The following is a 288,358-nucleotide window of genomic DNA, read 5'->3' as shown; positions in this document are numbered from 1 at the left end:
AAGAGTTTTGTTTCAAGCTGAGAACAAATCAAATCCAAACGATGAATATTCCACCAGAATATTCTTAGTTGATTGCATTCTGACAGGATAAAACTTGATCCAGTGATAGGAAACTGTAGGATTTCCATATGTGTTCCTTGATTTCCCCCCTCCCCCCGCCAAAAAGAAAGTTCTACAAGAGTAAATGAAGTAGCTGCCCAAGTGGATTTCTGTCAGCTTGTCAACGTGGAGAAAAATCAGGCAAACAGCTTATTTTGAAGACATATTTGATGTTTTTTAACGAAACCAAAACATCAGATTGAAGCATACTGAACCACAATGGCCGTTCCCACTCCTTTTCAGCAGAGAACATCAGTCCTCACGGAAATAAACTTCTTGCAGATTCATCCAATACACAAAGGATGCAAGAGGGCTAAACATTTTCGCCTATGTTCTAATCTATCCCTTACCGCTTATTGAAGCAATTAGCATGCGTAGCTAATTTAAGAGCAACAGACATCATCAGGGTAGTTCTTGACTTACAACCACAATTAGGACCAGAATTTCTGTTGCTAAGCAGTGCAGTTGTTCAGTGAGTCACACTTGATTTTATGTCCCTTTTTTGCCACAGTTAAGCAAATCCCCGCAGTTAAGCGAACTATATTCAGTCCTTAAGCAAATCCAGCTTCCCCCATTGATTTTGCTTGTTGGAAGCTGGCTGGGGAGATTGCAAATGGTGATTGTGTGATCCAGGATTCTGCAATCATCCTAATGAGGCCAGTTGTCAAGTGTCTGAATTTTAATTATATGACCTTTGGAATCCTATGGTGGTCATAAGTGAAAGAATGGGTTGTTAGTCTTTTTGTTTTTCAGAGCTGTTGTAACTTTGAACAATCACCGAATGAATGTTTGTAAGTCAAGGACAGCCAGTATATCCAAAAAGAACAAGAGAAGTACAAACTATTTTTTTTCTTTTCTTTTTTTTCTTTTCTTAACAAGAGACCTTGCTAATGAGAACACAATTGGAAAATGCACCAATGGCAAAATTGATAGTATACCTCCATAATAGGAGTTTAACCAAATTTAAGCAGGATTGACTCTCTTACATGCAGCACATTACACACCAAGGCAAACTTAGATATTTGGAACAAGGCTTCTAGAAGAAAAGTTCTGAGACCAATTAAAAATAACAGCTGAAAACAGTTAAATGGTAACTAGCAACAATCCTTAATGTTCAGTATAAAAATATAAATATATAAATTGTGGTTAGTGGTTTGGGGACGCAAATGGAAGGGAAAGAGAAAAATATGTCGTTTAAAAGTTTTCCCACTATACTTTTTATTCACACTTAGTAGTGTTCATTTTCTTCTTTTAGCTTTATATTTAATTATCTTAATTAAAAACTTAAAAAAATCCTAAAGACATGTGAGAATCATGGCATTGTGTACACTACCGCCACAAACCCCAGTACGAACAAACTGTCCAACAGAGCAACAAACCTAAGAGGAATCATGCAGAAGAAGCAACGGATGGAAACTAATCAAAGAGAGAAGCAACCTAGAACTAAGGAGAAACTTCCTGACAGTTAGAACAATTAACCAGTGGAACAACCTGCCTCCAGAAGCGGTGAATGCTCCAACACTGGAAGTTTTTAAGAAGAGACTGGACAGCCATTTGTCTGAAATGGTATAGGGCAGTGATGGCGAACCTTTTAGAGACCAAGTGCCCAAACTGCAACCCAAAACCCACTCATGTATCGTCGGGTGCCGGGTGGGTGTGGCCCATTGGGTGGGTGTGGCCCATTGGCTGGGCATGGCTGCAATGGTAACGGCAGACTGGGTGGGACTAAAAAGTTTGATCAATCAATTCCAACTTGGCGAGATCTTTTTTTTCCCCCGCGAGAAGTTGAAATTGATTGATTGATGAACCTTTTTTTTTTGCACACAGCAGTGGAGGCCTAAAGCGAAAAGGTTTTATAAAACCCAGCTGAAGGCCTAGGACTGGGGCGATGGCGCACGTGCCCACAGAGAGGGCTCTGTGTGCCACTTGTGGGACGTGTGCCATAGGTTCGCCACCATGGATATGGGGTTTCCTGCCTGAGCAAGGGGTTGGACTACTAGATGACCTCCAAGCTCCCTTCCAACTTCTTCTTCTTCTTCTTCTTCTTATTATTATTATTATTATTATTATTATTATTATTATTATTATTATTATTATTATTATTATTATTATTATTGAATGATTCCTCAAGAGAATAAAATGTCATGGCCTCCACCCGAACCCAGTTTGAAGGAGGAAGAGTTGGACCCGGGGCCATCTGACAGGGATGGCATGTCTCCCCTGGAATGTTTGGAAAGGCCAGGGGCTGAGGACGATGGATCTGTCTGCCCTCACAGACACAGGGGAGGATTGGCTGCAGATAGGCAGTGGTGCTGATAGGCAGCAGATCCCCTCTGATGAGGAACATCTGCCTCCCCCACTTGATCCAAAGGCATGGAGAGCAGAGCATAGGCAAGCCCAGAGAAGGGCTGCAAGACTACTCAGGAGAAGTAGTTGCCCCACCCCTCCTCATAAGGAACACCTGGAGTCGAATGAGTTAAGGAGAAACCGTGGGGAGTTAGTCTTTGCCAGGAACAATTGTTTGTTTTGGCTTACACTCCCCCAGCTTTGACTTATGCCCCTTGCCTTGCCTTTGCCTTTGCCTTTGCCCTGCCTTGCCAACTGCTCTTTGCCCTTTGCTTTCCCTTTAGGACTGCCTTCTGCTGTATACCTTGTCTTTGCCTTGGGGACTGCCATTTGTCTTGTGCCTGAACTTTACCTTGTGAACTACAGTTTGCCCTGTGGACTTGCTTAGCCGGGTGGACTGAACTTGGAACTCTGGACCTTGCCCTGAGAACATGCTTCTTTGTAATAGAGGGGCTGTTTGGGGAACTGAGGGACGCGGTGGCTCAGTGGGTTAGGATGCTGAGCTTGTCGATCAGAGGATCGGCAGTTTGGCGGGTCAAATCCCAAGTGCCGCGTAACAGAGTGAGCGCCTGTTACTCGTCCCAGCTTCTGCCAACCTAGCAGTTCGAAAGCACATAAAAATGCAAGTAGAAAAATAGGGACCACTACGGTGGGAAGGTAACAGCGTTCCGTGCACCTTTGGCGTCTAGTCATGCCAGCCACATGACCACGGAGACGTCCTCGGACAAGCGCTGGCTCTTCGGCTTCGAAACGGAGATGAGCACCGGCCCCTAGAGTTGGAAACGACTAGCACGCATGTGTGGGGGAACCTTTACCTTTACCTTCGGGGAACTGAGGGTGGCTGCCTCCAGGGTAGCATGGGGTGGAGTCTTACAGATCGTTGGAGGGCTGTTAAGAGCAATAAAGCTCTTCCACCTGTTTCCCAAGGTAATGACCTTGTACATCAAAACCTGGTCATATTGCTTAACTGCTCATATTCTCTGCTCAACATTTACTCCTCATTCCATCTAGTAACAAGCAATATAATTAGGATCTGATGCTAGATTGAATAAGCTGGGGGGAAAACACTTTTCTAAAAGCAACTCAACCATACACTAGAAAAGAACAACCCGATGTTAAGATCCAGAAGAGTCAAACAGGTCAGTTTGGATCCAAGGCTGGAAGAAAAATGTGTTTCCTTTCTCACCTAGGGCCCTGGGAAACAGCAGGTTGTAGGTAGATCTTCTGTTTTCTTAAGATTTATTCTTGATTTCGTGTATTTACAAAGTTAATCCCTTTCTTTCATATGTAACTATTTCATGCATTGTTTAATGTCAGCATACCAAGAAATATTTTATAACCTTTTTCCACATTTTTTTAAAGAGAAAAACTAGTTTGGGAAACCACAGAAATATTTTCTTTTTATTTTATTTTTTTTTCTCTCTCTCTCTCTAGGCCTTTTCCTCTTCAGGCACACAGATTTTATGAAAGCAGAATGTAAGCATGAATCTAACACTGGCATTACCTTTTTCTACCACAAGGTTAAGAAAAGTCAGCCTCAGGGAAAGTCTCGCTTGATGTCAGATATTGCACATAGAAGCCACTAGGTGGCTGGCTCTACAAATGTTGGAATATTGTACTGGCAGCTTTCAAGCTACAGAATGAAACTGAGGATGCCCTATAGAATTGTGCCAGCAGTTGCCTTCAGAGGCTTTAATCCTGCAGAAAATCTTCCTTATGAGCATCATCAATAAAGATCTTCATTTATCGTGATATTTAAAATACATGAGCAGTTTGCTCCTCATCTATCATTTCCTCAGTAACATCTTTTGGACACAGCCTGTTCATAGAGTCAAACATCATTATTAACGATATTGATATTGTAGCTACTAATTTCTGGCTGTATTCTTCAAAGGTCTTCTTTAATATTTTCAAAGTTGTTATGTTTTATGTAAGTCCCAATACTAACTGACCTTAAAAGCAGGCTTTGTCTCTATCCTGCTACTTGACTCTTTAGTTCCCTCTAGTGTCCAGCTTCTAGAATTATAAAGTCACTTATCTTAAGATTTAGAGTAGCCAAGCTGTTGTTGTTGTTGTTGTTAGTTGCGAAGTCGTGTCCGACCCATCGCGACCCTATGGACAATGTTCCTCCAGGCCTTCCTGTCCTCGACCATCTTCTGGAGTCCATCTAGGCTCATGCCTACTGCTTCAGTGACTCCATCCAGCCACCTCATTCTCTGTCGTCCCCTTCTTCTCTTGCCCTCAATCTTTCCCAGCATTAGGCTCCTCTCCAGTGAGTCCTTCCTTCTCATTAGGTGGCCAAAGTATTTGAGTTTTAGCTTCAGGATCTGGCCTTCTAAAGAGCAGTCAGGGTTGATCTCCTCTAGGACTGACCGGTTTGATCGCCTTGCAGTCCAAGGAACTCGCAGGAGTCTTCTCCAGCACCATAGTTCAAAGGCTTCAATTCTTTGGCGCTCAGCCTTTCTTATGGTCCAGCTTTCACTGCCATACATTGCAACTGGGAAGACCATAGCCTTGACTATACGCACTTTTGTTGACAGGGTGATGTCTCTGCTTTTTAGTGTGCTGTCTAGATTTGCCATGGCTTTCCTCCCAAGGAGCAAGCGTCTTTTAATTTCTTGGCTACAGTCCCCATCTGCAGTGATCTTGGAGCCCAGGAAAATAAAATCTGTCACTACCTCCATTTCTTCCCCATCTATTTGCCAGGAATTGAGAGGGCCAGATGCAATGATCTTGGTTTTCTTAATGTTTAGTTTCAACCCAAGTTTTGCACTCTCCTTCTTCACCCGCAACAAGAGGCTCTTTAGTTCTTCTTCACTTTCTGCCATTAGAGTGGTATCATCTGCATATCTTAGGTTGTTGATGTTTCTTCCGGCAATCTTAATTCCAACTTTTGATTCATCTAGCCCTGCCTTTCTCATGATGTGCTCTGCATATAAGTTAAATAGGCAGGGCGACAGTATACAGCCTTGCCGGACTCCTTTCCCAATTTTGAACCAATCAGTGGTTCCGTGTCCAGTTCTCACTGTTGCTTCTTGGCCCGCATATAGATTTCTCAAGAGACAAATAAGATGGTCTGGTATGCCCATCTCTTTAAGGACTTGCCAGAGTTTGTTATGATCCACACAATCAAAGGCTTTAGCATAGTCAATGAAGCAGAAGTAGATGTTTTTCTGGAACTCCCTAGCTTTCTCCATGATCCAGCGTATGTTAGCAATTTGATCTCTAGTTCCTCTGCCTCTTCGAAATCCTGTCTGTACTTCTGGTAGTTCTCGATCCACATACTGCTGGAGTCTAGCTTGTAGAATTTTAAGCATAACTTTACTAGCATGAGAAATGAGTGCAATGGTGCGATAGTTTGAACATTCTTTGGCACTGCCTTTCTTTGGAATTGGAATGTAAACTGATCTTTTCCAATCCTGTGGCCACTGTTGAGTTTTCCAAATTTGCTGGCAAATTGAGTGTAGCACTTTTACTGCATCGTCTTTTAAGATTTTGAATAGCTCAGCTGGAATACTGTCACCTCCACTAGCTTTGTTGTTGCTCAGCTTTTCTAAGGCCCACTTCACTTCACATTCTAGGATGTCTGGCTCGAGGTCAGTGACCACCTCATTGTGATTATCAGGGACGTTAAGCTCATTCTTGTATAGTTCTTCTGTGTAATTTTGCCACCTCTTCTTAATCTCTTCTGCCTCTGTTAGGTCCCTGCCATTTTGGTCCTTTATCATGCCCATTTTTGCATGAAACGTTCCTTTCATCTCTCCAATTTTCTTGAAAAGATCTCTGGTCCTCCCTATTCTATTATTTTCTTCTATTTCTTTGCATTGTTCATTTAAGAAGGCATTCTTATCTCTTCTAGCTATTCTTTGGAATTCTGCATTTAATTGGGCATATCTTTCTTTTTCTCCCTTGCCTTTCGCTTCCCTCCTTTCCTCAGCTATTTGCAAAGCTTCCTCAGACAGCCATTTTGCTTTCTTGCATTTCTTTTTCTTTGGGATGGTTTTGGTTGCTACCTGTTGTACAATGTTGTGAACCTCTGTCCATAGTTCTTCAGGCACTCTGTCTATCAGATCTAATTCCTTAAATCTATTTGTCACCTCTACTGTATATTGAACAGGGATATGATTTAATTCATACCTGACTGGCCTAGCGCTTTTCCCTACTTTCTTTAATTTAAGCCTAAACTTTGCAACAAGAAGCTCATGGTCTGAGCCACAGTCAGCTCCTGGTCTTGTTTTTACTGACTGTATAGAGCTTCTCCATCTTTGGCTGCAGAGCATATAGTCAATCTGATTTCTGTGTTGACCGTCTGGTGATGTCCATGTGTAAAGCCGTCTCTTGGATTGTTGGAAAAGAGTGTTTTCTATGACCATCGTATTCTCTTGACAAAATTCTATCAGCCTGTGCCCTGATTCATTTTGTACTCCAAGGCCAAACTTGCCTGTTATTCCAGTTATCTTTTGGCTTCCTACTTTAGCATTCCAATCCCCCATGATGATAAGGACATCATTTTTGGGTGTTAGTTCTATAAGGTGCTGTAGGGCTTCATAGAACCGGTCAATTTCATCTTCTTCAGCACCGGTGGTTGGGGCATAGACTTGGACTACTGTGATATTGAATGGTTTGCCTTGGATTCGAACTGAGATCATTCTGTCATTTTGAGGATTGTATCCCAGTATTGCTTTTCCTATTTTTTTATTGACTATGAAGGCTACTCCATTTCTTCTGAGGGATTCTTGCCCGCAGTAGTAAACCTGATGGTCATCTGAATTAAATTCACCCATTCCTGTCCATTTTAGTTCGCTGATACCTAAGATGTCAATGTTTAGTCTTGTCATCTCTTGTTTGACCACATCCAGCTTTCCTTGATTCATGGATCTTACATTCCAGGTTCCTATGGAGAAAAAATCTTTACAGCATCGGACTTTCCTTTCACCACCAGACATATCCACAGCTGAGCGTCCTTTCGGCTTTGGCCCAGTCACTTCATTCTTTCTGGCGCTACTAGTACTAGCCCTCTGCTCTTCCCCAGTAGCATATTGGACGCCTTCCGACCTGAGGGGCTCATCTTCCAGCGTCATATCGTTTTGCCTTTTGGTACTGTCCATAGGGTTTTCATGGCAAAGATACTGGAGTGGGTTACTATTTCCTTCTCCAGTGGATCACGTTTTGTCAGAACTCTCTGCTATGACCTTTCCGTCTTGGGTGGCCCTGCACGGCATAGCTCATAGCTTCATTGAATTACGCAAGCCCCTTCGCCACAACAAGGCAGTAATCCATGAAGGGGAGAGTAGCCAAGCTAGCCAAAATAAATCTGGCTCCTAGGAGAAACTCTTTATTCTTTATAATTAATTTCAAAATCTTACGACAAAAGGCAATATTCAAAATTTATCTGGATTCTTATTCCATTTATAACTTTCTCAGATCAAAATCTGATTTAGCTTTTTGCTGTTTATTCAAATTGCTTTAAACTCTTAAACTTATTATTAATGTTGCTTTTGTTCAGAGTTGGAGGTAAACTCATCTGGCGACTTTTCTAACTTGTCATTCCAAGGTTCTCTAAAAAGATGGTTTAAGATGGTTAATAAGCAATTTTTTTTAAGTGATTAAAGTGAAGGTCATGAACATAGTGTCGTTTAAAAGGTCCTACTGCATTTACACGCAACTTGGCTAATCCCTTCATCTTCAAATCTGTAAAAAACTGTTCTGCAGTTTTCTTGTGAGGAACAGTGTCTGGAGCACATGTGGGCAATCTCCCGCTTTCTCCTTCTCCTTCTAAGCTTTTACCCAGTGCAGAACTCTGGATGGCAGTTGGATAGCAACAAAAAGATGCAGAGATCTCTATGCTGCCATTTAGTGATCACCAGGATTTTGACTACTGAGATCTAATAGACCTAACTGCTATCTAATTTTTGTTAGATCAATCTGTAGAAATTAGATCACAGATGTTGAATTTCAAATGATCTGTAGATATTATATTTCAAAGTTTATAGGATAGGAAATATCTCTTTTGCAAGTCCCTTGAAATCAAAGAACAGAGTGTACCTCTTACAACAGAGATTTCTCGCCTTAAAATAATATTTTATCAAACGTAATTAATTAAAGGGTCTTTTCCTTCTACCAACCTTTATTTGCTTTTGATAACAGAGTGGCCAGTATTTCCAAATTCATATCTAATTGCTTGCTGCTAAAGATTGAGCACATTTTCACCATCCTGCAGTACATATCCCAAACTAAACTCCATCCAGTCAGTCATCACCACCAAGTGGTAACTAATATTCAAGTAGAGCTTCCGCTTGAATCGAAAGTCAAGATATAATTTATCTTGGGTGTTTCCATAGCACCCCATATTGCTGCCCCAATTAAGAGTGAGACAGAGCATGCGTGTGTATGTATGTGATATGCAAAACTCAAAGTTCCATGATGTTTTCTCCAAATAATGAAATTCCCGTAAAAATAATAAAATTACTTGTCACAAATTATCTTGCTGTGGTCTTTGAAGCAAAATTCTATATTATTGTTACATCTCTAATTTTGCTTGGAAATAATAATTGCATTTTTTTCATTACATCTCCAGAATGCAAGAAACATGGTCTCCAACATCACCACCTTTGCTGCCCTCTCACAATGACACTTAGCTTCTAATGGAATCTTGTGTGTTTGTACTTTCAGCAATAACATGATACCTGCCAGCTGTAGCACGTTATTGCTCATGCTCACTGCTAGAAAATCCTGCTCAAAAACCTTGACTGTCTGCCAGAAGGCAGTATTGCTTCCATGTGGTGCTTAAAATACACTAGAAATGTGATGGTTACAGAAAGAGATTGTTCTTGCCTGCAACACAGCCTTTCTTTTAGTGCCACAGATGTTGAGTATAAAGCAAATGGTCATCCTAAGTTCCCCGATTATTTGCCTTTAGCAACTATTTCTGCATAAATGTTTAGTTATTATCTTTCCTGTATTCCCAGGCTTTATGCCATATTCTTAGGAATAGGGGGAGTATAAATAATTGTATAATCATATAGCAAGAGGAAAGTTTGCTTCAAAGCTGCAAGCTGATATGAACCTAGTCATGTTAAAAATAAAATTCACCATCATATACCAGAAGGAATATTTACACTACCATTAGATGTAGCTACCTGTGACTCCTAGGCAATTTAATAACTTACTTTAACACAGAACATTTCAGAACATATATTGCAACCTACCAAAAATTCATAAACCTTTCGTTTGTAGAAATCTAAATATGAATAAAGAGGAAAAAAAGGATTTGTCTTACGAATTTGGTCCAGGGGCTAAAATCCTGGCCAGGTGTAGTTCCTGAAACTGTGAGACTTGAGACCAAATCATATCCCTCAAATTGTAACCATAAATGGGGGGGCGGAGCCAACTGTCAGAGCAGGCGGCTGTGTGAACGGAGCTCTCTCCACGCACAACCTCTCACCCAGTGTTCGCGGGGGCTTTTCGGAGCTTCAGGAGGTCCTGTAGGGACATCCGAAGTTGCAGGCAGCCCGGAGAACCTTCATGAGCGGCGGTTCGTGTTGAAGATCCGGAGAAAGTCTGATGCGAGCGAACCGGGGAGAAGGAGGCCAGTAATGGCCGACATGAAGATCTGACAGAGGGACGGAGCTAGCACGTAAGCAGCGGGACAACGGTAGAGCGGAGCTGACGGAGAGTGTATCCGAATATTAAATAGGAAGCGCTTGTGAAAGAGGTACTGGTTCGAAGTGGGTGCCTCATGGAGAGGGAATAAGCGGCGATAGAAGTCTTGAGGGAGGCGTTTGGCAAAAACAGCAAGGGAAAGAAAGCCGAAGACTATATGACTGCATTTTAGCTGGAGATAAACTACAACAGGTCAAAGTCTGAGCTTTGGAGCCTTAGAGACTGAACTCTGGATTGTCGGGCGTGGAAAGCGATCAGCTTGGTCTAGTCTGGTCTATTCTGGTAAATTTTGAATTCGTGAACTTTTGAAACTTTTGAAACTCTACTCCACTTGTCACGGGCGGCCATTTGATTTAGCAATTTAGTAACTGGAGGTTTGTTTAGTGGGACACCTACTGGTCTTTGACAGCAGAGGAAGACGGAAAAGGTGCCAATTTCTGCGCCGGAAACGGGGGAAAAAAAAAAGAAGAAGAACGTGACTTTGAATATATTCATACTATAGAATTCTATTATATAAATTGCTTAGTTGGTAATAAGTATCTGGTGGTAACTGTTTTATATATTTTTTGTCATAGAGTTAAAAGGTTTATATAACACTCAGGGTATTACACATTGATAAAACACTGCTATAATTGGGGAAACATGACAAGCATTTCGGGAGCAACTAAGCCTAGCGCTGGTAAAAAGGCGGCAGCACAGGGACAGGGGATGGCCTCAAGTCCCTCCAATCAGAAATCTATAGAGGATATGCTGCAAAGGGAAAGATCTAACTCGAATTCCTTTAAAGATTTACATGCCCTTTTGCAAAATCTACACGAGGCAATGGCCAAAAATCACGAGGAGATGAAGAGAGAAATAGGCCAAATAAGAAACGACACTGGTGAATTAAAGGGGAAGATCCAAGCGATAGATGATAAATTTGAAGGGATTCAACAACAATTAGTCAAAAATGAACAAAGACTTCAAGATATGGAAGCTAGAATGGAAAAAGAGGAAAAGAGAGTAGATGATTTAAATGAAACACTCCTTCAGGCTAATAAGGAGTTAGAAACAACAGTTATTTTTCTGGAAGCAGAAAAGGCTACTCATTATCTACGCTTCCAAAACGTTCAAGAAAAAAGAGGGGAAGATCTGTTGGTCATGATGGCAGAACTGATGGCAAAGACACTCGGTGTAGGGAAGGAGGAAATGCTGGCGGAAATTGATGAAACATACAGGGTCCAAACTAATTATGCGAGAAGGCACAACCTCCCAAAAGAAGTACATGTAAGGTTAGTTAAAAAATCAATTCGGGATGAGCTTCTGCATAGATCTAGAGAGGAACCATTAGAATTTCGGGGCCAACCAATCACCATCCTTAAACAGATACCTAAAAGGATGAGGGATCTGAGACGCGGCTACCAATTTTTAACATCTAAATTAATAAGAGAAAATGTAAACTTTAGATGGCTAACTCCAGAGGGTATTCTAGTTACGTGGCAGGATAGAAGGCATAGACTGGACACGATAGAGAAGGCAGAAGATTTCTATAAACGTCACTTCCATAGCCAAGAGGAAGCAGATTTAGAAGATCAAGATGGAAGGGAGGTAAGAGAAAGAGATACAATACGTGTGGCAATGGATGGGAAGATCTTAGCTACAGAGGATAGAAGGAACAAATCCGGCGAGTTAACAGAGAAACATGGAACTAGAGACAAGGAAGAGAGAGAGCCCCGAATCACGAGATCCACAAAAACCAGAAATAAGTAAGATGAAGGGAGGTGAGTGTAGTATTATGTCTGTGAATATTAATGGATTGAATTCGCCAGTGAAAAGGCGGAAATTTTTTAATAGGCTTATTCACCAACAATTGGATATCGTGGCAATACAAGAAGTCCATATAAAGGAACAACAAAAATATTTGTTAGTACAACCAAGAATAGGGAACCTATTCGTTTCCTTAGACCGACACAAGAAAAAGAGAGGAGTGGCACTATATGTAAACCCAAAATTGACTGCAAAACAAATTTATAACGATAAAGAGGGTAGAATACTGATAGTTGAGGTTATAATAAATCACAGGAAGGTCATGATGGTAGAGATATATGCCCCAAACCATAACCAAGAACAATTTTTCAAAACACTTCACAATAAGATATGTAGCATTGATTATGAGGAGATTTGTTTAATAGGAGATTTTAATGCTATCCTAGATACAAATTTGGATTATATGGGAAAGACGCTTAGGAAAAAGAAGAGAAGAACTCTTCCGAGATCTTTTCTCAACTTGGCGGAGGAACTAAATATCCAAGATGTCTGGAGGGAAAGAAATCGTAAGGCTAGACAATATACATATTACTCCAACCGACATAGCTCATGGTCTAGAATAGACATGGTATGGATGACGAAAGAAATTAGTTCAGAAATAGACGAGGTACATATAGCGACAGGTACTTGGGCAGATCACAATCCTATTAAACTTATCTGGAAAGGCTCCAAAAAAATACCCAGATGGACGCTCCAAAGAGCAATTTTAAAAGAAGACGAATTCAAATCTAAGATGGAGAGAGAACTAAGTTTTTTCTTTAAGGAAAATAAAGCTATAGACACCTCAGTACAAAACAATTGGGATACAGCTAAGGCAATGATGAGAGGGGTAGCGAGGGCATATATGGTATATAAAAATAAGGGGAAAAGACAACAATGGGAAAGATTAGAAGAGGAATATAAGAGCTTAGAAGTTATACTCCAACAAGATCCACAAAAAGAGAATATCAAGCAATCTATGGATCTGATTAAACACAAACTTAACATTCTAGACAAAGAGAAATTAGCCCAACAATTGAGAAACACGAAACAAAATTTTTTTGAAAATGCAAATAAACCGGGCCGGTGGCTAGCATATAAATTGGGAAAACAAAAGGGGAAAAACTGGATTCACGAATTACGAGATGAGGAAGGGAGAATATTCCACCAGGAGGAAAAAAAAAAAATTATAGCCCAGGAATTTTATGAACATTTATACAAAGAAGATAGTCAGGCAAGTGTGGAGAAAATGGAGGAATATTTTCAAAGAGCCAAACTACCCAAGGTCACAGAAGATACCAGAAATATGTTAAATGAGGAAATTCGACTATCTGAGGTGATAAAAGCTATTAATGCACAAAAGAATAATAAAGCATCGGGACCCGACGGTCTTCCATCAGAAATTTATAAAGAATTACAAAATATCCTAGCTCAACCCCTAGTGGAGGTATTTAACGCAGTATTAGAAGGCGCAAGGACGCCTAAATCTTGGCTAGAGGCAAACATAACCCTTATCCCGAAAGATAACACGGACCATACATTAATCCAAAATTACAGACCCATATCACTTCTTAACTCGGACTACAAGATATTTACATCAATTATAGCGGAACGATTGAAACGATTTCTGAATGATTTCATACACGCAGATCAGAATGGTTTTCTCACTAAGAGACACACTAAGCACAACATTAGAATAATATTAGATACATTGGAGTACTATGAATTACATAGCGAACAACAGATGGCATTACTTTTCTTAGACGCCCAAAAGGCATTTGACAACGTTAAATGGTCTTTTTTGTGCCAACAGCTTAGCTTTATGAATATGGGTGAAAAATTTATAAATATAATTAGGGCAATTTATGACAATCAGGAAGCAAAAATAATTATTAATGGGGAAGCATCTAGCAAGTTTCAAATTCAAAAGGGAACACGGCAAGGCTGCCCCCTATCACCATTGCTCTTTATATTGACTCTTGAAGTATTAACGAGAACTATAAGAAATGACCCAAAGATAAAAGGATTAACCATTAAAAAGGAAACCTTTAAATTGCAAGCTTTCGCGGACGATCTGGTTTTTATTATGGAGGATCCATGTCAGACGGGACCAAAGCTATTGGAAGAATTATCTAAATATGGTGAGGTTGCCGGACTGCGAATAAATAGAAATAAGACCAAGATGATTGTTAAAAATATGACCAATAAACAAAAAGGTAGTCTGGCCGGAATCATGGATATAGAAATAGTCAAGAAAATAAAATATCTAGGGATTAACATTACGGCTAGATGCACTTCACTCAAAAAGGATAATTATGATAATGTAGTGAACCAAATAAAAGGTGATCTGGAAAGATGGGGAAACCTAAAACTCTCATTATTGGGAAGAATCGCTGTCATTAAGATGAATATTCTGCCTAAAATCCTGTTTCTGTTTCAGAATATCCCAATTCAACTCGACTCTAAATTTTTTCGAAATTTGGATAAATTATCACTAAGTTTTATTTGGCAGGGGAAAAAACCAAGAATTAAATTGAAATATTTACAGGACACGAAGGAAAATGGGGGTTTTGGATTGCCAGACTGGGAATTATATTACCATGCCGCGGCCCTGAGCTGGATTAGAGAATGGGTAATCTTGAGAAATAGAAGACTATTAACTTTAGAGGGTCACGATTTGCAATATGGCTGGCATGCTTTCCTATGGACGGAGAAACAAGGTCTTTTCTCGCATTTTCAAAGACATCGGATCAGGCAAGCGCTACTTAATACTTGGAAAAAAATTAGATCTCACAATTACACCAAAATTCCGGTCTGGCTATCCACCCTTGAAGCGATAGTTTACCCAAATCTGTTTGATTTGGGTAACATAATCTCATACAAGGATATTCTGAATGAGGAGGGGGAATTGAAACTTAGGAATGAACTAGAATTACAAGGTATAAAACTCGATTGGTGGGCCTACTTACAAATCCAATCGAGATTTAGGAAGGATAAAAATGAATGGGGGATATATACCTCTGAAACAGCATTGGACAAAATATTATTGGGACCGGACTCTAAACAAATAAGGAATTTTTATAAATTACTTTTGGGATATAAGCTGTTTGAAGAGCAAGTGAAAGACCCCATGTTGACCTGGGCTAACAATTTAGGACATAACATCGACCTAGATACTTGGCAAACAATTTGGGATAGAAATAAAAGGATAACACTGGCCTCATCGTATAAAGAAAATTTATTTAAAATGTTTTACCGATGGCATCTTCCCCCAGCTTGCTTAGCAAAAATGTACACAACAGCATCTCCCAAATGTTGGAAGTGTTCTGAAGAGATAGGAACATACTTCCACACGTGGTGGTCTTGCAGTAAAACACAAAAATTTTGGAGAATGATTTGGATTTGGCTGAAAGAAATATTGAATCAAGATCTGGAGTTTAGTCCAGAACTTTTCTTGTTGGGAATCACGAAAGAGAAATATCCTAAAGATGTGCTATACTTAACGATCCATATTATCACAGCCGCTAGATTATCATTTGCGCAAAAATGGAAAAAGAATGAGATCCCAGGACAAAAAGAGGTTATTAGGAAAATTTGGGATTGCGCTGAAATGGACAAATTAACTTTGGAATTAAAGAATAAAGATCAATCAGACTATTATAGAATTTGGAACAAATTGTATCTTTGGATGGATAAAAAGAAAGGTCTCTATTAGGTTTTACAGACTAGCTCACTGTTTTAAATATTGTGGTATTTTATCGATTTGTAATCTAAGTGTATTTAAGTGTATTTTTGATGTACATATATACATGTATATATATATATTTAAACATTGTAGACAAAAAGGTTTGTCAGCTCGCTGGTACTGTGTCCAATGTTTTTAAATAATAAAATTAATAAAAATTTAAAAAAAAAAATTGTAACCATAAACCATAGAATGGTTTTCTCCTAATACCAGGCTTCTCCACCACGGGAAACCAAAATGACCATCAGTAAACCAGAATTATTTGAAAATCGAAACCAGTTTAAATTGTAGCAATGAATTAGACAGCACTACTCATGCTGGCGCAAGGCAAAAAACTGTACTTCTGATGCACAGCAGGAAAAGCCATTTAGAAGTCCCCATGGCTGAAGGCAATAGAACGGGGGTCCCCAACCTTTCTGGCTCCATGGACTGGCAGCAGCAATGTGTTGGTGTTGGTGGCAGGGGGAAGCAGATGATTTTGTGTGTGCAACCTAGCTCCCGTGCACGTGCAAATGAAACTTCCCACACCATCCGCCGCTTGTGTGGCCTGGTTCCCAACAGGCCGCGGGCCAGTACTAGTCTGCAGCCCGGGGTTGGGGACCCCTGCAGTAGAGGATGACATTGTCCACTTCAGCCTTCAAGCAATCACCACTAGCCACAATTGCTCTAGGGCAATTAACTTCCCCTTTCTGGACCGAGGAGTTTAAGAACCTATACAATATAATTTTTCTTTCTTTCATTGCTTTGCTGGAAAAAAAAACATTTGGGAAGAACAGTTTATTTCACAAAGCCCCTCTTGCCAGTTTGCAGTTAGATACAGATAGTGAGTGATGGGGGTGGTGGGGGGGATGGTTGGTTCATAAAGCAATCAAAGCCCTAATCCAGAGGTCCCCAACCTTTTGGGCACCAGGAACCAGTTCCGTGGAGAGAGGTTTTCCCATGGACCAGAGGGTGCATGGTTTTGTGTGCTGCCTGCATCTCGCGGATGGGGCTTTGCTTGTTTGGGTGGACCAGTTGCTGGCATGCCGCGGCCCGGTACTGGTCCATGGACCGGGGGTTGGGGACCCCTGCCCTAATCCAAAGTCACACAAGAGACTTCAGAAGTAAATCACCTACAATGATTAATACCATCTGATTCAAAATTGAACTGAAATTAATCTACAGTACAGTTTGGAATCAGAAGATTGGAAAGAAAGTGTCATCAATGATGACACTCTTACCTGATGAGGCTAAACACAGAGAATGATTGTTTTATTTATGTCTGTCAGGAAGATTAAGCAATAATCACACCCTTCAGTTAGGTCTCAATCAGCAAATTGAAGTTATGAATAACTATAATCATAATTATAAAAATTAGCATAAGAATAAAAAAATACAAATATTATGAAATGCTAGGAAGAGCCTTATGCCTTATTAAGAGAGAACAGTAGGATGTCAAGGTAATACTTGTGCTCCGTGATTAGTTTCCATGTGTACATGCAAAGTCTTTCAATTCATTGCCTATAATGGAAAAAGAAATGACGTGTTAGCATTTTAAAGCAATTTCCATTTTCAAATATCTGTTTAACTGATGGTCATGTTAGGTTCCTGTGGTTGAAAAATACCATATGGATATGATTCAGTCTCAACCTCACAGCTTCAGGAACTATACTGACCAATCTTTTTAGACTTTAGAGCACGGGTGTCCAACCTTGGCAACTTTAAGAGCTGTGGACTTCAATCCCCAGAATTCCCCAGCCAGCATGGCTGGCTAGGGCATTCTTGGACTTGAAGTCCAAAGGTTGGACACCTCTGCTTTAAACCAAATCCTAGAGCCAGATTCTTTTGTTGCCTTTCTACGTATTTAAATTCCTACAAGCAAGAGGTTTATGAACTTTCTGGCAGGTTACAACCTATACTGTGAAGTGCTACATGTTAAAATATTTTATTAACTTGCCTAGGAGTTTCAGGGAGTGATGTCTAGTCTAGTGATGGTATAAATACTGGTTTTGGCATATGACAGGGAATTCTCTTTCTAGCATGACTGGGTTCATATCTACTTGCAGCTTTAAAGCAAACTTTTCTGGGGTAAAGCTTTTTCTATTTCTTTATTTTAGATGAATATTCTGCCTTTCCCTCCTAAAATACAAATGAAAGCAGTGAATTAAAAGAAGGAATACAGAACCACATTAAGCAGAAATGTGAATATTTAATATAAGCCATTTTATGGTGCAGCAGTAGAAGTAAAAATGAGCACACTTGATGCATAGGAGGAATAAAACTGATCATACATATGTCTGATATCCACACTAAAAAAGAGGAAAAATGACTGTGACCCCATTTTAATATATATTTACATGCAGTTAAACGCATATTAAGAGCAGAAGCTCAGAAGACTTTTACCTTATATTATTTTAAGATGTCCAAATGGAAGAAGATAACCCATCTGATTAAGCAAAGAGTCAGAATCTCGATGTGTAGTTTATCCTTTCTTGGTGTAGTGGCCCAATTAGGGCAGGGTATATGTGTATCAAAAAGCTTCATGTTCATGGCTACTATCTTGATATTTTTTTTATTAAAAAGTTTTACAATACATTTTATCTTTAACAAACCAAAAAAAGAAAAAAGACCCCTCCCAACCCCCTCCCCTCCCACCCTCTTCCCCCTCCCCAACCCTCCCCAACCCCTCCCTCCCTTTCCCCTCCCCCCCACTTCCCAGAGCAAAATACAGGGTATAAAAATACAAACAATCATAATCTAACTTACGCAAACAATCCTAAACTATTTAAACTACCGAACTTTAACTCATATAAGTAAACTCCAAACATATATATATATATATATATATATATATATATATATATATATATATATATATATATATATATATATATATATATATATATATATATATATATATATATATATATATATATATATATATATATATATATATATATATATATATATATATATATATATCAATAATTATACAAATACAAAATAATATTTTCCAATCTAATACCAAAACACAGGGTATAAAAATACAAACAATCATGATCTAACTTACGCAAACAATCCTAAACTATCAACTAAGCTTCAACATACTAAAACCAGGTTTATACCACCTTCCCTTCTCCTAATGTATTATACAACTTAAAATACCATACATTACCTTCCAAGCTTAAAATTTTTCATCCAAATAACAAATCATAACCTACAGAATATCAATAAACACTACTACAAATCTTCCCAATTAACTTTTCATAATCATCTTAAAACTAAAGCAACACAAAATATTACATAATTATTTTATAAGGGTAAAAAATATATCCCCAAATATTTAGTCCTTCTAGCAATTCCAATTCCCATAATCCTTATTACATTATTGTCTCTTACAGTTATGTGACTAAATCTTCAGGCTTGATTCATTCGTCCAGAAGCAGCACGCCTCTTCCAATTTCTGGCCTTCTCCAGTGATAATGAAATTTGACCCACTCCTGTACCTTTCACATCTGTCTGCGTTAACCCTTCAGCAACTTGCGGGTTGATTTTTGTGGGGTGGTTCTGATGAATGGTCATGCCCACCATCCCTTCTTTGAGCTTCCCACAGATGCCCCTGGCCCCAATCCCTTATGGATCCCACACTGGATCCTGACACACAGAACAAGACCAGCAGCAAAACCAAAGATTAAAACTTGCTATCTTGCATATAACAAGGAAAACGTTTACAAAACAGGACGCTACAGGTAGTCGTTGACTTACAACCGCAATCGGGCCCAGAATAGGTAGTCAGTTGGGAAGGTTGCAAATGGTGATCACAAGACACCAAGACACTGCAACTATTGTAAGTACACGCTGGGTGCCAAGCGCTTGAATTCTGAGCATGTGACCCTGGGGATGCTGCCATGGTTGTAAACCATCTACACAGTTTATGTAAGATGTTATGTTTTGTGTTTATTGTTGCGTGGTAGGTTCTGGAGAGCAGGAAGGATGCCGAGACGATGAGTACAGCATAGCAGCTCTTTATTAGGTGAAGGGACTGTACTGGGGGAATAGGGGTTACCTGTGCCCTATTTGTACCTGTCCAGGTACACTTCCAGCCAATAGATTTAAACCTGGCTTTCCCGCCGAGAGTCCAGGTACACTTCCAGCCAATAGATTTAAACCTGGCTTTCCCGCCGAAACACTGCTCCCGGCCGCAGCAGTTTCGGCCCAGTGCCACCTGGTGGTATCGGTAGAGCCATTGTTTGCAGTGTTATTAAACCCCATACATAACATTTATGGTTGTTCAAAATGCAGCGGCCTGCTTGGTTTTGTGCAGACCTTGTTGTGCACATGTGTCACCCTCTCCTGCGGAAGCAGCATTGGTTGACAATTTGCTTCCAGTGCAATTCAAGATGCTGGTTGTCACCTTTATAGCCTTTCATGGCTTGGGACCAGGTTAACTGAGCGACCGTCTCTTGCTGGACACATCCACCTGACCCACTAGAGCAGGGAGACGAGGAATGTTACGGGTCCCATCTCCTAAGGAAGAACATCTGGCGGGACTCAGAAGAAGAGCCTTCTAAGTAATGGCTCCCTCTCTCTGGAGCATTGTTCCTCCAGAAATTAGACTACCCCCCCCCCACTCTGACACCAACCAGAAGATGTGGTTTTGCCAGCAGGCCTGGGGAACTCAGAGTGGGATGAAGCCCATTAAATGGTTAATTTGAGTGTGTATTGTTCCCGAAAGTGTGGGGAGTTATTCCTTTATTATTATTCTTTACTTTTTATTAGTTTTTCCTATATTGTGCTTTTATTATCTGTAAGCTACCTAGAGTTCCTGTGAGCGACTACACAAATTATCTAAAAAAAATATCTAAATAAATAAACACAAGGCCAGCACTTTTTTTCCCCAGTGGGTGTTGTAACTTTGAAGGGTTGCTAAATGAAATGATGTAAGTCAAGGACCACTTGTCCATAACTAGGAAAAGGCCAGCCAAGGTATTGCCGGTGAGAGGAAGCATTTTTCGCTAGACATTGTGCTGCTTCTTGGATGGGTAGATAACATTACCCATAATCCACTACTGGGGAAGGGTCCTCTGAAGATGGCACCGAGGACCATGCCTGACTTCTCCCTCTTTCTTCCTTATTGGTTTAACCAGGGCTTTTTTTTTCTCATAGAACGCTCAGAACAGAGTTCCGGCACCTTTTTTGGATGGAACCTTGTAGGGTAGGCAAGGTGGGTTGTATGACATGTGTGAGTTCCGGCACCTTTTTCTTTTACAAAAAAAGCACTGGGTTTAACTCTCTGTTAATGTTAAGAATCTCATTTTTCCTCCCTTATGAATCCTTCTGTGTGAACAGTCTAAATCCTGAACTGTGACCTTGTGACACGATTGCAAAATTAAATTGGGCTGAATATTTTGTTATTGGAAGTCTGATGATGTAGCTCTGGCTGGAACTTTCTGTTAAAGCTTTTAAATTAAAAACAAACAAAGCCTTCTCCCCAGGGGCCTTTCAGGAGCAGTAACTACAGAGCGATTTGCTTTTCTGCTGCTGTTTAACGACACTTCTGAACCACAAATTCTCATAGCAAGCCACAATTTTCTATTCGAGATTATTCCTATGTGGTGCACACGACAACAGCACTGGGGCAGCACATCTTGTTTCTTTGGTATTTTTACACGGCATGCTAGAAACTTTATCAATACATTTTGGCAGTAAAGGCAAAGCTGGCTTAAATTGTTCATAGCCAGCAAAAATGCGTTTTGAAAAACCCAGATGTAGGGAAAGCATAAAAAACCAGAAAATAGCAGCCAAGCATGCTTTTTAGCCTGAAAGTCAAGCAAATGACAATTTAAGGCTGTTTATCTTTGGATACCTGATATACCTGATATACTTCACAACCACATGTTCTGCTTATCTGACAAACTTACACTTGAGAATGAATATGAACTATTTCCAAAAGGCCTCTCTTCAGGAAAGAATAAGACATTTTCATTCGTGTTCGTGTGCGAGCGCTGAAAAGAAAAGGAGCAATGGCAATATATGGATTTCCTACATTTTAAATGTGAATTGATTAACAAACTGTTATTTTTATTTTTTTATTTTCAAGCGTGTATGTTATTTCTGTGTGTTTTCTTATTGAACCAATTATACATTTAGATACTCATTATTTTAACCATTCCCCACCCCACCCCCCGATTGTCAGTCAAAACCCCCCATCATTTTACTCCTGTATGGTGTAGATCAGGGGTGTCGAACTGCCGGCCCGTGGGCCGGTTGCATCATATGGAGGCCACGCCCACCCCAGCTCTGGCAATGCCGAAAAAGTCGCGGCTTGTCACAACACGTCACGTGACGCAGCGAGTTTGACACCTGTGGTGTAGATCATAAATGTTGCAGTATGGAAGTTGTAAGAACACACCTAAAGGTTAAGAGAGTCACTTTCAGAGTTGGAAGGGTGATACCTAAACGTGACAAATAAATAAATTAAAAGGTAACCATAATGGACTCTTGCAAACAGTGTTTTATATAGTTACAAAACTATGGTGTTCAATGCTACCATTTTTAATAATTAATAAATATTTTTTCATCTATATATATAGCTTGAAATAGCTATCCTAGTCTCCCATTTAACTCTTTGTCAGCAAAAAAGAAATTTATACACACACACAGACACACACACACACACACATAATACAAAGAGGCATGGGCTTAAAACACTTAGATATATGAAACTGTCAGTCTGAGGTGGAGGTTAGGAAGTAAATCTTGGATCTCCTTAAAGATTAAATATTTGTGTGCTACAAACTATGCAAGCTATAAAAATTAGCCTTTAAACAGACAGGAGTTTTTAGGATACTGTCAGAGAGATATTTTTTTTCCTCCTTCATTTTGCTTCTTTGTCCATCCTTGCTCACCTCTGAGGTTTGTCCCCTTTGAAAAGAGAGAATATGACTGTTTTTTCCCAATGCAGGTCTTTGAAGCCAACACAAATAAATGTTAAAGAGGTCTTCTTCATGCTGGAATGAGAGATCTTCTGCCTAAGCTGGCACTCCATTGGCTCACAAGAAAACCCAATGAAGTTAATGGACTTCTTACGTTCAGCCAATACAATTTCTCCTGTTCACATTTTTTAAAGCAGCGGTCCCCAAACTTTGCGGCTTGGCGGCGCATGCATGCACGCGATTGCCCGCCAGCCTGCCGCTAGCGCAAGTTGAGCTTTGCAAGTGCCAGCGCAACTTGAGCTGCGGCTCCGGCCAGCCACTTGTGTGGCCAAATTCCAAATAGGCCACGGCCTGGTAGCGGGCCACGACCCAGAGGCTGGGGACTCCTGTTTTAAAACATAAGTAGAAAAAACATTTTGCAGCTTAAAGGATCCTATAAAGAGAAGCAGGCTCCTTAGGATAAATGCTTAAATTCAAGCTGCCTCCAGGAGCAATGATTTGTCTTTCATTGGACTCCAGCTTGAAGTAACTATCTTGAGTGGCTGCCTGGTGAGTTTAGTTGTGAACTTGTTGTGTGTTGCCTGCTTTTAATTCCCAAGGTTCACTCAAAACTATTACTCTTAGGACTTGAAGGGTTATTAAAATCAAGTTGTTAAAAGCCACTCTGAAACTAAAAACAAGGGAGGACCGCTATTTTAGAAGTGAACAATGTTGCCACAAAGGAAAGGTCATGTGGAGGTCAGCTTTACAAGTTTTTAAGGCTGGCATTTGGGAGGACTAAAGTCACAGAATGCATTTAATAGTATCAGCTTTACAAAGTTTCTCAGCTCTATGGCGAGTCTGAAAGCTCCATTCATACTTTAAAAAGTTTTTCTCCCTTTCCTTGTGCTGGGAGGGGGGAAGGTAGAAAGTATTTTGTTTCACTAAAGTTGTCATCATTTCCGTGAGTGTCGTCATGCTACTTTTAATAATTGTTTTGGCAGGGGAAATTTTTGAATGGGTGCATTTTATTTCCATTTCATATCCACAAACATATTTTCACATGAAGGCACCCTGCAGTGCACAGTCTGATGCTTTTACTCCCTAAAGATGTCAAGATACGTTTTTAATTGCTGACAGCAGTTTTTCCAGCTTAGATACTTAATCTGAAGAACGATAAATAGGAGAGAGTGTAGCACTGGAAATGAGAAGACAAAATCTTCAATGCTGTATTTAGTAAAGGGGTCAAGAGGAGGTGTATTAGGCAGCAATTTTAGAAATAAATGTAGGGTCAAGAGTTCTCCCAATTTTCATCTGTAAATGTCAAAATGCGTGACAGTCTGTTGAACCTTCTATGATATATTAATATAAAAGAAGAATCCCATTTCTTTCTGGAGAGTTGTATATTTAGCTACATACAGAATTGTACAACATTTATAAATAACTATTTCCATCCATCCATCCATCTCTATATCATCTGTCCATCTATCCATTATTTCATTGTTATAAAAAAAATAGAAGAATAAAAATCATGGTAAAATAATTTTGTCCTAAAGCACTATGTTGTTGTTAGTTGCGAAGTCGTGTCCGACCCATCGCGACCCCATGGACAACGTTCCTCCAGGCCTTCCTGTCCTCTGCTATCTTCTGGAGTCCATTTAAGCTCATGCCTCCTGCTTCAGTGACTCCATCCAGCCACCTCATTCTTTGTCATCCCCTTCTTCTCTTGCCCTCAACCTTTCTAAAGCACTATACAAAGTGACATTCTGTGAGTGGCATACGTAATTTCTAAATTTGATAAATAAATTCATAAAGTAAAATATATCAAAACTATATCATTGTTGCATCTTTCAATCTCCAGGGAAAATTGTTGAGAAAAAGGATGGAGTGGCAATCTGCCATCCTTTATTAATATAATAATAATAATAATAATAATAATAATAATAATAATAATAATAATAATAATAATAATAATAATAATAATAAGAATAAGAAGAAGAAGAAGAAGAAGAAGAAGAAGAAGAAGAAGAAGAAGAAGAAGAAGAAGAAGAAGAAGAAGAAGAAGAAGAAGAAGAAGAAGAAGAAGAAGTTGGAAGGGACCTTGGAGGTCATCTAGTCCAACCCCCTGCTCAGGCAGGAAACCCTATACCATTTCAGACAAATGGCTGGCCAGTCTCTTCTTAAAAACTTCCAGTGTTGGAGCATTCACCACTTCTGGAGGCAGGTTGTTCCACTGGTTAGTTGTTCTAACTGTCAGGAAGTTTCTCCTTAGTTCTAGGTTGCTTCTCTCCTTGACTAGTTTCCATCTGTTGCTTCTTGTCCTGCTTTCAGGTGCTTTGGAGAATAGCTTGACTCCCTCTTCTTTGGGGCAGCCCCTGAGATATTGGAACACTGCTATCATGTCACCCCTCACCCTTCTCTTCATTAAACTACACATAGCCAATTCCAGCAACCGTTCCCTATATGTTTTAGCCTCCAGTCCCCCAATCATCTTTGTTGCTCTTCTCTGTACCCTTTCTAGAGTCTCGACATCTTTTTTACATTTTGGTGACCAAAACTGGATGCAGTATTCCAGGTGTGGCCTTACCAAGGCATTGTAAAGTGGTATTAGTACTTCACGTGATCTTGATTCTATCCCTCTGTTAATGCAGCCTAGCACTGTGTTGGCTTTTTTGGCAGCTGCAGCACACTGCTGGCTCATATTTAAGTGATTGTCTACTAGGACTCCGAGATCTCTCTCACAGTTACTACTATTGAGCAAGGTACCACCTATACTATACCTGTGCATTTGATTTTTCCTGCCTAAATGTAGCACCTTACTTTTTCACAATTGAATTTCATTTTGTTAGATAGTGCCCAGTGTTCGAGTCTGTCCAGATCCTCCTGTATCTTAAGCCTATCTTCTGGAGTGTTGGCTATTCCTGCCAGCTTGGTGTCGTCTGCAAATTTGATGAGTTCCCCATCTATCCCCTCATCCAAATCGTTGATGAAGATGTTGAAGAGCACTGGGCCCAGAACAGAGCCCTGGGGCACCCCACTACACACTTCCTTCCATGTAGATGCAGTTCCATTGAGGACCACACGCTGAGTATGGCCTGTCAGCCAGCTACGAATCCACCTGGTGGTGATGCTACCTAACCCACATTTTTCTATCTTATCAAGTAGTAGGTTGTGATCTACTTTATCAAATACCTTACTGAAGTCCAAGTAAATTATATCTACAGCATTCCTCTGGTCCACTAGCTTTGTCACTTGGTCAAAGAATGCAATAAGATTTGTCTGGCATGATCTGTTTTTGACAAACCCATGTTGGCTTGTAGTGATAACTTTGTTCGCATCAAGGTGTTCACTGATTTGTTGTTTGATTATCTTTTCCAGAATTTTCCCAGGTATTGAGGTCAGGCTGATAGGTCTGTAGTTTCCTGGATCTATTTTTTTTCCCTTTTTTGAATATGGGAACTACATCAGCTCTCTTCCAGTCCTCTGGTAGTTCCCCACAGTACTATCAATGGCTGCTCTTGTTCTTTTCAGGAACTTTCCTGGAAAACTCAAGATATGGCAATAAAGTTCATTCAGCAGGTAGAAGCATAATTTGAAGATAGGTTCAGCTGAAAGGGGTAGATTTTTCTAATTGACTAATGGAATATTATATAACTCCTTTGAAAAAGCTGCACGGAATTCAAATGGCTAAATATCTTAGCCTTGTTACAAATCAGTGATTCATATCCCAAAAAAATAACAGAATCACATAATTTAGGTCTGGAAGGGGCCTAGTCCAATTGTCAGCCCTCTGCAAGAATTCGTTATTAAAGCTTATTGTTTGGGCAAGCATTCAACCAATCAGAAATATTTTCCTCTCTGATCTGAATTTGTTAAAAAGGAAAGAAGCTGGGGGGGGTGTGGAATAAGAGACAGATTCTTAATTTTCTATTGGTGTCTCAGGCAACACCATTGTTGTGTTTTTTTAAGCAAATCACTGAATAAAATATTTAAAAGGAAGTGCCAAAGACACGTCCAGGTTACATGCACCATGTGTTGGATTTTGCTTTGCTGTTGGTACCACCCGCTCTGTTTCTTGCTGATTAACGCCCTGCCATTTTTTTTCCTTTTGACTAAGCCCCTGACAAAACCCCTTTAGGTTGTCAGAGCATCTGCTGCGACTCTCCTCTAGGGAGGGATTGGAATTAAATTATGATAAACTAACTAATCAGAATACATTATGGAATTTGAGCAAAACACATCTTGCTGCATCATCACTAAGCTTTAAGATCATAATATTATGGCACAATAATTATGTAAACTAGTTTTTATTTTGGAGGGAAAGGACATGAAGATTACAAAGCAGGCGTTCCAGACTACCCATATGGAGCTGCCAAGAAAGGCTGGGCCAGATGGATTCTTCTGTTCATTGCCCCTGGATTGATCTGGCTGCTTTTCTTTTCCTGTACATGCAGGAAGACAGAGGAAACACAGGGGAAAAAATTAAAGCTGCCTGGAAAAAAAAACAGAGAGAGAGAGAGAGAGAGAGAGAGAGAGAGAGAGAGAGAGAGAGAGAGAGAGAGTGTCAAGTACAATAAAATAGATAAATCCATTCAGTACAACAGTGTTTCTTAACCTCAGCAACTTTACGATGTGTGGACTACAAGTCCCAGAATTCCCCAGCCAGTCCTTCTTCACCAAACCAGTTTGTGTGGCTAGAAATTGAAGTCCAAACATTGTAAAGTTGCTGAGGTAGGGAAACACTGCATAGAAAACACGAAGATGTTGTTTTTCTGATTCTTTTGTCAGAAGAAGTTCAGGCTGCACAATTGACACATTTCCTTGCCACAGATCAGAAAAATGGATGTGGAAGGGAAGGGACCACCTATCCTTCATATGCTGGCTTTTTTTTTAGGATTTATGGCTATGTTCTCCTTAATCTGTTCCTGTATTTCAAGAAATCTTTCCTCAACTTTGTCCAAAAAAAGGCTTTTCCCCCCTCTGGCTACTCTCTTTTTAATTTTTAAAATCTTATTTTTAATAGTGGAATACAAACAACGTCCTCTCTCAGCCCTCTTTAATTCTTCCTTATGTTACGTGTTTATTTATTGAGGATTTATTTATTTATAGAGTTATACTGCTGATTTCAGAAATTCAAGGTGGTTGTCTCCAAGGATAATAAAACAGCAATAGGACCACCCTTCCCCACCATTAAAACAGCACCCATTGCTCCTAAAACTTGATCCCACAAAAAAAGGATGTTTATGTCATCAGAAACTCTGACATGATTAGCCCCTTGCTTCTCATTTTTATCCTTAGAACAGACAATGGAACCAATCTCCATAAGTATCAAGTTTGAGCAATACAAGTTTGAACCTCAAGTGACTAAAAAGCTGAACCTGTTTCATGGAGATCATATGCAACTCAGCAAAACTTCTGCCATCAAATGTTGGTCAATAATTTAGAGTTAAACCCCTGACTTGATAAAAAGAAATGAAGGATCAGTGTATGAGAAAGCCTGATGGGAAAATATTGTTTGTGTCCTGGACCCATACACTTTTTGCTTTGACCTCTCACGTTTTCCCTTTATCCTGCTTCATTCCACACACATTATGATGTCTTCAACCCAATACTAACCACGCTGGTTCTGTTACTGAATTGTGTGGTTAAAAATAAGAGGAATATGAATGAGGAACAAGCCAAAACTGTTATGTATGCAGGCACCTCCATAGCAACAGCCACCAGGGGGCGTTGGCCTGAACGGTTTTGGCGGGAAACCTAGGGCCAACCCCACTGGCTGTCCGCTTACCTGGCTAGGTATTTAAGGAGGCCAGGTAACCCTCATCCCCCAGTTCGCTACCCCCCATCCAATAAAGAGCTGAACTCACCCACCGGCTGGCGTCTCTTCCTTGCGTCGGACCCACTATACAACAGTGGCAACGAAGGTGGGATTGCTGCCAAGGAGCTGAAGTCACCGGGGAGCGCTCCGCGAGCTGAAGGGAAAGGCATTTTCCTTCCTTCTCCCCCACGACCGCCAGCCGACCGGACCAGCCGACCGGACCACGCCGGTCACCGCATCCGCAACCGAGACCGCACACCGCACCGCGACCGAGACCACACCAGCACCGCGATGGCAAGGGCCGGACAACCCTGCGAATTCGACACCCGCCGCCCTGAGACATGGGCCCGTTACCTGGCTCACGCCGAACTGTACATGCGGTTCAATCAGATCTCGGAGGACGGCGCAAAGGCGGACGCCCTGCTCTGCATTGGGGGACCAGCGCTCCTGGACATCGCCGCGAACCTGTTCACCCAGGAGGCCATCAACACCGTCACGTACCGGGACCTCGTGGCCCGACTCAACGCCCATTTCAAGCCCCGGCGCTCCAAAGTGGCCGCGCGGTCCCAATTCAAGAAGAGGGACCAGCGCCCCGACGAGACCGGTGCCGAGTTCCTCGCCGCCCTCTGAGAAGCCGCCGTCGCCTGCAGGTTCTCGAACTTGGAAGAGCGGCTACGGGACCGGCTGATTTGCGGTCTACGCGACAGGCGGCTGCAAGAGCGCCTGTTTGAGAGAGAGGAGGTTTCGCTCCAGGAAGCCGAGGACGCCATCCTAGCCCACGAAGCGGCCTGCAGGGCCGTACAAGCATGCCAGGAAACCCGGACCGGCAGCCAGGCGGCCAGCATCCACCGGCAATTTGCCACGGAGGAGGACGACCAGAGCATCGACCTCCTCCAGCGGAAGACGTCGACCCCCGACCAGCGAGCCAGACGCCCAGACAAGCCCAGGCCTCCCAGCAACGCCGCCAACCCTCAGAAGTGCGCAGGTTGTGGTGGGAACCACGTGCGCAGCCTCTGTAAGTTCCGGTCCGCCACGTGTCGGGCCTGCAAGAAAACAGGCCACATACCCGCGGTCTGTCGTAGCCGCCGCCCCCGAGAGGAGATCCACGAGCTGCAACCGGAGGAATCACCGTTCAAAGGTACTGGGGCCCCGACCAAAACGCAAATTGGCTATGTTGAGAGCCGGCTGGCCATTAACCACACGGGTAGCCGCCGGCTACTCAAACCCAAAATTAGACTAACAATCCGCTTGCAAGGCAATCCTTGCACCATGGAGCTTGACTCCGGATCAGCGGTCTCGATCATTTCAGACGAGACCCTTAACTACATAAATAGCCGGAGCAAGCAGCGGATCAAATTACGGCCTACAAATTTGAAGGAGTTTGCAGACGTCTTCGACGGGTCTCTGAGCAGGTACACAGGGCCCCCCATATCGTTCAAGCTTAACTCGAACATTCCCCCCATTAGGGTCCGGCCGCGGCGAGTCCCCTTCACACTCAAACAAAAAATAGAGCGCAAATTAGATAAGCTGGTGGCCCAGGGAATCTTAGAGCCCGTAGATGGGGGGGAGTGGGAAACCCCTATCGTCACCCCCCTTAAAACCAATGGGGAAATAAGGATCTGCGCCGACTACAAGTGCTTGGTGAACCGCGCCCTGAACCCGCACGCTTACCCGGTCCCCACGGTCAGCCACGTTCTCGCTTCCCTCCAAGGTGGCGCCATATTTGCAAGGCTCGATCTTGCGCAGGCATACCAGCAACTCACGGTTACTAGGGCAACAGCTGACATTCAAACCATAGTAACACACGGGGGCGTTCCGGGTGAATAGGCTGCAGTTTGGAGTTAGCGTTGCTCCTGGCATTTTCCAGGAAGTTATGGAAAAGACACTCAAGGGCATTCCGGGAGTCTGCCCCTATTTTGATGACATCCTGATCGCAGGAGCGTCAGCAGAGGAACTAGCAGGTAGGCTCAGGGAGGTACTGTCCAGGCTATGCACAGCTGAACTCAAACTCAAGAGGGAGAAATGCAGCATAGGTGTTCCCTCCACAGAGTTCTTGGGGTTCAGAGTAGATGCCAGGGGAATCCACCCCACAGAATCCAAGGTGAGGGCCATCAAACTAGCACCCACACCCAAGAACAAGACAGAGCTACAGGCGTTCCTGGGCCTGTTGAATATCTACCATGCATTCCTCCCACACAAGGCAGCCATTGCAGAGCCACTCCACAGGCTGCTAGACAAGCAGGCAGCATGGGTCTGGACCGCCGCCCACGACCATAGCTTCAGGGCCTTGAAAGCACTACTGTCGGATAAGTCCACAGTAACCCATTTCATCGAGTCCAAGCCCATTTGCATCGCATGTGATGCATCCCCTACGGTGTGGGCGCAGTACTCAGTCACCTTGAGCCCAATGGGGCGCAAATTCCCACAGCCTATTATTCCAGGACGCTGTCTGGAGCAGAAAGAAACTACACCCAAATCGACAGAGAAGCCCTGGCAATCGTAGCAGGAATCAAAAAATTCCACGATTATCTATATGGCAAGGAGTTCACTGTCTTCACGGACCACAAACCACTCCTGGGCCTGTTCACAACGGATAGGCAGACTCCACAAATCCTGTCCCCCAGAATGCTCCGGTGGTCCATCTTCCTTGCAGCCTACAATTGCAAGCTGGTGCATAAGCCAGGGAAGGAGATGGGCCACGCAGACGGTCTAAGTAGGCTACCCATAGACACCCCTGATCCAGACCCGGCCCCAGCCACACAGATCCTAGCACTGCAGGAGCTACCAGAGTGCCCAGTTCATGCCAAGGACATTGCCAGCCACACAGCCACAGACAACATCATGAGCAGGGTACACTCCTGGGTTTGCACAGGGTGGCAGGACAAGTCCCCGGGGCCTGAGTTCCAGGCCTATTTCACCAGGCGCAACGAGATCTCCACGCACAGGGGCTGCCTCCTCTGGGGGAGCAGGGTCATCATTCCCACCGCAGTACGGGGCAGGGTATTGGACTCCTTACACGAGGGACACCCGGGGGTGGTTAGGATGAAGGCTCTGGCCAGAAGCTACCTCTGGTGGCCGGGGCTGGACAAGGGCATTGAGGAATGGGTCAAGGCCTGTTACACATGCCAGAGATCCAGGCCGGAAATGCCACACGCACCCGTGCACAGGTGGGAGGCCACACACACACCCTGGTCCCGCATCCACATTGACTATGCAGGGCCATTCCAGGGCCAACTATTCTTAGTAGTGGTGGACAGCCACTCCAAGTGGTTAGAGGTAGTCCCAGTGCCCAACATGACCTCGGGGAGGACAATCCAGGTGCTCAGAGCTCTCTTTGCCACACACGGCCTCCCCGACGTAATTGTGTCTGACAATGGGCCTCAGTTTACCGCTAATGATTTCCAGGCGTTCTTGAAGGCAAACTGGATTAGGCATGCCACCTCCGCGCCCTTCCATCCATCGACCAACGGGCAAGCTGAACGGATGGTAAGGACGACCAAAGACGCACTCCGGCGCATCATTAGCGGGGACTGGCACCACAGACTGTCGAAATTCCTACTCACCCAGCACACTACACCATGCGTTGCTACTGGGAAGAGCCCAGCAGAACTGCGATGGGGACGGCGTCTCATGACCAAGCTGGACCGGTTACACCCAGACCGGGTAGCAGCCGAGACGGTTAGGCAACCACCACCACCATCAGCATCATCATCATCTTCATTGCCATCATCACCAGCACACAGAGTTCTCAACGTGGGGGACCTGGTCTGGGCAAGGAACTACGGGGCAGGGCATCCATGGGTTCCAGGGACAGTGACTGAGATAACTGGACCCCTCTCCTACATCGTGTGGGTGGAGGGGGACAGACAGATAAGGTGACACATCGACCAGCTCAGAGGAAGGGTCCCTGAGCGCACCACATACGCCCAACTGGAGAGCCACACCCCAGGAGAGGCCAGCCCAACCGGAAACAACACAGAGCAGGAACCAGAGGAGGAGGGCCTCCTGAACCCAGCTCTATTCAACTCAGCACAGAGGCCCCAGGAACCAGCTGTCTAAGCCCAGGGCCAGGCCACACCCAGACGGTCCACCCGGCCCCACAGGACACCTGCCTACCTGTCGGACTATGTGTGCAAATGACCCCTACACAGTTGCATTGTTTTTTTATTGACACACAGTGTATATAGTTATAGTTAGTTGCAAGTTGTTTCATTGTTATGTGGTTCTTCTCTAAGGGGGGAGGGGTGTTATGTATGCAGGCACCTGCATAGCAACAGCCACCAGGGGGCGTTGGCCTGAACGGTTTTGGCGGGAAACCTAGGGCCAACCACATTGGCTGTCCGCTTACCTGGCTAAGTATTTAAGGAGGCCAGGTAACCCTCATCCCCCAGTTCGCTACCCCCCATCCAATAAAGAGCTGAACTCACACACCGGCTGGCGTCTCTTCCTTGCGTCGGACCCACTACACAACAAAAACCATCTAATATTAAGTTTTCAAGAGATTGAGAAAACATTTTTCTTTGATACCACTATGAAAAGACCCTTAAAAGCTGCTTTTTTCCAGAATACAGACTTTTCATTTTTCCTTCATTCACAGTTAAATGGTTAAGCCAGGGCCTCAGATCTGGCATTATCTTTTCTGGTATGTAATACACAACTGCAACTAAACTTTGGATGAATGCCCAGATTTAGGTGACTAAAGCCTCTGCTAAAAGCTGTGGAAGTTGTATGCTACCACCTAGGTTTTCTCTAGGCAACTGCAGATTGATTAACTAGTGACAGTTTTAGACTTTGATCACAAGGATTTGAAGACAAACATTGCAGTAGACTTCCCTCCATCTTTTCACCCACAATTGGAAAATGTTTATATAGTGATTCCCTTGTGCTTGCTAATGGTAGTGAAACATTCCCTCTTTTATTGTGTGAGAGAAGAGTTGCTGGAGAATTTGGATGGAAAAATGCTCATGTGTTATCTATTATTTTTCTTGCTGGGTTTTTAAAGGAACATAATTTTCATTCCTGATCTCTGTTTTGCTACAGTTCAGTTTGCTTTGTGTGTCTGCAGAAAGGAGCAGAAAGTTCTTAATGGGGTTGATGCATAAGCATTCAAAATACAATAGTGGGAAAGGGACAACTTTTTGGATCCCCCGGTGTGGGTTTATAGGTTATACAGTAATTCTGTGTCTATATGTAGAGCAACAGATTGTTATAAAGGCATGCCATTTTAGTTTCCCTTCTCAAGGTTTTTGTTCAGACGAACAAATTCATGCATCATTTATAACAATGAACAAGCTGAAGATAAAATCTAGCTCTCCTGCTGGATCTCTGAATATTATGAAAGTTGGAGAAGATTTCAGACTGATCTGTGCTGCACTAACTCCTAAAATGAATTCCCGGACTGTGTTTTAGTGTATGACTTTTGTTTCAGATTTTTGTAGACTTGGTTTGTAATTACAGAGGGAGAGAGAAATAGATTTGGAAAGCCTAGCACAAGCAGTGATAAATGAGCTCCTTGTTATGTGTCTACAATTTGCAAAAGATGATTTAAACTCTTGCAAACTATTTCTTGAGCAAGGATGAACATTGGCATTACCTTATCCATGTGGAAGGCCTTGTCAGCATTATGACATATTATTTCTTCAATGTAAATTTTAATGCGGTTGCCTGATGATTTTTTCATTTTAAAAAGAGCATCAAATCCTGGTGTTACAAAACAAAAATATTTTCCACACGGTTATAGGAAACACTGTGGAAGGTTATGCAATAAGTTACAACTAGTCATGCAGGATCAGCATAGAATGTTTAAGGCCTTTAGAGCCTTAATTTCTTGGTTTATATATGTATATTGTGCTAATGGGCTATTTTTAAATAATTAAGCTTTGATTTATTGCAGTATATATATATATATGAATCATTTATAACAATACTGAATACTCATAATTTGGTAATTGTGTAAAGGAACACTGTAATATGAAAATCCAAAACATGTTAATAGGATACTTATGTTTTGATATATTTTGATATGATTCAACACATCATGTAAAATAAAAAAGGTGACTGTTTATCAGATCTGAATTACATAAAAATATGGACAACTACTCGATGATAAAAAAAAGATATAGTAAAGTCTAACTCTTGGCTTTGATCTAGTGGTTGTTTATGTCCATTATTATTAAAGTTGCCTAATGAACATATCCTTAGAAAAAAACATTATGTATTTAGTGAACTATAAAGTGATAGGGGAATACATTTTATACATCACCTTAAATATAATCAGTTAAATAGTATAAATTAAATTAGCACTGATGGTACTAAGAAGCAGAAAGGGATAACTATTCCTTTCGTCGAATTTATATGCTCTCCAGTCAAGAACAAAAATGAATTTGTAGGCTTTATCTTCTGATTATTAGCTCTGTTTCAAGGAGAGATCAAAACTTGTATACTAGCAGTAAAAGTAAAAAAAACCCAACAGATCAGCCCCTTTATGTTCACCTGTGCCAAGGTTATACTCATTCAGTAACCTATCACAATATAAACAGTGTACTGTAATGTTGCAATGGAGTATCATGGTATTATTCTCCAAGTATAGATGCAAAAACTGGGTTTTTTGAAAATTGGAGCTTGGTGGGTTCAGTCTTATCTTTAATGACATAGCATACAGTAGCTGATGGGTTTTCATATGGTCCTTGTCTGGATCAGGCCATTGGTTCTTTCCTTTCTATTTACAAAAGCTGGTTAATTGGCAGTATAGGTAATATACTTGCCTCCAAGTCAGGGGTCTTCAAACTCGGCCCTTTTATGACTTATGGACTTCAATGGCATGCCTGGCTGAGGAATTTTGGGAGTTGAGTCATAAAAGGGCCGGGTTTGAAGACCCCTGCTCCAAGTCAACAGGCTGATTTAGAAAATATAAGACCAACATTCTGTTATATTCACTTTGCCATTCAGCTGATAGGAATTGCTAATAGAAGATCAGAGAACCAATCCTTCTCCTCACCCCATCCAGGCCCAGCATCTACATTGGCTTAGTGGTGAGGTTGGCCCTGCGTTTTATTCACTACAGGGCATTCACCCTTTTGCCGAGAAGCAAGTAGATCTCAACATGTACTAATTCCCAAGCAATCTTAAAGCTCACAGATTGTCTACTACTCTTTCCTATTTGTTTCCTGGTAAAACAGTGGTGGTTTGTGGACTCTGGTTGCTTCCACTATTTGGACCTCTTTCTACAGAAGTTTTGGAAAAAAAATTGAAGCAGCATAAACACTATGGTGCATTGACAAGCAGGCTTTGCATGGAAGATTGAGTGGATATTGTCCCCAGTCTTTGCCACAACATTCCTTCTGAGATTAGATTAGCCCCAACCGGCTGGTCTTTCATAAAGCCCTGAAACCTTGGCTTTGTGTTTGGGTTTGTTGGACCCTGCCTGTTGACTTTGTTGGTGGTCAATTTACAATGCTCAGAAGACTTTGTGTTTTTATTTTAATATTATGTGTCCTATCTGTTTTATTGCTAAGTTATCTAGAGTTACATATGCAAGATATATAAATGGAACAAACAAACAAAGAAAGAAGGAATTACCCCACTAATCTGTGGTTTGGTTCTTATTACGATGCACCATTACTGAATAATGATTGCTCAGAACCCACAGTGCTAGCATACATACTAGAAGAGTTCCTACGTCACCTATACTTTACATTTCTATTAATTTGCAACTGGCTCTGCTGTTTAAAGGTCAGCAGACTGTGACAGTATTATGCTACTGTTACATCAGCATCAGAAATTATTGGTTTAGGGGAGGACGGACTAGCATGGAGGCTATAGGTATTTTCCAGATTCAGAACAGCTTGCTAAAGCATGAAATGACAACACTGAATTAAAAAAAAAAAAGAATGAGGAAACTTTACAGTTCTTTAAAATGCAGAATGTTGTTTTTAGAAACATTTTATTAGCATAATAATACTGGCCAGTCAATATATATGCGTCTACTTGGATGTAGCCTTTTATGCTAATTTTTTTTAGCACATATTCAATTTCTTTCTGGGGAAAAAGGTTATTTTCCTGTCTTTTCATATAAATAGGTTTGCTGATTTTCTTCTTAATTTTAAATCAACAAGTAAGGAGTAAAGGGCATTATTAAATATGCAGGGAGTTATTAACTACATTCAAATAATTTACTAAAATTATATCATATTTAGTTTTTTGCACTGGGTCCACTTATTATTATTTTTTTTGGAAATTTTTCACTCCAAACTGTGATATCAAAGGCCAACTATACCCTCAGCTTGGGGGGGAAAATAGCAATGTATGGCTTGGGGAAGCCATAACCTTATGACTGTTGCAGCTGTTCTTGCTGGAATACATTAAAGCAAGGCTGCTTATCAAGCAATAAAAAAGGAATAAATGTCTTCTCCAGCCCCTCCACACTCCCCCTTAACTAGGCCCAGTAATATTGTTTCATAATCTGTGACAGATTATTCATAATCTGGAAGCATTCAGTGGTGCCCTTGAGCAAACCATTTTGAATTTGAAAGCAAGTCTGAGCTATCCCTGGAAAAAAGGGTTCTTTTTAGCTATTCACTAAATTCTGCAAATGCGTCCTACAATCCACAAACACTGAAATCCTGCAATTTAAATACATTGTGAAATTGGTGCAAGTTTAAACAGAATGTTTGCTTACCATCCGCCATATTCATACTTTCCACTGTGTGTGTGTGTGTGTGTGTATGTCAAATGCTTGTTAACTATTTTTAGATTACCTTGCTAGGCCCCAAACATGGGACAAATCTTTATTTCCTGTGTCAGCCTAACCCGAAGGCCATCGACAGGCAGTAGTCACACCGGTGACAGCTCATATTTGTGTAAATTTTTTTAAATTGCTAACAAAGAATTAAGGGAGACTGATATGCATTTCAAACTTATTAGTTTTCATCAGTCAGCCATACCCTTCTGAGATTCAAACCTGGGCTGATTGCACATTAGGCAGTTGTTTTCACCTCTCTCTATATATATATATGCGAAAAATGTTTAATTTTATGCTTAGCTCATTGAATCCAGGACAGAGAACGGTTGGGCCTTGCAGATAGGAAAAAGCTGGATTAAAAATGTTTTTATAAAGTGAAAAAAACCCATTTGTTTTCCATCAAAGCCAGATGCATTACTATCTGGAAAGATGTGCTCTCCGTTTCTTGAACAAATTGCTAAAGGGACCACTACATTAATATCTTTCAGCTTTAGATCGTCTAAAATTTGGCCGCTCCAACCATTCTGGATCTTATTATAGGCCGAGTGTAATAACGTCAACATATTAACATTCTTTAAAAGTGGCTTGGAAGCTATTTGGTTATTTAGATTTTAATTTTGATTGTTTAATAACTTTCAGTTGTCCCCCATGTTAGTTAAATTATGAAATGGTAACTCCCCCTCCCCCCCTCCAATTCCTAAACAAGTTCTAAAAGTGCCAGCCAGCATTTTTCCCGCAAGGCAGGGGAACTGAGCAAATTTTTATTATAAGACCTCCGCTACGCTCTTTGCACGGCTGAGTGCCCAGGCTCTTTTTAGGATGGGGTGCAGACTATCTTGCTTTGCAAAGAGACTGTAGAGCAGGGGTCTTCAAACTTGGCCCTTTTATGACTTGTGGACTTCAACTCCCAGAATTCCTGAGCCAGGCACGCTGGCTGAAGAATTCTGGGAGTTGAAGTCCACAAGTCATAAAAGGGCCAAGTTTGAAGACACCTGCTGTAGAGAGAAGGCCGAGAGCAGAAGCGAATCTCTTGCTGATTTTCCTCGGAACTTGCTTCCAGATAGAAACTGGTGAAAAGAAGCCTAGAGCGCAACTCTCACTCGCTTTCTTCGGGACACAACCGCTTGGGCCCGTGGCTTTTTGTCTTAGCCAAGTTTCCTTCCCTGCAGTTGTCTGCACTTGCCTTTCCCTGACAGCAGGGGGCGCAGGTCCCTCAGTCTAAAAGCTAACCACAGAAAAGGCTGCAAGAGATCCCTTTTAGCCTTGACCGAGGGGGTAGGCAACCTTGGCTCTTTTATGACTCGTGGACTTCAACTCCCAGAATTCCTGAGCCAGCCATGCTGAGGGGGAAAAGGGAGAGGTTTCCAAGCTGAGCCATGCTGGCTCAGGAATTCTGGGAGTTGAAGTCCACGAGTCATAAAAGAGCTAAGGTTGCCTACCCCTGGCCTTGCCCTTCGCGAGTCCCCGAGATCCGCCCCCTCCCTACTCTGCCTACCCACCATCTGCCCCTTGCTGCGATGCCCGCCTTCTTTCCTCCCCCCCCGCCCCCAAACGTCTCCTTAGCTGCTGATCCTGCTGGGAAAAGCAGCCAAGGGGGTGCGGGGGGTGGGGGGTGGGAAGAAATGCCAGAAGAAAAGGATCGGTACCCGCGCGAAGACCTAAGAATTTAGCTGCTGAGGAAACGAGGACTACTGGGAAGGGCGGGGGGGGGAAATCGGACGATCTTTTCCGACGTCTTAGCCCAGAGGTAGGCAAACCTTGGCTCTTTTATGACTCGTGGACTTCAACACCCAGAATTCCTGAACCAGCCATGCTGACTCAGGAATTCTGGGAGTTGAAGTCCACAAGTCATAAAAGAGCCAAGGTCGCCTACTCCTGTCTTAGCCTGTTGCCGGAGCTTGTGGTGCTGGATCAAGGTTTGCAGCGAGTGGCCATCCTGGGAAGTCCGATCGCTCGTGAAGTAGAGCAGATGGGGGGGGGGGCTTTTTTGGAGTGGGGGGGGGACTGCTAGCGCAGCCCTTTCTCAAACCCAAAGCCAATGTTGGACCGAACCCTTTTTTTGTTTGGCCCCGCTCCCGATTCAGTGAGGAGCTTTGTGACTGTTTGTGTAGTGCGCAAACTTCGAGGTCCTCCTTCGCCAAGCCAGGTTGGGTGGCGGTGGAAGCCCTGGATAGGGAAAGATGCCCGCCGCAGGTGTCGGTTTTTTTGTTGTTTCTTTTTAAAAAAAAAAATTCAATTCAGAAACTGGACAGAGAGGGAACGTCTAATATCTGCGTGAAACTCTCTGCCCTTACGATTTGGGAGAGGAACTCCTGGCCGAGAAAAGAGGATTTTTCTGAATTGATAAAGCCTACGGAAGCCTTCCCGCTTGGCTCCCTTAGCTTGTAAACATTTGAAGAACAGCTGAAGGTATTAACCAGCAGCTGTAGGTGGTGTGTGTGTGTGTGGGGGGGGGGGGGTTAGGGTCTGGTTTAAAGGGTGAAACAGCAGCCACAAAATAGAAGGTTGCAATTGGTAGTTAAACAAACTCAAAGAGTGGTTAGTGCCAATGCTGGCTGAATAGCTTCCTGCAGAGTGGTGTGGGCGAAATTTGGGATGAACTGATGAACTCAGTGCCAGATGTTGGTCATGGCCTTGTGAGGAAATGTGCAGAGGACTGCTCTTTATTGACCAGGAAACCGTGCTTCTTCTATTTATCCCTCGGCTCTTCTGTGGCCCTTTCCCATGTGCAGTTTCACCATGCCTTGGTGATCAGTGAATTCCTCCCAGCTATTCTCCCCTAATTATAATACACTGCCATTATCTAGTTCTAGGCACGCTAGCTGAGGAATTCTAGGAGTTAAAGTCCACAAGTCATAAAAGGGCCAAGTTTGAAGACCCCTGGTTTAGGCAATCCTTACTCTGCATTCCAAGTTCCAAGTACAGGTAGTCCTCAATTTATGCCTGCAATTGAGCCAGGCAATTATGGTCACAAGTCATATGACTGGACCCAATTTTATGACCTTTTTCATGGTGGTCATTAACCAGATGTAGCAGTTGTGAAGCAAAGCCCATAGTTGTTAAGCGAATTGCTAGAAGTAAATGCCAGTTCCCAGCAAAACCCTTCAAAAAATCACAGTTGCATGACCATGTGGTGGTGCAACGGCTATAAATGCAGAGCAGCTGCTGAGCATCCAAATGTGTTCACATGACGGATGAGGGTGATGTCAGAACTTCAAAACCACACCTCAAGTAGCTTTTTGGGAGTCACCAAGTGACCAGTCATAAGTTAAGGGACTACCTGTATTTTTTCCCTGTTTAAAAAACAGGGTTACCCTACAAGGATGCAACTTCATAGTCTCCTTTAATGATAGTCTGCCTTGATATCCTGCTTTTGAGCCGTTGCCCTGAAATGGGTGTGTTTCCTGCCAGGAGTTCGATCCTGACTGGCTCAAGGTTGACTCAGCCCTCAATCCTTCCAAAGTCGGTAAAATGAGGACCCAGATTGTTGGGGGCAATATGCTGACTCTGGAAACCACTTAGAGAGGGCTGTAAAGCACTGTGAAGCGGTATATAAGCCTAAATGTGATTGCTGTTGCCTATCCTTTCCCTCCTTCCCTTGATCTTGGATTTAAATTAAATGCTTAGAATATTTAGTTATATGTAAGCCCTGTCAACACAGCTGGTTGCGCCTGGCTGACCTTGGCCGATCTCAAAAAGCTAAGCAGAGTGAAATCAAGTAGTAGTTGAGCAGGAGATCTTCATGAACTTCTAGGGCTGCAGAGAAGATTAATAATAATAATAATAATAATTTAATTTCTATACCGCCCTTCTCCCGAAGGACTCAGGGCGGTGTACAGGGCAATAAATACAATAAAAATACAATGTACAAAAGTTAAGAAAGAATTAAATAATGTAGCCCAATTACAATAAAAATTAATAAAATTAATATTAAAATACCCCACACCCATCAGACCAGGCCGGCTTGTTCAAATAAGTAAGTTTTTAGGTCACAGCAGAAGGAGCGAAGGTCAGGAGCCATCCGGAGCTCAACCGGTAAACGGTTCCAAAGGTCTGGCATGCCCACAGAGAACGCCCTCCCCCTGGGGGTCACCAGTCGACACTCTTTGACCGACAGCACCCTGAGGAGGCCCTCTCTGTGGGAGCGCACTGGACGAAGGGAAGTTGATGCCAGCAGCAGGTGCTCCCGTAGGTAATCCGGACCCATGCCATTTAGGGCTTTATAGGTCATTACCAGCACCTTGAATCTCAACCATGAAGTCACAAGAAGCCACCCTTGACTCAAAGGAAAATTTATATATAGCATAATAAGTCCTGTTGTTTTTCCATACTTGCATCTCCTTCTGTTTCCTCTGTCATCCACTCATCCACCACACAGAAGCATATTCCACTGAAACCTACAGTATCTCAGTAAAAGGATGGTTTTATAGAGTAAAGAAACGTGGCACAGAGGAACCCAGGAAAGAGAACAGAATACTTTCAATGGAGGTTCTCCTTGACTTACAACCGTTCATTTGGTGACCGTTCAAAGTTACAATGGCATTGAAAACGTGGCTTACTATTCCTCACTCTTTAACAACCGTTGTAGCATCCCCATGGTTGTATGATCAAAATTTGAGTGCTTGGCTACCAGCATGTATTTACAATGCTTGCAGCATCCCAAAGTCATGTGATTGGGATCTGGCTTCCAACAAGCAAAGTCAGTGAGACAAGTCAAATCCACTAAGCGAATCCATGATTCACTTAACAACTGCAGTGATTTGTTGAACCGTGACAAAAAATGTGGGCAAAATCGGGTGTGATTTGCTTAGCAACAGAAATTCTGGTCCCAATTGTAGCTGTAAGTCAAAGATTACCTGTACTCAAAGCCTCCTTATTGATTTCACTGACTTTTGGCCCCACTATGACAGATGTTGCATATCTTAAAACTGGTGTGATATAATTATACAGCTGAAAGGGACCGTACAACTCCCTGTCCATCTGGTATTACAGTACTTCCATTCAGCGCAAGACCTGTTAGATCTTTGGCAAATAACTATCCAGACTCTGAGAAGTCTTAATGGAGTAGAACTCACATATCATGTGGCAACTGGCTGACAGCTAATACAGTCAGAATGTTCCTTCTGCTGTTTAGTCTGAACCTCCATCTTAGTAGTTTCATCCCATTGGTTTTGGTCTTGCCCCTGGGCAATAGAATGTAAATGGCACTCTGTCAAAGCCTCTGGTGAAATCCAGATATACTATGTCTATAGCATTCTCCCGATCTATTCTAAGTAACTCTGTCAAAGTGCAGGTTCGCATCCCACCAGGCTCAAGGTTGACTCAGCCTTCCATCCTTCCGAGGTAGGTAAAATGAGGACCCAGATTGTTGGGGGCAATTAAGCTGACTTTGTAATAATGCCGCTTGGGGTGTGTGTGAAAGCCCTAATAAGCAGGCATATACATAGAATGAAGGCTACTGCTAAGCTTGTAAGCCGCCCTGAGTCTTCAGAGAAGGGCGGGATATAAATGGAATTAAAATAAAAAATAAAAAATAAAAGAAAGAGAGAGCATTAGTTTGGCACAATTTGTCTGCAGCTAGTCCATGATGACTCCTGTTAATAACAACATGCTTATCCAAGTGTTTATAAACATGCTGCTTGGTCATCTTTTCAAAGACTTCTCCCAGCACAATAGACCATAGTCAGTGGTGGGATTCAGCTGGTTTGCACCACTTCGGCAGAACTGGTATCTACGGTAATTTTTTGTTGCCCAAGCCCAGAATTCACTTCCAGAAGTGGCATCCACACAGAGAACTGGTTGTTCACATATTTGAATCCCACCACTGACTATAGTATAGACCAGGGGTAGGCAACCTTGGCTCTTTTATGACTCGTGGACTTCAACTCCCAGAATTCCTGAGCCAGCCATGGAAGTTGAAGTTCTAGAGCAGGCAGGTCAAACTTGCGATGTCACATGACGTCGCACGACGTATCGGAGCTTTTTCTCCATTGCTGGCAATGGGGTGGGCGCAGTTTCGTCGTGACGCGTCTGGCCTGTGGGCCAGCAGTTTGACACCCCTGTTCTAGAGTCATAAAAGGTTGCCTACCCCTGGTATAGACTAACAGATCTGACTTTTCTTCCCCTTTTTGAAGATAGGGATAAGGTTAGCTCACCAACAGTCTTCCATCTGTTTTCCAAGAGACAAACTTTATCAAGAAGATGTCTGTATTTATTAATCCCTTCAATAACTAGGATGTAATCCATCAGGCACCAGAGACTGAATTCATTTAAATTAGCTAAATTCCCTCTTATCCTCTCTTATCCTCCCTAAACTCCAGACCCGCTTTCTGTCATTAGCCCAACCAACGGGATCCAGAGCTTCATTTCCCTTTTGAGAAACCACAGGTGCACAATAGAAGTTAAGAATTATTGTTTTCTAATTATTACCAATTGCAGGTGGTCCTCAACTTACAGCCACAACTGAGCCCAGCACTTCTGCTGCTAAGTGAGACATTTGTTAAGTGAACTTTGCCCCATTGTACAACCTATCTTGCCACGGTTGTTAAGTGAATCACAGCAGTTGTTAAATGAGTAGCACAGTTGTTAAATGAATCTGGCTTCCCCATTGATTTTGCTTGTCATAAGGGATCACATGACCCCTGGACACTGCAACGATCATAAATATAAGTCAGTTGCCAAGAATCTGAATTTTGATCACATGACCCTGGGGATGCTGCAATGGTCGTAAAGTGTGAAAAATGGCCGTAACTCACTTTTTCCAGTGCCGTTGTATCTTTGAACAGTGACTAAATGAACTGTTGTACAGTCACTAAATGAACTGTTGTAAGTCAAGGACTACCTGTACTGTTTCACCACAGTTTCATTGGTATAATAGTCGCTTTGGCTTTCCTTTTATTCTGGACATACCTCCAAAACATATTTTCCCCTTATTTTTATATCTCTTACAAGCCTTAGCTCTTTTTGAATGTTAGCTTTTAGAGAAAAGCTTTGTATTCTTTCTTTGGTTATATTCTCTTCCTTTTATTTCCTAAGCATACCATTTTTTTTTCTTCGTGTTTTTGATTGTGTGCCATCAGGTTGTTTTCAACTCCTAGCAACCACAGAGATGCATTCCCCCCTCCCCCCGTGATCTGTTCCTAATCTGTTTTTACAAGTCTGTCAATGGTGGGTACACTCATTGCCACTGTAACTGAATCCGTCCATCCAGCCATCATTCTGATGGCCTTTCTCTTCTTCTCTTTCCTTCCACCTTTCCCAGCATTAGTGTTCTGTACCAGCCTGCTACCGGCCCTGCAGAAAAGGCAGGGACAACCCCTTTACAAACGGCAAGAGGCTGGAATAAAGCCTGCCAAATTTATTAACATAAAACAGAGCAAAACAAGACACCAACCATGAAACAGGAGCTATGAAACAAGAACTAGTCAAGCGGTTGCCTTCAGCAAACCAGCCCTCCCACGCATTCCCCTTTTATACAGTTCAGGGCGTGGCTTCTCTCTGCCTCCTTCTGAGGTGCCCCATTGCCTTCCTCTGTTTACTCCTGATTGACTGCCTCCTGCGTCAGGCGTCCTTGAACAGGGCCAGCTGTGGGTCATCTTCATCCACGCTGTCAGGCTCACACAGCTGGGTCTCCGTCGTGACCAGGTGAGAGGGGCCTGGCTGAGGGCTCTCATCAGCAAGCTCTTCAACACCCCCCTCCTCCTCTGAGTCGTCCGACCCAACTGCCTGATTGACCCTGAATCACAACAATTAGAATAATTATTTTTTTTATTTTTATTCCATTTATATCCCGCCCTTCTCCGAAGACTCAGGGCGAATATATTGTCCATCGTTTTGTATTTTCTATTCATCTGATTCATCTGATTCATCTGATGGCAAAAACAGAGTGGTCGTTTACTATTGCCTTCTCCAGCATAGTATACTATTGCCTTCTCCAGCATAGTATACTATTGCCTTCTCCAGCATAGTATGATTAGATAACTTTGCCATTGTAACTGCAGTAACTGTCCGCCTCTGACATTTTCTTATATCGCTGTTGCCCTATAAAGGTGCCTGCTTGCTTAATCTGAGCAATTGGGATGAGCTTGGGTGACCCTGATGAGAATGTATACTTTTGGCACACACTTCTGTCATTCTTTGTTCATCCCCCACCCACCCATCCCAGGAACACTCCCACCACCAGTACAGTAGGACCTGAAGATGAGTGAATGAACCTTTATTGTCAAAGTACAACCATGTATACATTGAGGTCTTCAGAATGTTAGAGGATCCTTAATATATCTACCCTGGCTTCAATATTTCTTCATTTTCCCTTCTTGCGAGAATTGCGATTTTGCTTTCAATATCCAATTTTGTAGGGTTTCCCAACCTTCCTCCATACTTTTCTCCTTTGGGATTTGAAGCTATTAGTTTCAATCTGCCTTTCCTAAGATTCCTCATCAAAATTAGATCTTCTGAAGTCGGAGGTACAGGTCCAACTGTTCTCAACTCCTCCACCTCTGGATATCATGACCTCTTTACAAACTCCTACGATGGCATTATTTTTGTGTTTCTTTCAACAGGATTTCCATGCTCTGCTTCTTCTATTTTTGTGCAAGAATATTTTTTTCACTACATACAATACGTCATACTGAGGATTCCCAGGATCTGGAAACTATAGGTTTCCAGAGCTGTGGACCAAACGTGAGTGATATCTCTCACTTCTGATACCTATCATGTTTCTCAATTAGATTAGGAAATCTAGTTCTCCTTGTTTAGTGTTGGCTTGAATATTACATTCATACAAACATAGCAACAACCTATGCCAAATTTAGGCTGTTTCACGCATGGGACAGCCTGAAGCTCATTCCGCAACACTTTTTATTTTTACTCTTGTACTTCTGGGAAAAAGCTGAGTTTTGTCTAGCTCTAGTTTTCAAATCTCTTTATAATCTATGGTGAGTTTGTGTCCATTGTATGGTCACTTTTCAAGTTGGTGTATGGGTTCACATATGGCTCCTTGGCTGCAACAACCCATCACTAGATGAGTTATATTTAACTAGATGAGTTATATTTCACTCAGTCCTTTTGCAAACTCTATGGTGGCCCAGCCCTTTCAGTACCCATTCAGTAGCCTTGGGTCCTCCAAAGATTAACTGAGTGTAGACTCCTTTCCTGTGTGACAGTAGCAGCCATCTGTGAGGTAGAAATTCGGTAGCCAATACATGCTACTGAATGCGGATGTAGAGCTGCCAAATCAGGCCTGTAAAAATCAGGAATACCATTAGATGGCAGTCCAGAGTTAGAATGTTAGGGTTTTTTGCAGGGTGATATGGAATTTGTAGTCTTTACTTAAGGACTTGGAGAGGAAGAAATGCTGGACTCCTAATACACTTGTTGGGTATTGTGGACTACATGTGTGAATAAAGTTAAGCTGATTCATGTTTCCCCACCTCTGTTTTCATGCCTTCTTGTGTTTCTCAGATATTTAAGAGACTAAACTAGTATCCTAGGGCAGGGCTTTTCAACTTTTTCACCCATTGTACTGCTTTTAGGATATGGCAACATCCGAGTACCACCAGTCACCTAGCAAGGTGTCAAAAACTTGATGACCAAATTTTTTTTTTAAAAAGGAAAAAAGTGATGAAGTACAGGTAGTCCTCGACTTACAACAGTTCGCTTAGTGACTGTTCGAAGTTACAATGGTACTGAAAAAAGTGCCCCACAAGCCACAGCTGAGCAAGACACCTACCTGCCCACCCAGCGGCGCTCTTCCTCCTGTCCGAGGTTTTCATTGTTGTGAGCATTTCTGTTGAGGATTGGCAGCGGAGGTGGGGTGGGGGGGTGTTTGGTTTTTATTCTCCCCCCCCTCTGCTGGGTGGTTGCAGCAGTTTTTGGTCACTTCACATGACCCTGGGACACTGTGACTGTCATAAATATGAATCAGTTGCCAAGCATCTGAATGTAAATCACAAGACCCTGAAGATGCTGCAACATTCCAGCTGATCGGCGCTTCTTCTGGGCTCAGCAGAAGTGCCAGGATCAGTGCCGAGCTCCAGCTGGAGCCTGGTGCTGATCCTGGTGCTTCCACTGAGCCCTGACAGCCCTGAAGAAGTGCTGATCCTGGCGCTTCCGCTGAGCCCTGACAGCCCTGCAGCTCCAGCCGTTTCTCGCTCAGGCTTGTGCGGTGCTGCCACCGGTTCAGCTCATTCCCCTCCCCCGCTACCACTTTTCTAGGATGGTCGTGTACCACCTGCCAGGTGCCAATGTACCACAGGTGGTACCCGTACCACTGGTTGAAAAGCCCTGGTCTAGGGAAAGAGCAGGAACAAATGTCTCTTCTTTTTCACCAGCCATTTCCTCTTAGCTGTAACAGAGTGGGGGGGTAATCATTTGATTGGTCCAGTGGCTCAAACTTGCCCACTCTTTCATACCATCCACCCAAAAGAAGCCAAAGAGCATAAAAAGGAACAGGAAGATGCTGCAAACTGCTTGGCATTTTTTGGAATAGCTAAGCCCAGATAGTGCTTTCCAGTGGGAGTCATTAGGTCAGACATGTCAAACACAAGGCCCAGGGGCCGGATGCGGCCCGTGAAGTGGTTTCATGTGGCCCACGAAGCCATCCTGGAAACAGTGAGGGAACGGCCCCCACTGCCTTGGCCCTGGCCCAGAGACCCTCTTCCTGCCAGAGACCCTCAGATCTGTCCCACTCCTGCCCAGGCCCCCATAGGCACCCTTGATGCGAACGATGTAGAGCTGGCCACGCCCACCCAGTAGGCCATACGCACTCCAGCCACGCCCACCCACTAGGCCACGCCCACCCAGGCCATACCCACCCAGCCCCCTGAGGGCAACTGCAATGCTGATGCGGCCCTCAATGAAATTGAGTTTGACACCCCTGCATTAGGTTATCTGATCTGGGCATCACTCCCATCAAAAGAAGAAGCTGGTTGAAGGTGTGAAGGTTGTAGCTGCGCCCCCCCCCCCCCGCCCCTTTCCCTGCATCTATTTCTTTGGAAGCAGTGTCTTCCAAAGAAGAGGAAGCTGTAATTCTCGTTTGCTCTCTTCTTGCTTTGGCTGGGAAGGGGGCTGGGGGTGGTGGAAAGTCCTCAATTTTCCCATTAAACTGCCAGTGGATCACCCTGCACTGGACCAGGCAATCATCAGGTTAAGATCGCCTTCCTTGGCAGCTCTGTGGAGGCCAGAGGATTCAGACTGTTCTGCTTCCTTACGAACAGTTGAGCCATCCAGAGCCGAAGGGGATGGCGCTCTGCAGTCTGGTGAGAGTAGAAGCAGGAAGGAAAGTACCAAAGAAACCAATTCTTCCTGGACAGGGTGGATGGAGCCTTGGAGGAGATGAACCCTCCCTTGCCCTTTCCAAGGCTGATGGGATGGCATCACCTTCCTCAGTTACCCCTCTGTTGCGACTGTGGCTGCTTCCGTGCCCATTTCAAGGGCAGCAGGCAGGCTTGGAAGCCCCCGAGGTGCGGATGGGAAGCTCTGCAGGGGTGTTTTTTTCCCCTTGGAGGAAAAAAGGAAAGAGAAGGCCAGGCGTGCAGGTGGCATCGCTTCTCCCTTAGGAAAGGAGTGCAGCGCAAAATGCGATTCTGTGCGGGGGGGGGGAAATGGCACGCGTGAAGAGGCCGCTCATATTAGGAAGAAACATAGTTTACGCTGGGTGACTGTCCGAGTAACCTCCACGCATCCAGATTCAAAAGAACCCTTAGCCACTCTTGAGGAGAGAGAAGTTTGTAAATGGCGAATGCTTCGAGAGATCCTGGCTTGTGGCAAAGCCCAAGCGAAAGTGTCTCCAGGAAAAGAAGGGGGTGGTCCCATCAAAGGGGGCGAGTTCACCCACCCACCCACCCACCCACCCCCGGGTGCAGCTTGAGAGCCGCCGTAGGCTTTAGTGCTTCTCCGGTTCCCCCGCCTGGCCTGGATTCGCCAGCTGCGGTTGGCACGTTTGCCGGCCGGCTCTGGTTCCTCCATAACCCGAATAGCTCCGACGCGGGGGCTTTGCTGCTGATTCCCCTGCCTCTTCTTTTCTGACGCCCACCTCCCGGCCGAGAGCCCCTCCGTTTTGCCGGTTATCTTTCTGGCCCGACCGGAGCTTGGGCGCTTTCCCCGCAGGGCGAAGTTGGCGAACCTGGGCCGAAGAAAACGCCGCCGCCGCCGCCTAGGTCAAGCGGCTGGAGCTGCGCCTCTGGCATTTGGCCACGCTTCGGATCGACCCAACCAGACCCCTCTTTTGCACGCAGGTTCAGCTGGAACCCTGGCCTGAACTTCGGGGTTGTCCTGGAAGGGACTTGATGAGTTGTTACCCCGCAAACTTCCGTCGCGCTGCCCGAGGATCCTAAAAGTTTCGCCCCCTCGGAGCGCGTGCAGAGCGCATCTTCAGCTTCCCCCGCGAAACTGCTCCGTCCCTGCGCGCAACAATCGAGGGCTCCGTTTATTGTTAAGCACAGGAGCGAACGGGTTCGACGAAACCGAGGCGTTGCGAAGCCCAGCCGAGAGAGTTGCTCCCAGGATTTCTCCCCGTGGCTCGGGGCTTTAAGTTGTAGCTCTAGCCCACGGCCCAGGGTCATCCGCTGCCAAAGACCCGGGGCCTGAAACACACAGACTTAGAAGAAACCCACCAAGATTCGCAGTCTCTCGCTGCCTTCTAAGCCGGGGGAGGGGGCGGGGGGGGCAGTGAAAAAAAGTGCTTTTCTCCCCAGGGGTAACTGTAAAGTCGTAGGTCAGGTTGCTTGAGCTGATCCACCTCCCACACACACACCCACCCACCCTCACACCCAACCCCCCAACAAACAAACATCTCGGGTAAGAAAAGAAGCAAGTCCCGTCCCTTTTCGGAACTTGGGTCGCGGGCCGGAAGTCCCAGGCAGTGATTGGAATGAGTTTCAGGGCAGCGGTCTGGGGTGGCCGATCACCTGGCAGTGAAAGTCCCGCTGGAGTTTCAACAACCGCGAAAGTCTCTAATCCAAACTGGAGCGAGCTCCTAGTGACTCCAAATCTCCGCCGTCTTCCTGGACCGGTCAAACTGCGCATCCCTGAAGGAATCGTAGGCTCCTTCAGTCAATTAGACGGGTCTATAGCAGGGGGGGGGGGACCAGCTACCCTAGCCACGGGGCCAGTCACCTTGACCCCCACCCTCTTCGGTCTTTCTGGGGGAAATAAAAGGAGAGGCCGCTATGTCTGCCGGAGGGCGCCGAGGTGCCCCCCCCCTCCCCGGCGATGTTCGGCGACTGCCCGTCACCCAAAAGGCCGTTTGCCTTTTTGGGCTGCAGCGAAGGCTCCGCAGATGTCCGGGCTACTTGGGAGTCGGCCGTCAGTCTGAGTCCAGGAAACGAAGCAAAAGCAAAAGTACCGATCACCAAGTTCAATTGATGCGTGCTAAACTCAATCTCTAAGCAAATTCTGGGTTCGCGCGGAATGAATTTATTCACTGAGGTAGCACCAGTGGGAGAATTAAGGGGGGAATTCGGTATTTTACTGTCGTAAATAAGGTAAAAATCAGCAAGATATTCCCCCACCACCGCCACTCCAGAATCGTGGCTCTTTAAGCTTTCCAAACTTCTCCGTTCAGGGATAAATTAAACCGAAGGGGAAAATGGCTAGAATTTAATTTTAGAACAATAAAGGGTAAAGATTAATACATTGCAGGCGTATTTTGTACAGACGTCGGGTGGTTTGGAGTAATCCAAACAAAACCTTCACTGGGAAATACTTCGGATTAGTTACATCTATAACCAGTTTCTAGTATTCAAACGCAACAGCATTTACCCGCATTCCCTCTTTTGAAGACGTTGTGTGTTTTTTTGAACAGGAAAAGTTGTTCGGTTGAGATCTGAATTATTTGAGCTTGAAAGGTGTGAAGATCTGCAGGCTTTCTCTGAAGCATACTAGCCATGCAGCAGGGTTTAAGCAGCTTTCTGGATGAAAGCATTTTCTGGATCCCCACAATAAACTGAATAATAAAATAACCAAAGTAGTTAAAAATAACATTCTAGCCCTCCCACCCACCTAAAAGATAATCATCTATTATGTTTGATCATACCGTCAGAATAGATCTACTAGGACTTTGACCTAGTTAACTATATAGTGTGAGCAGAGTTTATGCAAATGCCTTTCCGACACAGGAATCTGACTTAATTGGGGACGGGATGCGGCTGAAGAAATAATCTGCGCCGGGAACTTCGCCCCTAAATATCAAGTGCCCATAACTAATCTTTGTGTTTTGGGTACAGCCGGTACATAATTTCTCTCTCTTTGTCCATCAGTCTGCCGTACATTGTTTTATATTATAATGAAGGCAGAAAACACCAACAGATTTTATAGTACAGAACTGCGCGGGTCGGCTGGCTTCCAGAGGTCCGGCTGGGTCCTGCAGGAAAGAAAAAAGGGCGGGGGATCAGCTTATTGGAAGGAGTTAATATTCACGGGTGGGGGGGGAGGAGGAGGAGGAGGAGGACTCCGCCAGGAGACGGAAATAGCTTCGCGTTTTAACTTCCAACCGGCAAAAAAAATAAAATCTATCGAAGCGCCTTCTTCCGTCAAAAAAAAAAAAAAAGCAACGGCATTGAGAGCCCCAGACTTTTCTTTGCCAATGCCCCGCTCCCATCGGGTTTGGTTCGGCGGAGCGGTGGCCCGAGTGGCCGAACCTGTCAGGGCTGTCAGGAAGTAGGGAATACTTTGTCCCGACCGAGAAGTAGCGCCGCTTTCCTCCCGCGCCAGCCCGAGCGAAGGCGAGTCGCAGAACGCGCCTTTCCCTGGATTCGCCTCGGAAGTTGTTGGGAGGCAGGGAAGGAGGAGGCGGGCGGGCGGGCGAGTAGAGCTGCTTCCTGCGCACCTCCGAGAGCCCCGGAGCAGCTGTTAGGGCGTTGAGGTGGGACCTGTCCCGCCTAAGCACAGGTGACACCAACCGCGAGGAAAGGAGGGAGGAACAGCAGGCCAAATCCCAGTTATGTATTCCACGTCAAACTAGAATCTGAGGTCTCTCTCTCTCTCTCTCTCTCTCTCTCTCTCTCTCTCTCTCTCTCTCTCTCTCTCTCTCTCCACACACACACACACACACACACACACAGAGAACTTTTAAGTGCCAATTCTAAGCCTCCCTATCTAAGCGCCAGCCCCCCCCTCTCTCTCTCTCTCACACACACACACACACGTTTTAAGTGCCAGTTTTAAGCCTCCCTTTCTACTAAGGAAAAGGCGCGGAAATACACATACACGCGTGTGTGTCTGTGTGTCTGTTAAGTTTATTGAATTTATATACCGCCCTTTTCCCGTAGGACTCTGTTTCCGCACCTTTTGCTTGGTAGAAAGGGAGACTTAATACTGGCACTTAAAACTTTCTAGCTAGGTTCCCAGGCTCTTCGGAGATTGGAGAAGCTGCCTGTTTCATCTCTGGGTAGGCCGGGGATGTTCTTCCGCGGAATCTGTAGCTGAGGTTTCAGACGACGCTCCGCTCCGGACATTCTACTGAAAGGAGGTCGTGGAAACCAACAGAGCTCAACAGGGTCCAGAGCTTTAATAGGGAGACACCCACCCCACCCCCACCGCCAAATCCGTTTTCCTGGACAAATTTTCTTCCAGGCCACTGTGGGGGGGGGCAGGTGAGATGTCTATGCAGACAAAGCCCAAATGCAGGAGAGAAGGAAAACGGCCGCTTACAGAAGCTGCAAGAGCCGGGAAGTCAGCGGGCCGGAGCTCCCATCTAAAGCCAAGTGAAGAATCCGATGCCGGCTGAAGCGCCCTTCCCATTTCTCTCATTCAGGCGGAAATTTGGGACCTGAGGGAGGCGTGGGAGGGGGGGGGGTGTTGGGGTGGATTCAAACCGGCCCGGGCAGTCTCTCAGTTAAGTCAGTCCAAAGCAGAAGCCATCCCCCCAGCCCCGTTTCCTTGGCAGCGGGCAGAAGTTTTGAATGGCTCCATCCTCCTCCTCCTCCTCCTCCTCCTCCTCCTCCTTCTTCTTCTTCTTCTTCTTCTTCTTCTTCTTCTTCTTCTTCTTCTTCTTCTTCTTCTTCTTCTTCTTCTTCTTCTCCTTCTCCTTCTCCTTCTCCTCCTCCTCCTCCTCCTCCTCCTTCCGAGGGGGGGCATCTTCAAACCACCCACCGCTCGCTCTCGCGGAAAAAGTCTAGAAACTTTGCTTCCTGCTCCCGCGCCTGCTCCGTTGCTTTCCTCGGCGCTCCTGGCTCAGGCTCAGCCCCCCCCCCCCACCCCGCTACGCTGGGAGCTGACCCCGCCGCCCAAGTGGCCCGTCTGGGCCGGCGGCTCCCTCGCGCTTCGCTCCCGAAAACAGTGGGAGGCGTCCTGGGTGGCTTGCGCGCCGCCTCCAGACTCACCCTTTCCCGGGTGGGCTTGGCGACCTCTCCCTGAATCTCTGGAGAGGCGGCGGGCGGCCTCTTCCCCCCCCCCCACGCCCTGGCGAGCGGAACCAGGAGCGGGCGCTAGCGTTGCTCTTTCTGAACTTGGGCGAGCGAAAGGGGGCCGGGAGTCAGGCTGAGCAGTGCCCCTCTCTCTCGCCTGCTACGGTAGATGGGTCTGTGCCAAGGGTAGGCAACCTTGGCTCTTTTATGACTCGTGGACTTCAACTCCCAGAATTCCTGAGCCAGCATATGCTGGCTCAGGAATTCTGGGAGTTGAAGTCCACGAGTCATAAAAGAGCCAAGGTTGCCTACCCGTGCCAAATGCTCTCCCTGGGGCTCTGAAAGCGTTGGGGGGGGGGGCGGAGGGACCCCAGCTGCTGACAGTGGCTGACTCAACATCCGGGGGTTTTCGTTTTGAGGGTGAGAGGAACCCCGCTCCTCCCGGGCTGCTTGGGAAACCGAGGTCTAGTTCTTTCAAGCTGCTTCCCTCTTGGCCCCAGATTTCTGGGGGTCTCCTTAAAAAAGGAGAGCTTCAGAGAAGCATTCCTCCTCTTCCATTGCTCCCTGGCTCTGACTGACGTCAGATCCAGCGCAGGGGCCCTTAATTTCAGTGAGCCTTCGATGGAGGTGGAGACTAGAGCCTGGGTACAATTTACCTGAGAGTAAGGGCCACCAGTTGCCACGGGAGAAAGCTTACATAAGCGTATGGTCATGTTAGGAAAGAAAGAAATCTTAGTTGATTTGTTGAGCTTGGAAACGAACTGGCCAGGATGAGATTCGTGGGCTTTGCAATTGCTGGGCAAAGAAGTTGGGTTTCCCCCAAAGCTGAGTCTGTCCCCCTTATTAGCAGATGAAATAGCACTGGACAGTGGAAGGATCAAGGGCAGCGTTGGGTTGGATCTGTCTTTTGGAAAGTATTTTCTAGCCCAGGCAGTAGATAGAAGTTGAAAGCTGTGGCCTTGGCAAAGTGAAAGAAGAATCAGACTGGGGTTTAGAATCTAGATATGGGAGAAGAGCAAAAGGGGCTACTTGTTCCCCTCTTATTTCAATTGATCCTGTTGCTGTGTCTCCGAAATCCTACTTGGAAGTAGACGTTCCCGATGGGGAAGTTTCTTAAAGTCAGTGCTTTTTTTGTAAAAGAAAAAGGTGCCGGAACTCACACATGTCATACAACCAGCCTTGCCTACACTACAAGGTTCCATCCAAAAAAGGTGCCGGAACTCCATTCTGGGTGTTCTATGACAAAAAAAGCCCTGCTTAAAGTAGAAAGTATCTTATTCTCTGCAGGTTTGTGAGTCTCCCCAATCTGCTAAATCCCTTCTTATTGAACCTGACACCTTACAAAACCTCCCCCATCAAAAACAAACAAACAAAAAACACCCTCTCTTCATGGAACCGGCCCCTGGTGCCCAGAAGGTTGGGGACCTCTGATCTAACCCATGCCTTGTTGCAAGTTCCTTTGGGGTGGGATTGGGTTCCCTGCTTGAGTCACACATTCATGGGATGGGAGATTTCTGCTTTTCCACTGTTTAGCCTCATCAATGGGTTAGAATTGGTTTGGCCAGACAATAGGAAAGAATGGTGTTGAAGAGGGCACGCTGCAGCCAAATCAAGATGGCCTGCCCATCACCTATCAATAATACAATAGCATCACTTAGAGAATTCATCTCCCATCCAATGATTTAACTTCTCCTTAGCTGCTATGCCTTCTCCTTCCCCTTCTTTCCGTCTCTTTTCCCTGTACAGGCCTCTGTTCTGATGAAACATATCTGGCAACTGAAAGCCAAGTTCTGGGAGATTACGTAATCAAATAACAAAACTAAAGTAAAAATACCAGAAACAAAAACCTAGCAGTCTCAGCTCTTGTTTGTATTTCATTAGTATATCGGGGTGAGAATTTGGAGGCTTTACCTATTTTGGGAAAATATTTTTAAGAAACTGAATGGTTACATTTTAGAGTTTCATAAAACTAAATGTATACATTTACATTTTGCAGGAAGACTTCACACAAACAAGAAAGAAGGCAAGTCTTATTTTAACTATCCTTGCTCCCTGTATAGCATTATTTGGAAAGTACAATGAGCAGAAGACACAAATACATGACAGACTTCAAAATAACTGCAGGAAACCAATTCCTTTTCTCCTTCCTTGTAATGGAAGCTAATCTAGTCTATATTGGAACCTAGTCTAGATTAAGTAAAATTAGGCTCCTTATACGAAGCTGATTTTTTCTTAGGGAGGCATATCTACCAACAGGCCATGCCAGTTTAAAGACATTGGAACAACAGAATTTGTTGGTTTGTGACAAAGTTATGCTTTTACCACCTCAGCAAAAGTGAGCAGGGTAGTGTTTTATTGGCATAATTCTGGAAATCTGCAAGTAATTGCCATGGATTTCTAACTATGCAATAGACCTATGCATCTATTCTTTTCCTAATATACTGCAAGACTGAAATTATCCAACACATTTGTGATTAATAGGAGTATTTTTTTCCATGGAATATTGTGGACATTTTTCAGTTCTGGTATTCTTTCACTCAGAGTTCCTTAAATTCCTTAAATTCCAAGTTCCTTAAATTCCAACTCCAGTTGATGTATATTGGAGCCTATCCCAGTTGTGCAGAAATTACACCCTGCTTCATGAGGAAAAAGAGAAAGTAATGGGGTTCAGAGTAGGCAGTTATTAAGGAAACACCAAGATCTGAAGTATGCATATGGAAACACTATTCAATAATTTGTCATATTTGCTGTTAATGTCCTTTATGTTGAGACCTCTTGTCCCACCTATATCTGTTCTGATACACTGGCATATTTCAAAAATTGAATGCAACTCTTGTCAGGCTGTAAAAGAAAAAAATTTTTAGAAAATATTTAACATTGGCCTACAGTATTGTACCTAATGTCCAAGCCTAGAAAATCATGAAGGCCTTTTCATCTGTGAAAACTCTAATAACCTTCCCTGGAGGGCAGATCAGGAGGACATTATCTTCTTCACCCAAAAGCTGGACATATTTGGTTTTCTAAGAGCAAGAGAGAAATACTGATTTGGAAGCTGTGTTATGCTTCCACAATTTGGTGGGATACTGCACAACTAAAATTAGTCTAGAATCTAGATCAAGAAGCTGATTCTTATTCCTTTACTATAGCATATGTAGGTCTACAAGTTGTTTTTTCTTGGCATTCACTTTTCACTGAATGGGTGGCCTACCTGGAGTTAATGATCTCCACCATTAATGAAAATCTTGTTGCAGGAAGTAATACTTCATTAAGTTTAATACAGTACCTTGATTATTTGGTTGACTGTAAATATGTAATTTTGAACTGGGCTATTTGTTAAGAAAATGAATATAAATTGGTATTTGCATTACACAGGTTTCAATGCAGTATTTATTTATATTTCCATTGATTTTTTTTGCTTCGTTCTACATTTTAATAGTTTCTACTCTAATAGCAATTATTTGAATATACTGTATATGCATGTCATGGTAATAATAATTATGTAATAATATCAGAAGTTGCTGAATGTTCTTTAAAAAAAAAACAAAATGCAAACAAAACCGCACAGATCATACTTTAATACAGATGCATAAAGGATGTAGGATGAGATTTGTGTGTGTGTGTGTGAGTGTATGTGTGTGTAGATAGATATAGATATTAAAAAAACTTGTATTCAAGGCAGTTTATGGAAAATGAGGATTGCTAACAGATTAGCCCAGTTGTAGGAAATTAAAACAACTTATTTTGATCTGTTTATTCTTCTCGTAAATGTGGTCTATAGGTCAGAGGTCCCCAACCTTTTGGGCACAAGGGACCAGTTCGGTGGAGAGAGGTTTTTCCATGGCTTGAAGGGTGCGTGGTTTTGTGCGCTGCCTGCATCTCGTGGACCGGGCTTTGCTTGTTTATGCAGCATGGTTGGTGGCATGCCTTGGCCCAGTACTGGTTCACAGACTGGGGGTTGGGGACCCCTGCTTTAGGTGACATATCTTATGCCAGATGAAGGACTCTTTCAATCCACAAAATAATTAAACCACATAATGTAAAGTTGTAAATAACTTTAAGAAGAACATGCATAGTGAGTACAGCATAGTGAGAACTCACTAGAAATATTTTATCCTTAAGAAATAGGAAATGTGACTGCAAACATATATATTTACCCAAGAGTAATGGCCACTTAACTCAGTGGGACTTTCTATGTAAACATGCAAAGGATTGAACTATAATTACATTTGATTCAAGAGAGATTCATTCTGAGGTTGTTATATACAAATTACCTACTGACATCCAGGAATATTATCTCAAACTGTCTATTGTGATATAAATATCATTTACTTGGAAATCTGACTGAAGTTATAACATCTGCTATAAAAAAACAATAAAAATGGTCAACTACGATTTTAAATTCAAGATATACTGCTAAGCTTGTAAGCCGCCCTGAGTCTTCGGAGAAGGGCGGGATATAAATGGAATTAAAATAAAATAAATAAATAAATATCAGGATTTGTAATATTGAACAGTAAATAATCACTATTATCATAATGATGTCATCCATTTAACTTGGTAAATATTGCTACATAGAGGCAATATTTTTAGGCATTATTCTGCATCACAGAGAAAACATTATAATTCCTGTAAATAACCTCTGTATTTATTTCATCATACAGTACTTCTTTGAATATTTGCATTAGTGCATCAAATAAAAGGTATGCTAGGAAATCCTTTTAATCCTCCTATTTATCAAAGACTGTAGCATGGCAAGAAAAAAAGGGGGGAAAAGGAAAATTACAACTATTAGAAAGTTTAATTAAATAATAATTTATGATGCTGTTTTCAAATCTTTGTTAACATTCCCCCATATCAGAGACAAAACTTAGTTCTTGACACTTGTATGAAGAATATTTTTGTAGACTCCATATTAAAATATTTTTATGCAAATGTTATATTTTATTGCAATTTATTCAAAATTAAATATAAGAGTTACAATGGAGTAAATCTATTATAGTTACCAGGATGAGATAGCAAACCACATATTTACATAACTTGGAATAAAAATAATTTCATCACTTTAAGATGAAACCAAAATCCAGAATGTAATGATCATTTAATTATATTCATAACTTCTATGTCACTCTATATTAAGAGTTCTAATGATTGAGTTGCAGTTTGTTTTCAAAACAGTACCAGTAATAAAAAATAATACATTAATATCACAGTTAAAATTGAATAATTGAAAATAACAAGGATTGTTCAATTACTCTGAATTGGTAAGAAATAAAAGTAATTTTAGTTATTTAGTTCAATACATGTTTGCAATGGCGATAACAATATCATTGTGGATACCATGTCTTAACAAATTAAATTTCTTTTATATAGTTTATGTACTTTTCTTACAGTAAATGCCAATTATCGCCCTTTGTACTTCCTCTCAATGGTTGCTAGGAGGTGGCAGTTCTATGACTGAGAATGGAATCCACCAATTTTTGTAGATCATTGCTTTGTAAAGTACAGTATAGAGGTGATAGTTAAATACATTTAAGTGAATTGCAATTTCAATGGAATTCATACATTAGTGAAATGCATAAAGATTACAAAATAAGCAACAAACTCAATTTAGGCCCATAAAAGTAATAAACCTTTCGAACACATAAGGTTTCATATAATTAATACAACTACTCATTAATTAAGAAAATGATGTGTTATGGTACACACTGAAGTTCATTTTTAAAGAAGCAAAATGAATACCAATAAAATGTGCTGACCATATTATTTATTCTAAAACTTTGTTTCACTCTGCATTCACTCACTACAGAATGTTTAGGCTTCTGGAACAAGGATGCTATGACATTATTTACCAAGGATGCCAGTTAAAATACATCATTAGATTGAGATTATATTTCTTTTAAAAAAGCTTTGTAAAACGATACACATCATAATTAAATCAGGTTTATCAGCTTATGTAGTTATTATGGGCTTGTGAATAGAAAAGTGACTTTGTTTAAAAGGATGCGATGGTTTCCTTTTAGTTCATACAAATTAGCATTTTATTCCTCATGTTGCTCATCTCAACTCTCACTATGTATTACATTCAGTACTGTTTTTCTTTTATTTTAGAAGGTTCTTGCTTCCTATTGCTGATGAGGTTTCAGACTTTCAAATTAACGAACTCTGGAATCATTTGTTATCAGCTCTGCATACATTTTAAGATTATCATCTATCTATCTATCTATCTATCTATCTATCTATCTATCTATCTATCTTGTTAACTCCTACCAGTAGTAACCAAAAGCAACTATAGATTCTCCTGACATGGAAAGAAGCCTGATAACCAGATACTTTACCTGACTGTATTTCCATGAAAAAATGCATAAGCACAATCAGTGTTACTAAACTAAATGAACATTATTCAGTTCCTCTTTTCCTTAACGTACATATTCTAAAATTATGAAATAGAAGTAACAAAATTAAACCCAAGCTTTGTTCCTAGATTTTAAGCAGCTTTTCATTTCTTGGATTTTAATAAGTTGTTTGTCTGAATATGAATACAGTTTTAGAAGTTTAATTTTAATAAAAATAAAAATTACTGTAATATTTCATCCTGCACATATGGCATATTGACACATATCTTTGTGTTACATTTTAACAAAATATTTCAATGTATTCACCTGTTTCGAGCTAAAAAGCCGATTTTTCTGAAGTCAACCCAACTGAATTATTATATATAGTTTAGATGCTACACACTGTAATTTGGAAATTTGAGTGTTCTGAAAAAGCTATTTAAAGCTATGCATATTAATACAATATGCATTAGTATTGCCGTTCCAAATTTAAAGTCAAAACGTGCAACAAGAATGGAAATAACGGAATAATTTTTAAAATCTGTCTTGTATACTGGTGATGACTGTAAACATTAAATTGATATTTGTATCTTTGTAATTTTTTTTTCTCCTCTTATCTCTCTCTTTATGTCAAGATGGTTTTCTTCCCAAATATATATATTTAACTCCATTAATAAGGTTGGACACTAAGATAAATTTTACACCTATTAAATGGTATTTGACTACTAGAAGGGAAGGGAGGAAGTATACAATACAATTGCTTGTTCAAACTGGATCCTTTCAGAAGCTTCCCTCTGTTTCCAAATTTAACTACACAAATGAAGTAGTCTTTTTCAAAAGGTCTAGTCAGCAGCTCATTGAAACCAGTGCATTTATACAAGGAAACTGATTCTGTATTCCTTGCACATCTGACATTTTCATTAACTGGAAGAGCTGATAACTCAGACTCTCATGAATGCTACTTCCATGAATATTAACTTTGTGATTTATGTATGTACAGTTTCTAGATATGCTGTACATTTTACATTTATCCAAATATTAGTTTGAGTGCTTTCTAAAAACAAAATTCTTGTAGTTACGCTTATAATGATTCTGCCATTAACCAAAGAACATTTTCTATGATCAAATCGTTGCTGCATTTCTAAAAAATGTTTATCTAAAGAGTGACTAACAGTAAAATCACTGGGACTTTTGAAGTCATGTATAGAACGCCTGTAAATTAGATTTCCGTTAATCCCATTAAAAACATTTCCCTTCCCAAAGCAATATTTGGATTCTCTTTTTTTTCCCCTTTAACCGCCGAAATCTCAGCCTCTCTCTCTCTCTCATACTCACGCACACACACGCACACACACACACTTTTGTACAAGAAACTCCACAAACTACTTTGACATGCGCTGATTTCAGGGTCTTTGACCTGTCTGGAATTACACACTTTGTAGCGGGTGCCCTCTCCTTCTACTCCCGCTCATTGGCTACTTGAAAATGAATATGCAAATAGGCTCCCCCCCCCCAGCCTCCTTTTCTTTTCTTTTGGTGTTTCAAGCAGCCGCCAGGCGGAAACGAAGAGCCGCGCTTCCCACGGGTGCGGAGGGGAGGGGAAGGGGGGGGAAGGGCAAAGCAAAGTGGTTGGTGGTTTAAGGGAAGCCACTGCTGAGGTTCTGGCCAATGGCGTCGAGGTGGAAAAAGGCCAAGAACGCATCTCAGCCTTAACACCGCCAGCTCTTTCTGCAGAGCCAGACGCGCGGTGTGTGTGTGTGTGTGGAGGGGCAGTGGGGAGAGGAGGGGGGAGAGAGAGAGACCAGAGAACGCGCGCACCCCAGCCAGCCAGCCGGGGGGAGGGGGTGGGAAAAGGGTTCAGCCTCTCTTGGACCGCGTCCAAGACAGCAACCACAACCCACTCTTCAGTATTGCAACTCAAAGAGGAAGGAAGATTGAAAACGAGAGAGAGAGAGAGAGAGCAAGAGGCGGGGTGGGGGGGACGCTCTGCGGACTGACTTTTTACCTTCGCCGATTTCTCTCAACTCCTTCTCTAGCCAAGACTTCTGATTGCCTAAAAATAATCCGAACCAGTAACTCTTTCGGGTGCTGCACACAGACCTATGTGTAAGAGCGAAGGTTACCCTTGGAAATCCATACAAAGCTAAAAAAAAAAACAAACAAAAAACCCCACACCGGCTCGAGAAAGGCATACATTTTGTTCACTGAAAAATTTGAAGCCAACGGTCCCGTGTTGTGTTACAGAATTCGGGAGACCGCAGGTTTAAATACAATACAGTTCAATGGTATGTGGCATTGGGGAAAAAAAAAGATGTATTTTTAACTTGTTTGTTGGCTGTCTTCTGTCCCTGGTAGATCGCCTTGGGTTTACAAAGTGAAGGCTGTTTACAACACCCACCCACCCCCACCCCCACTCCCCAGTCGTTTTCTGATTTTGCAGGATTTAAGAAATTGATTTATGTTCGTCTCTCTTTTGGCAGTTTTGTCTACGGGTCACACACTCATGCCAGGAAACAGTTAATTGAAGCTTGTGTTCAAAAGTGCTGAACTTGGTCTCTTTCCTGCTTCCAACTTTCTCTCCTCCCGTTTGCTGGCAAGTGCCCGTTAAGCATTGAAAAAGATTAATATAATATGTTGGTTGATTAATTTGCAGCTATGTAGTTAGGGTTGCTTTCCCTTCTTAACAGCTGTCACCCTAGCCTAGTTCCTTCTGCTAAGCTGTATGGGAGGGGAGTGTTGCTGTAGTAACACAGCTATTACTCTTTACATGCTAGTTAACTTATACGAGTAGTTTACTGTCCTACACTACGGACGTTTCTTTTGTACTTCAGAATTGCTAAGCATTCTCTCCTTGGGTATGCTTTTTGTGGCTTGCTTATGTTTTCCTCTGTCAAGTGGCTGTGTAGGTCTTACTGTCTTGCATGTTTTCAGACCTATTCCCTGAGTAGGTGTCTGCTCTCACCACTTGTCCTCGCTTTGCCTGTGTCTGGGCCATATTTTAATGCACAATATCTCATCTATTGTGGTTGAATGTGGAGTGTGTGGAGGACTTGGCTGCTCTCCGGTTGAAGGGGGCGGGGAAGCCCGTTCGACTTTGACACAAGATGCCGATGTGGCGTGATCTGAATTATTATTAGGGCTGTGAACATGGCTATCTTTCTTGCTGCTGCTGGAAAGGCTGCCACTGAACTTGAGAAGGGACAAACAAAAATCTCCAAGTCCCTTTCGCTCCCTGTACAGTAGCTGGCAGAGAAAAGGCGCCAAAATACACAAGATTAACTTCCCTTTACATAATGCCGAGGCTCTACTCATGTAATCCTAATGAATAGTCACAGGAATAAAATTAAAGCGTTGAAATACATTTTGTACCTATTTAAATATATATTAATAAGTCAAGAAAAAGTTTAAAACTTTCTACCGTAAGTAATTTAGTCTGATTCTTTATAAATATTTGATTAATATAGTCATGTTTTCCAAAAAGCTTTCTACTGTTCTGGGAAAATGGAGAGCTGAGCAAATTGGACATTTATGTAGGCAGGGTGAAAAAATTTAACTTGAGTAACATAAAACGTTGTGGTTTTCAGTTTTATACTGAGGCTTGATGTTTGCATTTTTTGGTCGCTGAATGGAGAGAGCTTGGTTAATAGAGACACCAACAAACCATATGTGGACAGAGGTCAAGCCCACATACGCTGTGAAAAAGATATGCATGCACACCACAGACATTTAAATAGTTGAATACTCAAAAATATGCATGCATTATGAGCATAAACATCCTAATTCCTTAACTAGAAGCAATATATTATATGTATACATTTTTTCAAAAATATAGAATTAAGCAAAAGGAATATAATGTAGCTAAAAATAATAAAGTGAAATATAGATGAATGTTAGATATACATTTATAAAAGAATCATATTCTGTAAACTCAGATATAACTCCAATTCAACAGTAATTGCGTATTTGTAGTCTAAAATAACCAGTGTAAAAATTTCAATTATTTTTCAAAAGTGTAGGAAGAAAAAAATATTTTTATATAATAGGATTTTCTGAGACTATAAATGAATATGGGACATAACATGGGTTTCAGAGTAATATTTTAACTAAAGTTATCAATATCTTGCAAAATGGAGAGCACTTTTTCCTCAGATGTTGTCAGTGATTTAAATGCAGGCCTTTCAGCTTTCACTATCCTTTAAAAATGTTACTGCTAAAATATTTTCTAATGCGTTTGTGAACATTGTGAAATGTTCAGTGTTGTACATAAAGCCAGAAGGAATAAGAGGGTTTATGAGACGTAGAAAATGAAACGCTGAGTCCTTGTCTATGGAGAATGGGAGTGGGAGAAGGGGGCGGAGGATGGGAGTCAGACCCTTCTAGATTTTGATGAAACATACATTCAGTAAAGCCAGCTAACTTTCTATGTTTGCAGTAAATTCGCTGCTGCTTGCTTGGTGAGTTTCAAACTATACATATGCATGAAATCTAGGGGGGAAAAGTGAGTATACCATTCCTCTAATTGTTCTGCATATGTATATAGGTATAAAACAATTGAAAACATAATTTCTTTACTTAATTTTGTCCCCACAATGTGTGTGTGTGTGTATGTATACACACACACACACACACACACACACACACACACACACATTCTCTGTGCCTGCGATACTGGAAATGAGGTTGAAATGTGAGTCTTAATAATCCTTCAAACTCTGATATAAAAGCTTAGAATCAAATTGTCATACACTAATGGATTATTCAATTATTTGTTTAGTATTCTTTGCCCTTTCCTTGTTTTATAGTTTTAAAATATGTGCCTAAATTCCTAATGCTAAGAATATGCTTTGGTAAACCATAAATATCCAATTGAAAAGCTAGCAACGCACGGTTTTGTTCCATTTTAGTGTTTTGGTCTTCTTTTGGGATTGCAGAATACATCTTTTAAAATTAAATGTTTATAGGTTGCAGGTTGTAAGAGAATCAATTGAATATCCACGTAATGTTCTAATAGAGTAGAGACAATTTTAGAATGCAGACTTAAAAAAAAATAGTTGCAGAAATTATTAGTGGTTTTTCTTTACTGTCTACCAGTCAAAACTTAATAAGCGAATTTTCTTTCATTTAAAAATATTTTGCTCCTTGCCAGGTTTGGAATAATTGTTAATTATTGCACCGGTATATTTATAGTTGAGTTGGAATCGTTGTGATAGCATGGGAAGTATATACAAAAACATATTCAAAATTATATTTTCATTAAAAAGTGTTCTAAAACTAAAAGTGGATTAATCTACAAGAGAATTTGGAGATACAATTTTGTATCTTCCAGTGTAAAATCTTTTAAAATGAACAGTATATTGTGTTAATTTTTATGCATCCTTTTCATATCAAAGCACTGCTTAAGCTAAATCTTGTTTTTTCTCTTGAAAAATTTCTTATTATTGCAAGAGGCAACCGAAAATATCTTCCAGGTAAAAGTTTTAGTTTGGCATGTGCACATTATCTGTTTATGCTTCTGTACACGCTTAAGTAATTACTGTACTTTATGTCCTCAGGAGAAAGTTTCTAAAGCTAGTGGATGCTGTTAGCATGTGGTTATTATGCTTGGATTATTAAAAGATGGGCATTTATTTAGATGAATCACAAAACAATTTCCACTCCCTTCTGAAAGATGCCTTTATGGAATGAGCTTGGTTAGTCTTGGCTTTCAATCTTGTTCCTGGAAAAGTCTGCAGTTACAGTGCTGTTTGTGAAGCTCGTGGTGCTGGTTTATTGGTATGTCAGTGAGTGAAAGGGCAGGCTGGGCTGGGCTGGGCTTGTATGTCTGTGGGGCACCTAAGGATACGGAGAAGCACAATTATACTGTAGTTTTACAAGAGTTTTTCCATCCCCTTGCCACACTGTAGTCAGACACAGATCTGTCATGTTTCCCTACCACCACCACTTAGTGGAAAGGAATAGGGCTTGCCTATGTTTTCCCAGCTTCCTGTCATTATGAACATGTAAACTGTACAGACATGTAAAGTCAGCTGGTTAAGCTCTTTTTGGAATTGTGATAAAACTAGCTATAATTCACCCGCTATCTACTTCGTTCAGGAGTTAGCAGTAGTTAACACTTTGTGTTTCAGATCATATTCATTATTTAAAGCAGGCATGTCAAACTCGCGACGTCATGTGACGTTGCACAACTTATCAGGACTTTTTCCCCATTGCCGGCAATGGGGTGGGCGCGGTTTTGGAATGACGCATCTGGCCCGCGGGCCCGGCAGTTTGACATGCCTGATTTAAAGTGTTTGTTTACCTCTCCAAGCAAGGCAAGAGTACTATGTAGAGCCAGTTACCCATGAAAGGAGCTCCATTGCCTTTGAATAGTATTAATACAGGTAGTTCTCAACTTACAACCATTCGTTTAGTGATTGTTTGAAGTTACAATGGCACTGAAAAAATGTTTTACAATTGGTCCTCACACTTAAAACCACTGCAACATCCCCACAGCCATCCAATCAAAATTTGGGTGTTTGGCAACTGACATGTATTTACAACAGCTGCAGCATTGCTAAGCAAGATGGTTGTTATGTAATGGGTTATGTAATTGCCATTTGCAATTTTTCTGACAAGCAAAGTCAATTGGGGAGCCAGCTATGCTTAACAATTGCAACGATTCACTTGACAAGGGTGGCAAAAAGGTCATAAAATTGGGCCTGACTCGCGTAACAACCATCTTGCTTAGCAATGGAACGTCTGGTCCCAATTGTGGTTATAAGTTGAGGACTATCTGTATTGTATTATAGCTTATTCAATTTATTTTATTGAACAAATTATTTCTTGAGTTCTATGTATTTGGCTTTATTGTGCCTCACAAGAGAAGTCAAAATTAGAAGCCAAGTTAAAAAAACAATATTCAAAGAGTAACAAGAAACTTTAAGGAAAACAAAGAGTAGAGAATTAATCATGAAGGAAAAAGCAGTATTAAAAATACAGTATAATATACAGTATAGTATACAGTATACAGTTTTAAATATAGAATTTATAAATATGGAATAAGGGCAATGCCTGGAACTAAAAACACATTATGATAGATCAGGGGTCAGCAACCTGAAACAGTGAAAGAGCCACTCGGAACCGGTTCCCTCACAAAAGGAAAAACTGGGAGCCGCAAAAAATGTGTGCGCATGCACGTACATGCGCAGAACAGGGTTTGACTGAACACTGGAGCCAAGGCGAGATATGCACCTACCCTGCATATTTGAATTGATTGAACTTTTTTAGTCCCACTTTTTTGTTCTTTGGACTGCACATGGCAGAGGACTGGGAGCCGCAGGAGACGGCTGAAAGAGCCGCATGCGGCTCCGGAGCCGCGGGTTGCAGACCTGTGTGATAGATGCTTCTTTGGTAAAATCTTATTGAGTGCCAATACTGAGAAGCATTTTCACTTCTAGCCTATCCCATTTTAAAAGACTTAACCTTCCAAGTTGTAAAACTCTGTACCCTCTCCTAATAGTCCCCAAAACGTGGATCAAAGGCATTTAAGCTCATATTAGTTGAATTCACATATTGCCATAAGTGAGAATGTGGCTTACTTTGGTTTTGGATTAGTGTTTTCTTAAGTCAAGCACTGTAGTTTGTAAATCATCATTCATGACTTAGTATGTTGTATTAACCTAGCTAAATGTTCATTAAGTTAATCGAACTACAGCTTATAGGGATTTGTGAAGCCAGCCATTAGAACAATGGCTTAGTTTGCATGGCACTCATCACAGTTGCGTGGCGGACCCCCAGTTGAGGGGGTCCTCTCATGTCCCTCACAGGAGCTGGAGCAAAAGATGAGAGCTCCCACATGGGTCTCAAACATGGGCTTGCTAACCTCCAACCCAGCAATCTAACTACGCAAGCCATCGTGCTCCTTAGTGGCTTATTTTATAATGTGGTTTGTTTGGTTTTGGCTTGTTTCCTATGATGAGAGTTTTCATTATTTTTTCTGTTTCAAATAGTCAGAAACTCCACTTTCATTTTTGAATAACACAGATCTGAAGGAACAAAAAAAGAAAGGTTTAAAGATCTGAAGATTGCCCAGCCCTGTCTTGGAAGACAGAATGGTACATTCAGAACGGTTCGCTCTGTAAGTTAACCTCCTTTTCTCAGATGAGAAAAATGATCTGACCATTATCAAAGCTGAAATGTGCCTCACTATTGGACTGGAATAGCTATCCCATCACCCTTGACTCAGCACAAAAGAATGCCAGGAGAACATCTGCTTGTTCCCGTTATTAATCCCTATCCCGACTTTACTGCATCTGTTCTGAGTCACTACTGAACAATTTGTTAGAACTTTGGAGAGATGCTGGTATCAAAAATAAGGACAGGGACAGATGACAAGCACTTAGGAAACAAAGTACTACTCTAGTTAAGCCCAAAATAGCTCACCTGACCTTTTTCTAAGATAATGCATGGTGGAATAATATGAGTTGAAGAAAGAAGATATTACGTTAAACTAATGCACTTATTTGGTAATTTTAAAAAGTTACAGAACCAGCTACCTTACAGAGTGAACCTAGGTGGCTTAATACCAATGAAAGCAGGAATAAAACAATTATGACCTAAGGCTGTTTCATTCATGTTTGGAGGCAGAGTAAGGATAGGGCCAAGGGGAGACCAGGTTTGTAAGGGCCTGGAGGTCCTATGTTAAGCTGCAAATGAGGACAGAACATGACTGCTGGTCAGTTTATTTCTGAAGTGATAATAGAAAAAAAGGTCATATTTTGTCACAGAGAGTAAAATGAGTTGAACTAACTGCATCTAAAGCATAGACATCCAACCATTTGGCTTGCCTGGACCACACTGAGCAAAGAGGAATTGTCTTCGGACGTATATAAAATATAAGGTAAAGGTAAAGGTTCCCCCGCACATGCGTGCTAGTCGTTTCCGACTCTAGGGGCCAGTGCTCATCTCCGTTTCAAAGCCGAAGAGCCAGCGCTTGTCCGAGGACATCTCCGTGGTCATGTGGCCGGCATGACTGGACGCCAAAGGCGCACGGAACGCTGTTACCTTCCCACCATAGTGGTCCCTATTTTTCTACTTGCATTTTTACGTGCTTTCAAACTGCTAGGTTGGCAGAAGCTGGGACGAGTAACAGGCGCTCACTCTGTTACGCGGCACTCGGGATTCGACCCGCCAAACTGCCGACCTTCTGATCGACAGGCTCAGCGTCCTAACCCACTGAGCCACCGCGTCCCTTAAATAAAATATATAATGCAGTTAATCCATATAAATAACAAACTTCCTTTTTTGTATTTATTATTTTGTAGGGCTGCATTACTAGCTGTCTAGGGCCGCATGTGGCTGTGGGCTGCAGGTTGAATATGCCTGATCTAAAGGATAAAATGAATGTAGACCCAATTGTGACAAAACTGATCATTTTTAGTTCATATGTATGGCAGTGTGTTATGTAAAACTAGTCAATGCAATTAATTTACTATTCAGTGTATTGTACAAGTCCAGAAAACTTGGTTAATTCAATAAAATATCACTTAGTAAACATGGGTAGATGACTACTGTTATATTTATTATTACTAACAATATTAAATGTGAATGCCTGAAAAGATAATCTATTGGAAGACGTGCATAAAAATCTGGGTCATTAGTGTGAATACTGGGGAAGGTGGCTTGAATCTGTGGCAAGCCTTGAAAGGTCTTGCTGTTCTTTGATTTTAGGAAAGTCTCAAATGAGAAATATGTAGACTTTTAATATCAAGACTCGAACTAACATTTGCATAATACTTCAACACTCAGATTTTTTCAAGCTCATCACACCCACTGTTGTAAACTTTTATGATAACTTCACAGCGTTATCCCTGAAGTAAAGATGGGAAATGAAGATCTACTGCTTGAAAGGTATCAGCGAAACTTCATGCAGTAACAGAAATTATATTTTGGGCAACAATCACACTTAGGGATTACAAATATATTTAACTTGAAATAAATCTGAAATTAGTTGACTATATTTCCAAAGAAAAATAAGAAGGGTTGAAATGCCATGAATGCATGGGAAAAGTGCATTTTACCTATTCTCATGTTTTCATTTAAAATGTATCTATTGCAATTATTGTGATTCAGCAGATTAAATGCAGGTTATTAAATCTGCAGTTTTGTCTTTTTAAAAAACCCACTGCATAACTTTATATATATAGTATTAGTAGCCCTTGTAATCTCAGGCTTCACTGAGTTTATAAGCAGTGGCTTGCTAACCATGGTTTATTCAGTAACCCATAATTTGTAGGTTTCAACGACAGTCATAATTTATAGTAATAAACCAGTATGGTTTGCATTACATGGTTGAACACTCCTAGTATGCTGAGCCCAAACCAACCTAACCAAACTATGGCTTAAAATGGATTATGTAAACTTAGCCACAATGCAATTCATTTGATCTTGCCTTATTGTGTTGTATGAATCCAGCTACTCATGGTAATGGCTTAGTGTGCTGTCCAAACCAAGCAAAATGTGGTTTTCTTTTCCTAAAAAAAACTCCACTGCTAAATAAACAATGCCTTATTGCGAGATGCCTTGTGCAAGTGTCAAAACAATTGAATTAAATAATTTTGAACAAAGAAATTGAGTGAAAATACAATGAGTATACAAAGGCCATAAGGAAACTAGGCTCATGGCATTTTTAATGTGATTTTGAAAGTTGTGTGTGGTAAATTCTGAAATGTACTATGGTATTGTAGAGTTTTGTTCCCAATACCATTTTTAATGAAAGAATTTATCCTTCCCCCCCCCTCAGCTTTAGAATTGCACCTACATCAAGGTGGGCTGCTTTTGAAGGCTTGATAGGTTGAGCTTCGTTACTTGCTTTGACATTTACCTGCTTTGTCTGAGCCCCCTTCGCTTCCTTTCCCGGCCTTCAGTTTGTAAATTTATGGGAATTGCAGCTGGTCGCTTTGGCAAGTCACCCTCATTAAGAGCCCCCTTTGAGAACAAGGCTGCGTTTGAATATTTCCCTAATGAGGACAGGACGGGGTTAAAAAGTGACCATTTCATGGTTGACTTGAACCTGCCTCCCGTCGATGTTTCGTGGTGAAACGCCTGACCCGGAGAAAAATGTACTTTTGCCAACGCGAAAGTCAGCTGGCCCTTTGCAAATAGTTCACACGTTGGGGAGGGCAAGGGGGCCGAAGGAGGACGCGCCAGGGACCAGTTTACCTGAGGCAGGCAAGTGCTGGTTGCGGAGGGAGCTCGGCTTGGGCACTCGCCTTCCCTCACGCTTGGGGCGGTTTCTCATGGCCGGGCGGGGCGGGGGCGAGACGGAAGCGTTACACAACGCCGTTGGGCTGGTGGCCTCGAAGCCGTCCGTCTACAAGGGCTTCGGGAGGGGGTTGGGAAAGCTCGGGTTTGTTTTGCCTGGGCGTTCCTCGGCTCAAAGTCCGCAGGTGTCAAGGCGGTGAAGGAAAACTTGGGATTGTTTTTTTCCCTAAGCCCACAAGGCCTTAGGGAGAACGTAACGTAGGTGCAGTTGAAAATGAAAGGCCAGCGGGCACCCTGCTCAGGCTTTACTCCTGGACTTGGCGTTCCGTCCCGTTTGGCCTTTCTTGTGGCCACTTCAGCTCTTCGAAGCGCGGGAGGCTTTAACGCCTGACAAGTCTTGACGAAACAAAAGTTAAAAGCAAGAGGTCGGAGCAATTTCGGCCCTTGGGCGTCCAAAACGAGAACTTTTCCTAGTCTCGAATTCCACTTTTAGTTAACATTCATCAACGGTAGCGCACCCCCGCGCCAAGCACACACAACGGGCGCAAAAGTAGAATGTTCCTCAAACTTGACTTTTGCCGCCTTAGGGCGAGTGTGAGAACGTCGTGAGTGAGCGAGCGAGCGAGCGCGTGTGTTTTTAATATGCCGCATTCTTGGAAAAACAAAAAAACCCGCGGGCGCGAACTTCTTCTTGGCACGAGCTGGTGGGTGAGATTGAAAGCAGACGAGCCTATTGCTCCAGCAGCGGGGTTTTTTTTGTGTGTTTTTTTTTTTGGTTTGGCTTTTGCTTCCCTCAGGGGGGGGGGACCCGCCACCCATTTCCTTCTCGCACCCTTGACGGAATAAGGGCTGCCCGAAACGGACCCCCACAAATCAGATACGGGCCGGACTGAAACGTCTCGGGCGGGGATGGGAAGCCACGTGGAAAGGGGTTCCCCGCGAGCATGGCGCCTTTCCGCCGCGGGGTCTCGCGAAGAGCAGGCTGGCTTTCCCTTTTCAGCGCGGAGCGAGGAGGAAACCGGAGCGAGTTTTTTTTCAGTTCGGTGACCTCGCTCCGCGTGTAGGCGACGGGGTCGCGGGTTTCCAGACGCTGCCTGTGCTGCGAACGTAACGCGGAGGAAGAGCCGCCAAGGCACATTTCCTCCCCCACCCCCCACCCCCGTTGTCTATTCGGTAGCGAAGAGGCAAAAGTTTCCCGCTTTGTAGCCCCCTCCCCGCGATCGGCCAGAGTCAGGGTCTGCAGAGAAGACCGGGCTGGGGTTTCTTTGTGCCCCCCCCCGCCCTCCTCCTCCTCCTCCTCCTCCTCCTGTGAAGGAATTTTCCACCGGGCGGTGTTGCTGCGTTCTTCTCGCTCTTCCAGAACTTGGAACTACCAAAGCGCTTCCCGGTTTCCCCCAAACGGGCCCGCTTTTCAGTCCCCTCTGGAAGGGGAAGAAGGAAAGCGAGAGCGTGTGTGTGTGTGTGTGTATGCAAAAAGCAGGCGCGTTTGGAAAATGTGGTGGCCGAGCTCTTAGTATTGTACAGCGGTGATTAAAGAGGAAAGGCGAGGGAGAGGGGAAAGGAGGAGGGGGCTCGGAAGAGGGAAGGAATGCATTTGCAGCAGCAGCAGCAGCAACGGGGGGGGGAGAGGGAGGGATGTACGCGTCGATTGTGTAATTAAATAATAAACCGCAATCCTGAAGTGTTTGGGGGGGGGGGAGGAAGAGAGAAAGCTACGACGAAGGAAGGGCCAGAGAAAGGCGCGCTCGGTAAAATACCCTCCCCCTCTGCTGAACTTCCAGGTCTTGCAGAAACCAGTACACCGAAGAAAGGGGAAAGAGTGTAAGGGAGGAGGAGGAGGAGGAGGGGAGGAAACCAGAGATTGATCGTTTTGAATTTTCAAGAGATCATTTTTATTACAGTGGGCGTTTGAAAAGCAGGCTCTGAACATTATCCACAGAGAAAGGGGGTGGAGAGAGAGAGAGAGAGAGGGGCACAGGCTGCCGCTGCGAAAGAAGCCCAGCGTTTGCGCACTGTTTTTGCAGCCTTGGGGGGACGCGCGCGCAACACACACGCACACACACACACACACACACTCCCGGGTTGGCGCTCTACTGCACAGGGCTGTTGCAAAGTTTCGCCTGCCAGGATACGCCAGGATTTTCCTGCTCCGCCGCTGCAACCTTGAACTTTGGCAACGCGGTTGATAGTACCGGGGTGTATCGCGCTAGCTGCTTTCCCAAAGCACTTGGAAATCCGGGAGAAAGGAAAAAAAAAGCAACGCGAAGAAGGAAAAATATATATATATCCCGAACAACCACCCCCCCCTTAACTCCCTGCATTCCATTCGACCCCCACCCCCATTCCGCCGCCTCCTGTCCCAATTCACCAGCAGCCACTGCAAACGGCAGCAAAGAGCGAACCGCCGCCGAGAACAAGAGGGTTAAAATTGTAGATTGGATTTCACCCCGGGAAATCTAGCGCTCGGAGTGAACTTGAATCTTTGGCTATTTAAGGAGGACTAGGGCTGGCTGCGAAGTGGTGGCGATTCGAAGCAGAGCTTGCTCCTGATCCATCTTTTTCCTTTTGGAAGCGTTGGAGGATTGTAAAATGAATAGATGAAGCCGTCGCGCTTTTGATACTTTTTCCTCTCAGCAGAAGTGCTACCTTAGAGCGAAGTCATGATGTATTCTCCCATCTGTCTCACTCAGGTATAGCCGCCTTTTTTTCTTTTCCTTTATTTCTTTTTAAGGTGGGGGGGGGAAGTAAACTTGCATCGAGTTGCACCGAGTACTTATAGTTAGAACTGTTCAAAGGAATATTCATTCCGTCCTTGATTTTTATGCGGGGGGGGGGAAACTAAAAATGAATGTACCTGTGATATAAGCCTATTTCAAAGGAGTGTGTATGTGGGGTGGGGGAACAGGGACGAAATAATATAAATATTTCGGAATGCCAATGATAAACGAGTATTAAATTACTCTTGCAGGAAAAAAAGTGATTAGAACTAGCAGCCACGTCGTGTGGATTTACACGAATTTGGAACAAAATAACGATGCGTTTTGCAGACTATACTAAAGGGGAAGTGTTCCTTTATTTTTAATTAAGCAATGACTGGTAATATAATACCATCCCATGCTGAATTAATCATATATACTTAAGGCTGGTTTGAGAAAAGGTGACTTAGCTGAAGGTTTTCTTTCTTGATTATCCTATACATTTTTTCTTGATAAATTCCGGCACTTCAAACTTTTTGAAGTCAACACCCAAGGTCATAAGGAAAACTGAACCTTTCCTGCTGTATTAGGCCTGCAGACACTTGTGTCCTTTTAAAACTGAGTAATTTTTGTACACTGCACATACATGGTTTTACTTTGAAGAACGTGCAGACAAACCATACCTTATTTTAACAGGTAACAGTTTCCATTCCCATAAGATAGAATTGCAACACATGGTGTGATTGGAGTAAAGATTGGTGGCATAGAAGTTTCAAAAGGGGAAAAATGGAGCACAGAGTCCGATCCAATATAAATTATAGCACAAAAAATGCTTTGAGATGTTCAGTGTCTAAAGAATGTGAAGTTTGTACATTTTTTCATCCATTAAATATTCCAGGTAGCATGTAAAATAATCAGGTCTGATTGAAATCTTAGGGTATAATTTGGACACGTTAATATATACTGATATAGCTAATATTTGTGCAGAGTAGGTCTAAGTTATGTAATATTTTGTTTGGTATTATGATCAAAATAATAAAACTTCTTTGACAATTGGAAACCATTGTAATTCTATTGGACTGCAGCATTCACAAATTATGAATGAAGATTTAAACAATGATAAGGATTATTCAGTGATTGGATACAGTCCTGTAGCTTTTTGGCTGACACGTTTTTATTGTTTATATTTTGTTTGGCATCAAAGTGTGATTAACTTTGGAATCTTTTTAGCAAGTAAATGGGGACTTTACAGATGCAAAACAGGTGTAAAAAGTGTTCTGAGGTATTTGAGAAAAAAGTCAGCACTTACACATGTGCGCGCACATACACATTTTATGTGTCTTGATAAATTGGCAGAGGCATGAACATTGTAAAATTCAACATACTGTTTTCTCTTTGTGTATAATATTTAATATTTAAGGGGGCTTCTATCAGCCACATAAAAATATTTGTTAGTTTCATAGGATTCCCTTGAAAAGCCATGGTTAATGGTCTAGGATTATATATTTGAATTTCTGTGGTGATAGTAGGTGTTGGTGAAAATGTAGCTTAGGTTTTTAATGTAATATGCTTTAATTGTAACATAAAGTATAATCCATTCTTGTTTCTGGCCTAATGCCTCAGTTCACAGAAGTGTTTTAGAATAAGGTGGTTATGCCCGAACGTATTACAGGAAAGTATTAAAATTTCCTTGGCTTATTAAGTAAGTTTTATCACTTGCTTATTTACCAAAAGCATAGTATTAAATGTCATCTTTTCCAAAACAAAATAAATTATTTAGGCGTGGTTTGCATGCAATCTACAAGTCTGAAACAGTTTTACGGCAAACCTAGTATCGACAATTTAAGATAAGTATTTCAACAAAATGCCCAGTAGTTTTGAAATGAAATGTATGCTGTTTTTCCCAAATGATTTCTAAGCTGGTTTTGCATTTAATTTGTGAATTTATAATTCACAGACTTGAAGAATGAATAGATGTAAGAACAGTTGGGACAAAATCCAGACCCCCCTCAAGTTTTGAATACATACCCTTTGTCCCATGTTTGTACAGCAGGTTTATGGGGAATATAATATTCTACTATTTTATAATATATTTGTTGTTAGAAATCTTAGAAACGAGAGGAAAAGAAATATTTGATTGGCTAAAAACTGTATAGAATATACATTTGATAAATCTTTTTTTTAAAAAAGAACCTATATAAAAATAGTAGTTGGATGTTTGTTGGAAGCGGTTACTTTATTGTGTGGTTCTGGTTACCTTGGAGTCAAATTCAGTTGCATTGAAATCTGTAAGATATAAGAATAAATGAGTTGTCAATAGACATTTTATATCTTGGAAACCTAACCTGGTTAAATAAAACAGGATTTTCTGAACACATTCCTCCTTTTGTGTGATTAATATGAAGTTAGTTTTTAGATCCATGAATAGTTCCCTATGTTTGTTAGTACTCACAGCTGAGGAGTCTTTTTTTTTTAGAAGTAGTCCAGCAGTAAACACAGATTTAGGTATTTTATATCTAAGCTAGAGTTGCTAAACTGAACATTACACATAAGTATGTGTACCTTTGGCTATACATTTGCAGTGTTAACTTTATTTTGTGGAATAATTTTCTGAATTCATATAACACACTAATAGGATGGTAAGATAGAAATGGGAAATCATTTTTTTCTTCGGAAAAAATGTTTTTTTACAGGAGAAGAGAAATAACATGAAGATATTAAATTGACCTTGATTGTAGATTCATCAGTATTGTGGTTTAAAATAACTAAGAAGTTTGATTTAACTGTTACAAAGCTTGCTCTTTGTTTTTATTGCAGTCTATGCAATTGCCATATACAACTTTTTTCTTACCGTACATTGTGCATCTTTCAAAATATCAGATTTCATAGTGAGTGCATTTTTGAAGAGAATCTATGTAATGTAAGTTTTACTTGAGCAACGGTTCTTAGTTGAACACTGTTTTGGATTGTTAACAATAATTGAGATATTAGTGACTAATTTTACTTAAATATTAAGTTTATTCCACTATCTGTTATTTAATGCAGGAGTTTTAAAAACAGGAATGTATTTTTTTTATCAGATAACTTGGAGTTTTATACTTCCATTTTTATAGCAGTAAATATATTCTGGAAACTTTAAATGTAAAATTGGAATTTGTAACCAGTGTGCGTAAATTTTAAAAACATTAAGTAGCAATAGTAATCACAGAGACCATGCATTTATCCTGTTGCATTGAGGTGGGTCTGTACTTGCCTAAATGTGATTAAAATAAAGTAAAATTAAAATCCAAAACTTCATAGTTTTTTGTTAAAATGCCCAATACCATGATCTGAATTGTCAATATCGCAGGATCTTTAATTGCAATTTATGGGGGTATATATATTGTGAAATAATTTTTATACAATACTGGACATAGTTTCTAACCATTCCATTCCTAGGCTTTTTAATATTTTCTTATATAAGTTAGAAGTAATGAAGGAAGTTTGTCTTATTAAAATACATGTTTTACTAAGAATTCTATAGAACTCAGTTTCTGAGAAAAAGAAACTCTAGTAATAAAAAAATCGCACCAGAGTGCACTGAGATAGGGAAGTCTTATCGAGGGCTGTGGTTGCTCTAAGCTGTGCTCTCTTCCCACACAAAGAGCAGATTGTGGTTTAACTCTTTAATGTAGTTTGTGCCCTTAAAGTAACAGAAAACTTAAAAGTCTCTGTATAGAATGGCTTATCACTTTAATAATTGCTTGATACCTTGCTTTAATTGTATTATAATTATTTTTATGCCTTGTATTTCTCTACTAGTTTGATTACTATCTGCCCTGAAAAGGAAAGAGGTAGATATAAAACCAAAATTGAAATAACATTGCAGGTCTTAACAGTGCTTCTTGAGAAGTCTTACTGTAATGTGTTATTATAAAATCTTGCTGCTATTACCTATAAAAAGGCAGGATTAAGTTTAAAGAAGATTTCAGTAATTCAGTGTGAATGTTTGCGTGAACTTTTGTTGAGTATTGTATGAACTGTTTGATAAAACTCTACAGGAATTTTGAATTGAATAAATACATTTTATGTTGTCAATCTCAAATATGTATTTTAATAGGATTCTTAAAATTAATGACTTTTTTCCAATTAAGTATTTTAGTATTAATACATATACTACATTTTGTTTGAAAAGTACAATTTAATTATATCGGGACTAATTTTAGTGTCAATATTTTACAGTATTACAATTTAAATTCAGTTTGAATTAAATATGTCTAAAAAAATAATAGGTCAAACAAATGAATGAGTAACATTGCCCTTCTGTCACAATTTTCTTTCAAATCTTATGATATATGTATAGAGATAGTTTTCCTTTGAAGTAAATTATATACTGTATGTAACAAAGACGGAAATTGAGGCAAAACACCTTAGTAGTTCTTATTGATCAAAATAAAGTAATTGCTAAAGTTTAGGTTAGTCAATTGAAAAAATAATAAAATATAGAAAATCTATATGACTAGTTAGGTGAAACAAAAGGAAAAGTTTTCATGTCCAATACTTTTGTGTGTATTTCACAAAATAAGTTTACGCAATAATGCAGTATTAATGTCACTGCTACAGAGCGTTAGATCACAAGGAAGGCAAATTTTGTTTCAAATTATCCTTTTTTCTTTCTGTACCTAAAAGTTGTGGGTTTTTTTTGAGTGGGGTCAAATAATTATTACATACTTGAGAACCACCATCCTTGAGTTAATAGCTAATTAATTCAGTGAGATTTTGTACTCCAAGTGGAATGGAACAAATCAATTCCATGTAATTTTCAGTATTTTTTTTAAAAGATTGGTAAAGTTAAGCAGGGAAACATGGCCAGCTGGTGAACGTTATAAGTACTCTAATTTTATTAGAATGGTATCTTTCCTTTGGCATTTCTTGGCTTATTTCTTGATTTCTGTGGTTATTCCTGCTAGAATAATAATGTGATAATTGGAATGTTGGGTGATTGATAAAGGATTGGGTTATATTTCATTGTTCATGGTGTTTGTGTGTGTCGTCAGTCTCTTGCTGATGACTACATAGTACAACATTGAACATGTATACCATAATGTTTCTGAATACGGAAGGTGAATGATTTGCAATATTAACTTCTACATTTATAATATTTTTACTCATTCGTCTTAAAATTTGTTGTGGCAATCTTTGTCGTGTTTGGTGAACTATTAAATCACAGTCAAAATATTCAAAATCCCAGAGCCATTTTGTTTTATTTTAAACTAATATAATTGTATGTCAGTTTGGAACCAAGCCCAAGTATTTGGTGTATTATATAAAATGTTATTGTGCTTCCATAAGTGAAATATAGACATGCATTTTTATAATATGTATGTATCTTTTCTAGGAATTGTAAGCGCTGCTAAAAATGGTTAGGAATGCCCATGGCATAAGTTTGCATTTCACTCATTTTTTCCAAAAATTAATTGTTCGTGATTGTATAAGTAAAACTGGTCTCTCAAGTTTTGTTTTTTCTTTTTATTTCTTCCAACAGGATGAATTTCACCCATTCATTGAGGCACTTCTTCCACATGTTCGTGCAATTGCCTATACGTGGTTCAACCTTCAGGCTCGAAAACGCAAGTACTTTAAAAAACACGAAAAGCGAATGTCAAAAGATGAAGAAAGAGCAGTCAAGGATGAGTTACTTAGTGAAAAGCCAGAAATTAAACAGAAGTGGGCATCCAGGCTTCTCGCCAAATTGCGCAAAGATATCCGCCAAGAATATCGAGAGGATTTTGTGCTTACTGTTACTGGGAAGAAGCACCCATGCTGTGTATTATCCAATCCTGACCAGAAGGGCAAAATTAGGAGAATCGACTGCCTTAGGCAAGCAGACAAAGTCTGGCGCCTGGATCTAGTCATGGTGATCCTTTTTAAAGGTATCCCCCTGGAAAGTACCGATGGAGAACGGCTCATGAAATCCCCCCATTGCACAAATCCAGCACTTTGCGTTCAGCCACATCACATAACAGTATCAGTCAAGGAGCTTGATTTGTTTCTGGCATACTATGTGCAGGATCAAGGTAGGCCTTTTGAAATATTTTATTTATTTATTTAGATATTTATACACAACATGCACATGAATATGCTAAACCACCTTTTTGGGTTTTTAAAAAATTGTAAACATTTCATATATCTTTATAGATGTTGATAGGTGCTTGCTAATGTATACATTAGATTCAGGAGTATCCAAAACACATATTAACATTTGTTATAACAGTTGAAAATACTAGGAATGATTTTGGTGCACATTATAGAACAGACTCATATTCATAGTACATGCAGTCATAACAATTGTATTCAACTTTTTAAATTCATAGCCACTTCTTTGCCTTTGGTCCATCTTCATTATGAAAATAAAACTATTAAATATAAAAGAATGGAAAAAGAAATGGCATGTTATTTTATATATTTATATATATTGTTATGCAGTAAATATAAATATGTGATACAGTTGCCTTATCAGTGTTCATAGTAAATAATAACTTATGCACGCATTATAAAACATTGCTTCAATATGTTTATTTTAAATTATAATGTAGTGAAAAACTTCTGTAGTTAACGTTATGGTTGTATATTTGCTTAGATGATTTGCGTTCATTGATATTTGATCTAATGTAGAAATTGTTATGTGTTTATGTACATTTTTTACATTAAATCCCGTAACCATTATGGTAGATTGTTTCTAGTACCACATAATAAATATGTCTAAGTTATAACCATGGAGTATTTGCAGATGGCAGCTTTTTACATAAATTGGCCTGGTCCTGGAAACTGCCAAAAGAAAGATGGATGGGGAATGTTAATACAAATATAAAGCGTAAAATCATTTTTTATGTTTCTGGTGATGCTACCAAAAGACACTGCTTTTTCTTGGTATTCTTAGTGTTGATTTTGTATAATTCAGTCCAATATTATCATTGGTGACTTCTAACTTTATATACTGTATAGTAGCTTTACTGTGAAAAACAAACATTTATCATAAAAAAAGACAGTTCTCTTTTTCAACAATGACAGCAGTTATAAAATGTAGACTGGATTCCAGTTTAGAGCAAGTGAATACTATTTACGTTCCTTTGGTTTCAGTGTGAGTCTAGCATGACTAACTTTCTAAGCTTTGCTGTGATATGCATTTGAAAATTCTTGTAATCTAAATCTGCAATCCTTGAATGGATTGAAGGAGACCTTCATTTAGGATTATATGAATTTAAACACCCTGCAAATTAATCTTGAAAGAAAAATAATTAATAATGAAAATTTTAGTCTGATTATATAAACTATATATTTCCTTTATCTCAAAGGATATTTAAAAATGTAACATTTAGTAACTGAAGCAAGTGTTAAATATTGTTAACATAGTTATGTCAAACTATATGTGAAATTATACATAGTGACTTTATGATGGAATATTTCACTTGGTTGCATATTATCTCCATTAAAAAGTCACCTACATCTGAAAATAAAACGGATACAGCATTTTTATATCTGTGCATATGTATTTCTTCAGATGCTGTGTTTGCTTGCATTGAGAGAAGGATTCGTGTAAAACACTGGTGATATCAGATGATACCATGGATTGTGTATGAATTGTCAAAATAACTTCTGTTAATGTTTTCTATTATGATTGGACTTTTCCAATATTTTTTCAATTAGCGACAATTGTGGATGAAAAGTTGGTATCTCTATATTAGGTCACCACCAGAAGGACACTATCACAAGTGATATATATATTCAACTAATAATCTGCTAAATGCTTCTTTGGAGTTAGGGCTTTTGTAGTAGAAATATACTTTCAGCCTTTTTTGTTTTGTATAGAAAAAGATTCAAGGTTTAAATTATTCTCATGGTAGCTTCCTCTAAAATCCTTTGGCAGGTAGGGAATGAATGAATGCTGGTTACATTTCCAAACTGTATACACATGAGGGTATATCAGACTAAAAATATTTTAAAGAGAATTGGTTTTCTACCGAAGTATATGAACATCTACTTGGTAATGTTTTATCAGCGGGTGGAATGATAAAAATTCATGGTCAGAGAGTTGAAAAAGGATAAAATTCTTGAATGAATGAAAGAATAAACTAGAGCTATATTGAAACATTGGCAAAAACATGAAGAATAGTTTGAGAGCCAAAAATGGTTGCCAGTGGCACCAAGGTTGGCATTGGACCTTCTTTGTTTAGACTAGAATGCCTGTGATTTGTTGGTTGGTATCCGCATTGCAGAGCAGAGTAATGCTACAATATATTGAGAATTTCTTGATATAGAAATATAAGTCATTTTTATGATTTGCTGGAGATTCAGTTTTTCCAAATCTGCATTGAAGAAAGATAGACCAGTCTACCAAGTTATGATATTCACAGTGTATAAATCTTTTTCTTAAAAAAACTGCCGTCTCTCTTTTGCCATCTTTTTTTTTCAGAATTCCTACCTTAAAGTTTCAAAACACAAGAGAATTAAATTCTTATTTGACTGATGTTGATTCCTTTTGCTAGCTGGGGGCAGAAAATAGTCTTAAAATAATTTGTGGTCTACAGGTGTTCAGATGAAGCAAGAAGCCCATTTTAATAATATTTATTTAAATGTTAACATATTCTAGTTACATTCATTTCAGAACTAAGAATTAGGATTACAGTATCTTAACTAAAAAAGGATATATTTATTAGTTTCTTTCATTTGGAACAGGCTGTGTTTTAATCTATAAAATCAGTTGGTAATATTTGATTCAATCAGTACAGCTCTTATGCTGTATTCCGTTTCTACAAGAACCGCCATTTTGTTTGTCAAGTGCCAGCAGAGTGGGGGAGGAAAAGCAGACAATGTGCTTGATGCCAATAATGGTTGCCAGTGGCACCGAGGTTGGCATCAAACCCTCTTTGTCTAGTTTCTGAATGCCTTTGATTCGTTGGTTGGCATCTGCATTGCAGTGGGCACATTGGAAAGTTTTTTGACAATCACTGAATGAAAGCTGTTGTATTTATTTGCTGCAGTAGAACTTCAGATAAAAGAAATCTGTCCTCTAATAGATAACTTTTTTGTTCTATAGCAGCACATTTTAAAAGTTCCTCTTTTTTATTGAAATGAACTATTTTTTGGTGTGTATTTCTTTTCTAAATAATTTAATCTTCGTGTTTGCTGTTCTTCTGGAGTTATAAAGAAATACATGCTTTTATTTTAGGCTGCCTAAAGCATCTTGAGATATATTATGTGTCCTTAAAATAATTATGGTAACACATAACACACAATGTTTCTGAGTCTTATTTATATGTCATGGAATTGTACCATGTTTCTTATTTCAATAAAGTTACATAACTAATTCTGCTTTAGCACATTGATTAAAAATATTAGGAGTCTAATACTGCTTCCATTTATCAATCAAATGGAGATATATTTTGTTTTCAGCAAAAAGATATAGTTTATCCCAGTTTGCTTAGTTTGCATGCACTTGGATTTCCAGATTGTAAAACATCACTCATTTTTGTAAGTAGCTGCATGAGTTGGCATCCAAGGCCAGTGCAAAGGCTAAGGCATTGCTGCTGTTTCCTAGATAGTATTTATATTGTTTTCATGCTAACCTCCATTATTCTCTTAATTAATAGGCTAGCAGTTTTACTTAAAAAGCCACGTGAAGGAAATCTGGCCTACATGGGCGCTGAAATGTGTCATGTCTGTAGAAAAAAAGGGGGGGAACAGATCAGGTGACTGCTAATTTGATCTTAGAATAAGAGAAAAGAGAAAAGTTGATTATAAGAATAAAATAAAAATGTATATATATCTCATTGAAACACCCACATTTTTTTCCTTGGCATTATATTCAATTCACAGATCATCTGTGTTTGCAACTTACCTGAAGCTTATACCTAGAAGGTGAATTATCTTGGAGGAGTGGTAATAGTTTATATTATGCGTATCATCTTGGGAGAATCTTTTTAAGCATACACAATTTGCAGCTGTATTGTATTCATTGGGGACATTGATATTAGGTCTTGGATATTCTTCCCTCCCTCCTGGTATGTATGAATGCAGTAATAGATACTTTGATAAAGGTAACTTTTTTTAAAAGAAGCTTTAAAAAGAGAAAAGTTGTTAAGTATTTTTAAGTTATTTCAAAATATTTTATGTGTTATACATTTTGACTACATGTCGCTTGATATTAATAAATGTAAATCAAATGAAAAATTTATCCATTAAAATAATGTTGAAAACAATTATCTGGATATGTCAATTTACCAGTCATAAAGGCTAAGTTAAGATACAGGTTTATTGCTTTTAAAAGGGAAGTATTACAGTGTACCAGAACTTAAAACATAATCTGCTACTGCTTACTGAAACAGTTGCAATATTAACTATTTAAACTAACTTTTTAGTTTTAGAAAAAGTAAACTAAATTAACATTTTAGAAGTACTAGAATGAAGATTTTGAGAGGATATAATTTTCACATAGTGAAATGTCAGTTTAAAATTAGATATTTGAAATAAATCATGTAGTAATGTAAAAACAACAGTGATTTTATATATGTGTGTGTGTGTAGTGTGTGTTTGTATGTATGTATCTATATATCTATATATATATGTGTGTGTGTGTAAAAAAAACCCCAGTGCTTTTTCTGTCATAGAACACCTTTTTTCAACGGATTTTCCAAGTTTTAAAAGTAACTTTAGAAAATTTGATGTTTGGTCCACGTGGACTTGAATCGCCCTGTTGGGCAGGTCGGTGACAAAAACATTAAAACGGTGCATGCGGGCTGCTTGTGTGTTGAGTCCGATGCATGTGTATTTCGCTCTGGTTGTGATGGCACTGCTTGGCTTGTGGCACTGCTCAGCTTGTGATTGGTCATGTGGTTGCGCGGTGAGTGCTTACTGCGGGCGGTGACCATTATGTTTCGTTACACAACTGACGTGTGTGGGTGTATGTACAGTGATTGACTACATGCGAAAGGTAAATAATTTCTTTATTTTAAGAAATCGGTGAATTGAAAATCTTTTTGTTTTAATTTTTAGTGTAAAAGTGACCCCAAATTTAAAAATGAAAACAATTACTAATTACTTCTCAACCACCAGTCCTGCTAAAAACTGAATATATAATTTTTTAAATAAAAGATTAACAAGATGTGAGTTCTGGCGCCTTTTTTTCTTACAAAAAAAGCACTGTATATCTATATCTATATCTAAACACTGTGTGTGTGTGTGTGTGTGTGTAATCACTATATCACATTTATATACAATATATAAAATAAGATATGAAGTGCATTTCTTTTTCTAAGGACTTCAGAGGGTATGCATAATAGTCGTTTGTTCATGCAATATTTTATTTAAAAATTAGTGTAATTATGTCAGTGATGGCAACTTTCTGTAGAAGTCAGTAGTACTATATTATCCAGAAATATGAGCATAGCCATTATGGTTTATAAACCACATTATAACCTATTGTGTGAATTCAGCCATTTTGTTTATTGTACAAATAATGCAGTGCTTCCCAAACTTTTAATTGCATTACCCATGCAGGATACAATCTGGATCGTTACCAGATCAGAGCTTTCAAGTCTTCAAGCTTTTGGACTCGTGCTGGAGCCTATTCTTAGGGAACTTCTCTCTACCACACATTCTGGAAGAGAGAAGTTCCCTGAGAATGGGCATAAGTCCAAAAGTTCAGAAGACTAAACCTCTGGTCCCGTGCCTGATCCAGATTGGATCCTGCAACATTATCCTGGGACACGTATATTTGCTTTCATTCATTCATTACCCATAACTGCTTGTCAGTGTTAAATATTCTAAAGTCAAGTTTAAATGTCCCTAGTGTGATTGGGTAATGGGTTTGTGTATTGTTACTCACAGGAAAAGTACTTTTACCCAACTTTGGGTAATTTACCCAAGGTTGGGAAATACTGGTTTAATGTGATGTGTACACCCAGCCATTTAAGATGTTTGCACAAAAATGGCTGCTGCCAAACTTGAATGTATCTGGTGACTCATTGTTTCTCTTACATGTAAAAATGTTATGTTTGTAATGATGTCACTCTTCAGTATTCTATTAAAATATTCATTACAGTATTGCATATTCCACCATGGTTCACTTTTTATTAGGATTTGGCATAAAATTTGGTGTTGAGCAAATGAGTGTTTTTGTGTGGTCTTGGAATTTTCTTAGCATTTTCCAAAAATCACAAGAACAGAGACATTGGTGCAATAATTTATATATTTTTATATACATACAAACATACATACTTATACTATTTTAATATTTTTTAAAATAGTAGTGTTTAAATTATATAATATGTTAGGTATAAAGCATATCCATAATATTAAAGGTATTAATATGTTAAGGGTAATATTGTTTGAAAGTGAGCTGAATATTTAACATACTATTTCTTGAAAATCTAACAGCATTTCTAATATCTTGCATACCAAAGTAAGCATGATTTTTGCCTAGTCATTTTAATGATTGCCATAACTAATTCATGTTATGGACTGGATTTTTTTTAAAATCCAATCTTTGGAAAAGAAGCACTTAATTTTACTTAGACATGTAGGAGCTGAATTAATCAATTGGATCAGAGAAGAGTAAATGGATAAGCAACATAGTTTCTCAGCTACCAGTATTACAATTTCTTGTTTTATTTAGCGCTATTTCTGAGGGTCTCTGGATTGTTTGGAATTATAAGATGGGGGGGGACCCAGCAGCAAGGCAGATTAGTTGAAAGAATGTTGCAGAACTAGCTTCAGTGAGAAGCTTTCTGATCCTATAAACAGACCTCAAGAAACAACTCTTATTACCTCTTAGTTTGCATTTGGGTAGGAAGACAAGCGTTTAATGTTTTGAGTCAGTTAATTTAGTAAAAAAATGTGTTTTCTAATATTCTGAGGTAAAATTAGAAATGGGTAATAAAATCTTTAAAGGAAAATTCCTTAGAATAATTTCTGCTATGTAGTGTTGAACAAATTCCACTACGTAGAAATAAAAGCTAATACATAATTGCTACTTAGGTTAAAGATTTTATTGGTAATTTCTTAAGTTAAAAGTTCAATTTCTGACAATATCTTCTGGAAAGGATGTGTCTTTATAATATATCTTTATGACATGATTGTACTGTAATATACCTTACGATTGTACAGAATTTTGAAAGAACAGCTCTTCTTGAGATAATATAGTCAATTTATTTTTGTGAGAAGAATCCAGATGGATGTTTGTATTTATAAGCAGAACTATTTTCTCTTTTGATCTGTGTCCCTCAATCTGCTGTAACAAGTAGTGGGCCACTCTAGTGTTAGTTTAAGAGGACTCTGGAAGAAGGGAGAAAACTGTTTACAAGCAGAAGCCTATTCATGCAACTTTAAATGTCAATAATAGACGGAGAACATTCTTAAATTAGCCTAATTTTATAAAACCTGAATACATTAAGCTTCATTTAGATGGTTGATATAATCATGCTTGGTAAATTTCACAGGTTTTTGCAAAGGATGACATAAAATCCAATTACTGAATGTATTTAGTGTGTATTCAAGGTAATTTGGTCTTGTGGATATAAGCTAAATGCATATTTGTAATTAAAGAATGGTTTTAAAGATGCAAATAACAGTAGTTGCTGGAACTAATAATTAAGGGATTAGAAAAGAAATGTAGCAGTTATTATTTTTGCTCTGATCCTGAGGAAAATCCATCTTCTAAAACTGCTACTTACTTTTATGAGATAGTTCACATATTAGCGTCATGAAGATTTCTTTTCACTTGAAGTAGTAGATTCAGAGTATGGTTTTTCTCCCTGAAATAGGGGAGAAAGGGATTAAATTATTTTTTGTCATCTCTGTTCTGATTAATTACCACATACTCACTTCTGGCTATGCATTTTAAGCTTGCATATCAGATACAGCTTGACCCCGAGTTTTGAATTTTCAGTGATTAAATAATGCTTGTGACCTATATGGCCCTTCAGATGTTGCTGGACCATAGCATATTGGCCATGTTGTTTGGGAATCCTGAGAGTGGGTTTATTGTAGAATCTGGAGGTCCATGTGTTGCCATTTCCCACATAATGTGGTAGTCTGCAGAATAATTCATGAAATAGGATAGATCATAGCTATTTTACAAGGAAAAGATTGCTTATTCTATTAAATAATTAATCATTGTCACATTTTCTTATATAATAATATGAAAAATTAAAAATATTGGCTGTGTCTTCCAGGGATGAAGATGCACACATTGCATGCTGGTAAACAGGAAGGCAGGAAATCATTGCCAATTTTCATTTGCTTGCATATGTATAATTCATATTTGTAAAAATGTGTATTTAAGACATACAATATAAATTAGTTTCAAATCATTGTGACTAAAGTTCTTGATATTTTAAGGATGTTCCATCTCTTCCTTAGACCTTCTAAAGACATTTGTTAAGGATTCATAGGGCTCACATTCTACTGGTTTTTACCTCATAAAGTGCTAAATAAAATGGGCCGAATGACTTGGGTTGTTTTACATCAGGGTGTCAAACTGCCGGCCCACGGGCTGGACGCGTCACAAGGAAACCGCGCCCACCCCATTGCCGGCAATGGGGAAAAAGCTCCGATACATCATGCGATGTCACAAGTTTGACATGTCTGCTTTACATGATGTCATGAATTCTTGTGCTTCGCAGTTCTTAATATTTAGTGGCTATTATTTTAGGGATATCTATTTTATATTTCTTACTCAATCTAAGGAGTAACTTGTGGAAGCTTTCCACCATTTAAAATAGTTATCTGCTATTTCTAATAGGGGTCTAAATTCAACCCATGATGCTTTGAGAAAGAATAATGTAGATAGATTCATTTTGAATATGATGAAGATTGAGCATGAAGAGATTTCTGCTCTAAAAGTAGAAATTATACAATCATATGCATCTCTGTATGTGTGAAGATCAGTTTCCAGAAACTGTACTGTTTGGGAATTCTGGGAGTTGAAGTTTATATGTTTAGAGGTCACCAAAGTTGAAGAAGACTGCTATAAGCACTTAGGAGAAAGTTGCTAAGGCACTAACAATAGTGTTACATTAAAGTGTATCTCACATAATGAGATTTACATCAGAATAAATTTCTAGAATTGTGCTGAAAATTTAGCATTTTTCAAAAAATAATATTTTTTGTTTCATATATGGATATATTTTTGTTAACGTGTTCTGAGATGAAAAGATGTGAAAACTACTCTTGGTAAAGGCAGCTTGCATTTTATTCTGCTGATGTCTGAGGTTTCTAGATGGATTACCTTAAATTTGTTATGCCACGTTAAAAGCCTTGTTTTATGAGGCCAGCCTCAGCTCCTGGCCTCAGTGTCAGGAACCCTGCTATGTGATGCAACATGTCTTGTTAGGTTTAATTGACCAAAGCTGATTTGTTAAAACAATTCATTTGAACAAGTAACTTATGCCCAGGCCAAGTTGCTACCTGAATCTTTTGACCTTGACTTGTTGGGGTCATGAAAAGGCTATGAACTCCTTGACCTTTTTGTTATATAGAAGTGTCACTGTTTCTTCTGGTTCTTTTATGGAAATAGCTGACAAGCAGGCTTCAGTTTTGACTTTACACCCCAGTGGGCTTCTAGGCAGCCTCTGGAATTACTATGTCTTTTATTTAATGTGGTCTGGCTGCAGTCTTGGTTTGCTTTTGTCTGCTGACAATGATGGGGACAAATTGGCAGCCCTTGTTTATGTAGAAAGGATAAGGAAAGGATTTCTTGTTTCTAGAAGGCTAATTTTAGCTCTGTGCTTCCCTAAGGCTGTCCCACATTAAAAATGTACATTTTAAAAAAGAAGCACACAGTCATTTTGAATTCTTTTTTCTGAACTTTTATGACAACCACACTAAAACTTTTAGCAGTTCTGGATAAATCTCTTGGTATAGACTTCAAAACCTATTTTTAACTGTGCTTGGCTTCTTTATATTTAGTATTTATATTATTCCTGTGTTAGGTAGTTAGTACTGGAGTAATATATTTGTACACAACTTCTAAACAATATACAGATACTACTATGGATATTCAGGTATTTTGTGTTTTCAGTATTGTAATTATACAAGTTCAAACAAAATTAGTGGGCTGCTTATGAATAATAGGTCAATTTGAATAAATAAGTTGGATAGCCTCATAATTTCAATATTCTAATGCTGGACTACATATCAATTTCTATTATTGATATGTTGAAGTTCTCAAATAAAGATTCCATAGGTGATATAGCCTCTTCCTCATTTTAAAAGCCCTTGCTAGCCTACCTGCCACACAAATTCTTAAGGCTTTTTCTTGTGATAGAGGCATGGTATTTAGATCAGTTTTTTAATCATATTGACAAGTTCCAGAGAGTTCAATGAAAGCATTCCGCATAAAATAGAGGATCCATGTGGTAGATGTAGACTTAAGAAAAGTATATGTTACATGTCTTATGCAAAGCATGTTAGTGTCAGTGAAAAAGGAAGCATCTCTTCTTGAAGGATTAAAACAGCTGCATCTTTTAGAAGATTGGTAGCTAGTTTAAAGACTATCCTCAGTTGTCTATGTGCGAACATGTTTGCACTTCTGCTGGGATCTTCAGCAGAGAAGCTGCGCCAAAACTGTTTTGAAGCAGTTTTGCAAGCTTTGTAAAAGATGCAGTTGATTTTATGTGTTAGAAAGACATACCCAATGTGCTAATATGCTTTGCAACCCCCCACCCTTTTGAATACTTTACAGAGTTTCACTGCAAGGTCCAGGTGTGGAGTCAGTCCATTTGCATAGATTAGAAACAGTAAATTAGAACAGGCCAATTTTAGTCCATCTCATCCCCTAGTAAGCTAGGTGTACTTAAGAAAATGGAACTTTATGTGAGTGTCGTTTCTCACATGGGCAAAGAAAAACAATATGACAACAGATTTGCCTGTGACTAAAACAAGAGACAGATGGCAAATAGGCCTTCTGCTTCAAAGGGGTGTGTGTGTAACTGTTGCATAAGATGGACAAGAGAAAATGACACAGTAAGGTTTGATTTTTGCTTCTGTAAATAAGGCCTGCTTTTGAAATACAGCAGTTACAAAAATATTTCATGATAGTTTCTTACAATTTTTAAAAAAATCTTAGGATTTAAAAATAATAATTCTTGTTCAGCTTATTTGGAGAGAAACCTGTCAGTCTGCTTCATGGATTAAAGCCATAACCATTCATAGCTTGTTTGCATTAAGAAGTGAGGAAAGTGCATCTTTGGAAGTGGTTAGGGGAACCTTTATAGGGCAGATGTTAAAATCTCGTAAGGCATAAATTCCTAACCTTTGGAACAGATAATGATGTTGATGGAAGGATCCATTGATGGATTTATGATCAATTTGTTTTTAATCGCTAACGACAGCATAAGATGACTGATCTCTGACAATCTATCCATAACATGTTCTTTCAAATCTCCCAAAGCTTCACTCATCACCACTGCAACTGAGTAATCTGCATTGATGCTGGTCATCCTCTTCTCTTTTCTTCCATTTTTCCAGAGAACTGGGTCTTGGCATAAGGTGTCCAGAGTAGGATAATTTGAGTTTGGTCATTTCTGCTTCGAGTGAGAACTCTGGTTGATGTGTTCAGTGATCCATTGGTTTGTTTCTTTGGCTATCCATAGTATTTTCAGAAGTCTTCAAGTTCAAAGGGGTCATGTCCTTCTTTAAAGTCCAACTTTTACTTTGATTGTCACAGGGAATACTATGGCTTGCATCATGGCATTTGAATATCTTTTATAGCTTCCTTTAATATGTATTCAGCATATAGTTGAATAAATAAAGGGACAAAATAGATCCGTGTGTATATTTTAATATACAGATAGTCCTTGAGTAACGATGGCATTTGGGAGCTGAGTTTTCATCACTAAGCAATGCAATCATAAAGCATCGCTTATCAATGGGAATACTGGTACTTAATGTAGCTCTTACTGACTGAATCCCACTGCTTGTTACCTAAGGACCAATTCCAATTCAAGCCATTCTCAGCATGGTCCCTCCCAGTCCCAAGACTTGGCTCTTTCAAGAAAGGGATTACCTCCCTTCAATTCTCCCCAACTGCCTATCCTCGCCCTTTTGGCTGCCATACACCTTGCCTTGCAGGGTGGCAAACATTCATAAAATTACATGACTCTGGGGTTGCTTGGTATCCTGCAGCTCAGGGGCTTCTTGGCACACCCCAACTCTGCAAGGAGCCCCTCAGGTTCATATGAAGCTGCAGCCACCAACCCTGCAGGACGAGGCCTTAGCCTACTCCAGCAAGATAGTCCAGCAGCAGCTGCCCTTACCACCCTACAAGACCCCTGTTTCTCTGTCTGTGCTCTCCTTTTCCGGCTGACTTTTACCATGCTCTTGCTCCTCCTACTGACAGGGCATGCCCAGCCTGGCCCTTGGTGAGGCAGCTGCTGGTCCACAGAGGTCTTCTGAGGAAACTGCCACGTGCAACCTTGAAAAGAAGCCGTTATGCAGCCTGCAGCTAGCCTTGCAAAGGGTTGTGCTTAGTCAGTAGTAGGAACAAGGAGATGGCAGAGTGAGGTAGGCCAAAAGGGCAGAAATGGAGGGAAATAGATTGCTGGGGGAAGTTGAGACACCCCAGTGATTATTTGGGTGGGCTGACAAGTGCCCAGATTTTAAATACAAGACCATGAGGGTGTTGCAGTTTCTATAACTTTGGGACAAGACATAAGTACTATTTATCGCTGCCATAACTTTGAATGGTCTCTAAATGAATGTTCGTAACTGTAATTAACTACTTCTTATATTCAGTCACACTTGTTGCTGTCACTTGTTGGATATACAACAGCAAAAATTACTTTACTGTTAACCTCAGTCAGAATGTCTAAGACTTTTTCTTTTTTTAAAGTTTGAAGAGAAAAAATACCAAATATTTACTTGTGCAGGTATTAAATTTAATTAAAACTTTCATTAGCCAGGACACTTAAATGTAAAGAATAAGACTGGCCCAGCTCACAACATTGCAGCATAAAAGACACAGAATAACTACGAAAGCAGATGAGAAAGATAAGAGCAAGGGGAAATAAGCACAGGCACTCATTGTTAAAGTTATATGGTAGCTTTTATGACTCACTAGAGTGGAAAAAAGTTCAGAGGGAGAAGTGATGTAATTTGTCTTCCAGGAAATCTAACATGGCCCTGCTTCTGTGTCAGACTCCTGCAGCTTTTCTAATCCTGCATGGAATCTAGCCCTTGTTTGCATTAATTGTTAGTGAAAAACCTATGTGGACAGTTGGTGGTTGCTTCAGGGGTTATATGTACTAAACCCGTGCAATTATACTTTCTACAAAGATAACTGTATATGTTATAGAATTATGTCTGAATATTCTTCTCCACATACAGTTTTTTGTATCCCACCTTTATTTTCTACAAATAACTCAAGGTGGCAAACATATCCAACACCCCTTCCTCTTCCCATTTCCCCACAACAACAACCCTGTGAGCTGAGTTGAGCTGAGAGAGTGTGACTGACCCAATATTACCTAGCTGGCTTTCATGGCTAAGGTAGGACTAGAACTCGGCCTCCTACTTTCTAGCCTGCTGCCTTAAACACTAGTCCAAACTGGAATGCTAGTTATTATGTAATGTTATGGTATAGAACAATAGTGGGTAGTTTTATGCCATATGTTTCTGTCAGTATGAAAGATGGAATAAGTGAGAAACTTTCAGAGCAGCTCAAAAAGGCAGAAAGGTTTGTTTAGGCAGATCTAAATTTATGCAACACATGGAGAAGAATACTTGAATGATATCTTTGAAGATGCCACAAGTTATAATTCTTCATATGAAAGATAGTTCCATATAAATTGGATCATGTAGTAGTGTTTTGGAAAAGTACTAAGATGTGTGGCAAAAATGCCTTGTTGGGACTGGCCAAGTTTTCGACAGCCCAGACTTTTAAAAGTTGTGGTGAAGAAAAACTGTAGTGTTTGGAATCCATCACACAGAAGTTCTACCTCAATTCTTCTGGAACTGAAATTTACCTGAAGAGCTAGATTTTGAATTGGGAGGGATGTGCAGGGATGTATAAATGGAGTTTTTAGTTCAGAAAGCGAAAAGTAACAGTTTGTCAGTGAGAATTCATTCTATTTTATGTTTTCTTAAAACACAGCAATATAGTGTATGTGGTCCAGTGCAGCCAGTAGTGTTCAGAGCTCTACAATGAAGAAGCTAACCAGCTTTTAGACGAGAGGATTGCTCGGCACAGGAGAAACAGCACCATAAGACCTTTTTAAAAAAGGACATTTTTTTGAGAACAATAATGTTCACGCTTTGGACATAGATGATAGATGGTTTGAGAGAAGTGTGAAGGAATCCATTTATGCCAAAGTGAAAAATCATTCCTGCAATAGAGGTGGAGGCCTCAGACACAACCTGTTCCTCCCCCCCCCCCATTTTTATGCTGCACTCTTTCAGTCCCCATGAAAATTAAGACCACAAGTTCACCAGGGAGGCAACACTTAATGACCCCTAAGTATTTTAGGAGTTGGTATAAGCAGTGAAATGTTTCAGACCAAAAAAAAATAAGTCCAGTTGCCATGAGTCAACTTCTAAACAGTAAAAATTGTTAATCTGCATTTGCTTCCACATGTCTGCATTTCTGGATTAACAAGAATAAATAACACTACAGGTTCTGATACAGATGAAGTAGCAAATTGAAAAGCTGAGGTAAAATGTTGCTGAAGGTAGACTTTATGGCTGAGAGGTATGCAACCCTATTGTTGGCACTATTCTTGAAAGAGGTCCAGCTGCTTCTCTATGTGTAATTTGGTGCCTGAAGGAAAGCTAGATTAGTCCATTTGCCCTTTCCCTTGACATTTTGTAAATTACTGGTCTTTGGTGGTATCAGAAATTTGCTCCCTGAGGTATTCTGCCTTATCCTATATTTTTAAAGTATTACTTTATACAAAGCAGTACAGAAATGAAATACAACCCAGGCATATCTGACACAAATCAACCATCCAGCTCACAAACATACAAAAAGCTAAAATGCAGTAAGTTTGATTTAATGAATACCATGAGTCAATTTTTAATGAATTTAAACTTTGAGCTCTATTGTCCTCTTTTTTTTCTGCCACTAAAGAGCCAGTTTGATGGCAGTGTGGCTCTCGATTTTATAGTAAATGTAGTAAATGAATAAATACTACAGAATATCTAGGAAGAATACGGATGAGCTGTACAATTCTCTTGTTTCATGGTTTTCCTTGTTCTACATTATTAGATTTCTGCATATTTTAATTGCAGGGCTGTTCCAGCTTTATTTTTGAATGATTACCTTGAGCTAGAGATATCCAAAATGCTGATTGCCTAGATCTGATCAGATGGCTTTGATCTTGTATTTATTAGACAGTAACTACCAAATCACAAAGAAACTTTCTAATTTGAAAGAAAAAATGTTGTAATATTAGATTATGTCACAGACTTTGGGTATGCTTAAACTTGCATCATGGCTTATTGCTAGAATTCCAAAAAATTATTCCCAAGTAAAAAAAATAACACTGAAATTTAGTTTTCTTTTAAATTGTAAATACTGTACTTTGTTGACTTCTATGTATTTTCTTCCTGATTTTTCAAGGGAAAATTACTAAAATACTATGAAATTAAACGCAGAATATCTGATTTGTAACCGTATCTCTGTATAGTTAATTGTGTTATTTATGTTCCTTTCCTTCCTATCAAGTATCAGCATTAGAACCTTTTTAAGAAACTGAGAGGCCTTAGGGGCAGAATGTTAATTTCAAATAGCAAACCATAATTCAGATGAAGCTGCCTCTACTAAAATGTTTTGAGGTAGCTAACTGACTAATGTACAAAGGCTAAGAAAATGCTAATATGTTTTTTTTAATTACTACAGTGAGCTTATTCTTTTTGTTGTGTGTAATGATAAAAACATTTCATTTGTTCACTTTGTTTTGATCAGAGTTGATACTAAAATGTGTGCTGCTGTTTTTCTACTGGCTAATGAATAACAAGACATGTTCTAAAATAGAATTATAAAAATGATTTGTTTGTCTTAGTACAGTTTAGTACAGTTTCAGACTTCTGAAGTTTGTATACTATTTTTCCACACAATGCTTTCCTATTTATCCACAAAATTTTGTCAGAAATGTGTTTTTATCCTACAGTCCAATTAGTTATATTTGTCTGTTTATGTTTCTGGGATTAAGTTATATATTCCAGAAAGTGGTAAGTATAGAAAACAGTTATTAGTATTGTTGTCATTGAAACCAATCCTGCATTCATTTGATCTCCTTAAATCACTAAGAGTTACCGTAATTGTGTTCTGGCTTCTAGTTTAAATTGTAAGGAATAAATTGAAACTAAGAAATAATTCTTCCAGAAGGCTTATATGTATGTATAACAGTAATCAATTCCTAAAGAAATGCATATTCTATTACTTGTAGCGTATTCATATAATTATTTTAATATAATGAATTTTCTTGTTTTTTATAATAATGCCATAATGGGTATTTTTTCATGATTTGTAATTATTCAATAACAATTACTGCTCCATTTATAAATACCATAATAAAGGGAAAAGTGGCTTATAGAAATACAAGGAATATTAGTCTCTCAATGATTAAATAGCCTCATTATATAATATCAACCCTTTTTAAAAAAATATTTGGAATAATTTTTAATTCTAAGAAGCATTATATCAGAATCTAATCTGTTTCTCATGTATTTATCTAATATGAAAGGGACACACTTGAAAATAAGATCAAAATTCTGTGGATAAACATTTGAACTGTAACATAGAACAATGAAATAATGTGAAAATGTAGATGAGAATAGGCAGATAATACTTAGGTTATAATGAATTATGAAGACTGTAAGAATGTCTGATTAATATGCATAAATATTATTTGCATTGTTTATAGAAGTATATTCTAAATATATCTTAATGCTTTGGGATATGTATTATAGTAGAGTACATTGATAACTGTATTTTTGAAGTAGTAAAGAGGCAAAAGGCATACAGGTATCCTCGACTTACAACCATAATTGAGCCCCAAATTTTTGTTGCTAAGTGAAACATTTGTTAAGTGAATTTTACCCATTTTACGACCTTTCTTGCCACAGTTGTTAAGTGAATCAGTGCAGTTAAGTTAGTAACATGGTTGTTAAATGAATCTGGCATCCCCATTGACTGCTTGTCAAAAGGTCACAAAAGGTGATCACGTGACCCTGGGACACTGCAACTGTCATAAATATGAGTTGCCAACATCTGAATTTTGATCATGTGACTATTGGGATGCTGCAACGGTCATAAGTGTGAAAAATGGTCATAAATCATCTTTTTTTAGTGCCATTGTAACTTCGAACGGTCAGCAAATGAACTATTCTAAGTCAAGGACTACCTGTAGTGTTCTGTTCTAAGTCATCAGATTGGCAATGGAGATGTCATTTAAGAAGGATGCTAAACAAAAGAAGAGTTTTCATATGTGAATAGAGATATCAAGAAGACCTATGTACCTATATTATGGTCTAAATAGTATTATACAGAAAAATAATAAGAAATAGTAAGTAAAATATGAAAGGCATGAGAGGAGGGAAAAAAACATAAGTTAATCTAGTTTATACCAATAGGTTCACTATGATTCTTCATATCTTCTACAGGGAGTGCAGAATTATTAGGCAAGTTGTATTTTTGAGGATTAATTTTATTATTGAACAACAACCATGTTCTCAATGAACCCAAAAAACTCATTAATATCAAAGCTGAATATTTTTGGAAGTAGTTTTTAGTTTGTTTTTAGTTATAGCTATTTTAGGGGGATATCTGTGTGTGCAGGTGACTATTACTGTGCATAATTATTAGGCAACTTAACAAAAAACAAATATATACCCATTTCAATTATTTATTTTTACCAGTGAAACCAATATAACATCTCAACATTCACAAATTACATTTCTGACATTCAAAAACATAACAAAAACAAATCAGTGACCAATATAGCCACCTTTCTTTGCAAGGACACTCAAAAGCCTGCCATCCATGGATTCTGTCAGTGTTTTGATCTGTTCACCATCAACATTGCGTGCAGCAGCAACCACAGCCTCCCAGACACTGTTCAGAGAGGTGTACTGTTTTCCCTCCTTGTAAATCTCACATTTGATGATGGACCACAGGTTCTCAATGGGGTTCAGATCAGGTGAACAAGGAGGCCATGTCATTAGATTTCCTTCTTTTATACCCTTTCTTGCCAGCCACGCTGTGGAGTACTTGGACGCGTGTGATGGAGCATTGTCCTGCATGAAAATCATGTTTTTCTTGAAGGATGCAGACTTCTTCCTGTACCACTGCTTGAAGAAGGTGTCTTCCAGAAACTGGCAGTAGGACTGGGAGTTGAGCTTGACTCCATCCTCAACCCGAAAAGGCCCCACAAGCTCATCTTTGATGATACCAGCCCAAACCAGTACTCCACCTCCACCTTGCTGGCGTCTGAGTCGGACTGGAGCTCTCTGCCCTTTACCAATCCAGCCACGGGCCCATCCATCTGGCCCATCAAGACTCACTCTCATTTCATCAGTCCATAAAACCTTAGAAAAATCAGTCTTGAGATATTTCTTGGCCCAGTCTTGACGTTTCAGCTTGTGTGTCTTGTTCAGTGGTGGTCGTCTTTCAGCCTTTCTTACCTTGGCCATGTCTCTGAGTATTGCACACCTTGTGCTTTTGGGCACTCCAGTGATGTTGCAGCTCTGAAATATGGCCAAACTGGTGGCAAGTGGCATCTTGGCAGCTGCACGCTTGACTTTTCTCAGTTCATGGGCAGTTATTTTGCGCCTTGGTTTCTCCACACGCTTCTTGCGACCCTGTTGACTATTTTGAATGAAACGCTTGATTGTTCGATGATCACGCTTCAGAAGCTTTGCAATTTTAAGAGTGCTGCATCCCTCTGCAAGATATCTCACTATTTTTGACTTTTCTGAGCCTGTCAAGTCCTTCTTTTGACCCATTTTGCCAAAGGAAAGGAAGTTGCCTAATAATTATGCACACCTGATACAGGGTGTTGATGTCATTAGACCACACCCCTTCTCATTACAGAGATGCACATCACCTAATATGCTTAATTGGTAGTAGGCTTTCGAGCCTATACAGCTTGGAGTAAGACAACATGCATAAAGAGGATGATGTGGTCAAAATACTCATTTGCCTAATAATTCTGCACTCCCTGTATTTTTGGAAACTCTCCTTATTTTCACTGTATCCATATATTACTTCATACCTGCACTGTTTCTTTTTAAAAACTTCTCAATGCTCTGTTTTTAAGATCACATTAACTACATCCAGATATAATTTCCTTGGTCATCCTTTTTTTTAATCCATTGACACTGAAAAACTGGTGTAACTGATGTAATTTACTTTATGTACATTTACAACTGTAATAATTAGTGTAATTATTAATTTAATTATTGATGTAGTTACATTACTTCTATCAATTGATCTAGTTTGCATAATTATACAAACAATTCAAATTATGTCAGAACATGAATTCAGATTTAATAGGCCCTTGGATTTAACAGATGCTGTTTTCGTACTAATTGAAAGAAGTGAAATGTGAGTCAGGCAATTCCAAATAATTCTGGTTCCTAATAGTTCAAGCTCTTTTACCTAGTATGCAAATATGTTCTAAAAATTAGTTTTCTTATCTCTTTCTGTCAGGTTTCCTGTGTCCCAGAACCCTAATAACCTGATATAAGTTCCCAGGTATATGGAAGCCTCTACATGTTGTGTATGAGAATGTCTTCTCTCTGTATATCTGTACTGTATATGCAGATAGGAAGGAAAGGATTGCATCAGGGTAGAGTTACTTGCCATGACCCCACTTACGTGTTTAGAATTTGACACGTACCCACTTATATGATTATGACGGATTGTTTTTGGTGGATGGGACTCGTGAGTGGATGCGTACACTTAAGAATATGTCTGTGCAGAGTTTTGGGAAAGGAGAATTTAGAGCCAAAAGAACTTTCCCCTTAAATAACAGAGGTTTAGCATTGTCATCCAAACAAATACACTAACTATGGGAATAACAGAAAGCTATATGGGATGCTAAGGGACGCAGTGGCTCAGTGGGTTAGGATGCTGAGCTTGTCAATCGGAAGGTCGGCAGTTTGGCGGGTCGAATCCCGAGTGCCGCATAACAGAGTGAGCGCCTGTTACTCGTCCCAGCTTCTGCCAACCTAGTAGTTTGAAAGCACATAAAAATACAAGTAGAAAAATAGGGACCACTACGGTGGGAAAGTAACAGCGTTCCGTGCGCCTTTGGCGTCTAGTCATGCCGGCCACATGACCACGGAGACGTCCTCGGACAAGCGTGGCTCTTTGGCTTTGAAACGGAGATGAGCACCGGCCCCTAGAGTCAGAAACGACTAGCACGCATGTGCGGGGCAACCTTTACCTTATATGGGATGCTGGTTGGTTTTGGGGGAGAGTCTGATCTATCCTATTATTGTTCTTTTTTAATGTAGTGTTGGATTAATGCCTGAATTTACTAATACTTGAGTGCATAGCTGTGGGCTTCATACAAATTTACAAGAATCCTGAATTCTTGTTTAGACGTTGACTGATGGCAAGTTAAGGATCTTACAGAATTTGGAGAAGTGGATTTTATTTTGACAGTTTAGTTTGAATACCATAGTTTAGCAAAACATACTCCTTTCCTGATCTTTCTAAAGTAAGAAATCTTGTACTGGGTTGCAAATGAGAAATATCCTGGAGTCTGCAGAGCTGGCTAATGTCAAGCCAAGCTTGTAGAGATTCCAAAAATCTTTTATAAATGATATTGCAACTTTACACAAGCCAGATCCTTTTTGTCTTCAATAGGCTAAGTTGCAATCTGAGATACTGTGCTTTTAGCTCTTATGTTTTCAGACTTTGAATAGGTCTTGCAACCATCTAAAATCCTCTCATTTCAAATCGGGGAAGACTTCAGAAAATTTGCCTGCTTTGATTTGCTTATTGAATCAAATGCACTTTCTGAACACCTCTGTTTAAATGTTTCTCCCACCAGTAGAATCATAATCTTTACAGAAATTTTAAAGAATGGTTAGTGGAGAGAAGCCACTTATTTTACATTGGCCCTTCATTTCCCATAACATTTATTTCATTAAAAAAATATTTGCCACCAATTCATTTCATGTTTTTGGGAAGCTTGCAATGAATGTTCTGTTGCTTTTTATAGTTATATTATTCAGATTTGCAAAGAATTGTGTTGGATGGCAATTTGCCACAAAACATTAGGGAGTTAGCTGAAAAGGAAAACAAGGTGGTAGTTCACAAGAACTCTACTCTATTATTTCAAGTGGTTGATGTGAATTCTCCATCTGGTGACATATCTACGAGCAGTTTCTCTAGCTTGTGGTTCAAAATAGATCCCTTTCTAGCCAACTGATTTACATATCACAACAGGCTTTCTTTTATGCCAGGGGACCTGTCCTGGGAATGGATATTGACTCATCAAGTCCTAGAAAGCATATTCATGAATACTCTACTCTTTAATGAAAATTCTGCTACCTGTCCTAGAAATGGACAATTAACCAAAGTATGGAATTTCTTTTATACATGTAGTGAAATATACATGTAGTGAAATTTCTTTGAGGTCGAATCCTTTTCTTTGACTTCAGTTGCATAGAATGAAATTGGGGAGGGTGGCTACACAAAACAGAAGATAGACTTTTGTTTCAAATCCAGAACAAATATCATCCCCTCCTCCTTTGTAAGGCATTGTTGCCAGTGTTTCAGCACAGAACATCCTATCCCACCCCTTGATTTTCTTAAAGCTGTCTCTCCCCTACTCAGTTGCCACCAGCATTGCTGTTTTTGGGGATTGTAAATCTGTTCCTTGTTGGGAGGGTTTTAGTGCTCTGAAGTTCAGGAGCTTGCCCACTTCCAAACTGTTTAAAACCACCTGCTTTATCCTCTGTCTGTCTTCAGGCATTGTCACCATCAGAATTTTATTGTTGTGCCTTTGAGTCAGTTTTTTAGTCTTGGTAACTGCTTGGAGTAATTGTAGTCCAGGGGTAGGCAACCTCGGCTCTTTTATGACTCGTGGACTTCAACTCCCAGAATTCCTGAGTCACCATAGCATAGCTGACTCAGGAATTCTGGGAGTTGAAGTCCACGAGTCATAAAAGAGCCGAGGTTTCCTACCCCTGTCCTAGTCCCTGCAATTTTCTTGGCAACTTTTTCCAGAAGTACTTTGCTATTGCTCCTTCTGAGAGAGGGAGAGAAAGCTGAGAGAGCCCAAGGTCATCCATCTGGCTTTATGCCTAATGCAGGACTAGAACTCACAGTCTTCTGGTGTCCAGCCTGATGCCTTAATTGCTGTACCAAATTAGCTCTCACTACAACATGCTTTAAGGGACGCGGTGGCTCAGTGGGTTAGGACACTGAGCTTGTCGATCAGAAGGTCGGCAGTTTGGCGGGTCGAATCCCGAGTGCCGCGTAACAGAGTGAGCGCGTGTTACTCGTCCCAGCTTCTGCCCACCTAGCAGTTCGAAAGCACGTAAAAATGCAAGTAGAAAAATAGGGACCACTATGGTGGGAAGGTAACAGCGTTCCGTGCGCCTTTGGCGTCTAGTCATGCCGGCCACATGACCACGGAGACGTCCTCGGACAAACGCTGGCTCTTCGGCTATGAAACGGAGATGAGCACCGGCCCCTAGAGTCGGAAACGACTAGCACGCATGTGCGGGGGAACCTTTACCTTTACCTTTTTACAACATGCTTTGCAACAAATCCAATCCATGTGTTTCCTTTTTCTTGCTTTCACCATCCTGGCACATTAGTTCTGCAGAAATCCATAACAATTGTCCACCCTCGGTATTGAATAAAAAATAGCCAGTGATGGTTGCTGATCTCATAATTAAACTAATTTCTAGTATTTAATTTAAATATAAAAGAACATGCAGTTTAATTTGATGGCTCTAATGAGAGTTTCCATTTAAAAATAGATTTCCCCCCCTATATATGTAGTATTTTATTACCTAGAAGTGATAGACAGACACAATTATGTTGTGACCGTGCCATTCTTCTATGTTCTGTTACAGGGAATAGCAGCATGTTTCTTTTCCCTAATCTGTTGTAATGCTGCCTTGTTTTTTGAACCATTTGACACTTTTAGGTCATGTGCCTGGGACCACTTAGCACAGCCAAAAAGAATGCTACGAGGCAATTGTTTCGGATCATGCAAATGAGACTACTGAATACTGAAAGTTATGGGCAATATTTTGGAAAATACCGATTTACTGACAGATTTATTGAGTCAACTGTATACATGAGGTCCCTTGATTTCATTGTAATGCACTGAAAGCAGATGTTGAAGTGTCCCAAACTGAATTTAATAGTTAATCTACATGCCACATGGAAGCTGCAAACAAACCATTTAGAATTTTGTTGTTAATCCTGTTAGAGATTCTGAAAGTACACCCTGCAGAATAAATTCATTTTCTACTTTCTCTTGGTTTTTATGAGAATAGAGATAAGATGCTTGTGATAAATTGTAATTTAATTTGTAAGTCTTTTGGACAGAGACAATTTAGTCCTTTCTCATTTTCTATTTCACTGCAGGCAGGCCTCTAGGCTAATTCACACATCAGTTAAAGGCTAAGCAGTCCTTCCTTTTTTAGATAAAAATACCCTGAAAAGGCACAGGTCAGGGAAGCTTGTATTTGTAGTTTCTGTTTTGAGACTAGGATGGATTCAATCTTTCATTGGGTGGACTTTTTATCTTTTGTCATTAGTGGGACAATTATTAGGAAAAATATATTTAGTTTAGTTTAGATTTTACTGCTACTACCTTTATCTCATGTACTTTTTATTCATTAAAACTAAGAGTAACTAAGAGTAACTTCAATGCTGGGAGATTCGTGTTTTATTTTTAGTCAAGATAGCTACATACCTGTCAGAATGCAGGGAGTTCTCGTTTAATGACTGATTGAGATTACATTGGACCCCCCCCAAAGTTACAACTTTTCCTCAGTGTTACGACTGACACACTCACACAAATACACACTGCAGTCAGGTCACATAGTAACCCACTGAACAACTACAATGACTTATGACCAAAATTCCTGGCTCAATTGTGATCATTAAGTGAGGACTACCTGTATCTGTAGAAATAATTAGTAAAAAGACAAGCTGGAGTTTCAAGATAATCCCTAGTACATCAGGCTGTAAATCTAGTTTTCATTTCTTGAAGAAGCATATGTGTAAATGTGTCATAAACTATCATTTATGGTACTTGAAATAGACCAGGGGGTGCAGTTTCTGTGAAAGTACTTCTACTGTGCAGAGAAGTCTTGGTTGAGATGTGTTGAATATTAGCAGTTGGTTTTATCTCTGAGCTTGGTGATTTGGCTGCAAACATTTCGTCTCAATTCAGGGGATCATCTTTAGTGTGCTTTGAATTGTGCTTGTCTTTCTGAGCATTGGCCTTTAAATACCTTTTTGTGTGATATAAATTGATGTGGGTGTTGTTTGTCCGGATGTTTCTGAGTCATGGTCTGGTTTTGGACTGTTTGATTGGCTGGCTGTTGTTGTTGAGATGTGGTCCGGTTTCTTGTGGAGAGGCGTTGTGATTTTTGTTGCTCTGTGGTCGGGTGCCTGTTTGTTCATTTAAAATGCTGCCTTCGGAATTGCGGTTGAAGTAGTTCTTTCATTCTCAGTGGTTGGTAGATTGGGTCGATGTCAATGTGTCTGTTTATTGACTTATTGGTGGATAACTAGGCTTTGAGAAATTCTCTTTCTCTTCTTGATTTCACTTGGGTTATAACTGTGGTCCCGGTTAGATCAAATGTGTGTCCTTCTGAGTCTTCGTGGACAGACATGAGGCATAGTAGCTCGTGTCTTTTGATAGCCAGGAAGTGTTCGTGCGGTCTGGTAGATAGCTTTCTTTCAGTTTGGCCCACATAGTTCTTTTCACAGTTGCTGCACTGGATTTGGTATATGACACCTGATCTTTGGTTTGTTTCTGTCTGCTCCTTAGGTTTTGACAGGGTCTGACTGGGAGTTGAGGCTGGTTTGTGGGCTATAGAAAGGTCATGTTGGCATAGTAGTCTTGCTGTCATCTCTGAAATATTCTGTAAATAGGGAATTGTGATTCATCTGGTTGCCATTGTTCCTGTTGTATTGCTTTGGGTGTCTGTATTGTTTGTGTGTAGCAATCTCTGGATGAAGTTTCGTTGGTATCCATTTCTCTTGAAATCTTTGTATAAGTGTTTTTTGTTCTGCTGATCTGGCTTCTGTGGTGTTGCAGTGGGATTCCACTCTCCAAAACAGTATTCTGAAGCAGCTTTGTTTGTGGCATTTGGGGTGGTTGGTGTGGAAATTGACGATTTGATCTATAAGTGTTACCTTCCTGTACACGGATGTTAGAAGTTGGCCATTGGTGGTTCTGGTTACAAGGACGTCCAGGAATGGAAGTTCGTTGTTATTCTCAGTTTCTATTGTAAATCAGATGTCTGCAAAAACATTGATTCTTTGGTAGGTTTGGTCAACCTGGTTGTGCTTGATTATCACAAAGATATCCACGTAACAAACCCATAGCTTTGGGTTTTTTGTGGAAGTACAACTTCTTTCATTTGCTGCATGATGCCTTCTGTGACCAGGCCAGATACTGTATAGGAGATCCCCTTCAGTTGTTCATAGATCTCTCCATCAAATTTGAAATAGGTGGTTAAGCATAGCTGGAGGAGTTCTCATGTGTTTTCTGTTGTGAGTGGTCCTCTTGGTGGTTGTGGGTTGTGCAATAGTTCTTTGATGAGATCAATTGCTAGTTTCAGATCTACTGATGTGAATGATGTGGTAACATCAAATGATATCATTGTTTCGTCTTCAATATGTAGGTGTTTGAGCTTGTCCAGAAATTGTGTGGCGTTGTTTATGGAATATTGGGAATTGCCAATTAGGTGCTTTAGGTGTTTCCACATTTCTTTCGTAAGGTTGTAAGTGGGTGTGCCAGGGAGTGAAACAATTGGTCTAAGTGGGGTGTTTTTCTTGTGCACTTTCAGTGCTATGTTTGAATCGGTTGCTTTTGTTCTCCGATATTTGTGCTATGTTTGAATTGGTTGTTTTCATTCTCCAATATTGCTCTTCGGTGATTAGATTAAATTCCTGCAACTTTTTTAGGGTTTTGTTGATCTTGTTGGTTTCGTCGTTGGGTCTGTGTTGACATGCCTATAGGTGGATGTATTTTGTAGGAGTTGCTTGGCCTTTTGTATGTAGTCAGCCTTGTCTAATATGATTGTCATTTGGCCTTTGTCAGCTGGTAGGATGATAATATTATTGTCTGTTTTGAGGGACTTCATTGCTTGTAGTTCCTGTTTTGTAGCCCACAAACCAGCGTCAACTCTCAGATGGACCCTGTCAAAACCTAAGGAGCAGATAGAAACAAACCAAAGATCAGGCGTTGTATACTGAATCCAGTGCAGCAACTGTGAAAAGGACTAGGTAGGCCAAACAGGAAGAAAGCTATTTACCAGACTGCACGAACACTTCCTGGTTATCAAAAGACATGACCCACTATCCCTCATGTCCATCCATGAAGACTCAGAAGGACACAAGTTTGATCTAACCAAGACCACAGTTGTAACCCAAGCAAAATTGACAACCCTGGCCAATAGTTTGTATTTTTAGGGTAGATCATGACTAAAGCAGGACTAGAACTGATGGGATCCTGCATTCTAGGTTGGTGCTTTAACTACTAGAGAATTCCTCGAAACCTGGTTCTCCACCAATAAGTCAATAAACAGACACATTGTTATTGACCCAATCTACCAACCACTGAGAATGAAAGAACTACTTCAACCGCAATTCCGAAGGCAGCATTTTAAATGAACAAAAAGGCATCCTACCACACAGCAACAAAAATCACAACCTCCCACAACAAACTGGACCACCTTTCAACAATAACAGCAAGCCAGCCAAGCAACCTGAAACCAGACCATGAGGAAATGGTCGAACGAACAAACACCATTTGCATCACACAGATGATACTTAAACACCAAAGACTATGGCCCAGCAACAACAGCCAGCCAATCAAACAGCCCAAAACCAGACCATGACTCAGAAACATCTGTACAAAAAAGACCCATACCAGTTTACATCACACAAAAAGGTATTTAAAGGCCAGTGCTCTGACAGACGAACACAATTCAAAGCGTACTGAAGATGATCCCTCGAATCGAGACGAAATGTTTGCAGCCAAATCGCCAAGCTCAGAGTTCAAACCAACAGCCCGGAGAAGTCTTTTATTATGTTTGTCTCTCTTTATTTTCTGCAGGCCTAGTGAGGCAATGGAGCTTTTTTTCTGTAATGAATCCACACGTTTCTGTTTCTTTCCTGCTCTATGCCATTCTAGGACTTGCCAAATGCCTCAGAGATTTGGAAAACATAAAACACAGCAATCAAGTACAAAATAAACACTTTTAGTGAATGCTTCAGTTTTGATTATAGAAACAAAACAGGGGTGACAGATTAAACCCTTTTTCTAAAGAAAAGTCCAGAAAAACAATACTGAGACCTGAATAATATATTCCTGCCTGAAAATGCAGAATTAAAGATATCTGGGATTTTCCATAATTGTCACTATATTGTCAATTTGGGGTCAGTCAAGAGATGTCAAAATTGTTTCCTTGCAATTCCTGCTATGATAATTGTGAAAGTGAAACCTGTGTGGACTTAGGATAACTTTAAACTTCCCAATCTGTAGACACTATCCTGTTGATTCAAAGTTACTATGACCAACATGACTATTTCCCTAGGCAGCAATAGTGTGATATATCTTGGTGAAAGCCTTATTTAAAAGTTGTTCTTAAGAACATTGAAAATTTGTACTATAATGAAATTAATACGAAATATATATTGATGCTATAGGAATTGATATTTCTAAATTTTCACCAGTCTTAGCAATCTTCAACAAAATACTGTCTTACCTCTAATTATAAATTGAGCACATATTTCTTTCATAAATATATTAATATAGTAATAACATTGGAAATGTAATATTCTTTCTCTTAGCAGTTGTCACAACAGAGAGGGCTGCCTTTTTCACCCTATTCATTGCATTCTTTTTGAACTACATGGGAAAGTATTTTCATAGCTGGGCTAGTTCTGGAGAATTGTAAGTAGTTTACTGTGATAATTTGTGGTCCATTTTGAGAGTTTAAGTTACTTACATTTGTTTGTAATTAGCTGGGGGAGTGCTATTTGGTCAAGCTTATGGGATCAGTTTTACTTATTGTGACCTAAAGAAACAGGCAAAATTCTGGTAGATGTTAGGCCAGACATGTCAAACTCACGACGTCACATGATGTCGTGCAATGTATCGGAGCTTTTTCTCCATTGCTGGCAATGGGGTGGGAGCGGTTTTGGGATGATGCGTCCGGCCCGTGGGCCGGTGGTTTGACACCCCTGTATTAGGCCAATAGTTTGTATTTTAGGGTAGATCATGACTAAAGCGGGACTAGAACTGATGGGATCCTGCATTCTAGGTTGGTGCTTTAACTACTAGATCAAACTGACTCTCAGTTTAGCTGAGGGACAGCATATGTTGAACTCCAAAAATACAAAAGCCATCATTTTCAGTCTCCTGTTTTTTTTCTTTTTTACACATTTGTTGTTGAGAATAAGTGAATTATTTGATAACCTAAAGTAGATCCTTATCTACACTGATGACCCATGTAGTCTGTCCTCTGGAATTCTCTTAAAATCCAGTGCACTTTGCTTACTAATACATTTTGGGTATGAGGTTCTCTCTTTTGGACAGACCTATTATAGAGGAACTTGTTTCTTGCTAAACATAAATTAGAGAATTATTGAATAGAGATTTCTGTTTTTCTGTGTTATAATATAGTACAACTTTTCTAATCAGATGATTCGTAACATCAAAATGCTTATAAAATCCTTGGTTGCTTCAAAATGCTGAAATTGAAGTTTTACATTCTTTGCTGCATAGCCTGCCAAAAAACTACTGTTCTGAATATTGTTGATAAATAAGGAACTGATTGGTGGAAAATCAAACAGTACTTCTGACATGAATTACTTTTTAGACAATACTTGCTAGTCAAAATTTATAATAAGCAGTTTGGTATAAAATGGAACTTACTAGAAAATAAATGAATATAAATGTCACTTAAATTGGTGCTGACTTGTGAAAAGTGGGGAAAGTAAATTTTTATATTAATTTTATTGAAGATTACAATTAAAAGTAAAACTAACAGAAACTTTAAAGAATAAAAATAAAAAATATAGAAAAGAAAGGAAAATGAAAGAAAAATATTATAGAGAAAAAGAATAAATAAATAAAGAAATGACTTCCCCCTTTATTACAAGAAGTCTACAGGTAGTCTGACTTGCAGCCATAATTAAAACCTGAATTTTGGTCATAAGCCCTTGCAGTCATAAGTCAAGGCACCCAGATGACGGACTTGATTTTTTTTTACTGTTTTGTAGTTGTAAATTGAAATCTCTTAGTTGTTAACAAGTTTTAGTAACTGTTGGAAAGTACAGCAAATGATTTCTTCTTCCTATATCCCAACTCTCACTTATCTGTAAACAAATCCTTAAAGCCTTGTTCAATCTCAATCAGCAACAGTCCCATCAGCGATAACACAACTATTTTAACTTGATCAGATAAACCAACTTTATATTCCTTCTTTTCACTTTTAACAAATAACACTTTTAACAAAAGCATTTTCGCATGGAAGGTATTCTTATAATTCATTCCAGAATCTTATTTCAAATCCAATATGGATTTGTAACTTTCCAAAATCAAAGTGAATTTTGATCATGTATAGTTTGTTTAAAGTTTAATTTTTGTGGTTTTCCTAAGCATATTGCTTATAACTGTTGTCACTGGGTTTTCATTCTTGTTATGTTGTATTTTTAAGTTATAATATAAAACACAGTTTTTAGAAGTGGGTATGCTTACTAATAGTAGTTTATCTTGTCTACTTTGCAATCTGTTAAAAATCAACAGTTAATAATAATAAGTATATCCATGTTTTTAACATAGTAATAAGCTAAGAAAAAGAAATTGTTATGTTCAGTGGATGCTGCACATTGAATCTGAATTATAGGGAAGAATTATTATAACACATTCTTTTGGTTTTAGAATAATGGTTAACTTAAATTTGTATTTGAAGATTTTACTACTGCCTGTTGTGTTTATGTGACCACATAAAGAGCAGTTAAAACCTATTATTTCTGACTGCTTTTCTTCTTTTTGTTTATACATGTATATAGTTATATGTATCCTCTCATCTTTTTTAACAGTCTGTAAGTCAGCAAAGATACAAAATTCAAGTAAAAAGCTTATAAGTGATACAATCATATAATTTAGAAACCAACATCTCTGCATATATGCATAATTAAGGAAGAGTCTGTAATATATGTGTTTTTATTTTATTACTAAGGGCAACATGCAACTTGGCACTGGGAAAGTTTATACTGAGAAGAGCATCAGATTTTTTATGATGGTAAATTGGTTTACAGATAAAAATATTATTCTGAGAAGGGTATAATTAAAAATATATGAGTAACTGTTCTGTAGTTTAAAGCTTATAAACAGTAAAAGAAACAAATATTTCATTAAGTTTTGTATATGTTTTTGGAATTGTATTGGCATGAGCAGGAAATAAAAATTTGTTAATAGATCAATAATTTTAAAATACTGAATAGTTGATGAACTGGGCTCTCATTTTCTATAAAGTCTGAAGAATAATAATGCATACTAATGAGTAAAAGAAAAAGATCTAATATACTAAATAGATTAATTTATAATGCATAGGTCATTTACATTATGTAAGAATACAATAAGTGTTTTTCTGTGATTCCAATTTTTTTTCCCTTTGCTACATGATATATTGAAAATCTGTTTCCCATTGGGAATCTTTCTGAATAGCATTCAGTGGAACACCTGGGATAATAGATATTAATTGAGAACCAAATTTGACATACCGTAGGTTGTTTGGATCATAGACCTTGGACTTAATTTAATAATAATAATGAAAATGTGTTTTGTTTCCTTTCTAGTTTTACAACTTAAAAAATCCTTTAGTTACGGCTGAAGACAGAATTAAATTAAGATCTGCTTTTGTAACTGTATTTTAAATATTTGTATTGTTGATGGAGATAATTGTCCATAGATGCATGTGTTTAATAAATTAGTATGTGTAATACATTTACAGTTTTTTCATCATTATTTACTGTATATAGCAGTTAATCTAGCATATTTTTGTACTTTATATGGCAAACTTATGGTTCCCAATGGGAATGAAGGTGATAAAAATTATTCTTGCAACTATGTTAATGAAGGCGTGAATTGGAATACAACGAATACAGCAAGCTATGCAGATATTCATACTCTTTGGCGTGTTGTATTATCCACTCATAAGAAACCTTACAGATTGGAATTTATTTAGAAGGTTGTTTCAGTTTGAGAGGTCTCATAAGCAAAAAGGAAAATTGCTTGTCTTCACTTGTTTAGTGGTGATTATGACTATTTCCAACCAAGAATGAATGATGCTCACAAACCTTCTATGATTTGAAGTACTTGGCTTACCACGAAGTACATAGGACTCTGGCTTTATGTGTTAAAAAAATATCATTGAATCATGACTAGGTTTTGATTTGCTAATAGGTTAATTCTATTCCTGGTTCTGGTCATGCAATGCTTGAGTAACAGATGGCTTGTTACTGGCACTTCTTAATAATTGGAGCCTTTGAAGGTGTAAAAATGCATTCCTATTAAGATAAGATTATGGCATAGCGTGATGTACAAATGGCCTACACCAGAGGTCTCCAACCTTTCTGGGCTTGCGGCCCGCAGGGAAGGAGAGCAGCTTCCAAATTGGTGCACACATGCATGCACGCAAACAGGGCCATGCACACTGGCACAGCATAACCAGTCCTGTTTGCACATGCAGCATGCACTGGTGCCATGTGCTTGTATGAATGGCCGTGTAACCCCCACGGTGGCTAGCAGCCCCATTCATGCATGCGCAAATGGGCTGTGCACACCCACCTGGGGCTAGTGGCCGGTTCGCACCCACATGCATGCACAATTGGGGCTGCAGGCACTAGCGCAAGTTGGGAATGTGCACTCACATGTGTGCGCACTGGCCAGCATTTCTGCAGCCCGCTGGCCAAGAGCCTGCTGCCCAGGACCAGGCTGTGGCCCATAGGTTGGAGACCCCTGGCCTACACTCTCCTGCTTTTATTTGAACATAACCCTCTCCCCTTCTCTCTTATTTTCTTATGTCCATATGCAGATATTCCGACCTAGCTTATTCAACGTACCTGTACATTAAAATAAAAGCTCATAGGTAGCATAGAATTAGGTAGCAGGAAACTAACCAATGGGTACTTAGAGACAAAGGTAATTGAGAGTTACAGAGGAAATATTTTAGGGTTATATTCAGGAGACATAACTACAAAAGAAAATAATAGGTGTGTCCTAAAAAGTTTAATTTGATATACTTTGTAGTTACTTCTGTTACTTTTATCAGAAGACAGCTTGATAGAGTAATAACTCATACCTCTAGTGCAGGGGTGTCAAACTCCCGACCCATGGGCCAGATGTGTCATCCAGAAGCCATGCCCACCCTATTGCCAGGAATGGCAAAACTGTCCCAATACGTTGCACGACGTCATGTGACGTCGCAAGTTTGACATGTCTGCTCTAGTAATTCTTTGGCAAGTCCTACAAGTCTAGTCATTTTTAATTGCAGGACTAAAATTTTATATCCTCATTGGATATAATTGTAGAGCAGTGGTCAGGACTGTAAGAATTTTTCACATCCTAACATAGAAGAATACTTAAGTCTAACCAGGATAAGGAAACTATCCCTAGTAATCATGGTTTTATGTTCCTAGCAGTTCTACAAATATTCTCGTTTGACAGCTTGTATAATTTTGAGCCAAGGGATTTTGGGAATCAAAATGGCATGGCATGAAACACATAATACAAGAACTTCATAATAAGACGGCCATACACCACATTTAATGATAATGATAATGATAACTTTATTGTCACTTTGAATGTACACCAATCGGCATACATCAAAATGAAATTTCGTTGCATACAGCTCTCAAAGGGTCACCACCTCCGATATATACTCCTTGTTTGTGGCCCGCTCAAATTTCACATTGTCCATTTTAGTCTCTAGGGAGTGAACGATGGCAAACAGGATGGAAATGGGGCTCCATGTGGATTAGCCCTCAAGTTAGCTTGTATTATGACAACCTCGTCTTCTTTCCTTTTTCTGATCCTGACTCTTCCACCTTTTCCTTAAAGAGGCCTTGCTTCTTTTCACCCCTGGAGCACACTGCCGCCGCCACCAACTCCTCCAAAAGCCCCTCTCTCTTCCTCTGGACCTGCCGACAGCCTCATCCAGTTCCTTCGCTCCATAAGCTCCAGGTCCTCTCCTCCTCTGCCTCCTCTGGAAACAGCCCTGATTTGCAATACAATCCATCACTAGGCCAGCAGTCAGATCTTGCTGCTGGTAGAACAAATTCAAACAGCGCCAACGACTTTTAACGGTCTCACCAACAGTTCCAAAACAACTAGAAACTCGCCATGCCAGCAAAGATTGTCGGTCTTATGTCGTATGTTACCTTAGTTCCACCATGTTGCTCAAACACATTAAAATCTTCCTGATCATGTGGCCTATAGCCCTTACTATCCCTCCCAAAACTATTCGCCTTCAAAAGCCAATGCAGCCGCAGCCATTCCAGGCGCCGCCATCTTAGAACATATTTGTTTGTTTATGAAAATACTTTATAAATTTGAAGGAAGAAATGCTTTTTTTGCTGTCCTTACTCACATGCACACATGACAATGATTTAGTGGTTTTATTAATATTCCCCAACAATTCTCTTCATCAGAAACCCAGAACTGTCCCAACTGAGTCCAGCCAAAACCAAACCAACACTAATCCACGGAATAATTGCTCAATGAGTCCATGAGGCTCTTCCAAATAAGATATGTCCACCAGGCAAATTAAATCCACAATACAAAAAGTTCATGAGGCAAGAAGAGTCCAGAGTCCATGAGGCATGATCCAAAGTCAAGGCATGGTGTCAGTCCAAAACAAGGCAGGAAAACACACAATTAGGAAACAAACATATTGTTCTCAGTCATTTCCATCTGTCTGTCGTACTAAATAGCCAACCTCTGGTGTAGCCTATTGAGGGATAAGGCTGCTGCTCTACAAGTAGTCAGGCTGACCTTAGCTGCTCCTGCCTTTTCTCCACCCTATGTTGAGAAAGCAGTTCCTCTTCCTATCACTAACCAGCTGCAGCTGCATGCTTTCCTCATCCAAAGCCTCAGGGCTGTCCCGCTATGGCTGTGCTTCAGTCAAATCACTCCAGCTGGCTGCTGGTCAGGTTGCTCTCCATTGATTTCTCCCCCTCACATGGACTTGCAGGCCCCCCTCCCACCTCGGAGCCATTTGCGACCTCCCCCTCCTGATGTGCCTGGGACTGGCTCAATCTTCTTCTGACTACATCCGGGGAGTTGTCTGAAGAAGTGTCATCACAGCTTTTCTGCTAGTAAAACTAATGATGACCACTTTGTGTAATATATTCCACTGAATATCATCTATAGCAGAACAATAGGTCTGTTTCAAGCTGCAGTTACTGAGAATAAAGCAGAATCTAAAAGGGTTTTGTAATCCATGACTTCTTTCATAAGAATACAAGATACATAACTTACAGTATTACAATTCTATTTCTAGTCAAATTTTTCCTTGCATCAAGACTAGGCATTTTTTGAATTTTCTGTTAATAGACTAGCTGACTGCACCACTGCTGGACAATTTATTTTTATCTTTGACTCTTCATATTGAGTTGCATAGTTTCATGTTTAATTTGAAATGGGCAATACTTTAAAGCCATGAGTATAGGTAGTCCTCGATTAGACTGTTTTTTTAGTTGATTGCTCAAAGTTACAATAGCACTGAAAAAAATAACTTATGATCATTTTTCACACCACTGTTGTAGCATTCCCATGGTCATGTGATAAAAATTCAGATGCTTGGCAACTGACTCATATTTATGATGGTCATACGATTACTTTTTTTTGACCTGACAAGCAAAGTCAACTGGAAAGCCAGATTCACTTAACAACTGTGTTACTAAGTTAGCAACTGCAGTGCTAACTGGCAAGAAAGTTGGTAAAAATGGGACAAAACGTACTTAACGACTGTCTTGCTGAGCAATAGAAATTTTGGGCTCAATTATGGTTTAAGTTGAGGAATATCTGTAATATTGCAGTTTAATAAGGACTAGCAGAATAATAATTTGTCTAGGAATATGACTTTGAAAACTTATACCATTTAGTACCTTTGGCATTAGAAAATATGATAAATGGAGAAAAAAATGGAGAATGAGCCAGGTTTGAACTCTATATACTTTATAAATTCCCTCCTTTATAAATTCCTCCCCTTATAAACTCCCCACCCCAATAATAGGTATTCCACAACAGAAACTATATTGCCAACTTAGGGAGATCATTGTCTTATGAGAAATGAATTGTAATTTCAGAGCTGCAAAACTGGAACATTTAAAAAAAATTATTCACTTTGCTAATGATCATTCTGTGCTGTGTTCGAATTGAAATGCACAGATTTATACCTTGTTAGCAGTGTCAAAGCAAATAGACTATTTTTCTGCAACTTAACATATGGAGTTCAATTAATAATATAGACCATTGTTAATTGTTTTTCAGCTTTAAAAAGTTTATGAGATCCAGTGCATTTTTCAAGGTGTGAAAAGCTATTGCTGCTGTTGTTACGGAAATTTTAACTTATAAACAGAAGAAAACACTGCAAATAAATTAAGGTTCTCTTGTTCTGGCCATTTTAGTTTATATCTTTTTGTTTTAGATTGAATTGAAAAATTCAGTTATTTGCCATGTGGTCTAACAAAATACCTGAATCTAAAATTAGAACCCCACAAAACAACTGTAAGCTGAAATGAAGCTTGACATTTAGTATAGACAGTTTGACTATGCTAGCAGCCATTGCTATTCATGGTTTATAATTACAGCATTTCAATAAAATATTGAAGATTGCCTAATTTATAACAATATTAAAATATAAAATTATGATTTAAACTGGAGCATAATTTGGGTTGTATTTTGGAAGACACGAAAATCCATTGGTTTCTAATTAACAAAAGAATTTCAAAAATGATAGTCCTTCAAAATTGCTTTATTTCACCAAATAAATCTCACCTAATCTCACCTAATAATAAATAATGAATTATTTCACCTTTTAAATTTCATAGAATTTTTTTAAAAAATGCAGAGACCATTGCAATTACTTGCCAATGTTGTCAAAAGAGTTGGAGAAACAAACAAGACATATCATAACAAATAGAGGCCAAATGTTTCCAGGAGATAATCTAGAATTAAACATCGGGAATTCTGAATTATCAAGAGCTGAATCTATCCTCTATAACTGCCTGCTGAGAAATAAAGTTTTTAAACTAGTGCCTCCATCAATTAAACTGTTCGTTGAAGCTCCTCATAAGTAGCACCCTATTTCTCAGAAACTGTTTACTCCTTTTATTTGGCAGATTTATACTTCTCAGTCCTTGAGGAGCTCATGTTATACTCTCATGTCCCAACTTTTGTCATAGAAGCAACTCTGGTCAGGGTTAGAAAGAGAGATAGTTGCTCTTTAGAGGGCCATATTAAGAAGACGGTAAATGGAAGCTGGTGTTCCTTTGCAAAACAATGCTTCTAAGGCCCATAACCTTTTCAGTATCCTTGTTAGAAGTGAAATAATAAAGATCCAAGATTATGACTTTACAGGTCTCCTAGATCAGATAACAATCTCTTCAGTAAAAAGTAAATTATTCCTTTTTTTTAGGCCGGGTAGAAGATCACATGTTTCTAGAAGGAGGCATTAATCATCTTTTTTAATCATACAAGAGGCTCACAAAGCAAGTAAACAAATGATACTCCTCATGCCTGTCCTCGGTCATAAGATCTGAAAGCCCCACAAAGTCTAAAATAGCCGCTTTTCTATGATCATAGTACTATAATGTCTTTCCCTGGGAAGAATGATGGAAAAGGTTCATAGTGTGCCATATTTCTCCCTTCTCTTTCCTTCCAGCAACTCGATGGAAGAGACACTATAGCTTGGAAAAGCAACACCGGTCGGTTCTGTGCAGATCCAATAGAGAGCAATAGTGTGATTACTGTCTCCACAGCTGTGGATAGTACTTCAAATAGGCCTACAGAAAAGGATCACTTTGTGGTCAGTTTGATTGATTTTTAGAATTATTCTCCTTATATTGAAGCTGGTGGCTCCTTGTATGACAATCCTTGGAAAACATGTGGCTACTGTAAAGAATTGTAGTCAGGTGTACTTTGTTCATGCCCCCACATGATTCAAAGCACTGGAAATGAATCCAAAGCACTGCACCTGTTTTTTCTGTACTAGGAGAAATACTATTGTATATTATTTACTGTATTTTTCATATTTTCCCAAAATGAGGTTGTGATAGGATATGTTCATATAAACCATTGACTGGCCAGTACTAGCATTTTCCGCCTGCAAATTGTTCCCATTTCCCAAAGTGTGACCATTTGTTGATGCTTTGGAACAGGAATAGAGTTTGCAGGGTACTCAGTTGCTAATGGCCAGATTCTTCACATACAATACTTCATATGTGTTAGCAGATAGTAAAGTTTAGTTAACTCATAGTTATGTGGGTTCAGCTTTTGAAATAACTTGCTTTGTTGGAGGGCACTGTAGAAAGAAACAAAAAAGAATAGTGGGATCTTTCTTTCCTGCCCATACCTTATTGTAATTTCTGGAATCTTCCAGTGATCAGGTAGCTCTAGATTAATGAAGGCAGAGATTTTGTGGTGCTTTGACCTATGATTATCACATTTCATCTGCTACTTCCTTTATAAAGCTGGTCTTAAGACTGTTTTGAGTGCGTAGTAGTTGCAACAGGTCCTCAAGCTTACAAGCTGCCAGTGGCTTGTGGTTATGCATCACCATTACCTTCATTGACCTTCATTGCCTGCTTCCTTCAAGTATTAACAAAAGGGAAAGTAGCAGAAGATCACAAATGTTGATCATGTAAAGTCCTTTAACAACCCATAGTGATTTGCTTAGCAACAGCAACCAGAAGTGCTGGAAATTCTGCCACTAAGCAGCTGGTCACATGATGTTGAACTTTATGATCATGTTGCTTAGTGATGGAAGTTCTGGTCCAAATTAATGTTGTTAAGTGAGGACTGCCTATATAGTGGTCAGGTTCTTTCTAGCCCATACTCTTAACTGTATTTGGATACACTGACCAGAGCATTGTGGCTAATATCGTTTCTGTGATCCTCTGTAACACCCTGAAATTGGGATAATGAACAAATCTACATGATACAATAAGTGGAATGCCCTTTTTTCATCTCTCTTGTCAGGATCTCTCTGATAAAATCCTCAACTCTTAGACGAGTATGTAATTCAGACTGAAAAATGGGAGATAGTAAACTCTCTCAGATTCCCATATTTGTGATGCAGAGAGGTAGGTAATTGCTGTTTGAGAATTGTTGCTGCTGAACCAAAAACAGCTCCTCACCTTGAAACTAGAGTTGGTTCATTATCTGTACTAGCTGCCTCTCAAAATGATTCTGGAATTGGAGCAAGGCATTAGCAACTTGATCCACAGACAGCTGGGTTGAGAAAGGTTTTGTACCCATCTCTTCAACTCCTGTAGATTTCTTACCAGGTGTTGCAATAAGCCTAGATCACAGGTCTGCAACCCGCGGCTCCAGAGCTGCATGTGGCTCTTTCAGCCATCTCTTGTGGCTCCCAGTCCTCTGCCATGTGCAGTCCCAAAAAAAAGTGGGACTAAAAAAACCAATCAATTCAAATATGCAGGGTAGGTGCATATCTCGCCTTGGCTCCACTCTTCAGTCAAACCCTGTTCTGCACATGTGCGCATGTACCCGCATGCGCACACATTTTTTGCGGCTCCCAGTTTTTCCTTTTGTGAGGGAACCGGTTCCGAGTGGCTCTTTAACTGTTTCAGGTTGCTGACCCCTGGCCTAGATACTCCAAACTCCATATTCAGGAATTTGCAGTAGAAATTTGACAAACATGACAGTAGCAGACACCAGTTCTGTTCTGGCCTGAGAATTTTTGGATCTCACCTTTCCAGCTTCAGCTTTTATTTTAGGGAGAAGTGCTTTTGGACTATGTGGTTGATCTGCTGTTTATTAAAGCAACCTTCCCCCCCAAAATGTCTATGCAAATCTAAAAAGTGTTATTACAAACTAAGTGTCTTAATTTTAATGAGTTGCTTTTCTAAAGCAGCTACAACTTTCTTTCAAACTTGCGCAGAAACCTGAAAAAGGGCAGATTACTTTAATGAACTTAGTTAATAACTGGATTAACTTGCATCACAGTTGAGGGAATGCTTGCCAAATTTGCTGGATTATACAAAGGGGTGGGTGGAGATGTGGCTAATACTTCAGAGTAGAGGGAAAACGTTCAAAAGGACTTATAGCAGGCTACAACAGTAGATAGAAAGAAAGAATGACATTTAATAGGAAGAAATATTAAAGTCATGCATCTACAGTAGGTAAGAAAAACAAAAGAGGAAAAATATGGCTCAAAAGCAGCCCGTAAGAAAAGGAGTTGGGTGAGGATCACAAGCTCACTGTGTTCCAACAGTGTAATATAGATGCAAAGAAGCCCAAAAAACATCTTGAAGAGCATCAAGAAGAACATAGATGCTACTAAATCCTGGTTTGGGAGTTTTGAGAAATATGGTTATTGAAATCAGCCTTCCCCTGTTGATAAATAGATCAATTTCACAGGAAATAATTAGAGATTTTATATATTAAAACTAATCGAAAACTGTGAACTTTTCTTTTCACTTTTGAGTAGTCATATGCAAAATGTTGGGAGGGAATAAATATAATACTGTTAAAATCACTTACATTATCAGATAAGATAAACTTGGTTAGATCACAAGATAAGAGTGTATCTGCCAGTAATATATGGTACTTTATAGCAGAAAGATTCAAGAAGTATTAAGCATACTGTAGAGAAATCAGGTCATAAATATGAATTAAAGGTAAAGGTGCGTGCTAGTCGTTTCCAACTCTAGGGGCCTGTGCTCATCTCCGTTTCAAAGCCGAAGAGCCAGCGCTTGTCCGAGGACATCTCCGTGGTCATGTGGCCGGCATGACTAGACGCCAAAGGCGCATGGAACGCTGTTACCTTCCCACTGTAGTGGTCCCTATTTTTCTACTTGCATTTTTACGTGCTTTCGAACTGCTAGGTTGGCAGAAGCTGGGACGAGTAACAGGCGCTTACTCTGTTACGCAGCACTCGGGATTTGACCCGCCAAACTGCCGACCTGATTGACAAGCTCAGCGTCCTAACCCACTGAGCCACTGCGTCCCTTCTAAATATGAATTAGATATACATAAATGACATTCTACTGTAGAGGTCTATGTAAACCTGTTTATGTGTATTCTTGGAAAATGAATTTGTTGGAAGCATGGGCTTCATATTTGCTTTTCTGGTTTTTTCAGCTTCTGTAGAATTGCAACCCTTAGTCAGGAACTCAGGAGAAACACGATCCCCTTTTTCTTAGCTCTGGTAGATTACTTCTCACTTTCTTGATGGACAACTGACCATGGTTTTTCCCAAAGCATAATATCATTTCTAACTTTTTATTATGTGCTGTTCAATCATGAAGATTAAAATCAGCAATACTTTAGAAAACCCATGAGAAAGATGCCACCTTTATGGGATAAATATATAGATACGGAGTGAGTTATTAATCTGGAGTGAAATGATCCAAGTATAAATTATTTGGGTGCAATGGAGCTGGGAATTCAACTAGGATCAGAGTATCTTCTACTTTCTCCCACTTGTGAGAACCCTCTTTTTAGCTAGATTAAGTTTATTTTGTTTACCACTTCACTTCAATGTTTTATTGATGGCCAGGAAATTTATGGTATCTGTCTGGTTATACTATGCAACACAGTTGAAGATGTATATTTATTTTATTGATATACCAATATATTTGGTTTTTAGGTTAAAGTTTTGGAAATTTTTATAATGTGCAGTATGCTTTTATATATGAAACATAGTTAGTAGTTAGTATTCAGTTACTGTTTTTTACTATTCCGCATGCACCAATTTAGCATAAATTCCAAGGATGATCAGGCATAAAAACCTGATGAGGCAACATATATGGGATCTCCCCTTATCAAAGAAAAATGAACAAGCTGTACTTGTTAAGGTTGTAATTGAAAAATGTCAGTGACTCTTCTACATCAGAAATATAAAACAGCCTTTTCCTTAATCATCTAACATTTGCCTAAAATGTTATTTAGCTTCATTTAAGATGTTCAGTCTGGTTAATCATCTGCTGATGAACAGATGTCATTTAGAATTTATTTAAAAAAACGAGCCCATTATTTGGCTATTGACTATTTCATGACTGGGTTTAGCTCCTGTTTGTTAATACAGTGAATATTGTATTCAGTTTTGATTTTGCTTGCTTTGGGTACACAGTTGGATTCTTTTTCAACAGAACCATGTACACACATTTGGTGTTCAAAGCCCTTTATTTGTAGATAACATCTGGAATTTATAGTCTTATCTGCTAAATGTCATCAAAGGTGGAAAAAGACTGTTTCCCCTGTGGTTAATTGTGGTGAAGTGCCACATTATATTTTACTACAGTTAACAGCTTCAGGGCGCCAAGAGCATATAGCTCTCCCTCCCTCTCTCTCTTGGGAAGAAAACTTTTTTTCCTTTCAACTTTAGCTCCAGGAAACTTGAACATTTGTGTTTTTAAGGCTGCATACTACTGGGAAGGAAGTAGGAGTGGAGATGTGTACTGAGATTAAGTGGATATGAGAATAAGTTTGCTGTGTGTGATCTACATTCTGCAGATTTTATGAAACGTTCTCTGGCACATTCTTTGATTTTTTTTTAAAGGATACAGACAATAAAAGCCGAGTGATTCATCTTGAGAGAGAAATTACTGTGCAGTCAGTGCATTAAACTATGTCTTCGGTATTCTCCCTTATGGGTGTTCCAAAAAGGGTTAGTCCTTGTTGAGTCGACTCAAGTCTTAAAACCTCATGGCTACATCCATGTAGTTAGTTTGGCAACAGCTTCAAAGCACTGTTACATTTCCTTTTTGGATTTTGTTCCATCTTCCAAGAATATTTTGATATTTCCCTAGTGGTCATCCATTCAAGAACTAAATAGGCCCAATATTCTTTAGCTTCCAAGCCAAAACCAGATAATTTTGGAGACTTTCCATGCTTTCTTCTAGAATCTTGGTTTGGTGAAACCATTCTCTATTGGAAATGTCTGGCATAACAAAAAGGACAGAAATGTATAGGATAAATATAAATTAAAGTAAATAATGGTTTTAAGATTTCAGATGGAAGTGGCAACAGCGCTGTCTATGCCTTTTTGCTTTCTATAATCTCCCTAGAACACTAGAAGCATAGGGAAATTTTCTCTGTTTAAGGGAATTTTGGTGAAATATCTTTGAGGCTGGAAGTAGAATCACTGTACAATGGCTGTAAAATATTTTAAATGTATTGGGGGAGGGCTTTATAATAAATCACACTTAAAAAGAATTCCATATCTTATGGGAACTAGGCATTACAATGTTTTAAAATATATTTTGAGCAACGTCAATTGTCCATTCATGATTATTCTTTCCCAACCGTACTTCTACTTCAAGTATTAAATCTTTCTTGTTGGTTAAGATCAAGATAAATACAGTCAAGCCCTTTGTGCTTTTCTGTACCCTCTGAAAGACAAAGTAGTTCAGCAAGTTGGGACAGTAATACCCTAGAAGGGCCATGCTTAACAACATCTCCTGACAGATGTTGATGTAATAAAAATCTCCCATCACTGTTTATGCTTCTTTGACAGATCCGCAACTAGCTTTGGAAAGCATTACCTGCATTTTGGTTGGACAGGCAGTTCAGTAGTAGATGACAACAGTATTGTAGGAGATGAGGCAGAGCCTGGGGGCGGAGTCAAGGGAGGAATCAACCTGGAGTTCTTACATTCCCACAAGTAATCCAAGTCCAGCCCCCCCCCTCCTTGAATTTCATTAACTCGTTTCAATTTAGTGCTAACTGTTACTTGATTAGATTCTTGTGTATAGGCATGAACATCAATCAGCTTAACTGGAACTTAATGTGTAGCCCTGAATCTTTGCACCTGACAGCATTGCTTTTATTAATGTTTCAGCTTTTAAAATCTCAAATAATCTATCCAGAATTGCCAAATTAATTCTCTTTACATCTGATCAGATGTGGTTATTTTTTAACATACACATACAAATAAGGTAACGGTAAAAGTTCCCCTGCGCATGTGTGCTAGTCGTTTCCCACTCTAGGGGCCGGTACTCATCTCCGTTTCAAAGCCGAAGAGCCAGCGCTTGTCCGAGGACGTCTCCGTGGTCATGTGGCCAGCATGACTAGATGCCAAAGGCGCGCGGAACGCTGTTACCTTCCCACTGGAGTGGTCCCTATTTTTCTACTTGCATTTTTACGTGCTTTCGAACTGCTAGGTTGGCAGAAGCTGGGACGAGTAACAGGCGCTCACTCTGTTATGCGGCACTCGGGATTCGACCTGCCAAACTGTTGATCTTCTGATTGACAAGCTCAGCATCCTAACCCACTGAGCCACCGCATCCTTTACACATACAAATGCTCTGCCCTTTTTAAATTAAATTGTTATATCTAGTCATGAGATTCCAGGTATTCCTATTAAATCATGTTTATGTTCCTGTGTTCAGAATTGAAACTCATCTTATTTATTTCCCATGATCTGAACATCAGAGTATAGACAGAAATGATGGTACATCTTAATGAGTTAATATTCATTCTATACAGGTAATAAAGTAATTACTCTCTTTTTTCTCTTACAGTTCATGAATCTTTAAGATGCTTTTTTTTACTTCTGAAATTTCTCCAGTTCTCGCAGGATGCAGATTAAATCCCTTCTGCTCATATTAATCAGGTCTTGAACCAAGTACATTCTTACCAGTCCTTAAGAAGTATAATCCATTTTAATCTAGGAATCTGCCATCAGCAAATATAGATGATGATTCCAGAAATAACAAATCCTGCCCCTTGTGCTGCATATGGAAGCTCTTCTCTTTCTCAAGTTGCACACCAACCACCTGCTTCTCAAGGCTTCTTTCATTTCCTGTTCCTCCTAGTTTCCTTTACTTTGCTAGGGTTAGAAAACCTAAAAGATGTTTCTCTCATATGTAGAAAGAAAAATCTTCATCAGGGAATAAACAAAATGGAGACTGCTTTAGAAAGAAGATTGTTTATTGAAGAGGAGAGCCAGACAGAAAGATGGCTCTGGGAAAGCTCACCACATGTAGTAGGGAGTGGTGGATTGTTATACCTTCTTGAGCTTTTGTTTGGAGTTCTTCCTGTGGCATGAACTTTGGCCTGAGTCTGAGTGTGCCTTTCTGGTATTCTGATGGTGGTAGGCTAATCCTATTATGTCCCAAAGGTCATATCCTGCTTCCCTGTGGCTGTGGCTAATGACTGTTGGATTTTTTGGTGTGAGGGGTAGTTGATTCTAAGGATCTTTGTCTTTCTAATCCCAACTTCCTGGTTCCGATCTGCATTTCTGCAGACTTGGTTTCTGTTTGATTCTATCTAGATCATGCTAGTAGGCATTCTGTATAGCAACAGTTGATGCTAATGTGGAGGTATTGTATATCCTGGGTACCTTCAAGCATGGTTGCATTTGTTGCTCTGTTTGAGACATTAAAGCAATCTGCAATAGAATGAATTCCTATATGGTTTTTTCTTTGAATAATGTAGCTTCCTGTGTTTCATCTGAGAAGCTTCTCCTTAGAATTAGAGGATTTCCTCTGCTGGCTTCCTTCACCATCTTTATCATTCTCAAGGGTTTTCTGACACTTGAGTATTACCCTGAGTGAAGCAGGATTGTGTCCTTCAGCAAGGCTGCTTCAACTTGCATTAGGATTGGAGACAACCATTTATGTACTATACGTGTAGGGTCTTTCTTTAACATACGGGTTGATAGTATTTACCTGTCTGCCTACATGTATACCTCATGTAATTATGAAATGTTTTTCATCTATTATCTGTCTTTTAATCAAATTGATAAAAATTATTTTACTTGATATGGCTTATCTTGCCTTAATTGTTCCTAGACATTTTCGCTCTCAGTTTGCTTAGCATCCTAAAATAGCTACCATAGGATTTGTCAGATTGCTAATGAAGAAAGCTTATTTCAAAAGGGATATACTTGCCTTTATACTTTTATTTTTAATTTGGACAGAAGCAGCAAGATAGAACCCCAAAAATCTCTATCTAGTTTTCCTGAAATTTAGGTTTAAAACACTTCCTCTCCTGTCATGTCCTACCTGCCTGTCTGTCTGTCTCTCTCTCTGTGTGTGTGTGTGTGTGTGTGTGTGTGTGTCTACTTCAAATTTGAATTAATACAAAAACTACTCTTGACTAAAAAAAAAAAACTAAACAAAGTTATAAGTAAATAAAGAATACAATTTTAAAATGCCCAAGAAAATTCAAAAGGATCAGCGTGCTATTGTTAACTGCAATTTTTTTATGAGAATATGCTGCAAAATTTTATTGGTAGTTTGCAGTTTGTTGATTGCAGTTTGCCAAATTTAGAATGTTTCAAAGCAGCCTTTCTTGATCTGTAGCCCATAGTGTTATCTCCAGCAGCAATCTCTACTGTAAGCCTGCTGTCTAGTCATCCTTGTAATCTTGCTGCCACATTAGCATAGTGAAAATGAGGGAGTATTATGTTATTTTTATTAGTTAAATTTATTTGTCCCCTGTTTTGCACGGGGCTACTCAATAATGTAAAGAAAATGAAAGGAGTGTAAACAGAAGTAAAATAATAGAACAAGAAAGTAAAATATATGGATGGGTGTAGAACAGAGAGCAACGAGGGGAGGTGGAGTCTGCCACAATCCAGCAGCCACCTCCAGTGTGGAGCTCCCCCGTTTGGCCCCTAAGCCAACCAGCTGAGCCAAATCTTCAGTCTCTTGTGGAAGGACAGGAGGGCGGGGGGGGGGACAGATGTTTCTTTAGAGCAGACATGTCAAACTTGCGACGTCACCTGACGCACAATGTATCGGGACGGTTTTGCCATTGCCGGCAATGGGGTGGGCGTGGCTTCTGGATGATGCATCCGGCCCATGGGCCGGCAGTTTGACACCCCTGCTTTAGAGGGTAAGATGTTCCAAAGGGTGTGTGTTGCAGCAGAGAAAATTCTTCTTCCGGATCCCAATAGAGTTCTTTCACTAACAGGATCTGAAGAAGGCCCTCTCTGCCACCACAAGTAGGACAGGCTGGTCCTAGTGGGACAAGGTGGTTCCTCAAGTAGCCTGTACCTGTACCATTAAGGACTTTAAAAGTCATAATCTTGAACTGTGCAAGGAAGCAGACCAATAGCCAGTGAAGTTCATGGAGCAGAGGTGTAATATGGACCATTGTACGCAGCCCAAAGGCTGCTCTTGCTGTTGCACTTTGCACCAGCTGCAGCTTCTGAATGGAGTACAAGGGTAGCCCCATATACTGACTAGTGAAAGCTGCAGCACCATCATTCAGTCCATAGATCGCTGGGAGATCTGACCTCAGGAGAGCAGGAACTGCTGTAGTAAATGGCAGCACCTGCTGCTTTAACAATGTTGGCAACAGGAAACATGCTATTCCAAGTCTACTTAGAAGCAGAAAGGCAGATCTAGTTGTATGAAGGTAGCAAATATATCTTGTTTCCTTGGTTGATTGTAATGCCTGCTTTTGCTGCTAACAGCCAACACCTGATTTTTGCAGATTATTTTTCATTACTAATACAGAGGCATATGCGTGTATACAGATGCTAGGTTCTACATTTCCAGTAGAATTCAGTAGCTCTCTTCAATCCTGCTATATAAGAGGACTTAAAAAACAAGCACCTGAAATGGCCTACTGCCAAACGAGAGGTGTCATGGGATATTTAGTGATATCCAAAGCAAAAAAAAAAAAACTTTTAAAAAGTGCTGGGTACTCTGGTATTCAGCAATGTTGGAAGTATGTGTCCTAAGAAAGGGAATTTGGGATGTATATATATATATATGGATCTTTGGTTATTCGGGTTTTTCCCCCGCGTAGAACTAAAGGTGTAGGCGCGAAAACCTCAGAAAACATATATATATATATATATATATATATATATATATATATATATATATATATATATATTTTTAAAGGCAGAAAATCTACAAAAAAAGATAAAGGGAATAAAAAGTAAGGATGATAAAATCCTATATTGTCCTTTTGAACTGCCTTCAATCACTTTTCCAGGTGTTGGACTGGTATCCAAGATTCTGCTGGTTAGTTCTTGACTTAACAAACATTCATTTAGTGACTGAAGTTGAAATAGCACTGAAAAGGACTCTTACGACCAGTCCTCACACTTATGATCATTGCAACATCCGCACAGTGACGTGATCAAAATTTGTGCCCTTGGCAACAGGCACATAGTTACGACGGTTGCAATGTCCCGGGGTCACATGATCACCATTTACGACCTTTCCAGCTGGCTTCCGGCCAGCAGAGTTGGGGGAAGCTGGATTTATTTGCCTAAAGTCCGTGTCATTCACATAACAACTACAATGGTTTGCTTAACCACTGTGGTAAAAAAGATGGTAAAATTGGGTTTGACTCCTTAACAGCCACCTTGCTTAACGATGGGAATTCTTGTCCCAATTGTTGTCGCAAGTCACAGATTACCTGTAGTTCATCTTGAGTTACAGAAGCTCATGGAGGACTTTGGAGTACCTTCCCATAGCTTATTGTTGCAGGGAAAAAATAGGAAGAGAGGATCCTTAGTATGTTGTATTGAGCTTTTATATGAAAGGCAGCATATAAATCTAATATACCAACAAATAAAGTAACTGCTGCTTTGTGTAATTTTTTAATGTTCTCAAATGAGTCTTAGGATAAGAGCAGTTTGAAAACTCACTGTAGAACTAGCAAGCAGTATCATAAAGGTTTTTGAATTTGTAATCTAATACATACTTATAATTTAGAATTCTTTAAAATAAAGTCCCTTGATTTTTATCAGCTATGATGGTGCATACAAAATCTTTATTAATGTATGCCAATTTATTCATTGTTCCAATTTGAAATGAAACATTAGGATTTTTTGAATTTAGGTTTTCGAAGACAAACATATATGATAGTGAAAATTGTAAAATATTCCCCCCTAAAGTACCATAAACTATAACAAAGGCATATTTGCTATTAAAAACAAACTGAATACCTTTAAATGTATTAACAATATACTATTTAATATCAGGTTGAACATTAACCCACATATCATGACACATATTTATATAGGGTGTTGAGTAATGCAGTCTGGTATTAATTCAGAGCATTTTTCTTGTATTTTAATTTTTTTTATATACCGGTACATTAACATTTTTTATGGGTGCTTTCCAATAGAAACAAAGGGTCTAAAGTTTTTTCCCCGTGAAATCAATGCATGTGCTGCCCTGACGAAAACAATTCCTGTTATAATTTCTTTGCATTTTCTTGCAGTTGTTCTGTATTATAGAACTTCAGCTTTGTTTTTGTTTTTTTGTTTTTTGTCCCATTGGAGAAGAAATGAATGATACACTTTTTTTTTAATAACTGGGAAGGTCATCCTCCCCTGCTGGTTCCATAGTCTGGTTTTAATTTCGTTTTTCATTCTAGTGTACAATATGTTTGTTTCTACGTATGACAAGTCTGCAGTCCTGTGTTCTTTCTGAGTTTTAATGACTCAGATGTCATAATTAATTTGATGAGCAGGTGGGGGTTATTAGCCTTGTGCTTCACTTGCTAATAGCTCCACAGCTTTTCTAAAGTACTCTTTCAACTAAAGAGGCATTTCTTCACACAGAATAAACAGTGCAGCACAAAAGCCTGTTAGATAACTATCCATGGATTTGAAAAGCTGCCAAGCAGATGTTGTTGTTGGAGCTGGCCCAGATGAGATTGGGCAAGGCAAATTCTAGTGGGGGAAGAGGTTATATACAACCAAGATGCTTTCTCTGCATCGGTTGGATAGTGTTATGGAAGTAGGAGGTTCTTCTCGCAAACAAAATCCATAGTTGTTGGCCTCGTGCTCACTCTTAAAGACAAACTCTTCAACTGTAAATAAATGAGGAGTGAAAAAAGTTTCTTCCTCTTACTATCCATATGGGAATGAATTTGAATGTTCATCCAGTCGCCAGAGACTTCTGGTTCATATTAAATTGACTGTGTGTGATTTTTGAAAGGCCTACAGAGAATTTGCTTCATACCTATCAACATATGTAATGAGCGCTGCTGCTCTGACGTTTACCAGAACTTGTAGGTTCTGCTGTATTGCTATAAATTAGGTTGTGCAAATTTCGGACAAAATACTGTTTTGTTTCCTGTTGTCTTCCGATTTAATTTTTTCCTATCAAGACTTTTTTCCTTATTAAGATATGACAAATATCAAGTGTTAGAGTAATTTGTTATGATTGGGGGTGAGAAGAATAGTAGAATTTCATGCAGGACAATAGTAGATTGGACTGAAACTAGAATGATCTGTTTTCTGATTTTGTTTTTTCTTCTGTGGAGGAAAAGCTTAGCTTTCTCTTTCTCTTATTACACTACTAGAACTTTTGAATCCAATAATTCACTTTTTAAGTAAAATTTAAGCTTTGTAATTGTCAAAAAAGCATTTTAAAATATATGTAGAATGCTGTTCCTTAGGATGGTGAATTAAATTGTTTTATATATGACATGAAATATTACATTTAACATGTTTATACTAAATATTGCTGAATAGATTCCTACATGCAACACATGACCATATAGACCATACAGTTGTCAGAAAACTGAACCTGTTGATCTTACATGGATACGAAACACATATTGATTTATTCTTGTATTGTCTATGAAACGTGTAGTTCTTTTTTCTGTATATATATATTTGTAGTTCTATTGCTGCAAGAAGCTATTTCAGATATTAGAAATGTGTTTTTAAAAGCATGAAGAAAATCACCACCACTCACCACTATCGCGATTATCCTTTTCTCCTCTTCTGAAATTCATTGAAAGCGGTTTCCTCTTAGATGGCATTAAGCTATATTTTAATCTATGTACTCCATGCAAGTTTTTTAGAATTACAAGACATATCATTTATAAATTATAATAAATACTGTTTATAATAATGTTTATTATTGCTTTTTATATCAGCTTTTTACTTGAAAAGCTCAAGTCTATTCTTATGCAGAATAAGTCATTATAGATATTGCCAAGTTCTATTTTGGTCAGAAGTGTAAACTTCGATAGTCATTATTATTTTGCAAACATTGCAATGGATTTTAAGCATATACATAGAATGAAGGCTACTGCTAAGCTTGTAAGCCGCCCTGAGTCTTCGGAGAAGGGCGGGATATAAATGGAATTAAAAGAAAAGAAAAGAAAAAAAAAAGCTGACCTGAAGCAGATATAATCTTTTCTTTGATTGTACCCTCCCATCTATTAGTTTGACTGATGCCCCTGTGGTGGACTATGGTCGAAAAAGGAGAACATACAGCTTCTTCATTCTTTTGCCCCAATTTTCAACAGATTGTAATTACGGCAATAAACCTGGCATCAAGATTCCTAATGTCTGCATCAAAACAGTCTGCTAGGTGCATTGCCAAGTATGGGAGAGAGTAAGTAAAATTAGGTGTCTCCTACCCTCATGAACATCAGCAAATACAACTGGGGCTTAGTGTTTGGCATTAATAGGACATTAATAGATCTGTAAAGATAATCCAGACAGCCTTGTTGTGGTTCAGGGACAACCCACTCACTATTCACTGTGGATAATACCCAATTATACAGTACATCTCTGCCTCTGTGGACCTCTTATCCCAGTGCCTGTAGGCTATGAGTTTCTGGATGGAGGACAACAGTTTGTAGGTGAACCCTGGCAAGACTGAATGGCTTTGGGTTTTGGGGCCTCCAATTCCTGCCCCAGACAGACCTGGTGCACTATCTGGGGTTAGTCCTGCTTGAAGAACAGAACAGAAAGCAGTTGTGGCTAGGAGAGTCTTTGCACAGATCCTTATTGTATGCCAGTTGCGCCTGGTCTTGTATCAGGGGGCTTTGGTCACTGTCACTCATGCCCTAGCTATCTCCTGTTTAGACTTCTCTAATGTGCTGTACATGGGCTGGTTTTCAAATATTCAAAAGCTTCACTGGTGCAAAATACAGTGGCGTGGACATATGTGCCCCTAGAATGGAACATGTTACGTATCTGCTCCATGAATTGCATTGGTTTGCCAGTTTGTTTTTAGGTCCAATTCAAGGAGCTGGTTTTGACCTATAAAAGCCCTTCGTGACATGCATCCAGGTTATCTGAGGGACTGCTTCTCTCTGATTATATTTCTTTGTCCCAGTAGATCTTCCAGAGAAGTCATGCTGTGGGTCCCATCTGTTAGGGAGGTGCACTTGGCTGGTGTCAGGACCTCATTGTCTCCAATTTGTATTGTGATTACCTGAAAGACCAAACTCTTTTTCTCTGCAGTTATTCTTTCTGTATATGTGTGTGGTTTGGCCCAGAAATATTGACCAAAATGGGTTCTCTTCCATGAAGTCATTGATAAACATAAGCAAAAGGCTTATTTCAGTTTAATATTTCTCCCTTTTTCTCTTCCACATGCTCTTTTGCAGAGATAAATCCTCAGTTCATGAAACAGGAAGTGTGAAAAATTTATGCAGGGCAGTAGCAAACGGGTAGTTTGAGTGATCAGAATGAATTGGGGATGACTCTTTCATGTCATCCCAGGTTTGGGAGAGAGACAGTCTTGTGTTCTCTCTCCCGCCATTTTCCTTGTGTTACTTAGAATTGAAAAACAGAGGTGTAGTCTGCTGATCCACTTTCCCACTTGATCTTTGTACCACGGACACCCCAATAGGAGACATAGAGATTCTGTACTGTTTTTTTGTACTGTAAAGCTAGCAGGAGAACTGGAGCGGACACTAGAAAAAAAGAATTAGCTATCTTTACCAGGAGAATTAGTAACAGAAGATTATGGCAGCCACATGATTTTTCCTGGAATAAGTGTCCATGATTTTCTGTATAAGTGTGGACAATAACACCATCTCTCCCTTCCCTTTTTGCTTTCTTCCCCTGAAAATATAAGTATTTTCAGGAAAAGAATACAAATACAAATATTCATTTAGTGACTATTTAAAGTTACTATGGCCCTGAAAAGAGTGACTTACAACCAGTCCTCACACTTGCAACTGGCATAGCATCCCCATAGTTACGAGATCAGTGTTTGGGCAATTGGCAACCAGCATGTATTTATGCCGGTTGCAGAATCCTGGGGTCATGTGATCACTGTTTGCAACTTTCCCAGTTGGCTCCTGATAAAGTCACTGGGGGAATTTAGATTCGCTTAATGACTGCATGTTTCATTTAATAACTGCAATGATTCACTTAACTGTGGCAAAAAATGTTGTAAAATCAAGCGTAATTTGCCCAAGGAATGTTCAGTTCCTGTTGATTTCTCTTCTCCAAATAGACTAATTGTTACTTGTCCTGAATGTGGTATCTTGAGTGTGAGGACAACAACAGTACTTTTGTTATTAGAGTGTAATAAAAGACAGACATTGGGAGCAGTAGTTTTTCAATGAACATTCCTCTCATGAAAAGGACAGAACAAAACTACATTAAGCATGAAGTATGTGGGTGAGCTCTTAGTCGCATGAGGTTCATATCTGGCTCCAAGGTAGCATAGATATTTTGTATAAAATAGTTTATCTGAATAGAGTTATAATTTGAGTGCATGCCAATCATTAGTTTCAAACAAGTACTTTTCAGAAATTGCCACTTCCTTCTCCGTATTCAAGTTATGATTTCACTGTGCTGTGAAAATCTAGAAGATTGGTTTAATATAGTAAAGAATATTAATGTAATGATGAGCAAGCGTTTTGCACTAATATAGCCTTCATATTTTATCATCATTTATTAAATAGGATAGGCCACCTAGCTTTTGAATAACATCAACCTTCTCAAGTCTGATGCTTCCAGAATGTGCTGGACTTAATCTCCTGTAATGTTCATCTGGTATGATCATTACTCATGTTGATAGGACTTACGAGAGTTTAAAAAAGACATATACAGTTGCAAGAAAATGTATGTGAACCCTTTGGGATTATGTGGTTTTTTGCATGAATTGGCCATAAAATGCGCTCTAAACGTCATGTAAGTCACAACAATAGAAAAACACAGTCTGCTTAAAATAATACTACACAAACATTAGCTGTTGTCATGTTTTAATTGAACATAAGATGGAAAACATTCACAGTGCAGGGTGGAAAAAGTATGTGAACCTTTGGACTTAATAACTGGTTGACCCTCCTTTGGCAGCAATAACCTCAACCAAATGTTTCCTGTAGTTGCAGATCAGACCTGCACAACGATCTGGAGTAATTTTGGACCACTCCTCTTCACAAAACTGTTTCAGTGTAGCAATATTCTTGGGATGTCTGGTGTGAATTGCTCTCTTAAGGTCATGCCACAGCATTTCAATCGGGTTGAGGTCAGGACTCTGACTGGGCCACTCCAGAAGGCATATTCTGTTCTGTTGAAGCCATTGTTTTGTTGAATTACTTGTATGCTTTGGGTCATTGTCCTGTTGCATCACCCATCCTCTGCGGAGCTTCAGTTGGCGGACAGATGGTCGTACGTTTTCCTGCAAAATGTCCTGATAAACTCTGGAATTCATTTTCCCATCAATGACAACAATCCGTCCAGGCCCTGAGGCAGCAAAGCAGCCCCAAACCATGATGCTCCCTCCGCCATCTTATGTTCAATTAAAACATGACAGCAGCTAATGTTTGTGTAGTATTATTTTAAGCAGACTGTGTTTTTCTATTGTTGTGACTTACATGATGTTTAGAGCACATTTTATGGCCAATTCATGCAAAAAGCCACGTAATCCCAAAGGGTTCACATACTTTTTCTTGCAACTGTATCTGCCAGACATCAGACCAAAGAAGATTGATAAATTATTGGTTTCTTGTTTGGGTTTAAAAGGTTTACAATATGTGTTAATAGACATCATATACATATGGTAGTTCTTTTAAGGATAAAAAGCTCATTTGAAGCATTTTTAAACAAATATGTAAACTATAAAATGCAATGTGGATAAAAAGTAATTTCATTTTAAAACTAATGTGCCATATGTTTTAGCAATATGGTTACATTCAGGTAGGTACACTCCCGTAAGATTTTGGGGAAAAACCTGTGCGCTGACCCCATTGTTAACAGTTTGAAACTCTTTGCTTACAAATAATTTTAGCAGATGTTTAGTTGAACATATGTATGTTGACATGCTAGTTTTTTTCCTCTTTTCAAAATTCTTATTTAATATCAGGAGAAGACTCCTTTCTTTCATTCTCACACTTACTTAGTTAACCCACAACTATTGTAAGCATAATTGTTTATACTAACTCAAATATAAAGTAGAAAGGGCATAGAATTTCAAACTTTCATCCAAATCTTTGGGAAACTGTTGTACGTTCCATGAGGTGAAATGGGCAGTGAGCTCTCTCTCTAATATTTATATATTTAAGTTACTACTAAATATAAATACTTTGGTTTGGCTCAGTGTAAAAGAAGAACATGTTAATTCTAATTTAGCTAGCTCTGAATCCTGGTTTTTTTTTAAACTTATCTAATGACTGTGCTATTCTGGGCTCAGTCCCTACAAGATCAACTCTCTCTCCCATCCGCTTTGATCCTGGTAACTAAAGTTCATTCCATAACTCAGGTCAGACAGAAATGATGCATTGCATCACAGCTGCTTTTATGAAAGTGTTTATTTCATATCTGAAATGTTTTTAATATACATGTGCTTTGCTATGACTTGCAGGAGGAGATACAAAGCAGTTTTACTGGAGGCAAAACAGCCACCTGTGAAAACTAATTGGAGAAATTGCATTGTGTTGGTATCTGTGGGAAGAATCCGGGCAGGAAGAAAGTAAATGTTCTTAATCTGAAAGCCAATTACCTACATGACAAAATGTCCTCCTTCAGTAAAACAATAATTCAAAATAGTAGGGGGGATGGAGGTTGGATTGGAATAGGTAAGGGTTGGGCAGAAGCAGGTTACCTCTGCCTTTGAATTAGCATCTATCTTCAAAAATTCAAAATGGGCAACGCTAAATTATTTAATCAAAGATTATACTTGAGTACATTCATGGTATTATTTTTGCCAATGGCCAGTCTCCTCCATTTCGGGGTTTTCTCCCATCATCAGAGTAAGGAATACCATGATAGAAAAATAGTCACCAGTCTTGCACCTGGCATGGATGGGAATTAATACTTAAAATATCTGGATATTGTCATGTTGCTTGACCCTGTGGTATATCAAGGACTAGTGTTTTGTTAGCGGTGAACAACCACTGTAAGTTCTGTTGTACCTTTCCAGAAAAATGCTGTTGTGAGTATAAATCAATTATCCATCTGGGGAAAGAGTAAGAAGAAATTGTATCACATAAAAAGTAGTGGTAACTTTGCATGTAAACCAGCTCTTCATATTTTGAATATGATATTACTGGTAAGGGCAGTTTGATGTTTTTCCCCCAATATCAGCTCCATATTTTATTACGTTTTTTTAAAAATTAGCTTCCCAGCTGGTTATCTTCATGCTTCTGTTTATACATTTGCTTTCCCTTTTTTGTGTTTAGTATTTCACACATGTCTTGCATTTTATCATTTCGTCTTTTGTTTCTGTGAAATTTGAGTTACTTGGATAAGTTTGCACAGACGTGCTAACAGATTTTATGTCACATATTTTTTTCTTATAATTGTGACAAAGAAGTCACAAGTGGCTATGCTTCATGCTGTATGTTCCAAAAGGTGCTTTGCATGCTGCCTATCATAATGTTGTCTAGATACTTTGTAAGAATGTGTGGGTGGTATTGCTGTGTAAGTATTGCGCAGTAGTATAGTAAATGACCATGCAACAGAACAAATATATCCCACAATCTAGCTATTTCATTCTTTCAAGATCATTTGAGACTCTTTCTCTGATTTGCTGTGCCTGAGGGAGTGACCAGTTTGAAATTTCATCCTATTGTATTTAACTAATTGAAAAAAAGCAGTTCATGATTTTTAATTTGAGCAGGCTTGAGGAGCCTCATGATGTTTATCCTTGGTTTTGTCCATTGCAAAATCAAGCTATGGAAAATAGATATGTAGAGGGCTATGGCAGTAATGCGATGATCCTGTGAGCAAGAGGGGTTACAAATGGATTTATCCATAGGTAATCAGTATGGTGCTCTTGAGTGCCAGCGTGCCCACATTCATATTATTGGCATCCTTCTCCACAACATTTTTGTGTTAAAACATTTTAACATTGAGGTGAGATGGGTGGCAAACAAATCTAATAAATAAATAATTTAAAAATAATGTGCAATAGGAGATAGCATTATATTGTATAGAGCAGTGTTTATAATCTGCTATTGATAAATGTTGGACATGTGAAATTCAATCTTATTTAGTGGCAATCATTTAATGGGGCTTGCTCTTAAGTAATTAGTACTCAATCCTATGCCCACTTATTTTGGTTTTGGTTTTATTTTGATCTCCCAGTGATCCTTGTACCCAATGTTTGTTTGTTTGTTTCTATTATAATTTAAATTGTGCATTGGTAATAGTAATTTCCAGTAATGGAAATATAAGCCAGCTAACTCCAGAGGGCTACTTCACGAGATAAAAAAATATATTCAGCACCTTTTGTTTATATAATCTCTTGAAGTTTAATGCAGGACTTGTTGAAGTGATAGTTTGTTTGCATATCATTTGCTGCAACCAGAATGACTGGTTATTCTGGTCAGAAGAAAATAGCACTGACATCATGTGATTCTGGAAGAATTAAAACCACATTGGAACTTGGCCTTTCACTACCCAAGGGTCTGGCAGCAGTCTCCGGGTTGGCTGGGAGCCCCATTGAGTTTGCTAGTATAATCAGTTGACTGCTAAACCGGACTGCTAAGCTGATTTTTGATAGTTGGGGGTGAGTGGAAATGCTATGTCTAAAAGAATAATGGGCAATAAGCCACCAGTGTTCTTCATAAAATAGTTGTAAAGACTAATTAACCCTTTAGTTAACCCTTTTGCTTCTTATTTAAAGAACAGTAAATTTTAAATCATATTGTGAAATGGGAAATCCTTTTTTTATATGTAGTTTCACTTATAGAAGTGCTATATTTTAAACAATTGCATCTGGTTAAAAAAAAAGCCGGTTGAAAATATTTCTTTTTAAATCTTAAAATCTTTAAGAAATAAATTCTTAAAGAAACTTTCTAATAGAGAGTTTAAATGCATTTAATCGAATTATGTACATACATACATACATCAAGAATTATTCACAAAAGTAAATTTATATAAATAAATAATAAGGGGTCTCTGTTCATTATTACAAAAAAACCCCACACATATGACTAATTATGAGAAGAATCAACTCTGCAAAATCTCAGATAATTGTTCTGTATGTTTTGAGTCTGAGAGTGAGCAACACAGACAGTATTAAAATTGTAGGATTGAGGAGAGGCCCCGCAAAAATGTAACAATGTCCCTTAGAAGGACATCTCTTCAGTTCCACTTGCTTGGTGTGACAAATTGAAAAAATAAATTTACTGTCTATAGATGAAATCTGAAACTTAGATGTGAAGGAAATACTGTTTATCACTAGTTCAGTTTGTGAATGGTTTAAATTTGGATCCTAGCTTTTTGTTCAGTCCACAGAAGAATAGCTCTTATGAAAGAAGTTTTGTAAGAATAGTTCTCTTTTCGTAATGGAATTTTTTGTAAAAGAAGCAAAAAGTTAGGATTGAAGCTGTAGTGTATGTGTAGTATTTTTCATTTTCCTTATATTAATATTTAGTTAATATAAGCTGTGAAACATTTGATCCCTCCCCCCCCCAGACTGAGGAGGAGTCATTAAAACAGTTGACAGTTAGAAACTATTTTGGAAATACTTTCCAGATTTGGATCAATTTATTTTCCTGATTTACCTTTGCATCCTATGAATATGGTAACAGTGGAGTAACTACTGAACAGAAAAAAGAATAAATCATACTTCAAATTGAATGGTAGAATGGAATATAACTGGACTTGTTTCAGAGGTATTTCTAAGGCTTTTTAATGTGTGTGCATGCAGACACATGTGTGTGAGTCATTCTTTGCTGAACAGAAAGAGTCTGTCTTGCTATTTGCATGCAAATTATTTTTGGAGATTCTTCAGGGATGAAAGCAGCGGAAATTCCTGGATATCTTGGAGCAAATCCTGTTGGTTAGCTCTAGATCTTTTGCACCTGCAAAGCCAGCTAATAAACTGTTTGCTTACTAAAGCCATTATTACCTGTCTCCATTTCCATTTTTTACCTTAGATGTCACTGTCACATAGATGTATAGAATGAAATATGTTCATAAAATTCTTAGGGTTATAGAAAGTATATCTTTTCTTGTAGAAAATTTAACAGAGTGTATTATATAAGGGTTGTGCAAGAAAGTAAGTTGCTTTCATATATTGAAATGAAAGTTATTTGTTCATTTTTCTCAAGTTATTTATTACTGATTTTCAAATGAAGGGGAGCAAGCAGGAAGAAATATGTGTTATGCCAGGGTTTTTTTAAATGATAGTTCCAGTTAATGCAGAAGTCCAAGACCAATGGCTTTGGTAACTGATGATAAGGGGGGGGGGCGCATATCTAACAGTATAGGTCAGGGGTAGGCAACCTCAGCTCTTTTATGACTCATGGACTTCAACTCCCAGAATTCCTGAGTCAGCTAACTCAGGAATTCTGGGAGTTGAAGTCCATGAGTTATAAAAGAGCCGAGGTTGCCTACCCCTGGTATAGGTGGACGATTATAGTACTTTTGTAGAAAGCAATATTTTTATTGGGATGTACAATTTTTATTGGAATATTTTGATTTTAAACATACATGGAAGACAATTATGTGAATTTAAAAATATATTATTAATTTATTGTGTTTATCTCCTGTTCCTCTCATGGCAGCATATACACATCTATTCTTCTTTCCTGTTTTATCCGTACAATTGAAAATACAAATTTAATTATGATTGAGTAGAATTTTAAGTCTGGCCTGTTTAAAATCTCAGAAGTTAATTATAATAAAGATACTCCTTCCTTAATGTCACAGTAGTCATGTGACATCATACCTTAGGACTGTGTCATGTAGCAACAATTCCCATTCTCAATTATTCTTCATGAGGACTACGTATATCTAGGAGGAAATAACATACTGTAGTATCCCCAAATGCATGTGGAATAAATAGTGTCAATTTTAGTTATCCTAGAGAAGTGCTAATTAAAGGCTATGAAGTCTAAGGAATTGTGGTTTCTAATGTTTCTGCATTCATACAATCATCCACAGATTTCATGCAATGTTTTCTAATCTCTTTGCTTGCTTTCTGTCCTTTTTTATAGGATAGTAATGCAAAATAATATGTAATAGGTTTCAAAAATAGTTGTTTTTCTTAATTCTTTAGTATTCCATAGAAATTATAGTACGTTATTCTGCCTGTCAGTAATAGTGAAAAATGCTTTGTAACTATTATATGTTAACATGTGCTTGACTAGAAATGTGGTAGAGAAATAGAAATAATACTTTACGTTAACATCTGTTATCTGCTTTAGCAGACAGTATTATTTTATTCCATCAAAAAAGTAGTAAAAGATGTATTGGATAGCTTTGCTGTGGGCTGTGTGAGACACAATTGGATTTTATTAAAATTAATTAAAATATTCCTCCATAGTCTCTGTTGCCTCTTTTATTTGTTCATTGAAATACAGAACAGGAAGAAAGATCATGAAAGCTTCAGATCCATAAACATAGGTGATTTTGTTTACTATTCTTTTCTTTTAGTTTCCTGTTCAAAGTTCAGTTTCATAATACAGTGTTAATTTTATACCATGCAAAATGAGTAGTTAATTCCCCTGAAAGTGATGTTAAACAAACATAATTTCTCTATTTTTTAATTTTCATAAAGTTTGACTTATTGAAACTTTGTGATAGCTTCATGACTTAATTTTTCACCATCTTTATGTATGAAATTGTACAGTTGTTTTTCTCAGCAGCTGTAAACTTGGTTTGACAATTTAGCCGAGACTACTTAATTAGTAAGTGGGTGTGGGTAGTGTGTTGGGTTCACACAGTAGATTGAGTGTGATATGTTTGATTTTGGGTTAGGTTATTGTGTCAACAGAGCCATTGTAGTTTATAAGCTACACCATGGTGCAGTGTATAAACTCAGCCTGCTGTGGTTTTTTCCAATACTTTCATGATCAAGTAATGGTCAACTCTGCAACGAACCTGGCTGAAGCCATCTTGCTCGTTTTTGGTTCGGAGTTCTACTTTGATTGGTCTCATCTGTCGGAACCATGACAATAACTATGTTAGGTGTGGTATGTGAATTCAGTCACTTTTAATTTCTGTCAGCCTCTCCATTTGGAAACTAGTTACTATCTTACAATAATCACCTAGGTTTTAAGAGGTATGTGTCATGGAAAAATAGGGGAGGAATATTGATTCTCACTACTGGCAAATACTTGGTTCTATAGCAGTAGGGGAACTTACTCAGCCATAAGGGAATTTACTCAAATTAGCATGTTATTTATTAAAAAAATATTATTGATGAAGAGATGCACACAAAAATAAAGAAATTCAAATGGTATTCCTGTGCATTTGCTTAAAACATACATTCTGAATGAGGGGAGCCATTTTGGTCTAGTCTATTGGGTCAGACTAGAAACCAGGAGAGTGCGTTCTAGTCCCAGTTTAGGCATGAAAAAAGATGGTAGGTCACTTTCTTTCGCAAACAATGAATAAACAGTTGACCTAAAAAGTAGACTTGGCACTTAAAGGAAATCGCTAGAATGTAAAAAAAAAATACTAGAATGCTGTAAAACAGCAGTCCCCAATCTTTATGGCTCTGTGGACCATCAGTAGTGGCGGCAGGGGACGGTGAGAAGGGTATGTTTTTGTGCATGTAACCTAATCTCATGCATGTGCAAATGAAATTTCACATGCTTGCCCGCTGCTTGCACAGCCTGGTTGCCAACAGACCATGGCAACCATCATCTGCAGCCTGGAGGTTGAAGATCCCTGCTCTAAGAGATATTGAGAAGGAAAGGAATTATTGGAATGAAAGCTTTGAGATTATTCTCAAAGCTCAAATGAATGGTTCAGTTAAGGCCTTAATTCTGGCTTAAAATGAGCAACTACAAGGACCTTGAGTGATATCTCTGTGATCACAGAACCTATATACAGACATGTTTTGTCGAGTAAGTCTACGATACGAAACCTGCTCATTTAGAAGCCTGAAGTGCAGTGTCATCAATATGCTCATAATTACTCTAACTTTGGCTACTGCAACATGCTATACATGTGGCTGTTCTTGAAGACTACCTGGAAAGTTCAGGTGATCCAGAATGCAGTAGATCACGCAGTTTGAGGCATCTGTGTTTTCCCTGTGCTACTCCACTGCTTTGAAAATTGCACAGGTTTCTAGTTTCTTTCAAGATACTAGCTACTAACTTTAAAGCCCTATGTGGCATGAGGTTAGGAAAAAATGCGGATTACTTACTGGAAAAAACATTAGGAAAAATAGAAGCATACGGTACTTCTTAAAAAAAACTTTTATACAGATACAAATAATAAATGGGCATTGTTGCCAATGTCTTGCCTATATCAGTGTTTTAAAGTCAACTAGAAGATAGGAACAGAATATCAATTTCTAAATCTGGGGGACAGAATTGCATTGGCACCTTGAATGTGGCTCTTATCTTTATTACACAATGCCTATTGAGATTGTCAAGCCAGGAAAAGTTCTGTGCTTCTGTTCTACATCAGAAGTCAACAAGAAATTACAAGCCCCAAAGAAAGCCAACAACTAAACCCTACTTCATTTTGTGAAAATAGTATTGTATAACTAGACCATCCCATTGGATTATCATTTCAGAGATATTTCCTTATGTACCGGTAAATAAAGAGTAGGTAGGCAAAAAACAGTGGGAGTGGGATGGACTTCTGATTTCCTGTTGAGATTCCTTGTGGGAAGCTGGCAGAAAGCATCAGAAATTTCCCTCCTTCGTTCCTTTTCCTGCCAGCTTCCCCATTTACTTTGTTTGTGGAAAGATTGCAAGGAGAATGTCAGTGTGGAAGGCAGCAGGACCTCGCAAGTTCAAGGACCGCAAGCAGGTAACTGCCTACAGCCAAGTGGGAGGGCAAGAACATATACAGGAATGTGGGTCAAGGTGTTGTGAGAGCTGCCATGCGGGTTGGAGAGAATGGTATGTGTCAGGGTGTCTGGGTGCTTTGTTTTGCGTGAGAGGTGCTGCACAGATAGTTCCAGTGTGCAAAGTAGCAGCATGGGTTGGAGAGGATGTACAGGTGCTCCTCCCCCCCTCCCTCCCTCTTCTTCCTTTCTCTTCCTTTTCCATTCCAACAGGCAGGGTAGGGTAGGGATTAAGGATTTGTGGAGAGTCACTGGTAAAATGCCATTGAATGTTCAAAATAAGCTTCATGTGACAGCAGCAGCAGCCTGGCAAAGCTGAAGCCACAACTTCCCAAACTTCATTCTCTTGGGTGTCATAGGTTTGGGACATATTCTGTAAGTTAGCCCATTTGAGGTACCTTGGTTCAAAAATTGTGGCCCTAAAGTGCACTGTTTTGCCCAGTTAAAAGTTACAGGAATGAGAGTTTTATTTTTATTTTTATTTTTTATTATTTTAATCCCATTTATATCCCGCCCTTCTCCGAAGACTCAGGGCGGCTTACAAGCTTAGCAGTAGCCTTCATTCTATGTATATGCCTGCTTATTAGGGCTTTCACACACACCCCAAGCGGCATTATTACAAAGTCAGCTTAATTGCCCCCAACAATCTGGGTCCTCATTTTACCTACCTCGGAAGGATGGAAGGCTGAGTCAACCTTGAGCCTGGTGGGACGCGAACCTGCACTAATTGCAGGCAGCTGGTGTTACTTAAGGAGGCATTAGCCCACTGCTCCACCAAGGCTCCTTTTAGTAGTATAAAGATTCAGTAGGAAATTGACAGTTTTACTATTGTGAGTTTTGGATGTCACAATATAATTTCGTCTTAGTGTAGAGCTTCTGAGTGTTTAACGTCATTGCCAAATGGGCTGCTGATGGCTAAAGAGCCGTGAAGTTGGAGGGTGTGTGTGTGTGTGTGTGTGTGTGTGTGTGTGTGTGTGTGTTTGGCAGGTGGACAGTACATACTGTATCGGCATTTGACAATAGTGCTTTAGACGTACTGCCAAGTGTTTGTAACAAGATAGTGCTGTTAGTGTATTTAGTTTTCGGCTCTCCTTTTACATACCCTACATTTCTTTCTTATTCTATAAACAATGCATTGCATGCTTTTTATACTTCTGTAAACAATTCAGACTTGAAACTTGAGCTAGATTTGAAGTTTTCTATTAGCTGCTTGTACTTTTTATTTTTTAAAATTCTATAGCATACTTGGCTGAGGAATCTTTGTAACCAAGTCATGACAATGTATTTTTATTTTTAAATTTCTTTCTTTCTTTATAACTCCATTTGTGACAAGCAAACATGTTGAAAGAACTCACGTTTCATTATTAAAAGTTTTATGTTAATTAAGAGAGCAATCAGTTAGGGTCACATAGTAGAAGAAAGGGTGAAAGGTGTAAAAGGTATATGATATTTTACTTCCATCGGTAATTCTTATTATTATCTAGAAAGGAAAGGAAGGAAGAATGCAAGAAAACATATAACTAGGTAAACCTCCTCTTCTCTTGGAATATACACCAACTGTTGACAGGAAATTCATCACTAATTATTCCAGGTGAATTTTCAGGATGTTGCAAAATGGACATACCTGTAGTTTGAAAACAAGGACTTCTAATTGAAAGCACAGTAGCCTTTAAATCTTCAGTAGAATTTTGCCTGTACAGGGCGCACTGCCCAGCACACATGTTTTATTTCAAACAATTAGACAAAATCAGGTCTGGCAATGCAGGATAGCAACAACTGCTGCAGTATTTTGACAGTGTTATTTCAGCCCTATGCAAAAAAAGGATGGAAACTATAGTGAAAATGTTTGCTTCCCTTTTTGCCAATTTTTTTTTCTTACAGAGCCACAAAATAATTCTAAATAATGTTTTAGCACTTTCCATATTGATGATAGAATATAAAACAATTGTGATGGATATGGAATGTATCTTCATATAGTCTTATGTTCCAAATTGAGGCGCATTTAGAATATACCCATTGAATTCAAGGGTTTAAAGTAAAATCATACCTAAATTAAACAATTGAAATCAGTTTACTTTTAAGAATGTCAAAATTTGGATATAACTCAATCATATTTAGAATGGGTAAAATTGCTATTTCTGATTTAGAGGAAATTTTCCTTATATAATAAATAAAAAGACAATACGGTGATCTGGATTCAAAAGGAGAAAAGCGTTTTATAATATGCATGGGGATGCATACATTTCTTTAAATCAGAGTCTTAGCTCAGGAAGAAGACATAGCATTTTAAACAATTTAAGAATAGGTGTAATATATGTGCCAAATCACCTTTTCCCATTCAAATCTAGATCTTTGTACGGTTGTAAGTGCAAATCCAAAGTACTCAATTGATTTCTTCCAGTTTCTTAGTTTATTTTTACCCAGTTCATTGATTGCATCTCTACAGTCTACTCATTGGTTTTATTCCATCATATCTCAGCAATGCCTAATACATCACATTTAAAAATATAAAGGTTTCCCCTGGCAAGTCATGCACAAGTCTAGGGGGCAGTACTCATATCTTATTTCCTAGCCAAGGTAGTCAGCGTTGTCCAAAGACAACTATAACTATATGTTGGGGTGCACAGAACGCTGTTACCTTCTTACCAAATGGTATCTATTTACCTACTTGCATTTGCATGCTTTCAAACTGTTAGGTCGACAGGAACTGGGGCAAGAACAGGAGCTCATCTCGTCACACAGTACTTGGGTCTTGAACTGCTGACCTTTCAGTGGACAATCCCAGCATCACAACTGCTAGGCCACCCATGCTCCCTTAAATAGTATTTATTTTGTTGCTTGTAGACTACTCCCTCCTTGTGCCCCATATTCTGTTTATTTGATTAGAAGCATTGGAATACTTGGATCATATAACTTGACCTATTCCATCTTGTATTTATATGCTCATTGTTGGGTGTCTCAACATTCCTTTCAAATGCCATTCTGAGGACTTTCCATATCACCATTTTCTGGGCTCTCTTCTACTTCCCCAAAAGATTCAAAGACCTCAAAATAAGGATTGCAAGCTATCCAAACGCACTGCTTTCTGTTCTTTTGGGGTACAGCCAATCTCATGTCACTTTAGAAATTAATCCCATATCAAAAATCCCAAACCATCCTCATCGGCATCATCTGTTTAACCAGTTTTACTTTAAATATACTTCTCTTCCTCGTCATCTTTTAACAGAAAGAAGTCAAGAAAATGTTCTCTCTGCTGTGCCTGCAGCTCTTTAACCTCTTTTCCAGCAGTTCATAGTCCCTTGAGATATTTTCCAGGCTGGTTTTGACTGGTTTTGTTCCCACTTGATCAGTAGAAAGAGATAATTATGCCTAAACAGTCTTAGAAGTTTTTTCCTCACATTCTGAATGAACATAGTTCCAGAAAATCCCATTTCTCTTGATAGATACTTCCTCTCCACAGAAATCTTCAGTCACCATCATCCTTTGCTTCCTTCTTTTTTGGACAGAGGCAGGAATCCCTTTTGCTCAGGAAACTATGGAACAGCATCCTTTTAAATAATCAAGCTGGTCTTTAATTTGACAGCCTACTAAAGAACATTATTAAAGGAATTACTCTGGAGGAACTTTTGCAGCTGAGTTTTGTTGTACTGTAATTGTTGATGTTTAATATTGAGATTTACCACGCTGAGATAGGCCTGGTAGTGTGAATTCTAATTTATGTTCATTAGAATTTTATTGGTTGATATTCGTTAATTTATTACTATGGACATTTATTGAAGATGTTTTAGATTTTATGGTAGATGTTTTATTCTTTATACGTGTCGTACTATGTGTGTTTTAATTTTTGTTATAAGCTACCATGAGCCTCTATTGGATTGGTAGCATATAAATTAAATTTCAAAAAAATATTCAGAATCATTTTTCATACCACTGGAGACTTGCATCAGATGCTTTTCACTCAGTAGTTCTTGAAACATCATCAGTGAAGAAGATCTAGGATTTATGTTGAAGCTCCATAGCATAAGGATGTGGTTGGACTTTTCTGTCATGTTCTTCCATCTTTTTGTCCTTTCAACAATGCCAGAATGGGTGCTTTACAGCCTGTAAAATTACTTCACAAACTGTCATGTTTTAATCCTCCTCTCAAAAAAGCTGTCACATGACTCCATTTCAGGTACTTGGTGTAGCCTTGTCCTGAGAGTCAGATTGGTGTAGTTTAGAATTGGTTAGTCATGAGACTGAAACAGCATTGATTGCTGTGCTGGAGACCTTTTTTTGGCACTTAGAATGAGAGTAATGCACCTCTTCTGGTGCTGTTACAGTTTGTCATACCAAACCACTGAGGATGGTAGCCTTTTCGACCACCTGCAAGTGATGGGAGTGGGAGATTCTGTTTTACAGCAATTCCTCTGCTGTAGTGACCTATTTCAGTCAATGGTGATTGGGAAACAGCAGCAGTTCTTTTCCTCCCTTGTATGTGAAGTGCCCCAGGAGCCAATAATAGGGTTTTTGCCTTATTATTTACCTCTACATGTAACTACCAGGAGAAGTCATCTGTTGGTCTGAGACAAGTATCATTGGTTCTGTTCAGGTCACTACCATCGGCCATACTATGATGTGATGGAAACCTTGTTTCAGTTTCTGGAGGTGGTAGGAGCTTGGATGAAATGAAACAGATGGAATTGAATCCAAGCAAGTTAGAATTCCTGATTGTCCATCAAAATTCTTGACTAGTTCACTGATGTCTCTTGAAAAGATGATAGTGGATTTGTATGAGTAGCTGGCTCCTATGGCCAGGAACACATTTGCCCAACTTTTGTTGGTGCACCAGTTGTGACTCCTGGATCATCTTCAGTGATGACTCATGTTCTTATCATGAGTCTGTCTTTGAAGACCACATGAAACTGTAGTTGGTGCAAAATGCAGTGGCAGGTTGACAGATGGATGTTACCAGTGTACAATTTTGGGGTTTTGTGTTGGTTACCAGTAGGATTCTGGATGCAATTAAATAAGTGTTTTGGAACATGACTTGAGACCCTGTAGCTGCAGGACTATCTTCTACATTTGGTTATATATATTCTGTGTCAGTGAAGTATGGTGCTGTTTCTCAGTTACACCTCTAAGCATGATTTTCAGCCCCAGAACAGAGAGACATGTGCAGCTTATGCTGGGCCTGCCAAATCCTGCCCAACTCCCTAAAGCACTGCATGGTCCTTTTCTTACTGCACTGACCCCACTTTCTGCTTGAATTTCCACTCCCTTTCATATCTGGGACTGGCTAAAAAATGCTGCCTGCTGAAGGATTTCAGCTCCCATCCATGTATGGAAGGGAACTCTGGTGGGATGCAGAAATGAAGCTAAAATCTTCAGGTTTTCAGGTCCATTTCTGCATCCCACCAAAGGAATTCAGCTCCCCTTGGCAGGCAGCTTTTTCATCTACCCCCAAAGATGAGAGGGAGGTCTCTCAGAAGATGATGGGAACTTGCAACCTTCCTTGCTTGTTTTTCCTTTGATTTTCAGGAAGTCAGGAGAGAAGATTACAAACAGCATGGAGTCCTTGGGAACTGGTTGTAAGAGCAAATAGGTTGCCAAGCACCCCGATTGTGATTATATAACTGAGGATGGTGGTGCAGTGTTCTCCTATTGCTGGAAGATCTTTACAGGCTGTCATAATTCTGGATGGTGATTAAACAAGCAGTCATAAGTTGAGAACTAACTGTCGTTTCTTTTCACTTTCTTAAAGCTTTTGATTCTTTACCACAGTAATCCACTTCACCTTATAATAATAATGACAGATTAGGGTTGAAAAGTATTTGGAGCTAAATCTGTATCTGAATCGTTGGTAGAGTTTATCAGCCATTTTTTATTTGAGTGGAGAATGGGATGAAGTTCCAAAGTACTGACTCATGTGGTCCTAGTAAAGTGCTAGGATACAGCCATTTCCTACTTTTGTTTGAAAATGTACTAACCCTGCCCGGCGGATGCATGTTCTTAACTTTAGGCCTTTGTGGAAGGAAATGCTTTGGGTCTTTATTGATTACCAAATACTATTTACTAGCTGTTTTTTACTTATTGTATTTTACTTGTAAGCGGTAAACAATGTGTCACATCACTTTTAGTGTGCATTTAGAAAGATGAAAGTAACCTGATTTATAGCAGGACTCAAAATACAGTGTCTTAAGAGAATAGCAGATTATTCTGGAACTCAGTAAGATTTATTAACTTTTATATAGAATAGTTCCATATCAGAATGATACACACCAGTTTTAAAGCATGTTTTGTGACCCAATAGACATTTGTAAACTAGATACATACATACATACATACATACATACATACATACATACATACATACATAATAACTGCAGTACATATATCTTGAATTATAAAAATTTTAACATTACTTTTAAAATTAACATTTTCAACATGTTTTTCACATTTAGAGCTTTCCATCATCATGCCCTTTCATTTTGTTTGTTCTGTGGAACTTCTTGCCAGAAGAGCAGTTCTGGAAAGATTGCGGATCTAGGTTTCTTTTTTATTGGATTTAGTTAGTGAAACTAGTCTTTGAAAATTTTTTACCTATTTTGAGAACCTGAAAAATAAATATTCTTATTTTTTTTAGTTGTTTTAGTTTTTTCATTTTTTTCTTTATTAGTTGTTTTTTTTATCCAAACACTTCTGTTGCCTTAGTTTAATATTTCGGGTGGGTCAGTGGGTTAGGACACTGAGCTTGTCGATCAGAAGATCGGCAGTATGGCGGGTCGAATCCCGAGTGCCGCGTAGCAGAGTGAGTGCCTGTTACTCGTCCCAGCTTCTGCCAACCTAGCAGTTCAAAAGCACGTAAAAATGCAAGTAGAAAAATAGGGACCACTACGGTGGGAAGGTAACAGCATTCTGTGCGTCTTTGGCGTCTAGTCATGCCGGCCACATGACCACGGAGACGTCCTCGGACAAGCGCTGGCTCTTCGGCTTTGAAACAGAGATGAGCACCAACCCTAGAGTCGGAAACGACTAGCACACATGTGCGGGGGGACCTTTACCTTTATTCATCTACACTGTAGATATTAAACGCTCTATGAATCAATAGCATTGACATCCAGTGTGGCTAGGATTAGTATCCTGGGTGCTCAGTTTTTGCTATCATCTGTCCTTCCTTCCTACATATCCATAAACAATTTTGGAGTTTATATTATTAAATAAGGTAAAGGTTCCCCCGCACATGCGTGCTAGTTGTTTCCGACTCTAGGGGCCGGTGCTCATCTCCGTTTCAAAGCCAAAGAGCCAGCACTTGTCCGAGGACGTCTCCGTGGTCATGTGGCCAGCATGACTAGACGCCAAAGGCGCACGGAACACTGTTACCTTCCCACCGTAGTGGTCCCTATTTTTCTACTTGAATTTTTCACGTGCTTTCGAACTGCTAGGTTGGCAGAAGCTGGGACAAGTAACAGGCGCTCACTCTGTTACGCGGCACTCGGGATTCGACCCGCCAAGCTGCCGATCTTCTGATCGACAAGCTCAGCGTCCTAACCCACTGAGCCACCACGTCCCTGTAATATTATTAAATACAAATGCATAAATATCTGCATATCTTCCTGCTAGCCCTGTGCAAAGCATTTGAAATGACACATTCCTTGAACCTAAGTAAAGCTGGCTCTTTGAAGATTTGTAGTGGTCATAAGGTAGATTCCTTGACATATGCACTTTGAGGGATTTGCCTAGCAGAGGCTTTTGGAGTAAGAAGACCTCCAAGGTCACTTCCAACTCTTTGATTCTCTTATTTTAGCTGATTGTGAGCAGCTCTGGGACTACTAGAACAGCAAAGCAGCAATATGTGCACATTTGTGTGGAGATGACTGTGGAAAGCTAAAGTTTGCAAAGCAATTGGGCCAAACCTTCCAGGGGTGTGTGACTGCTTCAACATTTTAAGAAGTAATACTTTGCACTAATACAATACAGCCTGCCTTTTCAAATGCTTTACGTAGCTGTACAAACTGCAGGTCCTAGTTTAAGAGCACAATATGTAGTTCTCTATTTCAGAAGCAATTCTGATTAGAAAGTGGTTGTAATAATGACTTCTATAAATCTGTCAAGATCTGAATGTTAGGAGCAAAGATACACGATGATTCTATAAATATTGCCTTGTGAAATATACTTGAACATTTTTTTATGACAAGATTTCAATCTGAGCTGGGATTTTTTTTAAATTACTGGGCATAAAAAAAACCCCTCTCTAAACCTTTGCTTGGTTCTTTCAAATTTCAGGACAGTGCAGTATTTGAAGGTGTATCCTTTTGTAATTGTAGTCAACTAAACTATGATTTAAAGATGAAGAATCATAGGAGAAAAACCCAGGGGCCTTGAAGTTATCGTTGTCGTTTAGTGCAAGGATACTATCTATCCTAATAGGATGAGATACTGTATTTTTATTTTTAATTGCGCTAGTTATTCTAAATTTGCATCCATATATATTTAGCATATATTAAAACCTTTAATGTTTACTGCTAATAGATTGCCATTATGATAATATGTAACAGAACTCCCTGTCCCAAATGAGGGTTAAAATTTCTTTTTTTTATATTTAGAATTTCAACTTAACGAAATTCTAGTTACTAACTGGATTAAATACAATAAAATAAACTCTTAGTGCTTCCTGTTCCCCCATCCCATGCTTTTACTTTTTCTGTTTGCCCTACTTCACTAGAGCACTTGTACACTTTCTCCCTACACTGCCAAAAGTTACCCTTCTCTATCTTATCAATTGTATTTCATCCACTCCATGTCTTTAACCCATACCACATAACTGTTCTTTATTTTTGTTTCTCATAGCTTTTTCTTTTTTTCTGTTCCCTTCTGCTATTACTATAGTTTCCCCATCAACTTCTCTACACTGCCATATCTAAGATCTCCCTTTTTTAATTTGCTTAGCTTTATTTCTGTCTCTGTCACTTTTTTTCTACTTTCCTTATTTTTTCCATGTTTCTATTGCCTCTTTAGAGCAACAAAACATTCTTGCAGCTGTGTATTTAGAAGTAAGATTCAGTTTCGTCAGGAGACTTGTTTAAAAATATGTTAAAGGTTTGTGGTTTTAAAATCTTTTTCTATTTTCTGGCACTTTAAAATAATGGAAATGTAGTCAGCCTATAAAGATAAAAACTAAACAATATTATTTATTTATATGCATATACATATACATATACATCATATACACACACACGAGTGTGTGTATATGTGTGTGTGTATATATATGTGTGTGTGTGTGTGTGTGTATGTATATATATGTGTGTGTGTGTGTGTGTATGTATGTATATGCATATGCATATATTTATATGATTGGTTGTCTATATTATGTAAATTAAAAATCTTCCATACTTTAATATTTTACAAAATAATCAGTATTTGATTTTAAGCGGAAATAGAAAGAAATAAGAAAAAAATGTAGGTTTGGAAAGTTTCCAGGGAAGAATTCAGAAATTACAGAAGAAAAAACTCCTGCTTTAAATGCATAATGCCAAATTGTCTTTTTTTCACCTACGTCTTTGCTTTTTGTCTGCTTTTCTCCTTTTAAGCCAAAACTTAACACAGTACAGTTTACTGTTTGCTAATCACCATGTGTTTACTTTCTTTTCCAAAATTGAAGTTGCTAACCAGTATATTACCTACCTATGAAGGTATCCAAATAAACATGGGAAACAATAAAACAATGACGCTATAAGAAAACACACCCTCATTCATGAAACTGTCCCTTTGGATGTTCATGGAATTATTATGAAAATAGTATGATGTGGAGTTGTTCATAGGACTGTTCAGAATGATACCACCAGAAGTATTTAAAATTATACACCCTTATTTCTATTCTTTTAACCTATTTGGTTTTCTTTAGCCCATACTATACAGTACATATTATGTACAGGAGTTCTTTTTTAATGTCTTTCATAGAAGTATAAGTTGCAACTTCATGAGAGAATGCAATCAACTTAAGGGGTTAAAAAATATCAATAGGTACAGTCAATTTTATTTCATTAAGAGTTTTACCTTTTGATCAGGGATATTTTTTAAACAGTTTGTGTAGTCTGAAAAAACCCCCGAAAACCCCTGATGTCCAGTACTCCCTATTAAACATGATTCTTAACCTATAGCTGACTTTTGTTATACTCAGATCCTGTAGTATTCGATAAATTTGTCCACAGTATAAATAAGAGTAACATTAAAGAATTTGACTTGAAATGACCAGTTGTGTGTTTTGGTATTGGTACTGTTTAACGCAGATGGTAAAGAAAGTATCTCATTTCCTCTTTCTAAGCTTCTTCAGGTAGCCAAAATTGTGCCATCTACAACTGAGAGAAGGAATTTGGCTGCTTTCAGAAATGCAAAGCATCTTGGGAGGGGAATGTTCTGAGAATGGGAGGGGCAAAACTGCTCTGTGAGATGAAGCCTGCCCAATCTTTGGGGAAAGATGTATCTTAGAAAAGAGCATAACTGACTGATTAGAACAGTAAACAGTAATATTCTACTCTGCAAACTTTGGTTGATGGTTGGTTCTCTGTATATAAAGCATTTGTTTTTAATACCAAAAATATGCAACCTACGTTGCAAAATTAAAGGTAGTTCTCACTTAATGATGATTCAGCAACTGTTCAGAGTTACAGCAGTGCTAAAGAAATGGCATTTACTTTTTGTTCTTAAAGTTACTATTGTTGCAGAGCCCCCATAGTCAAGTGATCATACTTTGGGCCCTTGGCAGCCTACATACATTTATCATCTGCGTTTATGACTAAGGGAGTCCCCAGCCACTTTATCTCTGTCTCTTTGGCTGTTCTCCCCACTGGGCTACCCTCCCCCAGTTTGCTTTGTGTAATGACTTCATTGCTTAGTGAAGGAAATTCTGGTCCCAATTAGGTCATTAAGTGAGGACTTCCTGTACATGTTCTTTACAAGGTAATACATGGAATTAAGTACTGATTAATGGTGTACTGCCTGCTCAGAATTGCAGCACCCTTAATCCTTAAGAAGATGCTTTGTTACAGACTCATCATGTTTCGGAAGTGGCCCTTGTATATGTATATGAATGAGTTTCTGTTGTTAATTTAAATTCAGAATTGTGGTGTGTGTGTGTGTGTGTGTGTGTGTGTGTGTGTGTGTGTGTGTGTTGGTGAATGTCTTCCTTAATCTGAGCTACTTTTTAAAAAATTACACTATAGAAAATGGTGTCTCACTGGAGTGGCTCTTATAATTTTAGTTTCACAATTGACTGCCTGATTATGTTATGACATAGCTTTGCAAGCAAAATAAAATAAAATAAGTCTTGACACATTTGGTGTTCAAAAAGACATTACATTCCTGCAATACTATATTTAAAGATGAGGAAAAGAAAAAAAAAATAGCTTTTTGCTTTTGTTAACTCAGTTCTTTGTCTCAGTGGAAATAGAATAGTGTTTTTAACCAGAATGGAAGATCTGCCACCTTCTAAAGTACAGCTTCTTAATGTGCAAGAGATTAAGTTGTCAGTTTAGTTACCCTGCTTTTATACATATAATGCTCTAGTGTGCACCTTTACACCTCTTGTCATAAAGCATATAATTAACTGTATTCCATCATCATCAGGCATTCTTTAGATAACACTCTGATGCAACTCTTAAAAAAAGAAACATGGAAAACACTTTGGGCTAAGGTTTGTATTAATTTTTGCCTTTGTATAATAGAGTAAATCAATCTCTGCTTGATGAAGTTTTGCTAACTATTGTATAACTTTGTTCAAGCATTACCTCTATTGTGTAATCTAACACAGAGACAGTGGTGAGCTGTTCCTTCCTTTTCCTTGTTACATTGATGTCATGTGTCAGGTTAGAGCAGGCATGTCAAACTAGTGACATCACGTGAGGTCGCATGACGTATCACAACTTTTCCCCCATTGCCGGCAATGGGGTGGGCGCAGTTTCAACATGATGCATCTGGCCCGTGGGCCGGCAGTTGGACATGCTTGGGTTAGAGATGCTTACAGAGCAGTTACCAGCTGTTGGCAGCTAACTCTTTGCACACTTGGTACAAAATACTACATAACCACAGTGCTTTTTTCTGGCAGTTGTGGGACATCTGTGTTCCATAATCATTGGAATTACATAGTTGAAGGTTGAGACTATTGTTCTATGTTATCTTTTGCTACTACATTTTGATGAACCCCACCCATGAAAATTTGGATTCCAATCTGAATGTCTTCATCCATCTGCACACCCAAAATGCAAAGATGAATAGTTTGCGTTCCTCTGAACAAGCAATTGTGTATCAGCAAGAGTTCAGCATTGATAAAACTATAAATATGTTGTTAATCCTTTCCCAAGTGCCAGTGAATATCCATATCATTTCATCAATTCTTTTAAATGATATAGTTGGTGAATATAGGCTGTTGGTGTTGCCCATAAAGATGCAGAAGACTTCACTGTTGCAAGATACTCTGCTTCAACATGCAGCCATAAATCAGGGTGTTAAGTATATTCTGTTCTTGAAGTGAACAGCAGTAATTTAAACCAAAACAACACATTCCAAGCTGAGAAGGACTCTTGTAGATATTTTTTTATTTTTTTGGCAGCTGCAAGATGAGGAATTTCAAAACTGATAGTGTATTCCCTGTCCTAGTATCAGTTCTGATCAAAAAGGATGAACACCCATGTTTAAAATTTCATCTAGTAAGAATTACAAAGCTTAGTTCCATTGAAAACATTCAACATAAAGACTACAGTATTCAACTAAGATTTTAATGGCTACCTGTCAACTCCAAAGAAAAAGATGGAGAGAGAGAAATAACTTTTTTTTGGTCCCAGTATGTTGCACCTTTTTAGAGCTATTGGGGGGAATCACCTCTAGTAAGTATATGTATATGTATATGTATATATGTATATATATATATATATATATATATATATATATATATATATATATATATATATATATATATATATATATATATATATATATATATATATATATATATATATATATATATATATATATATATATCTGGCCATTTCTGTACACTGATTTGAGTTGTGATGATTTAAAGTCACCAATTTAAGTCTAGGCTGTATCCATTACATTCTACTAATATTGATAGTTTTAAATTTTTACTCAATTGCAAAAGAGTGGCTTGTTCTTTCTTGAATTCAGTGGAACACACACACACACACACACACGTGTGTGCAGTTTTCTTGCCATATAGGTATATACAATACTTTTAACTATAATAATAAATCAATGGTCTGTGATAACAGGGTTATGATTTTGCAGCGTTTTTGCCTCTTATTTTTTGATGTTACTAGAATCTTACCCTGTGCTTTTAAAAAGAAACAAAAATCTGGTATTAAGTTGTAATCCGTATTATGAAAATGCTTTAGCGCCTGTATGGAATGGGAACAAGAATGCTAAACCATTAGCTAAACTTTCCGCATATAGAAAGGAAACCTCCATAGTGGAAACCTTCTTATATCCATGAGAATTTCCCATGAAAAAGGGGATGCTAAATCCATGGAGCACCTACACATGTATACAATTTCAGGACTTCTCCATAGTAGATAGAAAACAATATAAAGGGCTCTGACTAACGAATTTGTCTCCATGCATGTAAGAATAATGTCACTGCTTTGTTTCCTAAAGGTACATGTAATATTTATTAGGGTAGTGCTAGCTGTGAAAATGACTTGGAAGAATTGTTTCATATCTCATGCAAGGTCTGGAAAACTCAATTCTGTGGGGGAGGAGGAAATATGTCTGCTTTCAAAGTCACATCGAAGATACCATGTTCAATGAATTGATTTATTAAAACAATGACATCTTTTTTCAGTTTTTTGGAAGCATGAAGAAGACATACTTACGTGTTCTTGCTACTCTTCTGTTGTAAACAGCTTGGTGATGACATATTGCTGACAAACTCTATGATAATTTACAAATGAAGGCGAATATACGTGTCCCAGGATAATGCTGCAGGATCCAGTCTGGATCAGTCACCCAGACCAGAGGTTTTGTCTTCCGAGCTTTTGGACTTGTCTGGATCCCATCTTCAGGGAACGTCTCTCTTAGTCTAGAGAGAAGTTTCCTGAAGATGAGCTCCAGCACGAGTCTGAAAGTTCGGAAGACAAAAACTCTGGTCCCGGTGACCGACCCAGATTGGATCTGTGATAACTTCATCCCCTATTACAGCATCCATAAGTTCCTCAGCTCTCCTCCCCCAAAAAATGGAAAGAAAAGAGGACAAATATTTTATATAATTCAGTGTTTCTGAGGATTGTAAAAAGCTTGGTAGCAGACCGTACTTTTTGCATTCCTCCCTTATTGCAGTGGACTGATGTTGAATAAATACCTTGCACTGAGTTGCAGTGTGCCTGTTCTGAATGTTTTGAATAGTCCTGCAAAGGAACACCAATACTGAAGTAGGCGATACATTACAAATTATGGAACATTTATTTGAAAATGCAATCGTATTTATACGATTGACACAAATTATATAAATGTTATTTTTAAGTACGTAGTAGGGACTTGCAGTGCCGGTTTTTATGTAATCAAGAGCACTTGTCTATATACAACAAATACAACAAATATTGACAATAGCAAGATCATCTCAAGATTTTCTGAAGTAAAATATACTTTAAGAAAAAGTGAGAAGAAAAAGGTTAACTGCTAAGGACAAGGGGAAATTCATCTTGTGTATGAAACACTAGAATACATTGTGTCTAAGGTAATTGGTAATTTTGCAATTCGTTCTCCTGGTACACTATCACACACTGTCCATTTGATTTTCTTCCTGTACAATAAATCACTTTACCGTATATTCCTGCTTCTCAAAAAGAGCAGGGGCAAGTGGAGAGAACCATTGCAAAGAGAACAGAGTTGGGCATTTTCTTTATATAAGGGTTAAATTTTTGTGTGAGTATTGAATTTGTTCTGATGGAACATCTTAAAACATTTATATTGGTTAACTGAATTATTTTTGCATCCAGATTATAAAAGGTAAATGATGAGCTGTTCTGATAAACAATAAACTTCTGTGATCTCTTAGGTAAAGGTAAATGTTCCCCCGCACATGCGTGCTAGTCGTTTTCAACTCTAGGGCTGGTGCTCATCTCTGTTTCAAAGCCGAAGAGCCAGCACTTGTCCGAGGACGTCTCCGTGGTCATGTGGCCGGCATGACTAGACGCCAAAGACGCACGGAACGCTGTTACCTTCCCACCGTAATGGTCCCTATTTTTCTACTTGCATTTTTACATGCTTTCGAACTGCTAGGTTGGCAGAAGCTGGGACGAGTAACAGGCGCTCACTCTGTTATGCGGCACTTGGGATTCGACCCGCCAAACTGCCGACCTTCTGATTGACAAACTCAGGGTCCTAACCCACTGAGCCACCGCGTCCCTTTGTGATCTCTTAATTAATGTTATAAAATGTTAATTTTTGCTTTTGAGTGATAAAACTTAACAATATTCCTATTTTGTTCTGGAGTGAATAAAAAGGAACATTATTTTAAGATTTGAATGGTTTTAAGCTATGTGAAGCATATAAAAATAGCATATTATGACAGGAAGACTGCGCTTCAAGGGAAATACACTTTTAATTCTTTTTTTAGTACTTTGTATCACATTGGATATTAGTATGCAGTTTTTATGTACAATATAGTTTGCCTTTTTGGTTAAAAATTGCAAATACTAAATTAACTTTCCAGAGGCAAGCATTTGTAAGTTCATAAAACTAATAGGAGAAACCAGATTGCATTTAAAGCTCAAGTGAAAATGTGACACTTAATTCAGATTGTTAGGCAAATGTAAGGCAGTCACTTACCAATTTTTGAAATTATTTATAACTTTATAAATAGTATAATAATAAAAAAGTAGAATTGATTTCCTTTTTAATAAAAGATATTTTACATTTAGAATAGGCTTAGTGTAGCTTAAGCAGATCTAATACTGCAGTTTATAGTAGCTGAAAATGTATAATTTTCACATTGAACCAAGTTAACCCAAAAGCACTGTGACAGGTTATTAGCAAAATAAGGAGGTCTTTATTACTTGGTATCTTTTGCCATTTACCTTCCACTTTTAACTAAATTAGTTTTGCAAGGCGTCAGGGTTTAAATTGTGATTCAGCGCATTAACTTATCCCCATACTGCTTTGATTGAGCAAAGCATCCATTACCAATGGCCTATCCAAAGTGACGTTTCCATACAGGCTGCCTGCTGTTTCATTCAAAACCACAAAGCAGCCTGAAATGACTTACTTCTTTTTACAACTTGCAAAGACTTAATGGGCTGGGCTGGCCCCCTGCCAAAGCTTTTAAGAAACTTTATTAATATATTATGAGACTGGGACACCATCATGTGGGATTTAATTTCATTATTCATTTTAATTGAATAAAAATATCTCTGTACAATTAAAGCCATATTGGTTCTACTAAATGTTTAGGCTTCTTAGTCACTGACATGTTTAATTTTCAGGTCAGCTTATGACTTTGTTTTTTAAAAGTTGAAAATTTATCACTTTAAGAGCCATACTTTGGCATAGTCTTTTAAATTTGTGTTTGAGATTTGTGTTTCAGGAGACCACTATACCTGTATAAAGTAACTGTTTTTTGCAATTACATTTAATTGCAACAAGATGGTATAAGTGGCACCCACTGAGCATCTGACTTCAGCTTAATTATTGGAAATACAGTAGAAATTCTCCATCTGATAATGAGATGACAACTTCTGTAGGCTTTTGTCCTTAATTTGTGATATGTATGTTTTTTTATTATTATATTTTTTGGTTTATTGATTTTTTAAAACATGAATCACATTTATTTATTTATTTATTTTAATTCCATTTATATCCCGCCCTTCTCTGAAGACTCAGGGCGGCTTACAAGCTTAGCAGTAATAGTTGGTTAACAGTGTGTTTGCTAGGTTTACATTTATAAAGAGAAATCATTAACAATTGGTTTCTATAATTCATAATCCACTTATTCAAACAAATGTTTCTATTTTCAATATCCTCTCTGGTAGATCCCATCATCTATATTCTTAATTTCCACTTTAATATTTTTCCTTTGACCCATATCTTTCTTGATCAATATGTTTTGCTAAATCTGAAAGTTTTTCCATATTTTCCCCCCAACCAATTGTACAATTTGTTCCAGATTTCATAATAATCTGTTTCACTCTTATCCTTGACTTCTAACGTCAACCTATCCATTTCAGCATATTTGTGATATGTATGTTGAAATAACCGTTGAGATCAAGAAAATACTTTGATATAACTGTTGAGATTATCCCTTTTAATATGCATGCAAGGTACACCAACTCATTTGTTTGTTTTGTTTTTGTAATATTTAAAGTTCCTTAAACTGCAAACAAATTCCTCTGAGAGCACTCTCTTTTTGTTGATGGAAGTACTCATGTTCTTAGAATGTGAGAAGAATAATTTTAGAATTGGGAAATATTTACTCTTACCAATGAAGAAAAAGCACATACTGTGTGTAAAGAACAAGTTGGCTTCATTTAGAAGTAATATTAGACTGTTAACAAATTATATATATATAATAAAGCTTTTAAAAATGATTCTTCTTGAAAGTAGATAAACAGTAATTTACTTGTATAATATTGGCTTGTTATCTTTTTTGCTTCCTCATGAATATTGCAATATTCAAAGAATTTTGAGCAGCCATGAATCGCAACAATATCACTACAGTTACCTTGAAATTGATCAACTGTAGAAATAGGGTGAGGAACAAACTGGTTCTATTCTTAGATTTTTGGCTAACAATCTCATTGAGATTTGAAACATGTTTATTAGGGAGGCTTCTTTTCCAAAGTTGAACCAGAGGAGAGAAGAATATAATCAGCTAGAAATTGTCAGAGAAAGTCAGATGATAACTCTGTTTCAGAGTTTCATTATCAGAAATGTTCCTTGTTTGTTAAAAGTTCCTGGATTAAATTAATGAAGCTAAGGATGATGAAAGATTTAGTGAGCTTGAATATGTGTTCTGATAAATTTAATCTTCTATATGTGAATCCTGCCCTTTCACATATGAATGAATAAGCTCCAACATGGCAGATTTTATTTAAATCATTTCTTTGTTTTAGTGATTTAAATAACTTATTTGGAACATTCTATTTAAGTAACCTAAAAAAGAAAGTAAAAGAAACGATATTTTTCTTGTGTGAAATAATTTTGTTATATATCAAGTGCTTGACATGGAGATAAGTGCTAGTTCTACCCTAATAAAGTGGATACTTTCTCCAAACAATTCTTTTTTTAAAAAAAAAAATTCTTCTTAAAAATGGATGACAGTATTTTTGGTGCTAAAGCAGAAATATAACCATAAAATCATTTAGTTGTGATATGTTGTGATATGCTAGGAGGGTATCATTATCAGCAGGTTTTTAAACTTTACTTAAAAGCTTCTTTATTTTAAATAGCTTTTTCTTCAACAAACAGCCAAGTAAAATTTGAAATACAAAATTATAAATGCAACATTTTAAAAAAGCAAATTGGTAAGTTTAGCCAACTTAGTATGTGAAACTTAAAATATTGGTACATCTAACAGAATCTTTCTTCCTCATCTTTTGCTCAGTCAGGAAATAAATATAAACTTTTTTCACCATTTGTTGGACTTCTCAAAGTAGAATGAATTAGTATAGAAGAAGAAAGCATCTATAAACCGTCAGTATTATAAATTATAAGTTTCTAAATTGGAAGTTATCATGTGAAATGCTCCGAATGAATGCATCTAAAAAGATCTGATATTGAAATTGTTAATACTTTGCATTAGCTGACAAATGACTGATTGCAACCATATCCTTTTGATGGGTGACAATGAGAAAGCAAAAGTTACTTAGCATATCTAGCTGATAAGGTTCTAGTAAAGCTAAACATTTGATTGGTTATATTTTAGGGTGGGGAAGAGGACAAAAGAGAAAGTTTATTAAAGATTAATGACAGAGAAGACTAGAAGGAATCTAGGGACATCCAAATTCTCAGTCTGTGGAATTTTAACTCCAGGTCATCAGTCATTTTATTTACAGTGACACTGAAATGTGATCGCTCTGTGACTTTAAATTTGATTATTAACTAAATGGGGAGGGGGGGAGGTTAAAGTCCTTTTATATATAAAATTGTCTAAAATGCACAAGTATTTCTGCTTTCAAGTCTTTTAAGCACTTCTTTTTTTTTCCTTTTCTTCGGTCTACACGAGATTGGAAATAAACTAGATGGCACTAGAATTTTGAGAATCCCATTTTAAGAAGTCATATTAAAAATGAAGTTAATGCGGCTTAGCTGCTTAAGTTCTGTCTTCTTGATGCCAGAGTTTTCTAGGATTCAAAACGGATTTATTTATTTTTTGCTGCATTTCTACTCTTAATATTGGTGTTTGCAAACCAGTGGCAACTTCCAGATTTCACATGGCTTAGAATAGGAAGCCATGAAGGTGAAGAAGTCTGCTATATCTCAAATTACTATGGTTGAAGAAATATCAATCATCATGAAAGATGAAGCGAATTATAAAAATCATAGATAATGACCATTTACAGTAACACCATCCAATGTACATATACTATTGCAGTGCCCCCCACCCCAACCCTTTAGGCGCCAGGCACTGGTTCTGTGGAGAGAGGTTTTTCTGTGGACCAAAGGGGGCCTGGTTTTAAATGCTGCCTGGATTCAGCATGTGTGTGGATGGGGTTTTGCTCTTTTGCGCAACCTGGTTTCTGCCATGCTGTGGACTGGTGCCTGTATGTGGACTGGGGACTCTGTGATATAAGTGATATATGCAAAACAGAAACTTTTCTTTTGAACCTAAAACATGGTGAATAAATCCCAATAAGCCACATTTCAGCTTTTGCTACTTCAGGTTTTAAGAATGTTAAATCCACAAGAATCTCAGGGTGTCTGTATAGGGTGACTGTGGCAAGGCCGGCAGCCTATTTCTCTCTTCCTTTCCTTAACAGCTCACAGACCACTGTGTTTCACAGCTCACACTCCAGGCTTCATAGCACCTCCCCTCCCCTCTCCTCTTCTCCTCCTTTTCCCCCTCCCCCCTCCCCTAAGTCCCTCCTTCCTTTCCTTCCTTCATTCCACTGTGTCCCTATTCTGTATAACGCACCAGCCTTCTAATACAGGGCTTTTCAACTTTTTCACCCACTGTACCACTTTTAGGATACGGCAACATCTGAGTACCACCAGTTGCCTAGCAAGGTGTCAAAAACTTGATGACCAAAAAAAAAAAAAAGAAAGAAAGAAAGAAAGAAAAAAGTGATGAAGTACAGGTAGTCCTTGACTTACAACAGTTGGCTTAGTGACTGTTCGAAGTTACAGTGGCCCTGAAAAAAGTGCTCCCCAAGCCACAGCTGAGCAAGACGCCTGCCCGCCCAGCGGGGCTCTTCCTCCTGTCAGAGATTTTCATTCTTGTGAGCATTACTGTTGAGGATTGGCAGTGGGGGTGGGGTGGGGGGTTGCTTTTTATTCCCCCCGTATGCTGGGTGGTTGCAGCAGGTTTTGGTCACTTCATATGACCCTGAAACACTGTGACCGTCATAAATATGAATCAGTTTCCAAGCATCTGAATGTAAGTCACAAGACCCTGGAGATGCTGCAACATTCCAGCTGATTGGCGCTTCTTCTGGGCTCAGAAACGCCAGGATCAGTGTCGAGCTCCAGCTGATCCTGGCGCTTCCGCTGAACCTTGACAGCCCTGCAGCTCCAGCCGTCTCTCGCTTAGGCTTGTGCGGTGCTGCCACCAGTTCAGCTCATTCCCCTCCCCCACTACCATTTTCCTAGGATAGTCGCGTACCACCTGCCAGGTGCCAATGTACCACAGGTGGTACCTGTACCACTGGTTGAAAAGCCCTGTTCTAATATTCCCTTCCTCCATGTCTCACTTAGCTATTGCCATTGTCTTTGGCCTTTATTCCCACTCTAAGGCCCTGTCCCCACATTTCTGCTTGGAATGAATATTGTTCTTTGCTGTAAACAAAGCAGACTATTTTCATTCCATAATCTAAGGACATTTTCAGTTTGGATAAGAACCACCCCACTAGCTGTTTTATCTATGGAATGGTCCATGGGTGAACATCCCTCGGAGCATTTCTTGATGTCTATCCATTATTTATACATTGAATAACAGGAGTGCTTTGTATCAGTCCATAAAAGCTGTTAGATAAGCATCCAAGTTATGCATCCTAAAATATCAGGAAAGATTTGTCATGCTTTTTGTGAACATAGAAGCATTCTAAAAATAATTGCTTGGAAGTTTGAACCATTTGTATTTTTTAAGGTATTATATGATTTCCACTTGAATCAAGCAATTTACTTTTATTTGGAAAGAAATTAGAACTATAAAATCTGATTTTCATATTTCCTTAAAATAAAAAGTGTATGTACATGTGATTAATTTCTAGATAAACTTGACTCTTATATATGTTTACTCAGCAATAAATCTCAGCAAGCTCTTTACTCTTAAAGGTGTGTGTTGAAAATCTTCAATTGTTATAAGTAAACTGCTGCTTCTATTAATGTTTTAACACTGAGATCATAGATTTCAGAAAATAAAGGGGACAAGGTAGTCCAGTTTATAACAATGCAATTATAAAATTTCTTTAGGACATAATTCATATTTTGCTACTTTTGAATACATATTCACAATATAGTATACTATAGTACTCCTTTCCTTAGTAACCAAATTCTCTAATAGAGATTCAATACAACTAGATAGCTTTAAAAAAATAGCTTGGCTTTTGCCCTTCACCTAAGACGACATACCAGGTTGACGACATTTCAGGATAACTGCTTGGCAGCCATTTTAGATACAGACTATGCTGAGACCACACTGGCTGCCAAAAATTGCAGACGCTCTGTGCCAAAATACTCTTGGCAGTAGAGATAAACTTGTAGAGATACACAGTCCAGAAATATCTTATAATTACAAAGCGCAGGGGGCAGAATGTTTTTACAATACAGCTGTGCTAATGTAAACATTTAATTTGGCAGTCTTCTCCACCCATTTTTCAATTAACTGGGTTTATGTAGATACTTTAGGTCTGTAATAAACTTTATTGCTACTTCTTGTGGTGTATAGTTTATGAAACACAAATTTGAAGGCGAGTGGGTGGGTAGGGGCCTTCCTCCCTGTTTTGCAAAGCAGGTTGAGGACTAAAGGGGAAATTGTGGTGACTGTTTGAAAATGCTGCAAGACTTGGCATTATTAAGAGGTTTTGCTCTAAAAATCTTACTGACAATTGCATCTGTTTGGTTTCTTCAAAAAACAATAAGTGGGTATTATTAGGAGATGAGATCACAAAATAGTGCTTGTTTTAAAAGTTGTTAAGATGCAGTATTCTCAGTACTGCATATTGGTGTAGTGTTACATGTCTTAATAATAGTTCTTTCTATAATTCTCATCCCTGTGATAATCTAAAAGAGACATTTTTTATATCAAATTATCCTTGAACTAGGTCTAATGATAATATTCACTACTATTTTTCTGGAAAATTCTAAATTCATATACTTGTGAACAACATTTATTTTTTTAATGAACCCTTGGATTTTACTTAGTAAATTTATATACCTGCAAATAAGATTTAAAAACATGCACAACTATTTGTTTAGCAAAAGTTCAAAATTATCATGCTGCTAAAAATATGACCTGCAACTGGTCCTCATACTTAACAACTGTCATCTCATTTCTACAGTCACACGAGCACTCCATGATCAAAATGGAAATCACATAATTTGTAGGACAGTACTCCTGAAAGCTACAGTCTATTGGCTATATATTAGCTACAGATAGTCCTTCAACTTACGACCACAATTGGGATGGGAATTTCTGTCCCTAAGTGATGCAGTCATAAGGTGTAATGACCCGTGACTGCATTGCTTAGCAAAGACAGTCCTGATTGACGTTTGAGTTGTTAAGTGGGAAGGGGAGGAAGACCAAAGCAAGGTGTTTGGAAGTGCTGCAGAGGGATGGGGGAGGCCCAATGCTGCGTGCAAGTTGGGAGGGTGCTGCAGTGCAGTGTAAACTCATAGAAGCTGGGGGAAAAGTATAGGGTGGATGGGTGCAAGTGCAGAGAGGTCAGAGAAAGAATACGTTGCAGCTCACGTTGGTGCTGGGGCTCCTGGGAGCCACTGTGAAGGCTGGTTCCACCCCGATACAACAGCAGAGTGCAAAGGGACTTCTTGGCACACCACAGCTCTGGGACTGTAATAAGCCCTTCAGCTGCAATGCAAAGCTCAGCCCTAGCCTGGCTCAGCTACATGGTGCTTAACACCTTGTGAAGCTGCAGCCAGCCTAGCCCAGCCCAGCCCAGCCCATCCAGGCAAGTCCCAGCTGCAGTCATCTTTGCCACTTGCATAGCAAGGCCCCTGCCAACCTAGGCTCTGCCACCCTAGCTGACTTTTCTTTGCTATTGTTACTGTTGAGGTGTGCCTGGCTTGGTTCTTTGCAAGACAGCTGGTGGCCACGTGAGACCATTTTTCTCAGATCTCAAGACCGCCATGCAAAACCTAGGGAAGAAAGCCTTGTGTGTCCGCAAATGCCTATAAAGGCCAGGTTGGGCATGCTTGGTCTGAGGCAGGAGAAAGAAGACAGGGAACTTAAGTTAGAACAGGGCTTTTCAACCTTTTCACCCATTGTACCACTTTTAGGTTATGGCAACATCCGAGTACCACCAGTCGCCTAGCAAGGTGTCAAAAACTTGATGACCAAAAAAAAAAGAAAGAAAGAAATAAAAAAGTGATGAAGTACAGGTAGTCCTCGACTTACAACAGTTGGCTAAGTGACTGTTCAAAGTTACAATGGCACTGAAAAAAGTGTCCCCCAAGCCACAGCCGAGCAAGACGCCTGCCCGCCCGGCGGCGCTCTTCCTCCTGTCCAAGGTTTTCATTGTTGTGAGCATTTCTGTTGAGGATTGGCAGCGGGAGTGGAGTGGGGGGGGTGTTTGGTTTTTATTCCTCCCCCCCGTCTCTGCTGGGTGGTTGCAGCAGGTTTTGGTCACTTCACATGACCCTGGGACACTGTGACCATTATAAATATGAATCAGTTGCCAAGCATCTGAATGTAAATCACAAGACCCTGGAGTTGCTGCAACATTCCAACTGATCGGCGCTTCTTCTGGGCTCAGCAGAAGCGCCAGGATCAGCGCCGCTTTCCAGCTGGAGCCTGGTACTGATCCTGGCGCTTCCGCTGAGCCCTGACAGCCCTGCAGCTCCAGCCGTCTCTTGCTCAGGCTTGTGCGGTGCTGCCATTCCCCTCCTCCGCTACCACCTTTCTAGGATGGTCGCATACCACCTGCCAGGTGCCAATGTACCACAGGTGGTACTAGTACCACTGGTTGAAAAGCCCTGAGTTAGAACATCAAAGTGCAGTGGCCCAAAAAGTGCAGTGACTGGAGACACTGCAACAGATATGTCTTCATAGATTGGTCCTAAGTTCCTTCATTTAGAGCCACCATAACTTGGAACAGTTGCTAAACAAATGGTTATAAGTCTGTAACGATTTTATACAAATGCCTGTATATGATATTGGCCTCCTTGCTGGACACCTCCAAGCTGCTTCAGCTTGAGACTGGCAGCCTTCGGTATCTATTAAGCTAGTCACCAGTTAATTCTCATTCACCTGCCACATGTTAAATACTGTTCAGAAACTAAAAGTAACAGATCACATTTATGTTTCTTGTAGTGAATATGCATATGTTTATACTTTGCAGCACAGATTCAGATAAATTAAAAAGTTTTATAGTAAGAATGAAAGGATTTTTAACATCTCCTTGCAAATGGCATGTGTACCATCGTGCTTGAAAGCAGCTACCATTGTCCCAGTCCCCAAGAAAACTGCAGTTGAGTTCCTGAATGACTACAGACCTGTTGCGTTAACGTCTCTAGTCATGAAATGCCTCGAAAGACTGGTTCTCCAACATCTCAGGACATGCCTCCCACTGGATTTCGATAAACATCAATTTGCCTACAGGGGGAGCAGGTCGACAGACGATGCCTTAGCTACTGCTTTACACTCTGTAGCAAGTCATCTTGAGAAACCCGGGAGCTATGTCAGGATGCTTTTTGTTGATTATAGCTTGGCTTTCAACACCATTTTGCCGAGCACTCTCATCGAGAAGTTGACTGACTTGAAATTTTCCCCCTCCATCTGCGATTGGATTCAAGACTTTCTCAGGGACTGGTTACAAACAGTGAGGGTCGGCTCTGCTTTGTCCACCCCCCTGAAGCTTTGCACCAGCTCGCCACAGGGCTGTGTGCTTAGCCCCTATCTGTACTCTTTGTACACATATGACTGTGTATCATCCGACCCATCTACTGCGATAATTAAGTTCTCAGATGATACTACCATGGTGGGTCTTATTACAGGTGGGGATGAGACAGCATACAGAGCGGAGGTACAAAAAGTATCCATATGGTGTTGTAACAACAACTTGCACCTGAACATCGGCAAGACGAAAGAGATGGTGCTAGACTTCCGGAGGAAAAAGGAGGAACCTGCCCCACTTTACATCAGGGAGGACTGTGTGGAGAGAGTTTCCTACTTTAAATTTCTGGGAGTCTACCTCTGCAAAAATCTTACCTGGAAAGTTAATACAACCCAGGTGGCCAGAAAGGCCCAACAGAGACTTCACTTTCTCAGGGTCTTGCGGAAGAACAGGGTAGAACAACGGCTAATGACCCTCTTTTACCGGTCTACTATAGAGAGCGTCCTCTTGTACTGTATTGTGGTTTGGTATGTTGGTCTGACAGCCGTGGATAGGAAAGCATTACAGAGGGTGGTGAGCACAGCACAAGACATTGTGGGCTGTCCCCTGACACCACTGGATGACATCGCCAAGGCTTGCTGCCTTGGAAGAGTAAGGAAAATCCTCAGGGACGACTCACACCCTGGACGGTATCTCTTTCCTCTCCTACCATCGGGTAGGAGATAATAGGAGTATAGCCAGCCGTACCAACAGGCTGAAGAACAACTTTTATCCATGGTCTGTTAGGCTTTTGAACGGGATATAATTTTATAAACTATGCATGATTGACTTGCGAGGCCGGTGTGTTGTGCAATTAGCTCACATGGTGTAATAAGATGGAGGGTTTGTGTCACTGTAAGTTGGGGTGGGGGCACGAAGGGAAGCTCAGCCAATCTCAGTGTATACATGGTTGTACTTTGACAATAAAGGTTCATTCGAATTATAAATCCTGCTGTAGCTTTCAGCCATACCTATAGAAATCTGTTCTTTACTATAAAAGAAGAATGAGGTGTATATGGAAATGGATACTGAATGCTAAATTAAAGCTTTGCATTGCAGTTGTACATAAAGTCCTTTAAAAGGGTTTGGGCAGAATGGACAATGACTTAAATTAATTTTGCTCAGTAAGCAGCAGCTTCTTAAATCCTATCTTTAAAATAACTGTTTCAAGGTAGTGTATATTCTAGTCTAATTCTAGACAGTATTGTATTACTTTATATACAGTTTTGTTAAAATAGCTTTTGCATATTGTGAAAGGGAATTTTAAACATCTGTTATATGTTCTGTTTTTTCATAAATCCCAAATAATGAATAGTTCTTTCATTTCTGAAAATAATATTTTACTGATTTATACTCTTAAAAATAGTACAGGTAGTCATCATAACTACAATTAGGATCAGAATTTCTATTGCTAAGCAAGTTGGTTGTTAAGTGAGTCACACTCAGTTTCGCAAGCTTTTTTTGCCATGGTTGTTAAATGAATGACTGTAATTGTTAAGTGACTCATGTAGCTGTTAAGACTTTGCTTGTCAGAAGCCAGCTGGGAAGATTGCATATGGTGATCACATAATCCTGGGATGCTGCAACTGTTGTAAATACATGCTGGTTGCCAAGCACCTGAATTTTTATCATGTGACTTGGGGTTGCTATGATGGTTGTTAAGTGCAGGAACTGGTTATAAACCACGTTTTTCAGTGCTGTTGTAACTTCAGACAAATGCTAAACGAATGGTTGTAAGTCAAAGACTACCTGTGGAATTTGTTATAGAGTTAGCAGTCAAAATAGTGGCAATAAAGTACAAACAATATATTGAAACAATGTATTTACATAGCTAAATAAGAATGTCATAGGTTGTCATTGAAATCAGTTGAGAGGAGGTGAACATTAAAAAGAAAATGAGATATTTGGAAGTTTAAAGAAAAAACTGCCCCTTTTTTCTTGCAGGTAGACGGTGAGCTCAACTGAGCTACCAGCTTTGACAAAATCAGGTGGTTTTGCTCTAACACGTTTGCTCTAACAGAGTTCCATTATCACACAAATAAAAAAATTCTCCATTCAGGTCTTTACAAGTGAAAACCTATCAGTCTGTGATCTTAAGGTAAAGGTAAAGGTTCCCCCGCACATGCGTGCTAGTCATTTCCAACTCTAGGGGCCGGTGCTCATCTCCGTTTCAAAGCCGAAGAGCCAGCGCTTGTCCGAGGACGTCTCCGTGGTCATGTGGCCAGCATGACTAGACGCCAAAGGCACATGGAACGCTGTTACCTTCCCACCGTAGTGGTCCCTAGTTTTCTACTTGCATTTTTATGTGCTTTCGAACTGCTAGGTTGGCAGAAGCTGGGACGAGTAACAGGCGCTCACTCTGCTACGCGGCACTTGGGATTCGACCTGCCAAACTGCCGACCTTCTGATGGACAAGCTCAGTGTCCTAACCCACTGAGTCACCGCGTCCTACCTCTATTCAATATTTGCCAGCAAAATCATCTATAATTAATTGATCTTATGTTTTCCAATTATAAGATTTAACATTTGTTATTAAACAACATGCAAATAAACTTGAGAGAGATATTATTACCACACTGAATTATTGTGACTTTATAATGTACAAAGAAAGGCTTAGAGCACAATAAGGTTACAAATAAGCAATATTTGAAATTCAAAAGATTTGGCTTCTGTTAACCTGTGCTAAGTTGCGTGAGTGAAGTGCTCTTTATTTATTCTATCCTTCCTGAGAGCTAATAGTAAAGATGACGCAGTGTTCTTCCTTTTTAAACATACTTCAGTGAGGCTGAATAAAGCTTTCTGCAGCGCAGTAGCATAGGTTTAAGCAGATTAAAGATTGGCATAGGATTAAGTTTTATCAGGCATTTAGTGTTTAAGATGTACGATTCATCAGTCTTTTTCTTGGCAATTGTATGGGCTTCCCCCACAGTTTTTGGTTTGGCAGAGAGATAGCTGGTTCACCCTGTTGCAGAGTTGTCTGCCAAGGAGACGTGGCCAGCTTTTGCTTCCTGTCTTCCTCTTTGTCCCAGGCTCCCCTTTGCTAAAACTGCCAAGTCATAAATGCCAAAAACTTCTTCCAGAAAGGTCAAACTACTAGTTTAAAACCACCTGTGCCAATTTTTTATAGTCCTTTTTATCTTTCTTTGTTTTGTGTCATGAAAAAGTAAAGTTGCCAGAACAGTATCTAGGACTTTTTGGATAGCGTTTATAGGCTGCATCATTGCCAACTGTTTTGAGCTTAGTCAGCATAAGGTGTCTGAAGTATAATTCTATTTATAACGGTGCCACACTCAGAAGAACTGAAAATATACCCAGTTTTATCTTGTGCTTTCTCTTGAATTCAGTCATGTGCACGTTATCTTGTCTGTTCTCTCTTTATAAGTCTTCTGAAATAATAACATGACTTAAGACCTTTTATTTTCTGTGTGGTCATTTACAGCAAAAGTCTTTATATGTCATTCTGATAATGCAGGTATCTAGGTATGTGTTGTTTTATGTGGCATTTACTATCACCAAAGTTTCTTTGCAGTTTTCAGTAAACCATAAAAACCAAAGGATATATTTTAAAAATTAAAATGATTAACCATTAGAAACTGGCTTAAGGAGACCTATTTTCAGATATCTTGAAAAACTAGCTACAGAAAAATCTTGACCCTATTATTTATTTATTTATTTATTTAATAAAATTTATATACCGCCCTTAGCATGAGATAAGCCTGAAGCAATTGTCGAATACCTGTAAGCAGGAATTCATGCAGAACATGAGTGGTCAGAGTTTTCCAAGTAGGAGATTGGAGGTGAGGCTTATGGTTAGATGGTGAGTTGCAAGCTAATGTTAGCAGAATAGGCAGGACCAAAAATGCTGACTTTCTGGTTTGTCTTTTGGGAAACACTCTAGACCAGGGGTGTCAAACTGCTGGCCCGCGGGCTGGTTGCATCATATGGAGGCTGCGCCCACCCCCGCTCCAGCAATGCAAAAGTCACGATACGTCACAATGTGTCCCGTGACGCGGCGAGTTTGACACCCATGATCTAGATGTTCTAAGAGAGTTTCTCCACAAGAAAAACCTTATATACCTGTTTCAATCCTTATTTTGATATTTCACTTCTTAGGCCTCCCACTTCAGCAATTTGTTTTTACTATTGACAATATGATTTCAGGGTGCTTTGACGCCACATCTGGAATGCTGGAAGTTCCAGACAGTCTATGTGCAGAGTAGTGCATGTAGGTGGAGGTTCTACAGCAGGGGTGTCAAACTGCCGGCCCACGGGCCGGATGCGTCATGGTGAAACTGCGGCCACCCCATTGCCATCACACGACATTGCGAGTTTGACACCCCTGTTCTACAGAGTACGAGACCCTTGAATCTTATCTCTGTAGTGGACTCCTCGGGAAAAAGTCATCCCAGCGACTTCCTGGGGTGACTTGTAACATTCCCTGCCCAACATTCCCTGTTGTATAATAACGGCAGCTATGCAGTTAAAAATTATTGAGAAGAAATGTTTTGGAATGTGAATGCAGTGCTTGTTTGTAAATTACTCAAACTCTGGTTGCTCTTCCAGGGTTGCATGGCTGCCGTGGAGAGACATGGTGAGGTTGCAAGGCACGTTCCATAGCACCTCTGAATCTGAAGCATAGTTTCCATTTTAGGGACCACTTGCCTCCAATAATATATCTGAAAACTTTCTACGTAGATCACACCTCAGCATCATTTACCTGGCTTACCAAAGAAATTTCGTAGCCCTCTTTGAATGGATTCAAAATATCTATAAATGGGTCAATATAGTTTCAGCTGCTGACAGTCCTGAAAGAAGCAGAAGCCGTTACCTTTTAATTTGAAAATATATAGGTTAGCAAATGTATTATCTTCTTTTTTTTGATGGTTGAATAAGGTAAACCATCTTTTTGTATAAGTAGCATTTGTGCTCAAAATAAGAGATGTTATTAGAAGCAAATTGCTTTGAGAGCATAGTGGTGTATTTTGTTTTAAATGTGGCAGACTCAATTCAGTGCAAGGCTTAAACAGTTGATTAGTATTATGTGAATGAGCCTTTGAATTCTCATGTTCATTTCTCAGGCCCTGGAATAGTTGTAAGGAGGATACACATGTTGTGATAGAAACTGGTTTTATCTAAACTGGATTTGTATAAATTTTTTGGAATAGGGTAGATCAGGAAATTTTAGATTCATTTATTTCAGGTAGTAATTATTTAAATCTAATGCCCTTATCAAACACAAAACCAAAATAATTTAAAGTAATGGTTGTGCAGCTGCATTGAAATAAGTGATCTTGTCATCCCAAGATTTAGCAAGGCTCTCTCGTCTAGCATTATGTTAGGATTTTAAAAGAGATGTGCCCACGTTTGAACCATATTAAATTTATACTGTGCTGTTCAAACTGGGATGTTTTGACCATTTTTGGAATATTTTGAACCTATTTAGCATTTCAAATTACTAGCCCCAAAGGAGCATTTTGAACATGAAAGAACTGGAATTTGAAATACTTTGTCCATTAGCCACAGTTAAATTTTGCCAATAGTAAGCACATATACTATTCTATAGGGTTTCTTCTGTCACCTTTGATTCTTGTAAGAACTGAAATAAAAAGTGAATATGTTAAGTACAGTTACAAGTATTCCAAAGTAATATCAAGTTTAGTGCACGTAATAGAAATGCAATTGTGTGTATTTAATCAGACTGCCATGCACAACCTAGGGAAGAAAGCCTTTTGTGTCCAGCAAATGCCTATAAAGGCCAAGTTGGGCACGCTTTGCTCAGAGGCTGGAGAAAGAAGACAGCAAAGATCAGCTAGAACAGGGCTAGGCAACCTTGGCTCTTTGATGACTTGTGGACTTCAACTCCCAGAATTCCTGAGTCAGCAAAGCTGGTTCAGGAATTCTGGGTATCGAAGTCCACAGGTCATCAAAGAGCCAAGGTTGCCTGCGCCTGAGCTAGAACATCAGGAGCTGCAAAGTGCATTGGGCATAAAGGGCATAGACCAGGGGTGTCAAACTCAATTTCATTGAGGGCCGCATCAGCATTGCAGTTGCCCTCAGGGGGCCGGGTGGGTGTGGCCTGGGTGGGCATGGCCTACTGGGTGGGCGTGGCTAGAGTGCGTATGGCCTGCTGGGTGGGCGTGGTCAGCTCTACATTGTTCGCATCAAGGGTGCCTATGGGGGCCTGGGCAGGAGTGGGACAGTTCTGGGGGGTCTCTGGCAGGAGGAGGGTCTCTGGGCCAGGGCCAAGGCAGTGGGGGCCGTTCCCTCACTGTTTCCAGGATGGCTTCGCGGGCCGCATGAAATCACTTCGCGGGCCGCATCCGGCCCCCGGGCCTTGTGTTTGACATGTCTGGCATAGACGGAGGGAAAGCTAGGCGGGTGAAATGCCCCTGTGGTCATAAGTGCAGGCAGGTTTCCAAGTGCCCAAATGTTGATCACATGACTGGAAAACTGCAACAGCTGTATCTTCATAGATTGGTCCTAGGTCCCTTCCTTTGGAGTCACCATAACTTTGAACAGTTGCTAAACAAATGGTTAAAATCAGATTCTTTATTCTGTCTGAGTTAGACTTAAGTTATGCTGGCTGGGCCATCTGAGAATGCAATTCCAGCAGTTTTGGAGAAACCTAAGTTTGAGGGAAGTTATGTTGTTTCGGGAAGTGTCGGTAGGCTTGTATATTTATTAGCAGGAAAGACATAGTTTTTCTTAGTACACATACTGTGGTTATCAGAACTGTGCAAAGCTTCCAAAGTGTCCTTTACTTTGAAAATTCAGGCAAAGAATCCTTTCAAAACTGCGTTACAAAGCAAAGCCCCTTTAAAAGCAAAATGAAAACACTGCATTTCTTTATTTCCTGTTTCTCTGAAGCCTTTTCTTGAATTTCTAGTACCTGGAAATGTAGCCTCAGAGCAACACTCTGTCTTCAGGGAAAATTGCATTGCTTCTTGATATAGTGCCTAGTGAAGCCCTGGACAGCCTCCACATGTGGTCCATTGTTTATTTATTCAGTGTTACTCTTGCATTTTTCCTAACTTGAGAACTGTACTCAAGACAGCTGAGAAAATTTAAAAATCAAAGCAGAGAATGAAAAGCTTAACATAAATTAGAATAATGGTAAAGTTAATGAACAATTTATAAAGGCAGAGAAAGTGGAGGCTAAATATGGTTCCTTCACAAGCATAATGTGGGAATGATGTAGAACACAGTTTCTCAAACTTGACAACTTTAAGATCTGTGCAACTCCCAGAATTCCCCAGTCAGCATGGCTGGGGGAGGAATTCTGGGAGTTGAAGTCCACACATTTTAAAGTCACCAAGTTTAAGAAACAGTACTCTTTTTGCATGTCAATTAAAGTTAAAGCAGGACCATCTTTGGATAGCCTCTCTGCACTTTAGACTTCCAGAAATTTTGTAACAAGAAAGGTCTGTCATGTTTTTTTTTTTGCCTTAAGTTATTTGGGGTCTTCTTAACACTGATATTTTAATTGTCTCTAATAAGCAGTAGCATTCAGTTCAGATATTTTGGATCAGCTTTGATACCACTAACTAGTATTGTTTATCAGTGTACTGCAGTTGCTATGCTTTTCAGTACTCGCAGGTTTAGGATAGTCACACAAAATGTGTAATAGGGAAGAATGCAGCCAAGACATAAAGAACTCTTGCCAATTCTGGCTGGCTCAGGAAATGTTACAGCTGGCAAACTAACTGTAATCAAGATGTAGTATGCTTGCCACACCTACCACCTGTAAATCCTATGATGGATAAGGATTAAGAAGCATTCCGTACTGAATCTTAGTCCCTGGAGTCCAGTTTCTTACTAGCTAACAGTTCCTCTGTCTTATTGGATTTAATTTTAACTGGGTGCTTCCAGTACAGTTTTTGCCAGTTGTTTCCTATGCACAATATAGGTTGGTTTTTGACTTTTAAGCTGATTATTGGAAGACTAGTTTATCTTAATACGAACGTATTTGCTTATTAAAGTTGAAAGGAGAAGTCCACTTAAAGAGGCCCTCACATTTTGAGGTATGATAGATAGTTTGATATACTGGAGAAGGTCTTCTTTGCACTTTTTCTGTTTTACAAAAGGATGCAAGAACTTCACAGGACTTTTTGCTTAAGTTTCTCCATTTTTAAAATATTTTAAATAAATTTTAAGTCTGGTTTTTTTTGTTTTTTTTACTACTTTGAGTACCATCTCAGTAATAAAGATAATGATGGTATATGAGAATGATATATGAGATTGTTCCACAATAACCTTGATTCTTTGTTAGCATTTTTAGCACATGATTGCAGAGTTAATATTCTTGTGTTTGCTGTAAGCAAATAAACATTTATTTGGTGTAAACCAGGGGTGTCAAACTGCCAGCCCACGGGCCAGATGCATCATGCTAAAACTGTGCCCACCCCATTGCCGGCAATGGAAAAAAAGTCGTGATACGTTGAAACACGTCACGTGATGTTGCGAGTTTGACAACCCTGGTGTAGATGAAAGTGAGGCCCCTTCATGTCCCTTTACTGTATAGAAAATACATCCATGTATTATACTTCAGCTTATGCTTATGTATGAACCTGGATAAGGTTTATGGGCCTCAAGATCTGATTGTGGGCTGAGCAGGTCCAATTTGATCTTATTTCCAAATGTGCTTTAGTGTTTAGTTATATATTTTTCCTTTTATTTTTATTTATTAGATTTGTTTGTCTCCCATCTTGTCTACATTTTAATTAAAGTAAATTTGCATCAAAAACAAAAATACGAAATAGTTTTCACTAGAATATATATCAGACATACTGTATTCATATATATTCTTAGGTAATGGTACTGCAGAATGAAATTATGCAAATAACTGGCAACATTATGTAAAGAATCTTACAATTGCAAGTTAATATTGATTTTAGAATTTCAAGTATCTCATTGTTAATATTTTAATATTTTTAATATTTGAATAAAATGTTAATATTTGAAATCAATTTATTTTAATATTGAGCTGCGATGATGTTACCTAGTCAGGTAATGAAACTTCTTTAAGTAAACAGTCAATCTCATAGAGCACAAGACTCCACAGTTCAACCCTACATATATTCTATTAATTTTAATTGTTTACTATTTACTAATATGTCTATTTTTGACATCACTGTTGTATCAGTTATAACAACTATAATATAATTAGTTGAGCACAATCCTGTTGGATTCTCTAACTCCAATTGATTTTAATAGAACAGATTTGAACAGAAAATGAATATACCAGCAAAATCAGTAGAGAAAATAGATTTTGTCTAGAATACGCTCAAAACCAGAGATTTTGTGCAGCCTAACCCTAAATCTGTCTATACTGCCTAATAATAAACTATCTAATATAAAAAGTGTACATAGCAACTGAAGTTTCATTAATGCCAAACTACAATCTTTTATGCATTTATTTGGAAGTAACATTGAAAATGTGGAATTAAGTAAATATGCATAAGATTCAGTTATGATTTCCAAAGCAAATTAGAGGATAAGGTGATCCTGGTGAGAAATTCCCACAGTAGGCCTTGTAGTTTCCCATGTCTAGGCCATATTATACAATATAAATTACTCAATATATTATATTGTCTTAATAATTGTTCATGCTGATCTCAAAACAGATTTACCATAGTTAAATAGGTTTGATAATTGGGAGTCAGTTTTAACACTGCAAAGGTTTGATCAGCTAATTTACAATCAATATTTGGCTTAAACCAGGGGTGTCAAACTGCCGGCCCATGGGCCGGATATGCCATGGTGAAACCTCATCCACCCCATTGCTGGCAATGGAAAAAAAGTCACGATATGTCGTGACACATCACGTGAGTTTGACACCCCTGGCTTAAACTATGAAGTATTCAAACAATTCCTTTAAATAAGTTGTCAACTTTAGCAAAACAGGAATCATTTTCGTTTGGTTTATTTATAAAATAAATAAAATAACAGCCCACAATTTCATTTTTAACAACCTCAAAGCAAAATAATGCTTGTGTAAACTTTGGGGAATGCCACCTCATTTTATCCATAAAGCTTCAGATGGTAACTCTTACAAACATAATGCTGGATTCACTAGATTATTCTTCTATTTTGGCAACACATTCATTTATTAACTTGGGGAAAAAAATTGGGAGCCAAGTTTAAAAGCAGGAAATCCAGTTTTTCAGTAGAAGGTCAAACAGAAATAATGAAAACTAGTATCTCAACTGTTGGCAGCTCCAAGTTGACCTTGGCTGACCTCAGAAGCTCTGATTCTTACTTGGATGGGGATCTTCTGAAAGTTCCATTATTATTAGCTTCAATAGAAAGTTGAAAAAAAATCCTGGAAAAGGGATTCTGTAATGTTACAAAGCAAAAGGAATCAACTTGGTTACGGTGTCTTTACTTTTTCATATCTATTAACATTTGTAGAGACCATAATTTTTTTCTTCTTACAGTTCAATGCATGACCAAAAGCTCTTAGAGGCTCTGATTGATTTATGAACGTGTTAATATATTGTATTATAAACAGTGCAGTATATTGAGTGGTTGGGATGCTCTTCTAAAAATGCCTAATCTATAACTGAAAGAACTATGCAAGTTTGATATCGCCGACATCATTTTATTGTATATTCAAGGAACAATTTTTGAAAACATTTCTAGTTTCTTTATTATTTTTTTCTTGTTTTATTTGCTGATACTTCTGCCTACAGACATTAGTTCACTTTTAGAAGACCTCTGTGCAAATAATGTAATTTAGTTTGGTGTAATTTTATTTCAAGGCAGTAATTTCAAATAATACATCTGAAAGTAACGTAGATTGAATCTGTATGCAAAGATGCATAACCAATACACTGATTTTTTTTTAAAGAAATAGGTAATATTTAATTTAATCTTTGTGAAAATTGCCCCCACAGGGTATATCTCTGAATTCCGTAAAATTTCAAAGTCTTAAAATATTAGTTACTCATAAAGGACTATTTTGTTTTATGTGCTGGCACTTCACAGTGGTATTTCAGGCCAGAACTCTTAAGGTGATTGCTTTAAATTACAACGGCACTGAAGAAAAACCTTATGATCATTGTTTACATTTATAACCATTGTCGTATCCCCATGCTCAGATTATCAGAATTCAGGTGCTTGGCAACTGGCATGCATTTATGATGGTTGCAGTGTCCTGGAGTTATGTGATCATCTTTTGTAACCTGACAAGCAAAGTCAATGGGGAAGTCAGATTCACTTAGCAACTGTATTACTAATTTAACTGCAGTGATTCACTTAACAACTGTGTCAAGTAAGTTGGTAAAATGGGGCAAAATGCAACAGCTGTCTTGCTTAGCAACAGAAATTTTGGGCTCAATTGTGGTCATAAGTCAAGGACTAGCAGTATTATTTTGCATGACATTTTAAATGTGAATATATTTATATTTTTGGCTCTTTGCTTTTTAATATTTTAATAAACTATATTTGAAGTAGATGCTTTATCCGATGTTAATTTGTCTTTATATTTAGGATAGCATTCCTATTAAACAGCATTAGGCAGATGCAGGCCAGATGTTCTGCATGCTCCATGCTTATGTTTTGGGATTCAGGATTGTATTCCTCTGTTTTGAAGAAAGAAATAGTTTTAAAATTAGTACACATGGCATAAAATTGAGATAGGAGAGATAGGGAGTCTCTTGACTATGATTCTGCTTTTATTCTCAGTAATATTTAGGCATTGAACAGACTAATGGTAATTACGAACAGAGTTGATGAATTAGGCATATCTACCTACCATCAGCAAGTTTTGTAGAATGCATCTTTGCTTGTTTCATTTCATTCCCACTGCACTCAATTTATTTTATATTTTCTTCTGACATACCCTATTTTCCCTTCTCTGTAATAAAGCGAGCAGGTTTTTATGCAAGGAAGGTTTTTATGCACAGCCACATTGTGACTGATTTCAACAAACATTCATTCCAAGTAATAGGCAAAATGCTACCTAGTACCTTCATAGTAGAATTTGTATGTCTTAAAATTTCTCCAACCATTTTTCCTGGTTTAGTAAACATTCTGATAGTTACTAGCGCCTTATTTAGCTGAGAAGAAAAGATTTCTATTAAAAATATTTAACTTAAACTGGATTTTAAGAACTTGATCTAACTGATTTACTATTAAAGCTAATTGATATTCTTTCTTTGTTGGTTCTGGGTTGTTTGAAAGAACAATGTTCTTATACTAAATGAAATTTAAAGTATGTATTTTTTTTCCTCTTAAACAATTGTTCTGTTAGCAAGATAAGACTAGTACTGCCACTCCCCATTTTCCTAAAGGCTTCTTATTCTATAAGCCTAAATGTTTACACCTTCAGCTTGCTTCTTCCATATTTTTCTTGGCATCCTCAGAAAAGTCTTAGAAAGCAAAAGTACAGCAACAAAAAATTTGAAAGAATTGTTATTTCTCATTTTCTAGATCCTAAATCTTCAAATAGTTGCATTTTACAATATTTAAGAGGGTGAATGAATGTTGCAATTTTGTACGCATGCTCTCAGGTTGAAACTACAGTATACCTTAAATTGAGCTGCAAACATGGAACATTAATTTATACAGAAAATAAGAATTAAATCTGTAAAAAAATCAGAATGAAATCTGAAAGTGTACTTCAGAGTAGATTGAGGTTTGGAAGTATATGAGTATATTATTTAACGAAGAAATACCTAATACCACTATGGCATGTATGCTGATAGTTGACAAAAAGGCACTGCTGAACCGTAGTAAAAATGTTTTTTGTATGACAGAGTTTATTATAAGAAATCAACCGTATTATCGAGAAAAGAAATTGACAAGTATACACCTGCTTTGTTGGTGTTGAAATGATTAACCTATGGCCTATAGTTAGGAGTGCTGTATACCTTACATAATGATTGACGTGGGAGCAGCATTCCATCAACATACTCCTCTCTCGAAAAATGGATGTAGGAAGGCAAAATAATTGGCTTTTATCCAAAGAAAGAAACACCAAACCTCCGACATAGCCAGTTACTGAAAATCATAGTTTCAAATGTACATTCTTTGTTACCAATGTGTAAAGGTGGAAACTGCCTATTATTGGATAAGGAGCCTTAGCCTAGAATGTGCCTCATCGACAGTTCATAGCTTATTTTTTCAAAACTTTGTCCACCATTTCATGGCATAAAACTTTATAATTCAGATGTTTATTGAGCTTTTCCCCCCCTTTCCTACCATTAAGCAAATGCCTTTTTTATAGCTGTGTCCCTGTAATAAAGAAAGGGAGTGTTGCATTATAGTTGATAGAAGGAAGATAAGAATTAAGTTTATTTTGCTTCCTCAAGGGTTCTTAAGTCTAGTGTTTTTATTTCTTCCACCTGTGGGGTGTGTCTGTAAGGAACACTATTGTGTGTCACACCCATTGGATTGAGAAACCTTGCCTCTAGCTAGGTAGCTGTCATACAGTTTACTCTCATCTGCCTTTTTGCACTTAACTTTCAAATTATTTCCTTAGTTCATTTTCCCTTGAAGCAAATGTCAGATATTTTTTCCCCTTTCCCCACCTGCAAGATATATTTTCAGTTTATTTTCAAAAATTGTAATCTGTATGGCCGTTGTTTACATAAATAAGTTTATAGGATCACATCTTGGTTATATTTCGTGCTTTTCTCCATAGGAACAGCCGAAAAGTAATTTAGATTGTCCAGAGGTTTTATACTTGAGTAATTTAGAAATTAGGTTCCAGGCAAATACAAAACAAATATAAAATTGAATATAGAACTTAATTTACTCTTCAAACTCTAAAGAGTTTTTAGCTATTACTTTATCTTGATAATCTGCACTCCTGTCATTGTTACTCAAGCAATAAACCTGTACTGAGTATGGATGTCTGTCAGGGGAAAACCTTCATGTATGTGACTGGTGGGTACAGGCTTCCATGCTACCAAGAACATCATTGTTATGTTCTAATGTTCTAATTGTTATGTTCTAAAGCCAATAAGACATGAAGACTTTTCATTTCCAGGCATACTCAGTGTGGAGTTTGTAGGAGATGGCAATTTACAAGCCATTTACAGGGAAAGTAATTAAAAGAGGAAATGGGCTCTGAATTGCGACTCTTCCATTGCTATGAAACCTGCTGGGGACCACTATTTTATGTTCTTGTCATGGGGAGCATATGTGAGGAGCATTGTCAATCCCAGGTCCTCTTCTTAATCTGGAGTGGAATTTTGGGAGCTAGTTCATTCATAGCTCCTCTTCCGCCACAGTCATCTGCTCAGCTGTCTTCAGTTCTCCATTGCTTCCTTGGAAGTCTTTGCAGATGTCCGTCTTGATCAAGAGTCAAGTATTGGTGAAATACCTTATGGAAACAATACCTTGTTGAAATACCTTTTGGAAACAATTTGCCCTTACACCATATATGTAAGGTGTAAGGAAAGCTGTGACAGATTGGGGAAAAAATCTTGTCTATAAAAATAAATTAATTGCAAATAGGGTATATCATAAGAGATGAAATAATTGCAATGGAACTTGTATCATCAGTTAAGAATTTCATTACTGAAAGGGAGTTGCTTTTAAAATACACTCCTCTTTTATTTGTCATTATATTTGAATGCCTTTAACAATAGTAAAGTAAAATTGCCGACAACGCTGCTCATACGAAATAGCACAATTAGAATGTATACATATGTTGTTAGTGCATCAATAAGTAATTCCTAGTTACTATCCTATCTGGCAGATGAAACCATTGCTTGGTAGGAGGAAAAGTTGACTCATTCTAAAAATAAGACAATGCAATTTGAGGTTATGTAATGTGAAGAATTCTTATTACATTAATGTATGAATCCTACTGCAATATTTCTTTGCCTTATCACATGTCCACCATAAATGATAAAAAGTCCCTTCTTTACATTTACATTTCCAACATTCTTTTGAGATACCTTTACACATTCTAGATAACTTATCTGGTGTTAAACACCAGCGATACATCATTTTGTAAAAATTTTATTTTATGTTACAATTTCATGTGAATTTTAAGCCTTCTATCCACCTATTCTCCCGTTGTTCAAGCATCACATTATACCCAAAATTCCTTGCCCACTGGATCATACAGTGTTTTTTACATGTTCATTTTCCAAATTCAATTTTAATAACGTTTTTTAGACCTTATGTTCACCTCTTAAAGTGAACATAAAGATTAAACCAGAAACTTTCCTGGTGTAATGGAAAAAGAACTGGGAAAAAAAAAAATTGGAACTCTGATTTTATATATAGTGACGGCAGCAAGATTGCTTTATGCGTAAAAGTGGAAGGATGCCTCAATTCCTACCATGGACGAATGGTTACAAAAACTGATGCAGTTAGCAGGGATGGCTAAATTGATTGTGCTGATTTTTAAAAAAAGGAACATAAGTACCTTTGTTTCAACTTGGAACCCACTTCTGGACTTAAGGTAGAAAAAAATGATATGATTTTGGGTTTTACCAATTAGACTGATTTGTCAGTGCAGAAATGGCTAGTGCATCCAAACTATAGAAATGTAAAAGTTGAGATTTGATTTTAATGTGTGATTTTTTACTGCAACAAAGAGAGTCGGAAGTCAGTGCCTTTGTTTCTTCCCCTCCCTTTCTTCACAGTTTTTTTTTGTTTTCCCTTTCTCTACTGTTGTCCCCTACTATTTGCTTTTGTATTTTCACATTTTATGTTATAAATGAAAAAAAACAAATAAAAAAAGATTTCTTATTGCTTAATGCTAGTCTTGTACTAAATATATAGGCTTTAGGTAAAGGTAAAGGTTCCCCCGCACAAGCGTGCTAGTCGTTTCCGACTCTAGGGGCCGGTGCTCATCTCCGTTTCAAAGCCGAAGAGCCAGCGCTTGTCTGAGGACGTCTCCGTGGTCATGTGGCCGGCATGACTAGATGCCAAAGGCGCACGGAATGCTGTTACCTTCCCACGGAGTGGTCCCTATTTTTCTACTTGCATTTTTACGTGCTTTCGAACTGCTAGGTTGGCAGAAGCTGGGACGAGTAACAGGTGCTCACTCTGCTACGCGGCACTCGGGATTCGACCCGCCAAACTGCCGACCTTCTGATCGACAAGCTTTACTGGACTGCAATTAATTCTTAACAAATTAATTATATTATTTGTGTGACAATACGGGGGAAAAAGTGGAAATGTAATATGGTAATTTAATTCCGGCTATTAACCCACTGCTAACTTTGGAACATTTTAAAATTAAGATACTCTTTTTTATCTTATTGCTGGGAGTGTTTATCTTACCTCAGTTACATAATTTACAATGTTTGAAAATAATGCTTGAAATAAACAATTGTGCTAGTGTTCTACTACTGTCTGTAACTTACTGTGGAGAACTTTCTGTTAACAGTTGGCTGATTGACATGCTCTCTTTACTTTAGTTATTGTATAAGCAGGATTAACTTTTCAGTATGGTTTGAAAAGGACAGAAAAGCAGTAATAATTTCACCTGACTTGGATGTTTTACTATTCCAGTTAAGATATTCAAAAGATAGCCAGTTAAGATATTAAATATGTGAATAAACATATTCTTATAAATGTGTAATATATCCAGTTAAGATAGTGGACATCAACTCTCAGAATTCCTCAGCCCCCAGTCTGGCTGAGGAATTCCAGGAAGTGAACTAAACATATCTTAAAGTTTCCCAGGCCACTGTATAAAGTAAATGAATCAAGTGGAGAACAGTGATAAAGAATGTTCTTTTTATTCTTTCTTCTGTTCCTTAAAGCGATGCTGCAATGTAATTCCTATAGGATCTTTAGAAATTATGTAATGATATAGCTATATGAATCTGCTTTAAACTCTATCTAGTTTTCCCAGTTGCCAGAAGTCAGAAAATGAGTTTGGAAGATTTTGTTTTATAGTTTTTTCATGTTGTTCTAAGTCTGATATTCACAATTGGAAGTTGTCTTGCTTGGAAGTAATCACAGGTAGGATTAATTATAGGTTGCCATATTTGGAGGAAATAGCAAGGATTCTTTTTTTTAGTACCATTTTCTTTTCACCAAACAAAGAAAAAAAAGAAAAATATTAACTACATTAGATTAATGCATACTTCACTGTATTTGTTCTACTGCATTCTTAAATTGTGGGTGTGCAGAAAAGAATAAAAGAGGGAAGTAAAATCTCTAGATTTGCAGTGCAGTGGTTGGGAGATTGTAAAAAGAATAATTGAACTAGCCCACTGTAACACATAAGGAAATAACACACCAGTGGAACATTAGGTGCCTGATGCATAGTAATACGGTTTACTTGCTTGGTCAAGACTACCCAGAGTAGTGGCCATCTACATTTGGGAGGGGAGTAGGAAAAGATTGATCTAAACAGAAGGGAATTTTATTTCACATGTTGAAAGACTTTCAACTTACTTTACAGATCAAAATTATTATTAGAAGAAATGCATCCCATTAAAACAACTGAGAAAATCTGTTTTCCAACCAAGAAAATATGTTTCCACCCTTGGCATTGTATATATATTCAAACTTAACAAGAAAAATAATTAAGAAATTAACATTTGGCCTAACGAGAACAAAACTGAAGTTTGTTTTGCTGAGGAATCTTATTGCAATAAGCTTTTTGTGTATGAAAACTAAATCAAATCCCACTGCATTTCTGGTTCAACAGGGCAGTTAAAAGGTTAAGCAAAGGCCGAGTCATAATGTGAACAAGTTTAGAAATGAACTGATTGTGTCATGTTTTAATTGCCACTATTGTTTATTTAATTAAAATTAAATAAAGTTAACTATTTAATTTATTTAGCATATGGCATCTACAGAGGTCATGCAATCATTGATATACAAATTTAGTTTAAATGAAGTGTCAGAGAGAGAGAGACAGAGAGAGAGAGAGAGAGAGAGAGAGAGAGAGAGAGAGACAGAGAGAGACAGAGAGAGACAGAGAGTAAGATATGTGGACAATACAATATAGGAGATAATATATATTACGTTAAGATAAAACCATAATAAAATCACTATAATATGAAGCCATAGAACTGCAATGGGATAAATGTTGTAATTCAATATCTAATCATCTAACTGCTTCTGGTGTGGCTGAGATGAGATCATCCCAGGTGCCTTGAAATTTCCTGAGGAGACATTCTTGAACTATATGTGTTATAGTTTGCTCCAATGTACCATATTCACATTGCGGGCTCTCCACCATTCCCCACTTAGAGCACTTTGCCTTAGTTCTGGCATGACCTGTCCTGATTCTATTCAGAGCAGCTGCATTCCTGGAAGTGATTTTGTTGGATGTGTGTGATCTGTTTGGTTGTGGTTATTAAAAATCACCCATCTTAATCACCATTGTTCATCTGGACTGTAAGACTGTAGTATGTTTTTTCCAATTGGTTTCCTAGACCTAAGCCTGGTGAGGGGTAGAGAGTCTTTTATGTATTGGAAGATATCTAGAAGACGGTGGCATATTTATCTTATTCCACTCATGGACCGTCTGTTGTTGTCACCTGAGATCAGGAGGGGCAGTCTCAGAAAGAACATGGAGCTATGAGGTTGAGAGGTGTGAATTTAAGGGTTCCAGATATTATTCTCATTGTGTCATTAAGGTGAACCTCAGTCTTGTTGGTATGATAACTTCTTCCCCATACAGATGCACAATATTTGGCAACAGAGTATATTAATGATTGTGCCACTATAAGCAATGTTTATAGCCTGTTCCTGTGATTTTCCTAATCAAGTTGTTCTTGGTTTTCAATTTTTGTTCAATTACTTCAAGGTGTTTTCCAAATATAAGGGATCAGTCAAAGGTTATTCCAAGATATTTTGGATGGTAGTTGTGTTTTACCCTCTACGTTTAACTCTTTCTTTGCTGTATGGTTGCATGAAGGGGTATGTCTAAAAGTATTTTTAAAAATGCATAGCAATAAATATACCAATGTGTAAAGAAGTTTAATTCACTATTAGTAGATTGCATAAATGTCACTGAAAGATCAAGCAGTAATGATAGAAAATGGCTAATGATATGGACTTGGATATGTGATTATTGTATAATTGGATCTAGATAGTTGCTACAAGCAATAAACTTGTAGGGAAGAAGTCTGTCACATTAAGTGGTGAAAATGAAACAGTTATCTGAAATGTCTTCTTAAAATAAATGCTTATTAAATATCCATGTTATAAAATAAGATTTTTGAGCGTCGCTAAAGCAAACAAGATAGTCAACAAATTTATAGTATTTATTGTGTTATTAGAAAAGTAATATAAATAGTTAGTTGCCAGTGTAGAAAAAGATAAAAATACTATTTCTCAATTCTTACCAAAGAAATTTCACACACTTTTCCAGTAGTATAGTGTGATTTTTTTAAGGCATTAAAACACAAAGATTAATATAATATTATTGTTTTTATTATTATAATTAAATTTATATGCCGCCCTTCTCCCTGAGGACTCAGGGCGGCTCACAACAATAAAAAAAAACATAGATTTTTTTTTTTAAAAAAGAACTAAACAATAAATGCAAAATTACAAGACAATTTAACCCGGTAAAAAGCCTATTTATTTATTTATTTATTTATTTATTTGTTTTTATAAACCGCCCTTCTCCCGAGGGACTCGGGGCGGTGTACAGAGTAAGGTAGGTATACAGATTGAACAATAGTGAAAAACAATAGTAAAAACAAACTGGGACCCCAATTAGAGCTATCAGGCCAGGCCGGACTGCTGGAACAGGTAAGTTTTTAAGTCGCGCCGGAAGGTGCGGAGGTCGGGGGCCATCCGGATTTCGGTTGGCAAGCAGTTCCAGAGGGCTGGCGCACCCACTGAGAATGCCCTCCCCCTGGGGGCCACCAGCCGACATTCCTTGAGCGGTGGCACCCTGAGGAGGCCCTCTCTGTGGGAGCGCACAGGACGGTGGGGTGCTGACATTGGCAGAAGGTGCTCCCGTAGTTTAAAAACCGTAGTCAGTCCAGGCCCACTTGTTGGAACAACCAGGTCTTCAGGTCACGGCGGAATGACCGAAGGTCAGGGGCTGTCCGCAGCTCTGGAAGCAACTCATTCCAGAGGGTTGGCGTGCCCACAGAGAAGGCTCTCCCCCTGGGGGTCGCCAGCCAGCATTGCCTGACCGACGGCACCCTGAGGAGGCCGACTCTGTGGGAGCGAACCGGGTGATGGGAGGTTGACAATGGCAGCAGGTGGTCTCACAAGTACCCCGGGCCTAAGCCATGTAGGGCTTTAAAGGTTATTACCAGCACCTTGAATTGCACTCGGAGGGTAACCGGAAGCCAATGCAGCTCGTGCAGGAGTGGTGTAACATAGGAGTACCGAGATACTCCCATAAGCACCCACGCGGCTGCATTTTGCACCAGTTGAAGCCTCCGGGTGCTCTTCAAGGGCAGCCCCATGTAAAGAGCATTGCAGTAATCCAGGCGAGAAGTGACGAGGACGTGGGTAACCGTGCATAGGGCATCTCGGTCCAAAAAGAGACGCAACTAGCGCACTAATCAAACCTGTGCGAAGGCCCCCCTGGTCACGGCCGTTAGATGATCTTGCAAATTAAGCCGTGAATCCAGGAGGACACCCAAGTTGCGAGCCCTTTCTGAGGGGGGCAATACCTTTCCCCCATCAGAAGAGATGGAACTGGTGAATGATCTCTGGCGGGCCCGAGATAGAGGTTATTCCTCTGTCCTGGTCCTATTAGATCTCTCAGCGGCTTTTGATACCATCGACCACGGTATCTTACTGCGTCGTCTTGAGGGGTTGGGAGTGGGAGGCACCGTTCTGCAGTGGTTCTCCTCCTACCTCTCGGACCGTTCGCAGACAGTGTTAGCAGGGGGGCAGAGGTCAAGCCCTAGGCCCCTTAGTTGTGGAGTGCCTCAGGGATCGGTGCTCTCGCCCCTCCTGTTCAACATCTATATGAAGCCGCTGGGAGAGATCATCCGTGGCTTCGGGGTGAAATATCACCAATATGCTGATGATACCCAGCTATTCATCTCCACCCCGAACCAACCCAGTGATGCCCTCGATGTGATGTCCCGTTGCCTGGAAGCGGTACAGATTTGGATGGGAAAGAACAGGCTTCGACTCAACCCGGCCAAGACTGAGTGGCTCTACATACCGTCATCTCGTTTAGTCCAAGAGGTTCCATCTTTGACTATAGGAGGAGAGATGTTACCTCCCATTGATAGAGCACGCAATCTGGGCGTCCTCCTAGATTCACGACTCAGTTTTGAAGATCATATTGGAGTCGTGGCTAGGGGGGCATTTGCCCAGATTCGCCTAATATACCAATTGCGCCCTTTTCTGGACCGAGATGCCCTACGTACAGTCACCCACGCACTCGTTACCTCCCGTATAGACTACTGTAATGCTCTCTACATGGGGCTGCCCTTGAAGACCACCCGGAGGCTTCAGCTGGTGCAGAGTGCAGCTGCACGGGTAGTGATGGGAGCACCCCGATACTCCCATATTACACCCCTCCTGCGTGAGCTGCATTGGCTACCGGTTGCCCTCTGGGTGAGATTTAAGGTGCTGGTACTTACCTTTAAAGCCCTACATGGTTTAGGCCCGGGATACTTGCAGGACCATCTGCTGCCGGGAACGAATTCCCATCGCCCAATACGCTCACACAGAGAAGGCCTCCTCAGGGTACCATCAGCTAGGCAATGTCGGCTGGCGACCCCCAGGGGGAGGGCCTTCTCTGTGGGAGCGCCAGTCCTATGGAATCAGCTCCCCCCTGAGCTTCGGATGGCCCAAAATCTCCAGTCCTTTCGCCGCGGCCTCAAAACACTCCTATTCCACCAGGCTGACCTGGACTGACAGGCATTTTAATTATATTTACAATTTTTAATTTATTTTTAATTTTTAATTTTAATTTATTGCACAGATGATTTCAATTTTATTCTTATCTTAATTTCTGTACTTATTATATGTTTTGTTGTTAGCCGCCCTGAGTCCTTCGGGAGATAGGGCGGGATATAAATCCCATTAATAAATAAATAAATAAATAAATAAACTTGTTGGACAATACGAGATGCCGGTATCCACAGCCACTCGGTCTTGGAGGGGTTAAGTCTGAGCCTGTTCCTTCCCATCCAGACCCGCACCGCCTCCAGGCACCGGGACATCACGTTAAGGGCATCACTGGGTTGGCTCGGGGTGGAGATGAACAACTGGGTATCATCCACATATTGGTGATACCTCAACCCAAAGCCACGGATGATCTCACCCAGCAGCTTCATATAGATGTTAAACAGGAGGGGGGGAGAACCAACCCCTGAGGCAGCCCACAACTGAGGGGCCTCGGGGTAGATCTCTGTCCCCCTGCCAATACAAACTGCGAGCGGCCTGAGAGGTAGGAGGAGAACCAAATGGTATGTTAAAGATACAACAAATATTAGTCAAAATAGAGATGAAAAATATGGTTCTAAATAGTGTCTATGAGGTCCACAGAGGCATAGTCTCAACTCATCTTTTTTTGTATTGGCCCTTCAAAACTGCTGTGCTAAAATAGAAGTGTGGTAAAATTAGTGCTCTTTGGAATTTGGAAAGTTATGTGGTGTAAGTATCTCACTGATATATAAAAGGGATTTGAGTGCACAGAAAACTATTCTCATGTGGACAGATTGGCCCCATTGGGCTCTCAGGTCTTTGATAAATTGTTTAAATGTGCTGAGTACACTCATAACCCATGATTAGGAGCACCTTCTGGAAAAGCTCAGATAATTGAGTTTTTGTAAGATTGTCCTGAACCATATTAATTTGTAACTGTCCTTAATAAAGGACAGTCCTGTGAGAAATAACAATAACTTCATTCACTGTGCTATGACAGAAATTCACGCACCCATTATGACTTTAGGTAGTCCTTAATGCTACATTTAGAACACAAAAAGCTATCTGGAATATATTCCTTGGGAATTTAGATTGGACCCTTTCAAGAGAAGAAGGAAAGGAAGGGTAAGGTCCTACCTTTTCAACTACTTTGAAAAGTAGTTGTGCATGAGCCTTAGCTGAATACATCTTCAGTCCTGGTAGGATATGCTGCACTCCTCTGAAAAGAATGAAATGCGTTCACTGTTTTTTGAGCATTTTGTATGTGCTGTATTTGGGAAAGTTATGGAAAACCATGCCCAAATATTTAAAATATTTTAAGTTGTTCAGTACTCTGGCCATATTTCCTTCAGGTGTCTGCAAAGATCAAGTTCTCAGCTTTACTAGTTGGCTTCAGTGATTCCTTAGAGCAATAATCGGCTAGAGCATTCAGAGCTCATTGAAGTCCAAAAAATGTTTGTGACAGGACTTCTGTGTCATCTGCATATAACAAAGTCACAGTATTTGTGTTTGCTAGTTTTGGGGGATGAGGTTCTAATTGATTATTCTAGTGACAATTGAATTTTTGTACAGATTAAACAGCAGGAAAGTTAAAATATATCCCTCCCTCATGTAACTTGGAAGGTCTGTGGTGGCCTTGCATACTGCACTGAAGCTTTATTCTAGAATTATTATGAAGATTATGCATACGCAACAGTAATCATCTATGAATGGTAGTATTCATAAGCTTAGTCCGTACACTTGCTCTATGGACTAGGATCTAGACTGGATATGGACATAAAATCAATAAATTCAGTATACTATTGAGCTTACTTTAAGTGTGTAGCTTTGGGCCACGTATTTAAGTATAAAGTCCTGTCCACGGATAGGATGTCCAGTCCTGAAACCTGCTAGCTCATTTAGAATATGGGTATCCAAACCTTTGGTTCACCTTTGTTGTACTAAGTGAAAAGGAATTGTCTTGGATTGAATATAAAATATATAATACAGTTAATGTATAAAAATAACAAATTTCCTTTATTTTTTATAATCATATAGCACTGCAATACTAGCTGTTTGGGCCGCATATGACCCATGACCATGGGTTGGACATGCCTGTTCTAGATCAATCCAGTCAACTAATCTGTTGTATAAGTGTCTAGCATAGAACTTACTTATTACACTTAATAGCCATATAATTAGCAGGCAGGTCTCTGATGCCGTTTTATAAATGGGTAATAGGAGGGCTAGCCCAGTCTTCTGGGGTTTGTGCTGTGTGTTCGATATAAGTAAACAGGGAAGTAAGAAATGGGGTCCACAATTCTAAATTATGTGTAATATTTCAGGGTAAATAAAGCCACCACATATCTCCAAGAGCTGCTCTAAGTGAGAAAGACTTATACCCACTTATAAACAAGCTCTTAGCTAGCCATGTTTCTTGAAGTCAGAATATATCAAATTCAGCAACATAATTCATGAAAATAGAGTCTTTGGATATAACATTCCACCCTGCAATATCCCATAAAAGAATGATTAGGCTTTAGATGTATCCATCTATCAATATGAGTTCCCATTAGTGGCCACTATAAGAGGCAGATCCTCAAAATGGTGAAAACATAAATTGGTACATATCTTTTGGTGTTAATATCAACAGTTGGAGAAATGGGTATATTTTGGGTATGAGAAAAACAATATTAATAAAAGAAGTTTGGTAGTTTCATCTTTAGCATCCCGATCTAGCCCCCGCAGGAGGGATACAATTGGAGAATTCCATTACGGTATGGAATTGGTGTTAAAAGAATGCCTGGGTCCAATGAAGGCCAGAAATGAGCATTTTCCCCCTTCAAAAGTCTGTGTACATTTAAATGATTTAGCATTTGGTCAAGCTGCAGATTATCGGGGATGGGATTAGATATTAAAGGTTCTTCATTGGTGGTTTGTGGCTCTAGCAGCATTAGAAATTTGCTGATTAAGTTTATAGACCCAGTCCTGAGTGCATGGTTGGACTATATTACTTAACGATTTCACTGTAGAGTATATTGCCCCCAAAATGTTTCTCTTAATTCATCCTTGGGATCTGTTTGCCCCGAATCTGGCAATGCAGACACAATTTGGGTCACTAAGCGATGCTGTCATTAAGCAAGTCATCAAGTGGCCACAGTTGTTAAACAATTTCAGCTTCCCCAATTAACAATGCTTATGTGAAGCTGGATAGGAAGGTTGCAAATTGTGGTCACATGTCCGCAACATGCTGCAACCATTGTAAATGTGAGCTGGTTGCCAAGCATGTGAACCTTGGAATGGTGTAAAAATTATAGCTTCAAGGATGGGCCATAAGTCACTTTTTCTGAGGCTGTCGTAACTTTGAACTGTTGTTCAACAAATGGTTTTAAGTCAAGAACTGTGACTTACAACCTCAGCACATTCTCTAGCTATTTTAAGTTTGTTGGTTAAAGCTTTTCTTAAATCATTCATGGTGAAAACGTTCTGAGGTTACCTAGATTCAGATTTTTACACTTAGATTTTAAAGTGGTGATACAAAACTGTTTCAAAAGCAGGCTAAACTGAAGAAAGGTACTACGAATATAGAGAAGATGTTCAGGAAGAGCTTCATTTTGAAAAGTATGCAAGGGAGGGTTGATGGTTTAAATATTAGCAGAATGCGTGTGCATCCTCTTCTAGATGGAAGCCCTTTTGCTGTGTAGTAAATTTATCAAGAGCTTCCACCATGGACAGCTTACTCAAGTACCGAATAATTGCCTTTTGCAGTCCCATTGCCTTCTGTTCACTCCATAGTTGGAAATATGTGGAGTGATCTGATTGGTTTGCAAGTAATAAATGCACTTATTTCATAACTGCGTTTTTTTTCTGCTTGAGAGTTAATTCCTCCACCGTTTTTTTTCTAATAGATTCAGGAGTGGGATCAGCTCTAAATGCTCTGTTAGCTGTCCCTTGCATTTTGGTATGAGCAGCAGGTGTCTTAACAGCTTCTTCTGTTTTATTTGGTGACCCTCAGTTTACTTTACAAAGTAGTTCCTTTGTAACTACTCCTTTTTGACTGAAAACAAAATTTGGAAGATCAAGGTAACCATTTGCATTGTGAACAGGCATTGCCTAGTTATGAAGTCCGTTAGATTCTTCCCTTTTAAGTTCATATACAACCCATATTGTATAAGCAATACAGATGCTGAACAGCAAGTACCGTATTTTCTGGCGTATAAGACGACTTTTTAACCCATGAAAATCTTCTCAAAAGTTGGGGGTCGTCTTATACGCCCAGTCGTCTTATACGCCGGAAAATATGGTAGTATGGAAGTGGGTAGCATCCTCTACCTTATTGGAAGAAGAACGTTCTGTCGGCTGTTGATTCTCCATTTCTGTCTGGAGATCCCATTATAAAGAGTTAGGTCATGTCGATCTGGAGAGTAAGTAGGGTCAAAGTTACTTGCTAAGGTTGTAAAGTTTGTTTATATTCATCCATTTTCTGCTGCTTCAAAGGCTTGGGTGATGTCTGTTATTCAGCGTACACTTTGTCTCTTCTTTCTTTTTCTCATTCTTGCATCCTGTTTTATATCAACCACCCCACCCCCACCCCGAAGATTCTGCTCTCTCCCCTCTTTTAGTCATAATTTATAGTTTTATACTGTATATGTAGTTTTCTGGTTTTATTGCTTTTAATGTTGTAAGCCATCTAGAGTTGCCTCACAGCAAACAAAGAAATTAATTAAATATCCTTGCCGTTTACATTAGAAAGTTGAAAAAAATTCTAATAGTCCCTAGCTCAGGGGTCGGCAACCTCGGCTCTTTTATGACTCATGGACTTCAACTCCCAGAATTGAATTCTGGGAGTTGAAGTCCATGAGTCATAAAAGAGCCGAGGTTGCCTACCCCTGCCCTAGCTGCTTCTGAAGGCTTCCCTTTTAATTCCCTATTCCTTTCATCTCAGGAGTTTCAGTCTCCTTAGCACCTCTTTAATATTTCAACTGTATCATGATGCATCCTTCTACAAGCATTCTGCTAAGCATCTTTGTCAAGAAATCTCCCCCACTGCTTACTGGAGAGCTGGCTCTCTACCAAATATCTCCCTTCTGCAGGATCATATAAGAAGTTGGATGTCAAGTTTATTGAACTATTTTTCTATAATTTTACAGTTGAGTCCCATGATCTTACACTTGCAGTTTTCAGTCACACTGAAAATACATCCAATCTTAGGAGGCCATTTCTTCTTAGAGAATAGAACATTGAGTCCTCCTTCCCTTTTTATATTACAGTTCCCCTGTCTCCTTCCCATTTGGTGGGGAGAAGCTAAATATATCTTGGACTTTCTATGTCAGTAGAGCAGATTGGAATATTTGATTCATTGAGAGGCTATTCAGACATCGACAAATGAGAGATGACATTTGTTCGTTGTGAATGCTTTGACAGTTCTAATTGCAATAGCTTTCTACGTCCAGGTTGCATGACTGGCTACACAATCAGACTCTAGAAGTATTCTTTCAGAATTACTTGTTTGGAAAGCCCAAGAGAGATGCATGTATGAATATCATCCTAGTGGTAGAGATTGCCCAACTGAAGATGAAAGAGATGGTTCCAGATTGGTGATAGTTCTTGAAGAAGTAGAAGAGATGGAAACACCTTCTTCTTCCTGCTGTCCTGGGTATTCTACTGATGAAGAAATTCTAGAAAATTATTTTTTTCTTTCTACTGGCCCAATCTGAGTTTTTACACCTTCTATTCGTGAGAGTTAAGTCTGTGTTTTAATAAAAGTAGTACAAAAAATAATTGTGATAACTTTTTAGTGAATCTACTAGCCATGCTGTCTTTCCATTGCCATACTTGGAACGATTACTGTTATCTTCCATTAGATTCAATATCTATGATAAATTAAGATGGTCTCCATTATTAAAATTTCCAGTCTCATGACTCTGGCCAAACTACAGATGATAGAGCCTGAATTTGCTCTCTAATGTCAGTTGTCATAACAAGAAGGCAAAAATAGATTTACATCCTTACGTAGACGTAACTTGATTAATTCATACATATTTGCTGATTTAATGTAAAGTATGCTGAAATCAGATATACTTAAAATGTTGCATATAATAGGCATTAGGATTCAAAGATTTGGGTTCAACTTGTCATTTTCAATTGCAAAAATTAAATGCTGTGATATATCTATGTTATGCGTTGACAAAATAGATAGAATCTAAAACTATAGTAATAATTATAAGTCATGCTTAAACTACCAAATCTAAAATACTTGATATTCTTAAAAATCATGCTGCTGCTATAGAAAACAATACAGATATCAGTGGTTAATGACCATTGGTTCAGTTAATAACAGTGCACAACGGGTCCTTGAAATTATGGCTGTCCCCCACAATCACATTATCAAGATTTGGGCACTTAGTAGTCTGCCCACATTTATGACTGCAGTGTGTCCTTCAGTTCCCCATGCATATCCCATCTTTCCCAGCCCAAACCTCTACCTTTTTGGTCACCCTATACCCTGCCGCCTACCCCTTGCTGCACCCCCCCTTCCACTGCTGACAAAACACGCCCAACCAAAGCAACTGCTAATCACTTCACGAGGCCCTCACACAGCCTTCCCATAGCATCTTGCTTAACAGCTTATACCGTTGAAGTATCAAATTCATTGTCATATAAACTTTATTAACTCTGAATAGTTAAATTTCTATCAAATTATACTTAACTATATTATTTCAGACCCCTTTTATGATTCCATTATAACATACATTCATTCATATTATATCTGTATCCAGTGATGCTAACTTGGGGCTAAGCTCAATAAATTTATAGACAAACAACATTTTAATGGGGGAGGTTTGGACGTTATCATATACGTTTCCTGTGGCTCTTGAAGAGATTGTTCCTTTAAAGTGTTACTTATTTATTTAAGCAATGTTTATAGCTCTTGAACCTCATAGAGCAAGCATGTCAAACACAAGGCCCGGGGGCCGGATCCGGCCCGTGAAGTGGTTTCATGCGGCCCGCGAAGCCATCCTGGAAACAGTGAGGGAACGGCCCCCACTGCCTTGGCCCTGGCCCAGAGACCCTCCTCCTGCCAGAGACCCTCAGATCTGTCCCACTCCTGCCCAGGCCCCCATAGGCACCCTTGATGCGAACGATGTAGAGCTGGCCATGCCCACCCAGTAGGCCATACGCACTCTAGCCACGCCCACCCAGTAGGCCACGCCCACCCTGGCCATACCCACCCGGCCCCTTGAGGGCAACCGCAATGCTGCTGCGGCCCTCAATGAAATTGAGTTTGACACCCCTGTCATAGAGGTTTCTAAATGTGTGCCTTATATAACTTTTGTTTATTTAACCATTTTTATACCTCACCATTTTGGGAAGGATACTTTTTCCATTCTTCAGTTACAATGCAGTGTTTGCATTCGTGTATGCTATGAAATATAGGCCAGGCAGGCATAATTATTAAGCAAAATTTTCATAATGGGAACCAATCCATTCATGCCCCTCATTCTTCATTGATAGTAGTGAATTTTTCAAAATGTACATTATACAAACTGGTTCATTCAAAACACTGTAAACTTTGTTACATGCTAAAAACAAGTAATACATATTTCTTCATATTTGTTTTTTTGTTTGGTAGATTCTGGACAATCAGGAAGTCCAAGCCACAACGATCCTGCCAAGAACCCACCAGGTAAAAATAAATTTGGGGCCTGTTGTAGTTGCATGTTGTTTGAGAGAGCAGATTGTGTTATCCATAAATACTTTGTTTTCATAACACATTTATCTATGGTAAACATAAACACAATTGCACCCAATCTTCTTAGTTGTCATGACATGGTAAACCAAAAACTAAAAGTAAACATAGCACCTGCTTTCACATATCATGCTTGGCCAAAATATACGTAGTTAGCTACTGTATATGATCCATGCGATCTCCAACAATATATGTCATTGATTAGCAATGTATAGTGGGATTAGGTTAAACAATAGATTTATTAATTTTTATGAAGTGGAAATAAGGAGCTGACTCAATTTATAATATTAATAAATAATTGTTCAGTGATTGTCAAAAGTTATGGCAGCACTGAAAAACAGGATGTTTTTTCAGGGGATTGCAATGGCTGGAACTTCAGGGACTGCATCAATTTGTTTTTTACTCCTTGGAATATAATAGTTCCATTTTACCTTGCATTGGTCATCCTGAATATTGTGTCCAGTTCTGAGAATGCTTGACCAGTTCCCTCATGGTGACAGGATTGCAATTCAGGCATACAGGTGCCCAACTCATGATAATGTTGTAGGCAATTGTGATCATCATTTGTTGGATTACTTGCTGGTCAACAGGGAAGCCAGCAAGTAAATTTGTAAGTTGGTCCCATGCATAGCATTTCCCCGCCCATGCTCTCTGTGCCCCTCTCATTCCCCCCCCCCCCGGGTACCTTCATACTCCTTATCTTGGACTTCTACCACTTCCTGCATGGCAACCTGCATGTCTTAAAGCAGGGGGCCCAAACCACATCCATTGACCAGTACTGGTCCACGGCATGCCAGCAAACAGTTTGCACAAACAAGCAAAGCCCTATCTGTGGGATGCAGGCAGCACACAAAACCACACACACTCCAGTCCGTGGAAAAATCTTTCTCCATGGAACTGGTCCCTGGTGCCCCGAAGGTTGGGGACCTCTGTCTTAGGGTTAAGATAGCAACCGGGACTGCCAGGAGTGCTGTTGCTAAGTGATGTAGTCACATGATATCATACGTTACAATTGCATCATTTAGCAATGGCAATACCAGTCCCAACTGCTGTCGTAACCTGAGGACTATTTGTATAAAGATTTTTGTGAATGTTTTTGGTTATCTTAGATTTCTAGAAAAGGATTTTGTATTCTACTTTAGCCTTTTGCTATTTGAGTCATTAAAAATTTGATAATTTAGAGCAAAGTATAATGGACACATTCATAAAATTATTATTAACTGCTTATTTACAGAATAATTGCCATAGTGGCCATAGTCAGTTGTAAAACACAACATTAGTATTACAGATGCTATCATTCTGCAAATGAATATGTTAAAAGTTAACCCGTTGTTTTGCAGCTTGCCAAATAAAATAAGTTAGGTAGAATAGATTTCACAGTAGTGTCTTGGTGAACATTGGCAGCCTCTGAGCTACCGATGCTTTTTTTAATTGCTCTAAAATTATATTTCTGTTTTTATAACATCCATTTCTTGTGAAGTATGAAATTCTGAGATTTGTGTTGCCTGAAGAAGAAATGCATGAATATAAAACACTGTATGCCCACTGGTCTTACGTGAGATTTTAATAAATCTGCAGGATTAATAATAAAGATACTTTTATAGCGATCTTTAATCCAGATCCAGAATGTAGAGTCCAGGATGTTGTATGCAAAATTACTAGAGTTTTGGAATGTCATCATTTTTGCAAGAGCTTTGCCAAGAAGGGGGAAAAATCCTTGCAAACTGCAATATTTGGCAAAGCTACTGGCAGTGGAAATTAGTTCCTCTATATTTGGCTAGACAGTTGCATTCTTTAGGGTGTCTGGTAATTTGCCTTCTTAACTAGAGGAAAGGCAAGATGTTTTTGCCAAATAAAAAAGCATTAACTGTTGCTAAAAAAATCATAGTTTATTTTGAAAAGAAATTAATATGTTAGTAATACTAATACAGGCTTACATAGCAAATTTGACAACTCACTTTGTGAGCCTTATCATTTGGTTATCACTACCTTCAATACCATTGGCCTAAAATTGTGCTCTACTTTTAGTTAATTATTTTAAATTTAGACTTAGTAATCTAACTTTACAATACTGAAAATTATACGATATAGTCTTAAGATGGTACAGAGTGCTGGATGTAAAGTATCCATTTCAGTACATGTAAGATTTCCTTAGCATGGACATGTGGGGACTGTACAAGCTGAGGACAACTGATGTTAGTTCAAATAAGTTGTATACCATTATTTTAAAAGGTTCCTATTATTGTAGTAGTAAGGAGTGTGATGGCTCAGCAGTTAAAGATGCTGAACTTGTCAGCTGGAAAGCTGACAGCCCAGGTTGAGACCCAAGTGCTGTGCAATGTAATGAGTTCTCATTCCTGCCCACCAAGCAGTTGAAAAGCATGCAAATGTGAGTAGATTAATAGGTACCACCTAGATGGCAAAGTAACAGCATTCTGTGCACCTTTAATCTGTAGCTATGCTGGCCACATGACCACGAAAAATGTCTTCAGACAACGGTGACTCCCTTGACCAAAAAACAGAGATGAGCTCTGCGCCCTAGAGTCAGATATGACTGGAAAGGGAAATCTTTATCTTTTTTATTACTGTACTAAAACCAAAAGCATGAAAAACAATACATGTATACCTGGTGTATCCTGTGTTTTAAGGATGTGAATTGCCCTTAGTTTATCAACTAACAGTGAAAATTATTTTATAGATAGTAACTCAGGATCACAATTGGGACTGGAATTTCCATTATTAAGCAATGTAGTTGATTGCTAAAAATGTTTAATTAGGCTAAAATAAAAGTATAGATGGTATAAGCCCTATAAAACCAATATTCCCGACAAGAGCTTGCAGTCCCAAGGATTATTCAGGTTTATTCACCCATTTCTTAATGAGCAAGACCTGACCTGGAAGAAAGGTTTCTTTCATCTTCTTAATTTGGTCAAATCCAATTATTTGTTTATCTTTGAATATATTATATACAAGTAGAAATCACAGCAAACTTTTGCCTCTTTATTCAGTTGCCAGATTTGCAAAAAAGCACTAGAAGTCAATGGAACACTACTAACTAACTCTTACTGATGCCCAACAGCAGTAGACTACCTACACTTGTATCGTAATTCTAATTCTGTTCTGAAATTAATAACTTGATATCATTGAATAAGGAAGAACACGCTAAGATATGACAAATAAAAGACAATGCTATTCACCTCCAAGAAAAAAACGGACATGTTTTATAGGATTGGAAATTTGGAATAAGACAAATTGCACTCTAGGACACTGAAAGAATCAGCTGATGATTTGGTAAAATCCTGGGTTTTGAGAAATTTTGGAGAATTGATGATGGACCAGATGACTAGAAGAGAGGAGATACTGATTCTGCCTTCAAAATGTAGAGAAGAAACTTAGAGAAAAAAGATCCAGGAAACTACAGAGCAGTTAGTGTAGCAGTTATACCTTGGCTATTCCAGAGCAGTTGGCCAGTTAGGAACAAATCTTGCTTAGACTAATCTTGTTTCATTTTTTAATTGTATAACTTCTTTAATTGCTAATGGAAATCCTATATATACCTCTCTTGACTTAAACTAGCCTACAACATGGTGATTAGCAATCTAATTATGTCAGAGCTAGATAGCATGACAACTGTGCCACAAGAATCAGTCATGAATTCTCTATTATTCGATATTTTCATTTATTCATTGTTTGTATGAAGTACAAATGTTTTTGCAAATGGTATAAAATTGAACAAAACAACTAAACCCTGAGACTGGAGTTTTCAAAGTTGTGTTCCTCAGCGTGATCTCAGTCCTCGGGAAATATACAGATATTGGCTTTCTTTCTCTCTTGACCAAAGTGACAGCAATTTCACTAATGCTCTTGTAGGAAGCTGGAAAGGATAGATTTGTTTGTTTTTCTTTCTGACTCTGAGGAATGAGAAGCCTTTCCTCTGAAGCCATTGCTAAGAGCAATAGGTGCAATTGGAATCATCCCTGTCAGAGGAGAAAAGGGGGAGCTTTTATCTGAAGCCTACAACCAAGTGTTGGTGATTGGGTGACATTAACCTTAAAAGCCTTCTATCGCACATGGATAGAAGCACATCTGCCATTTTGTGGGTGTACAAGGTGGAAATCACAGTTGCAGGAAAGTATAGATCAGAATTATCATCAGAATTTTTATATTTTGTTCCTTAAATGCCCTCTTATTTCTGTCTTGAATATGGATAAATAATTGAAAAAGTGTTTAGTAGATGTTTTTCTGTGAACGAGTGAAACGTGCACTTTCTGCATATGTCACATTTAAAACTTTGCATTGGTTTCATGTGAAATTTCCCTTGTCTGTTCGTAACTGACAAAAAGTTAATACTTCTGCATTAAACAATATGAAATTCTAGTTTTATGTAAGAAAACAAGCATATCAATTGGGTCTTAAAAAATCAGTGAAATATAGAATTGAACATATAGTGAAAAATATTAAGGAAACTCAGATATATCATACAGAATATCATTACAAGTACCGGTAGATGAATGCATTTATGTAGAGGACATTGCCAAATAATATTTTGACCAACAAGTACAACTACTGGTGAAATGTTTAAGCTAATGAATTATTGTATTGTTCAAAATTATATTCACTGGAAATATATTGATCTAAGCAAATATGAGCAATGCAGTATTTCTCAGTGGGATTATCCCACCAGAGTGAGCAGAAGTGGCAGGATATTTATGGCTGATTTGTAGCATTTACAGATTTATCTTCAACCAAGATCAGAATCAGAATAGAGCTGGAGGGGACCTTGAAGGTCTTCTAGTCCAGCCTCCTGCTCAAGCAGGAGATCCTATACCATTTCAGACAAGTGACTGTCCAGTTTTTTCTTAAAAATCTCTAGTGATGAAGCACCCACAACATCTGAAGGCAAGCTGTTCCATTGTCCTGCTGTTGGAAGTTTCTTCTTAATTCCATGTTGCTTCTCTCCTTTATTAGTTTCCATCCATTGTTTCTTGTCCTGCCTTCTGGTGCTTTGGAAAATAAATTGGCCCCCTCCTCTTTGTGGCAGCCTCTCAAATACTAGAATGCTGCTATCATGTCCCCCCCTAGTCCTTCTTTTCTCTAGATTAGCCAAACCCAAATCCTGCAACCATTCTTCATATGTTTTAGTCTCCAGCCCTTTAATCATCTTCGTTGCTCTTCTTTGCACTTTTCCCCACTATTTATGAGCAAGTTAGAAAAACTGGTCTTAATAGAACTTGGAAAGATCTTATTTTCTTCTATTGCAGAAAAAAAGTTCATATGTACTTTTTTCTTTTCTGCTTTTTAAACCAGTTACTCATAAAATGTCAAGTCCTCTTATCCAGCACTACTCAGTTTACTCAAGAATGCTTTATGAAAGATGGTTTTAAAGGCTTTTTATAAAACCAAATATACATGTTGATAGGATCCATTCCCATACCGCTTGACACTTTAAAACTATTACAAAAGGTTTGTAAAGCCAGAATTACTTTTGCAGAATCTATGAATTAACTTATTTCAGCTAACTTGATCTTCTACAAGTTAGTTATTTTTATTTAATTACATTTTCCATCAGTTTACCCTGAATCAATGTTAAGTTCAATTTTTCAGAATGAACATTAAACTGATTCTAACCAATAATTTTCGAATCTCCCGTGCCGCCTTAAAATTGTCACAGTACTTGACTTTTAATCTTTTGCTTTCACAGCAATGTAAAATATGTGCCATAGTTTTGCAAAGAATTCAGCAATCTCACCCTTGACTTTTTAAAGATCTCTCAGATGGGTGCCCTCAGAATCTGCTTTTTCTTATAGTTTCTCTTTTTACTTCAGTTTACTTAATTTCTGATTTACTCCCTGAGAAAATACTTGCTCTGTATTAGGTATCTATGTCTTTTGTACCAAAGGCAAATGCTAAATATTTGTTTTTTTCTACAATATCTGAATCTTTCTTGAGCATGTCTTTCCCTCTTTCCTATGTAATTTCAGGGTTATTATAATCCTATTTCTGCAGGAGAGGAAGAATTTAGAAAAACAGAATTAGTATTTACTTCAATATCATAGCAATTCAGTATTTTTTCAGCCAAAATAATATGTCAAACCATTGATGATTTAAATATCTTTAAGTATTTAGAGCAGATATGTCAAACTCGCGACGTCACATGACGTCGCGCGACGTATCAGAACTTTTTCCCATTGCCGGCAATGGGATGGGCGTGGTTTCTCCATGACGCTCTGGCCCGCAGGCCGGCAGTTTGACACCCCTGATTTAGAGGAAAATGAGAAAGTAATATGCATGGGCATAGTTTTATTTATATAGTTGGAAATATTAGACAATGAAAAGTAAGTATTTCACTAATAAACTATTTTTACACAAGCTACCATGTATTCTCCTTTTTCGTTGCAGAATGTGTATTATGTATTCAGGCTTTGGAGTTATAATTTAGGATATAATCAGATGGAAAAATCAGGTTTTTAACCATTTGCGTTTAAAAAACCATTTGCGTTTTTTAATGCAAGTGTGGCCATCAGGTACTTCTATTCACAGGGTATGTTATGACAACTTGCTCCAAACCTGTCTCCTTAAAGATGGGTGCACACAGGACTTGGGTCTTTGCCCAGTATTCACAGTGACACCAGTCTTATAATTGTAGTATTAAAGTAGGGGTTTTCACACCTCCTAAAAAAAGAAGAATGCAATTAACCTCTCGTAGTTCTTTGCTGTATAGACACAGAAGCATCTTATTTGATTGACCCTCTGATTATAATAAATTATATTGTTCAGATTTTTGCAGGAAGCGTCTTTTCCAGGAGGATTCTGGTAGATTCTTAGGTTAGAAATGGCAATAATTACTGCGTTATATTATTTCTCATGACACCATCTCTAGAATAAAACAAGGCTTTAGTCAGTTACACTGTATTATAGATTTAAATGCTGAAATACCTGACCATTTGAAATAATGTATGTAGGTTTTTCACATAGATATTTTAACAAGAGCATTATCTTCTATTGGAAGAACATGTCTTCCTTATCTTTTATTGTCTCCACACCAGATCACACCAGGCAGTAAATATTGCCTGTTATCATCACAAAGATGGAAGTCTTTATATGTCACAGCAGATTTATTATTAGTTTGCATCACTAAATTCTTCCAGCAATAGAACAAATTGGCTTGAATTTCTATATTAAAAATACTTTTGGAACCTGACTTATAGAATTGAATGTTTGGAATCATATACAAAATGCCAACTAATTAATATTGTATTATTTCAATTTAAGGTTTATACTCATTTAAATTTTTCAAACAGTATTTTACATCTTTTGCATGTTTCGTACTTAATTTTATTCTCAATATTTACTTTTTAAAGAAAAAATTGGTTTAAGCCTTACACTCAGCATGCCTCTGTGTGATTAAGAAACCCTGAGTTCACCAAATAAAAATAAGACTGTTCTGTGGAGCTGCTTTATTTTCCTGACTTTATAATGTGTAAAATCTGTGTGAAACATAGACACTTCTTTTTCAGTGATTGGAAAGGTGTCTAAGGGAAAGGGAAGATTATAAATTAATTTATACTGCTAGAAGAAGTAAACAGCTACTTTCTTAATGGTATATTTTCCTTTTCTTCTACTGTTCTTCAAACTGTAATAGTTGAAGGTAACTACAGAATCAGGCTATTTTCCTGCTGTTTGTGCCACGTATAAATCCTGCACTGAAAAATAGTTCTGCTTTCTTATAGCTGTTGCTTAAAGAGAAGAATCCTATGCTAAAAGAGCTTATTTTCACAGTTACCTCTTTCCTGGCTTATTTTTTGGCATAGGTTCATGAGATAACTTAAAAATAAAGAAAAACCTATGAGACAGTGTGATAATTTGCTCCACATTTTGTTCAGTTTGGCATTTCAATTCAACTAAATAAGATGGCATTTTGTTAGGACAAGAAGGATGTTACAATCTGAATTGCATTTGAACCCATTAAAGTCTGTATCATGGGATGACATACCAGTCACATTATATCTTATGTTTCATTGTCCAGTTTTTTGAACCCATTTTGCATCCATGTAGATGGATATAATCTTTTCAAATTGTACAAAAACTACAAATCAGGATTATAGAAGTTCTATAAAATGTATATTTGGACAATTTTAATAGAATTTGAAGGAAGTATTCAGCCGTGAATGGGTTATTTAAGAAAAATATTGTATTTGCTATTCCAAATGAACTGATCATTATTTATTTTTGTTTTATGTTTTCATTCCAGTGTATCTTGAAGATAGTTTTGTAAAATCTGGAGTCTTTAATGTATCCGAACTTGTGCGGGTGTCTAGAAGTAAGTCTTCTTTTCATTTTCTGAAGTTTTATTTTATTTTTGGATTTGTATTACATTTGTATTTGTATATGTTGCTACATGATTCTTTCCAGAGTTGATTCTTTAGGATAGTGCCTCCAGTTACATAACTCACAATACAGATAGTCCTTATTTACCAACTACTCATTCAGCAACCATTTGAAGTTACAGCAAAGCAGAAAAAAGGAAGATTTGTGACCTGTTCTTGAAGTTGCAGCTGTTGCAGTGCCCCGCAGTCACATGATTGTAATTCATGTGCTTAGCAACGAACACATATTTATGATGGTTGCAGTGTTCCACAAGACATTTTTTATTTCACAAAACAAACATTTGAAGTCTATTATTGCCTATAGATTATATGAGTATTTTGACTTGATATGTATGAGAATTGGAGAACATACAGAACTAGTTAATAGGGGTATGCAAAGCTTCATAGGAATGTTATACTGTGGGAAACCTTTGAGAGAACCACTTCCCTCAAAAGGTATTTTGTGAAGCATCGTGACCTCCTACATTTAGGAATGGTCTCTAAAACTGCTGTCCTGGAAGAGGGCTGAGAGGAGCTTTCTCTGACAATATTGATTTGAGACATTCTGGGTCTCCTTGGCATGAACACTGCAAGCTATCCTGTGGTGTGTGCCAAAGCCTCCAGATCATTTGCTAAACAATTTGGGCAAGTGGTTAAAAGAGGTTCTGTCAGTGTCTGTCAAAACCCACAATTCATACCCCTGTTTGAAAGGTAGTTTAAAGAGGCCAGAGGCACAAAGAGTCAAAAACTTTTTTTAGGGAATTTGTGAGCAGATTGAAAAGGACCTTCTCCTAGCTGAAATAAGACTCCCATCAGCCTTCTTCCATGGTACTGGTATGAAACAGTTTGAGAGGGAAGCAAATCAGATCGCTTCCACAGACCAGATTGCTTCGTTGAAACAAATCTATGCTGCTTTGCATAGGTCTATGAGTCAATTGTGTCTTTGTCTAGCACAGTCTTCCCTAATATATTTCTCTATGATTTATTGGACTTTAGTACATCTTATTCATTTTCACTTGGCCTTGCATGCTGAGACAGGAGGGAAGGCTTGTCCCATGCCCCTAAATAGTACAAATTATGTCTTTTAATTACATGACTAATAATTAGATAAAAGTGAATTTGCTTTGTTTTAGGATTATATTAATAGTGTCTGTTTAGACACAGGATTGACTTTAAATTATGTCTTTAGCACCTATAACCCAGGGAGCTGGAGTAAATTTCCCCATTGGAGAACTTCCAGGTCAACCATACTATCATGACATGAACTCAAGTGTTAACTTACAGCGATCGCTATCCTCTCCACCAACCAGGTTAGCCTATTGTGGTTATATCATATTTTAAATGATTTTACTTTGCAGCTTTTCAGTAAAATAATTGTGCATTTGTCCAGCAACTTGGAGGGAGGGAGGGAAGGACCTTAATGGAACAAAAAGATAAGTTGATATGTATTGATCAACACTCCTCAGTAAATAATTTCAAATGACAGTTTTGTAATGAAAATGATTATTGTTCAGAGTGGAAATTATGCCCCAGAATGGAAATATTGAGAGAAAACCTGTAGTTCTCAGGTGTTTCAGGTTATTATTTGTTGACTCAGAAAGGCAGGGAAGAGACTTAGAATTGACACTGTCTATCATAGATCTAAGGGACGCAGTGGCTCAGTGGGTAAGGACGCTGAGCTTGTTGATCAGAAGGTCGGGAGTTTGGCGGGTCGAATCCCGAGTGCCGCGTAACAGAGTGAGCGCCTGTTACTCGTCCCAGCTTCTGCCAACCTAGCAGTTCGAAAGCACGTAAAAATGCAAGTAGAAAAATAGGGACCACTACGGTGGGAAGGTAACAGCGTTCCGTGTGCCTTTGGCGTCTAGTCATGCCGGCCACATGACCACGGAGACGTTCTCGGACAAACGCTGGCTCTTCGGCTTTGAAACGGAGATGAGCACCGGCCCCTAGAGTCGGAAACGACTAGCATGCATGTGCGGGGGAACCTTTACCTTTACCTTTTTATCATAGATCTACATACAGAATTTTATTCCTGTATATTTCCATAGGCTGGTGTTTGCGCACATGTGTAGCTTCATTTTTGACTATGGAATTAATTTGGCTGTGCTGGGAATGTAAGCCTTCTGCTGACAAGCCATTTCTTGAATAAGGCCTGTTGGAGTCCTAACTCTGCATGCCTAATCTAAAAACAATCACTAATTAATAAAAGAAAAATGTGTACAGTATAAATAATTTTAAAATCGGTGTAAAATGTGAATATATCTAGTGTAGTTTTAGGGTTGAAAAGGATTGTACTTTAAAATATCAATATAACTACTGCTTAAATAAGCCCTTATTTCTATATGTTTACAGTAAGAGACCCAAAACTATATCCATAGATGAGAATATGGAACCAAGTCCAACAGGAGATTTTTATCCTTCCCCAAATTCACCAGCTGCTGGTAGTAGGACATGGCATGAAAGAGATCAAGGTGAGTAAATACATACTATAGAAAAGTGAGTGCTCAGTTCATTCTGTTTCTACTCAGAAGTAAGCTATATAGAATTCAATTAGGTTTACTCATAGATAGATAGACAAGACAGGATCTTGGAGCTCTTATTAACATTATTTCTTCAGAAACTATGAATAGATGGTAGATTGGAATAAAGAAGAAAATTGTATATCTTTTGAGGTTAAAATCCTTAAAATATTACATTACATTACAGTGTCATCCCTATTATTGAAAAGTTCTATTTTGTATTCATCAAATGCACAGATCCCTTTTTCAAAGCCATAGTACTCATTTAGAGTCACAAGAAGTATTTAATAATTGATTTACTGGCAGGCAAAATGTAGACACTATATTCATTAGCAGAATCTAGAAAGATTAAAAAATGACTGAATAAATTATTGGACTTCAGATATACTGTAAAAGAGGATGATTAATTTTGACATTTTTTTCTGGCCATGTTGCTATTCATTTAATACTCACATGAAAATATTTATTTCTATCCACTGGTTCATATGTGCTTCGTGTGACTAAAATCTGAAATATAAGTGAAAAGTACCCTGTTTTACAGAGGCATACATGCATTGTTACAAATGATAAGCCTGAAGTAAATTTTATCTAAATGAATACACAATCACATCTACAATATCTTAATATTGTTCAGCCATGGATTGTATTTCACAGCAATATTAAGTTGAAGAGGAAAATTAAGCATAAGTAATGAACGGAAGTGATTATTTCTTAGTTTTCACAATACTTCCTGTAGTTCTAAGAGCCTTGGTGGAGCAGTGGGCTAATGCCTCCTTAAGTAACACCAGCTGCCTCCTTAAGTAACACCAGCTGCCTGCAATTAGTGCAGGTTCGCATCCCACCAGGCTCAAGGTTGACTCAGCCTTCCATCCTTCCGAGGTAGGTAAAATGAGGACCCAGATTGTTGGGGGCAATTAAGCTGACTTTGTAATAATGCCGCTTGGGGGTGTGTGTGAAAGCCCTAATAAGCAGGCATATACATAGAATGAAGGCTACTGCTAAGTTTGTAAAGCTGCCCTGAGTCTTCGGAGAAGGGCGGGATATAAATGGAATTAAAAAATAAAAATAAAATAAAATTATATAATAGTATTGCTTAATAATTTTGAAGCTCTGTGATGTGTGACAGAAATTTCCAAAGTTTATTAAAATATATAGTAAAAGATCTGATAGAATATCGCATTAAAAGTTAGATTCATCAGTTTTCAGAGGTTTATTCCCCTTTTCTCATGCATTTATATCTACAACCACTTACCTACTCCCTAATTTCTAATTTATGCATCAACATAATTATGCCAATTTCATATATTCGTCATAAATTTCTGTCTAATTTCTTCCTAATATAACACTCAAAACATTATTTTTGTAAGACTCATGATGCTATATAAAGTTCTCAATTTAACCTTGATACCTGTACACTTTCTATTATAGTTGTTTTCTTCCTTTTCTTTTTCTGTTCTTTGAACGGAATTCTTAAAATGGAGACCTTTTTCTCTTTTTTACAAAATAAGAATGTAAAAATGTTGTGATGAAGAAAAATGAAATGAAAAATTTCAATATATACAGTTATGAATTTGGTACCAAAAACCTTGCATTATATGTTTGTTTTTGTATTTTTCAGTGTAAAGTAAATCTCCCAAATAATTGACTTGTGTTGGTTTCTAAGTGTTGTCTGTGATTTGTTAATTCTTGTTTTTACGAATAGGTTTTGGAATTCAGATAGTTCAGAAATGAGATCAGTAATGTTGCTTAAATTGTGTATAACTTATCTGCTTTTCTGTTGCTCTTGCCATGTGTAGAAACGATTGCCTTTACCAGGAACCATCACAGATATTTAAAGGAGGAACTTAGAAAGCAATTTCCATATTCAAGGTTAAAAGCAAAACTGCAGTCACATTTGTACAATTACTTCTGTACATGGTGTTGGAACAGGATCAAAATATATAAGTACAGAGTCTACTGAAGGAGACATGACATTTATACAGAATCTAATTGTCAAAATTGAATGTGCCGATAGGTTAAAAGTTTGCAGTGGTCTCTGCATAGTTCTAGTTGTGGAATGTAGAGATCTGTGGTGCTTAAGCTTTGGTAACCTTCAGTTAAGACAAAAAAAAATGTGTCTTGAGTGTATTCATGAATGTGACGGGCCATTAAAGGCTTAGATTGTTTCGAATACAAACTTATTTTTTCAGAATTTTAGTTCTTCTAGTTTGCCTTTTTTTACATTTTACTTTTTCTGATTGATACTTAATATTATTATATATGGTCTTTTGGGTGGTATCAATTATTTTTTTATAATCATTACTATGCTTTGTGCATGGTCATTGAATGTATTCCTTTTTTGTATCTATATTCAGTTTTTGATATTTTTCATGCCACTTTATCGTTCTTATATCAAAATGCATATTATTCTCTTGATGTGTATCCGAAGGGCATTGTCTTTCTAGATTTTCTTAAATGAAAACCACTTGCTCCAGACAGCATGAGTTATTTAACAGAGTAACTATTCTGTTATCGGAGTAGGTTTTTTCTGGTCTTTTGTAATTAAGAGGCAAATGCCTTTGCACCATGATTAGATATGTTTGAGGTTTCATTTTGTGGGAACTTCAGCACAAATATGACTTTGATGTTCTGAGTTAGTAAGTACTAAGGCCTGATGTAATTTGTCCTAGAATCATGGTATCTTCAGGGGATCTTCTTAACTAGTTACGTATCGTTCCAACTTCTCAGTTTGGGCTACTGGGGGCTTTCCTCTAATCTCAGATATAAGGATAGGAAGAAGCTGCACTTACGAAAGGTGTCCATGTGGGAGGATTTGGTGTCGTTATTAAGGAGAAAGAAGAAACTTACTAAATTGCTGCTTTCATAAATTTCTGAGGCTAGTGCAGGGGTAGGCAACCTCGGCTCTTTTATGACTCATGAACTTCAACTCCCAGAATTGACTCAGGAATTCTGGGAGTTGAAGTCCATGAGTCATAAAAGAGCCGAGGTTGCCTACCCCTGGGCTAGTGGAAGAAGATGAGTTATTTGTTAACCTCAGTTCCCTTCATGCAGTGCCATAAAAGTATGGTTATGCAATAACAATAGACACAGCTTTTCTAAAAGGTTCCTGAAATTCAGCTGCACCTGAGATCTTTGCTCCACAAATAAGAATTTGCAGAACCACAATTATTGGTAAGTAGTTACTTTTTTAAGAACAAGATGACATTTTTATTGTCAGTTAAGAAAAGGGGGAATTGTGTGGATTTTAAATATTGTACATTAAGAGTTTCACCTTTGAAGAAATGAAGGTTATCCTAAATAACAGATTCTGATTTTTAGTCTATAAATAGTCAAAATAGTACTGTTTATGTGCAATAGAAGTATCAAAACATTTGAGAGTTTGAAGGTTTGTTAAATTATATAACAAACAAGGTTACAGACAAATAAAATAAAGTTGAAGATTTCAGAGCATTATAATAAACATTGAGCATATTTGTTGATGGTTGAAATGTGACTGATTATTGAGGGGGAAAGAGTGTCTTCAAAACTGCGTCCCTTTGTCCTGCAATATTTTGTTGTAATTCCTGCTTGTTTATTTCTCTTAGGCATATTTTATTGAAAAAGACAGTGTTATATTCATCAATTAGTTGCTCCCTGAGTTAGCTAATTTGGAAACTAATTTTAAAATTGTGTATGGCTTAAGATTAAGTCATATTCTTGGTATATACCTGTATCTGAATTGTTCAAAAATTACTTTTTTGCAGTTAATTTTAGTTAATAGAGATTGTAAATATCCCTGATAGTTTTAGATCTAGGGAAAAAAGATAAGAATTTACCCAGAATAAGAATCTTACAGTAATAATATGATTTGAAATAATTGAGATTAGTAGAATATCAGGACATCCTATAATGGCATCAGAGTTTTTCATGTCTTATGAATTAAAATCACTTGTCATTTAAGTGAAAATGTAGCTACTCCATTCTACTTTGCTTACAGCAGTTAATCCTTTTCCCTCTAAATATAGGAAGGAACAGATTTAGCATGTACAAATAATTTTATATCATAGCATTAGGAGTATGGATCTAGTATCCATGGTCTTATATAGATCCCAGCCCATGGTCTTAGACCAGGGGTACCCAAACCCCAGTCAGTGGACCAGTACCGGGCCGTGGCATGCCAGGAACGGTCCGCACAAACAAGCAAAGCCCCGTCTGCGGGATACAGGAAGCACACAACACCATGTACCCTCCGATCTGCAGAAAATCCTCTCTGGATGGAACCAGTCCTTGGTGCCCAAAAGGTTGGGGACCTCTGTCTTAGACAGTCTCTATTTAACGTTACTCAGAGCTGTGGAGTGATAATGAAAAGGAATAGATATATATATTTCATTTTAAATTATAAGTTATTTTCATCCTTGTTCAGGTTCATATAATAATAAAATTGCAATTGATGTTAATTGATATGATTACAGAAACCAGCAAGTGTTCTGTACAAACAATACTATTTATAAAGGATGCTTACTCAAAAATTAAATAATTTAAAACATGAAACAGCTGCATGGATTTCTATGCCAGGGTTCTATGAAAAGAACTGATGTGATTTTTAAAAGAAACTCTGGATTATTATTATTTTAAAAAAAACACAGTGAAAAGCAAACTTAATTGGTCTCCAGGGAAACAGCAAGTCTTTATCTTGCATATTTCATCAGTAGTTTAAACTTTTAATAATTTTTGATTAGAAAAATATATTTGACCGAGAGTAGAAAAGAATGATGTGATGCTTTCCGTCATGTACTATAATTGTATATTTTAACATTGCATATCCTAAAGCATTTTAATATTGTTAGAGATTTGTTTGGAATTGTACATTAGTGTGTACAATTAAATAAATTTTAATTTTACAGTTTCTTCATGTTCAGTTTCCTATGATTCTCCTGCATTCAACAGCAACAAATCATTACAACCACAGCTTACCATTAAAACAGAAGCTCTTGGATCTTCTTCTCCTGTTCTTCACCTACCCTCTGCTGGGCCTCCTTGTGATGGGGAACAAGTATCCTCTCCTGGATATTCTTCTGGACCTTTGCCATCTTTTACTATCTCCCCATCTCCCGGACTTGCTTTTTCTGGAATTCCTTTAATTACAGGGCCTTCTCCTGATGGATCTTTTCTCATTAGACCTTCACATGGTTTCTCTAAAATGGATATATTAATTTCTGAGCTAAGAGAATTAAAAGAGGAGGTGGGCAGTGCTGTTCAGGAACTAAAAAACATAACTGATCAGCTGGGCCATTTGCTTGCCTACACAGAACAAAAGTCAAAAGTAATTCATAAAACATCTACTGAGGGTTGAGTTATATCATGGAAAGACGCCCTGCATCTGGATTATTTTATCGAATACTACTTAACTATGTTACTCTTCGTTCATTTCTTTCAAAAGCATGACCAAAATATTATCTTAAAAGAACTATATAACTATATTCTGCTAGCAAATCATTTGTCCTGTTGTAAATATATAATATTTCATAGTAAATAAATGTATACATACCTTATATGTCAGTTTTTGTGTTTTTATTTAAAATATATTTAGAGGCAAACTGTTCTCTCCCAAATTGGTTATTTATTATCCTCCTAATAATACATGAATATTCCTAAAATAAGCATTGTTTCTAACTTCTTGTTAGAAAGTATATTTCAGTGGAAAGTTGCGGTGGGTTTGTTTATCTGATACTCATCTTTGACAGGTTTGAACTGTAATATCAAAAGAGTTTCAATGTGATTTTTGTGCAATAAGTTACAAAATTTCACTGTTAATTTCATATTCCCAATTGTTTTGGAGGACTAGAATTCTTCAAAAATACAGTTTTATTGACTTTCAAGTCAGGGACCAGGACTACTAAAATCTGAATGATTGAAATCTCATATTAAGCTGTTTGATTAAAAAAAATATTAAGATGGTATTGGGAAGTATGATGGAAAAATATTATTAATGTATCTAATGTATATAAAACAAATGCCTATGTTTCTTGCTGAGGGACCTTACTGAGAGTTGGAAATTATACTTATTAGGTTGAAGAGATGTTAAAAGCAAACATAATGTGGTTTTTTTTGTTTTTTTAAAAAAGAGCTATCAGGGTCATCAGATAAGCCTGGGAGAGGGGAAAAGATCGTTTTTATCTCTCTTCCACTCCTGCAGACTCTCCACTATTTTAGAGATTCTGGTAGAACCTCTTCTGGCCAAGAGGTACTAGAACCATACTTTAACAAATACTGGGCTAGAAGACAGAAACAGAAACAAAATTCAAAGTGTTCTTGATAGGTTAGGGGGGAAAAAATCGATGAAGCTTAGATTTTAAATCACAGGACATAATACTTTTATTCCACTGTGCACTAAAACCCTACTTCAGATACGTGTCCAGTTTTCAATATCACCTTTTAAAAACAATTAAGGCAAACAGGAATAGGTCAGTGAGATAATAAGATAAAATTAAGTATTGCTTGAGAGACAGCATGTTATGGCAAATGATATCTGGTTAACTTGAAGGATTTAACTGCTAATTTACTCTTGCACTTATGCATATAAAATGTTTTTATCCCTGAGATATAGCCTCTCATACCAAGTTTGTAGCCCAGTTATGGAACTTCTCCTTTTTTGTATTTGTATTTCCATAAATACAGAATTACTATAAAGCAAACAACAAATGCTGTTTCTTATCATTCAAGGACAGTTTAGCAAATGCTATTGCTAGTAGGCAAGTGCTGGGGATATAAATAATGCTGATATGTAGTTAGAATATCATATTAAGAATGTGGGAGCTCTGATATCAAATTTCAACTCGGTTAAGAGATTCACTCAGTAATATTAGGCTATTATGCCATTATATTTCAGTCTAATCTCAAAGCATTGTGGGAAGAATAAAAGCATGGTGAAAGAAACCATGCTGTCCTGAACTCCTTGGACAAAATTTGGGTATGAGCTATATAAATACACATAATTTATTTGGATATAATGACATTTCATGCATTAGTCCATCATGGTAATATAATTGCATTAAAATTTGCATTAACATTAAATTACTGCTTTTATTTTACTCATGTTCTTTAAGCAGCAGGAAGTACAATTTTTTAGAGTTGTGGACTGATTTTAATGATTTGTATAAGCTGTGATTATTGAATCTGCTATGTTCTCAATATTTGTAGATTTGTGATTTTTGTTATTTTGTTATTACTGTAATAGTTGTTGTACAAACATTGTAGGCACAATCCAAACTGGAAACAGATATGTGAATCTCAATGATACAAACACGTCCTTAATGTGTTTCAATGATTTCACTGAGCGTAAATCATGTACCTGAATTTTAATCTGTTCTTAAAAGTGGCAATTTGTCATGCAAAGTTCTTCAATGTATCTTTGTTGTTTTTCTGTGCAAAAGGAAATTGCATTGCATTCAGCATAAGATCACACCAGTTCTTGATACAATAACATACAGGTAGTCCTCGACTTATAATAGTTCATTTAGTGACCATTCAAAGTTGCAACGGCACTGGAAAAAGTGACTTATGATAGTTTTTCACACTTACAGCCTTTGTAGCATCCCTATGATCATGTGATTAAAATTCAGATGCTTGACAATTGGTTCATACTTATGACCATTGCGATGTCCCAGGTCACGTGACACCCCCCCCTGCAACCTTTTGACAAGAGGAACCAATGGGGAAGCCAGATTCATTTAACCATATTACTGAATTATCAACTGCAATGATTTACTTAATAACTGTGGCAAGAAAGGTCATAAAATGGGGCAAAACTCACTTAACAAATGTCTCGCTTAACAACAGAAATCTTGGGCTACATTGTGGTCATAAGTCGAGAAGTACCTGTATTTTCCAATAGCAAACTCTTGAATTTTGTAGTCAAGTTTCATCACCACAACCAAGGTTTTTTATTTTGTTTTTAAAGTTCAGTCTCAATTATAGTAATATTCTGAAGACATTTTCTAGATGTCGTAATACAAAAGAGTTACGAAGTATAAAAACCAAAGAGCATTTATTGGGCTTTCATGAGTTGATTTCATTTTGGGGGAGCAGGAACTTTCTAATAAGCCACATATAGAGTGGGAAGACATTTGGAAAGCACATTTATTCTTAGCTTCATTTTTAGACCTTTAGACTATTAGAAAAGAGACCTTAATTACAACAGGCAGAATGAAGGGATAGAACTATCCATGTTTCATAAGGACCTCATTGAATGGTGTTAGATCTGTGTGAACTATGGGCAGTGTTAACTTCCCCCCCTTCCATAATGATATTTTAAAGCCATGTATATGAAATAAAAATATTCAGGGTCAGTTTGGATCTTAGTCTGCTCCCTGTTTTCAGCACAGTGTAACCTTGACTTTGCATCCATTGTGCAAATGGGACTATTGTGATAGCTTCTGTTTATGATTCTTTGACTCTCAATGCATTGTTTGCAGTGCTCAGTCTAAACCAAGTACGAAGCTGCGATTAAATGGAAATGGATTTGGGATTTAAGCTGGTGAAGTAGATGCAAAAATATTCTGCATCTGCCTTGCTGTCCCATTGTGATTTCCCTATAACTTCATAGGAAAATGAACATGTTGTGTTGCTCTCTGCGAAAGCTAAGCAGATGTCCACTGCGGGCAAGTGGATCCTTAAGCTTTGCCTGATTTGTACGTTGACTCGAGTTCTCTTTAGCAGGTGGGGCTTTGTGATTGGTGTACCATGTGACATTTACCAAGGGAGTTCCTCGGAGAGCAGTCTGCTCATAGAGAGGCAGAGGGTCTTGCCTTTTGATGAGGAAATTGCTGAAACTCATGTCTCATTAGTGTTTCTTAAGGTTCTTGGGAAGCAAACAACAGTTTAATTAAAGTCTGACGTAAACACATTTCTGCACATTTTCCCTGCAGCATTTTATCTCATTAGAATTGATCAGAATAGTTGCCCTGGGCTAACTTGAACAGATATACATCTGGAGCACCATGTGTGCAAGCTGCCATTGAGTGAGCTACACACGCTATGCTTCATAGCAACTTAGTTGTTTGCTTTACTTTGTAGGTGCAATTACCTTGTTGGGAGATGATTTGATCTAACTTTTTTCCAATTTGTCTGGGCCTTTATATCGCTGATATGTTAGTAATTTCAGAATTACTGGATAATGCAATCCAGACATACGTATTCTTTACCTTTTTAGTATTATGCAGTAATAACCTGAAGCTTTTAATTTATCCAAGCTTCTGTTTAATTTCCTCTGGAACTATTTTCAGGAATGTATTCAGATACCATTGTCTACTCTGTATTACCATATACATACACAGTGTTGGTATCAGATTATCAGTAACCAAAATTTACAAAATGAAAACAGGTTTTTCTGTACTGTAGAACATGTAGTATAGTTTAAGCTCAGTCTTCCTGTGAGTCTTGGCACTTTAACTCGCAAAATTATCAACAACGGTGAAGATGGTTGGGCTATTCTCAACATTATAATTTTCATATTTAAAGGAGTAGACTGTAGAAGGCCATTTAAACTGAAATCGGACAACTAACTTCAATTTCTTTTGGTGCGTGTGTCATTTTGATTCATAATTAATAGGATCAATTCCATTAGTGATGTAGGTGGCTTTGTTTCAGTTTTGCAATTTGGGTTGTGCAAAACAGTTTAAAATATGCTTCAGAAAGTGCATTGGTGTGAATGATGCACCCCTCTTTTTGAAGCATTAGAACAGTTGTTTCTTTGGGAGGCTGCTGCAGCAACCTCAATCTATTGTCTTTGCATATATGTACATCCAAAAACAATGCTTCCATTGGGGAAAGAAGTTGTTCTGAGCCTCCTAACATATGCTGCTGCTTCAATACATCAGGGAGGGGTGTTTTGCTAACATGCTTCATGGGGTACCTTTTCAAATGCTTTAAATGGCTCTGTTTGTGGTTTCTTACTCCGTTATGAATCACCCATTTCATTTGATTTCATTTGCTACAACGTATACTGTTGATGTGATTAAGTAAAATATGTGAGGCTTTAATTTCTCTCTTAAGAACATGCATGTGATCACAAAAATCAGTGGAGAGTACCTAATCCATTTTTCATATATTAAATACAGACACATTTTTTATCGTATAGTACTATTAATTAATCATGAAGTACAAAAATATTTGTCTCAGAATAATGTGTTTTGTTTTAGTCACATCTAAAGCACTTCAGTATTTTACTTTTCTTTCACAATTTCCTGTCTCCTTCCCTAAAGCAATTATTTATTTAAGTTAGTTATTTTCCCGATGCAATAAAACTCATTTAAAGTGATTTACTTTACCTTTTGAAGAAACACAGGACTCTCAGTAGGTTTATTGATTGACAAGGATCGATAAAGGATACGTTTCTGAAAACAAGACTTTACTAATTGTGAACTTCTATTCATATTTAACATGGAACATAATTTTTGAATCTTTGAATTCTTTTTTTCATAAGTTGTTTAATGATTGGACACTATGAATTAAAGTATGTAGTAGTGCAAATAGTAACCAGACCAGTTCTGTCAATGTAGTCTTTAATACAAGTCTTGACTATAAGTAACTTCTGTACTGTTTATTTTCTTTTTTCATTTAAAAGTGAATGTTTTATACGCTACTTTCTTTTTTGAAATTATATAAGTTCTGTGGTGGTTGACCTATATCTAGATGTACAAGGCAGTATTAGAGACTGATGTTTGTTGACCAACCCGTGCCCTTTTCCACTTTCCTGCTACAGTACAATTTTAACAGAAAAAATGGGTGAGACTAAGAAAAAAATGGTTACTAAGCTTCCACTTGAAAATGTCAGTGGGCTGCTGTTTAAATTGGAAGAAGCAAACCCTCTGAACTCTTTTTGGGCTCGCAGCACACAGCAGGAGCAAATTCACTGGTTTGAGAGCTTTTTATCTTCAAGGTAGGAATTTGGATGTGTTGTGCCTATCAAGCACCAAACAGCCTCTTAGTACTTTAATCTCAGCCTGGGTTCTTCGTAATCTCACACTCACAATCATGAAAGAATCATTATATGAAAAGCAAATAGTTAAATCTTTTCAAGTAGCTTCTTATAAAATAGACTTTAAGAAAATGGGAAAGCTATTTATTTGGAAAATAAGTAGTACATTCAATTTATTTAGTGTGAGGTAGATGATTGTTTTGGTCCTTTGTATCAGTCTTGGCTTCATGGAAAAGTTATTGCAGTTTTCCTGCTATATGTTTTACAAGTAGTTGGCCATTGCCGCCTTCTTAGGGCTAAAAGAGAGAGTGACTGGCCTGGCCCAAGGTCACCCAGTTGGGTTCCAAGCTTAAGACAGAAGTAGAATCCAAATTCCTTCTCCTAGTGCAATATCTTAAGCCACAGGTGTCAAACTTGTCGTGTGACACGTCACAACGTATTGCAACTTTTTTTGCCTTGCCGGAGCTACAGTGGGCATGGCCTCCACATGATGCAACCGGCCCATGGGCCAGCAGTTTGACACCCCTATCTTAACCACTAGACTAAACTACCTGCAGGAGAAAATATATATCACTGAGGCAATTCTGTTAACTTTTGAAAAGCTCTGACAGATTAGGCAGGAAGAGAAAGAGAAAACTAGAGAGCTAGACTTGACTGAGGCAGGCTTCGTAGATGAATAGAGAATTAAATGTCCCATCCTCTCTATTTGTTAATTTTTTAAAAAAAATCACCTCCAGAAAAATTATTTGGGAGAAATTGTTTTATTTATGTCATTTATAATTTTTGTTACTTGAACAACTAAGCAGTAATGAATGGCTAAGCAGTCTTTGTAATAATGATGGAGATGTTTCTTAGTAACTTCCTTCATATTTTTACTTTTTCTGAGAGATTTATAATCTTCTCAAATGGTCTTTGGCAAACCTCAGAATGATCCTGATGTAAGTTGCCTTGAGTTAATATTGTGAAATGAGTGACTATGTAAATAAATTCAATCAATCAATCAATCTATGAAAAGGTCTACAATTAATATTTGGTGAAGACTGGAAGTGCAATTAAGGCAGGAAGTACAGTAAGCCAAGAAAAAATGTAAATTATAATGTTTAGATTCTAGGAATCACTATTCAAAACTTGCTATAAAAATAGTACTTCTGAAAGTCCTGTCGATAGATATCTTTGTCTTCTCTCCTTAAAAATGGAGGAGGTTTGGAATCAAATTACGCTTATTGCAAACTCAGTAAAAACTCAACAGGGAATTTGGCTCATCAAAATCGGCATTATTGAGAAGAAACTATTTGGAAAAAAATGTACGATAACCCAGTTAAATACTATTTTTGGCACCTTCCTGTTAAATGTTTGAAAGAAATATACATACATACATATTAACAGTGGTTGCTGAGACCAAGCTGCAAAGTATTCATTCTTAGTTTTGCTAGCATTCATTGAACTATGCCCCCTCTCTGTTTCAGTCACTGTCTTATCTATTGTAGTCTTCTCACATACATTTTTGTCTTCTTAAATACTTCTACTCAAGTCTAACTCTTTATTTATTGCAGCCCTAACCTATATAATAGTGCAATTTTAAACATGTAAGGTAAAAAAAAATTGACAAGATGTCAACCAAACTATAGGGAGAGGAAAGTTATGCTGCCTTTATGAAATAAATATAGCTATATATTCAAAAGAATAGTTGTCACTAACCGTGGAATTACTGATGTAGATAAGCATTTGTTAAAACAAATGTGTGTGTGTGCATATGTGTGTGTGTACGACTTTATTTTGTAAATATGAGGGGTGAAAATCTTATATAATGACCGCATAAGAATTATGGTGATAACATCTCTCATGTCTTAGGATTTCATTTGATGGTTACTAAAGGAAGCCTATAAATGTTCATCTAAATTAATGCATACCCTTTAGTGTTCTCTAATGCAGTGCATTTTAGTCACTAACCTAGGAACTGTTACTGCTTAAAGAGCATAAACAATTATCTAGAATCATGATTGTGATGTTGGGTTAATGGACATGTTGTGTTGTATGCCATTGCAGATATGTCTTCTCCTACAATGAAGAAACCTGAAAAGCCTTTGTTTAGCACTACATCTCCCCAGGATTCTTCACCAAGACTGACTTTCCAGCATCATCATCCAGGAATCCCAGGAGTTGCACACAGTGGTGAGGAAACAAAAGTGATAGAAATGCAGGAAGGTTGGGCAAACGTAATGTTAATTCAGCATTTAACTTAAAATTATATCAAATACTCTATGAGCTGGTTGCTTGGAAAATTTCTCTTGCTTCAGCTGAACTGTATTTCTCTAGCTAACATAAACAATATCACATTTGAAGAGACATCCATTCTGTCACATCCAGAGGAGTTTTATTTAGGACACGAGATGCATAATCTCAAACAGGACAATCATTTCAGTTATGAATTGATATGTAGATAGATACGTCATAATACATGTGCACTCTGATTGGTACATTATTGTTCTTTTCATTTTAAGAGACATTTAAATGAAATTCCTCTGATATCCTGGGAATATATTTAGGGTTTGAATAAGAATTTTTTATATTGTTAAAATAGTATAATAAAAGCACATTGAACAAGTTTGATGTGGTTAAGGCATCAGGCTAGAAACCAGGAGATTGTAAGGTCTAGTCTTGCCTTGGCTTTGAAATAAACCATTGTAGAGATGATGTATTGTGGAAAGGAAGACAGGTGTCTCTGGTAAGACAGTAAGCTTTGGCACATTAAAAGCTAAACCTTCCCTGCAGCTCTTAAATTCCTGTGAAACTGATATAATGGATAAAGTTCTGTCAAGTCACATTTGGGGCTTTCCATAGTCATTCCAATACTTTGAGTCTGACTCAGTATTTTACACAGGTGTGATAAATGCACAGGAAGTCATTCCAGCCATTTATTTAATCACTACATTGTGAACTAATGGTACTTTTGAGATTCCACCTTGTGAATTGTGTTCAGTTTGGGGCATAACAGGGATTCATTGAAGTTGAAACAGCTTCAGTGAAGCTGATAAGGGGATTTGGGAGGAATGCAAAAAAGAGGTAGAATTTATTTTATTAAGTCAACTATGTAGGATAAAAGATTGACCAATGGCTAAGAAACATTCATTTTTTAATTTATTTCAGTCATAGTGAAACACTACATTTGTGCTTTTAGACTTCTGACATATTTTTAAAAGCTTTGCGAATAGAAGTGTCTTTATCATCAGAATTGTGCACGAATTGAACAAAATTATGTTTTGAATTTGGAACAAAACAACTCCACTTAGCATTTTTATTGAGATAGCTCAAGCAAGACTTTGCCCTTGATGGCAAAAAATTCTCCAATATGTTGCTGTATTTATTTACTATCAGATTTATAAATTACGTTTTTATCATAGTGAATGTAAAACCTGAAGGCAGCTCCATGTACAACTAAACTATTTACCCGACAACTTTAATTTGATATTCAGTGTCAGATCAGCAAGATAGCAGCAATAATTATTTTATTCATATCTTTATTTAGTATATTTTTATAATTACCCATCTAATATGGGACTCTGAACAACATACAGAGTTAAAAAAAATACCAAAACAACAAAGTCACCAAAAAAGTAACAACTTGAAACCATTAAAAACAATGAAATCATTAAGGATCATTTTAAAAAGCATAATCTACAGGAAAACACATTCAATTTCACTAGCAATGCAGCCACTTTGTAGGCTTCATATCCATGTTACTGGATTCCCAGCCTCGATGGCAAAGCCATGTTTTCAGGCCTTTCCAGATATTTTGTTTCAGTGAAGTAGCTATATGGCTATAGTGCAAAGAATGAACTGGGGTGGGGTGGTATAGCCATCTCCTAGAGCAGGGGTGTCAAACTCAATTTCATTGAGGGCCACATCAGCATTGCGGTTGCCCTCAGGGGGCCGGGTGGGTATGGCCTGGGTGGGCGTGGCCTACTGGGTGGGCGTGGCCAAAGTGCGTACTGCCTACTAGGTGGGCATGGCCAGCTCTACATCGTTCGCATCAAGGGTGCCTATGGGGGCCTGTACAGGAGTGGGACAGATCTGAGGGTCTCTGGCAGGAGAAGGGTCCCTGGGCCAGGGCCAAGGCAGTGGGGGCCGTTCCCTCACTGTTTCCAGGATGGCTTCGCGGGCCGCATGAAACCACTTTGCGGGCCGGAACTGGCCCCCGAGCCTTGTGTTTGACATGTCTGTCCTAGAGCTCACTTTATAAGATGAATCTATTCAATTTCCTTCTTCCTCTTCCACATCGCTTCCCTTGTTTATTTTACTTGAGCACTATTAGTTCATGCAGCCATGGTATTGATAGCATTGATTCTGTAACCTCATGAAATAAATATGGAATTTTATAATGATAAAACTCTATTCTTTTTTGCTTACTCTGGAAGACGTGTCCACTATGATGGTCTCAAACAGTTTAGCTCCATACGTATGGTGAAGATGTCCTATTACCTATTATTTATTGCCCTTCTACTGGAAATCCTTGAACTTTAGCTAGACATTATTATTTGTAAAAATGTAAAAAGCATTTTACTTCAGATTTCATTTTGCCACAGTTGATTTTAGTCCTTTTAAAAATGTCTGGGGACATACTTATTTTAATAAAACAATGTAATGTCATTGATATATGTTGATAATTCAAGAAAAGAGTTTGGTTTTTCCCCTCCTCTTTTATGTGTGGAAAAGGAGTAAGACCTTAATTAGCAGCTTATAGTGTTCTTTAATAAAAGTCTTTTTTAATCTTCAAATTTTCAGCTGTGTAAGCGTATCATTTAAGAGGTAGTTAAATAATAGGAAGGCCTTTCTGTGAACTGAAGTGACATCATTACAGCCCTTATATCAAGGGCTCTTCTGATATTGAATTTTCTCCACAGTCATGTTTATGAGAGGAGTAAATGGATTTTCATTGGCCAGTCAGTTTGAATTATCCTAGCCTTGTGCTAAGGTTTTGTTATCATTTGCTTATTCAAATCATGGCAGGTCCCAAATATAATTTAAGAAGAAGAATTTGTCCTTTCATTTTCCGATTTTATGGAAGCCCGTGCAGATGAACTGTTGTTTAGCAATGTAAAGCTTGAGGGCATCTGAACTTCGTGGTCTTTTCATTGAGCCAAAGTTTTTTGGCCAAGCCCATAATTGCCATTGTAAAAGAGGCTATCCTCCAGAACAGAAGTTTTAGGCATCGGATAAGACTGGATAGACCTAATTCTACCCCCCATTTGACCCACTCACTGAGGATTTTGGGTCAGTTACTCATTCTTGCCCCAACTTTATTGTTGGGATAAAAGGAAAGACTTAAGGCTACTTTCACCTTTTGATGGGTTTTAAAAACAATTTAGCCAAGGGAAAAAGTAGATGAAAGTGGAACATAAAAAATACATTCTACAATGTACAATATGTTCTGTATTAACCTCAAGTTCACTTGAAACAAGTCTTTTATAAGGCAGAATTTTTATTTAGAGTATATTGCTTTTAGGCCCTGATCAGAGTCACTGGCCTAAGTAATGGTAGAGACAAAATGACTTGTACAATATTAAAGCAGTGAAGATACCACTCATCATACCAGACAAATATATTAGTAAAATAAAAAATAATTTGTGTGAAATAGGGCTTTAAAGCTATACCGTATTGTAAAGCAATACCAAAGCATTGCTTTGCAGAGTAAGATGGGGGCTATATTAATTACTTAATTAAAGCTATAGTTATATATTTATTGTCCATATGACAATAGCAATATCATAACATTTGTTCATTTTTTCTCCCCATTTCTTGTTTATGTTTTTATCACACAATATATCTTATATAAAAAAGAAATTATATTAGTGATTGAATTATAATGTATCTGTCATCTCTGAGATGCTAACTCTGCAATAAGAAGGTATTCTGTACATTCCTTTTATTGCTGAGGACATCACTAGGTTTTTAGATTGAGCACACAATCTCATGATAGAGAAATGCAAGGGGAAAAAAAATCTGTATGGGATATGATAGCCTTTTTGTTCAGAGAGATGCTGATCTTGAGTGAAAGATTTTCCCAGGCCCTTAAGTTGAACATTCATTAGCATTTTCACAATGGCTTGCTAATTATTCGTGGTGTTACTGCTTAGTAATTATTCCCCACCCTCCCACCCTCGCCCATGCATTAGCTAGGATATAGCGGAAAGTATTGTTGGATCATTTGCTGTTTCTTCAGACTCTGTCTCTTAACTTTCAGTAAAAAATGTTTTATAGTTTTAATTTAATTTATATGCCTTAGTTTTAGATCATATTGGATAACTGAAATATATTTTCTGAAATGCAGTGCTTTCTCTATGCAGAAGTATGCACAATAAAGTAAATATGCACAATAAAGCAAAATTGATTCACTAAAGAAATAACTATCTCCTGAGACGCTTGGAGTATGAAGGACTAGTGGTTCAAAAGGTTGTAGGTTAAAAATGGGAGGATGGAAAGAAAATAAATAATTTCATATTAATTTGATTTAGATTTTTCTCTACTGTCTTATGTGCTGAATTTTATTATTAAAAAGATCCTCAATAACTTGTATTTTTCTTTCTTTCTAGTCATCTCAACTAGAACTCCACCTCCACCTTCACCATTGCCATTTCCACCACAAGCTATTCTTCCTCCTGCCCCATCTAGCTATTTCTCTCACCCAACTATCCGATATCCTCCTCACCTGAATCCTCAGGATACTTTGAAGAATTATTCTTATGACCCGTCCAGTCCACAAACCAGCCAGGTACTGTAACAGCCAATAATATGATCTTGGGATGAATGATCTTGGGATGAATAGAAAAGCTGTTTCCTGTAACACATTTCATATTGGATGCTTGCATTTGTTTTTGCCCAGATTGAATCTTGTAATATAATTGAAAAATCTTCAGCATTTTACTATCATTTAACCATATAAAAGGTGGTTGGCCACTAGTGCTTTTTGGATCATTAGCTGATTTTGGAATGATATCTAGATGAGCATGCATAAGCTCTTTTTCGAAAATTCTGAAGACAACAGGATCAGAACAGGCTAGGATTTCTTTTTTCTGAACTGGGAACTATTCTGAATCTTTGCTTTGTGTATTGTATGAAAGGAGCTGGTTGAACATGTACCTTTTCCTACTTTCTTTTTTAAAATCGGCTAGATCTTTGTATTTAACTTATATCCATTTATGGCAGTTACTGTGCATAAAATAAGTCTGAAGTGCTTGATTCAGGGAAAAGTCAAGAATGTGCTAATGTAAACACACACAAAAAGAGCATGCAAGCCTATTTATAGTTTGCTATTTACATAAAGTCTTTTGAATTGCATACTGCTTTTCAGTATTCTGAGAATATTTGGCAAGTGTTTGAAGTGGTGGAGAAAGGTAGCAGTGAAGTGTATAAAAAATGGAAGATGAAGTGGTTAGTTTTGATAAGAACAGTTGCACATGATTATGTCGGTTCAGACATGTTTTTAGCATGGCAATAATGCAATTTTTAAACCAGAGAAGTGATTTACAAAATACTTGGTTACAACTGCCTTCTTATAATATCATCCACATGTTGCATGTGTAAATTTGTATAATATCTGAAATATAATGTACACTTTATTGCAGAGTTTTTAGTTCCTATTTTTTTTGTCTCTCACATAGAATTTTCTGACAAAATTCATTTTTTGTTGCTACATTTTATTTGGAGTTCAAGAAAATTTTGATTGATACTGACAGTAAACCATTTAGTTTCTAAGCTGCTTCTCAATTTGGCATTTTTCACATTAAAGTACAATCATGGCAAAATGTCTATAAAAGTATAACAGAAGGATATCCAAAACTTACAAGCAATAATATAAATAACCATTTAAAAATCAGCAGTACAAAGATTATGTTCTCTTATTAGAACCAAGTATGCAGACTGAGTCAAGCAATATCTATTCTTCAGAAAGGAGATCCAGAAAATTGGAGTTAGCGGAGATTCAGAAAATTGCAAAAGCATGACTTGATATCCATCCCACCTCCTTTCATAGTTTTGTTATTCATGTAAGAAGAAGCATTCTGTCAAATACTTAGAATCCACATTATTTAGGGCTTTACAAATTTAAGACCAGCAGGTTTAAATTTGATTTGGAAACAATGTAAAACTCATTAGAATTCTCACAAAATTGATAATAGTGCTTTATCCTAGTTAGCAATATTTTAATTTAACCTATCATATGTAGCTTCACATTCAGCATGATTTAATAGTCCTGTTTAGAAGTTGTCAAATCATGTACAGGTAGTCCTGTAATAACCAGGATGGACATGCTCAAGTTATGACCATAATGGAGCATGTCCATCACGGTTTTAATTCATGGTGGTGGTAAAGCAGGTTGGTCATTTGGCTGGCCCAATTTTATGACCTTTTTTGTGGTAATTGTTAAGTAAATGATATTTAGAAGTAAGCAAGTAAATGCTGTGACTGTGGTATGCTGCAAACAGCCATAAATGTGCACCAGTTGCTGTGAGCTGTGTGTCTGGTCACAAGATTTGGGAGGGGGGGGGACAAAATTTCAACAGTTACTAAGTTGCTGACTGTAAGTCAAGGTCTACCTGAAATACTATAGCAAATTTCTTATCTAGTTATGAATGAGGTAACCAGAGTTGTTCATATGTTCTCATTTGAGTCTAGATAAATGTTATATCCAAAACAACTTCATAGTTGTTATCTTCTACTTTCAATAGAAAGATTATTTTCTAAGATAGATGATCCATCATTTTGTATATCCTTGATTCTAAAAATACATGTATTGCTTACTTATATAGAGCTGGAATTTAGCCACTAGGTACAATTTGAATGTTGATCCAATGAGAACTACAAACTAATACTATGCAGTAATGATACATTCTAGTAATGATGGATAGCTCTGAAAAAAATATTTAAAATTTTTATGAAACTGGAAAAACTTTGAAGATAAGTTTGACCCCCTAACGCAGAGATAATCATGGTTGATGAATAGTCTCCCAGCACCACCTTCTGGAACACGCATATGGTTAAAGAACAGAGTAGCCTATTAATACTGATTTGGATATTCTGGCAATTATGTATGACAGACATTTGCTTCTCCAGAAAGTTTTCATCAAGCATAATTTTTTACATTTATTTTTTAAAATAAAAATAAGCCACATTCTAAGCCAAAAGTCTCTCAGGCCATGACGTGATATTCTCAAATAAGAACCGCATTATAATTTTTATCACATAAATATTTTTCTTAGATGATTTATGTTCATTATCAATATTAAATATCAAATTTAATACATCATTAGTACTAAATTCTAATATACTAAATGTATTTTAGAGTCTAAGATACAAAATGCTGTCAGAATCTTACTCTGCTATTACTATTATTTCTGCTGCTAAAACACAGATGGGTTAATGGTTCATAGGAATTCATTTTAGTTAGTATAACATTTCCATTAATTATAAAGTCTAATCAAGATAATTGGAAATCCTTAATTTTAATTAATGGTGGAAAACTTATGATTTTTATTGCTGGCTTTTAGTCTAAAGTGAGGTCTTTAACTAGACATTATTACCTGAAAGTAGAAATAAAGTAGGGCTTTTATTGTACATTTACTTAAGAAATACATTTCATATTAATATATAATATTTAAATTTGGCTACATTAGCAAATTTATAATATTAAGAGCTTTTTTAAAAAAATCAGTATTAGCTTTTTACTTTTTGCTGTCCTGCTAATTGCATCTTTAATATTGGGAACATAATTAGGAAAGGATAATTCCCAAATATTAATGTGATTTGAGAAGATATTTCTCCCATTAAATAATTATGTGTTCATAATTTTATTAGTATTTTATTTAATTTATAGAATGGCAGAATCTGGACTTATTAAACTAAAGTATGGAGTTTAAATTCTTGTTTACAGTTTCTGTGATTCACACATCTGTGTCTAGTCCTACCTTCATGTGAAAAATTTTAGAAGTCAAATTTGGCAGGAATCTCTTCTCCAATTTGGAATGCATGCTCAAAGAATGCTGCTCCCATTGTTGATTATACAATGCAGTAATCTAGGAATTTTAGTACTTTGTTTTTTGCAGGTCTTTTTTCTTATCTATTACTGTTTGATTTTGCTTAACTTTGGCATTTTTCTTTTTGCTCTAGCACAGTGACTATTTTGCAGATTTTACTTGCTACTTTTGTACTACATCACTTGATTTTTCAGGTGTCGCATAGAAAGTAGTTTTGAAACTGTAATAATTGTTGGAGAGCTGGAAGAAAATTAAATTCTCCTGAATTAGTGCCAAATCTTGATGACTAAAAACAAGATATATTTACGTATTAAATGAAGTGCCCTCTACTGACCACCAGCTGAGCCCATCTAGATGTTTGGAGGAGGTACTGAAATATTCTGCAATTCCTTTTGTTTAGAGCAGGGGTGTCAAACTGCCGGCCCGTGGGCCGGAGCGTCACGGAGAAACCGCGCCCATCCCATTGCCGGCAATGGGAAAAAGTTCCGATACATTGTGCGACGTCACGTGATGTCACGAGTTTGACATGTCTAGTTTAGAGCAATTCCCTAAGTTAAGGACGACTTCTGTTTCTAACTCTGTCCTTAAGCCAAAATTGCATTTAAAAAGTTACTTATGTCAACCATTGTGTAATATTAGACATTTAGATTAAGATCAGTTAAAGTTAAAACTCCTAAAGCAGTTTTTAAACTAATTTCGTGTCTTTTGATTTTTAAGATTGTCATACCATTCTGTAAGCAGAATTCATTTAAATATATAGAACTAGCAGGAATTTAGCTGTAGTTTTACAGTGTAACATTAATTGCATTTAATTCCATGTGACTAAATATGCAGGAAATCAAGGCTGCTTCTGCTAAATCAAGGAATCATTTGGCATTAGGATGATTAGTTTTGTACAGATGTATGAAATCTATATGAGCTGGTATTGATGAGTTATTGTATTGATGTTTTACTAAGGTTATCCTTAGGAATTGATATGGTGAGATTTATAGTAGAGGTTTTCTGTCATTCTGCTCCATTGTCCCTACCCCCACTCTCTCACCACTAGCATTATTTAACCTTTTGTAACTGATAATGCTAAAACTATTCAGGTAACTGATGTAATGAGACAGTTATGATAGCAGTTCATCTTTGTATCCCTTTGCTATGCAAAAAATGTGCTATGTATATTATTTTACAATGCTGAAGCACTTTACAATATTTTACAGCAAATATTTGTTAAGGTTTAGGACAAGCAATTGTTGTAGATATATTGAAATTGGATACTAGAGACAGTAAGTTTGATCTTTAGAGACAATTTATTTCTTGAGCAGAAATTGGTTAGAATGGAAAAATTTTTGCAAAAGCCATGAAGGTTTTTATTGACACCAAAATTATAACAGTAACTAGACAACTATAATAGTAAAAGCTGGTTTTGATTGGAAATATGTCTACCTCTTAAATAAAATACTTGTGGGAATTTGAATTGTGGAAACTTTGCATTTTTAGAAATGCAACAAGAATGTATTATAAAACATATGTGAAGTAGTTTAATTTTTCTTTATTCAGGATAGAATTATTCTGTGGGGGGCATTTTATAGATCTATACAATTCGGTTTATAGAAAAGAGGTGTTAGTTTAAGTTCATTTGGGTGAAATGGTGAACTTGTTTCTTCAATTATTAAGTCATTTAAAATACAAATTTGTAAGCAGTGATGCAGAATTAAGAAGACATCTCAGAATATAATTATTGTTTGTGGAAAGCATGCTGAGAAATCCAGATATCTTATGGTTGGCATATACAGTAAATTTTCCAACCAAGATAGACATTATTTACTTACTAGAACTTTATGGCCAATTAGGCTAACCCATCATCCTTTGTTCCACTTTACAAAAATGAACAAACGCTTAACAGGTACTTTTAAATTACAATCTGCAGTATTTTCTATATAATATATACTTCCCAGTGGTTTGGATATGCTGGTTTTAAATCCTCTTTTTCTGTCCGTTGTATTCCTCTGCTGACTGAGAATGAGAAGTTAGATTCCTCGTCAGTTGTCCTTCTGGACAGAAATTGTAACTACAAGTTCCTCTTAAATAAATTGATAAATAGTTAGTGTTACCTTTGTGTGATTCAATAGAACAGCTGTTTCATGATTAGTGTGTGTCTAGTTAAGCAAATATTTATTAGAATACCCTATTTTTCCCTTTGTGTACTACTTTTTTCATGACTTATTTTCTGGTTGAATGATTAGTTATCTGAATGTGTTGCCAGTTGTTTTTACAGCTGAACTCAAATTCTGCAAGGGCTTTTGGGGAATAAGTGTGAAGGAGTGGCATATTCTTGTGTTATTATTTGATGCCCTTAAATAACGGGAAACTCCTAGTAAATTTGCAAGAGATTTCAGTAGCTGCATAAAAACTAAAGCACACATTGTCAAATAAAGAACATGTTAACAATGTTGGAAATTCAAAAGCACTGCCATACCTTATTCTTAGTGATGGTAGCATAATAATTAACATAATACTCATTCCTGCATAACCAAGTAGTGTTTGAAAGTGGTCATTGTGAAATTTGTGATGAAAACAAATGAAAGAAAAGAGAGTTCACAAATCAGTGGTTATGTTTGAAATGTCCATTCATTTAGAGGTGTAGTACTAGTATTACCCATGCATTCCTTGAAATATAATTCTTGTTAAAACAAAAACATTTTTGTAGGGAACATACTTTTATAGTGTTAGCAAAAGTTAGAAAACATAATAGGAAACACAGAGAATAACCAAAAGTGCTAAATATACAAAATTATATTGCAGTGACCAATTGTTATAAAAGTAAATTCCTAATTTAAAAAAATGTAGACTTAGGTAGAACAATGTAAAGAAAGATACTAGATTCGGCTGAAGGACTGCAAATATTTTTCTCTTTTAAAATAATGAAATGCTGGTTTGCTTGAATTAGAAATGAAACATCAGTGACTATGTTTATATATTCACACATGTAGGATGGTTAATTTTTGATTGACCATATAACGAGGACTCTGGGATGGAATATGAGCTATTTAAAAGAAAACAAACAAAATAAAGAAAACAAAAATATATCAATATTTGATAAAAACTAAAATATTCCATATGCATGTTTTCCAGATTTAAATGTTGTTGGCCTACGTACTCACATTAAATTTTTAAGTTTGGTTGACACCAATAATCCATGACCTGTTCCACATTATGTATTTAAATTTGTATTGCCTGAATAGATTGCAATTCTACATCTTTTGTGTCTGAATATATAGTCAATGTGATTCAGAAATTATGTCCTAGGTAAGTCTTCCTTTATGCTTATTGAAATAGATGTTGACAACAAGAACCAGTATTCAATCTTTCTTGCATAATTTCATTTTCCATTTCTGTAATCCCAGCTTCCCTCGCTTCCCCATTTTTTGCATTCCATTAGTTGTACTATGTCCATAGTGTTGCACTGAGCATCTCTTTCTAATTGGCCATAGAGTTCCTTAGTATCTTCTACCATTGGTATGATTCATGAATTCATGCACTTATGCATGATTGGTGCATTAACCTATATCACAGGGTAGCCATTATTTGCAGTAGAAGTCACTCTGTCATTTAGAAAAAGTTATAGTTCAATCCCTAGTAGTGCCTTTTTTGAGTATATAAATGTGATAGACAGACAGATGGATAACCCGTTCAATAATAAAGATGTATTATCGTTGAGAAATCCTGGAGAATTTGTGAAATGACAAAGGACAGGAAGCAAATATTGCTCCATCTTTAAAAAAAAGTAGAAGTAAGAGATCTATCAAACTATAGATGAGTCAACTAGATATCAGTGGCTGGGAAAATTTTAGAACACACATCAAAGCAATTGATCCATAACTACCTTGAAAAAAGTGTGATAATTACCCAAAGTTAGTATTGCTTTTGTTAAGAACAAATCTTGCCAGACATATTTTTAACTGAGTAACTTCCTTAAGAGAATATGAAAATGTTGTATGCCTAATATAAATTGATGTGAATAAATTATTTGACAAATTAGCCTATCATATGCTGATTAACAAGCTACTTAAGTGTGAACTGGATTCATGAAATTAAGCTACATAGATGGTTGAAAACACTAACTCTGTCTCTCTCTGTCTCTGTCACTCACTCACTCGCTAATAGATGAAAGTGGAGAGAGTTCCTATGAAATTTGCTGATGAAACAATATTGAATGGAATAGTTAATATACTACAACTGAAATTAAATTAAAAATGACCACAATGTTAGAAAGTTTGGGTCAGAGTAACAGAAGTTGACAATTCTTCACTTAGGAAGTAGAACTCAAATGGACAGGTAGAAGAAGGAGACTACTTGGCTACTATGTAGTAACTGTTGACTACAAACTCAATATATGTGGCTGCCCCCCCAAAAAAGCAATGTTAGCTTGCATCAGGAGAAATATATTTCCCAACAATAGGAAATAACTATTTAATTATATTTTGCTTTGTCAAGATCTTACATTAAATTCTGAGTCTATTTCTGGAAACACTTTTAAGAGATTCAGGAAAAAATAAAATTAGTAAAGGGCAGTTAGAATGATTGGAAGTATAAAAAAGTTGTCTGAAGGAGCTGGATATCAGAAAAGATGACATTTTCCTAAAAGGTTGACATATATAAGAAAATAAAGAATCTTCATATGATATGTACTGCAATCATACTTATAAACATTTGCTTTAAAATAGCCCATTCAAATCAACTTGTATTTATTTATTTCTGAAACATCCAATTGAGTATGCTTGGTGTACTTTTATTAGGCATTAGAATCTATTCTGAAAACATGAGCATTATAGACACATGCAGAATATATTTGTTAGCGGTAAATATAGTAGAGATGTGCAAATCCTTCAAGAAATGCTTGACAAGCTATAGAAATAAAATGGGATCGAGGCAACAATTATATAATATAAAAATTTTATTAATTAAGTTCATGTATTTGAATCACTAAACAAGCTATATATTTTAAAGTAGCTGCTATGTGACACCACTTAGGGTGACGCCAAGTGACTGGGTATGCAGATCCATGCAGAGATTGACAGAAACGGCTTGTAAAGCAGTTACACAAGCTTGAAAAAAGACGTGGTTGTGTTCAAATGTTAACCAAGTTTACTTCTTAACTAGGTTTTTGCAATATTTCAAGTTCAGTGCTCCATTTTTTGATAATTACACAGTTTAATAAAACTGGCTCCCTGTTCCGTTGACCAATGCCTATTTTTGTTATTTGTGGAATTACATGAAAAAAAACAACAACCATAGTCTACTGTAGAACATCAGGCATTTGTCACCTATTATCCAGGAATGGCACAGAGCTACATTCTGACACCTCTTCTTTTAAAATTTTATATTAACTCACAGACTTAAGCCAGAATGAAACCCGGATTCCAACCCTCCATATTAAGTAGTAGTTCTGCTACATTCAATACATGCTGAAGCTATCCTCCAAAGCAGTCTTTGTGTTAGATTTTCTGAAAATAATTCCTCATTACCATGCCTGGAGATTAATACCTGTAACATCATAAATCAAATCGATGTCATCAGATATTTGAGCATAAAACTCCAACTATCGGGTACTTCGGCCCATCAATAATGGGAGAACAAAACTGGGTCCCAAAATTTGCAAATGCAGTTTTACATTCTGCCAATCACTATGATCATAATTTTCAGGACCAAGTGGCAGTCACTTGCTTTATAACACATGATTTAACCTGAATCAAGGGAGGGAGAAAACCTGTTGGAAAGAGTCCCACTCCGTAGTGAATCCTTGCTAAGTCTGAATGCAGTGGCAACAACCTGCGTGGGACTTTGCCACCTGACATACTGGTTCATATTGTTTTAGGTAATGCTTTAGTCTCCCTGCCAAGGAGCAATTTTAGAACTTTAGGAAATAGTGGCAACCTCACACATTTACAGTGCAAAGAGTTTTTAGACTATTACTCCACCATACTTGGCCCCGAGAGGATTGCCTGAAACAAAAGGTTTTTGGATTGTAATTTTCAGAACAATCTAAGTAATGCCCTAGCAACAAATGCAATAGACCTGCTTGGAGGCTGTTTTCCAGTGCTAAACATTTATCAGAAATTCTTTGCTAAACTCATAGGAGAACATTTATTGGGATCCACTTTCATGTTTTGCCATCCTCATTTGTGAAAAAGTAGATTTAATAACATTTATGCTTGAAAGAGACTCCACCCCTGTTGCAGGAGTCTCTTTAATATGATTTTGTATCTTCTTTTACACAACGTGACAAGGTCATCCAATACCCTCTGTCCTTTTCATAGTATCCCTAACTACTCTTAACTGAGTTGTATCTCTGGATATTTCTAGATGGGTTGCCAAATTTATTTCAGTTGCTATTGCTACTAGATGCTCAATTGTTCTTCATTTAAACAGTTTTTGTATATTTATGACCAGTTTTATTCAATCATCAGTAAATGAAAGTAAAACATTTTAAAACCTTATGGCTATGTTTCTGTTGTTTAAAAATTAGAAACAATGCAGAGAAAATGCTGGGAAGAATAATATTTTAGGGTGGAACAAAATATTGCAAAGATATTATATAAGAGGCACCAGGCTGGATAAGTTAATTCTACTTTATTATAAAGCTACATGAACAAAATCATGCAAGTCTGAAAGTACAATGGTCCAATAATAATAATAATAATAATAATAATAATAATAATAATAATAATAATAATAACAACAAAAACAACAACAACAACAACAACAACAACAACAACAACAACAACAAGTAAGTTGGAAGGGACCTTGGAGGTCATCTAGTCCAACCCCCTGCTCAGCCAGGAAACCCTATACCATTTCAGGCAAATGGCTGTCCAGTCTCCTCTTAAAAACTTCCAGTGTTGGAGAATTCACCACTTCTGGAGGCAGGTTGTTCCACTGGTTAATTGTTCTAACTGACAGGAAGTTTCTCCTTAGTTCTAGGTTGCTTCTGTCCTTGACTAGTTTCCATCCGTTGCTTCTTGTCCTGCCTTCAGGTGCTTTGGAGAATAGCTTGACTCCCTCTTCTTTGGAGCAGCCCCTGAGATATTGGAGCACTGCTATCATGTCACCCCTCACCCTTCTCTTCATTAAACTACACATAGCCAATTCCAGCAACCGTTCCCTATATGTTTTAGCCTCCAATCCCCCAATCATCTTTGTTGCCCTTCTCTGTACCCTTTCTAGAGTCTCAACGTCTTTTTTACATCGTGGTGACCAAAACTGGATGCAGTATTCCAAGTGTGGCCTTACCAAGGCATTGTAAAGTGGTATTAGTACTTCACTTGATCTTGATTCTCTCCCTCTGTTAATGCAGCCTAGCACTGTGTTGGCTTTTTTGGCAGCTGCAGCATACTGCTGGCTCATATTGAAGTGATTGTCTACTAGGACTCCAAGATCCCTCTTGCAGTTATCATCATCTTTATAACTTAATAATTTAGGAATGGTATATCGAGAGCATCTTGCTCTTCCAACTGTGCAGCTGCGAAGATACTTCCTCTTATTTGACCATTCCCAAGGCAGTATATCTTCCAAGGTCATTCCCATATACCATTACACTTTTGGACTCTAATCCTTTAAAGGCTGGTAAAATATACCATATAGTCACATGCCATACATCACACTTGAATACTGTAAATATTATGAAAAGACCTTGTTCATGACTCTCTTAACATCCTGTAACATTAAAAAGTATTATAAATTTCATTTAAAGTGATTCTTCATCCTACAGTTAAGCATTTAAATATCATTGATATCAGTGGGTATTAAACATAACTTGCATTATCTCTGGTCTTGCCAGTAATTATTTATTTATTATTTATTATTTATTTATTAATTTAATTTATATACCGCCCTTCTCTCAAGAGACTCAGGGCGGTTAACAGGGCAATACATAAAAACAGATACAAAAAATTAAAATTATTAAAAACATGATTAAACAGTGCCCATAATACAAATTTAAAATTAAAGTCATAATAACAATCCCACCCCGTCCCATCAGGCTAGGCCCGCTTCCTTAAAGAGATGGGTTTTAAGGTTGCGCCGGAAGGAGCGGAGATCGGGCGCCATCCGGAGCTCTACCGGAAGATGGTTCCATAAATCCGGTGCACCCACAGAGAACGCTCTCCCCCTGGGGGTCACCAGTCGGCATTCTTTGACTGGCGGCACCCTGAGGAGGCCCTCTCTGTGGGAGCGTACTGGGCGGAGGGAAGATGCCGCCGGCTGCAGGTGCTCCCCAAGGTATTCTGGACCCATGCCATGGAGGGCTTTGTAGGTCATTACCAACACCTTGAACCTCACCCGGAAGACAACTGGTAACCAATGCAGCTCGCGGAGCAAAGGTGTAACACGGGAGTATCGGGAGACCCCCGATACAACTCTCGCGGCTGCATTCTGTACCAGTTGGAGCCTCCGAGTGGTCTTCAAGGGTAGCCCCATGTAGAGAGCGTTGCAGTAATCAAGACGAGAGGTCACGAGCGCATGAGTGACCGTGCGCAAGGCATCCCGGTCTAGATAGGGCCGCAACTGGCGCACCAGGCGAACCTGGGCGAACGCCCCCCTAGTTACAGCTACAATATGGTCTTCTAAAGAGAGCTGTGAATCTAGGAGGACTCCCAAGTTGCGAGCCCTATCTACAGGAGGTAATGACTCACCCCCCATAATGAGTGGTGGGATATCCTGAATATCCCGAGATGCCGGTACGCACAGCCACTCCGTCTTGTCAGGGTTGAGACGAAGCCTGTTCCTCCCCATCCAGACCCGGACCGCCTCCAGGCACCGGGACATCACGTCGAGGGCATCACTGGGGTGGTTTGGGGTCGAAATGAAAAGTTGGGTATCATCAGCATACTGATGGTACCCAACTCCAAAACCACGAATGATCTCACCCAGCGGTTTCATGTAGATGTTGAACAGAAGGGGCGAGAGGACCGACCCCTGAGGGACTCCACAAGCGAGAGGCCTCGCGGTCAACCTCTGCCCCCCTGTCAACACCGACTGCGAGCGTCCCAGGAGATAGGAGGAGAACCACTGAAGAACCGTGCCTCCCACTCCCAATCCCCTGAGACGCCGCAGCAAGATACCATGGTCGATGGTATCGAAAGCCGCTGAGAGGTCTAATAGGACTAGAACAGAGGAGTATCCTCTGTCCCGGGCCCTCCAGAGATCATTCACCAGCGCGACCAATGCCGTCTCCGTGCTGTACCCAGGCCTGAAGCCCTGTATTTTTGTACTTATGCAAGGATTCACATACCAAAGGGTACATTGTATAATTAAAATTTCAAATATCAAAAGATAATTGAACCAGGAGAATTCTGTAGTTGGGATTTAGTACCCGTACAATTGTCAGCGTCAGAGACCAGTGTCAAATATCTATTGTTAACTAATTTCTTGAATATTAATTTCAATTCATGCAGCGTTTGTTAATTGAACTAATTTATTAAATAATTTGCTGACTTTTATCTGTATTTTTAGCATTGTTGTATGTTTGCAGTGGTATTATGCAATTATGTCATTTTTCTAGTTTATTACACATACTCTTAGTAAAATAAATATATTTAAACTTTAAACATTAGTATGATAGATGCAATACTTACGTTTTATACATATCAGCGTATATACAGATCATATATTGTATCAGCTTGATTCTGCTGCTGATTCTTTGTAAATAAGTAATGCGCTAGCTCTCAACTATGACAGAAATTTATGTTCCAGGAACCTTAGGTGTTTGATCCATTTTCATGATGTAAATAATTTTTATTATTTTAAAATTAAATGTGTGCTTAGTAGCTACTGTACAGACCTTAAACTAATTTGCATATGTCTGCATACATCTCCTCTCATAAAACCTACGTTTAAAAGGTAAGGGAATTAAAAACAGAATAAAATAAAATAAAGCAAAGAATGTATAGAGCAAGCAAGTATAGTCAAGCATAGAGTATACACCAAAAAAAACCCCTCCAAAAAACAAATGGGGCTTACTTAACTGTTATTAACATTCACCTCTAATATCACTTCATTTATTTGTTAGTGAGTTTTGTTAGTTATAGGTTCACTCTGTTTTATTTCCTGGGTAAGGCTAATATATATAATGTTGGAAGAGTACTGTAAATTTTTGTGGATTTTATGGCTGTACATATTTTGGAATGGTTACAATCTTAAAATTAACAAAATAAACATTTAATTAATATATTTCATGATATATCATGTTTGTGCTCAGCACTCAGCAACATCTATACTGAAGCTCCCAGAAAGTTGGAAAGTAATTTTTCATTTGTTCAGAGATGACTAGTAGAATATAATACTTCAAAATAGCTGGATCATACATCTGCAGTACAATGTGTGTATATTATTAATAAATAATCTCTCTGGAGCTCAGTTGGTGACTACATATATGTGCTTAAGTTTTTTTTAATGATACCTTTTATTTATCATTAAACATATTTATATATTTAGTTTTAATCACATCATTTCTTATATCTACTTCATGTGTCATGCACAGGCAATGGTATAGGTTTTTAGAAGCATTTTATCAGTATTTTGATGTGTACACAAATGGATTTGCCAAGGCATTCTTTAATGAACAATCTAGATTTTTAGGCATTCTTTTAAAGTAAATAGTTGAAGCAATAAACATAAAATGGTTGATTCTATTATATACCAATCTTACTTAGTAATCAAATTAATTTTACTACAATTAATTTAGTGCAATTGACTATTCTTTAATTATATGGTTAACCTACAGTGTTGTTCCTCCTGCTGAACTAATAGACATTTGCATTTGTAATAGGCTGCAATAATTAAACTCAGACTATAATGTTAATACCAAATTTGTAGAGGGATTCTGGTAGGTGTCCCAGATCACTGTATTAGGAATCCTCTTTTATTCCTTGTTACCACTGAATAACATATGAAAAAATAAGTACACTCCATTGATTTTTTTAAAAAACTTTTTCAGCATATTTCAACATAGAGATGTTTGACCTTTAGTTCAACAATATTGTTAGATTAAAAAACAACAACACAAAACAAATACCATACACCTTTTACATTTTGTAGTCCATTGTGGTGGTGGTGGTATTATTATTAGTGTATGATGTTGTTAGGACATCTTTGTGTACTTTCCAAGGTGCGCCACAGGAAGGCAAGCTGGCTTCACACTAGAAAGTAAGACAAGGGTCTCTTCCTGCAGTGTCATCTAAGGCCCTTTCCTTCACCAGAGCCACCTCACAAACTAGTGTCTCAACTGGCAAGGTTCCAAGCCAACAGGAATCTGACTGCATGCATGGAGTACCAATTTATCTACTTACACAGAACATACTTTTGAACTGTAAGCTGGACAGACGCTGAGGTGAATGATAGGAGCTCATCCCGCAACACAGTGCTAGGACTCAAATCTCTGGAGCAGAGATCATCTCCAGCATCGTTAAGTCACTGAGGCACCACGGTTCAGTCCATTGTGTAATTTAAATAAAATGTCTATTTCACATGTAGAAAAAGTAGGCATACACTTAATTTCTACAGAAAATACCTAAAATAAGAATCAAATGTACTAGATCAGGTGCATGTGATAAGGTCTTCATTAGGGCAGAATTGGAAGGAACCGGACTTATTTAAACCTCAAACATTTACATTAATTTGTTTTTTGTTGTTAAAGCGTGCAATATCACCAGATTGAAAGAGGGTTTGAGAAAGAAGGTTAGTGAAGCCTATGGGAAGAGATTTAAAATGATCTCCAAACAATTGGACATCAATCATTCCACTGGCCATCTACAATTATCTACAAGTGGGAAGTATTTCAAATAACTGCCAATTTGCTTTAGCTGAAGAAATTTGCCCTGGCTTTCTCAGCAAGTTTAGTCTGAGAGTAGAACACAAGATACTAAAAGAAGTCTCTAAAAACCCTAGAATTTCATCATATGACCTACAGTTGGTTGTTGCTAGGATTGATGTCCCAAGTGCATGAGTCTACTGTTAGAAAAAATCTGCACAAATTTGATCTACATGGAAGGCATCCCAGGAGAACAACTTTGTTGTCCAGAAAGAACTTCAAGGCAAGACTAAAGTTTGCTCATGAACATCTAGGCAAAGTCCAGCTCTGGAAAGACAAGGCAAAGATAGATTTGTTTGATAGCATTTCACCAGAAAAACCTGATACCAAAGGTAAAGCGTGGTGGAGGAAATGTTATAGTTCGGGCTGCTTTGTTGCCTGGATTCTTCATTGCATCAGAGGATGCTTGAGGATAATGTGAGACCATCAGTCAGAAGATTGTAGCTCAACCCAAAGCGAACCTTTTAACATGACAGTGACCCTAAATATTTCAGTAAATCTACCAAGCAATGGCTGGAGGAAAAAACAAAGGAGAAAGTTCTTTAATGGCCAGATCAGAACCCAGATGAAACCTGTCAATCTCCTTCATTCAGCTGAAAAAAAATTCATGGGGGTTTGTGGGGAAAAACTTTTTCCAGTCTATGTCAGAGACTGGTATATAGAAGAAATATCTGTTTGAGATTGTTTCTGCCAAAGGGCCAGATATTAAAGTCGAGGGATGCACTTGCTTTTCCCACAAAGCAACAGCAGAAGGAAATGGTACATTTGTTAAATTTTGGTTGAATAAATGCTTTTTATTTTTTAATAGGGGTTTTTTTTGTTCAATTACATCACCTTTATTTTTATATACTGCTTGAATGAAAGTAACATGTCAAAAAAAGAAAGAAATACATGGGGTGTGCTTACTTTCCCCCCCACAACTTATTAAGTGTTTTTCAATCATCTACATAAGATCAGCAGAATCTAATGATAACATTTGGGTTCTTCTTGCTGGTTTATTTGTTTGATGTTGCCAAACAATTAGGATCAATAATATGGCTTTACTAGTTAGTCTCTTATATGATAAATAGGTGCTTGAGAAAATTACGTTCATAAAAAAGTTGCACACGCTTTAAACACACCCACATTAAGACTGCAGTTTTAGGCAGAAAGAAAGATTTGTAAGTCAAGAGTGATACTCTACAGCTGTAGAATTCTGGATGCCCTAAGAAGGCATGATGTGTGTATTTCACAAGGCATTCTTCTGGTTTTGTTTTGTAGCCTAACAGCAGTGGTCAAGTAGTAGGGAAAATGCCTGGCCATTTTACTCCAGTTTTGGCACCCTCTCCCCATCACAGTACGATGAGACCTGTGACCCTGACTATGACAGACACTAAGCCCATCACTACATCCACTGAAGGTGAGGCATCTTCACCTACAGCAACCAGTAAGTATTTTGCCTAGGGAAAATCAATGTCCATCAAATGATCAAAATACTTTCCAAGTCAGGCCAGTAAAGGCACCTTTTCCTCCTATTTGACCAAGTAGATGCTCACAGTTAATATAACGTCATGATAGTTTTACAGTTAGTCCTCAATTTAACAATCACAGTTGAGACCAAAATTTCCATTGCTAAAGCAAGATGGCTGTTAAGTGAGTTGTGCCCAATTTTTGCCACTGTCGATAAATCCCACTTGTTAAGGGAATCTCGTGGTCGTTAAGTGAATCTGGCTCCCTTCCAATTGACTTTGTTGGAAGTCAGCTGGGAAGCTTGCAAGTGTCAATCACATGACCCTGGGACCCTGCAATCGTAAATACATGCTGGTTGCCAAGCACTCAAATTTAGATCAGGTGACCATGGGGATGCTGTTACAGGTACAGTATAAGACCAAGGACCAGTTGTAAGTCAGCTTTTTTAGTGCTGTTTGTACCTTTGAACAGTCATTAAACAAATGATTGTAAGTTGAAGACTACCTGTACTCTACAGTTATTAAAAGTCAAATTACTCCACAATCCTTCTGATAGAGCAACCACAGTAAAGAGGATAGCTAATTTGATCAACAACTGCCAACAGAAAATTAAAGCACATTCAGTTTTTAAATTTAAGATGGACATTCTGAAAACATTCAGAAGCATAGTCAAGATTTATAGCTGCAAAACTGCTGACATCTGAAATCCAAAAAGAGAGGAGGAGATCCAGCCGATTGCTCCTAAGTGAGCTTTCTTGAAAGCAGATCTTGTTCCACAACATTAGACCCAATTAGCATAAGTGTTTTTATTCATTAGAATAATGAGAACCCTTTGGAATATCTGTATTTGAAGAGATTTAAAAACCTCTATGTAGCACTCATTCATTTATTGTGTTCAAAACTCTGCTTTTTATCCTATAGTCTTCAATGGAATTGCAGTTCTAGAACAATACTCTACCCTTGCTTGAATCAAATTGCAATATTAAACATTTCAACAAATTGCAACATTACAGTAATCATATTAAGTCTGCTGGAATGTTGGTTATCCATCCATGCTGTAACAGCTTACCATAGCCTATGCAATGGACAGTTTCAAACACAATGGTAACTAATGATATGAGGAAAGTGGCATGAAATTTGCACACTGAATTTTATCTTCTTACTCGTTGCTTCCACTTGGTTTTGCCATCACTTGGAAATACATCTTACTAGTTTCACAAAACCATTCAAGGAGTCCTTGAATTAACCTGCATTTTAGTTGAGATGTATTTTTTGCAATTATAGAACAAACATTAATTTATTGACTATAATTCATTTAATAAGTACTTGCAGTCAGTGTTATGTCAGATGATTTGATAGGGCATGCATAAGCGCTTAAATTAAAAATATTTAAAAGGGGTGGGAAACGTGGTCCTCCAGATGCTGCTGAAACAATCCCCAGCAACTTCAGCTATTATGTCATAAGAGTTGCAGGACTTCACATCAAAGTCCATAGATTAACATCCTTAAACCAGTAAGAAAAATGATACCAATTGAACTAAGTCTGAAATGTACTCATTGTTGTAAATAATGAAATGGAGAGTGAAATTGAGAACAGAAAGTATGTTAGCAATCCTGTGTGGCACAGGAAAATGAAACAGGTTCCATTCCACTAAAAAAGAGGTAGAGGATTTAAATTTTTCCTGAACCAACTTTTTAAAACAGCCAAATTCCTATGTGGTTGCTTGGGAGAAAAGTTGTTTCGGGCAAAAATCTCAGATTTTTTTTGTAAGTTTGCCTTTGACATACAGTGCATCTAGGTCCCTGGCAGAGGCTCACTCTTGGTTGATAGTAACCGCTATAAGCGCTGTTTGAGAGAGTTAGATTGGTTCTGCTATGATTAATCTAACATTAGTATAAGGTAATCAGGTAACACTTTCAAAATGATTTATCTTATGATTTTTCATTTCTGAAATTCATCCTTTTCGAACAGCAGCAAAGAAGCTTTTAATGATCCAAAGTACCACATCCAGTGCTTTTTTTGTAAAAGAAAAAGGTGCCGGAACTCACACATGTCATACAACCCGCCTTGCCTACCCTACAAGGTTCCATCCCAAAAAGGTGCCGGAACTCCATTCTGAGCGTTCTATGACAAAAAAAAGCCCTGACCACATCTGTCAGAACAGAATGGGAATATGGTTCAGATTTGATTTGGTTGTTAGAGCTTTCATTAAATCTTACCAATGTTCCATCTCAACAGATCACTTAGGAACCATTACTCAAATAATAGGCTAAATAGTGTTAAGTGCACATAGAGAATATTAAACATTGTAATAGTATTTTTTTTGAAGACTCATTATAGATCTTCAAGAGAAGAAGCATATTACAATAGCAAAATATAAATAAATTTTATTTCTGCATGAAGATTTCACTTTTTCAGTGGTAATTATTTAATGTGTACATTTTTAATGTACGAAAAATGGAACAGATGACATCTAAAACTGATTATAGTTCATATTTTCTTTTATTGAAAAGTGTCACCACTATCTAAGAGATAGTTTTACTGAGGAATATACTCGCATTTAATTCTAATAAATCAGTGCTTATGATAAGATCTGTGGCACAAAAAGACACCAACATTTATCTCTAATTATATATTTTTGGCTAAGTGTTACATGTCAAAGTTGATCTACTTAAAACTTTTATGAAAAAATAATATTAAAATGATTGTTCTCATTACAATTAAGAACACCCACATTCCTACACCCCACTGTAGATACATCATTTATTGTAGCTCTTCAGTGGATTTTTAATGGTAATTCTTTAAGAAATTATATTGGTATTATTTTGCAAAAAGTGAGTCTGTATTTTTGAAATTACTCCACCTTTTATTTACTTAACTTTCATTGTTTAATGATTTGGTTATGGCAGTCAAATCTTTATAAAATTATAGATACAGTGACTCAAAATTTAAGAAGTGGAGCAAAACTACCAATTTCATTCAACAGACTACAGGTAGTCCTCAGTTTATGATGACAGCTGGGACCCGAATTTCCATTGCTAAGCAAAGGAGTTGTTAAGTGAGTCATGCTGGATTTTATGACCTTTTTTGCCATGGTTATTCAGCGAGTCACTGCAGTCGTTAAGTGAATCACGCCTTCAATATGTGAATCCAGCTCCTGCCCTTGACTTTGCTTGTTAGAAGCCAGCTGGGAAAATCGCAAATAGTAATCAGATAAAAACACTGGTGACTCTGATACCATCATAAATATGTGCTGATTGTTGGGCGTCTGAATTTTGATCATCTAACCATTGGGATGTTGCAACAGTTGCAAGTGCGAAGACTGGTCATAAATCACTTTTGTAAGTGCCATTGAAACTTCAAGCAGTCACTAAAGGAACGATTGTAAGTTGAGGACTATCTGTACCCTGAGCAATCCACAGTTTGTGCCTTTCACTGGAAATGGACTTATTCTTGATTCAAAGAATAATCTACAGACAAAAGGTTCTCGTCTCATCTTCTGTTTTTCACGCACGTGATTCAACAAAAGAAAATGTTAGGATCCTGAACCTCCTAGGCTGAAGGATCAGTTTTTACGCTGTCTTTTCTTCACAAGTACTTAATTTTGAATAGTGATCATAATATTATAGTTTCTACCAGTGATTTAAAATAATTAGCTCTCCCTGGAAAAATGCCACATAAAAATAACTCTTAAATCAATGTTTACATTTTGTATATTAATAGTATTAGAAGCAATGTACCTTGTACCCATACTCACACAAAGTCTTAAGGATTAGTTTTACCTTGCTTGTGCCTCCACCAGTAGAATTTCTAATATAAAGTGGTGAAAGAAGATAAGAATCAGATTGAATTAACTTCACTTCAATGAAACTGAGGAAAAACAAATGATTTAGAAACTTTGTTACTGATAATGTAGTTCTATTTTTGTGCAGATTCCATTGAAGTCAATAGGCAGGCTTGAATTATACCCTTAACCAGATTCATGCTTCATAATTCTGAGTCTCTCATATTTGAATAATATGAGGTAGGTTTCTATCTTTATCAATATGTTTTGTTCTTCCTTAATCAGCCTATACAGCTTCAGGTACATCCCAAGCCAATCGATATGTGGGACTAAGTCCAAGAGACCCTTCCTTCCTACACCAGCAACAGGTGGGCAAGTTTCACATAGGTATTATCAATGAAAAATACAAATATTTGCAGCAAGTTCCTTCATATTTGCTATCACTGAATTTTAGTGTAGAACAGGATCTCAAGGGATTCAGCCTCTAACACTGTTTAGGAAACCTCCTGTATTTACCTGATAAACCTTTTATGAATCTAGAAAGCAGGGGGGAAAAATGCTACTCAGAATCAAGGAAAATTGGTTCACTAGCTATCGTTTTCCATTTCAGTTTTAAACATTTAAAATGTTCTCTGTTAGCATCAAGTAATTCCAAAAGAAAAATTATATAATCAGGTTATATTGCAGAACGTCCTGATTCCTAGATTAGGAGGATTAAAGTGCTTTGTTAATACTTGTAATATAAGTTGCAACATAAGTTATATTTCTAGTAGGATTTTATATGTCACATCTCATTAATACTGGGCATCTGATGCAAATAATTTTCCCCAAAAATGAAAATATAGTTTTAGGGTAGTGGTATATTAAAAGGTGTTATGCAAGGAAACCCAGGAATTTATTTATTTATTTATCTTACGTATTTGGCCACCCATTTCCAGGAAGTGATTCTGGGCAATGTACATTACATCGGAAAAACCCTGAATTCTAGTTATCCAAAATTAATATATTGTTCATGATAATGAATACAGCTTCCTTTCATTGTACTTTGGTGGGCATTTGTTCTTGTTAACCTTTCTTGTGATATAGTGGGATACTGCAGTGATGAATTTGGAAATATTTTTTGTCCTCCATGCCCAAGTGTGGTATTTTGTTCTTGTCGTGTCTGTCTCTTTGTGGCCTTATGGGCCACAGCACAAAATCAGCAAAATCCCTAAACTTGATAGACTAGGATAAGATACTTCGGATTTTAAATCCCATCATCCTCACCAGTATGTCCAGCAGTAAGGGATTATGAAAGTGGTTGTCTAAAACAGAGGTCTCCAACCTTTCCGGGCTCGAGGACCGGAGAGAAGGAGAGCAGCTTCAAAATTGGTATGTGTGCACACACATACATGGGGCCACGCACACTGGCGCAGCACTAGCAGCTCCATTCAGGCATGTGGCATGCATGCTGGCACCGTGTGCATGTGTGAATGGCTGTGCCAGCGGCCCATTTGCACATGCGTGAATGAACCACACAAAACACCCGGGCTAGCAACGCATGGGCAAATGGGCTGCAGACACCTGCACCACACTAGCATCCCTATTCACGCCCGCTGCATGCACAAACGGGACTGTGGGCTCTAGCGCAAGTGGGGGGAATGCATGCCCATGTGTGTGTGTGTGTGTGTGTGCACCGGCCAGCTGTTTCCAGGGGACCCCTGGTCTAAAACATCTGGAAGGCACCCATCCCTATATTAAATCACATTATATTGAAAATGCTTGGATATAGCAAGGGTTGGTGTTTGTTTTATTAATGAACGTATCAGTGGAAGATACTAAAATATTAAATGGGTATTAGCTATTTAAATCAGTACCTTTTTATATGATACTTATGCTTTGGTAAAGATCAAGGTAGTTTATAAAGAAATATAAATGAAACTTAAATAGGAATAGTTTCTAATTACATAAGTAGATTCAAGACATTTAAAATTGCAAGTGATGTTTAATTAGGAGCTGTAGTGTCCTGGACTTGTTTCCATCAGCAAAGCTGTAGTAATACCACTGCTTGCGATTATGGATTTTTAAAATTTCTCTCGCCCTTCATCGTTGTTGTTGTTGTTGTTGTTATTCCTTCTGCATTTTGTCTTTATGACATTAAGAAGATGATATAAATATCTCCCTTATTTTTTCACAGTAAATATAGAATTGAGAAAGAGAAAGACTTAAACAGCTTCATTCAGTTGTTTCTAAATTGGTTGAACATTCTTACTCTGACACTGTAGTCAGAGTGAGTTTCGCATAGTGCTTTCTATATAACTGAAATAATTTGTGGTGTGTATGTATTGTAAGGGACGCGGTGGCTCAGTGGGTTAGGACGCTGAGCTTGTCGATCGGAAGGTCAGCAGTTTGGCGGGTCGAATCCCGAGTGCCGCGTAACAGAGTGAGCGCCTGTTACTCGTCCCAGCTTCTGCCAACCTAGCAGTTCGAAAGCACGTAAAAATGCAAGTAGAAAAATAGGGACCACTACGGTGGGAAGGTAACAGCGTTCCGTGCGCCTTTGGCGTCTAGTCATGCTGGCCACATGACCACGGAGATGTCCTCGGACAAGCGCTGGCTCTTCGGCTTTGAAACGGAGATGAGCACCGGCCCCTAGAGTCGGAAACGACTAGCACGCATGTGCGGGGGAACCTTTACCTTTTACCTTTATCATCTCCGTTTCATAGCTCATCTCCGTTTCATAGCCGAAGAGCCAGCGCTTGTCCGAGGACGTCTCCGTGGTCATGTGGCCGGCATGACTAGACGCCAAAGGCGCACGGAACGCTGTTACCTTCCCACCGTAGTGGTCCCTATTTGTCTACTTGCATTTTTACGTGCTTTCGAACTGCTAGGTGGGCAGAAGCTGGGACGAGTAACAGGCGCTCACTCTGTTACGCGGCACTCGGGATTCGACCCGCCAAACTGCCGACCTTCCGATCGACAAGTTCAGCATCCTAACCCACTGAGCCACCGCGTCCCTTCTTTTACCTTTATGTATTGTAAAAAAAATACCCTTAGCTTTCCCCCTTTTTACATGCATCTGATTTCTTTAAAACTTTAGGAAATGACAATGCAATATAATTGTATTTATTTATTTGGAAAAACTCCCAGGCAGAAATTGTCTAAATTACTTGGGTAGAGTAAAGGTTATGCTTTGGTAAGATATAAATAAGACTGATTTATTATGTCTTTTCATTACTTTACAACAATTTAAAAGAGACCACTCTTCTTGTCACAGATCCTAAATATATTTAGGTTAAAATAGACCATGATGAATGAAAGGAAAAATCAAAAGTTACATGAAATAAAAGCAATCAATCATTTTATATTACCTGAGAGAAATTCTAAATTAGAAAACCAATGATTTTAGTTCCAGAGAAGTGTTTTAAACATCTACTGATTCCTTTTAATATACTCAGAACCTTTAGGAATAAATATTCTTACAGGTACATACCCTGCTTCACAAAATTGAGGTTTGAAGAGATTTATTTTTTTCAGTTATGAAAGGTTTAATCTAGAGTGTTATTTGTTGTTGTTGTTAAGAGAAGCCATAATATAGACCGTATATAATTTATAATAATGACCATAAATTTAAGCAGCTTATATTGTTGGCAATTTTCTTTATAAATAGTCTATTTATAAATAATATAAATAAGAATTTAGTAGAAATTCCAGTAAGACAATTTATTGCTGGAATGTTTGCATTTCTCAAAAGGTTATAAATACAGCTTTAAAAGTATATATACTGAGAACCAGCATCAGCAATACATTTTAATTTACTGACTAAATTATTATTAAAAGAATTTAACTTAATATACTGATAATTATATAAGTCAAAGATACTATTAAAATCAGAAATCTGAACATTTTTCTATGGTTGTGGCTCTTAAACAATTGTTAAATTTAACTTTCAGTTTAACAAATATTTCTACATTGATATAGCACTTTCTAGATATTTAAATATTGACTGTATTATACACATTCCCTATACCCAGTATGAAATTGTGGCTAGAATGTAGTGGTCTTGGATTCAATAATTGCATTAAGAGTTTCCTCAAAAACAACTGATGATGATGATGAAGAAGAAGAAGTAATTATTCATGAATTGTACTTGAACAATAAAGGTGCTATATTTGGTTGCTATTTTTGTTATCAGATTATAGTTGATCAAGCGTGTGAATCTGCAGAATCTGCAAAAAATTCTATACTGAAATACAATGAAGTATTCCTTAACTTTTCTTGAGCACATCTCTGAAATAAATGTTGAAATGTAGGATAAAATCTATAGTAAAAGCTGATTAAGTTCAACAGGTTATTAGAAGAGACTATATGAATCTGAGTTGAACTGTGGAGTCCTTGGTGCTCTCTGAGTGTTTGCTTGTAGAGATTTCATTACCTGGTGATTTGACAAGTTTCCGCGTGCCCTTTTTATTCAGGAAATGAATTTTTAAAAAACCCTTTCTTTAGGATTTATAATAATAGTGAAGGTTAGATTTTTGAATCTTACAAAAAAGAAAAAGAAAAGAAACACTTAAGAAAACAAATAAGCCAAAATAAAATAATAGTTACAAATTATATTGAAAACATTAGCATTCTATGTATTAGTTTTATCTAATCATTCCAAAATTTGTACACCTTTAATATCTTTACACTGCTTAATATTATTTGGGTTAATATTATTTTATTGCTGCATGGAAATACATATTCTAGCATTATTTTCAGATATATTTTTGGCCTTTCCCAGGTTTTAAAATATATTCTAAAATAGAGAATTACTAATAATAGCTCTTTATTCATATTATGTAAGATCTTGAGTCTCAATATACATTTTCAGTTTTTTAAATTAATTAATTAGAAATAAGAATGAATTCCCTTGGTTAATTTGTTCAGGGCACATAAATGAAACAGAAAAGGTAGTTTCAAGTGTATCTTAAAATTTCAGGGTAATAAGCCTTCTTGCTTTAGGCAGCAAGTAAAAGACCCACAAATTTAAACAAACTTAAATTCAGGAAATGAGCTATCTGGCTGCTCGTATTGTGTGCCTTATCATAACTGGCAGCTTGGCGTAAAATCTGATCACATGACTGTCAAAAGAAGCATGTAAATGAATAAGAGGTCATCTTTTACCTACTCTTGTTGTAAAGGAAACACATTGAAAGGAAATTTCAGTCAAACAATGAGAATATGCAAATGTTTATAGATTCCCTCCAATCAACAAAAATAACCAACCCACTATTCTCTGTTATAACTAATTAATTTTTACAAATACTCACTTAAAGAATTATCCAGAGAGATGTGGAAGGAAACCAATTTTATTTAAATTATGAATATTAAATTATATGCATGTTTGAGGTAATCATTAATTTGTGATTAGAGCAAGTATTTTAAAACAGTAAGCAAGTATATGCAGGACCTTCAAAACTTGTTTTATAGTGCCATATCACCTTAGATGAACATTTTGCAAAATGAAAGCAGAATTGAAGGTATTTTAAAAAAAGTTGCTGGTATGATGGTGGGACTTTCTCCAATAATCAGCACCTGTTGCCCTAAAAACAATGTTATAATCAATTACTACCTTAGTTCAACCATACTATATATCTGTTCTGAACATAAGTAAATACATGCTTGATTGTTAAGGGCTATTTTCAGTTCCCTGAATCTTGTAGAAGTAACATATACAACAAATTGAGAAATATTTTCTTAGAATGTGGAAATAAATGCTTTATCCCTTCTGATTGAAAATGCACAGGATTAATGTGTAAAGCAGAAATCAAAATCTATTGACTACTTTTGAGTACACAATATTTGGGATTCAAGACTGGATCATTCTTAGTCAGCACTGCTCTTTTTGCAAAGTGAGTGGCAGTGTAATTCCTGTACTATTTTGATTACTATTATCTAAACAGTAGATAACGTAAGTGTTTTCTTTAACAACACTGAGGAATAATTGCTTCTATAGTTTAGCATAAGAATTTATGTGGAACATTCACAGATATTTTCATGGATCTTAACAAAGTGTATTACTTGCATGTTTGGGAGATTTCTGATTTGTAGATTCCATACTTAGCTTGGTATGATTTCATATTTAGCTTTCTAGTGTTATACAACTATAAACTTGAAGTCATGAAAACATAATTGATCTAGACTAGAGCTAATACAATATTAATTTGCAACAATGCATTTGTGTCCCACAAAGGCCGTTCAGGGCTGGAGACAGCATCTTCTGGGGTTAGTTCTTCTATATATGAAATTGACATTTTATAGTTGTACATGCCCAGTTCTTTGTGAAAAGTCAATCCTGTTAGGGAAGCCATTTTATTATTATTTCTACCACACATTTCCAAATATCCAGATGTATCTCTAGCCATCTTTTGATTTAAGGAAATGTTCAACAAAACTTGCATCCATTTTTTCTTTCCTATATCCTCAGTACAGTAGTCCTCAATGAGATGTATGTCCCCAAGGTGCTTTTCCAAAAAAGTACTGGACTTTCTTTGTTTTTTCCTTGAAAACACTTTACTTTCAAAAAGAGAAGCAAAACGTTTTCAAGAGAGAAAAACCCAAGAAATCCCAGTTCCCTTTTGGAAAAGCGCCTTGGGGAAAACCATGACCTAGATTAGAAGATTTGAGAATCTCCATAGACATGTAGACATCTAATATAAAAGAGGAAAAAATGGAAGCATACAATTTTTGTTTTGTGCATGAATTCCTTTGGGAGCTGCTGTTTGGCTTTTCAGCTGATAACATCACAGATAACTTAACAAAAGGAGAAGAGTCAGGTGTATAAAGTAGACCATATCTGGGAAGCCATATTCAGTTAGAAAAATAAACTGCAGTTTAGGTAGATGTGATAATTTGGTCGTATCCTAAGGCATAGAAATCGGTACTGGATTATCATATAAAGAAGTATAAATGAGCCTTGGTGGAGCAGTGGGCTAATGCCTCCTTAAGTAACACCAGCTGCCTGCAATTAGTGCAGGTTCGCATCCCACCAGGCTCAAGGTTGACTCAGCCTTCCATCCTTCCGAGGTAGGTAAAATGAGGACCCAGATTGTTGGGGGCAATTAAGCTGACTTTGTAATAATGCCTCTTGGGGTGTGTGTGAAAGCCCTAATAAGCAGGCATATACACAGAATGAAGGCTACTGCTAAGTTTGTAAAGCCGCCCTGAGTCTTCGGAGAAGGGCGGGATATAAATGGAATTAAAATAAAATAAAAAAAATAAGTAAGATGGTGAGTGTAAGAACACACAGAAATTCGTGGCCAGCAATATTAGCTGTGTGGTGCTGAAATGGCTTAAAGTTCTACCTCTGTTTATTTCCTATATGCTGATTAAAAAGTTGGTCCTCCAACACATGATCACCATTTTAAAGCTGACAGCATCAATAACGTAGTATGACTTATTTGCTGTACTTTGCAAGCAGCATATTGCTTGATATTTGTCTATATATGTTCAGTACAATTTTAATTTTTGAACTATGTTACAGTTCATATGGAAAGGTATCCCAATAACATTTAAACATGTGTTGTATGTACAATAAGTGTGAAATCAAGTCTTATTGTCTTTTACAAATGCCAAAAAAGTCAAATTCCTTTAGTAATATATTACTGTTTTTATTAAAGATTTTTAAAGAACAACTTTGCCAAAATATTTGTTCAAACCATTTTTTAGAACTCAAAACATCAGGAAACATGGTTTCAGTCTGCTCACTGATACAAGCTCCTCAATATTCTGGTTCTAGCTGTACTATCCTTCAGCAGGAGAGCAACTATTGTAAGCTTGTTTTGTAATTTAGCTCTCATGCTGGATTACAATTAACAAACTATAGTTTGCACACTCCATTCATGCCTTTGATTTTCTGTCAGTGTTTGCTTGCTTGCTTGCTTATTTGTTCAATTTCTGTCTTGCCTTCTGACTTGCAGGACATTCAAGGTGATTAATTCTACAATAACAGTGTTTATAAAAACTAAACACTATGATTGTAAACAAAATTAAAATCTATTACCCCAAGATAAACTATTTTCTTTCCAAAAGAACAAGAAAGTGTGATTAATATAAATGGAAAACATTGCAGCAGAAGTTAGACTTGACAAATTTCCAAGAGCTTCCCCACCCATTCACTCAACTTAAGTGGCTGCACACACCTTAAATCATGAAATAGAGATTTATTTATTCTTTTAAAAAAACTTAGTTGTGGGAAATGATATAAAAATGCACCTAGCATATCTATCAGCAACCAGACGTACTCTAAAAAATACCCCATTTTCTTTGCATAACTTCTGCGATTGTTACTGTACTTCAAATGTTTTTGTCTGCATGATTCCATGTTTACTTAGTTCCTAATCACTTTGAGATTTCATTTAACAGCAGAAGATATAGAAACATTTAAAATAAAGTAATAAATAATTATCTTTCTCTGTTGCTGAATTCTTCAGATAAAATCTAAGAAAACAGTTGTTAAAAAGCTGTGTTTCCATCTCTGAAGACTCAACAACAGGAAGCAGAGAAATGTAGTCACACTGGGTCAGGACAAGAATATAGTCTTCTGCTCAGCACATGTGTTTTTTCAGGAAAGAAGTGCAATAAATTGAGTTGCTATGAAAGTCACTGCTTAAACTAAAACATTGATCTTTTAGAGCCACTTAAATATTGTGGAGAGGGAAAGAAATGACATTTATATACAATTAATCATAATCATGTTATTGCATTTAATTCAGGGTGCTCTTCAGTGCATGATATATGTTATTTTATAGAGATTAAAATCTCTGTTTTCTTTAGATAAGGCTCATTTTATCGGATATAAATATAATCACTAGATCTTTAACAAAAAATGCTAATATCTAATAGACAATGGCTGAGTAGAGTTTTAAATGGGTAGTGTTTTTTTAAAAAAGAAGTATTCTGGAGATTTGGTTATCTGTAAAACATTTATTTCAGTTTACATGTAATGCATTTCTTTTTGTATTTAAAATCTATTAAATGCTATTGACTTGAATTAAGAACTAGGTTATTTTACCAGTGCATGTTAAGAGACACTGTATTGAGTAACACTAAAGTAATCAACCTCTATTACAAATGCCTCTTTCCTTCTTGAACAGTAATATAAGATCTTTGTGTAATTTTGGATCCTTTCCTATAAGTTGCATGTCATCTGTGTATCACCAAATGCATGCTTTCAAAGCTACTGATTTTTTTTTCTTTTTTTTTCCTGGAGATTGAATAATTTTAAGTGCTTTTTATTTTCTTTCTTTTAAAATTGAACATTAATAATTATTTTGTTTCCAGCTAAGTTTATAATATAATTAATTGCTAAATTCCAGTTGTTCTTTATGCTTGATTAATAGAAAAGCATATTCATATATCATTTTGTAAGTGTGTACAATTTTATTTTACACTGTAATAATTTAAAATTTATTTTTTAAAACTGTTTCCCCCCTCCCCCCACTACTACTACTTGGGATGTAAGGTTTGTGCCATATAAAATGCTAGTTTGCATGCATTCATTTAAATACTAAAAACTGTAGTACTGCTCGATCCATATCTGACTGCTAGGTTTCAATTGACAGCTGAGGATATGTGACTGGACCATGAATCAAAACGGCAGGCATTTATACCCCAGTGCCAATGAGGATACATTGGGAATTACTTGGCAAAGGTAAAATTTTAATTATTTCCACACCTAAACTATCTTGGGTTCTTCGTTATCTGTCTAAGTTGGCGTCCAGGATTAAATTTGTCAAATTTTAACTGTAAAATATTAACATCTTTTGGATTACATGTTTAGGTCAAATGAACATTACGGTTAAGCACTTAGGATGCCAAATACTGATACAATGTCAAATATAAAATGTGTGAAGAAAGCAACATAGCCAAAATAGATAGGTACTTTGAAGTTTGTCCATTTATATTATGTTTATATTACTTTATATTAAGAAGTGGTTTTAGGAATAAAATACATGACAAGAATGGGTGTCTGATATTAAGTAACACATAGAAATAATACCCAAAGGAATTATTTGAGAAATCACATGGGCAGGTTTTATGAATTTAGGAAATGTTCTCTGAGGTAAGCTAAAACTGTCTTATACTTAACTAGACTTAGCTAGTCTTCCTTTTCATAAAATTACTTTCATAGTAAGTAAAGTGAAACTGCTACTTTGAAATAGATACTGATATAAAAAGTTTAACATGCTAGTTGATATATGTAATTAAGTAATTCTGCATTTTTGCAGAATTGCTTCTAATTCAATTTGATAATGTCATGAAAAGGTATTATTTTCTCTTTCTTTCCTTTTTCCTTGAAATATCACTCCAGATAATTTCCCAAATACAAGAGTAAGTCATTGGAGAGTTTCAGGTGATGTAGTGAAACGGGATGAATATCTCCAAGATCCCCCAGGTGGAATCTTAGTGACATTCACTCTCTTTAGTGCACACACGCAACCACACATACATGGACAGACATATACAAACCAATTTTCTTTCTCATTTTATACTAAAAGCTGAAAAGTAAAAGTATGAAGTCCTTCTTATTCCTTTATCCTCTGCTACAGTTCTAGAAATTATCACTCATATTTAATGGCCTTTCTTGAATACAGGTAGTCCTCAACTTACGAGCACAATTGAGTCCAAAATGTCTGTTGCTAAGCAAGACAGTTGTTAAGTAAGTTTTGCCCCATTTCTTGCCACAGTTGTTAAGTGAATTGCTCCAGTTGTTAAGTTAGTAAGATGGGTTGTTAAGTGAAACTGGCTTCCCCATTGAATTACCTAGTCAGAAAGTTGTAAAAAGTGATCACATAACTCCAGGACATTGCAACCCTCATAAATACATACCAGTTGCCAAGGGTCCAAATTTTGATCACATGAATGCGGGGATGCTGCAGTGGTTGTAAATGTGAAAAACAGTGATAACTCACTTTTTTCAATGCTGTTGTAACTTCAAACAGTCACTAAACAAATATTTGTAAATCGAGGACTACTGTATCTGTATATAATTGGTTATTATTGCTAATTATTTTAAATCTGTACAGACTGGATTGTTTGGCTTACCTCAAATGTAAACAGAAAATAATCTCCATAGGTTCATTTCAACCAATAATCTCCATAGGTTCTTTTCAACTATGCTCAGTTTTGTTCAGAAAACCTCTTTAACGAAACATATTTCATAGCTACTCTTTAAACTGCCTCAAATGTCCATTTGTTCTCAGCAAAAATTTAACATATTTCTAATTTATATAGTTTTTGTTATGTTTGGTAGAGATTATGTTTGTTTTCATCATTACTGTCATAGTTAATATTTAATCCCCCAAAACACAGTTTTAGAAAAAAAATCTTGATTAAATATTCCATGTTTTGTAAATTGGTTCTTCAATTTATTGTAACTGACTTTGTATATACATACCTTCATGAGAAAGAATGTAAACCAAATGTGTTAAAATGTATTATGAATAGTACATGAACTATTAATAGGACTAGGTTCATGTTGGGATTTAAATCCATCATAGTGCCAATCTAAATGGAGAAAAGGCAGGAGTCAAGAGAAGTGTGATCATTTTTCCAATTCAGAATTGCCCTGTCTGAGTTAATTTAGTCTACAAGAAAGCGGGGGATTGGATTTGAAGGTGTCATGTCACTTTTGGTACAGATAGAAGCTAAGTTTTGAGAACGCAATTTTGAAAGGGCATTCTTCCATTCTTAATGGTATTTTCAGAGATGCTGTACAATGGGGACAGGAGAAAACCCAAGCTAGTGTTCAAAAGAGATATTCAGAACCCCACATTGAGTCCCTTGTCTTAGTGTGAATGAACAGCAGACCTTGATTCAAATTTTACTGGGTGATTTTGTCTAAAGTATCCTTAGATGAAAGGTTATTTTAGGCTAGGCCAGAGGCTGTAGGCAAACTAATGGTAATTTAGTTTTTATTCACAATATAATACTCTTGTGTAAATAATTTTTGGAATAGTGCCCAGACTGTTTCCTGGGATCCTCCTTTTTTGTCTCTAGCATTGTTACCATAAACTTACACTGAATATTAATTGTTTACTTATAAGCCCCTATTTTCCTTTTGTTTAAATAACTTTTATATTTTTTATAATCAGCTCCTAATTAGCCTTTACAGGGAAAATACTCTAAACATATTAAGCATTGCTCAAATACATTCAGAAATAGATTTTATTTCATTTTAGAATGGTTTAATTAAGATATAAATAAGTAAGAAAGACCAATACAGTTCCTGGATATTAGTTCTAATATAAATTCAAGCAGCATGCAGATACGTAAAATTTTAGGAATATCTATATGCTCTAAGTCTGGGGTAATTCGAATTGGAACTTAGTTTAAGAAAATCATTGAGAGAGTGTGTGTGTGTTTGTGTCTGTGTGTGTGTGTGTGTGTGTGTGTGTACACGTACAGAGAGGTTTTCAAGGGTTTTGATGGGAAGGTCAAAGCAGGGCAAATCATATCGCATCTTCACATCATTGGTCAAGTGATGTAAACTACATGCAATATTTCATTTGTGTCATTACATAATTTGTTTCATTTCTGTAACGTCATGATGTATGCTGTCATGGCTTCTATTCAAGCTGCAGTTTCTAATGTTTGGTATTACATAGAACTAAATATTTAGAAGTTGTTTATACAATGCACAACATGCAGTATTAGCCCTTATTTCATGCAGTAGCTTTATCTGATCCTGAGAGATCAAACAATTACTGCTGAATAAGGCCATAGTATTGAACTATTAGTGGTTGTGAACTTTCAAAGTTTTTGGCCAGATTTTTCAAAAATGTAAGATTAAGGCAATAATTATCAGATATTAGTAATTTGCGTTTTAAAAAAGGGATGCATTTATTTCTGTTTTATAAAGGGTTACCTTGAGCACCAATGTAAGTTTAATTTTGCTGTTCCCAGATCCTAACTTAACATTTCCTGCTTTCAGTCTGCCATCTTGGCAGAAAAGTACAAAACAATAGTTAGCTGATTCTTTGGGGTCAGAACCCTGAAATTCTTTTCTCCTCTATCCAAAGCAGGGAGGTGTCAAAATATATAACTTTTTGGAGCAGCTTTCCTTGCTCCCCTTCTGAGGAGCTGTTTGTTTTGTTGCTGTTAAGCAGGTACCTCGAGGACCACCTGCTGCCGGCGTCAACTTCCCTCCGCCCTGTGCGTTCCCACAGAGAGGGCCTCCTCAGGGTGCCCCCGGTCAGGGAATGTCGACTGGTGGCCCCCAGGGGGAGGGCCTTCTCTGTGGGCGCTCCGGCTCTATGGAACCAACTGCCGGTTGAGCTCCGGATGGCATCGGACCTTCGCTCCTTCCGGCGCGGTCTGAAGACCCATTTATTTGAACTAGCTGGTCTGGCCTGATGGGGGACGTTAGGGTTTTTTAATGGGTTTTTTATATTGTTATTGCATTTTTTAACTGGGCACTTGTTTAATTCCTTTTTAATTTTTGTATTTACTATTTATATATGCCCTGTTCACCGCCCTGAGTCCTTCGGGAGAAGGGCGGTATACAAATTTAATAAAAGTAAAGTAAGTAAGTAAAGGTAAAATGAGTTTGCGGTAGGGGAAAAACTGGGAACTTTATTTTAATGTTAGAACAGCCTTGCAGATTAAAGCTTCTAACTTAAATGTAAAATTTAAAAGAACAAAATCAGTACCAAGTAACCTCCTTTTTGTGTGTGTGTGTGTGTGTGTGTGTGTGTGTGTGTGTGTGTGTGTGTGTGTGTGTGTTTTCAAGTGATATAAATTACCTATTATATATCATAAGTTTGTGTGGACTAAAATGCAGACTCAGTTTTTACAAATAAGAATCATGGGAAGAAAATACTGACTGATAAAATCATTGGAGTACAGGAGGTAGCGGGGAAAGATTTCTGGTTTGTATCAGTTTGTCACTATCTCGGTTATAGTTTCACCCAGCTCTCTAATAAAGAAAGATGTGCAGAGAATTATGTTTCCTTTCCATTTAAGCAAACATCTTCTGAACACTTCCTAAGAAATTAATTGTATTCCAGCCAGACTTGCATGCTGCCATCCCACAGGAAATGGGTCAGCAATCCATTAAGATGCCATTAGATAATCTAATTTGGAACTTAATCTCTAAATTAACTATGCTCTATACTTGAAGCATACTTGAGAGGAAGAAAAAAAAGTTTGTTTGAATCGATAGGGAAGCTGAAGCGTGAAGAAGGCTGTTTGTTTTTTGTAGCTGCGGTCACGTCTCAAGCCGTCTGGTAACCAGGAGAAACCAGACATGATGTAATTCCAGATTGAACTTGAACTTCAGGGACTGAGAATAGGAAAACAATAGACCATAGGAATCAATAATGTCCATTTTCCACATGATTATGTTTGGCATTTTAAATTAACATTTATGGAAAAAGCAGCAAAACTACAATACGACCAGCGTGGGGTGCAGTGGGGAATCCACAAAGAAAAAGAAAGAAAACAATTTCTTTAGCTGTATTTTGTGAAACAAGAGATTTCAATAGAGTAAACTAGTTGTTTGTTCTGAGCACCCTTTTGTTCTCTTAGGTAGGATAAACTTAATCTTATGTTTCCTGTCACATGATTTTGGCACTGCTTTTAGGAAAGGAGGAGCATGTTTTGAAAGTGCTCTCAGCTGTGAAGTGGACTATTAACCCCTTGTGGATCACAAAATGTCTGTACTCAGTTTTAGTCTACGTAATGTCTTCAGCTATAAATAAGGGCAGATTTTCAGGAGATGTTTCTCTTAACATTTACCAAATAAAACAAATATATGGTAATGATTGGCTACCTCAGTGCCTGCAAAGTTGTATCAAGACCTGCTAAGCATCTTTTGTGAAGGAGTTTAGGAGAAGAAGAATAAATGCCTGTATGGTTTTATCTTTTAAGAAATAATTTCTGAAAGGATTGAGATGAAGCAAATTAAAAGTTTGTCAGGAAAAGAGATTGATATAATATAAAAACAAACTGTTTGACTGATCTCTCTTGTCCTGTATTTTAAAACAATGTGTCAGCATACATAAGAGCCATTTCCCCCCTTCCTAGTTTTTCAGTCACCAAGGCCACCAGAGGACATGGTGACAATATAGTGTTTCATTCAAAGAAATGCAGCATATGGAGGCCCTTTTAAAAGCAGTTTCAGGGCAGGGTAAGGAAAAAAGTAAAAGATAGATGAAGCCTTGTTCAACTTAGTGTACATATTTGATTGCTTTTTTGTAAAACAAAAAACACCAAACCACTATTCTGTGGAAGTTTGCAATTGAAATGCATAAATAGGAACTTAGGAGTAAGGATTTCAGGAGTTGAAGGAGGGGCAAGAGGAAGAGAGACAGAGAGAGATGCTGACTCACTTTCTGATTTGTTCTATCAAAAGTTAAAAATAAGTTCTGTTGGTATATCCTGTATACAGGATGAGGAACCAACAGATGTGGCAGCAGGAGGAACAGATAAGCTCTGAAATAATCATGAAATTTGACACTGAGTGTATTAATTATGCATATAAACAATTGATTCCAAGAACAGGATGTTTGTCACTTCGGTCTAGTTACTATATATTCAAGACACACTGCCGTTTCTGTCTATAATAATATCACATTCCATTCTTGATCTTTGGAACAGTTTCTTTAGCACCCTCTTAAATGTCCAGAATGTCTAAAATAGGCCATGATCATTTTCATCACTGACACAATAACATGCATCCAGAAAGTGTCATTTTATAAAACTAGTTGCTGGAGCAGTAGTTTGTCTTGCAAAGCAACCCTTTAGTTAGAGATTGAACTTGGCTTCCTTTGTAATTATACTGTAGTTGTTTTTTGGAAATGCTGCATGTGACATTGGTACAACCAGTACTGATAGCTTAATCTTTCTGTCTTACTAAATATATGTATATATAAAACTTAGATTAACCAGGCAACTTGGAATGTAAGAAAAGAACATGGTAACAAGTATGATATAAAGGTGAATAGTGGAATTCAAAAGAAGGTACTCTGATTTTCTGGAGTAGAGCTGATGAATAAATGCATGGAAGTAAAGACTCAGGTTTGAACGAAAAGGCTAAAATATAAGTTAGAAGGTATAAATTTGTCACATCTGGGTTGTTTGGGTGTGAATAAAAGTATGAACGGATAGATTTATAATAGATCCATATTAAGCTTTAGTGAATGGTGATAATAGTAGAATGAGGCGTGAGTTTGGGGGTGAACAGCACAACATTCTGAATGAATGTGATCTAGGAGAAAAAAATTATTGGATGACATAAACAAATGAGTGGGATTGGGCCCTTTGGAAGACCCCAAATGAATGAGAATGATGATTCGTGAGTATGAGGTTAGTTGAAATTATTTTTGTTTCAGATACACAGTTTAAGCATAAATCTATTCATACCTACTGATGGTAAATGAGTAATATAAACATACAATAGATTTGATTGTCATGTTTGAAAATGAAGTAAAGTGTAGAAGGATGATGGGAGGTTCACACTTAGTGAAAGTAAAACATATGTGGGAAGACAGATCCTTATGAAAATATAAGACATAATTCTCAATCAAATGAATAAAGAGTAGATACAAAAAAGTTATAGCTGTTTAAAACAGAACAAAAAGACTAGTGTCATAAATTACCACAAACGTGTGTTGGTAAAATATGAAAAAAAAAATCCATGGTTGAACAAAAAAGCGTAGAATGTTACTGCAAAAAGTGAGTGTAAGAGATACTATATGTTTTGTATAGAGAGAAAAAGAATGCAAAAATATTCAAGGGTATGAAGACTAAAATGAAGCGTTTGGCAGGGTGAATGGATTTAAAAATAAATGTAATGAAATGATTTGTGATGGAAAAGAATGTTGGAAGGAATATTTTAGAAGCTTCTATGGGAATAGTAAAAATATTTCAAAAAAGAGAATTGAAATGGATGCAAGTAGTGAAAAAAATGTTGAAAAGTAAATCATAAATTACTGTTAAATTTTTAAAAATGTTAAAATACAGATGTGGCTTGCTCATGGAGTCGGTATGGGATTCATTAATATGCGCATAAAAACTGCATCTTTGCCTGAGGATTGGAGAATGATTTCCTTCACAGAGAAGAAAGTAGTAATAGCAAGTAGTGAATGCAAGAAGTACAAGGAGTTATTTCCTTAAGTATTAATGGGAAGATGTTGGGATGTATGGTGAAGCTTATGCTAAACTGAAGGTGCTAGACCAGAGGTTTATTTTTCTTTATCGCTTTATTGACCATGTATATCGGTGTGAAAGTTTACTGTGTACAGTGAAAGTATATAATACAGCAAATAAGCTTGAATTTTGCAAGAATGTGGTTTAAAAGTTCACTGTTGAATGTGAAACAAATAGTATATGATAGAAGAATGTATGAAAAGAGATGAAATGTTTGGCAAATGGCTCAATATTATGCAGGCAATAAGAGAAATATGTGTAGTGTTGTCTATTGTTTAATAAAAGTATGAATAAATATGTAAAAATTAGTTCTGGCAGTAGAAGTGTTTTGAGAACTGAATGCCTCTGGACTTTTATTGGTGAATGAAAATTATTTGCAACGAATACTAGATTGTATGATAAGAAAAGTACAGATCTGAAAATGAATCAAAGTAATTGTGTTCTATAATGAAAATGGAGTGAATGAATAAAAGTTATATGTAAAGGGCAAAAACTAAAACAACCCAATGAACTAGTTATTTGGTAGAATGTTGATTAAAGTTGGACAAAAGATGGAGAAAATTAAGCCAAACTAAGTTGGTAGAATATATTCATTTGAAGAATGACTATTGAAAAAAGTAAAAATTGTTGCACATAAGAGCATGTTTCTGCTTACTCAATTTACTAGTTGGTTTATTTATTTGTATCCCACCTTTATTATCTTTAGAAATAACTCAAGACGGTGAACTTATCCAACACACCTTCCTCCTCCTGTTTTTCCCACAACACCAATCATGTGAGGTGGGTTGGGCTGAGAGAGAGTAACTAGCCCGAAGTCATTCATCTGGCTAAGGCATAGAGTAGTTTAGAAATGTGTTTGGTAAAATAATAAAAGATAAGGTCAAGGGTAAATGAGTGAAGAAGGAATGTGCACTATACGCAGAAAAATATTGGTACCAAAAGGTATGCTTAGATGGTTCTGTCTTATAGAGGAAAGGGTTGAATTGTAAAATAAAAATATTGTTATTGGTTGCAGAGTTAGCTAGATGTTTAGACTAGACATGGCATTTTTGTCTATCGAATTTTTCTCAAGGATCTGAGAGGCAGATGTTGTTTCCTATATTAAAGATATTGTTGCTGGATGTAAGCTGTTCAAAAATGAAACTGCTACTTTTTGCAATTGACTTAATAGTGATTTGTCAGTACTGATGGCATTCAAGTAGTGCTCCAGATGTTTTGTGATTGCACCTAATGCACTATTACTATTGGTAGTATCTTTGCTTTCTTTTGCTATAGTTGTTCTACTTCTGTTTGCAGGTTTTTTTTATTTTGGGAATTTTTTCCAATTCTTTCTCTTCTGTTCTGCTGTCTCCAGATATTGCAATGTCCACTTTCCATATTTTTTGTCTTTCTTACTGGTATCACCAATTGTTAAGTGTGGGGTGTTGTGTTGCAGATGTTTGCCTGCTGGAATTCTAAAATCCCAGACACTTTTATCTTCTTCATTTTTATTACTTGGTCTATTTTGTAGTCCCACCAGTTTTTGAATACAGGTAAGTGGTATTTCTTGCAAATATTCCAATGCACCATTGTTACTACTTTGTTATGCCTTTATTTTTCATCAGTACATGTGATTTCCTTACAGTGGCTGACTAAGTGGTCTACTGTTTCTTCAGCTTCTTTCCATAAACAGCATTTGCCAATTGTTGCTGTCTTCTCAATTCTGGCTTTACATTTGTCTTATTACATACATAGGTCTTATTATCTACTTTGCCTGGGGTTTTTAATGTACTGGCCATGTAATACTTGTGAGTTGCCATGTCTTTTTTTTTAGTCTTTATTTGATCTTTCTTATAGGACATTTTGGTCTCTCCCCAATTCAGTAAGTCCACCAGGTATACTAGCTTTAATGCATCTTCTTCGCTATCCTTCATATATTCTTCCAATACCTCTTTTTCTTCTTCAACCATCTTGGTGTACTTGCAACATTCCATGCCCATCTATGCTTCTTAGTAAATTGACAGATATTGAGTCTGTCAACATCACTGGGTGGATGAAGGGAATGATTCAATGATTTCTTCTGGTCTTCATATTCAGGGCTTCTATTTCATCTTGAGTACAGGTCAAAATCTCAGCTGTGTACCTTATAACTGATATATCCAGGTGTTAATTGACTTGATGATATTTCTTCCACTGAGTTTGAATTTAAGATCTTCTTCACTTGCTTATTTATTCACTTCTAACCTTCATCTAGACTTCAGTGCACTTGATGTTGTCAGCCTGATGGATGCCTAGGTATTTGTATTGATCTTCTTCATCCAGATTTGTGATGTTATTTCCATAGGGCAGCTTGATTCCTTCAGTTTTCACCATTTTCCTCTGTTAGTGGTAAAGATGGTACATTTTTCTAGTCCATATTCTTTTGTACTATCTTGGCTATAAACGGACAGCTAATCCATTTCAGGTGGTGTTTTTCCATATAGTTTCAGATCATCCATGTAAAGGAGATGGTATAGCCTGGCATATTATTTTATGTTTAATAGCCATGTCCTGAGTTGTTCAGTATCGTTGACAGAGTAATCAGTACTGTGACAAAGAGTTGTGGTGAGACTCTCCATGAAGATTTCTCTCCCGATAGTAACCTGTACAGTCTATCACCAATTGACCAGCAACTGTGTCTTCTATTGTGCCATTGATCTTTGCACAAAGATTCTGATGTTGTTATTTATTTATAGGCATTTGACTATTCAGTCATATGGCAGGGAGTTGAACTTAATTAATCCAAGCTATGCTCAAGTTAGTCTTCCTTCTTGTAACACTTTACTAAAATCATCTTGACAATTAGAAATTGATCTTTTGCCCCTCTGCTATTTGGGTGGTTTCCTTTCTGCTCAGATAGAAAGAGCTTGTTTTCAGCTAGATGCTTTTGGACTGCATCAGCTTCACATCAGTTAGCAGTTTGAAAGTTGTTGCTAAGCAGGAAATTTTCCTGCCCCTTTGGCTAGATCTTTCATTGTCAGGTACGTTTTGCCAGATGTTAACCAATCTTCAATTTCATCTCCTTGCGATATATTGTTAAATATATTCATTGCTTGGCAATGAATGGGTGCAGATCACTCATTTGTTTCAAGCCAAAACCATGTAGCTCATCTTTATCTGGCGCTAACAAATTCTTGATCTTCCTTTTCTCCACCAATTCTGCTGTTATTATAAGTTTTTCATTTCAACTTTATTTTCCCCCGTTTTCTGCCTTTTTTATCCAAGCTGCATTCTTATTTGATTGTCACATAGATGTGCCCAGAACTATATTGTTTCTTTGTCGGGTGTTGGCTGTTTCATTGCAGTTTCTACATTGATGGATTGGTAGAAACGTTTCTGAATCGACTGAAATTCTCTCTGTAGTGTGCAAATTCAAGCTTAGTATCTACTGATTTTCTGCTTTATTATTTCCAGTGCTTCTTTGGTGTTCCTTATCTCTAGGTGATATTTTATGAACAGGTATTCTTTTATCTTCGTGTTCTTCAAGTTCTTTTCTTTCCTCTGTTTTTTTATTTTTTTTTATTTTTTTAATTCCATTTATATCCCGCCCTTCTCCGAAGACTCAGGGCGGCTTACAAGTTTAGCAGTAGCCTTCATTCTATGTATATGCCTGCTTATTAGGGCTTTCACACACACCTCAAGCGGCATTATTACAAAGTCAGCTTAATTGCCCCCAACAATCTGGGTCCTCATTTTACCTACCTCAGAAGGATGGAAGGCTGAGTCAACCTTGAGCCTGGTAGGACTCAAACCTGCACTAATTGCAGGCAGCTGGTGTTACTTAAGGAGGCATTAGCCCACTGCTCCACCAAGGCTCTTTTAGCTTGATTGCATCTGATCTTAGTATGCCGATCTTGTTTTCCAACCTGATCTTCCAATTTAAGAATGGGCTATTTGGCTTTTTTTTCTTGTTTGTTGATTTTGCATCCAAAACTGCAGCTTAGCTGTACATTTAGGTGTGTTTCTTGCAATGAGCTGGTGCTTATATTCAATATTTCAATATTGACATCTTTTAATACTTGTGCTACTATTAGGGGGTTTTTTGTTACAAGCTTCAAAGCAGGCAACTTTATTCTGTCATTTTTGTGTATTCTATATCCTCAGTTATTTGTTTCAATTCCACTTTTGTTCAGATAGAGGACTTTGTTCTTTCTGAGAAGAAAGTAGAGTAGAGGTCCCTGGTTTGGGTATGAGAATGGCTCAATAGCGATGCTGGCTTTCTCTGCTGCTGACAGATCTACATTAATCTGCTATCCTCTGTTTTGTAACTTCTGATTTTGGATGCTACTCTTTCCAGAATTGGTGCATTCTTTTCATATCTCCTTTCCTCATTGGACTTGATTTATCAAGTCTTTGTATATTTTCAACAGATATACTGTTGAAGTAGTCCGGGAGCTGTTGGCTCTAATTGCTCAAATAGTGTCCTGAGTCCTCTAGTCCACTTGACACCACATGTACAGGATCTCCAAAATCTAGTATAGTCCTTGTTGATCCAGGCGATGACCAATCTTCTATAGGTTTCTGTATGTTACATCTTACCATATTATTTACAGGAGACACTGTCTTCATCTGACTCCCCTGATGAGTCCTGTCCAGTGTGGTCGAACCTCTGACACAGCTCTCATGATCTTCAGTCCAAGCAAACTTACAACTAGGTCAGGGTAGTGTTTCATTGGGAGCTGGCTTATTATTGTTGCTTTAAAACATGTATGCCACTTGAGTCTCAACAATTCTTAGCGACTTACAACAATCAGAGAATTTACAATAAAATCAGTAAAACATAAGATATGAAGAAAAAGTGGCAAGTGTGATAGGCCAGATTGAGTGAAGCTGGGATCTCACTCTCCTTTGCCAAAGACTGAATGAAGAGAGAGGTATTCACAGATCTCCTTAACAAGATGAAAGAAGAATTAATAGATGGAGAGGAAGGGGAAAACTATTGTAAGCTGTGATTGAGTTTTAATTGATTGAATTTTATGATGTCCTCAGACCTAGGACAGAAGTTAAAAGAATAAAAGGCAATGTATAAATCAGTGTATGGATGTGGTGTAAGCAAAGATAGCTTGCAAGGATAGAAAGTTATGGAAAATATTGAATGTTCATATAAACTAAATATTTTCTGTTCTACTCTCAATTTATTTTCCTTTATTCTTGTTTCCCTTATCCTTTGCTTTGTATAATGTTATGTATTAGCATAATGGGCAAATAAGTGTGTGTGTGTGTGTGTGTGTGTGTGTGTGTGTGTGTATAAAATGTAAAGTTAATGGACAAATTTCAACTTCTATTAGAATTAAAAATGCAAAATAATGACAGCAACAGTATATCTTGATTATAACCTTTTAGTTTAATAATGGCTTACTTTTGATCCAGGCATGCTGCATCTGTTCTTAAGGCATATACTATTCTTAAAGCATATAAGCATATAAGAAACAGGTCTCCTGTTCTGAGGCATTGTCTCAGATATGACTTGGGGCTAGCATCATTTATCAGTGGCTGAAAAGAATCTGCAAGTTAAACAATAGCATGTCGATAATTTTCCTCAATAACTTTACAGATAACATTCTCCCAATTTCTTATTAACAGCTTATTACATGTTTCACAAAACTGTTAAAATTTGTTACTAAACTAGTAGCAAAAATCAGAAGATTTATTTAACCTGAAAAAATATTAGAGCCATTCTGTTAAGTTGGTCTTCTTAACTGGGCATTAATTCTGAAAATAGGACTGAATGGTGTTGTCTAATTTCTGTAAGACTTCTAGACTAGAAATATTTTAAGTCCGCTTTACATTATATTTGCCACGAAGTACTAATAAAAAAAAATCCCCAGGTCAAAAAAATCAAACATTGTCTTAAAACAACTAATTTAATGCTACTCTTTGTGCTTCTGTCTCTCCTGCATGAGATCTATTCCTGCAGAAGACAACACAATTTTTATGTTTGGTCTTTTTAGTTCCATTAGAGGCCAAGAGAAATATTTAGCCCTTGAAGGCCATAGTAATCATAAGAATTACAATTAGCAGAATATGTGTGGATCACTTGGTGGTGGGAAGCTACTGTTGCATCTTTATGGCAAATGTTATATGCATATAGATGCAACAACACAAATAATAATTTCTTAACGTAATTGTATGCATACCAGTTATATTATGTACTTAAGGGACTACAGGGTCATAAAAAATGTAGTGCAGAACATGAATCTTAATCATTTAATCTGAATATTTATCTATCTCAGCAACTATTTTACATTTTAAAGCAATATTTGTTTCCTCTATAAGTGTATAAACCTAATTATAATACAAAGGCTAATGCTGTGTATTTTTTAACCTAATCAATATACAGCTAGATGGAGGCTTGTAAAAATCTTGTGGATTTGCATAACAATAACTTACGAGAGTTGTACCATTCCCCAAAGATTCATAAATAACACTGATAAATACTTTGTGTGGACCTTTTTAACACAATTAGAATACGTTGGGCAGTTTGAAATACTTAGGCAAATGTTAAAGTTGTCAAGTTATGTTGCAACAAGAATCCTGTTTGTTGCTGATTACAATTCATTTTCATGGAATAGTCTCCCCCATAAAGGAAAAGAATAAAACAACATTGTTTCTCTATACCTGCATATGAAATGTGAACGCTGTTATTAAGAGAAGCTCGTGCTGATAGGAATAATATTCTACTCTGCAAGCATCCAGTGTTGTGTTAAATGGCAGAAAGCAGCCTATACTAAGCACTTACTCATTTGCAACAGCTAGTTTTAGGATTAAATTGATAGAGCAATCAGTCACTGTATAATATTCTATTTGCACGTTGAAGTTTAAAAAGTGCTATTAGAATGATTGTTCAAACATGAGGTTGGGTGGCTTTCATATATTCAGATATTCATTCAACATTTTAAATGTTTTTCTGCTTTTTTTTTCTTTTCCTTCCACAGTCCTGGTACCTGGGCTAGCTTGGTCCCCTTTCAAGTATCAAACAGGACATCAATTCTGCCCACAAATGTCCAAAATTATGGTTTGAACATAATTGGAGAGCCTTTTCTTCAAGCAGAAACAAGCAACTGAGGGAGATTGAAACTGAACAAATACTATAAAAGAAAGGAAGATGGGACAAAAAAAAAGCAAAGAAACTGAAGAAAGAAGAAACATAAACCAGCAATTGCAGCACTTACAATCATTAATTCCCTTAAGATTGACACTGTAATGGCAAAACAACAGCAACGACAAAAAAACGGGATTGGGGGAGAGGATCGATGGTATTTCACTGATGCGTGGAAAGACGCTTCTCCTGAGTAGCCTTTGTTCTATGAAATCCACTGGGAAATAGATGTTCTGTCTCTGACAATATATTTTAACTGACTTTCTAGATGCCTTAATATTTGCATGATAAGCTAGTTTATTGGTTTAGTATTCTTGTTGTTTACGCATGGGATCACTATTCCTAGTTAGCTCTCAAAACAAAGGCTAGGAGGCATCCACAGAACTGCAAGAGAAGAAAGGCCAGAAGCCACTTTTTTCCTTGGCAGTCTGATTTCTAAAAGATTTTTTCAAAGAAAAAGAAACAAATTCAGCTTTTAGTTGTCAACCCCAATTTATTTAACTTAGGTCCTTAACCCAGTCTTTTCTTAGTGTGTTATCCAGTTTAAATTTTTTCAGGAAGTCGTTTAAAGAAGCAGGCATTCTATAAAATCAATGCCTTACTTTGGGTAAAAGAAAGTGTTATCGTCTCAAATGACAGTTTCAAAAACCTGAGAAAGACACTAAAATAATTCCCCATGCTAATGAAAACATTAGAGGCAAGTGCAATTGAAAACCTGTATCTAAAGGGGATAATTGTTATAAGTCCTTTAGCCCTTGGACTCTAAATCGAGGGGATTAAAAGACAAGATAAGTTTCAAAAGTATTCGAACAAATGTATTTTTCCCCTCACTTTTGAAAGGGAGGGGTCATTAAAAGGCATTAACTAAATCAAGACAAATCATTTACTTGAGAAAAAGAAATTAATTGAAACACAGCACTTACGTTGATTTAGCTTCTGCCTCCTTTGAGGTATCTTATTTATTTAAAGTTACTGGTTGGATCAAGAACCCATAAATAATGGAAACGGTTCTCTAGGACCTTCATGACAGAGACTGAGAGAGGTAAATCCATGTCACAGGGGCATAGCTTCTGGTTTACAAATGGGAATGATAGGTTGTCAGGTTGTGGGAAGGGGATCTGAAATATTTTTTTTTAAAAAATGCACTCTTTAAAAAGCCTATTGACAGGGTGCTGGAAACTTGCATGGTGCTCTCAGAAATTAGCCTTGTTTGACAGATTTCTCATATACACAATATTGTGCATGGGCATTTTGCCTCTATGTCTCTATAAAAAAGAATAATTTAAAACTACTCTATCCAGTAATCCTAATTTGCACGAAGTTATAATGTCCACATAACGTGCCTTGCCTTGAAATCTAAAAAGTGACATCACTACACTTGTTTTGCTGCATTTATTATCATTTTAAATCTGTACCATTTTTATGACAAAATATTTTGTACTCCAGATGGGAAAACAACAACAAAAGTGACATCATGGATTTTTTAAGCAGTTATCTCACATTTATAAAGCATATCATGGCTGTGTATAGTTGCCGCTTAAAAATTGTAATCGACCAGCAATATTTTCAGTATTTTGGTGTTTTTTCTATTAATCTTTCATGTTTTTTCATCTTCCAATTAATATTGGGGGGAGGGGATTCAAATTTATACGACTTATGCAATACCAAGTTTTGCCTATGTAGGTAGTGCTTTTAGCTGTATTGGTTATTATAGGTAAGTACACAGATTTAAAAGACAAAAGATTAATCTATGCTTTTTTGTTCGTTCGTTCGTTTGTTTGTTTGTTTTAATTGACCAAAGTGGGTACTGCTATTTTTGCAGTGTGATGAGGTCCTTTTTGTGTACTAAGAGATGGACAGGGGATTTTTTTAAAAACTACGTACCTATATCTATATATTCTGGGGTGGGTGGGGAGGATTTTTAACACTTAACAGTGTAGCTGTGAAGCAGCGCACCATTGGCTGGGTGAAGGCTACAAAGCAACTCTTCTTCCTACTGTGATGTAAAAACAAAAAACCTAAAAAGGTATTTTCTTTTAAACTTTCCACCTGGGGTGCAAGCTGAAATCATTTCTGGTTTGAAAACAGGCATAATAATAATAATAATAATAATAATAATAATAATGAAAAATAAATCAGAATGGATTTTATTGCAGGCAGACCTGATTTGAGAAAGAAATATCTACTTAAAAATATATATCTCAAGACCCACAGAGATCAAAAGCCCTGTAAAATTTTGCAAGTTAGACATCCATCATATAAAAGCCTAGTTTGAGATTTAAAAATCACATAGCATATACTACCAAAACAGTACATGCTACGTGACAAAACATTTTCCAAAGATGCTAATTGTATACTAAATATTGAATTGGATTCAGTATTTGTTTTCTGTGAATGGAGGCATTTCTAGTGGGAATTCCATGATACTGTCTCCTTTGTCCTCTTACAAGAAATGAGATTCTGCCTCCCTTTTCTGCATTCCCCAACATCACTGATTTCCACTGTCAGAGGTCAGGTAGGAATGAAGGACTGGATCAGTCAATGACTAATTTGTCAGTGGATTGTCTTGCTGGATCAGATCCATTCTGTGACCCTTCTCCCATATAGATCTATGCTTCTATATTTCAGTACAAATCGCCAAGCACAAAAATGCACACATACCACGTTTTTGTGGACAACCTGGTTAGATATTAAAATTAGTAATATAGAAAACTGTCGGATCTGATGGCTTAATTATAAAGGTTTTCTTCTCTGGATAAAGGGTGATTCTGTGGGATCACAGCCCCCTTGCACAAAGCTAGCACTATTAAATTGTTAATTTCCACACTGTATTTCTAGTACTGACAAGAACACAAGAGTAGTCAGTCTTATTTTTACGTTTTTACGAAGACTAGCTCTTTTCTAAATAACTAGTTGTAAAGCTTAGATTAGGTAAAAATGAAAATGATTTAGTCTTACAATCTATTTTTTTTTTAAAAAAAATAACACTTTATGTAGACATGGTATATTTGTCTGCATTCTAATTGAGAGAATGCCCATCAGTTGTATTATGCACAGCAGTGAAAGAACAACCAACCAACCAACATAATCCCATGCTGTCTCCAAGATAGAAATGAATGTAAGTGCGTGTCCAATGTTAGTATTCATAACTGGCATGGATGTCGGTATTTTGTCCTTGGAGTCTGTACTGAAAATACAAACTAAAACCCAAGGAAGTGCTCAGTCTCTTTATAAACTAACACACAATTTTTATTTGCCTTTAGTTTCAGCAAACATAAATTGATAGGCAATTCACACACCTTTATAACTTCATGTGAACGTTCACTTTTTCTCAGAGCAGTATTTCAGAACACTTCAACCAACTAGAAATAAGCAGTGCTTAGGGTTGCCATAAAATAATAAAAATAATCCCGATCTTCTGTTTTGACCATGGCCTTTTGTGCTAGGTGCAATATTTCAATCAATTTCCACCTGCATTGCCACTGAATTAGTTGGTATTTTACTAGTTGCAGCCTTCTTTAAAATGGTGCTGAGAACTATTGATGCTGAAAGAGAATCAGATTCCCTTTAAGCTTTGACCCATGCTAATAAATGCCTTTTTTGAGAAAGTTGCTTCTGTAAATTCTAAGGGCAGTTGTATGGCTTTAGGATTGTTGGTAAGGTTTGTATTTAGCTAAAGTAAGAATGAAACCAACTATATGTTAGCTCTTTTTCTGAGCCCCTTTGTAAGTGAATTAATTCACTAAATATATGGCTGTTAGGAAGAACTGAAATGTACAAACACTGAGAATTGGTGGCCCACAAAATGATGCACTGTTCTTTCAGTTTATCTTTTAATGAGGAACAGGTTCATTAAAAACGGCTGGAGTGCAGCAGCCATTTATCCAGAAATAATTCATTTCATTTGGAATACTGAAACCAAGAGGAATTCAGACTTTAAAGTGCAATAGTATAATGGACAAGCAGAATTTGACAGAGAACAGTTGCAACTCAATTTCATAATAATCCTGACCTAATGAATACACCAATCAAATGGATGGGTTTTTGTTTTTTCATAAAAGGAAAATATTTATAAAAGGCTATCTCGCTATTTTAGATCCACTTTCTTGACACTGAATTACTCGATCATTTGGACCATAATTCTGACAAAATTTTCAGGATAATGCTCTCTGTGGGTTTTTCTGCCCCTTTTTGTAATCAAAAGATCTATTGTATCCACATCTACACTTCTCTCAGAGCTGAGAATTCCAGTGCAGAACGAAGTGTTACAAACTCCGAATCTAATCTAACCTGCTCCTTGATCAGGAAGTCTATTCTGACAAAATCAAGTCACCCCGTTCTATGTGCACTGTTCTGCCTTTTTTCAATTGCTTTGCAGCCTTTACCTCTTGGCAGTGTCACTGAAGTGTATTTTCCCCTAGAATGAATGAACAGTTGAGGCTTGACTAAGGAAAAAAAGGCAGTGAAGGAGACTGTACATAGACATGGCAAAATATTAAATATAGCAATATAGTTGTGTGTTCAGGTGGGCAGCTCCATTTATAATATGTGAATGAACCTGTGAAGCTGCAATGAAAAGAAGAACAGAGGATCTTCTTAATGAACCCACCTAGCGTGTAGACAGTAATTTGTACACTGTATAGTTTTGTTAAGATTTTTTTTAAAGCACCCTCGTTTGTAAAGCTAATTTTTAGCAATTATAATGGAAATGTATGTCATTTCCACTTCTAACGTAAACAAGAATCTTCCTTGTTTGGAAACTGGACTCGGGTTAAAACTCTCCAGTTTCTTAATTTATGTATTAAAACAAACAAAAAATAAATCTGTCCATGTTACGAGATATTTCACTATGCTTGAAAAGCATAGGTTACTGATCCTTTTAAAAGAAATTGTAAATGGAGAAAAGTTATATTTTATGAAGGTTATTTTGTTGTATTTAGTATTGGAAAGTTGGGTTTTGGAGCATTTCAGAATGTTGGAAGCACCACTGTCTTTTTTTATTAGTATATATGGCCTTTAGCAAAAATGTTGTGATTGTTACATGATGGTATTTAAGAGCAGGTTCACAGAGCATCCGGGAGAGAATTTCAGTGAAAGAAAAATGAAAACAGTACTTATGTCTCATATAGCAGTGTCCTCAGGGAGCAAAATTTTGGATTTGCAATTAAGAGCTTCGTAAGGACTTACTGAATGAGATTGCACAAGGATATGCTGAGCTCTGTCAACAGTGTGTGTCCTGTATCTAAGTCATCCTAAATTTTCTATACTGTGTGAGATTGTGAAGGCTGCATCCCACATTTGATGTACAGTATTCACCCTTGACAAAAAAAAAATCTCTACACACGTGCTGGCAGTAATGCCTCCAGCATGACATTGATTCTAGTTTACATGTTCCTGCCAAGGTCTTTTGTTAACATTTGCCAGCTGCATGCTTCCTAGGCTTTTATTTTCTTATTGGGTTTCTATAAAAGTTGCTAAATGAAAAACAATGCAGGCAAATAATGTTGAACAGAGAAAGCTCAAAATTGAATGTCCTACTCCATGCGGAAGGAGCTGAAACCTGCCTCCTTCATATTTGCACTTTCTGAGAGTTCCCCTGTTTTTTTCTATCTCCTCAAAATGTTGTGGGTGTGTTGGAGCCCCACAGTCAGAGGATAACACGGACCACTGGGTTTGCCCTTTGACCCAGCACAATGACCCTTGCATCAGCCAAACCTATTGCCATGACAACTCTTGTACTGTTTCCATGCCACAGCTCTATTCGTCACATTTGTTAATAGCAAAGGGGACAAAGCAGGAGACGGTCAATTTATACATTTTTGTTGCAATTTTTTCCCCTCGATGGTTGTAAGTAGTTTTTTTTATATATATAATAAAAGGGTTCACTAGTTATTACTCCTTAGGATTATCTGTGTGTTGCAATTAAAATGTATGTTGACTTTGTGAAAGGAGCTTCAGTGGCACTCGCCACCCCCCCCACGCTCATTCAGGCCTCCGTTGCGTTTAGTGCTCAAAATCTTTCCAGGAAGACCCAAAACAAACGCAGCAAGCAAAAAACGACGGACGGCAGCGAGAGCCAGTGCCACTGAATCCAGTCTTTGTATTACTGTATTTTTGACAGAATGGTTTTGAAAACTGTGCTACAGGGACTGATGTGGCAAAATGTGTATCTATATGCAGAAGGACTTTTTTAAAAATAAAAAAAAGAAGTATGGCTTATTATGCATTCTTCATAGAGGGCATTGAAGTTGCATGGACTCATGAAAAGTTGATGCAAAATGAGAGAGAGAGAGACAAAAAAAAAACCAGCAAAAAAATGTTTACCAAAAAGAAAAAAAAGTGAGAGAAATTTTTAAAAAAATGACCAGTGCCTGTTCAGTTTCACAGTCTCTGTTGAGTTCAGTTGTAAATATGTTTCAGATAACATCTACTTCAAAAAAAAAATTTAAAATAGAAAACTACACCATTGTAGAATGTGAGGGGTGACACCTTCCCAGGCTTAGACTTCTCAAGAGCTACATTAGATTGTCTTCATCAAGCTGTTAATTTGTGCTTATATCATATAGGACTTTAGTGAACTGGGAAGAAGCACCCCAATCTCAACGATAATTCTCTAAGAACAATTTTTGTAGGGCTGTGTGTTTCTTTAGATACATTTAGTGCAACTGTAGGTGACAAGTAGTCAGTTATTGCTTGCTAGCTACACACCAGGGTTGATCCATTTTAAAACTTCTGGCATGGTCTGCCCTTCTCCACTTCTCCCCAGAGCCGGAGGTCCCCAATACGTTAGATGTACTTCCGTTGGTTTTGTTTTTAAACGCATGCAGAATTTTGGTGTAATGATAAATTTACCCATAGGATGCATATATACTCTGCAGTTTTCACTTTTACAAAATAGGGACCTCCGGCAACCAGACTGACTTTGGGCCCAGACGGTTTGCAAGAAGAGGTTCTGGGGAGAAGAACTGTGCTTATTTGCAGGAGAGACATGTTCTTTGGAGTACTTTTCATTAGGTTACAAAGCTCAGCTGCCACAAGTTTTAAACTGGTGTAAATCAAGCTTGAGTTAATGTGATTTACTGTTATATCCAGCCTATACTGCTAGCAGCTGCTCATACTGCAGTCAATTACTGGAAGCAGATATATTTCCTATGCAAAACTGTTTAAACAATAAAATGAGCTATGCTACAGCCCTCTGGTCACTTGTGTTTTCTTTTCTCTCTTTAAGAGTAATAGGTTAGCAATATTTTGGAAATGTTCTTGATTTGCTGGTTTCTCAGAGCACACAGTAAGTCTTTTCAGTCTTCTGTTCCTTTTGCTTGAGGTTTAAATGAGCTCTATACGTTCATGTATCTACACAGTTTAAGCTGGAGAAATAAAATAGAAAATTCCTAAAATGAAGCAAATCTTTCATTTTTATCCTTATTTGATAACAACTGCTAATGTTTACCTCTAAACTGTATTACAGGAAGATTTTTTAAAATTAGAACCTTGACTTGATCTGATGTCTACTTTATTAGGTCTCTTGACTGGAGCATTTATTCTTTGCCTATGTCTTTTTTGTTCTACAATTCCTGATAGGTTTTAAAAATATTCACCTAGCCAATGTATACCAGGACTGCAATAATTCAATGTGTGCTAGTTTGTGGCAAGCCCATTAGCGGATACCTGATTATGGATAGTTGCCTTCATTTTGATTACTAGATCAGGTCTTTGGGGGGGGGGGGAATAGGATGGCCTCTTGATTACAATCAACAAATGCAAAAATTCCAGCATTTTGTCATTATCTAGTAGTCATTTGGATTTTTGCAATATAGATTTTGTAACACTACTTTCACCCTCAGTCTTTATACAGTAACGTTTAGATTTTCTTAGGAAAAGTTTGAAAATGGGATGGCCCAAACATTGGGGTATGGGACTCATTTCAAAGGGCAGGACCAGCAATAAAGGAGGCATTTCACCTAAGTCAAATTAGTGCTGCTTCAAAGAAAAGACCTGGGAGCCAATGAAACCTTCAGGAGTAGGCAACCTCGGCTCTTTTATGACTCGTGGACTTCAACTCCCAGAATTCCTGAGCCAGCTATGCTGAGGGGAAAGGGAGAGGTTTCCATACAGAGCCATGCTGGCTCAGGAATTCTGGGAGTTGAAGTCCAAGAGTCATAAAAGAGCCGAGGTTGCCTACCCCTGGGATAAACAGAAATAACAGGAGACCCGCACTCTGATAACACCTGTGCTATCTGGTTTTTCCAGCTGGTTACCAACTTCTTGATTTGCAATCAAAAACTTACGAGAAGCCAATGCAGCGTGTGAAGTAGTTTTGTAACATGGGCAAATGATAATCGTTATCTCACTTGGCCCCAAATTAGATGCACCTTTCTCTGTTCCTATTTCAATGGTCAGGCAATGAATCAGAATAGAGCTGGAAGGGACCTTGGAGGTCTTCTAGTCCACACCCCTGTTCAAGCCATACCATTTCAGACAAGTGACTGTCCAGTCTCCTCTTAAAATCCTCTATCGATGACGCACCCAGAACTTCTGACAGCAAGCACTGATTAATTGTCCTCACTGTTAGGAAGTTTCTCCTTAATTTCAAGCTGCTTCTCTCCTTGATTAGTTTCCAACCGTTGTTTTCTTGTCCTGCCTTCTGGTGCTTTGGAAAATAAGTTGACCCCCTCCTCTTTGTGGCAGCCTCTCAAATATTGAATATCATGTTCCTCTATCCTTTTCTCTAGACCAGGGGTCAGCAACCTGAAACAGTGAAAGAGCCACCCGGAACCGCTTCCCTCACAAAAGGAAAAACTGGGAGCCGCAAAAAAATGTGTGCGCATGCGCGTACATGCACACATGTGCAGAACAGGGTTTGAAGAGTGGAGCCAAGGCGAGATATGCACCTACCCTGCATATTTGAATTGATTAGTTGAACTTTTTTAGTCCCACTTTTTTTTTTTTGGACTGCACATGGCAGAGGACTGGGAGCCGTAGGAGATGGCTGAAAGAGCCGCATGTGGCTCCGAAGCCGCGGGTTGCGCGTACATGCACACATGTGCAGAACAGGGTTTGAAGAGTGGAGCCAAGGCGAGATATGCACCTACCCTGCATATTTGAATTGATTAGTTGAACTTTTTTAGTCCCACTTTTTTTTTTTGGACTGCACATGGCAGAGGACTGGGAGCCGTAGGAGATGGCTGAAAGAGCCGCATGTGGCTCCGAAGCCGCGGGTTGCGCGTACATGCACACATGTGCAGAACAGGGTTTGAAGAGTGGAGCCAAGGCGAGATATGCACCTACCCTGCATATTTGAATTGATTAGTTGAACTTTTTTAGTCCCACTTTTTTTTTTTGGACTGCACATGGCAGAGGACTGGGAGCCGTAGGAGATGGCTGAAAGAGCCGCATGTGGCTCCGAAGCCGCGGGTTGCGCGTACATGCACACATGTGCAGAACAGGGTTTGAAGAGTGGAGCCAAGGCGAGATATGCACCTACCCTGCATATTTGAATTGATTAGTTGAACTTTTTTAGTCCCACTTTTTTTTTTTGGACTGCACATGGCAGAGGACTGGGAGCCGTAGGAGATGACTGAAAGAGCCGCATGTGGCTCCGAAGCCGCGGGTTGCAGACCTGTGCTCTAGACTAGCCAAACCCAAATCCTGCAGCCTGTTCTTCATATGTTTTGTCTCCAGGCCTTTAATCATCTTAGTTGCTCTTCTTTACACTTTTTTCCCCAAAGCGTCAGCATCTTTTTTGAATGTAACCAAAACTGTGGCCTTACTAAGGCTTTATAAATCGGTACTAATACTTCACGTGATTTTGATTCTGTGCCTCTTTTTATACAACCAAGGATTGTATTTTGGCTGCTGCCGCACACTACTGGCTCATGTTTGAGTGATCTTTAAGAAGAATGACAGGACAAATACATTAGCAGCGTTACCTTCTTTATTAATGATCTTGCACCTTAAATATTGCCATCATCTCTAATCCAGTGTGTGTATAAAAGAAAATTAAAGTAGGAATGCAGCCTTTATTAGTCACTTAACTTGTATATTGGACTAATTAATTGACTTTGATAGCCTGCTTTAAAGTTTAATATACTGAAGCTCCTTTGGTAATTAGATGTAGAAAAGTAAAAATTATACCTCCATTAGGTTATGTTTTTGTTGTTACAAATTATCTTATATTTCCATTAATTGAAAGAGATCTATATTGTCACTTCAGTAGGATGCAATTTATCCACATGTACTTGATTTACTAATTGTTAAGTGGAAAATGGTAATCAATTAAAAAGTCCTTGAATTGGTTCACAGCTGCACTTAAAGTCACTGCTAAAATAAAGATACTGTTGTTCTGCAAGATTTTGGCCAGAAGGCCAAGCCTGCAGTCTTTAAACTTTGGCTTTTTCTCCGGGCTTGGTGCCAATTCATATACTTTTTGATTTTCCAGAGCACAAGGCCTCTCTTAGAGGTTTAGATTTAAAATAGTTTTCCAGCTGGAGAACTGCAAGAGTTTAACCCTGTGTGTGAGTTAGTCTGGGCTATGAAAGTGGGAACTGCCTTGCTTAGTTAGCATTTATCATAGAGATCTATCCCCTTTAAAAATTCTCAGGGGAGCTTAAATACATTCAAAATATTGAAATATCTCCAGTAATTTAATTGTATATATTTCTAATCAGGAGTCACTCCCATTCTGATCAATGGAACTTTTGCACACATTACTTTATTAGTAGAAGCAACACAAAAGTTGTAGAAAACCCAAAACAGCAATCATCTTGATAAAAATGAAATCATATGTCATGTAGATATCCCTGACATGAGTGGCTGTGTGCCACTACCTTTGTGACAGGACATTTTATCTTTGGGATAAACTACAGAAATATATTTCCTCCTCAGTAGGTCCTTAATAGATGTGACCAATTGGAGATATTTGTGTTAAAAACCCAGAAACTGATCAATGTTCATATGTTTTCATAGTTTATTCAGTGGTAAAAATGAAATCAAAATGAGCAAGCCTGTTAATTGAAAGAACTCTTTAAAAAAATCCTCTTATCAATACAACCATTTAATTTAATTTAATTTAATTTAATAATTTGATTTCTATACCGCCCTTCTTATCTGTAAAAAGGCTATATCTAAGGAATAATTAAAAGAGGTGGTGTGTTAAATTTTCTTTCCACTTTAATTTTAATCATCTGGGATTCAGATGACCCAGTTGAAAGGAATTAAAATCAGCATGAATTGTTTGATTGATTAAGAGGTTCTAAAATATCTGAGTGAATTAAACATAGACAAGTTTTTCTGGAGGAAAACTCAATCCAGCAGTAGACTGGATCAGATGTAGATAATATATGCAAGTTGGTCTATGATTAACGTTGCAAGCGTCAATGCTTGTAAAACTGTCATATTGCAAGCTGGGACCCAGCTGTGTCTCCCAAAAAGGCATCAGGGGAAGGTGTTTTTCTTGCCCCTCCCTTGCTGGATATAGCTTATTACTAATTTTATAAAGCTGAAACCAAAAATCTCTAGAGGGGTGAACAGGGCACTCTGAACCGAGACATTATTTTTATTGTTGTTACTGTTATATTACGGTTTTCGCATAGCCAGCCAGATGTTCAAATGTTGGCACTTCTGTCCACCTACCACATCCTTCCCAAGGACCTGGACTAGGCAGATCTTTTTTGATGAGTGTGACTTTTCAAAATATCCAGAATATTTTAAATAATAATCCCAAAGAGTTTTTTTTTAAAAAGCCATCACCCAATGCTTTTCTCTCCCCCTCATTATATATTATATACACTATATTCATTTAGAAATTGTATTTCCTGGAGTTCAACATAAAATAAAAATGCACTCATTGTGATTGGATGTGATTTGTTAAATTATCACTGTATGGCTCTGGATGAGATGCACAAAAGCTTGTCCTGTTCAGCATTTCTTATTAGACGTAGATGTGGATATAGACGTGAAGTTTTAAAAAGAAGATAAAAAATTAACAAACGTGAATACAAAATAAAGAAGAAAGTAAAGGGAGCAAGAAGAAAAACCAGAGCAAAAGAACAAAAGGAAAAAACAAAAAACAGAAGCTGACTTTCTTTGCCGCAAATACAGGTATGATTACAAAAATATTTTCTACTCTATGGATACAAAAAAAAGTTTATTTTTTCTATTATCAAATGTTTTCTAATCATCAAAACCACAAATTAAAAGTTCATTGTTTCTCTTTCAAACAAAAAAATTGATAAGGGATTTCCAGTCAGCAATGAACATAGAAATTGTCTTTTTTTCTAATTAAGGAAGTCATTTTAGCCATCTCTACAAGCTCCATCCAGTTTCACCAACAATTCTGCCATTCTGGGTAGTGCCAAATCTTTCCACTTTGGTGCATATAAACTTGCTAGTTATCATATATAAAATATTTTGGACCTTTCTGATAATTGTACAAAAAAAGAACATTGCCAAGTATGTCTTTCTATTAGCTGATTGTCTCTTGGTTTTATTTTACAGTCCCCTTGAAAGAGTTCTGATATATTACAATAAGCTATCCATTTCTGTTTACTTACAATTTGTCTGCTATAAAATACTGCTTCTGCTGAAAGCCACAAAAGTGTTTTTGGACCCAGTCTATATATTTATCCCATATTCTCAGAATGGTACATCTAACATAATGTTTTTTAAAATCTACATTAGCCTTAGTTTTATCATTACACAAATATCCATGCCACCCAAATCTCAAATCATGTCCTAATTCCAATAGCCTTGTATTTCACAACAATACCCACCCCTTCACCAAAACAAACTGCAAAATAAAATTTCAAATCAAGTAGATCCAATCCTCTTTCCTTTGCATTTTGTAATGCTTTATATTTAACTCATGAGTTTTTCCTTTGCCCCATAAATTTAGATAATCTTTCTGTCCTTGGTTAAATTTATTTATTTATTTATTTATTTATTTATTTATTTATTTATTTATTTATTTATTTATTTATTTAATTAGATTTCTATACCGCCCTATTCCCGAAGGACTCAGGGCGATTTACAGGGCAGCATAAAATACAATATAAAAGATAATATAAAATTAAAATAAATTAAATTAATTAAGCCCAACAATTAAAACAATATTTAAAAAGCTAAAACCCCTTCAGTCCAGGCCTGATAAATCGAAAAGCCAGGTTTCAGGTCCCGGCGAAATGAACGCAGATCGGGGGCAGTCCGGAGTTCCACAGGTAAATCCTTCCAAAGGGCAGGCGCGCCCACAGAGAATGCCCTCCCTCTGGGGATCACTCGCCGGCACTCCCTAACCGGCAGCACCCTAAGGAGTGATGCATCCGTTATCAAAACAGATACTATCTGAAATAAAAATAACATTCTAGGTAAACATCTTAATTATGGAAGTTATCCCTAGCAATGATAATTGTACTTTGTCCTATATTCGCGTGAAATCTTTCTTTTTTTACTTCATTTCATGTCTTAACATAATTATTTTCAAATTAACATACAATTTATATTTTCAGAGTGATACCCAAATATTTAACTGCTCAATCTTAATTATTATTCAGTAGTTCCATTTGATCTTATATTTTCATATTTTTATTAATATTTTGATAGCATTTAAATCTCCACTAACAAATATTTGTGCTTTTTGTGAAATATAAAATAATTCTACTCATTTTATAAAATTCTCTCCAAAGTTCAAATCTTCCAAAACTTTAAACAGAAAATTCCAGTTCAAATTGTCACAAGCTTTCTCTGCATCTTAAAAAAAAATCAACATGGCTTGTTTTTCATTATGTTGTGCCAAGTATTACAAAATTCCAACACAGTTGTAACATTATCTTCAAGTAACTTTTAGGAAGAAAATATCTATTGATCCTCATGTATAAATTCTTGCAAAATTATTTTCAGTCTTTTAGGTAAAACCATTGTAAAAATTTATGATTCCTATTCAATAATGATAATGTTCTGTAGTTTCTTGTTAAAGTCAAATCCTGTCCCTTTTTAGGTATTGTTATATTAGTCTCTAGTCTGGAAGAAACTTGAAGTGCCACAAATATTATTCAACATAGACATAATATTTTCTGCGCAGGCATCAATCTGGACTTCATATTCTGCACTGGTTGGAATTTAACAGGGAGGTCATTTAATATTCTTCCTAAATATCTGTGGTTACATGATCTGATTCATAAGATGCAAAAAGTACATCAGCTAAAACTGAAAGAAATATAAACTCCAGATAATATCTCCAGTTCCAAGAGCAATGGTGGGTCTGAAAGCAACCCCTTTCCCAGATTTTGCACATGTTTCACAGTACATAGTGCTGAGGAATTATTGGGAATCTCACTTTTGATAAATTATTATATAACGGTATTGGGGAGGGCATTGTTTATTATCTCTGTACTAACTGAAAGCATTTATTTCAAACATTCACTGCTGCAATTAGATCTGATGAAATGAATTATAGAACTAATCTGTGTATGGATGACACCCAGCTTCAAAGCTTTGGGTGATCTGTTAGCTGCCAGAAAAATATGACTAATGCATTTGCCTAGTGGTATAATTTCAGACTTTCAAATCTGGTATCTGTATTTTAGCAGGTGGGTAAAAATAAACCCACTCAAATATAAAACTTTTATAGAGCACAACAGAAGACATTCTAAACTTAGCAATTAGGAAGACATAAACAATCCAACCCCCTAAACAAACAAAATTTCAAACTTGAAGAAAATATAAATTTTTGCTAAATCTTTATTTCAGTGGATCATCCTTCCAGATAAATAGATTTTGATGTAGATTTTTCAGTTAATTTCAGAAAACATCAAGTTGAAAGGAATAATGGCCAAAACTTTCATTTTCAGTGATTATCCACACCAATTTATTATTATTATTATTATTATTATTATTATTATTATTATTATTATTATTATTATTATTATTATTATTATTATTATTATTAATTTTATTTGTATACCGCCCTTCTCCCGAAGGACTCGGGGCGGTGAACAGGGCAATACATGTTAAAAGACAAAAATACAAAAAATATAAGAGATTAAACAAGATGCCCAAAGACTATAACAATAAGTTAAAATACATAAAAAGCAATAAAACCCAAACCCATCACCCATCAGGCCAGGCCAGCTTGTTCAAACAGGTAGGTCTTTAGATCGCGCCGGAAGGAGCGAAGGTCGGGTGCCATCCGGAGCTCAACCGGAAGATGGTTCCATAAATCCGGCGCGCCCACAGAGAACGCCGTCCCCCTGGGGGCCACCAGTCGACATTCTTTGACCAGTGGCACCCTGAGGAGGCCCTTTCTGTGGGAGCGCACTGGGCGGAGGGAAGTTGATGCCGGCCACAGGTGCTCCCTGAGGTATTCCGGACCCATGCCATGAAGGGCTTTGTAGGTCATTACCAGCACCTTGAATCTCACACGGAAGACAACTGGGAGCCAATGCAGCTCGCGGAGCAAGGGTGTAACATGGGAGTATTGGGAAACTCCCAACACAACTCTCGCGGCTTTTAGGATAATATTGCAATTTTAGGATAATAATGCAAACGTATCACAAAATCGATTTGAACAGGAAGAATGTAGTTTAGTCAGTTTTCAAATATTGATAAGGCGAGACTAACTGTACAGCCTATTGAACTGTAGGTCCAGTATAACTGCTGTTCTTATCCATTATCATTAATTAAAATTTTAAATTCATATATGGAATAGGTTTATGCCCTTTGCCCACAGTTTCTGAAACCCCAAGAAAAACTGTAGAAAGAAAAAAGTATATTGTGGGTGAGTGGATGTATATGCACCCTACACACATCTATATTTACTGATTTACTGATTTCCAGCACCAATAATATACCAAATATTTACAGGATGTCATTACCTTTGCAAATAGAAAATTTTTAAGTACTTAAGGTGCTCTTAATACAATTGGCCACAACTAAAAAAAATCTCAGTATTTATTGAAAGTGTTTGAATAGCTCTTGTTGAATCAGAGTTCTGAATAATGAGTTAATTAATGTAAGAAGCAAAATGCCTTTTGTGTGTATCTGATTAATGCACGATCAAAAATGTGGCATAAATAAGATGCAGTCAACTCTATATAGGAGGTCGAACAATAATAAAATTGTCAGTTCATATTAAATGTAATATAAAGTTCCTTAGGTTGAAATAAATAGCCTGCTCTAAATGTGTGAATGATTCTTGAATTAAATAAAACAACAGAATGGATTCATGAGCTAAAATTGTTCGTACATACAGTAATGCTCATTATTATCCAACATTTATCAACTAGGTGCAGCCAACAAACACATCTGCTTTTAATATACTGTAGGACTATTATTTTAACTCTTTCTTTTCCTCTGTACATTCCCTTTTATCAACCTCTCTTGAAAGCAACTAGATGAATTTGAATGAAACTCCCATTTGATTCTCCAAATGGAAATCAAAAGAAAGGAGAAATTTCCCCCTAGCAGAGCAAGCAGCCTCAAATGGAGGAGCATTCATAAAGGAATTTGGACATTCCAATGTTTCTTTTAGTAAGGGAATGTAGCCCACACTACATTATCAAGGAATTTAGAAAACTGAATGAATGAATGAATAATCTTGACACTCAAGGCCTATTATAGTACATTTCCTTTCAGCTGATAATGGTGTAATGCTGGTAGTATCTTGATTGCCTTCCTGCCATTTCAGCCAAGATAGAAATGAAGCCCATGCTCCGAATGGGTTTGCAGGGCTCCATAACTAACCTCCTGGGAACACATGTCGATGTTATAAACCTTCTTCCAAGTCCATCTGACGTGGCTTGGCACAGCTGGTGATGTATATTCAGAGAACGGCAGGAGCCAAGTGAAGATGGAGATTGAATTCACACCTCATCACATCCCATATAAAGGGCACAGTTTCAAGGGCAGAGTTTTAGGTGAATGAATGGAACAGCAGTTGGCAAAGGGCCCCGTGCTCGCCTCGCCATTCACTCTGAATGCAGCTGCTACCCCCAGCTTTTCACAGTTGTTTTTTTTAATTACTAAAATGCATGACTCCTACTAAATGGGGAAGGGGGGGAACCCATCCGTATGTTCTTAAAGTTATATTTTAATCTTTCAAATTGGCCCCTTTGTTTCTCTTAGTATGGGCTGCTTCCAAAATTATCCATATTGGTGGTCTGCACCAATATTGGACATACTGTATTAATGAAGAGAGAAGGCGTCTAGAGGGAAAGTCATAAATTTGATAAACAAGAGGGCTACAGGATTTGTGTTTTTTCCTAATGTGGCTGAATTCCCTATTGGCCCTGAGATGGTGGCTGAAGAATGGCCAGAAGGTAATTTAAACAAGAATATCTGAAGGGAAACGGGGGTGGTGATGGTGGAAATAGCCCAAGTACAAATAGCTTATGTTTGTTTTTCCCTACCATAACTTATTTTTCCCCCAAGGTCTAATGGAATTGTGAATATTTTTTATTTTAGGGTTCAGCTGCCCTCTCCAATCAGATGCCCTTCAGAAGGCTTCCGATGCTTTAATCTTCTAGAGTTTTGCAAAATCTCCTGCACTTGATAGCATTCTGGCTTTTCTTGTCTTATCTATGCTGTCTAAACAATCCATATACCTTGTCATATGCAAGTCTCCCTAATATACTTTTAGAAAATGCAACACTAAAGAAGGCCATTTTGTTTCTACTATTCTCAAATATATATTCCTTTTTGGCTTCAGAATTATGCACCGGTTTTTGAATAAAATTCAGTTGTTGTTGTTAGCTGCGAAGTTGTGTCCGACCCATCACGACCCTATGGACAACGTTCCTCCAGGCCTTCTTGTCCTCTACCATCTTCTGGAGTCCATTTAAGCTCACGCCTACTGCTTCAGTGACTCCATCCAGCCACCTCATTCTCTGTCGTCCCCTTCTTCTCTTGCCCTCAATCTTTCCAAGCATTAGGCTCTTCTCCAGTGAGTCCGTCCTTCTCATTTGGTGGCCAAAGTATTTGAGTTTTAGCTTCAGGATCTGGCCTTCTAAAGAGCAGTCAGGGTTGATCTCCTCTAGGACTGACCGGTTTGATTGCCTTACAGTCCAAGGGACTCGCAGGAGTCTTCTCCAGCACCATAGTTCAAAGACCTCAATTCAATGGCGGTCAGCCTTTTAATAAAATTGAGTGCTGACTAGTAAATGCTGATTATTTCTGCCCCAAACAGCAGCTGTTTGGTAAATCTTATAATTTGGCTTCACAAAAAAAAATCTGTGGTGGAATTTACATTTCATAATTATCATT

The 288,358-nt window shown here is 38.0% G+C and overlaps 1 protein-coding gene across 6 annotated transcripts; it reads left to right on the top strand.

Moving 5' to 3' along the window:
• The first annotated feature begins 72,921 nt into the window (after nucleotides 1-72,921).
• On the top strand, nucleotides 72,922-277,296 carry NFIB (nuclear factor I B). 6 transcript variants are annotated; one of them, XR_014025195.1, is made up of 12 exons: nucleotides 72,922-73,697; nucleotides 79,228-79,759; nucleotides 196,741-196,794; nucleotides 205,109-205,177; nucleotides 206,413-206,533; nucleotides 207,576-207,694; nucleotides 220,746-220,871; nucleotides 225,290-225,468; nucleotides 241,845-242,010; nucleotides 246,103-246,185; nucleotides 255,388-255,490; nucleotides 269,943-270,009. XR_014025195.1 is itself a non-coding variant. In XM_081318238.1 (12 exons), exons 1-12 carry the CDS (start codon nucleotides 73,668-73,670, stop codon nucleotides 270,070-270,072), a joined length of 1,671 nt encoding a protein of 556 aa, XP_081174364.1. In that variant the 5' UTR covers nucleotides 72,924-73,667; the 3' UTR covers nucleotides 270,073-277,296. The 6 variants fall into 6 exon arrangements, 5 of the variants coding, with proteins under 5 accessions (XP_081174365.1, XP_081174364.1, XP_081174363.1 ...); XM_081318238.1 differs by having other exon boundaries at nucleotides 72,924-73,697; nucleotides 241,845-241,983; nucleotides 255,402-255,490; nucleotides 269,943-277,296; XM_081318237.1 differs by having other exon boundaries at nucleotides 72,924-73,697; nucleotides 255,402-255,490; nucleotides 269,943-277,296.
• The last annotated feature ends 11,062 nt before the right edge of the window (nucleotides 277,297-288,358 follow it).

Source organism: Vipera berus (assembly GCF_964194415.1).
Source record: "Vipera berus genome assembly, chromosome: 2".
Classification (NCBI taxonomy): Eukaryota; Metazoa; Chordata; class Lepidosauria; order Squamata; family Viperidae; genus Vipera; species Vipera berus.
Note: the sequence above shows the minus strand (reverse complement) of the source record. Positions and strands in the feature narration are given on the sequence as shown.

What these genes read in the sequence shown, in the direction of transcription:
- NFIB (XM_081318237.1), top strand. Translation starts at nt 73,668, where the DNA reads ATGATGTATTCTCCCATCTGTCTCACTCAG. An exon ending in TCCTGCCAAGAACCCACCAG is followed by an intron (nt 196,795 to 205,108) that starts GTAAAAATAAAT and finishes TTTTCATTCCAG; the next exon opens with TGTATCTTGAAGATAGTTTT. An exon ending in ATCTTCACCTACAGCAACCA is followed by an intron (nt 242,011 to 246,102) that starts GTAAGTATTTTG and finishes TTCCTTAATCAG; the next exon opens with CCTATACAGCTTCAGGTACA.